Source organism: Scaptodrosophila lebanonensis, unplaced genomic scaffold, assembly GCF_003285725.1.
Source record: "Scaptodrosophila lebanonensis strain 11010-0011.00,11010-0021.00 unplaced genomic scaffold, SlebRS2 tig00000043-arrow-pilon, whole genome shotgun sequence".
NCBI lineage: Eukaryota > Metazoa > Arthropoda > Insecta > Diptera > Drosophilidae > Scaptodrosophila > Scaptodrosophila lebanonensis.
This window is the reverse complement of record NW_022060545.1, coordinates 12,455,825-12,738,892: the sequence shown is the minus strand read 5'-3', so window position 1 is coordinate 12,738,892 and position 283,068 is coordinate 12,455,825. Positions and strand designations below refer to the sequence as shown.

The window sequence follows — 283,068 nt, the reverse complement described above, 5'->3', positions numbered from 1 at the left end:
AACAAGTATTCTCCGTAATACAAAAATATTAATAATGTTTTCAAAAATAGAGTGGCTTATCTTCCAGTCTATTTCTTTTTATTTATAGCACATCTTTATCGCAGTTCTGGCTCTTAACAACTTTTAGTCAACACTTCTTGTCATATTTAATTGGAACCGTTATGGTGAAACAATTTCTATTCAGTTTGAGAATCTCCCAATCGCCTAACACATGCTTATCTTTTCTCTAAGTGGACTTCCCTTGCGATCTTCGATTGCAGTGCAGTTTTATTCACTGCGCAGCAACACCAAAAATATAAAAAACCAAGCCAGCATTTTGAAGCGCGTGCGATTTTCCGTGAAAATTCCTTCAACGTCCTCTGCTGCTCTGCCGCCTCCTCTCGATGCATGGATGTATGCGTGTGAGTGTACTATGTGTATGTGTGTATGTGCTGTTGCATTTTTTATGCCATTTTATTTCATTTTTATTTTTATGCTCTCAACGAAACATTGCAGAGCCCTGCCCGTCATTCCACGCAGTTTGCCGGTCGGTTCTATTGCTTCATTGTGATATTGTCTTCTGGCTTTCAGCTTTCTTTCTTGCCTTCTTTTTGCCATTTTATTTTTTATTTTTGTTAATGCGCCGCTCAGTCTATTTGGTGCTTTTTTCTCTGCTTGTTCTTGTACCTTTTTTGCACATTTGGCATTTTTATGATATCCTGAGTTGGACGAAACTGTCTGTGAGTGTTTGGGTGTGTATAGTAAGTAGTGTGTGTGTTTGTATATTTGGCGATGCTTTTGCGGATTTCGTGTGTTTCAACATTTATTTGGGGTTCTATACTCCTATAGTATGTACAAGTATGTAGGTATGCAGGTATTCTTTCTTCTTTTTACCAAAATTTATTTTTAGTGTGCTGCTAAATGTCTAAATATATGCGCTCCGCTGGGCGCGTCTCATGCTTTGAAGCACCTGAGTTGCCAATTGGAGTGTGTGTACGAGGGCGTGGCTAAGGGGGGCTTGTGGGGATTGGAGGAGGGCTGCAAACAATTTTATTTATGGTCCAAAATAACGTACGCTGTTGTATGAGACTCACTTTTCTTCACGCTTAATCTTCGCATTGTTGAAGGTCATTCAGTTTTTGCTTTGGCTTGGTAGTTTTCTCATTTTTATTTTTTTTTTTTTTTTTGGAGCAGCACGCCAGCTAAATCGATTTTAACGATTTTTACTACCTACTCTTGAACGACGCTGACGCGCCTTCACGCGCTTAGTGCCGACTTTGGCCGCACACCTCGGCTTTCGACTTACGAGTATGAATATAAAATGCATTTGCACAGCCAACAACAGCAACAACGACAACTACTTAACAATTTTTGTATGCTCTTTGATTGACAAAAGTGTGGCAAGGACACTCCACTTGCCACCTGCCCGTCCGCCCGCTCGCCCAGTCGTCCGACATTAACGTTAATTGATGAGCGCATCGAATGGAAAAGCGACGACTTTCGAGCGGCTATCCTTAGGATCTAGTCTAGTCTCATCATCTCGACTGTTGTGTCATCTTTATGCTACACTGACAGCTCATTAATAAGCGGATTTTGCCATACACTACTCGTTTAAGTACATAGACGTACATACAATAAAGGCGCGTCCGCAACCGGAGCGAAATGAAGTGGAGAGTGCGCCGGAACATTGTGTGTCCTTTAGCCCTTTGTTGACGAGCTAATCTGCTCCCATAAATCTTCAGTTTTGTTAACAATGAGCTCTACGAAGATACATACATATGAAAAAGGCCAGCAAGTGGCAAAGTGAGCAACCAACGAGTCAAAAGGACAGCAACAAGAAAAGGCAGCGGGAGGAGAAAGGCAGAATGGGGCTAAAGGCCTTGGCCCACAGTAGTATATGGTCGATGTCAACCAAGTTGTAATTCAGGCAAGTCGCAGATTTGATTAAAATGTTGGGCAGCCGAGCTCCTAAGCTAAATTTTGAACATTCATATTTATGAAGTTTGCGAAAATAGACAAATTTATTGCTAAAATCGATGCATTTTCTTAAGCTTTTATTTCAGGGCCAGTTGAATTTAAGCGTCTGGGTACAAGTTCCGTATGTCAAAACGGTCCACCAATTGTATATTACTTGTGCACCATTTCTGATCTTGTTCTGGCACCATGACTCAGGGATCCATGGTGAGGTGTGTACAAAACTCTTAAACAAATAAATAGACGAGGCTGTTAACATCAACACACGCTAATAAAACTAGGAAGTTTCTAAGCCGGCCTCTGTTGCAAAGGAAATATTCCCGAATATTCTCTTCTATGATGTGTGAAGGCTTATATTTATTTTCAGGCATTCAATTTGTAAAAGCAAACCAGTTGGGGGAGTTTATTAATTCACAATGTCTGCCAAGTAATTAAAATTATACTTTTTTTCTTAATTTTTATATATCTTTGTAATTTGAATTTATTGTTTCAAGACACTAAAATAGTAATCTTAATGTCACTTGATTTTGTTTTAACTTATTTATTTGATATTATAATTAATATTACTACATGTTGTAGTTGGGAATTAGTTAGTTTTTAATGAATTTTAAGTCCTATTTAAGCTCCTAATTGTGAAATATATGTAATTGTAATTATTGTGTTTATAAATGGGGTAAGAACCCAAAAGTTAGCACAGAAATTTATAATGCTTTTAGAAATATAGTAGTATAGTTCTATTAAATATAATTTTTATATTTTGACTGTAGAAAATATTCAAAATGTACGCTATGAAGGTAGCCCTTTTCAATAAGACAATTCATAATTAAGTATTTTGCCATCTTTAATCACTGAATTGGTCTCGACTGGAGATATTTATCTGTTAATTACTTTACCAACATTTGCACTTAAACTATATTTATTTCGATTCTTCTATGTTGATATCCGGTTTTAAAAATTGATTTCGTTTCCCTTTTTTTTTAGAATGCTTCTATTTTTCAAGAACAGCCTTTTGCTATTGTTCTCATTTAATTTTCATAATACATTTCTATTAAAAACACAACTTCAAATCAATGTATTTCTTCTGCATTTACATTTGATATCAATTATTTTATTAAGAACTGTAATATGGATGCATAACTCAGTTTCTGCGATATTTCATATGATGTCATGATTTTATGTCATTTGCAACATTTGACATCACTTCCAATTCTGTTGCTGCTTATTAATTTATACATGTAAGCGTATTTTGCTTTAATTTTTTCATTGTACCACTTACCTTTTGTTTTTGCAATTCCACAAAATTCGAAGAGTCAGCAATTATGTGAATGAAATTCAAAATAAATTTTTGTATAACAACACTTGCACTTTTTCTTTTCCCACAGTCGGTGTTTCTCTCCTCTTATTCTTGCGTGCACCACAAATTGTTGTCAAATTTATTTGCAGACCGGCGAGAATTCGAGATAACACAACTTAAACATACAGAATTTAGAAGCACACGGTAAGGTAAATAAATGCCGAAACCAGATATTTATTTTAGCGCTAGATCAGGCCAATTAGCATAGACTCCCAACTTTACTGCACGCGCTGAGCACACAAATTAGACAAAAATTGGCGCACAACGACGTCAGCCTCAGCGTCAGCGTGAAGAAGCCGCACGCGGAAACTGGACTCGAGCGTAGGTAAGAGTTGAGGAAATTGGATTGAGATATGGTAGGTATAATGCCAGATATTATACCGGCTGTCAAAATGCACTTGTCGAGTTCGTTGGTAAGAATTATTTTCGTTTTTAGCAAGTAAATTCGATTTAGTTTGGTGCTGTTATCTTTTATGTAGTACTATGTATTATAACTGTTGTTGTGGCTCGAAGCCGCGCGCACGTTTGGCTGATACGAGTGTAAGTATGCGACTGGCAGCAGCAAGCAACGGTTTCGCAAGAAGCAATGGCAAAGGCAAAGGCAACAAGCAAAATGCCGCTGTTTGCGATGTGGCGACGGCCCCAACATGATGCTGCATAAATGTTGCTATGCTCGCTCTCATCACAACATTCTCTCGCAACTTTGGCGCTCTTTCGCGCCCACATAGCGGCAGCGCACATGTTGTGTTTGGATCTGTTGTTTCTGTTTTGGCATGCAAATTGCCGGCTATGTTGCCGGCGGCTATTCCACATGCTTGGCAACAAGCTCAGCAGTATTTGTTGCGTTCGCTTGTTGCTAACGTTACTAAATGTTGCAAAGCTTGGCGATGCTGAAGCTTTTTCGCGCGCTTTCAAATAAAGTTGGTAATTTTTAAATGAAATTTTATAGAGATTGCACATTATGCTTTATTTTAGACAACTGCGCTGCATTTAAAGCAATTGACACACTAAGAAAAAGTTTTCAATAAAAATTAATTTCCCACGCTTCACATTATATTTACGGAATCCTTTACTGTATATCATTATTCTTTAAAAAGAAAAATAATAATTATATATATTCCCAAATATTGTTTGTTTTTTTATTTTTTTATTAAAGAGGCGGTGTTTTATGTGTTGCTTCAATTAAATAAGCGACTTATCATTTTAATTAGAGTCGTATTTAGTTGAGGAAAGCAAAAGTGGTAAAAAATTTAATTATATATTTAAATTCATTCAATAATTATTTATTACAGCAAATCTCTTTGCATGAGCAGTAAAATGTAACATTTTAAAATTCAATTTGAATATACATTTTTTTATATGGACATAACTATACGTAGCAGCAAAATTCATAATTACGAACAACATTTTGGGGAGTGTATTTCGGACTGTTTTTAATTACTTGTTAAATGCGCGTCACGTCAATATTGTCTTGATTTATTTATAAAATGGTTTGATTTTATTAATTTTAATTTTTGTAAATATGTATACACATATAATTAGTTGTTTATTTATAAAGACATTAAAATTTATAGTTTTTGACCCATTTGTGGCATCTCCTCTGCTTTTTATCTAAGGCCTAAGCCACGCGGTTTCTTATGTTTGCAAACTTTTGCTACACATCTGCGTTAGATCAGCAACTGGGGTCCACTAATTTATGAGCTCGTTAGTGCAAATGCGCTGTTGGGCGCGAAACTAATTTATGTTTATCTAAACAAATGTTATGTATAGTATGGCCATGCCATGTTGTTTCATTTCATTCTTACTTTTTTATTTTTTGGCAAGAGAAATGTTAAGAAATGCTACCGCTTTCACTCAACATGTTGCGAGCTTTTCCAACTACATACAAACATATATATATGCATACATATACTATATGTATAGTTAGACAACTATATTTGTATATGCAAGTATGTAAACAATTTGCGGTTTTTGTCGCTGCGCCGGCGCTTGTAACCCCGTGCGCCACATTTCTGACACTAAATGCGTGCCAGCCAAGCAGCCAGCTTTTCTTTTCTATTTTTTGTCTTTATTTACATGACCAAGAGGCTTAGTCAGCCAGCTAGCCAGCTAGCCAACCAGCCGGCTGTTGTTTTTCTTGTTTTTGTTGGCAAGTTAATGAAAAACAGCTCACAGAATTACAGAGAGCAAAAATTGCTCACCTGATTCTACAAATAAATGATGCAATCGAATGGCGGTGACGTTGCCGCCTTCGCCTCTGCATCGTTGTATATTTATACGACATTACGTATACGTCGCGGTGTCTCAGCGATTGCTCACATGGCGTTTGCAGTTGTAGTCTAGTCTAGTATTTTCTTTATATCTGTTGTTGTTGTCTTTACAGGCAATTGCGCGATCTAATCTGTGTAAATACTCTCAGGTGTATCTGTTACACTTTATTTATTTAAGGAAGGCAGGTTGCCCCTCTATTTGTTTTTCTGGATGTTTTCTATTAATAAATGAATGCCAGATTTTAGCAAATTACACAAGATGGAAAAAATTGCAGTTTATATTTCTCAGAAATTACTGAGCTTTTTAGTTCGTCGGTGAATTATTTGTAGCTCTAGCAATCACACAAATATAGGGCATATTTAACAATAAATAAATGCATTAAAATTGTTAAACGTTTATTTATATTTATAATATGGTACAAAGATATCATTCGTTATTATAGTGAGACGCAAACGCTTAAACAACTGTGTCGATAAAAATCTTCTACACTGGAATACATAGTAACTCAAGATGCTGAATTTATTCAGAAATAATTAAGACAACAATAATTAAGTAGAATATAACTGAACACTTCCTTATCAATATGTTGTATCTCTGTTAGAAGCATGTGAATATTTTCAAAATGTTTGCTCTTGGATTTATATTTGCAATAAATAGGTCAATCAAAAATGTCTACTCATGTTTCTTTCTGCACTTGGATTTCCTGTTCGAAGTTTTTTATTTGTATTCCATACACACACAAATCATTAAAAGTTATTGCTTAAAAAACAACAAGAGTGTACAGACACTAGTTTTTCTGAATGACACTTGTGCGGCGGCGATATATTTGATTTATAAAGATCATTGTATGCAATATTAAAGCTAATTGTCAACTGCGTTTGTCTGGCCGACAAACATGTCAACATAAAAATATTTATTGACAGAGACATTGAAGTGGACGATATGCGACATTGCAGTTATTTCAGAAAAGTCAACATCTTAATGCCTTTCACAATAATCATACAATATAACACTGTCCAACACGCAATTTAAGTATAAAAGTATAAAATTCAAATGCCAATATGCAATCAATAATCCTTCTAATTTTAAAAGGCAAATATATAATTAGAATTATTTTCCAATATCCTGTTACTATTTTAGTGTAAATTACAAAAACTACTTATATTATTTAAATGGCAGTTCTAATTCAACCATTTATATTAATCAATTGAATTCCGTTGGTATATACATATGCCAACGATGCCACATTAAAGCCAATACTGTTTAACTTGATTACCATGTTTCCCCTTCTTCGGTCTCATTTGATTTTAAAAACGATATAAATTCTAATCTTTTATACATGTTTATAATAATCAAAAGAATTCTTGCCTTCATGATTATATTTAGCAACATTAGGGCATCTATATTCTCTAAAATTGAAATTTTTCTGAATTATTTTTAATCATTTTCCAACCTCAAGAAGTTAACGCTTCCATATGAATACCATAAAACTCTTGTACATTTTTAAATATTGCAAAATATTTGTATATCAGTATCATAAAAATTCCCTATTTTGCGGGTATGTGTCTTTCATCTTTCATCTTTCACACTCCTGTTCATGTTTGTTTAATAAACAAAGAGCCCGTAAACTACTAGAAGAATTTTTACTAAAATACCCAGAAGGCAGTAGAAACGAAATTGCTCCGAACCAACACATTGTTTCGAGCCTCCAACTCTGCCGTACAATTCCAATTTCTTACAGCTTCGAATGTGTAGTATGTACACAATCGAAATTGGCATTATTAATGCCATAGCGATAAATGTTGAATAATTTGACCACACAACATAAAAAGTGGGGGCGCTGGGAAGGGTAGAGGAACCACGTCGAGCATCAAATTAAAAGTAAACAAAATAGTTTTGATACAACTATTTTTTATAGCAAGAATTTAAATGCAAAAAATGAAAGAGCAAAAAAATAGAGGCAAATGAAATAGATTAATTTATGATACACACACTCACATGTATATACATCGGGCGAATTCTATAAATAAAGATGACAACAAAGCGTCAACGTCATCCAAACGATTTGCCTTTGCCGCATCCAAACGGTCAGTTTACAAAATAGAAGGTTATGTTGCCATTTCGTAGTCGTCCATATCCATGTCTATGTTTCTGGCAGTGCCTATGCCTGGTACTGAGTGGGTGGGTGGCGCCTACACCAACAACAACAACAAGAACAGCAACATCAACGATATTAATGAACATTTCGACTGGCGATGGAGGCGGGTCTAATACTTACAATGCGTTTGTGGCACGGTTATGTGGACGCATGGGCGCCAAAAATTTGCATAAACATAAACAGATATAAACAGACGACTGCCGCCCAGCCAAATACAAAATTACTATAAAATCCTACTGCGCGTACACTGTAAGAAACATATGGAAGCAAATATTTTCTGTGTACTCTCTCTGGACTAAAATCAAAAATTCAGGAAATTTGGGATACCATAACTCCAGAAGAATGCCTAAAGCTAGTAAATACCATGGAGAAGAGGGTGTTAAGGGTGTTATTAAAAATAAAGGGGATGTTACTCAGTTTTTATGAATAAATAATGTTGCCGTACCAATTAATAAAATGGTCAAAATATTTTGTGAATTATGACAGTTGTCCTATTTAAATTGAGTTTTTAAATTTGTTTGATATGAAATTAAAGGTAATTCAATGGCCTTTTTAAAAAGTATAAATTTGTTTGTGCAATCATCACTTACAAATAAACATAAGTTATTGAAAGTTGATCTATCGAAAAAAAAACCTTGCTGTACCAATTAATAATGGTTAGGGCTCGTATTTCCTTCTCAATCAAATAATGCTATGCTTCAGATTCAATTCAGGAGCAGAGTTGAGTTCCATGCTTAAGAGCTTATTTTGTGCAAAAAGAAAACAAGAAAATAATGTATCTTTGTATATACCATATATTGTGCCTTCCAACAAAGAATTGATTCCTCTATGGACATGGCAGTCTTTTCTCCTCTTTTCTTTCGCTTAGTGTATTTACTGATCTTTATATATATTGAGCGTCTGCACATACTATTCGCCATATCGCCGAATGCCGTCATTCAGGCGTCGGGGCTCACGACTCATTATGATCGCCTGCCACGGGCACTTCCATGCCCATGCCAGTACGTGCGTGGCCCTCCATCAGCATCATCATAAACATAATCATCATCAACTCCAGAACTTCATCATCGTCTTCGCCCAAATGTTTCGCTTGCCATTAACACCCAAGATCACCAAAACAATGAAATGGTCTAGCAGTGGCGAACAAACTATAAATTACATTACTTGTAGAATATTTGCCATCAAAAGTGGAGCGTTTCGAAGAGCATTGCCGCCATTTACATGTGTCCGTATGTCTGTTAGTCTGGCGAGGTCAGCATTTAGTGTGTGGCAATGATTTATATGGCTGCCCGCCATCAAAAGGGCAGCGTAATTAATTTTTCAACATATATGTAAGTTGAAGAATATGCTTTGCCATGTTTATTCTTATTATTAATATTTTCTTTTGGCACCCAAGTCTTGCCTTTGCGCAACGATATTTAACAATAATACCATGATAATTGTAATTTATGACATTTTAAATACCCCACACTGCACGCGCCACGCTTGGCCAGTGAAATGAAACTAATTTCAATTATGTGATATGATTTAGGACACGGATTTTACAAATCAATTTCTCAACATGACTTCAAACTCATGATTTAATGAGCCGAGTTCTATAAAAGGAACTAGAACCGCGCCTAAAACACTAATAACGATTATGCTTTGTTAACTCCAAATTTTGATCTGTGCTCATTATACTCTGTACATGGTACATGTATATATAGACCTAGAGACGCAAAATTTTATGTGTGTGATTTTATATTATCAAGAAAATTAGTATTTAAAGAAAAGTAACAAATTTGTTCTGGATAAGTATCAAGCTTGCCAACAATATAAGAAACTTTTCAGTCCAACTTTTGAATACCCTGGTTATTGCCATTATTGTTCCTATGGCAGCTATGTAAAATAATGTGAATTAACAATGTTCCCTTCGGGTAGGGAGTATTTAAACTCTCATCGCCAATTAAATTAGAAACAACTCAACCTATCGAAAAACAGACAATTACTTTTTCTATGACTGATTGAGGATCTAATTGGAGATCTTAAATCTCCAAACTGCTGTAAAAAACATAATTAAAAATGTAATCGTTTTGCGCATTTTGTCTAGGAAACGAAAACTCAACCCTTCATTCTGCATAGAAATGTAAAAAATAAAAAAAAAATACAGTGGCAAGAATCGCGGAGCCAACTAACTTGCTTGTTTTGCCAAAGCCATTCCCATAACTGATGTTTATACATATAGTAGGAGTATTCAGGCAAATAAAAATAAGGCCCATTCCATCTAGTTGATTAGATTGTAGAAACCTGAAAACGAAAGTTGTTTTCAAAACCTTATAATAATAAATAATAATAAATAACACAACTGCTCTAATTATAACGATACTATGTTCATATGTCAGTAAAAATATATGTAAATATAAATAAAAATATATAAATATACATAAATATGTAGTTCTAGACGCAAAGACTAAGCGTTAGATATTATGGTCATTTAAAAAAAATTTAGAATTGTATCGAACTCTGCCATATGTGCAATTTGAAAAAAATTAAAAAGTTTTCTTCAAGGACTCTTTAGAATCCATTCATTGTGTTCTATTTTTATTTTATCGTTAGCATACACAAGCATTTCTGCTGATCATACAAATCTACTTATGGCTGCTTCGCCAGACAAATTGTTTTTCCATTCTGAAACATTTTGGCACAGCCGGCCACAATATGCGGGCCTGGTGGTTATGCGCGACTGGAAAACATCGTAAGAATTTATAAAAATGGGTCAAAATGTGTGCGAAACTTGTGGTGAACAACAACAAAGCCAGAATCATAAAAATTAATGTGCTCTCACAAAAATAAACATGAAATAAAAACCCAATTCTAATGGGATACGCAAACTTGCACTTGCCTCCAACTACATACAATATAATCGGACACGAACGCATACAGCATCTAAAAACGTAGCCAGAGCTTGAATTTTAAATTTTAACGCAACTATGTAAAATTAAATTGAATATTTCCAATGCGAAACGTATAGTATGTTTTCATTTGTGTCTTGTCTGGATACGCTGAATTCGCAAAACGCCCGATCCAACATAAATATAAGAATGCGCGTGTTCGAAATGTGAATTTTACTTCAGAAACATTTGCAAAAGTGGATATCGGTCATGCAAAAAACCACCTATATAGTATATGAAGGTCAGTACGATAAATTAATAAATACATACATACTATCTATATATAGTATATATAAGTATACTAAGTAAAGTATTTATTAGGCATTCATTAGTGAGTTTAGCCTTAACTTTTGTTTGGACTTCGTAAGCTGCTCTTTAATATTGGAATATAATCTCTTTTAATTGAACAATTTGAAATAATGAAACTACATATTTAAAGAAAATAAAAAACAGTACGAATTGCAAAAATATGATGTATTAAAAAGTTTTAAATCACTTTTTAAGAAGAATATATTACCAGACTTCACAATATGTATCCACTATATTGCGTTTCAAAACCAAAATATAGACCTATCTTTCCACAGTCCCTAGAAATGTGTTCGTTCGTACTGCTGGAAATAACCTTTCATTGCGAATAAAAAGACGACGCTTCCAAGTTCATATTTGTAAAAACAAATCGGAAGTATTAAAAAAACTTGCTCGAATTAAACCCTATCTTCATCAGATATACGCGACGGATCGCTAAATGGAGATTCCAATTGTTATTAATACATACATAAAATACAAAATACGATACATAAAAATACAAAAGTTAAGACAAACAACGTTAACACACTCTATGAGACAATTATTTCATTTACGAATGGCTGCTTAAGTATTAAACTTTAATCTTTAATTTGAAAATGTTTAAGCAAGCAAAATCTTTACTTATCATAATATTTAATCTTTGATCAAGCTCCGTTGAGCTTTATTAGAAATTGGTCTTTCGCTGAAATATTTCAAAGTCTCTTTAATAAAAGTATTTAAACCTCTAAAAGTATTTAAAATCTGACATCCTCCAAGAAGCATCTATTCTTAATTAACTTTTCCCCTTAATATTGTTGGCTTGTGCGGGATAACCAGACGATATTGTGAGCATGCTTTTCGGTAATACGAGTGCGTTAAATGAAATATAAATTGTAGAAGCCCGCAGAATTATTATTCATTAGGCACAATGTTGAGAAACTGCATTTTTTTTCTGGCCAACTCGATTGGTGATTCAGCTGCACGTAAAATGGAAGAGGCTGTGCTAGTCAAATGACTAATGCTGTTTCGCGGCTATGCAAATGAGCAATTCGAATGATTAATACCGGTAAACATTCCATTATGGAGCCGTTAATGAAATGCAAAACCAACAGTGCGCTAACTGTCACAATTCATTTTGCAGTTTTCACTCAATTTTAATGAAAACTTTGATAAGATAAGAATTTTTATTGCAAATTTTCATTACGAGCAACCAGTCAAAATTTCATTTGCAACTCCGCGAACGCCACGTCGAAGTCGAAGTCAAAGTAGAGATGATGGCGATGATGATGACGAGTCCGGCCACGCTTAAACGTCACTTAATTGCTTTTCGTTGTTGCGCCCCGATTGGCGCTAATTGAAGACAACAACTTCAACTTGTTGAGCCACTGAGCCGCTGCACTCAATGGTTGTGGCAAGTGCAACAGCAACAGCAACAACAACAACTAAAGCTACAGCCTGCAGAGTGTAAACAAAGTTTTGTCATTGATGATGGCGGGCCGTGGCATGCGCGCCTCGTCAATGATCGTTTATATAGCATAGTACGTATCGAAGTGCCCGCAAGGCCTCAAGTCGAGAATTATGCGTTCGACTGCCAACACCAAGGCAGCCGGTTCGAGTTGCATGCCGAGTGGGGCCTTCGAATTTTGTTTTTGGGCCTCTTTGTTGTTAACTTTTCTGTTGCACACACACATTTTACGCTAATTGATTTGGAATATCTTAATGCAATATATTTACATATTCTGCCCCTGGCATTTTGTGTTGAAAGCCTTAAACGATGCGTTACACTTTAAAATGACCGACAAAACACCGAAATATTATGATTAATCGTGTCTGCGTTAAATGTTAAATGAATCGATTTGATACGAGTGGGCCAACAAGTGGTTGTGCAATGTAGTGCTAGAAAAATACAATTTTTATGTCGGCTATTTGTTATTTACTATTGCGCCTCTATACTGAGCTGAAATATTTCTCTGGATATCTCTAAAGGACTGCGAAAAATAAAAAATCTTCGAAAAAGCCATTAACTTGAAGGTATTTAACACATTTATTCATCTCATCTAATAACCTATTTTTTAATTATTTATACAATCCATGTCATAGCATTATATTGTACATAAATGTACCAGAAAAACATTTCCTCAAATATTTGAAATCATATTTAAGTTCGAATTGTTATAAAAACCTTATCTAAGCTTGATTTTTTTTAACTTCTTCGCTTATTTCTTATCAATTGATAACTTTACATATTGTGTTTACTTTTTTTTATTAATACATTTTTATTATTGCATTTTCACAATTCTGGTTACATTCCTTTTTTTAGTAAAGCCACTCCCAAACCAGATTCTCTTTCAAACGCTAAAACGCTGATTATATAGTTTTCGGCTCAAAGGGTTTTTGTTTGAATGTCATTGATAAGAAGTAATTGATACTATTATTTCGTTAAAAAAAAATATATTTAAAATTATATAAACATTTTTATTGCTGAGTATCCTGAGATTTTTAAAATATTCATAAGCTTCAATCTGATAGATCATTTTTAATATAAGTATATGTATAATTTCTTTTGCTAACCGTTTAAGACAAATTGAAATTTCAGTTGCTACTATGATGTCATAAAAATTGAAGACAAGAAGAATTAGAAAAGTACTTAACAATTTTGTAAAGATCTCTACAAACGAGCAAGTTGTAATGTTTCAACAACTCTTATAGACAAGATTTCTTTAATTATCAATAAAAGCACAGCTTTTTCTTAACCAATTTTTAATCGATATTTAGATTCGAAAACAATAGATCCATTGCTGCATTGCTCTTCCCAAAGAATATGCCAGCATTTATTCTTTGAATCCTTGTTTTCAATGTAATACTCGTATATATGAGTATAACAATTTAACGATATATTTTTACAAATTAATAGCAATAGGTCTAAAAAATGTTAAAACTAATTTGATATTCTTTATAAAAAAAACTACTTTGTTGTCATAATGTCCATTCCTCTACAAGTTTTTTACAACTATAAGTGATTAATTCAGCATTACCTCATACACGTTAACCAACTGGTTAATGCCTTGAATTAATTGCTTTGCCATTTAACAATTGCTCTGCTCATTTTGCAGAACACACAAATTTTGAAGAATAACTATACATAATTGACCCAAATTTCTGATGCAATTAAGACATTCAATTGTTGGCACTTAACATCAGGTTCAAGTTCAAGCTTATTTTGTTTTCTTTCTTGGTTTTTGGCAGCGTTTTTTCAAGCACCCCGGAACTTTTTGCGTTGAACAGCAAAGTAATTGGGGGAGCTCGTTAAATGTGAAGTGAGTTTCATAAATACTTATTAAATGATTGACAATGGTTTGCTCAGATCAAGACAATATATAAAATATGCTCTGCGCAGCAATTAATATTTGTTTAAGGACACCATTTTATAAATAAAACTATATAGCCAGCAGAAAATATCAAGTAATATGAATAGAAATGTCATTTAGGTACGAATCTTTTGAAACCGTGCTTAATTACAAATTGTTGTGTGAAAAAATAAAATACTACAAATATACTTAGAATGTCTTAGCAAAACCAACTGAATGATGATCAATGAAGATGTTGAAGATGTTGTTCTAAAGAATTAGCTGTATCATATCAATCATCAATGAAAAAATCAATCATATTCGGCAAATGAGATAAAATATAGAAATTCGTTTGTCGTGCTTGTATATATAGTAAAACGATTTAAGAGAACCTATTTTATATTTTGTATAATTCACGGTATGTGGCGCCCAAAAAGAGGCGTGGCAGATCTCACATTATAAATTCATAAATAATCAGCATGATGAGACGAATCTACATGTATTTATGTTTCTATGTAGAATCATGCCCGCGATTCAAAACCCAACACTAATGATACTAATCTATATCCATTAACATTTGCTTATTGAGCAATAAATTTTATAAAATCCATGCTAAATTCAAAATAATTGGCACACATACGCAAATACTATATACATATACGACTGTATAACGAGTGTGGGCATTGAATGGGTGTATCAGCAATTAGTTGCACAGTTTATGCCATTTACTCTCGCTTGTATGGCTAATTAATCAACTTTTCCTTAATTATCAACGAATAAATTGATAGCGAAATGCGTGAAAAGCCGCAGAGAGATGCAAACACACACACACACACGAATGAGCTCATAGGCAAGCACAGCTACGCGTGGCTATGCGAAAAATGCAAAGTGCCACAAATTGACAATAACACGTATACGCAATGTTGGCCAGAAAGCTGGAGCTGGAAATTAACACATGACTGTGGTAAGTGTGCGTGTGTGTGTGTGTGCGCGCAGCGGTGAGTGAAATTCAATTAGTCACCAAAAATGAAAATTAGTTGCACCCACAAATAAATGCATTTTGTTGTTTGACGCTTTAAAAGGCGCATGTATTATGCAAATGGCTTTAAAGCTGAAACTTAAAGCCGGCAGAGAGTCAAAGTCGTTCCGACCACGAACGATGTCAATGACATATTGTTGAAGCGGGCTGGCGAAATTGCGAAAGCCACAGAGCAAAGCGTACCGCCAACTGAGCCCAACTGAGCTGCGAAACTGAGAGACTGAAAAACTGAGAAACGAGCGAAGAACTGAAGAACTGAAGAGCTACATAGCTTGGCAAAAGCAAAGCAAAGTAAACTAAAAACTGTGCCTAGGCAATGGCATTTGCCATTTGCATTTCCCCCAACGACGTTGACGACGACGCGTCGCTTTCGTTACTGGGACAAGTGCACTTGCCTGGCCAAGCCTCCCCCCTCCCCCTTACTATTAGAGGAGGGGAAACACTCCTCTTACTCACTGCTACTTACCCCATGCCGAAAATGACTTGCCAATTCGTATGCATATTTAATTTTATGCTTATGTTTGCTTTATGGAAATGCGAGATTTGCCATAAATGAAAATTTTATGTAACGCTTCGTTTTCGTCTCAATTTCCTCTGCCTTACATTTTACTCTTTTCCCATTTTATTTTGCTTCGTTTCATGTCGGAACATGTGTATCACATTTTTGGCAGCCATTATGGCACTTTGGACTTTGGAAGCGACATGGTGTATTATTTTATGCAAATGACGATAAAAGACAATTTCGAACGCAGTCGAGCATTATACTCGTATGGCATTTGCCTCAACAGACCTCACTGAGCATTGCCTAATAAAAAACATATAAAATTAATAAAAAAAAAAATCAATTGTATCAATTTTTATATTCGTACAGCCATAGCCAGAGCCAGTCAAGCAGGAGGAGGTTAGGAAAAAGAAAAAAAAAAGAAAAAGAATGGCGTGCCTTCCCAGGCTGTTGCCTATTGTGCATTCTACGATATATGTGTGTTTATATTTATGAATGTTGCGGCGGTCAGTCGAAAGACACAGCACTCATCAATCATAACAATCAATCAGACGCAAAGCCACAAACCAAAACAAAGCGAAAAAAACACCATAGAGAAGAAACTTTGAAGTTTCAGCGCAATATGCAAATGAGGGAGAGCAATTTTTCGGACCATTTCAATTAGACCAGCGAATACAAACGTAGATAAATATGTGCATATATAGTATGTGCTAAAATTAGGAAGTAGGTTGTGCTTTTTGGGTGGCTGAACAATTGAACGATTTGAACAGAATCTTCAATCTACTAAACAATAAATCACCTTGACTGGCCTTTCTCCCTTGTCCTTCAATGCTATGCCTTGTTTCGTTCTTTATTCATTCATTTAATATCTCATCAAACAAACGACGAACTTCTTACTATACTTTAGGGAATAACTTCAAAAAATTAATTATAGATAATCGAAACCATCGAAGTCAGTGCTTTTCGTATTAAAAGGTATGCAGTTAGAGAGCTTTCGTTTCGGAGGATCTCTGACTACACACGGCTCCCCAATTTTCCCCGAAATAGAAGATCAAAACATTAGGCGGCCGAACACATTAAACTAATTCTTACAAACATTTTCCACACATTATTTGAGTTTTGGTATTTTTGTTTGTTTGTTCAGCCGCTCATGAGAAATGCGGCAAGATCTGTGCAAAAAATTATTCACACAACAATTAACTCTAAGCATTTTATTGGTGCATACTTGTATGTATGTACAGTACATACGAGTATGTGTTTGTGAAGAGGTGTATCATGTACTGCTCGCATTTTCCTCGAAGCGATGATCTCATGGCAGAAATGTTTTTTTTTCCTTCGAATTTGTATTTGATTGTTTAATGAAATGCGCTTTCATATTAGTCGTTGATGTCACTTCCACTTTGGGCGCAAGTGTATCGCAATTAATAATCTCAAGAGAAATAATCGTCTATAGTTGACGAACGAAAACAAATGATTTCTAACCGGGGGTCTTATGTTTATGTTTATTTCTAAGGACCAGCGGCCAAGTGCAAAAATAACCGGAAATGAAAATAGCGCCAAATTGTTTGCAATTATTCACTCATTAATATATACAAATAGGGCTGATCAAAGACTATATAAAATCGATGTGAGAATATGATATACAGCATTAAAAAATGCAATTAATTCTCGAATTTTTGTTGTACATAAAAAGAGCTAAGCTAACAGATCATTATTCTCAATTCACCTGAATTAATTAATCAGTTTATTTTTGTAGTATTCGATTTCCTTTTCTTAATAAATGAAATTAACATAGCTTTACCATCTTTAAATTTAAAATCCTTAATATACAAATTGCATCTCAAAGGAAACAGCTATTTCTCAAAATACTCCTTCCTAATGGCGCCATGACAATCGGATGGATTGAATCCGACACTGTGACGATCGCAGTTTGAAGCTCTGTCTTAAGTTCGGTAAAAATGTTCAATAGATGAAGTTTATTATTATTTGTTTTCCCCGCAGCTGAGTCCACGTTAGAGATACGCGATTCAAAAGTTGTCGTTAGGACTTAAATTATGACGAACAGGTTACGAGAATTTATTAAATAAATATCCTCACATGTTAACTGATAGCCTAAAGTTGCTCACAGTTCAAAATGCAAGTACATAATTGCTAAAATTTGATTTTGAATTTTGGTGAAATGTGGTGTTTTCAATATTACGTTAAGAGCAAGTGACAAATAAATAGAAGCACCCGGAATCCAAATTGAAAACAATGATGATTTGCACGTCCAAAAACGAAAGATTGAAAAAATACAAATCTTTCGCTAGATAATAATATTATACTCAGCATTCTTAATATAATATTCTTCAAACATATCATTCTTCAATTTATTTCGAAGTTTTGTAAAAGTTTAAAACAAATCATTTACCGCTTGTATAGTAGAGGCCTGTTGCTAGGCAACTTTGGGAGCAACCCCCTGGTTTCTTGGCCAATTTCAAGTGGCAAGAACCTAAATGCATGGGCATGTGTCATGCGACCCGTCCACCCCCGGACTGGGGGCATGTCAGTCTGCCACATGGGTGCGCGCTGTCGTTTGGCTCATTAATTCAAGTATCTTATGTGTTTCAGCACCCAAGAGATTTTTTTTATTAATTTTGCATGCGATTGCACTCTATTTTATTTATTTCCGGTGAAAGGTCTTTGGCATTGTCACATGCAGGGCGTCAGCGAAAAAAGCTATTTCAAATGATTTAAAAATAGATACATAAATCATAATAAATTGTTTATCGAAATCATAAGGTATATTTAAACTTTTCGAATATCAAAAGCAGTAAAAAAACAGTAATAAAAAAACAACAACCCATTTTGAATGGAATAAATTATTCAATTGAATTATAATGCTTGCTGATTTGAATAATTAACGTTTTTTTTTAATAATGAACAGAAGACGCACATAGTATTTGTTATCACATGTTTTAACCGATCTTAAATATTATTCTTGTGAAAATTACCTACTTGTATAATCTTTATTGCTTACTAGCAGGTCTTGTCCGTCTTTGATGGGTTCAATTATAAGTTTATTTACAGTATGCTATTTCTCTTCTGACTCTCTAAGAGAATGGCAAATTACTTTCGTACATATCGAAAGCTACGGCCTATAGTACAGTACATACTGTGACCATACACGTACTATTTAGATATATACATGCATATGTATATTGTATGCGTGTATGTAAATTTCTAGAAAAAATTAAATAATAATATTGTGGAATTAAATCGTGAAATTTCTGATAAATTAAATAAAAATATTGTGGCACCCTACTCTGCGATTCTTATACCAAGTACCTAAGCACTGGCAAATCGAGAATTAAATCGTGAAATTTCTGACCAATTAAATAATAATATTTTGAAATTAAATTGTTAAATTTCTGATTAATGAAATACAAATATTTTGGGCGCCCTCCTCTGCGAGTCTCATACTAAGAACATACCTAAGTGCTGGAAAATCGAGAATGAAATTGTGAAATTTCTCAAAAATTAAATCAAACATCAATATATGTATGTATATTTATGTAGCTCTAAAATTTGGCAAATATATTTGTTGAACTTATGCAACTGCAAAACATATAAAGCAGCATACATACATACTTGTATGTATAAAAATTCACAAAAAATGCGTATATTATTATGTACCTATATTATTATAATTATTTCGTCCACTCTGTTTATCGTGTTTTATTTCTCAGAGTAAATAAAGTGGTAGGTTAAGTCACCTATACTTTAACAGGAAACTTGTGTCCAAATTTGCTTTACTTTGTTTAAATAACAATATAACTTTATTTTATACAAATGTTACTAATATTGTTATTTGTTAGATATGCGCTTTCCACCCAAATCCCTTGCCTTTGTGCAAAAAACTGGAATAATTATTAGAGTAAAAGTATTACCTCATTTTAAATTATATTTTGGTCGTGTTGTTTTTGTTTTTATTGTATATTCACTTCTATGTCTTTTCGCGCCTTATTCAGTCAACAGGACCAAGCACGAAATCGGAATATGAAACATGGTACTAATGTCTATTTCTATCTTGTGCATTAAAATTATCGATAGTTGAATCCATCGATACTATCGATAGTTCCATCGAAGTTTGAACAGAAGATTTAAATAATAACATTTCAAAATATCAAAATTTGTATTAAGAACATTGGTTTATCCACTGTTTGTGGCTTAAGAAAACATCAGCAATCAGAAATTAACTGAATGCACGAGTCAATTATATAAGGTTGTAGGTAGTATCGATAGCGCAATCGATATTTTGCATGCTCTACTATTTGCTATGTCTGTGAGTGTCTTTATTTAATAACTTTATAATAGTCGACTACACTGTCGTTAATGTCAATCGCAAGAATACATATATCTTAGAAACATTTGAATATTTTAAAGCATTCGGCTCATAAATCATATGCATTTATTGGTTACGTGTCTGAGATCCTTGTCTCTTTCCACAGGAAAGTCAATAATAATTTGATAATTAAATATGAGTATTTTTTCATTTTTCAATGACAATTTCTTATCAATAATGACTCCATTTTGATAGAGACCAAATGGTTTATTGCAAATAATAGTCCTTCCATTGTAATAAATAAACGATCAACTCAACAAATCATTAGGTTATTATAAATTACCATTGGACTGCAAATTTTATTCGGGCCTGTGTAAGCCATTTAAATTCCAAAGCTTCAATCATTTTAATTATTATAGTATCTTACTTACTAGGGTACATGTCGTTCCCATTCATCAAGCTCTTGACAATTTCACACGTATTTGCCAGCATGTCAAGTGTTAAATAAGACACGTCATTTGTATCATTAAGCCATTATTTCCGCTTTGTTAGACGATGCGACGAATAAGAAAGACATGTAGCTTCATTTATCACTTGACAAGAGCTACTTCTTTTCGCCTGCCAGTCATAAAATGATATATACTTGTATATGGTGTGCGATGAAATATCCAATATCGAATATCAAGTGCCATGTGCCATATACCATGTGCCATGTGCGCTATCATTCCAAATGACATCATAAATGGTTGTGCATATTTAGCGCCAGATCGCGTTCAATGACGCTGTCACTATTAATCACAATCGTCGTCTGCTCCGCAACCTCATCATCAATTGCAATTGAGTGCGAAAGCCAGTCAGCACCCACACACTGGCACAACATACGAGTATGCAAGCTATAGTCAATGATATATGCACGCGATTCCGACGCTGCTGACCACCACCACCACCACCATATGCATGCTATAGAAATTGAAAGCTGTTCCGACGATTGCGATTGTCTCAGAAGTCAATCAGTGTGCCAACAATCAATTATCAGTTAAGGGGGGGGGCGGGGTAAATAATTTTCAAACAGCTGCTTTATTCGCCACAACTTCTAATAGTTAACCACCGTCCCTTACTTTGTTTGTCTTCTGCCGCACCCAGAAGGTCATTGGTCTCAGTTAAAATTCTTCCGGCCCCGCCCGTTTCCAATTCTATTCGAAGGGCTTCTCCTTGGCGCCAAAATATAACACAGACCAGGACTTGTCCGGCATATCGAAATCCAGCGAGCGCTGATTGACACTACAATAGAATCGGAAGCAATTCCTATAGGCACGAATATTACTTGCCAAATTAGAGAGCGGTAATCACCTTGTCTCAGAGTTGACCAGACGGCGTTGGTTCATCGGTATGCATGTCTGTTTGGGGGCCGACTTCAGCTCCAGGGCGAAATCGCTCTCGGTTGGCTGTATGGACACCACACCAGCGGCACTCATCGCACCCACCACGACGCTCATCTCGTCCTTGTCGCCCTTATTGCCACTCGCGGCCATTGACTGCATTTGCGAAGACATCGGCAAAATTTGCGGTTGGCCGAAAGACAATTTAAATAAAAAACTAGTAAAATGAAGGGAGAACTATTACAAAAATTTCGTCTGCTCCAACTCTGAAAATGGTTGGGAATTTATTTTTGTTTTTTATGGATAGAAAAATGCCTGAAGTTTGTGATAAAGCAACTGAAATGAAATGAAATAAATTACAAAGCATGTCAGGCATTGTACAATAGGAAGCTGTCTCTTTGCCAGTTGCATTTCCAGTATTTCTTTTCTAAACAAACAAAAGTTCGGCATAAGTTGAAGAGATGAGATTGGAATAGTTTTTGGACCTACAAGAAGACCTTAAATTTGTACATGTAAATCTTTAGCAGTTACAAAATGTCAGCACAATAATTAGTCTATGAAAGAATCTTTTTTGGCTTAGACTTTTTCCCAGATGTCAACTCATTCCGGACTATGAAGAAATGACAACTCAGTCCAAGAGTCAATACAAACCCCGAAACGAACTGTGAAGTGCAAAATCAGCAGATCATCTATTTATGAGAAGTATAAATAATTGCTTGTATGAGTCCAAAAAACTGAATATGAGGCCCGAGAACTCATTTTGCGAAAGAACACAACACCAATGACGGTCCATCGCTAAGCCAGGAAGGACAGATTAATAAGCAGAAGTCGGCTTGAAAATTGAGGTAAACAAAGGTTAGTCTCAGCTTAAGGTACGAAAACCGATCCTGATGCGTTTTGTACTACGGACATTAAACGCCTGAACAATAACCAAGTACAGATCGTGTAATCCAATTCAAGTAAGTGATTGAAGTAAGTAAAGATTTTAATAATTATTATATTATATCAAAGAAATTATAATTGCATTAATAAATATTTAAAAAATAAAACATAAATCAAGCAGATACGAGTATAATGGATCTTATACAGACATATTCGCTTGCCTTTCTATCAAGGAAGTCACAAATTTCTAGAAGCGTTAAATCCAATCTAATATCTAATATCTACACTTTAAAATTTATATAAATTAAAAGAAAGTTTAAAAATGCCGACAATTAAGATATACAAGGAAATAAACATAAAATGCATCTATTTTTGTTTAAGAAATTAAGAATTAAAATAAAAGTGTGCAACTTAAATTTCTCCAACGAGCTCAAGTGCGTATTATTATTTTTGCTTTTGCTCATCAATTTTGTTTTACGATATCAACAGTCGATGCCGATATAATAAAATCATTATAATAAAGACGAAACCAAACAGAATCTAGTAAATTTTGAAAAACATATCTGTGGAATTTAGTCCACAATTTGCAGAAATGTTAGTTTTTATTTTCGACAATTTCCTATATGCCTGAAAGTATACTACAAAAACTACGAATAATATTTTAAAGTGAGAAAAAGAAAAGGCTCCATAAGACACAAAAACACCATTAAAAAGTTGAAATGGCTGCCTTTAAAACAGGTTTTAGATCTGCAAAATGCTTGCCTGTCTTTGATTATTTACAGATATACATATATCTGCAGTTTACTTTGCGATACTACAGTACGAGTATGTATATTTATATAAACAAGATATATGAAAGCCTGGCAGCCTTACAATTTGGTTCAAAAAACAGTTCAACAGTTAATTTGCAGAATGAATATTGGACAACTAATCGCCGCAAGTCTAGTAAATTTGCACCTGTACTCCGATGAAATCCTTGCCATTATTCGTCATTCGCTTCACAATCTCGCCGGGCAAAATCAAGGTGCTATTGCTGCGGCAAATTGCAGGCAATTCTGGGGGGCCTCGTATGTCGTACACCTCGCTGGTATGAACGTAGAGGGACTCAACCATTTCGGGGCGTGTAGTGGGCCAAACGGAGAGTGTGCCAGTGATACGCATATTGCTGGGCACCAGACTGGTCATCCAGATGAGAAAGAGTTCGGTTTCGCAAGCAATATTTTTTCGTTGGCGCTGCAAACTGTCCCCATAACCAAAGGCCTCGACAAGATTGACACGCGCTGTCATCACTAGAACGGGGAGCAGATCGCGCATCTCGTCGCTCTGCTGATCGTAGATCTTGTCCCGCACCAAATACAACATATGGCACTTGGCCTTGTTCAGTAGCGTGACGCGTGTATCGAGGAAGAAGGTCTTGGTTTGACGCAAGCCAATGCGCTCCATGGTAAGGGCACGATGATCGTGCAGCAAATGCTTATTGAAGTCGGAGATGAAGGCTAAGCGCGCACAGTCCCCATCGGGACAGTTGATGGGGGAGCGACCGATGACCAACGGCTTGGGCACATCGTACTGCAGTATATGGGGCTTTAATTGCAACATTGTCTCCAATTCGGAAGCGCTGCATTGAATTGTTTCGAACTGTGGCTCGGGCGGCACATTGCGACCAAAACAGACAACTGCATTCTTCTTGAAATGCTGCACATAGGGCTTGGGATCACATGCAAATCCTCTGTAGACGGCACGCTGTACATTGGAGACAAGGGAACGCAATCTTCCCACGCGCTTTGGCAACGTGGCGGACTTCATGAAAGTCTCGTAGGACGGGAAAGCGCCCGACATACAGACCCTTGAGTTCCTTCGACGTCGCCCTACAGGTACTTTCAGCTTTCCTACCTTTACGGTGGTGGACTTTGACGGATAAATGATCGTCGTTGATTCGGATGTTTCTGATATGGATTCAGATATTGTCAGAGCCATCGCGTCGGAGCTACTGTCGGTATCTAGGCGTTTTTTTTCATTCTCTTCGCCACCCCATGAAATCCAAACTTCACGCAGAGGGGGTGCTGTAGGCTCAAAGCATTCAGATCTTTCGGGCTGTATCCATTTCCCAGCGGTGCCTTTTTTCCTGTTGTCCTCATTGTAGCCGTTGTCCTGTTTTCCCGGCCGGCTAGTCTCCTTCACTGTGTTCATTAGGCAATCTAATTTTTGATCCAAGCTATCATCAAGTTTTTCTTTCCTACCCTCAGCATCTTCTTCCACATCCTCGGGCTTGACTTGATTCGATGGCAAGACCAATTTGTTTATCTTGTAACTGCGTCCACCACGCTCCCGATCGCGCGAGTTCTGCTCCTGCTCTCGTGACCTCCCCGCTCGCTCACGCGACTTTTCGGCACGTTCTCGCGATCTCGCTGTTCGCTCAAGCGCCTTTTCTTTGTGTTTGCGCAACTTTACTTCTTGCTCTCGAATCGCGAATTTCCCTAGAGCTTTTATTCTCGGCATGCGGGTCACCTTTTCATTACGATGCCACCCTCGGTAACGCTCAGCTTCGAACTGTTTCTGGCATTGAAGCTCATAGAGTTCCATCTTCGTGCGTTGAGCCTCCTCCTCGATTCTGTGACGCATGTCATCCAAATCCATGATTCGTTGCTGTTTCTGCGTCAGTTGGGCTTGCAACCTACTTGGCACTGCGTAACCCAACTCATCCATAGAACTGGGCTGAGTGGACAATATTTCTAGGCTGTTGCTACTGTTCAATTCATCGTCTTGATCGGAAATCACAACAGCACCTCCAGCTTTGCGTGAGTGAGGAGGTTGGAGCTCCTTATTGGCTCGGCCCCTAGGCTGGTTCGATGTCCCAGGTCCCGACTGATCGTCCGTGCCATAGCATTGTTGCAATCGCTTGAGTTCCTTGGCTGTTAGGCGTGGTTGGGCATACTGGTATGATTCCTTACGCTTTGCTTGCTTTCCACACTTGGGGGGAGGTGTGGGAGATCGCTTGTGTCGCCCGGTGGGGGGTATATCGTCGACTTTGTAGCGCCCAGACTCCTGATACCGCACATCGTCGTCATTGTCATCATCATCATTCAGCCTATTACGTTCCCAGGAATCGTGGCCCCGCTTCATCTCGGAACTATTTCGATGGACAAAGGACGGACCACCCAAGTGTGCGACACCCTTCTCAATACAGGATCGCACCAAGGGCTGTCGCGGCTGCTGAGGCACGGGTTCAAAGTCGGCAAAGCGGCGTGTAGCCATGGATGCCGCTAAATTCTCCAGACCCCGCCAGTGTTTCAGGCGCGCCATGCGGTCATGCAGTCCCTTCTCCTTATCGAAAACAGCACTGCTGTGTGCCATTGGCTCTTTGGCCAAAGAGGCGGCTCGTCGGTGATGAAACAAAACGCTCGCTCGCTTCTTGCGTTGCTCGCTAATAGCACGTGGTCGTTCGCTATAAATACTGCGAGGCATGCGCACGGGCGATGGCGCCCGATAGGCCGAATAGGTCAGCAGCTGCTCCTCACCATACGCATCCATTGCCGGTGGATTTTTGCGAAGATCGTGATGTAGTGGGCGTCGAGGCGGTGGTGGTATGACTGGGGGTAGTCCTGCAGGCGGATCTACTGCCTCTGTGGCCCAGTTCTGTGCGTTCAATGAGCGCAGACGCTGTAGGAATGCGCATTTGTGACGCACCGTTTCAAGCTCTGAACCAGTCGAGGAAATGTTATCGTCATCAGCCCCATTAGTCTTCTTCCCATCGTCCAGTTCATTGGATTTCTGTTCCGGCACCGCTGGTCGCTCCTCTGGCCTAGCGGTAGGGTCCGGCGAGTTGATCTTAAAGAAAAATGAATCACCGTTGCATGCAGTGCAATGCCCGGATACTCCATCAATACATCGCTCGCAATGGTTGTGGGTCAATCGTCGATGCTCGTATTCGTGGGCCGTGCTTACGGAGTCCGTTTGATGCCCGCAACTCGTGCAAACGTACATTTTGAAAGTTTCCGTGTTTAATTATCCAATTCCTCAATACTGTTCCAAATTTAAACTCCTTTAGAAATTTCCGAAATTTTCCAAATATATGTGTTGTGTTCGTATCTACTAGATATAAATTATACATACAAATGTATCTGAGCTTGCAACAACAAACTACTTGATTAAAGCAAATAGAGTTAAATATATTCCTACAAATGTTTTCAAACCTATGTCTATTAGCAAGCGATCAATAACAAAACTATTCTTATGGGATAGATTTATTTGTTGTTCCTTTCAAACAAACCAGAAGCTGCACTCAATTCCTGATATTGGGGAGTAAGGCAAGCATTGCTTTGGAAAACGGGATAGAAGTTGGGCCTAAAAATGCACAACGAATGTGAAGATTCCGCACTCGTGGGGAAAGACTTAAAAGCCCTTCAAAGTTGCTCGTTAAATCTACAGTTTTTTTTTCGAACAAGTTAGCTTTACACTTGTTTATTTATTTATTTATTAACCTCATCGTAGCGTTATAAGTACCAGATTACTTTTAAGCTATTACGCTAGTCATTACATATTTATTTCTAATTTAATGCAATTTAATTTAGTTATTAAAAAAATTATTTTCGTTTTATTTGGCGCGAAACATTAAAATTATAATTTTTGACTTGTTATGTTTTTTTTTAATTTTCCTTGCTTTAATTATTATTATTATAAATTATTTTTATTTTTTTCTTATATTATATTATTATTTTATTTTACAATTTTTGAAGTATGTGTCCTACTAATACATATAAGTGTCTGGCATGTAGGTTTTTTAGATGTACTATTGCAAGTGTGGTTGAGTTTTAAGAGTTTAGGTAATGCGGTAGCTTGTTTCACAGCTGAACAGCGAACATGTGAGGAAATGACTTGCCGAGGTTGCTAATATATATCTTATGTAGACTAAATTATTTGTGCTTATTGATGTGGAGAGAGTGATTCCGTTGTACAAATAATTTGGTTTTTTACGGTCAGAGACTTCCACAAAGATTCTTAAACAGAGACATTTTTAAGGCGGATGGGGAAATACCAGGTGTGTTCCAAAGTAAACAGGACTTTAAAAAAAAAAACAGAACAAATGGTTTTTTTCGGCAAAATCAATTTATTTTATTCAAAATAGTCTAAAAGTTTTACCAATTTTAAAACAACATTTAATGTTGGCTCTTTGTTCGAAGCTCATTTTCGCACCGATAACACAAACATACTGACACTTAAAACGCAATAACTTCACTTCCAATCGATGAAATGTCATATCTCGCTGGACAATCGATAAAGATAGCAGATTCTAACGCACCAGTCGACATATAGATAGCGCCACCAGGGGGCGCTGGATTCAAAAAGTCCTGCTTACTTTGGAACGCACCTTGTATTTGTTAATGAAAAAACGAGCCGAGACTTTTAGAAGCTGTACTTTTTTGTCAATCAATGATTTGTGAACCTCAAAACGCTTAATGAATGCGAAGATTCCCAACCCGATGGGGGAAGACTTACATGCCTTTCAATGGCAAGTTGTTCGCTAAACTTACAGCATTTGGGTCAGACACTTCCACAAAGATTGTTGAACAGACACATTTTTATTTCAATTGATTATAATCTAATCCCTTTACAAAAATCGACCTGAAACAGGTTTATGTATAAACTGTGCCAAAACGTTCAGTTAACCCTTTACCTATACTTGGACGAGTATGCACTTAATAAATAGAAAGAGCCATTAGGTAGTGTCTGTTGTGTCTTGCTCTCCCCCCAATCACATGACAATTCCGATCCAGCAGCTGTTGACCGTGAATTTTACATGTGGATACATAAAGCAAAGGCAAGCCAAAGCAAACTATGCAAAAACTGACCTTGGCCAGCAGCAGTGACGACGGCATTAGCAACAGCAACAGCAGCAGCAACAGCAAATAGCAGTTCCATTGCTCCCATTTGCACGCTTCAATTGCTCGCTGTGGCTGCTGTTGCTGCTGCCTCTGGAGAGCAATTGAAATTGTCAAACAGCCTGCCAAAACCTAAGCGTTTCGAGTGGTGGCAAACAAAGCGGCTTTGACCGCGTCCCATTGTTGACTTGCTTTGGGCCATGATTCAGCGCTATGTTTGATAAGATGCGCTCCAAAACAAATAACGGCACATACCCGAAAACGTTTAGCATGCGAAGGTCTAGCGATGCTGTACTGCATAGTATATAAATAATGTGAGGCACGCTTGGTAAGTTATCAAACGTTCATACAACAGCACACAAAATGGTAAGATGGTCTCAGTCGAGGTTTATGGAATCCAAAAAAAAGACCTACATATAATGCCTTTACAGAAATCTTTCATCCTGACATTCGCTTTGTGCGCCTGCTTGGCATCTGCTGATGTCTCACACCTTTCCTCCAGCTATTTGCCACCTGCGAACTCTGGCTCGGAACCGGAGCATGCGATCAGCACCAGCATTGAGCAGCAGCAGCTGCGGGAGTTGCCCGAGCAGGTCGACTCCATGAATCAGGGTCTCATGGAGGACTTAACACCACCCGCTCCAATCGACTCCATGCCTGCTGCGCGTTATCTGCCACCTGCAGAGCCTATGCCGGAGCTCAAAGCAGCCGAACCAGCCATGGAGTATATGGCACCCATGCCCGCCGAAGAGCAGCCCGCTATGCGCTATTTGCCACCTGCTGTACAAGCCACGGAGCCTCAGCCCACCTATCAACAGTATCAGGAGGAGCTGGCCAGACAACAAATGCTGGAGCAGGAACAGGAACAGCAGGAGCCACAGGAACCACTGGAAGAGCAACAACCAGCCATGAGCTATTCCATGGATGAGGCACAACAACCAATGGCTCCTTCGGATATGGACATGATGGCTGCCTATGAGGAGGCGCAGCCCTCCCATGAACTACGGGACGATGGCTACCACTATAAGGCTGTGGAGACAGAACAAAGTCTGAGACATTAGTGCGATTTAGTTAATGCCATGCAATTGTATTTGCTTTTCTTGTTAGATTTCTCGTTATTGTTGTGAGCATCCAAATAAATCTCTTTGGCAGCTAAACTATTCAATTTTCTTGCACTTGGCTTTAAACAATTAAACGGTAGACAAACAATGCTTAATAACAAATAATAAAACAACATTTTTTCAGTATAGCCACTTAGCGGCTCTTTTTCGGCGGTGGTCCGTTAGCCGGCGGATCTCCACTACGCTTTGGTACATTGATTTCGGGGACTTCTTCCGGTTTTTCTTCATGTTGATTGGCATTTTCTTGAGGGCATTGCATTGCATTGGATTTATAGGTAACCTTCTCAGTGAACGGCATATCCAGTTCTTGAAGCCTTCTTGCTGGACGCACTTTTGAAGCGTCTTTACCATTATCCCTAATACTTGGAATTGTGACCTTTTCCACGCTCCCGTTGCGGCGCACAATAAGCAAGTCTGTACTGTTTCCCGAAAGAGGATCACCTTCAATGCCTGCGTTCACAGCATCCAAAACCAATTGACGTGCCTCTCCCTCACATAAATTTCTATGCCATCGACTTTCCAACACAGCCATGGCTCCCACCGATCCGGTCCCCAATGAAGCGTAGGGCACCCTCTCCGAGTACCCCTCGAATCGGGTGCAATAGAGATCCATTTCATTTTTCCAGACGCCCGCAATTATCAAATTGCACAACATCTTGCCATTGTACCGAAAAAGTGTTTGCCTGGCAAAGGTATTGGCACACACCACGGGCACCAATCGTTCACGCTCCAAATAGTGCAGTCTTAGTTGCGACTGGAGCAAGTAAACCACCGAATCGACATCGGCACTTATCCCAGAAGCAGCACAACTGCAAAAATATATATATAGTATAAATATACATAGTTGATGTCCTATAGCTACACAGTAATCAAAACTGTGGTTCGATCTCACTTAATGAAGTCGATTTTTCCAATTATAATACTCACTATATGTTGTCGTGTAGACGATATATTTTCCTGGAATGAGTAGAGACCACAACTTTTCCATTTGTTTCGCGCTCATCGGCGCCAATTATAATACCATCCCCGTAGATAATACCAACAAGGGAGGTACCAGTGAGAAAGGGTGTTGGTTCTTCCAAGCCCTCCTTTTTTAGCATATTATTGCTACATGACGAATAGTATTTCGCTCAGCTTTTAGAGAGACTTATCTTTTATTATCACTTACCATCGCACATTATCAAAATTAAAGCCAGTAGGGTTCGACATTTTTAAAATATTTTTGTGTAGATCCGTATAGTATTGGAATATCAACTGCCTTTCGTAGGCATATGTTTATAATAGTGACTATGACGTATAACTGAAATATCACTCAATTTTTAGTTGCATGGCATACGAATATAAATTTATAGTACTCTTAACCAAAAGAGGAGTTAGGGTAAAAAACAAGTGCATTACCAGGCCTAACCCTAAAGAACATATGTGATTTTAAAAAATTGGAGAATGCATATAATTGTTTCAATATTTAATTGACTGCAATATTTTAAGGGTTCATTACGACAAAAATGACCTCAAATAAGCTTAAATAAAAAATGGTTTGATTAAAAAACAAGAGTGTTTTGTTTTTGGGTTTCATTTTGTGCAGCATTTTATTTTATTTTTTAAAGCCTAAAGAAAATAGTTTAAACGTCACTAATTTATCTACCCTAATAAAACAAGTTAATATCCCAAATATATAGACTTTTTTAAAACTATCGAAACTGTGTTTGGTGGCCAACTAATAGTGCTTGTTCTTATAACTGTTGTTCAATTAATAAATAAGCTTCTGATCATTGTGAACATACAGATTTATAAAATCGTTTAGGACGTATAGACCGAATCCTTTAAACACAAAGAGGAATATCATAATTTGCGCTCCCTTTAATCGGTAAGACCATTTTTTGTCAATTGTGATGCCACAGTAGACTAGTCTTTATTACGGCAAATAGCTAGAGCTGGAATTGATAAAAGTTGAAGTTTGGCAGACTATTTAAATCTCTCGTCAAAGAGAATTAAATATGGTTGAAAGTAATTTTATTGTAAAATTGCTTAAAAAATAACATCGAAAGTCTGAGCCCTTCCTATTCTCCGCCCTCCTCTTCAGCCTCGTTCTCAACTGTGGCACCCTCTCGCAGCATCTCCACCTTATGTATGCTGAATTCAATGTTGTAGAAGGGCACATTTAGGGTTACCACTAAGCAATAGAGCAGGACCTGTAAATGGCGGGTGCGCAGCATATATGATGATCCCTGGTGTTTGGGGAACAAGGGATGATCCTTCTCCTGACAATCGTACATGAAATAGCCGCCATCGTGTCCCGGCGAAAAGCCTATGGCCACTGCTCGCTTGCGAACCATCACGATGCCATACTGGTAGTGGCTGAAGAAATATATGAGGGCTTCGGAAAGGTTCATGCGGTTGAAAGTGGGAACACGATACAATTTTCCATAGCAGACGTGCTCGATATGGACCACAAAGTTCACATTTTCCAAGGAGCAATCGATATTGAGGTTCTCCAGCGAGAACTCGTAATCCTCCTGCTTGATGGTCTCAATACTCTCCGTGAAGTACTTGTCGCCGCTAATGACAATGGTATCCAGCAGATGAGCGCTCCAGTCCATAAGCCGATAGATACTAGCCGCACAACAGGCAATAACATAACAGGCCAGATACTGGCGTCCGCGCACCACCTCTTCGAAGACTGGTGCCTCAGGATGGAGATTACCCCACAGTGACCAGAGACGACCCTCGATCTCGATATCGAACTTCTTGAACTTGCTGACAGGCAAATTGCGATATTTGCCAGCTGTGTTACGTCGATTAAGACGACTCCAAATCGGTAGACAGTTCTCCAGCTCCAACCAGCCCAGTGACTCGTTTGTGGCGCATATCTCGTATTCAGGCCGTCCATATGCGCGTGTCGAGCAGGTCATTGGTATGGATAGATCAGTGAGCAGTTGTAGGATGCGCGCATTCGGTGCTGCCTTCTTATAGGAGAGCACATCGACCACATAGAACTTGTACTGGCATTTCTCTTTCCACTCAGACTGAGCACAGCGCTCGTCAATGTACTTAATCATGCTCTCCACGTCCGCGAAGAGGACCCACGAGGCGGTATTGCGCTCTGGGTATCGTTTCGGACCTTTGGGGCACTTCTTCTTCTTCTTTTGGCCGCCGCCGCCGCCACCGCCACCTTCCTCATCGTCTTCATCTTCGACTTCACCCTCACCCTCCTCTCCGCCACCCGGCTTATCCATGGTTGGATAGGGATCGAAGAGATGGAAGAACTCATCGTGATAGATGGCGTATGTGCCGTTGGGCGTGAATATCATAAGATATTTGCGGGTGTGCAATGCTTTGTCCAGTTTCTTCTTCAAGACGGTCATACCCTGGGCCTGTTTCATTGGCGCAGCATCCGCCATTTGCGGTGTCCACATGCCTTGTGGCTCGAAACTGCGTATCCAAATATCGAATTCGTAATCATCTACAGTCACGTGTCGCACCACACGCTCAAAGACCGATTCTAGTTCGCAAACACGAGACGATATGGTCTTGGCGTTTGTAATGACGCGATCAATGCGATAAGAATTCCAGTGACTAAGCGGTCGCAACGAACATCCAATAATAGCCAGAGCACAGGCAAAGTAACAGGGTTTGATTTCCTTGAAGGTGCCCTCATCTCGTCCTTCTAAGGCAAGGCTGCCCTGAATCTTAAAGTTGCAGTCCTTCTCACGCATGCGATAGCCATAGAGAATGGGCCTGGGCTTGTATGGCTTTCGCAACTCTTTGGGCAATTTCTTTCCAGGATGGTGCTTCAATTCCACTTCCTCTTCGCCTTCTTCTTCCTCTTCCGGACCGTACCCTTCATGGTCTTCCTCACCCTCACCCATCTCATCGATACCTGTGTCTCTGTATTCTGGAGCTGTTAGGCGAGGTAGGAGGGGGGTGTAAAATTTGGTTGTGAATTGAAAATCAAGGCTAGCTACTTACTTTTTCCTGCCTTGCGGTCCAAACGCTGCTGCTTGGCCAACAGGAAGGTCTCAATGCGTTTGTTCTCCTTCTTGAGCTCCTCATCGATGAAACGCATCTTTTCCAGACGCTGCTCACGAATACGTTTGCGCCGCGCCATTTCCTGATTATATTCCGCATCCTCGTCTGCCTGCGTCCAGTGCCGGAAGCGACCCGTATTGGTAGTGTCGAGCACCTTCAGTGTAGCTATGATGAAGTTCATGACCGCACAGCCCTGCGGATTGCAGCCGAACTCAATGCGCCGTATGAGTGCGTCCAGTTCCACGAAACGTAACAGACACGCCGGTCCTGAATTGCCCTTGCGGAAACCTACCGTATTACAGGGGAAGCCAATAAACATATACAGAAAGTTATAGCGCTTAAAGATAATGCACGAGAATCGCTGGCATACGAGCAGCAAGCGACTGCTGGTGATAAGCACTTCCAGCAGCACCTGTCGCAGAGGCACCGTAGCCGTTGACTTGATCACTTTGGTCACATCTATGCTGTATGAGGTACTACCAATAGATATATCCGGCACTTTCTTGGCCAGCACACATGCCAGTATATACTCATAGTTTTGGTATTCATCTCCAAAGTTGTTTGCCGATTCCAGTGCGAACTCAATTAGTTCGGCATTCCATGTCGAAATCTTGTACTTGGCCGAGAGTGCAACGGCTACTAACCCAGCCAGCAAGCCACCCAACTTAGCCATTTCCTCATCCAGTTGCGGCAACTGTGTGGTGCCCAGCAAAATCCACGCCCCATCGGGCAGGGTCTGGAAATTACTCTTCAAAGCTAATTCCTCCTCCAGTGTGAGTACACGTTTCAGATCCTCCTCCTCTTCTTCGCCCAATGTTGGATCGCGCTTAATCTTAAGCCTTAAAGCCCGCAAATTCTCCTTGTCACTGCGCAACAGCACCTTCTGTGCCTGCTTATACAGATAGGGACGATCAGCTATAGGCTCAGGCAGGTCCTTGATAACACCATCTATAAGGCTTATAATCAGGTCCATCACCATTTCCTTCTCATCGTGTAAAGGCAGGCGTTCCGTCTCTGGTATACTCTCGATACTCTTCTTTTGTTTCGGCTCCGCAGCGTCCGGCTCATCTGTGAACGACGGCAGGCCCATCTGCAAGGCAGGGAACTTGTTGGCGCGCTGAGTTATCACTTGAAGAGGCCGAATACAACCTGTGCGTACGCCGTGTATGAAAAATTTACCACCACGTCGCATTTTCAACGCATTCAGGTATAGCAGACGACAGAAAGAATCAAAGGTGGTGTGTAACTGCAATACCGCCAGACCCTTAATTCGATAATCGTCGGGATCGACAACCATGCCCGTACGATTGCGTCGAAATGGATCAAATACGTAGAAAAATTCCTTGTCCCGCCAAATGGCAAGCACAGAGTTGTCGATTTGCAGCAATGCCGTTGGCCATTCGGGCATGGAGAAAAGCTGCTGTAAGGCCATAGTCAGCTGCGATTCTAAATAGTCCTTGCAGTCGGCCACGTGACCGGTGATGAGAAACGGACGCTTGCGCACAGTGGCCTTAAAGGCACCCATTAGGAACATTTCTGGCAGATCAACAACATTCAAATGCGGTTTGTTTTTCTTCCATCGCTTGCCATCTAGACGAAACTTTTTGCGCAATGTCTTATAATAGGCCACTCCATATTTTATCAAGTCATCGATAGTCATAGGTTTCCACAGCTTGGCCAGCTCGAATTCCGAGTAAATCAGAGCAATAAGCGACACAACCAGTGATGCATTTTTCTCATTGCCCGATATCGGTTGCTGTAATCCACCACCTCCCGCCGTCTTAACGGCAAAATGCTCATTAACCATAGCCCATAGCTTGTGTGGGTTTAAGTTCTCGTCCTTGCGTGGCGGCGGCTCCTTAAGCTTGCCATAATTTCCAAGCTTAATCTCATATACTGTGAACTCGCTGTCTGGGTCCAGGTCGCTGAATCCGGTTATTATATGCACAAGATGTTCAGTGAACCGCGTGGCCATCAGAGAGCACTTTCCCTCTTCAAAGTCACGTTGGCACAAATCGTTTCGTCCATTCGGATCGAATATGTAGAAGGAGTTGAGGCATCGTTTCCAAATGAGCAAATACAGCTTATTTGACACAAAGATGCAGGCGTTGTATCTGGAGAAGAACAACGACAGCACTTTGAATAGATTGGGTTCATTTTTGAAGAGTCCCGCGAAATGTATCTTGATCTCAACACTAGCCTCGCGTTCCTGAACCTGCGGTATTATGTCAAAATCCGAAGTATCCGATTTGTAGTTTATGGAGGTACTGCGTTTTGTAAGCTTGACTCCCCTCTTTAGGATCCCATCCATAGTGGCCGCTGTCCAAAAGTCAGGATTTAAGTGGAAACTCTCCACATAGGCTATAATCAAGCAGGCGACTTCACTGGGTCGATTGTAAAAACTGCATATGAAGATTTTGATATTTTTAGTACAACTGCAAAAACTTTACAAATATGGGTGGCCCACTTACTTGGAGCGATGCTCCTTTTTTGGTTCAGGATATATATTGCGACCACCAAATACGATCTCAGCAGTGAATGTCTTATCCAAGTCCTTTGGTATATTATACACGGTTAGCTCGCCGTCTCTTTCTAAGCTTGGAAAAGGCTATTTGAATTAATGGCAACTGTCAGAGAATCAACAGTACGAGACAAATGCATACCGTATTTTGGCAACGAAGCGGCAATAAATTCTTGATCCTGTTCCATTTCACGCCTCTGATAACCCACATTCCAGGTCCACAGATCTTGCGGATTACAACCCTCAATAATATCGTAAGTTTTCAGATTTTCACCCTCAAGATTCTCTTGTATAATGCGAGGATTATATGTGGGAAAAGGCAATTCTTCCAAAGGACCAATTTGGGTTTCATTAATATAGATACGACTCTTGGGTCGCTTTAATTCAAGCTAAGTGTGGGTAGTGCAGAAAAGGGTGTTAATATTACAAACATCATTTGCTCGTATATTGTCAATCAAGCGAAAAAAATTATATCAAATTTTGGAAAACTCCTAAACAGTATAAAATGCAATTACAAATATTTTCCTTGAACACGTTTTGCAACTGTTTAAGCTAATTTTTAAGATATATAGTACTATAGAATATATAGTGTGTATAGAATACAATATGCACTCTCAGTGTCCCGGCTGGCGGATCAAGCGACGGACTATCATAGGAGATAGCATATTTGGATGGGAATAGGGACTTACAAACATTTCTAAACTTCTTACGGAGCATTTCAGTGATGCAGAATGGTTTTTAAAACATCTTAAGACAGACCTTTTGTCATTTATTTAATAGTGCGTAAATGCTCATTCCAACCATGCATTTTATACTTTTTGCTAGTATCTTACTTCTTACACTTACACGCTATCAACATACCCGGCTACCTTATCAAAGCAATATGAGTGCGAACGGCCCATAAAATACCCTATTTATGTTGTCCAGACATAAAATAAAGAAAAATTAACCCATAATGAACCTAACGATGGACACAAGTCATAGCAAAGTATTTTATTCCGCATTTAAATAAAATCAAAGATTTCTCCACTAATCCGAATCCTAATTGAAAAAGCAATCAATATTAAAAAGGTTAATACAGCATTATTAATTCTTTTATAGATTTCAGATTGCGAGAAAACTGTATATTTGGACAATGTTCTTGGTGTCTTTAGCAACTAAAACATTTGATTACAGAAAATGAATTACTCGTACAGCTGTCGGCAAGATCCTACAGCATTAAGCAGCTGCAAGGATAACTCTTAAGAGTGAAGATCAAACGTCTAAAACCCATGCACAAATATCGGTTTTACTGAATTTGATCACGTTACGCATACACCATGAGTGTTACACAAAATGAAAATGCATATTTCGACAAACCATTTTTTCCTGCAGTTGCATAAAAAATCCATTGAAGGCAAGAAAATCGAATACAAAAACAAAAGCTAAGAGAAAAAACGAAACCATAAAACCTTTTGAGCAGCTTTATGTGACGGCACGGCCGTAATGACATATGTTACATTGTCCGACACAGACACTTATGCATGTACATACATACACATACCATAAAGATGACGAACGGGGGACTCGCACTGAGCTTTGTGCTTTCACTTATTTCCTGTAATTGTTCTTGTTGTTGTCGTTGCTGTTGTAGTTGCTGTTGTCGTTGGCAGCCCGCTTTCACCATCGCTTATTTCAATTGCGTCACAACAGCAGCAACAACGTTCTCTGAAGGTGTCGCCACCACCTACAGATACATGTATACCGGTACGTAGAAGCGACATCTAATTTCAAAAGCTGAAAATAGCACGCATACGCCACCGACACCAAACCCATTCATAATTGTAAGTGTTGTGGTAAGGGCGTGTCCGGCCGCCTTTGTTAAGTTTGCTCAGGTACCTTTTTTTTAGATATCTCGCTCTTAAGGCAGAAGAAGTTTCCAAGTTGAGTTAGTAAGCGGCATAAAGTAAGCACGAAATGCCAACTAAACTAACTCGCAGACTGAATTGCTATGCTTATACCATATGTGTGCGTGTGCTTGTGTGTGTGTGTGTGTGTGTGTGGGTGTGTGAGTTGGTCTGCCTATACGGCTCGCTGGTTCAGGTTCAGTCAGCCAGCCAGCCACATGGTACGAAATAAAGCACAAACAAACAGCGCGCAGTAAACAACGAACAGCGCTTAGTGCCACATCACGAATCTTATCGCGGGCTGCGACGACAACGACGACGACAACGACCACGACGACTACGGCAACAACAAAAACAACAGCAAAGGCAGCTAAACCGAAACCGCATAGCCGAGTAGAGCCGAGCCCCAAAGCCGACTGTAACAGAATAAGGTTGGGGGCCAAAACGGCGCGGTCGCTGCAGAACAAACAAGTCATCACACACACATAGGCAGGCCGAAACGCACACAGTCAGGCCAGAAGAAGAAAAAAAAGCAACGGCATTGAAAACGCCAACTAAGTGAGCAACAGCGGCGCGCAGTAATCGCGCACATTGTGAGCATTGTGAACGCGCATAGAGTGAAGCGCTTATGGCATACCCGTATGTATGTATGTATGTATGTATGACGACGTCAGTAAATGCCAACCACTAAGAGCAGTACCAACAGCAACTAAACCACGCAACCCTCTAAATGTGAGCAACAACAGCTAAGGTAAGTTGATTTGCTGCCAAAATGTCAAAGCTCAGATGTCTACATACATATGCATGTATGTATGTATGTGTATGTAAGTGTGCATGTGTGCGAGTGCGCGTGTGCCTGTGTAAGCCTTGTTTATTGACCAGCCGTATGGACAGTTTGTTGGGCAGGTGTTTTTGTTATTTTTAATTTTAGAAGAGCACTTGCCATTCTTACATACATGCATACATATACTCACATGTATGTACATGCATACACATACACAAACTAGTTTTTGTTCGGCATTAGAAAGGTAGCAGAAAGGAGCAACAAGGGCCACGTCAGCAGCTGGATGCTATGCAACTCGCCTGAAACCGCAATAATGCAGTCGCCAATAAAGTAACTGCTGTTGCTTTTTCTGCTGTTGTTGCTGCCCACAATGAGATGCTGAATTGCACAAAAGTGCACAAAAGAGAACCGACAAAAAATCAACATACAAAAGCTTATAACTTGCACAGGTGCCATCAAGCTAGCCAGCTACCAACGTCACATTTAAGCAACAAACTCAACTTAATGTGAGAAGCATTTAAATACACACACACAAATAGACGGACGCAGGCCGCAAAGCAAGCCACACAATATAAAATAGCAATGGCAGCTGCAGAGGCGTGTATTAAAAAACGTGACAAAGGGGGTTACAGAAAAAACTTTGGGCATACTTATAAGGATGTCACTGTTAATCGATGGAACTTTCGTTAAACAAACCACTTCTTTTTTAAATATACATAATGAGCGTTTAATCTGATTATGATGTACGATCAGCCACACATAAAATTGCCAATTAAATAATTTTTACATGATGCTTTATAAGGATATGTACATACATATGTATGTCACTTGAAATATTCGATATATGCTCGCTGAATAATAATAAAACTTATGTACATATATGTACATATGTATATCTAAATGTGTATTGGCGACCGGGCTACAGGATAATACCGAACAAATATCGGGCTTCAGGATTATACCGAACAAATATCGTTCATTTTTGAAGTAGTGTCGCATTTTTCATTTTATTATTCCAATTAACTCCCTTTCACAAGTGATAAGGCATTTATAAAACGCCCATAAAACATGAATGCGAATTTATCAATATCAATTTGAAGCTCTAATGAAAGAGTATTCACACTACACACATACATATAAAACATACATTTTACAATGTATGTACATACATATGTGTGTATTTATTTGTCTGCTTTATCTATTGGACAGTAATTGAATTTGTTGAAAAGCTGCCAAAGTCATTCAATGGTCATTCATAAACTTTTTTTTAGATTGTTATCAAAAATGTATACATACATGAATGTTGTATAGTTTTGCATTCGTTTTAAATTTGAATTAATAAGGAAGAAATTTTTCGTCGGGTGTAAAAACTAAAATTCAGATGGAATAATGTAATTTCATTTGTGAAATCAAATCAATTTCATTAAATTCCGAATCGGAATGTTATTCTATGAATAAATTGCGAGTCTGTAACATTATTACGCAACATTAATTGAGAACCAATGGCCGCCTACACAAAAGACGACGCCAGTGACTTTTGCTTAGATACAAAAGAAGAACAACGTAGACAACAAGAACAGCGTAACTAGCAACGCAAATGAAACAAAAATTAAGTAGAGACGGACAGACCAACAGGCACAGCGTCAACAACAGCAGCGACGCCAACAGCAGCAGCAATAGGCACTAGGCTTTTGCATAGAAACTCAAGAGCTCGTAATGCACACCAATAACAACAATCCCTCATTTGTGCATGTATTTGTCTATGTGTGTGTGTGTGTGTGTGTGTGTGTGTATGTGTGCTTTATGTGCATGTGACTGACGCTGACGGCGTCAACAAACAGTGTCTGCTCCTCACGGCCTTTGCTTGTCTACTACAAAAACAACTACATCGTACAACTACAGCAACAACCATAACTCAATGCGCTTGCACACGCGACACGCGGCAGCACAGACCTGGCCTGTGCATAACGTACCGTTTTAATTTCATATGGGGGGGGCACAGCAGCAACAACAAACAATCGTCAAACAGTGCACAAGTGTTACTCAGCAACTAAGCACGCGTGTTAAAATGTCGCAGCAGCTATAACAGCAACAACAATAAACAGAATTGAAAACGTGCCGGTAAAAACACACACACGCATGTGTGAAAATACATGTATGAATTCGTTTGTGTAGCAAAGGCAGTAAGCAAAACAAAATGCAAAATTAAATAATACAGTTTGTAATTCTTAGCAACAGCATAAAATACACAAATACATATGTATATAAAATTATTATTTTCTGCGTAGCATTTCAAAAAAGGAGCAACACAAGCACAGCAACAACAACAGCGAAGCAAGTAAGAGTGCGCTCACGCTCTTTGCTCACTCAGCCACACAAGTGTGCGTGAGAGAAAGAGATTGTGCTTGCTGGGCAACAGCGCAATTGGCTATTTTACACAGCACGCTTTTATTCGCATTTTGAGGACGCTGCGCAGCTTTCGGGGACGAAAGAAGCTAACCAAAAGCGAAAAGTATTTAATAACTGATTTAATTCTTGAGGCAGAGAGAACAATAAAATGGCAAACATGGAAGCTGTAGCAACAAAAATAGCAACCAACAAAAAAGGGGTAAGTAGCAAACAAATAAAACAACAGCCAACTTACTGTCTGCGTATGTACATACATATGTATGTATGTGTGAGCCTGTGCATGTTAGTTAACTTGGCCTTTAAGTTACGCCGGCCTTACGAGGGTTGATTTGTCATGCACGCCAGCAAGGCACGCAACACACATACACGGACAGGCACGCACATACATATGTATGCATGTATGTATGTAAGTGCAATAGAAAGTAAAGGGCATTTCGCAATAATTTTCTTGCACAATCGCATTCGATTAAGCATGTGGCAAACTATAACTGTAATTTTCTCATGTTTTCGCACAGGGCAACAACAAATCGCGTCGCAATGAACGCAATATTTTGACCTTTTATGAGAAAATAGCCGTTATACGCTATTACGATGAGACAAACATCTCAAGGAACAGCCTGGCCAAAATGTTCCATTGCTGCGCCACACAAATACGGCGCATATTGGAAAAGAAGCGCGAGCTATTGCAACAGTTGGCTACCCTGAGTGAGGCTGATGCTTCTATTATTATTGAGGAGATGACCCGCAAGCGTCGCAAATTCGAGATGAGCGCCATCAGTTTTCTGTTGCACGAGTGGGTGGAACGGAGTCGCCAATTGAAACTTAGCGGCAGTATTCAGAATCAGAAGCTGAAGGAGACGGCACTCAAGATGGCAGCGGTGCTAAACTTGCCTTCCTTCAGACCATCTTACCGCTGGCTCAACCGGTTTCGCGGTAAATACAAATACGAGGATGAGGAGTTGGGCTTCATTGGCCCTGGAGCTATGCATGGCACTCTGCCAGTGGAGCACATAATATTGGAGTTTAAGAGCGGACTGCCCAATTTTATGCAAAAGGAAATCGCCAATTTGACTGGGGCGGAGAATGTGGAGGAGAGCATGAAGAAATCCAGCACAGTGGAACTCGTCAATTTGTCTAGCGAGAATAGTGACTTTTCGGATGGAGATCAAATGGCACAGGACAACAATGAAGATGATGCAGATGACGATGATGATGTAGTGGAGATAGTGACCTGCGAGCCGAGTATGCTGGCCACACTCTCGCCAGCCAGCACGCCCAGCAACAATAATAATAATAATGTTGCTACGCCACAAGAAGAACAGCAGGATACAGCTAGTCTTAATGGGCTGCTTATGAATGCGGGCACCTGCACGCTTCTTAATAGCGTTTTCCCACACCTAGCAATTATACATCAATTTGCGCTTATGAACTCCGATATTAAAGCTTTGGAGCTGATCTCTCAGTTGGGCGTGCATCTTCAGCAGCAGGCCACGTCCGGGGCGTACACTTCGTTGTCGCTGGCGACAACAGGTGACACAGGTGGAGAGCAGCAAGCGCTACCGGCTGGCAGTATTTATGCCGATATCGATGATATCGAATTGATTGAGTAGTGGTTCAGTAAAAAATGTAATTTAAGGCTTTGCCATAACTATTTATAATAAATTCACACCTACCATGCGCTTATCCGGTATGAGTATCATTTCCGAGCTACACTCAAGACTTGCTGGCACGGGCTTCACTTCGCCCTCCTCCTCCTCTTCGCCTTCGGCAGTCTCCGGCTGCACTTCCTCCTCCTCATGCATATCCATAGGGCTGTTGAGCACAACAACATCCTTGCTGTGTGCTTTTGCCGCCTGGACAACGCGTGCATCGTGCTCAACGAAGCCCATTTCCCGTTTGGCCGCCAGCAAACGCTCGCGCATTTCGGCATGCACTTTAAGCTCGTCCGGGGAGCGTTGGGGTATAACGCACATGCTGAACTCATCGTACAGTTCGCAGCGCTTTTTGAAGGGCCGGACAAAGCGCGATTCCTCGGCCTTCTGGTGCAATCGCCGCAACTCATCCTCGATGGTCAGGACATGGGAAATCGTTGAATTGGCCGGCTTCTTGCACTGGCGCTGACGTGGTGGACAGTTCTCGGCCTTCCATTCGGGCACGGTGTTGTCACCCATGTAGGTTCGCACCTCGTACGGATTGGCCGAAGGACTGGCCTCCGCATTCACCTCAACGAATTTCTTAAGCATTTTGCAAAACACGAAGAATTTTGCAAAATCAGACAACAAAAAGGGAAACAAAAAATTTAGTCGTACAATTCGGTTTTATCGAATTTTTTTTATATAAACCACTAACGAATAATTTCACACGCCCCAACTCGACACGTAATTTAAATGAAATGATTGACTTAATTCACAAAATCAGAACCCACTCTGTTATATTTTTAACGCAATTGACTTCTTTATTAAAAAGATTTGGCTACACATATTTTAACAATTAAAATTTTAAAAAACTTATTAACTTAAGCCATCAGTAGATGAAGTGTCCCTTATGAATTGTGTAAAAGAACAACTCTAACTTTTGAGTTAAGGCAGCATTTTAGATGAGCGAGAAGATTTAGACCACTGTCAGACTAAGAGTAATGCCTCCAAAAAAGTTTTAAAAAAATGAAGCGCATGCCACAAGTTGTCGTAATAAAGGATTTGTATAACTGCCCAATGTACTTTTAGCCCCAAAAAGGAGAAGACAACGACTTCATGTGGCATGTATTTTGCAAATCCAGCATGTCCTCTGTCCTACAGCAAAGAGCACAATGTCCAATCTGCAATAAGTGTGTGAGCTGAACGCTTTTTGCTCTTGAATTGTTGTTGTAAATATATTCAGCTTTTAAATTAAAATATGTTTACTTTTAGGAGCATTAAACATTTAAATACTTACATTGTTCAATGATGAAACATACTTATGAACACTAAAAAGCTTCGAAAAAGTGCTATCAGTCAAAGTGTTTTTATTTACATTGATTTATTGGCGCCTTTTTAAAGTAAAGTCAAGTAAAGTTTTTAGTTTAATTTAAAGCTTTGCAGTTGAAAATGAAAACTTAATCGACTATCGCGCTTAGAGCATGTTGACTACATTGTTCAAAACATTCGAGCTAATAACAAATTTCCTTATTTTCCCAAATGGAAGTCCGTCAGCGACTCTGTAAAGACTGAATTGTATGGTTAACCGAAAATAGTCGCATAGCATTAATGTAATAAGTAGAAGAAAGCTATAAGCATCTTAACGATACTTATTATTTCTTAGTAAATAATTGTACATACATTTTAAAATAACATAGTTGGGCATAAAGCTAGTTGCTCTTATAAGCAATCTTCACATTCTGACGTCAGATAAAATAATTAGCGTTTTAATGGCACGCGTCAACCAAATAATATTTTCGAATTTAATTTATTTAAATTAAAAAGACCATGCTGAAATACGTTATAATAGTCATTCATTCAAACTAGACCAGCCCGGTCACGGTTACATCGATAATGGAGTCGTCAAGGAACATCGATAACATTGTATCGATATGTCATACTAAGAGTTGTATATGTTGATTGTACTCAGCTTGCGCTAAAGTTCTTGCATTAATAATCTGTAATTACCAGAAGCAAACGCTGTTGCACTTATCTGCTCTGTTTTATTCAATCCCTACCCCCTCAACGTGCAATATTAATAGCTCGTAGCTGGATTAATGTGCACCAAAGGCGAAATATGAACGTGTTGCCACCGAACAAAGGAAAAAACTTTTGCTGCAGAGGAATTTGCTTCAATTAGCTTAAAGAAAAGTTGAAAATAAATACACACAGAGCCAAAATGTGGATAGAACCCAAGGAGTTGCTCCTCCTGCTGCCAGGATTATGGTGAGTAAATGTTCAACATCAAAAAACCACATTGCCATGTGGATGATAGGCTGGATGCTGTATTAAGAATAAAAACTATAAGTATGTTAGTTTGTGTGCCACCTACAATGTATACATATGTAAATGCATGTGTGTACATAAATATGTATGTTGTATTTGCTGATAACTTTAATGAACAGAGTTCAAGACAATCTTTTGTGTTCTTTTAAAACGCAAAAAGCTAAGAAACAGCTGTGTGCGCTGGAATAGAAGCAATACTGAGCCTTTACAGTGCAGTTCTAATTGCGACCAACAACTGTTTTTGCTGCGTAAAAGCCGCACACATTCGCCTACACGCACACCCATACATACATGTACATCAATATATATGTACATTTATATGTGTATGTATTTGTATTGCACTCGGCTGCATTTATATAACTCCCTTTTATCTTGTTTTCCTTCGCATTTCAGGACTGGAGAGATGTTCTCCAAGTACTTTGTGTTACAGAAACGTCGAGGACATGGAGAATCTGGTGGCTTTGGATCCATGCTGGTCGGTACCTTTGATAGTGTTATGAGCACAAAACCGGCGCCATATCGAATTCTGCATCAAACACCGTCCTCAGAAATCTCTTACGGTAGGTTTAAGCGCGCTGCTGCTTATCAATTAAATGTTCTACATATGTGTATGTATCTTTGAACACACATATAGAGACTATGTATGAGCATTCAGTTATTTATGGGTGTATAAACCACTGTAATGGCAGCCAGCACGAGATGTGAGTCATTAGCGTTGCAAAAAATTTATATATATACTTGTACATACATACATATACTATTGGTGTATGTACAATTACATGCACGTACAGATGTATAGCTCTCCTATTTTTTTAGTGGGCACTTTTTTGTTTAAGCACTGTGCCACTTCAATGATTGTGAGTTGTATATTTTTTTTCCCACAGAGATTGCCATTGCCACAACTCAAGATGAAATTGTTAAGGACTGGGAGTGGCTGCAAGTGAATCTCTTCAATGTGCTCAACGAAATGGAGAGTGAGGAGGAGGTTACCAACTTTACTTTATGCAAAATAAAGTCGCTTTTTGCGCAAAACAACCAAGACGATCCAGGGGAATCGGCTGATTTTAAAGTGAAGACATCGACTTTTAAATCTATTTTCAAGATGCCAGAAGAGGAGCGTCTGGTCAACACATATGCAGCCACGTAAGTCAAATTATACTATTATATGGAAAACTTTACTCTTATACCTTTTATGACGTACAGCTACGTAAAGAACAAAATTCCCAGAAAGGGTCATTTATATATCTCGCTGAATCACATCTGCTTCCATTCCTATATGCTGGGGCAGGAAATTAAGCGTATTATACGTTTCGCCGAACTGGAGGACATCAGTAGACATGGCAACATTATCTATATAAAGACCACAAACAATATGCAATATAATTTTACGCTGATTTTTGATGCCAGCGAAGCGCATTCCCTGATCGAACAGCTCAATAAAATGGCCATACAACAGTTGATACAGAACCCCGAAAGTCCAGTCGTAGATCACGATACTTCGAGACTAACGCGTCTAGGGGCGGCCAATACCAAGAATTCCAAGAAGCCCGTCCTATTACGCGATTTGACGGCTCGGCAGAAGTCCGAAGAGTTTCGCGTGTACTTCCGACTGCCACAGTCAGAGATCATCGATGGCAAGATCAAAGCAAATATATATACGCCCTATTCGAAACGCTTTAATTCGGGCCATATACTATTATCGCCAAACTTCCTGTGTTTTCGCAGCGATGTCAAGGATTTGGTTAGCGTTGTCATTCCCATGAAGACTATCAAGGTGGGTATTACTTACGTTTCCAACTTTATAAATATTTATTTCTATTGATCTTTGGTGCTTTAATTTGTAGAGCGTGGAGAAAAAAGATGATGGCCAACAACGTTATGACAATCAAATTGTCATAATAACGTCGGAGAATGTGCCTTTTGTGTTTGCCCAGATCATTGATCGTGAGGTGCTGATCTCGAAAATCACTGATTTACTATCACGTATACATATGTAAGTTGAATACCAAATCAGTGAGTAATCCGTAAAACAGCTGTGTGTGTCTTCTATAGACCCGTGAGTCGTGAACGCGCCAAATATGACATATCATGGAGTAAGCAGACCGCACTGATGAACACATTCAAGACAAATTTTAGTGCTGAGATGCAAAAGAAACAGGAGGAGAAGTTGGCACGCTGGGATTCGCATTTTCGTGATTTCGGTCGCGGCATTGGAATGTTCAGAACCACAGATGTGATTAATTTAATTGTCGAAGGCATACCGGACAAGCTGCGGCAAGAGATCTGGTTAATATTTTCAGGCGCCATACACGATAAAGAAATGAATCCGGGACTATACGAGGATCTGGTGGAAAAAGCTGCGTGCATAAAGGATTGCTTTGCGCACGATGAAATCGATCGTGATTTGCCGCGGTCGTTACCTGAGCATCCGGCCTTCCAGAGCCCCGACGGCATCGCAGCATTGCGACGTGTCCTGCAGGCTTATGCCTTGCGAAATCCACAGGTTGGCTATTGCCAGGCCATGAACATTGTGACATCAGTGTTCCTACTGTTTTGCGATGAAGAGAATGCCTTCTGGATGTTGGCCAGTCTCTGCGAAAATCTCCTGCCTGACTATTACAAAGACAAAGTGGTGGGCGCTCAGATAGACCAGGGCGTGCTCAATGAGCTGGTGGAGACACATTTGTCAGATTTGCACGAGCACTTGGACCAACTGGGTGTCATCAAGATGATCTCTATTTCGTGGTTTCTCACAATATTCATGAGCGTCATCTCATATGAAAGTTCGCTGCACATATTGGATTGTTTCTTCTATGAGGGCGCTAAGATCATCTTCATGGTAAGTAATTTAGTATTGAAGTGAGGAATTTACTAATGTACTTATGATGTTTTAAATGGACAATAGATTGCTTTGCAAGTCATCGAGTGGAACCGGGACAAGCTACGTCGGTGTCAGGACGATGGCGAAGCAATGCTGGTACTGCAAAAATTTCTAGAAGGCATCCACAATCCTGATTATCAAGTGCCACCATCAACAGACAAACGCAAAACAGAGCGCACCCAAACCCAGACAGTGCAAACGCTTATCCATGAAGCGTACACCAAATTTGGTGAGGAACTGACACAGCAACGAATCGAAGAGCTACGTAACAAGCATCGACGCCTGACGATGCGCCAATTCGATATTGACAACGAGAAGACTATTGTGAAGGCCTTCGTAGATAATCCATACTTTGAACGCGACGAGCTTCACATGCTTCTCACCATCATACGGGAGGAGAAAATGGCTCTCAAGTCTGTGCAGCAGCAACAGAAGACGCATGCCAACATGAGCGAAGCGCCCTCATTCCCACAATCTCCGGCACGCGCCGCACCTGGTGATTCTTCCGGCGCTCGTCATGAGGCCTACTGCGTTAACTACGAAGTATTCCACACGCTCTTCAACGAACTTACGCCCTGGCGCAAGTGTACAACGGTGGATATTGGCGAAAAATTATTTCGGGTAAATAATATATGTATATTGTATATTAAAATTCTCTCAAATGGATCTCATTTGGGTCTGAAATCCCTTATAATATTAGAAAATGATTTGGATAATAAATATTTATTGAGTACCCGTTAAATTTTAATCCATTAATCCATCAGTTTCTGTAGAAACCGTCAAAATTTTAATTCGATAAACAGAAAGATATATTTATGATTCGGATAACTAATCTATCTATCTAGCCTACTTTTAAAAACAAAACATTTCCTAACTTTTCGGTTTTATAGAAGTAAGATAACTGAACTGATCAAAAATTAATTGAGTTCATTTAACTTTTTAAAGTTATGTGCTTCCAAGTTCAGTTTAGTTTTGAAACTCGATATTAATTTGATTCTTGAAAACACTCGAAAGCTAGTTCTAAAATGCTTGCTTAATCTTTTTACTTCAACTATATTGAATAACATGTGGATAACATAATTTCTATTCAGTTGACGGACAAGAAAAGCACGGGAGTTCTTGATTTTGGTCAGATCATCCATGCCCTGGGCCTGGTCTGTTCCTCCAAGTATACGGAAAAGTTGAAACTCATGTTTATTTTGCATTTGCCACCACTATTGTCCAAGTCGGAGGTAGAACGTGCGCGTCGTCCGCGTCCCCGCAACAAGGACGATGCCGAGGAGGCCATAGAAGCGGAGGACTTTTTCGAGTAAGTTATTAAATTAATGAATTGATAATCGATATGCTAATTATGATTGCATTCCTTAGCGATGATCCGTCGGAGTCAATTGAGGCGCTACCATCCCCATCGGACCATAATTTCGACGCCGATGATTATGCATTGGTCAGCGCTACACAACATATGTACAACTTGGCTGGAATATCGGGCCACACCTTCAGAGATCCTTTGCGCACCCCGAATTTGTCGTTAAACTCGAATGCATCTTCATTGCCCGCCCAACCAACACGTGCCTCAACATTCTATGTGGATCTGCCGAGTGATTTGGCTGCTGGAGGAGCTTCACATGGTACTACTAATACACGCGCAGACGCTGGGCTGGACGAGGATCGGGACATCGGCCTGAGCCAGCAAGGTCGTCATGAATCGATTGACACATTTTCGGATATTTCAGATTTAGGCGCTGCTAAACTGACGCCTCCGCAGCCAACAGCGGCGGAGCAACTGATGCTGAACGTCGAGACTATATCGAATTTTTCACAGATCAGCGACTTGGTGGCAACGACGCGAATGGAACGAGCCGATTCGAATAACACAGATACGCGAAGCTTAGGCAGCTTAGGATATCTGCTCGATCAGCCTGATGATAGCTCATCAAATCGGCGACTTCTTCCGCATATGCGGAAGGAGAATTTTCAGTTGCTCTGGCGCAGTATTATTGAGATTTTGGGTTGTGTCCAGGATGAGGAGATGCGACGTGCTTGTAAGTCATTTTATAACGGATATTACTGTATTACTATATTGTATACCTAATTTATCTGTATTGTTGCGATAGATGAAAACATGATTGAAATGGGAAACAGCAATATCAGAAAGGAGCCGAGCGTTGAGAGCTTTACTCAACTAAATTTGGGAGGCAGTGGAGATGAGGTAAATAATGTCTCTAATAAGGAATTATTTTACTAACCTTTTCCGTTATACTAGCAACCGGACAGGAATGGCAATCCAACGACATCCGCAGCAGAACCAACGAGCACCACTCGACTATTTATAGCGCTTGAGGAGGAGCTGCGACAAGCGGCACTTCTATCTGGCAGTGAGAGTATTAGCAGTGGCAAGCCAACACCCCCCAGCAGCAGCAACGCATCGAGTGATTCTTATGGTTGGAACATTTCCATCAGCCAATTCATAGCCACTGTGCTGAGCGTCCCCACCATTGTCAAGGGTTTCATAACGCGCACTAATATTCTGGAACAAATCGAATTGCTGCAAAAGAAACGTCGAAAGTGTCTGTCCACAAACTATTGAAATTGTGTGCCGAATTAGTGCGTCCGAATGTCGTATATTGTTATAGTTACAAGCATGTCCCCTCCCTCACGGTAGGAATGCCTACACGTGGCCAGCTCTTGGTGTCTAAGCAAATGACTTCACGCTCGTGTCAGCGGACACATAGCATATGGCGAACTGAGCTAGCACAAGCATTTTAGCGGCAGCGCATTGCCTTTGTTCGAGAAGTGCGTTGAAAGAATTATCTTCTGCAAAAATCGTAACACCCTCCTAACCTATTTTGTTGTGACTTTATTCACTCAGTGAATGATTGTACTTTTAATAAAATAATTGTAAATTTGTAATGAGTTGCTTTAAAAAGGGAAAACATACAAAATTTTGAAAAGTCGTACTTTTCTTTAAACCAATGTTACGATTCTTGTTAGATAACATTCTTTCTATCGCCTTATTTAGGACTGTTTTATGTGCTGTCATAACTAAAGCGTTCCACGTCCCAGGTGCAAAATGCAAACTGTATTAGTCCCACAACTCTTTTAAATTACTCCATGTTTTATATAAAATATACGAAACTGTATTTCCAATTTAGTTAAGCCAATTGTGAATATGTGTAACTCTTAATAGAGTTTTATTATATATATATATATATAACGACAAAGTTATAATGTATGCTGAGACTTTTTCAATTATCTACTCTGCCATAGCTTCCTCCTGTCGTTTGCCCATCTTCTGTTGTCGCTCATGCTCGGCTGTACGCACCAGACATTCCTCATATGTCCACTTAGGAAAGACGCGTTTGTATAGGTACATAAAAACCGTGTCGTAGGAGCGCAACTGTCCATCAAAGTAGCACTTCATATGACCATGCGTGCCTAAGGACTCCTTGATGTGGCCTAGACGCCCGCATTTGGTGCGTAGTTTGACAGGCTTAAAGTATTCCACATCGTCCTTGTAAAAGAACATGTAGCGTATGGTGGCCGACCTGCGATTTATACGCATTGGGTGTCCACTGAGGACTACTCGTTTCAAAACAATGCGGTCCGGATTGCATGAGAGCAAACGTCCGCGCGCCACAAGCGCCAATGTCGAATCCGGATTCACCTTAAAAGCGAGCACTGCAGCAGGAGGGAATTGTATGGGCGCATAAAATGTGGCGCAGACAGTCTCATAAGGCCGGAAATAACGTTCGAACTATCATAAATTAAAGTAAGATTATCCAAAGGAATGGAAACCAGATACAGATACACCTACCTTATGTTTATCACCATTGGTGTGCTGACTGTAGATGGGATTGACGACAAAACGACGATAGCCGCACTGAACAATGAGCTGCTCCTTGGACTTTAGCGGCACTTCCGAATCGGGTGTGCGTTGCAGTATCACGTTCATAACGCACATTTTATGCTCGTGCGGCAGCATTCCATACACAATAACATTATCGGCCAGATGTGCGGACTTAAATGCAGTCCAACTGGACTTGGGCACGTTTATCACATATAATGAGATATAAGAGCCAGGCTGAAAAGGAAGAAAGCCGGATGGATATGGAGTTAGGTTTTCTTTTTCAGTTACTTACCACCACACCGTCAAATTCCTTGGCCTCAGCCAGTATGCGTCGCTTGGTGCGATCGAAATTCGGAAACTGATAGATGCGCGCATAGTCGCTGGGCAAATTCTCTTTGGCATCCCAAGGTGAAGTGCGAAACGACTCTAGGCCGCGATATTTCTGGAAACGTTCATGTGCGGGCACATCCAGTGGTGTGTCTATCTCATCAGGCCAGAGCTGATCCGTGCGTGCCTCTTTAAGTTTCTGCAGAGTCTCACGTTCCTCCTGGAAGTCCATCTGCTGATCATACTTGTCATCATTAATAGCCGCGTCCGATGCAACAGAAACACTGTCCAGATATTCCTCAGTATCTGAATCGCGTTTTTCACATTCATCTTCGAAGGACTTATTGTCACACGACATGAAGTCATCATCATCATTATTAGCTGGATCATCACCCATGTCATCGTCATCGTCGTCATCATCCTCGTCTTCTTCCACTTCCTCAACTTCAGGTATCCAAGCGGCCTGATATTCACTATAGCCTTTGGGCACACGTTTTATCAGTTTCATTTTCTTTGTCTCATTTTGTGAAGCCTCGATTTCTTCCTCAGTTGGCCATGTTTGCTCCGCATCCATGGGATCTGGTATGTGCTCGCTCTGCAATGAAGTTTGTTTCTCAGGATCACTGCGATTCATGACGCGTACTTCCCCACAATTTCTCTTGTCCAACATGTAGGGATCGGGCACCGCGTCTATCTGTCCTAATTGAAAATCTCCAAGACCCGGTATGTGAACTAGACCGTTGATATCAAGCGGCTGTCCACGGACGAACCCGGTCACTTTCAGTGTTCCCAGTTCGTTGTTGGGATCGGCATTTGGAACATAATCCACAATATCGCTTAAGAGATGCGGACGATTATCCTTATTGTGGATAATTCGTTTCTTTTGACCACCAATGCGACGCAAGACATTTAAGCCCTCGCTTGCTGTGTCCAACTGCATGACTTTCTCCTCAGGCAACACCTTGGAAAGAATCTTTTGGGCTGCCTGCTTGGCTGCTGCTCGTTTCTTTGGATTTATGGATTCCAGATCCATCAGTGCGACAAGTGGTGTTGGTATGCCTTGTGCAGATATCATATTAAAAATTCGCTGACCCCATCGATCAAATATCTCATCTTCTCCAAAGGCTGCAGAAGTTAAGAGCATAGTCGTATCACACACTTTGAGGTAGTCCAACACAACCAGTTCATTGCCGCGACCCACAGGTGGTATGACAAAGGCAAAACGTTGCTTAAACCGTGGCAGGTTTATATACACAGTGCCATTGGGAGAGTTTTCCACCAGCAGTTCGCTGTCACAACTCTCTAGAATGGCCAAGGCGGATCTTGGATCAATTTGCTCATGCAGGGGCAGCAAGCAAACTAGAAATGGCGCCGTATTTTGTCCACCAAGTTTTCGTTTTTCTAGCCAAACCTCTTCACGCTTATTCTTGCGCAGCTGTAGAAGGCACATGTGCAATGTTTAAGGCAAGCAGGTGGAAGTTTCAAGCCACAAACGCACTCACCTGATTCATTTGATTGCGTCGTTGATCCTTGCGCTGCTGCTGCTTGTGCTTGCGCGAGACGACTTTAAGGCTAACCTTGCCTGTGGCATAGCAACATGAAATTCGATATGAATATGAAATCAATTTAGTTTACATTTTCTCATAACTTGTTACAACCTCACCTTTAAGCGCATTTTCAATGGCCCCTTTTGAGCGATGTTTTCCCGTTTTGTGCGCCTTGTTTGTTTGCTTAAGCGGCCCAGGACGATGAAACGTATGATCCGCCATACTTCCTTCTCGTTTTCAGCAATTAATGCACGACAATTCTGTATTTAACTAAGTTTTTAAGAAATTGTTTTGTTTTTCGAGCGCTGCGAGCACATGTTCCCAAACAGTGTGGTCATAAAAGAAAAGTAAAATATTCATGGGCCAAGTGTGTACACACTACATGATTTCAGTGTTGTACAATGTACAATAACAATGAGTCACATATGCGCTAAATATTCAAAGTTGAAGTAAAGGCCCTCGACTAGAGTTGGGCACGGGCCGTGTTTTTTGTCGTGGCACTTCGTGCCACGCGTGGGCCCGCGTGTTCGTGTTGTAAATTCCGATTTCGTGCGTGGCCGTGCGTGTTCGTGTTGAGCCAAAAAGGCACGACAAAACACGCACGAGGAAACACGAAAGAACACGAACATAGCACGAAATAAAATGAACAACTAAAGTAATAAAAAAAACGAATGTTGGGTAAATAATCAAAATATATCGATAATTCGATTACTTTTAGCGTTTGCCCATATTTAGAACACAAGCTATACACATTTTTAGACAATTCATGTTACGATGTCCCAAAAACACAAAGTAAAATTGCAAGATGCAATCCGTAATAATGATCCGCGTTGCAAGTTAATTACGCCCGAAAACGCAAAAAGCGTGGTGTGGAAAACGTTTGCACAAATTGAGTACAACAATAATCATGAGGAATTTGTTTGCTGCAGCAAATGTTAAGCTATTTTTGCTTACACGTCAAAAACTGGAACAGGCACACTTCTGCGACACAAATGCGCAAAGCCCCTTTCACCTACACAATCAACACTCAACGCATTTTCTAAAAAGTTTGTTTTAAATTTTTATATTTAATATATAAAAAGTTCGTGTTGGGCCGTGTTGGGCCGTGTTAAAAAAAATTTTCGTCGTGCGTGCGCGTGCGTGTTTCTAAAAGTTAATTTCGTGGCCGTGTCGTGTCGGGCCGAAAATAGCCGGCCCGTGCCCATCTCTACCCTCGACCCATTAATAAAACACATCTTGATTTTTTTTAAACCACATTCAATGTAAATATGTATTTGTTTTTATGGTATATTTGTAGTATATTGCATATGCATGGTCTACACAACCAAACATGCTGCTTGCTTTAATATAACGCTGTTTATATAATACTCGTAGTTTATTTTATATGATATATATTTTTTTCTTCTGGTAGTAGTCGAATGTATGTTTATAACTGCGTTTGGCTATGCTGCTTTAACATTGTTACTTTGACCGCCACAAAATGGTGTTCCAATATGCTAAATACATAGCATGTATAGTATTATGCCGGAGCTTATGTGGAGTGTCAACTAACTTAGTATAACTTTAGAGTAGTTTTTATGTTGTTTTGTGTAAATAATTGTAAATTGTGTGCATAGTATTAAACATTTGCATGTTGTGTGTGGGATTAAAACTTAACGGTAGGTATCCATAACACTTAGCAATACGTAATAAAAACATAAATTATTAAATAAATATAATATAAGAAAGAGTTTTAGGTAAATTGATTGATTGTTTTCATTTAATTGTTTGGATTTTGGTTCAATATATGTATGTGTGTTTCATGTTGCTTTCTTTACTACATGCTGCAATCAATTTATTTAACACACATAGGAGAGGTCGCCTATGTTTTAGTACAGTTTTTACATTCCAATATTTTCATAATACTTGCATTTCTTTTAAACTACTTGCATAAATTCTATGGGCGACGCCACGACATTATTACAAAATGGCGGCGATCGCTTGAGCCCGCAATTGGCGTGCTGGACAAATCTCAATAATGCATGATTTTGCCACGCGTTTTATTATAATTGGTTTTATTGTTATCATTATTATTACCTTTAATTTATGTATATCTGTAACCAATATGGGTGCACGCCCTCAACATTTAAAGGAGTCTCCCTACCAAAAATAAAGTATGTATGCAGTTGTATATTTACTTGTTTGTATATATGTGTATGTATACATTTATATATGCACTCTATTTTTTATGCAGTTGCTATCAAAATCGCCCACAGTCGCCCCCCATACAATATAAAAAATTACCTAACCAATTCCAGCAAACACTCCTCCACTTCCTCATCCACACTATTTTTTAACGCACTGCAAATTTACATACATACATGTACATACATACAAAAATGTGCTTGCCATGTGATGAAATGTTTCACTAAAAACTTCATTCATTAAAAATTGGTGCCAACGTTTTTAAATGCAGTTAACATGCTCGCCACTAACTCTCTTGCTTCGCCACTTTCATTACCCCCTGCCCCAGCCATCGCTTTAGTTGCATTTATTTTATGTTTCATCTACTATATTTGTGTTTGCTTTGTTTTACAATTTGCTCTTTATTTTGTGCGACTCGCATTGTGTGCGCACGCAGAATTTTACATATTTTTGCACTGAGCGCACACGGAACGCGCCTTTGTATTGTCACGCACAAAATCATGCACATTGAATTTTCCATCATCGCCGTGATCGTAGCCGCGACTCTTCAGTTGTCTGGAAAGTGAGAAACAAAACGTTAATTCATTATAACAAATTGCAGTTTACTCAAATGAGATAATTAATTGCCCGGTAGACGTGCTGGTACGACTTCGTTGTACCCTACACCCACAATAAATAATTAAGGGTTCAAACAGGGTATAGGAACAAGAGGATGTTATCAATCAAATCTGTCACCTCTCAATCGGGTGAAGTTTTTAAAGTTGTAAAGGCTCTAGTTCTTATTTATTTATATTAGCTATTTATTTATTTATATTAACTTATATTTAATTTATATGTGTAAAAGACTTTCATAACGATCAAGAAGCGTTCTATGGACAGATGAAGGTTTTTTGAAGCATTGGGATTCGAATTATAATTACATAACAGAAATAAATACACCCAAAAATAATAAAAAATTTTAATACTGCACTCAATATTAGAGCTCCATTTAACTTTGTTTAGAAGCAGCTTACAGCTTACTTGCGATAGATTAACTCAAATTTCCTCAACAAATTATATTATAGTGTGCAATGGAATAGACGGATTTGCGACACTGCGCTCCACTGGGATGCAGGGCTAATGGTTAATTATGGTTATAGTTATATCTTTAATAAAATAACCAAATACAGATCCCAAAAAATAATTTTAATTAAATTTTATCGAAAGTCTTTCATTAAACAGACATGCCTCCTTCTTATAGGGACTACCACCCATTATCCAGGTTTGAGGAACAAAAACTCACTTTACTTAATAAATAAAATTATAATAAAATATTTATTTGTTTTGAGTATAGGTCGAATAGAGTAATCTTTACACAGAGAAGCGAAACTAATTGCCTTGCCGTCTAGTTCTTATTTGTACAATTACACTTCTTTTTTTGCTCACCTGGCAACAGCTGTAAAAGCCAGCTCCACGTTGAGTCCGGTCTTGGCCGACGTCTCCATGAATGGCACATTATGCTCACGCCCCAAGCGCTCTCCGTCCTCGCGTTTCACCTGCCGCTCACTGCTGCCACAATCGGCCTTGTTGCCTGTAAAATGCAAGACAAGTTTCTAAAGTTCGACAGGGCTTGTATATATATTATATATTTTTTGTTTTTCTTTTCTCTGTAGCTGCACTAATTTAATTTGCTGGTGGTGCTAGTACTACTGGCTTTAATCAAATGTTATTTAGTTTGGAAAACTTTTGCATTAACTGAATACTCACCAATTAAAACGATAACCACGTCCTCCTGTGCATATTCCCGTATTTCGCCCAGCCAGGCGCGAATGTTGTCGTATGTCGTCTTGTTGGTCACATCGTAGAGTAGCAGCAGGGCTAAGGCACATATGTGTGCCAAATGTAATTAAACGAAACCAAATTCAATTACCGTAGCCATTGCTTGAGACAATTTATGGGGCATTATCTTACGAATATGTTAGGATTAATATGAAAACTTAAAATAATTACATTTCATGTTTATAAGTCATGTATATGTACAGTGAAAACTTTCTTGGCCAATTTTTGTCCGCCCAAGGGGAGTGTCCGCTTAAGGGGATACTTAAATACTTTAAACACCGATGGCATGTTTTTAAAAAAAGTGTCCGCCGAAGAGAGTGTCTGGATAAAAGAGTTAAGGGAGTTTTCACTGTATATGTAGATTTTGTTGATTATTTTTCATCAACATTTTGTAAAGGAAAATATTTTACAAAAGTGTTTTTTTTTTTCAAAAATGTACAAAATCAAGAACTACTCGTATGTAAAAGTAGGCGCTTTCAGCAGTTTCATAAAGATAGGACACTTTTTTTAAAAATGTTGTCGAATTATAATTTTAATATTAAGTTGGCTACGAAAATATTTGCGTAAGATTACGAAGGCTGTTCAGTTTAAGTTTTTTCTCATTAGAAAATATAACCTAAAATATTTAAAAAGCCTCATATAATGTCTCTCAAGATATGGCTATATTATCCAATTTCCAGATAGGGTTGAAAATATATCGAAAGCGCAGTGTGATTTTAGATAAGTACTTTATTATCCACTGAAGCTCCTGTATTTTTGCATGCGGTTATTGAATTTAAGGTAAATCTAATATATTTTGAATGCTTAATTCAAAAAAATAAATATGATTAAGTTTTGAGCCATCTGTGTTAATTCTAAGTCGCTATCCGTTGTTTATTTTCTATAATTATCTGAGCATCTCAACAACTTCAATCATAAATGTAATACTCGATTTTTAGCCATATTCCATATACATAAAACCACTTAAAAATCTCCACCAGTTCGATGTTAATCATTAGCTACTATTGCAACCGTAAAATGTTTTTAACATAAACGTTTACATAGTAAGTGTACAGAATATACCCGTATATGTACTTACCGTGCGCATCCCGGTAATAGGCATGCGTTACGCTGCGAAAACGCTCCTGCCCAGCCGTATCCCAAATTTGCAGCTTTACACGTGTCCCGTCGACAACGACAACTTTATTCTGCATGATTATTGGATTAAAAGTGCAGAAAAAGTTGTAAATAAAAATGTTATTGTTAAATAAAATGAAATTAATTTGTTGAAATGTGCATGCATAAAGGAATTTTGGTTAAACGGAATGCGGGCGCGGTGCCGTTGCGGCTGCTGCTGCTGCTAATCCAATTACTCGAGGTAATGGGGCGTATGAGCAACATGCATGTGCATCAAGTATACGCCACGTGGGCCATGCAAAAGTTAACATATACAATTTCACACGGACAACCAATTTAAATGATGCAAATCAAGCGGAGCCTTGAGGTAAACAGCATCTCTGGTTACAAACTAGAAGCCCAATAAGGAAAGACATGCCTCGTTATCCTTCATGCTTATCATTAGGTTCGTCTGACCCGCTTTGTAATGAGAGTAAGCAAGTGCGTAGGTATGTGTATGCATGCGCCACTCAGACAGTCAGTCAATATATACTTACAATATAACAAAAATTACATCAAATAACATAGAAAAATAAGTAACAGCCGTCAGCGATGGCAATGAGAAAGGCGAGGTTAGGGTATTTGAAGAGTCTACTCATGCATGCGTTCGTCCGTGTAGACTACCCAGCCATATTGACTTTGTTTTATTTGATTTCATAAGGCTGGCAAACTTCAGGCAACACAAACACAACAAATAAACAAAGTCAAGTCAATGCACGAATGATTTCTTTATATATTACACGGCATGTTGAGTTCTTGAGTAAGTAATCGTGTTGTATACGTAAAATATGAATTAATGTTGAATCGAGTGTAAAAATGTTTATAGTGTACCACTTAATAAATGCCAGGGGGCATTACTGCACTTAAATCTGTTGAGCATTACAACGCAATAAAGAGTATACCTGTTGTATTTAAAGCAAACGGTAGAATATCACTGCTATGAAAAAGATAAGTTAGCAAATACTATAATGATGAATAGATGCCAAAGTTTTATAATACATATATGAATGTTTTGGAAGTTTTTCAAATGTCTGTATTAACAACTGCCTCCCAAACATAAACAACTATGTTGGCTTTTACTGTATCTTGCAACAATACTTTTTATTATCGATTGCTTTTTCACCACGTATATCTTTATATTCATGACTATTGAAATAATTTTAAAGCAAATATTTCAAAAGGCATATTTCCTTTATTTCAAAATATTCTTTAATTGGAGAAGACTAAATTACTGACATTTATTCATATTTCAGCGGATATAATTAGAGATCATCCAAAGAACAGTAAAGACAACTGTTCCTTTTTATTCGTATTTAAGTCGACAAATACACAAGTAGCAGATAATAAGTATAACGATGTTTGTCAAAAAATGCTAATTCTTGTTGTTTTATGTGCCTGCTTTTAAATCAAAAATCATGCTACCCAAAAAAAAAGACCGAAATGCTATCAACTTTCTAAAACTTATGCATACTAATAATGTCATGTTTTGGCCGGAGGCGAAAAGATGGCTACACATTTTGTCGGCGTTAACAAAACTGCGTCGGAGGGAGAGAATCAATAACGGACAGTGTGGGCGGGCGAGTGGTGGTAGCTCCAAGCTTGTTTAAAATGGTATTTGGCTCCTAATAGCAACAATCTCTTGCCACATTTGCTTTTGAATAGACAACAAATTTGACTTGCCTTGCGTTAAGGCAAAGCAAGAATTGAAGCTTTAAACTTTGCTTTAAAATACTTCGTTCAGCATAGTTTTTAATAAAAAAACTTTTGGGCCATCGCAATTTTACGCTATTTTATTTCATAGCTACGAGTCGGTTTTTATTTGAAAAGTTATATGTAATACTTGTGTCACAAACGAAATGAATAAATGAAAAGATACAGAGTGGTGTTTCAAAAAATCAAAAAAAAATGCATTACATTTTGCTAGGTATTATGAATCACCTGAAAAATTATATATAAAAAAATGTAAATTAGATTTTATATAAATTGTTGTTATGTACTATTTTATGCAAAAAACTTGATAAATTTATGATTTTATGATATTTTGAAATTTTGTTGGAAATTAATTTTTGATAAGGATTATCGTTTTATAATATTAGTTTCCACTATGGAGTGGTAGAAATATTAATAAGTAAGTAATAGCAAGAGCGCCACATCGATCCTTAAGAGAGAAAAGATACTTTTACATTTACTTAATGGTTATGCTGCGAAAAGTTTACGGAATCCTACTAAAAAATAAGTATATTGCTTAAGTCAACCATTCATACAAAATTAATACGATTTAGCTGTAGGTATATAGTATGTATACGTATGTAGGTATATTGCTGGTAAACATTTATCTGATCGAAACGTGCCTGAAATAGGGAACATGCTTTAAGAAGTTGCTTCATTTTTGTACAGATATGTATGCATGTTTATGTAATTACACGTAACTACACAAGAATAAAGGTATACATATATATATATGTATTTAGCTTTACAAATATCATCAAACTTTTTAACAAATATTCAGTGTAGCTTTTCAAATGTCTGCACTGCTAATTCAATATTTACTTTATTGATTTAGCTACAAGCCATCTTAAACTTTTGTTTTCATTATTTTCATCATAATTGCTTACCATAGAAACACTTAATTGACAAAAAAAAAGCAAATAAATAAATGCTGCGACAGCTACTTGAAGCAGCGAAAACTCGAGGGAAATAATTGGTGCGAGTTTCAAAATAAGAGAAAACATGTTTAAAATGAAATAATGTTTTTCCACAAAAAATGTATGAATAATGAAAAGAAGTATATAATATACTAAGATCAGCGGAGCAAACAGAAATGAAAAGCAAGAGGGAACGCTACAGTCGAGCAAACCCGACAGTGAAATACCCTGTACCCGGCACTGAGGTATATGCGCCTCTAGCAGAAGCAAAAGGAAGAAGAAGGGCCAACTTGATGCTGCAGCTTGTGGGCGTAGAAACGAAGTAAAATTGTTTCGCTAATAACTTTTCTTAGAACCGATTTAGATTTAATTTGAAACAAAATTAGATAATTATATAGAACTTATGTGTGCAAAGTTTGGTTAGGGTAGCTTTTTAAATGTGGACGGTATTGACGAAATTCTGTAGAAGGGGAAAAATAAAATAAACTCGTCCTTTCTCGGACCTAGGAGCATCTGGATACCAACATTGGTTATTCTAGCTTTTATAGTTTCTGAGATCCTTGCGTTCATCCAGATGGACAGACAGACGGACAGATGGACGGACGGACATGTCTAGATCGATTTCTCTCGTCATGCTGATCAAGAATATATATACTTTATGGGGTCGGAGATCCTTCCTTCTGTATGTTACATACTTTGCACAAACCTTTACCCCCTTTTTCCCCTACGCGTACAGGGTATAAAAATGAGGATGCAAACGCAAATATTGAAAGGCACGTAAAATATGGTTTTGTATTTTGTTAAATGTTTGCTGTTAATAGACAATTTAGCAGCATCACCACCCACTTCATTATGATTGTGGCCTCTTCATTCATAGTGGTTTTAGTTGCTGTTTTATAAAATTACAAAGGAGCAAAGTTTCCAAAAAAAAAAAAAACAACTAAAATGTAAAAATTTTATCAAAAACCCACAACGATATCCTTAATAAATTAGCAACAACAACTACTACAACAATTACTTGTACAAAGAACACGCGCACACAACATCAACAAGTCCTTTTCAAGTTCACATGCTTTTTAATAAATAGCCCCCAAGGAGCTTCTCAGTTTCTGCTTTTTGTTTTTATTCTTCCTTTATTAGTGAGAGATGTCCGGGAAGAGTGTGGTCCCGTGTTAGAGGTGGAAGTCGATGCAAAGTGTAGTGTGGTGTTGTGTGGTGTGGTGTGGTTGTGTGGTCAGATGAGCACGTGAAAAGGGCAGCTACACATTTCATTTCAATAAAGAGCATAGCCGCACCTCGTGGTATGGATGGGGAAATCATGAAACCGCAAAACAGGCACAACCACAACATACGCTCTCTAGCACAGACACAAACAACTATATGTACATACAGAGTGGGAGAGGGGCTGTACACACAGAGCAACTAGAGCCTTAGAGTGGCCCGGGAAGGTGGAAGAGAGAAAGTTGAAGAACATAAACATAAGTAGGTAGAAAATCGCATTCATAACCTTGACAACTGTTGACGTACGCAGACACACAAACAAACAAATGTACATACATACATACAGAGACAGAAATGCAGATTGACAGATTGACAGTAGATAGAAAAGAAGAGCAACAGTTAGGCACAACAACAACATCAACAACATTGAAATTATAGCAACTATGTATGTATGTACTTATGTTGAATTGAATACACAACAACGAGTAGTTAATAAGCTTACCCTAAAATCAATGCCGACAGTGCTCAAAAAATAGCTCGGCACATACCGTCCATCACGAAATCGAATCAAAAGCGATGTCTTGCCCACTCCCGAATCGCCAAGCATTATAACCTGAGCATCGTTATCATCATCGTCATTATCGATAAACAAATTGTCACCCACACCCACGCACCAAACGCAAACGCACACCCAACCAAGTTGTTGAGAGGCGAGCGAACGAATCATTTGGCAACAAATTGTGCGGCATTTGTGTGTAATGAAGAAAAATCGTTGAATGTTATACGAAAGCGACCACAGAGACCACAGAATAAAAGAAACAACAACAACGACACACAGTGCGACAAGCGCATGTGAAAGAGAGTGTAAGAGCAGGTAACAAGAGAGCGAGACAGGATGACAGGAACAGCAGAGGAACGCAAGCGAGCGGAATAATTTATGCGTGTATTGTAAAACGAAATATTAAATATTTAATGAAAAGCTTATGAATTTTACATTTGCTTACATTTGTAAAGTGGTTGGCTTTTAAGAGAGCAGTGTGAGGAAAAATGCGAGAGGGGCTAGGGAATGTAAGGGGAAAATAAAGTGCTTCTATAAAATGTTTACGCATGTATGGGGGCTAATTATGGTAAACATAAACTAAACTTAAACACACACACACACACACATACACTTTAATTGCTGGAACTGTGACACCTTAGTTCGCAAACTAATGGGTTTTGTTAGTTTGATTTATTTTTAGTTGATGCAATTTCTACCTACGAACAAATCAAAAAACTTATGTACTAGTACTAATTACTATGTACGCCTGTTGAGCGAACAAATAAGGAAGTAACTTTTATAACCCTATTCATGAAGCGGTGATGGACTTTTTTGATTAGGTTTTCGTTCGTTTTATATTTGAAAATTAAAAAAACTAACTTTACAAAATTATGCCAAAGTCCGAATAGTAGAGTGAAACATTATTCAAGATTAATTAATTATATTATTTATTAATGAGTTGGCGGGGCAATTATTTAAAATCGTATACTTAAAGAAAACGCTAAAAGTGTTAATTTCTAGAACTTATTAATCAAATTCCATTATAATTTTTGAATCCAAATCTTTAACAGAGCATTTGCCCACATCAATGGATACTTGATTTAAAAGTATTTTCCCTGAAATATTACTGAAATATTACTGAAATATTACTCGACTAAACAGGCCTGAGTTGATAATTTGCCCCGATTGTATCTTTATCACCTAATTATAAGCTCTCCATAATACTAGTTCCATTAAATAAATGGAATCGAACACAGCTCTGCTAAAGGACACAGCACTTAACGCTTCTGTACATTTAAAAGGGGACTCCTATTTAAATATTTTATTGTGCTAATTGGAATAGCCATAGTTTAAACTGGCACAGTTGGCTGTTTAAATGTGAAATAAGTTAAACAGCAAGAGGAAGGATGCATTCAAACACACAATCATGCCATTTTATTCGAGTTGTGCGAATGTTTTGCGTTACGCAATACAAGAGAAGAAAAGCCACAGAGTTCCACGAATTGTTTATCCTTCAATGAACTTCGTTCAAAATCCCAGAATGTATGTATAAGTAGAATTGACTTGTGAAAATTTATTGGGGAATTGTCAGAATATGATGAAATCCAATGTACAAATTTGCACATTCTATCTAAATTTGTGTTTAAGTTTGATGTTTGCATTTAAAGGTAAAGTTTATGCCAACACTCCAGAGGCCCTCCTGCACATGCAAAATGTGTGTGCGAATATACATCCTTGTATACTTATACTTGCGAAACTTCAAGATTTCAAAATGTTGTTTGTGTGGGTTTTAAAGATCATTCATCATATAGCAATTTGTGGTAATTATGGCTATGAGTCTTGAAATTCTTACCCTTCATTTGTAAGGCGTGAGGGTACCATCAGTTAGCATTCATACAAGTATAGAATTTTATGCCTTTACTCAAGCTTTCTCAAACATCATATTTTTAGTGGCAATATATACTGTTATTTCCCATATTATAAAATTTACAAATAAGTTTAACATAAGCTAACAATTGTTACGAAAATGTCAATAATTTAAATTTGAGCTTAGTTATAAATTTGTCAATATCCCTTGATAAAATCGTGATATATCTTAATCCCTTTTGCAACTTTGTAATAAGTACAACTTAACTTTATTCCACATTTCCCACTCAGCACAAAATTCTTCAGCTAAATAAGCTCTAACCTATCTAATTGAGTTTGTAATTTGTATGTATGTACTTGTATGTATGTATTCGGCTGCCATCACATTATCAATTTAATTAAAGTCTGATTCCTTGCCATCACAGCCTCTACAAATAAGCATTAATAAATGGCTTGGCACATTTACACGCTTTAAATTATTAAACAGCCTCAAGACTCAAGGGATTAGCCTACACATCAGTCTGATGTGATGACTGTTGGCTGTTGGCAAATGTAAATATTTGCATATATTTGAGCGCCGAACTTGCAAGTCCTTGTTTGCTAAGCGCAAACTTAGCAGAAGCACAACTCACAGACACAAACCGAACATAAACAGACATTTGTAAAAAGGAAGCCGAGGGAGGTTTAAAAAAAAAAAAAAACTTATATTCATATTTATGCTGACTTGACTTTTCCCTCCTGTTCACTTTTTTTCTTCTTTATTATGAAATGGTCGTTGTCAGCCGGAAGTTGCCGCAGCATTTGTCATAATTTCTCTGAATTATTCTAATCAACAGTAGTCGGCAAACGTTGTCAGCTGCAGTTATGAAAGTTGCCATGCAGACCGCTCTACTATATATCGTTTAAGCCAAATGACAGCAGCTGTGTCCAGGGGAGCGGCCTCCTAAGGTGAGGATGAACACGTGTCATGCCTCATGCTGCAGTCGTTGTTATGACAACCTTAGGTAGGTTGGCAATTACGCTAACAATTCCCAGAAATCAGAAATTATGCAGCTAGATGGCTGACCTTGCGGCATTTGTGTACATTGTGCATTCTTTAAATACACATTTTATCCGAAGGTTGAACTTACTCTGTCGACTCAACTGGGATAGTAGGGGTTAAGAAGTTGAAAAAGTTTTGCGCGGCCAAATGGTTGCTAAGAAAAAGCAACTTTAAATTTACATTTATCGAAAAGTATTGGTCTTTTCTCCTTCTTCCAAAGGTCAAACTAAGATTGTTCAGCCTTTTATGCGTACTATCTCATTTTCTATATTAAATTTGTCGTTCATTTTTGGGCTGATCATTCAATTCCAAATCAGTCTTTATTTGTAACAAAATGGATTTGTTTGATTAGTGAGTTTTTCTAGAATAAGTGAGCTCGAAGGTCAAACGAGAAATTGAATAATCATATAGAAATATGTTCAAACTGCATATTTGAGGGTTTATTAAAGAAGCAGAGTTTTAAAAAATGATGCTGTATAATCATAAGCTTTTTTATGATTCCAAATATGCGAAATTATGTTGGCGAAATATTTGCAAAATAAGCGAAACGAAATTGTTCAATTTAAAAGAGGTGCACAAATGTTTATTTTGCATAGGTAGCGATCGCCGAGATTTACAAAGTTTATGCTGGTAGACGGAAAGCTAAGCTTCTCCGTACCAGATGCGATAACGAAAAACGAACTTGACTTGCAGAGTTAGCGACAATAACTAGTACATATGTGGCGGCTGCGCAGCAGCCTATGCAAATTTATGGCAACAAAAGGAAACGTTAAGTGCTCGGCTTGCTATGCAAAGCAAGCGACAAGAAAACGAGCACTTTGCATTGAGTTATTTACGTTACTTATTAACTATGATGTGCTGCTGGTTTTGGCTGTTTTTGGCCGGATGACCAAACATACTCCCCCTGTTGAAGAACCAGGGTCTTCAACAACATCTTGTTTCGGCAGCGGGCATAATTTGCGAACGGCTCGCCGAATGGTTCCAGTGGAAGTCCTCAATTCTGCAACTCTCGACACGCCATCTGCGCCGCTGATGAGGATGACCACCCTTGCTAATGGCCATTTGAGGGGCGGCAAATTCTCGTCCTTGACCAGAACGACATCATCAATGGAGAGTCCAGGCTGCGACACTCGCCATTTTGAGCGCTGTTGAAGAAGCGTCAAGTATTCTTCACGCCAGCGAGCCCAAAATATCTGCTGGTAGTACGTCACGCGCTGCCATCGATCCAGCCGATTGAAATTGAGCTTCGTCAGATCAGGCTCAACGTACGTTGACAGCGGAGCAGCACCAAGAAAATGAGCTGGAGTCAAGACATCGAGATCTGCTGGATGTTCTGAAAGGGATAACGATGGGCGAGAATTAATAATTGCCCCGATATGGCATACAAGCGTGCGCAGTTCATCAAATTCGAGCAGCGATAGTCCAACGGATCTGTAGAAATGATGCTTGGCAGTCTTTACAGCCGCTTCCCATAGACCACCAAAGTGAGGCGAGCGCGGCGGAATGAAACGCCAATCAATACAGTCAGCAAGGCAAAATTCTTGCACAGCCTGCAGGTGCTCGCTGGATTCAAAAAGACGCTTTAGCTCAGCCATCTCGTTCCGTGCGCCAACGAAATTTGTAGCGTTGTTAGACCAGATCCTCGTAGGTCGACAGCGCGTCAAAATAAAGCGTTTAAGTGCATTTAAGAATGCTCCGGTGGTTAAATCCTTCACCAACTCCAAATGCACAGCTTTGGTGGCGAAGCAAATGAAAATGCAAATATAGCATTTTATTGGTGCCTTATTGCGGACCTCGCTTTTGTAGAAAAACGGCCCACAAAAATCCACACCAGTGACCATAAAGGTATGTGAAGCATCAACTCGATCCTTTGGCAGGTCAGCCATAACATGCTCCACAAGACGAGGCTTGGCTCGAAAACAAATGGTGCATTTGCTGACTACGCTGCACACTGTTTTCCGACCGCCAATTGGCCAATACTGCAACCGAATTGAGGCCAGCAATGCACGAGGTCCAGAATGCAGATTACGGACATGGTAGTGCATAATGACTGAACGCGTGACTGGATGACGCCTTGGAAGTATAATTGGATGCTGGGCTTCAAAGTCGAGCGCAGAGTTACTTAGACGGCCACCAACGCGCATCAATCCAGAGCTGTCGAGAAACGGAGATAAAGAAAGACAGGAGCTAGACGATTTCAAAATGTGTCCGGCCTGCAAGGTCTTGTATTCGTCCCGAAGCGTAGACATTTGAATTGAGCGCATCAACAGCAGTGTACCATGACGGATGCAGTCCACCGATAGCCCAGGAATTCGTACACGGTGCAGGAACTTGTATACATATGCAAACACGCGCTGCAGCTTTCCAAATGTGTTAACATATTTGCATTGCTGTGCAATGTCTTCGCACAGTGTGGTGCTTACAAACACTTTAGAGCGCTGCTCAGGAAGCGACGAGGCGGAAATGCAAGACTCTGGCCAAGAAGATTTGTCCTTCGTCAGAAATGCGGGACCATGTAGCCACAAGTTGGACTGGACTAATTCGCTGGGCAAAGCTCCACGTGAAAGTATGTCCGCAGGATTCAAATCGGTTGGAATATATCGCCATTCCATGCCAGAGGTCAACTCTTGAATAGTTGCGATGCGATTGGAAACGAAAATTTGAAACCTGGATGGCTCGCTGCGAATCCAAGATAGCGCTACTGCAGAATCAGACCAACAATAAAACTTGCAGTCGAATAACTCCATACGAGATATTTCGTTTATGAGTTGTGCCAGCAAAACGGCTCCGCACAACTCTAGTCGGGGCACGGTCAACGATTTGAGCGGCGCCACACGAGATCTGGAACACAGCAGCTCCGCACGAGATTGGCCTTGCGTGGTCGAAATGATGTAGACGCAAGCTCCATAGGCATCTATGCTGGCATCACTAAAACCATGCACTTCAATGGAAACACCAGCAGAAAGTGCAAGCCTTGGAAATTTCAGCTGCTTTGTGCGCTCAAAATCTGCAATAAGATTATGCCAAGATGTTGTCAATGATGCTGAAAGGCTTTCATCCCAATCAAGCCTTTCTCTCCAAAGCGCCTGCAGGAATATCTTAGCCTTTGCGATTACTGGTCCAATAAGGCCAAGCGGATCATAAAATCTGGCAATAGTTGACAAAACAGTGCGCTTGCAAATTCGACCAGATGTCAATGCTGGCAGAAACGTGAAAATGAATAAATCCGTCGCAGGATCCCACGACAGTCCTAGAGTTTTTGTTATGTCGCTGCCATCATCAAACTTAACTAGAGTTTCTTTGTCTTCTTCCGGAACTTGTTTGAGCACATCAGGATTGCTGGAGCACCACTTCCTTAGCTTGAAATTAGCCTTGGCAAGTAGCCCTGTGGTTTGTCTCATAATTTCTATGACTTCGTTTGTAGAAGCACCACCAGTGATTAAATCATCAACATAAAAATCGCGGCGCAAGATATCGGAGCCAATAGGAAATAGCTCATGCTCATCTTCAGCCAGCTGATGCATAGTGCGAACGGAGAGAAACGAGGCAGGCTTTGTACCGTAAGTGACGGTATCAAGACGGAAAACTTGAATAGGCTTTTGAGGCGAGTCACGCCATAGAATGCATTGAAAATAGCTATCCGGATTTGATACTCGCACGCAGCGGTACATCTTGCAGATGTCTCCTGTTAAAGCGATAGGAAACGTGCGAAATCGAACAAGCGTGTTTGCGAGCTTTGACTGAATGGAAGGACCAGCCATTAGGATGTCATTTAAAGAATGACCAGAGGATGTGGATGCGGAACCGTCAAACACGACTCTCAACTTTGTCGTTGTGCTGTCCTCCTTCAGAACGCAATGGTGCGGCAGGAAATACTTGCACAAATTTAGCGAAACTGGCGATACAAGCGACATATGACCCAACTCTAAATACTCCTTAATGAATGCAGAGTACTGTGCTTTGAGAAGTGGATTGCGTTCTAACTTTCGCTCCAAGTTTATGAACCGACGATAGGCTTGCGTATAGGAATCGCCAAGCAGATCTGTACTGAGCTTTACAGGCAATCGGACGGAATACTCGCCAGTACGCAGGCGCCTGTAATTAGCCTTGAAATGCTCCTCGCAGTCGAACTCTTCTTTGGTGAGTTTTACAGCCGGATCGACACCACTTTCGAGTTCCCAAAAAGAGCGAACCATCTGCTCGATTCGTGTATTGCAATCCTGTGTAGACGGAGAATTGGATGCAACCAAAGCAGATTTCTGACGCTGCGACCCACCTCCAGTAACTATCCAGCCCAAACGAGTCTGTTGCAGAAGTGGCAGGCCATCAGCCAGTTTAATCTGACCTACGCACAACAACTCGTAGAATAAATTGGCACCGATAAGCATATCAATTTGCTGTGGCTTGAAGAACGCCGGATCAGCTAAGCGGACATTGCTTGGTATATCCCAATGAGATATGTCAACCGTGAAAGTTGGTTGGTTCTCAGTAATGGAAGGAGCGACCAAAGCAGTAATATTTGCGGAATAGTCAGTGACCAATGATTGCAAGCATAAGTGCACAGTGCAACCATCAGACTTGAAACTGACGTCACCAAGACCAGACACAGAGGCCGACGACTTGGTCTTTCGAAGTTGGAGCCGGTGAGCGAATCGCGAAGTTATAATGTGCAACTGTGATCCGGAATCGAGCAGTGCACGGCAAGGTACCCAAGTCCCGGCGCGATTTTGAATGCTGATGACAGCGGTGGCCAAGAGCACAACATCTGAGCCGAGATTTTGGGCAGGCAATGAAGCAAGCGATGATGGCGAAACAGCTGCGAGAGCGCTACGTGGCAGTAACAATGAAGACGGCCGCGAGTGTAAGTCAGAAGCGGACGATTGCTCAGGCATCAAATTTACGGCAGCTGAATTATTAAAATGCAATAAACTGTGATGTTTGGCACCACAGGTTCTGCACGATCCAGAATTGCAAGTTCTCATTCTGTGTCCCTTTCTAAGACAATTTATACACAGAGAGAGGCGTTTCGCTTCCTTTAAACGAAGTACAGGCGACAAATTACCAAAAAGTGGGCAACTGTATATTTCGTGTGCATTATTGTCACAAAACAGACAACCATTTGCGGATGGGTTAGTGGCGACAAACGAGCGTTTGGTGTTAGTGTTTTTATTCTTTCCCACCTGATAATTCGACGAATATGATGCCATTGCATGCTCGATGTTTTCCAATTTTTGACACCTGCTATCCAAGAACGTCGCAAATTGCTCCCACGACGGTATAACGTTCAATGGGGCGGCTTCCTCCCACTTTGCCTGCGTCGCAGCATCCACCTTGCCCAAAATTGTCTGAACGACGATGCTGCCAGCTACATCTTGCATATTGCCCAAACTCAACAGTGCACGCATATTTGCGTTGACTTTGTCGGACAACTCTCGCAGCTTGCTTGTAGTTTCAGCCCTTTTAATGCCCAAAATCTCGGAGATGTGTGCCTGGAAAATAAGACGCTTATTGTTAAACCGCTTGTCGAGTAGGTCTAACGCCACTGAATAATTTGCACCACTTATCTCAAGCGCACGAATCGTGTCCAACGCAGATCCTCTTAAGCTTGACCTCAAATGCTGCAACTTTTCCACATCGGAGAGATCTGGATCCTTGGCGATCACTGATGTGAACATCGAAGAGAAATCTGCATATTCAGTATATCCACCACTGAATGTAGGCAACTTAAGCTCAGGCAAACGAGACCGATTTATCACAATGGTAGACTGATCATCTTGCCGAAGCGTCGAACACGGCGGCGCGCCAGATTGCATCCTTTGTATTGTATTTAGCAGGCGGCCCTCCAAGCAGACCACCAGCTCAGCAAAGTTGCAGCGCAAACTGCTGCCAATCTCGTCAAAGTCCAGCTCCTCTAATTTGTCATGCACCAAATTAAAAGAGGCCTGAATACTTTGCAGCATTTCCACACGTTTTCGCAGCTCACTTTCTGAAATATTGTCAATTTCACAATCATTTATTTTATTTTGAATAGAAAGCGCCCACGCATATAATGATTGCGCCTTGCGCTTATAAAACTCAACACTATTGCTCGTAGCCTGCACTGCATTGCCCACAGCTGTTGACGTCGAAGCTGTTGGCGCAAGCGTCGCTGCATCAGCTACGTCAGCAGCAGCTGATGCGACAGCTTGGAAGGCGCGCATTTGACCGTCGCTCTCAGACATTATGAACGCGAGAGAGAACCGAAAACCGAAAATAGCAGAGATAAATGACGCGCGCGAATAACTGTTTTATCTGCTGATGTTCGTTGCCCTCAAAAACGTCGCTTCACACGGCTGCTTATTGGCGGTACAGTAGGCACTATGAACTTATACTTTTGCACTTATGTACTTGAATATTTTTTGTGTACAATGAACTCAATTATGTACGCTTTTGTTTTTTAACGCGATTAAGCAAGGTTTTGTGGAATTATTAATCACGTCGGGGTCACCAAAATGTATAATCATAAGCTTTTTTATGATTCCAAATATGCGAAATTATGTTGGCGAAATATTTGCAAAATAAGCGAAACGAAATTGTTCAATTTAAAAGAGGTGCACAAATGTTTATTTTGCATAGGTAGCGATCGCCGAGATTTACAAAGTTTATGCTGGTAGACGGAAAGCTAAGCTTCTCCGTACCAGATGCGATAACGAAAAACGAACTTGACTTGCAGAGTTAGCGACAATAACTAGTACATATGTGGCGGCTGCGCAGCAGCCTATGCAAATTTATGGCAACAAAAGGAAACGTTAAGTGCTCGGCTTGCTATGCAAAGCAAGCGACAAGAAAACGAGCACTTTGCATTGAGTTATTTACGTTACTTATTAACTATGATGTGCTGCTGGTTTTGGCTGTTTTTGGCCGGATGACCAAACAGATGCCGTTGCCATTGCTTCGAACGATGGTTCAGTAAACATATTCGTAGCAGTTAGCCTTAAAATAGGTATGGAGAACGGATGTCAGAAAGAACAGCATACTTTTAGGGTCTCCCTTTAGATATATATGCCTTTTTCATTTAAAAACAAAAGTTTTAAGAAAAAATGTTTAAAACGAAATTGAAAAACACATTGCTTTGAAAAATCAATAAAAAAAAATAGAAAATAATATATATAGAAGCTTTTCATTATCGAATTAATTAAAAAACTATTTTTACTTGGGTTTATATTTAATAGAAAATGCCTATTCAGCAAAAGTTTCGGTTTATGAGGTTCATGAAATACGCGTTCTGCTGTACACCTTAATATCCTTAATACTTAGAAGCATTTAATTTCCTTTAGCATACTTTGCACTTTATTGAATTTTATGTCTTTATATAAATATACTTGTAGATTATATTATTTGTTGGCTGCGTAGGCCGGTAGGCCGTGACTTTGTTAAGAGGCTGTTGCATTTTTGGCTGCTTATGTAAATCACATTGTAAATCAAATGCTGTAAAAGGCGACTTAAGCTGCGACGGTAGTAATGTAAATAACAACCTAAAAGTCGAAAAAGGCAGACAGACAGACACGCAAACTCATACACACACAGAGATACTTACATATATAAATACAAAATAAAAAGTATATATACAAATTGAATTGGCTGAATGGTTTGGTTGGTTGAGTGGATGGGATGGGAAGGGAAGTTATGGGATTGTGGTTTGCTTTAATTTGGTGTTGGGTTGGCATTAGTCAGGTAAAATGTTATCTTGGTTTTTGGGCTGTTAAACTGCTTAAAAACTCGGTATACCGAAATAAATTTTCTCGCTTTTGTTGTCCTCGCATTTGAAAGATATCGGCATAAAAAGAGGATTTGCCTTTTTCGTAAAGAATATTATTTTGATTATATATAAGTGTGATTTGAAAAGGTGGCAATTTATAGAGGATTATAAAACAACAACAACAACAAGAACAATAAGAACAAAACTATTCACCTTGCCCATAACATCATAATCCTCTTCGTCATCATTGGTATGCGTAGCGGATATCATTCGAATGAGGGCGCGTCCAGCCGATCTGCAAAGAGTAGCACCGGCGCCATCTGCGCCAGGTCCCAGACCAATTGAGGACACCGTACCTCCACAATTACCGCCACCGCCAACACCACCACCACTATCCCTACCACCGCCTGTATCCAAAAGGGGTTGCTGCTCTGCGCCTGTTGTCAGAATCACGCTACTCAGACGAGCCATGAAGCCATTGCCACTCTGTGGTTGTTGCTGTGGCTGTCCTGCATGCTGTTGTCCTTGTTGTCCTTGCTGTGCTTGCTGTTGCTGGTACATTTGAGCAGCCGCTGCCGATGTCGAGGAAGCCGAGGAACTCATATAATCGGGCAGCAGGGGCTGCTGTGACAGCGACTGCTGTCTCTGGTGCACAATCACGCTGGGGCGACGCTTGGGATAGCCGTCATCATCGGAATCGTCGGAAGCGATGCCATTGATCTTGTCCAGCGTTTTGGGCGGCAGCTGGCCCGGTGTAATGTGCTGCCAGGTCGGCTTCACCAGCGATTCCCGACGCGTGGGCGATGCGCTGGCCACCACAACGCTGGGAGTTATGGACGGTTTGCGTCCGCCGGGTCCGCTGGAGGAGGCAGATATGGAGTCGGAGCGATATCGAGTTTGTTGACGACGCATTTTTGAAACCACGTAGTAGTAACTGTTGTTGTTTTTATTGTAGGAGTTCACTTGAAGTGTTATTGCTGAAACTGTGCGTCAATATATAACTTCTTTGAATTAAATTCTTAAAGAGAAACACGATTTGCGGCGGCTGCTAATGTAATTTTGAAAAAATATACTTGTTTTAAAAGTGAACAATTCATTACTATATTTATAGCCTGTATTATCATTCGCATTGCCTTTTGAAATGCTTATTGATAGTTTGTGAAAACACAGTTTAAAGAAACATTGGTAATATTAGTATTTGTTAATATTTGATAAGCTTTTGGCCATTTTAATAATGACAGCATACAACAACTTTTGGTGGTGAAATCCATATATAAGGATAAGAGGACGAACTCTGCCACAACAAAGTAAAGAAAACGTATTGTGGCACAAAATTCTGGACGAAATGGAGAAGACTGGTGTCCATGAATATATTTACACTAGGCCCAGCACTCTGGGCCTAACCTAAGATAAGTAAAATCCTTCCTAAAGGCCGAAACGCAACATTAAAATAAGTTTAAGGATCGTTAAATATTTTTGTTGAAGCAGACAACTGCTGAATATGCAATTTTTTGTGTCTCAATGCTAAATGGCGTTATTTTATTTTTAACACGGCAACAATATTGATGGAGCTCCTTGCTGTACACACACATACATACATATATCCACACACAAATACAATTACACAAAATCAATAATCGAGCTTACACAGAGAAAGCGAAACAGACAGGCATCAAAACATTTCAAAGGCAGCGCACAGCAGATTCATCATCAATACGAGTATAAAACATTTGCAATATTATTTTCAGACATGTCTGTTTTCCCTCCCATACACTCAGATATTTTCGCTCCCCTGCAGCGCACACACCAGGGGTAACTAAGAGATGAGAAAAATTTCGATTCAGCAGAACATAAATCATAAGCTAAAAACTTTTGGCCAAACAAGTTGAGCTCGAAAAACTCATTAGGCATTCATAAACGAGATAGTGGTAGAGCAAAGAGCGGGCAACATTATTACTTTTCCCACTTCCAATTTAACTTGGGCAGTTAAAAACAAATTGAAATTCAAATTTGTGTCGAACATAAAAGACACCGGCTGGCAGCAGCCGACAAATTGTAACGCACACTTTTTTCAGGTGCAAATTGAATTTAATTGCTTTGCCAACACAAACAGAAACAGCTAGGCCTCGCACCTAAGCCCAATGCCAACCTCAGCCTCACCAGCGGTTTTAACTTTGAGCCAGAAACTGCTCGAGGCCGCAGCGTCATTGTTGCTGTCCTAACAAAATGTTGGAACAGCAGGGCGAGTATGCTGGGAGCTGGGGGCTGGGGGCTGGGGGCTGGGGTATGGAGGGTGGTGTGTGGTGTGTGGCGTCTGGTGTCTGATGTGAGTAGCGAGGTGCGTTGCTAAATCAACAGTTGTCGCGGCAATCCACACACAAAATGCCCGCACACGGCCGACATCAACACCAACTAAAAACAACAGCCAGAGCAACATGGCTAATAGCACAGTGTGGCCATTTTTAGGCACTCTTAGACATGTTTAGTCTCCAAATTTTCCAGCTACTTTTTACTTTTTAATCTCAATGGAGCTCTCTCTCCCCTCACTAAAATCTTCTATTTTCAGCAACCTCCGACAGAATCACTGATCACCACTGCTGTGAGTAGGGACATAGCTTGCCGGACTGGCTAATAAATTTTCCCCCAACGGGTCAGTGATTCTTCACCTTTTATTTTTTATTATATTTTATCTTTTATTATTTAAGTATTTTAATTTTAATTTGTTTTCTTCTAGCTTTTATTGCTATATATTTTCATCTTCACTTCTTTTTAGATAGGTCTAATAACGTATCTGACTACTCTCTGCTGTGAATCGGGGCATAGCTGGCCGTTTGGCCCCACCGTGTCGGATTCGTTATTAGATATTTTTGTATAGGCTTTTTAATTTCTTTAGTTTTACTTGGTTTAAGTTCTCTATTGTATTCATTGTTTTTTATGTACATCGACAACATTGTTTGTCGATGAAAATAAATAAATAAATGTCCCGTAAAATACTTCATCTATTTTACTACAAAACGGCTTCATTGTTTGTTTTTTGTTTTTTTCATTTCATTCTGTGATAAATATTTTCCTGTCTAGCCCTCAAAAAACTCCAACTCCAGCTGCTCTTAATTGTGCAAAAACCAATTTTCTACAATTATCTCATAAATCTGCTTGCAGCGTTTTCAAAGAAAATCGACCCCTATACCAATCAATATAATGACTGGCTTGGACTGAAAAGGAAAGTACTTTGAAAATACTCAAATACAATACACTTTAAAGAGAAAAAAAGTTGCACGTTTGCGGAATTCAAAGCACTAATTAATTGAATTCTTTGAAAGTTAAAACGAAAAATGAATCTTTGTTGTTTTTTTAAAAACTATTTAATGATTTCAAGTGAATGTGCGGATGGAATTAAAGCACAACACAAAGTGCTTAAGATTTTAAATTAAAATTTGTACTCAATTTTTGCAGAAGAAGTCTGTCTTTTTCTGACCACCCTCTCTACTAGTAGTATTTATATGATTATGTACTTAGAGCAAACTGTTTGTCTTTTATGTTCGTCGTGTTTACACTTTTGTTGAACTTGTTAAAGTTAAATTGCTTGAAAGCGTTTATACACTTATCCTCTTCTGGTTGCCAAAGTTTAGCTCAGTGTGCGATGCATGGAATGCTGGCTTTAGTCTGGCAGCTGCAAAGTAAATTTTGCGTCTGTTAATTATGTGCGTAGCTAAGGACAACAAAGCCCAAAATACACACGTACCACAATCGGGGGAGGGGTCCCCCCCCACCGTCCTGGGCCAGGAAACAACAAAGTGACTAGCTCGTAACTCAGGTACAGGCCATGATTAAGCGATGTGCGCGAGTTAAATACTCTCATTAACACCCATAGCAGTTTACAAGTAGGTTTATTTTTTGCTTTCCCCCCGTTTTGGTTTCTAATTTTATATGTGGGCCGAAATTGCTTTGCCAAACGGCTGTTAATTTAATTTCACCAACATTGGAAATCAACAATACAGATACAATTTCAAGCAACCCTTTTGGCTTTTGTGCTCGACTCAGCTTGGGCCCACGCAGCTGTCTGCAAACACCTACACACTCACACGCACACGCACACAGACAAGCATACTGGCACTATGTACTCGTATATAGACGGACGCACGTTCATCCGCAATTGCATGCCTAAGTTATATAGACTGGGCTTAGCCAACTTGTCTGACCGACCCAACGATTTACCTTTGCCCGACACATGTCAGAGTTGCAGACGCCAATATTAAAAACATATGTCTGCAAGCTGAGTGTGTGCAGGTGTGTGTGCAGGTGTGTGTGCAGGTGAGTGTGAAAGCATACACAAGCAACGAACTGAAAGGCAGCTCAAGTTTTTGTCATGCTGCCAGCACACAGACTTGAGGTGTGCTCTACGCTTAAATTGCCTTTAAATGGAGGTCAGCTCGTCTATGTGTGTGTGGCTACATCTGCGTGTATATAAATATATATATGTGTGTGTGTGTGTTCAGGCATTTGCACTTCTGAGCTGTTGGCGAAACGTGCCAATAAACTTGGCCCACGCTTTTTTGAAGTCATAAACGCAGCATTGGCTGTGTGGTAGCGCCAATTTAAAAACTTTATAAACCCTAAAACAAGGATATTTGCAGCCACTTGATGGTGGAGAGTGAGGGAGAGAAACCTACTTAATTTTTCTTCTTTAATGTAAAGCGGTTTGAGAAAATTCAATTCGCAAGTGGCATTAGCCCGCCGGAGATATTTCAATTATAACTTTACATTTTATATATCTAGAAGACACCCGATTGTTTTTTAAATTTAACGACATTTCAGATATTACTTTTTTTGGGGGTTTAGCTGGATTGTATCGCATAATATCGTAGTGTACTTTAGCATTGTTTCTTTAAGAAAGAAAACCTTTTTATATTCGAGAGAAAAATCCGACTCTTGTTTAATTTAATGGCGTTGAGTGATTTAAGCTTAGGTTAAAACTTGAGATACAAAAATGTGGAAAAGTATTTCAATAGCACCTATATAACAATTATCAAATGACTGCGTATAATATTAAAATCTTCTAAAAATTTGAAAAAAGACTATATAAAGGAATAGACTACAATATATTATATTTGACAGACAAATTTCGAGTTCTTAAATTAAAGCTCACAAGAGAATAAGAGCCTGCAGTAATAAGTATACTGAATAATTTAAAAAAAAAATTACAATTTTCCATATTCACCAAATTTCGAAACCTTTTTTGCGAATATAACAAACGAATCATAACTTTCTGTTCTCTTGCTGAAAACCTTATTTTTCTTTTGAGGACTCATATTTTGCGTATTTAAGTTGTAAGAAGGTTGCAAATTTATACAGAAAGAATTTCGGAATGTTAAAAAGAATTGTATTAGTTTTTTAAAATAAAACACTACTTTCATGACAGAGCTGTTTGTCAAATTTTATGATTATTTAAATTTATGGGTGTTTAATTTGAGTTAACGAAGACAGCCAACGATAAAGACCAAAGAGATAAAACTCCTAATCTTAAGAAAATATACTTGGTTTTATTTTTTATTACATAATTTTTTATTGATAAGAAAGCGACCGCAAAATTAAAATGGCTTTTGCCGATCTATAAAAAATGAAATTTTCTAACTAAAACGGCATGTAGTATCAAAATTAAGGTTAATCCTAAAATGGCCAGTAATTTGACATGATGGCGAAACCCTGAACACAAATCTGGAGGCAACATTTTCGGGTGTCTCACTGGATGAACGGCTGACCTTTAGGTCGCACATCCAGGGCACAGTCTCTCACTGCAGGCAACAAATGTCCAGATTACACTGGATGCTGCAAAAGATCTGCTTATGCTGTGATAATAATTCCAACAGAAACAGAATCAAGATTTGGCGGCGGTTCTCTCTTCTGTGATAGCAACTGGTATGTTCGCGTATCGAAGCTTAAACACGACATACATCTGGAAACCGTCAAAGTCCAAATCAACCTCCCCACCAGCAGGTACTTCGAGTGAAAACAGACTGAGGAGGACTTTCACTGAGGTCGGTCCTTGCTCTAGACGAAAAGAGCGAGAACTGGTAAATTTTAATTCGGCTATCAGACAACTCCGCTAACTGGTGTTCGACTGAGAGATTGAATTTAAGTCTCAATTGCTCTGCTATTATTAAGTGTGGTCTGATGTAAATAAACAAATTGTGACAAGCTGCCCGTTTCTCATCTATCAGGAAAGTACCATAATGATTCTAAAATGCCACTCAAAAGGTTTGAAAAATAAAGAGAATCGACTTGTATTATAAACTTCACATTTCAAACGCACATAAGCTATTTTAAAATGAAAAAATGACTTTAAAGAATTCAAAGCCATAATGCATAAGTCGCTTTTTGTGAAATGTTTGACTTTGTAAGCGAAAAAACACTCCTTTAAGTTGAACTTATTAAATACTTGGCGCACTGGCTACAAACTTATAGACGAAGTAATGTCCTTTTGGCGAAGCTTTTAGGGTCACTTGTTTTTTCGAACTTTAAGTGTTTCGGCATGTACGCGTATATATACTTTTTTCTTATTACATTTGAAGAGAATTATACGCTAGCCATGCAGCCGTTGGACCATAACAAAATACCCCTTCATTACAACTTTTAACCAATTTACTTGCGAGCCCAACATGGCACCCAATAATAAGAAAAAAAGTTGTCATTGGGTTGTCATTGACGGCGTTCAAGTTGTCGCGAAAGCGAAACAAAATTTCAAACTTGAAAGTTGCGCATTCTTTTCATAAATATATATATATATATATATATATATATATATACATATATATGTATATGCGTATGTATGTAAAGGTATGTATGCATATACATATTTGCTATCCCAAAAAATGTGATGAACGCCTCAAAGGGCGCTTGGGTAAAAATTCCAAATTAATTATTGAAAGTCGAAGGAAACCCAGACACAAAGAGCAACACTTTTGTCATTTACCTTTGGGCCAACAAAGTCCAACAAACCTTCCCACACGCACACACACACACACCAACACGCATGTGTGTGGCCAGCTACATTCAATCATGCGCTCAATCACACAGCTAAAATGACAATGTGCAGACAATGACAATAGTTTCCTGATTGTATGGACAGCTTTAAGGAAATGAGGAACGGCCAAGCGCACAATCCACCAACACACACACACACACATATGCAACAATGGCCGCAGGCGTGCGTATGTGTGTGTGTGTGTGTGTGAGTGCGGGTATTTGCACTCGTATTGGTTTTAGCAGGAAACTGCTATTTGATGGCAAGCCAAGTGGTTGCTGTTCCTGCTACTAAAACCTTCGTTCATGTGCATTAACGTACAGCATCATGTGTTTTTTTATGTACTTGAAAGCCTTCACTCAATATCGATGTGTGTGTGCGCAAATGTCTCATGAACAGTACTGCACAGTATGTGTACACTTAAAAAAATCGATTTATAGCTTTTGAAGACATCGCCCAAAACATTCTCTTTGAATAACAAACAAGGGACTTTAAAGAAGAATTCCTGGTCTTTAAAGCGAAATCATTAGAAACGGAATTTCTTCAAATCGCCCATAAACTTCTTTTATACAATTGCTTATAATTCTCTAGTGGGTTTTCTAGCTTTGTCTGTACTTCATTTGGACTACAAGTAGTTGTTGTATACCCCGTAAAAAGTGTAAAAAACATAATGTTTGTGCAAAAGTACGCCCTTCACATAAACTATATACAAAGGTATATTCTTAGTCACATTATGAGACAAACTGGTATATTGACTCTCCTACTTAGTCCCTAGGCAACACGAGTTTTTGTCATTTGTTAGTTATTATGTGTGTATTTTGTGTTTTCATTTGTCAAAAAAAGGACACTTGCCTTCTTTTTTTTTTTTAAAAAAAACCTTCTCAAAAGTAGTGCCACTTGCCTTTAGTTGTGCTTCAAGGATCATTTTTTCAACCTTAAGGCAATTTCGGGCGCTTTTTTCTGAGTGCATGTACTTGGAAGCAGAGCAAATAAAACATCGGGATGGATTTGTGTTAGTAATCGGCTTAAATAGCGTTCAAGCGTATTGCGTGCCGAAGGCCTCCGCAACTCGAGCTAAATTCCGGCCCACAGGGTAAGGCAGCAACAAATTACGAAATGAGACACCTGTGGCAAATCACGAGCAGCATAAACAACAATGTGAGCGTTCAGCTTGCCTACCATCCGCCCTCAAATTGCACCTAAACACAATGGTTGTCAAGAGGGAGGTCTCTTTTATTACCACTTTTAATTGCAGAAATCATTGATGAGTTTCCTGCAAGCACCAATGTAATGTTCCTCGTACGAACTGCAAACTTTTTCGAAAGCACTTTTTGCGGACATAAAATCAAAAACCTGAGAGTGCTAATAAAATTCAAACAACTTATAAAATTAGCGACCATAATTACGGGGATGTGTCATGCTCAGTTTGTTATTCCTTAGCAACTCATATTCATCTCTCGCATTACAAAGAAAATTCAGCATTGGATTGGTGACAACAAATTACAAGTCGGCAGAGTCCGTATTAGAGTTCTTGATCAAATTGCAAAAAGTAATTAAAATAATAATTGTAGAATGGAATGGTTCCGTCGAGCGAATCCTTTCTCAGACCTTGGAGAATATTAATATAATATTTGGATATTTTAGCTACAAACGGAGTACCGGACTTGACTTATATTGTCTTTCTGATCAAGAATATAATTACTTTGTGGGGTCTGTCATGCTACCTTCTGATACTGTGTACTAAACTAGTATTCTCTCTTCTCTACTCTTTAGGTACTTTTATACTTTTTGGGAATATTTTCATTAATTGAAGGTACAATTTCAAAGCCGCCTTAAAAATGGGGATTTCCTTTTACCAATTTAAAGCATTAACTTGCAATTGCAATTTAGTTTTGATAAGATATATATAAGATGATGGTGATCTGACTAGAGTTCATGTGTGAGCAATTCATGGAGTGATAAACGTTCAGAGGGAGAGAATAGGTCTAGTAGTATAGTTTAAAAGTTATTACTTCAAAAATATTGCAATCGCTCCCCTTATTCAGAAAATAAATTAAGTATATTAATAAAGCAACTCAGATATAAACGGATAAATAAATTGAATTTCCAATAAGCTATGAACAATTTAAAAGCCTTTTTCTATTAGAGTTGTTTTTTAATGGCCAAATGAAGTTTCTATATCTTACGTTTTAGCGCATCGATTTGGTTGAATCATACAATTAATAACAATGTCTGCAGTGGAATTGTCGACAAGACATACATTTTTTAAACAAATATTGTATTATATTAAATTATAAGTATTATGTAGGCTTTTTGTTGAATTACTTAGAATTACAAATATGTTCAAATATTCTTAAATTATTCGTAAATTGATTTAGGCTCGAAAACACAACACAATTCCAGAAGGAAGATGAATACAATTCAATTTGAATGTAATAGCTATAATAGTAAAGAGAATAGAGGCACATTTTTCATCTTAAAAGTCTCAGCCACAAATGAATTTTTTCTTCAGAATTAGAAGCATTTGTTTGCGAAAATCAAATTACAATCAATTTGTGCTTGAAAATAGCTTTAATTTCAAGCCATCCAGCAGATTACGATTATGTTTACGCATTAAAAACGCGTTAACATAAACGCACACACACACACAAAAAGAAGCATTCACATACACCCATAACTCACGCTTCAGTTGACCTTCAATGTCTAGAGCATGCTCTTAATTAATGCGCATATTAACACTGCAATTTGTTTGAGACGCATTTATGTTGTGAACACAACAAAAATAAAAACAAAGGCCAAAGCACACAAGCGCATTAAATTGCGAGATTGTTTTTAATAATGCGCTGCCGCTGAAGCGAAGAGTGGAAGAAAAAACTTCATAATTAGCTTAACTTAAGTTGACTTACTCTACATAATTGGCATTAAAGTGGCCCCTTTACGAACTATTAGCCAAGCTTTGCAGCTGCCCCACAATTTTGTCAAACTTTCGTGATATACTCAAAAACAATGGAAGGAAACAAATGTGAAGAGATGGCCGCAATAACTCACTTAAAATTGTGCCAGACAAAAATCAATGTTGTCATAAATATAATTATTTTATTTTTAAACGCTCACGCACACAGGCACACAAATGTACGCACACATACCACCCGCACGTTTGCCACAAAAATAACAAAAACTCCTGTCACTTGTTGCGGGCAAGCTCGCGCGCTCAAAAGTAGGCTACGAAAAACGCTAATCCAATCTACTCCAAGCGCATACCACAAATTGAAAACTGCACGCAAAAAGAGTGCAACCAGCAATATCCAATGAGTTCGTTAAAAAAAAAAATATCGAGAATATATCGTGAAAAAATAATAATAATATCAATAAGAATAAACTTCAAAGGCAACGCTTTACAGCTTTCACTTGCGCGTTCGCAGCGACGTCAGCGTAGAAGTCGACAGTTGCCGCAAAATGGAAAACGAAAGTATTTCAAACTGTGCACAAACGACACTTTTCTCTATGTTATGGGTGTCTTTAAATTTGTTGTTGTTTGGATTTTTGAAAATGCGATTTGCCGTACACACGAAACGCCAGCAACAACGCACAAAACTAAACTGAAAGCGAAAGCCAGCAGCAGCATCAAGCCAGTGAGCCATCCAGCCAGCTATCTGATAGACCCTAAATGGTGAGCAGCAGCATCAACAACAACAACAAAGAGCCTTCAGCAGTGAGCCGAGCATATTCGACCAGCTTCGGTTTTGGGTTTTCAATACACACTCTGGAGTCTGACTATAGTAAATGAAAAATTTCGGCAAGTTTTGTTGCTTTAATTTGCTTCAAAACTTCATTCATTTTTAAAAGTCCTTTTTTTGTCATAAATTAAGAAAGTTGAGCCACGCATAATTATGTTTCTGGTTATATTCAAAAAAGGTATTTTTTCTGTTACCAGTAACTAAACCGCTAGCAATTCCTTAGGACTTTACTTTTTTTAACTCCTCATTCAACAGGTTTTAAATTGAATGCGTCATAACCTCTACAATTGAAATAATTATTTGTTAACTAGAACAGAAGGATTGAAGGCATTTAAAATATTATATTCAAATATATATTTAAATGAATGTTGCTTTTTGTTTTTTCAGCTGGCACAAAACCAGAACTCAACTGAAAACAAGGGAAGAAAGATACACAAACGAGAACCATAATACAATATTCTTTTCTCTATTACTATTTAATGCGTTAACAGGCGCTTGTGCAATTATAATAAAGTGAATCAAAAGCGAATGATAAAGATTTCATGACCAGCTACAATTACTTGATAAGCATATTAAATAAATGAAATGAAAACAATATATATTCTATATGGTGGCTTCGTCACCAGAACACCATCTCTTATTAGTTAAACAACTTTTAGGGAATGTGTAATCCCCCGTAAAAGAAAAATATTGAATATATAGTATTATATTCAGCCGTGTTTCACATTTCGTTTAAAAGACATCCTACATCCTTTATCCAAGGTGTTTTTCAGAGTGTGTTACATGCAAAAAGAATAAACGTAGATCTCAAGAATTATATTAAAAACTTAACCTAAAAATTAAAAACTCTCTTTTATTAGTCCTACATTGTATTCTAATATATGATTTCCAATATTTACTTGGATATATTGGATATATATATATACGAAACTAGTGTAGTGAATTAAAGGACATTTTTACTTAAGCTTGGGTGTTGTTTTAATGTGGTTTTAAATGACAAGTGTACCCTTGCTTAGTAAACAATTTGGGACAGAGATTCTACAATTTGTAGCTAATTTTATGGCTGTAAGAGAAAGCGCCGTGAAAACCAAAGGAAAGCCTTATGTCACCATTATGAAGGACATGCTGGCCGAAGCACTCGTGCCATTTAAGCAAGGCTTACTGTTGAGAGCAGCAGCCATGGCCTAGAGAAGCATGATTGGTTGCGAGCAGAGCGGGCGCTGTACTGATGTGGGGAGGATTGCTGAGCACGAGCTGCTGAGAGTGGATGCTTGTGTGCGTGCGTGTGCGCGTGTGTGTGTGTGTGTGAGTGAGCGAAATGTATTGGTGTGCTGTTTTGCAATGCCGCAGGGCAAATAAAACTGTTGCACTTGAACTTCATTGCCTTGGTAATGTGTGTATTTATGCCAGCCTCGTTGTTGTTGCTGTTCTTGTGGCTGTTGCTGCTGCTGCTGCTGGCGGCCGTTGTTTCGTGTGCCTTTTGTACTAAATATGGCCCTGAGGGGGCGGTTAGCTATTTAACTTGCCCCATTGCGTGTGCTTTGCTCGCGGTATGTGTCTGTGTGTGTGTTGGCAGTGAAAGTGAAAAGCAGCAACAGGTTGCGCCAAGTACGAGTAGTCGAAAAAGTTGGCGCGTGTGCTTTGCATGACATTTACGAGCGCAACGCGACATTGTGTCATAAAAATGTCAACAGCAACCAACGTCCCCTCGTCACCGTGCTGGGCTCTCACGCGGTAATCAAAGCCGCAGCACGGCTTGACAGCCTGCTAGCGTTTATTTTTATGGCGTCTCGTGGTAAAACAACAATAAAACCAGCAACCAAAACAAAATAAAACATAACCACGCACCAAATCAATGCCCGTAGAGATTTGTGAGCTAAAAATAAATGCGAGGCGCGCCTAATTGCTAACTGTACATGAAATTTTGGCAGCGCATTTAAGCACCACACACATACACACACATTGATAGGTGAGTGGCTAGGTAGATACATATTTATATATACTATAAATGTATCTGTGGCGACAACACACAGCTGCTGTTAGGCTGTTGGTAATAACGATAAAGCAACATTGCTTTGCAAATATACATATAGACAGAATGCAATAAAAACAAATAGTGCTAAGCACAGACTATGGCATATCCTTGGCGAGCAAATGTGTATCACTTTTAAATTCTAATAAATTAAATTCTTTTTAAGTACATTGTCCATTCCATTTCATTGTCGCCTTGTTGTTTGTTTTGTTGAATGAAAATTAGATGTGAAGATGGTTGACAAAACCAGTAAAAATATTTACTAGAAATAAGAAGATGGAGTCTGAGGTTCATCGTTTTTTAGGGGAACACGACGTATCAGTAGTAGAATTATAAACACTTAAAGCATCATTTTGCTTTCTAATGAGTTCGAACGCTCTTGTAGATTTTAATTAAAATGAAAAGCACCAAACTTACAAAATTAAAGTAATAATGTGTATTCCACTAGAACTGAAAGTATAAAACCGGATCTTTCGGGTTTTCATTTAAAAGACTTTTATACTGCATATATATTAAAAAAAATTAAGATGTTGTTCACTTTAAATTACAATTGTTCTTTTATGTTGGTAAATGTGTAAGTGAGGGTCATTTGCACGTGTTTAAAGCTATAGACTCAGGGACATGCGTAAACAACATGGGCCATGGAGGCGGAGGATTCACAACATGCCAAAACGTGCACAATGCTTCAATGCCCGGCAGCCATTTAAATTCTACACCCACGGACGACCGTCGCCGCACTCGAGGGAATTCGGGAGAAGTTAAGGGAGCCAATAGCATTTTGACTCACCGTCAGTGCAATGCCCACAGTGGCCGAAAAGGATCCAAGTCGAAACTCGCCCGTATTGTATTTGACCAGGAACGATGTTTTGCCGACGCCTGAATCTCCGAGCAATATCGTCTTATGGTTGACCGTATCGTCGAAGGGTTGCAAATGGGCGGGTTGCAAGTGAGACTGATGCATGTCCACCTCATCGTACCGGTACGAACGCCAGCCGTCATCGTAGTCATCGTCCGCCAGGCCATAGTCTGTATTGCCGTAGGCGTACATTTGCAACGCTTCACGCGACGGCCTATAGCCAGGATAGCCACTGGGCGAGGCGGTCCTTTGAACGGGCGCCATAATCGAGTCATCGTGGTAATGATGACTGGCGGTCAAACTTTGCTGGCTTTGATGATGATGATGGTGATGATGTGTGGTGCTCAAGGGAGCCGGAGCGGCAGGTGGATTGTAACAGCCATCGCCGAATGGTCGTCTCCGCAATTCATCGATACGTGCTTGTGTGGTCTCCACATCCTCGAAAACATCGTCACTCATGCTGCTTGCATCGTCCGGATGACTCGCTGCCGTGGTTGCCTGCATCTCTGCTGCAATAATAGATAAATGCCAGCAAAAAAGGTTAAACTTGATTTTATTAAATGCTAGATCTAATATCTAAAGCTTAACAAACCAACCAAAAATCGAATCTTATTTTAAATTCTTATTTTAAGTCCTAAAAATGCCATACAACGAAAATGTTAATTATTTATCTGTTCTACGCTTTTCAAATATCCAATTATTCCGACCTTTCTTCAGAAATAAACCTAATGAAGATCTTAGACGTAATAACAATCCAAAAACCTGATATGACTTTGAAAAACAATATTATTGCAACGAAAACTATTATTCTATAAAGAAAAATATTTTAAATAAAGCCTTGTTAAATTATGAAAATATTTAAATGCATATAAGTAATTGACTATAAACAAATATGTTTAAGATATAAACTAACGTTCGCTCCCACTGTCTAAAATGTTGTCGTAATTCGAAGCACCTCTGATTAGCTTTATTTGCATCTCGATTTAAATATGTTGGTGAGTGTTTAAGTTTATTATGGGGTGAATACACAGGATATATGCTGAAATTGGTTCAAGTCTGAACTGAGCTTTTAAGCCTGAGCTTTTCTTCGTCAGCTGTCCCTCGCATCCCTCCGCCTCACTCACTCACTCTCTCTCTCACACACACACACACTCTCTCTCTCTCTCTCTCTTTCACAATAGCCTGAGACTTGCTTTTACACTTACAATTTAATTTTTGACGTTGTCTGTCAACGGCGTGTGCGCTCTGCCCGGTTTTAATGGCACGTTTTCTGAATGAATTCTGGTTACGGTTGCGGGTTCCTTGGGGCTTATTATTTATGTTTCTACTAAGCTTTAATAATTTACTAATATTCTTTAGCTTGTTATTTAAAAAATTCCCTAAACATATATTCGTTAGTTTGCGATTTAGCTTTGGAATTGAACTATTTGCTTTGTTGTTTTGTTTTTATTTTTGGTGTTGTTGCTTGGTGTTTTGTTTTAAAGCCACTATGTAATTTGTTTTTTATATATAATTAACTAGCTAAAGCTTACATATTTATGTTTATACTTATTTATTTTATGCGCTAATTGGTGCCGTGGTTTTTTGCTTGTTAAGTAAATTAATTAATTATTTATGTAATTTTTAACATGTAGTCTTTAATAAGGGAATTTATATTTTAATCCTTGCTTGGTGTTTTTCTTTTGTTTTTTTTTACTTAAAGCTTCTTGTTTTGGTATTTTTCAAGTCCTTATGCGGCGACTGTTTTTGTCACAATTTTGCTCCTTGGCATTTGCGTCAGCGAAAATATTGCGTTTGTGTTAATTTTTGGTCGTAGTTGTTGTTCTTGTTCTTGGTGTTGTTTTTGGTATCACAGCATATATACATACATACATATATAACGAACGTCGCGCTACAACTACGACACGTACTAATTAGCGGCATGCTCAGAGCGCCCCCCGCCAATAGCAGCAACATTGACGGCATGAGAAGAAGAAACGCCGCTTGACTGCATCCGTTGTTGTTGTTGTTGTTTTTGGTATTGTTGTTGGTGATGTTAGAGCTGTTGTTGTTGTTGTTTTTGGCGGAGGTGATTGTGGTGTAGTCGACGCTGACGTCTTCATTTCTGCTTGTTATCTGTCACACGCGCCCAACTGTGGCAGTGGCAGTGGCATCAGCATCACCAGCAAGAGCAGCAATAGCAGGAATGACACACTCGCATCCTGTGTGTTGTTGTGCCAACAGCCAGCATACATTCATCGACCCGCAATCTATACCAACAAAAGCCCATTTGACAACGGCAACGGCCAGAAGTGACGGCGACGACAACAAACCGGAGTTTTACGATAGGCTCCCACAGCTCGATATCCTTTGTGGGTCATTGTGTATGTGTGTGTGTGATTGTGTGTGTCAGCGGTGGCGTTGCTGTCTGTAGGTTTCACAATATTTGATTTCACATTTTCGTTTCTTTTTTCTTTTGACTATTATTAGTTTTGGACACTATTATTTTCCACACCCTTTGAACGCCTCTTTTGGGCTTTGTTATATGTGCGGCGCCTTTGAACGTGGCTTTATCACATTATTTTCAATTTCATCACACACATACACATATGTATGCAATTTTGATTACTTTCTAGTGATTTTTTGTGTATGGAATGGCGTGGTCTATTTAGCTATTGCTGCTTTAGTACTGAAGTACGGAAATTCATTGACAGTTTAAGTGGCTGCGTGCAAAAAAAAAAGTGAAAGAGAATTGCACAAGAGCGCCGAAATTCGGAGAGCCGGGCGTAAACTGCGCATGTCCAGCACATCGTGTTCAAAATTCGGCTAAATTTGTATTTGCGGAGTCCAAATTCAGTCAATATATTAAGAAGCAGTAGTAGTTGTTTAAACTATTGTATATAGTACTCATATAAAATTCTCTAGTAGCTCACGTTTATTAGTCCTCTGGTAAGCGCCAACGTACATCGAAATTCAAATCAGCATCTTACTATATGGCAGCACGTGACTTCTTTCAAAAAATATGGCAGCACTGCAACGAAGTGTATCGGCATTATCTTATCGATATCGCAGAATTCACCGACACTTATTATACAGCTCTGCATTTGCACTCCTATTATTTTTGTGAATTTTAATAAATAGTGAATTAATATTACATTTTATTGTGTGGTTTTGAACAAAAATCAAAAAAAGAAGAACTGTTTTCAGTGCTCATTGGATAAAAGAAACGCAATCCACTAGCGACGCGTGGAAACTTCCCGAAAGCCGCACGAGCTGCTCTCTGTCCGCTGCTGCTTCTCTCTCTTTTTCAACGAAGCATTTTGCGTTCTATTTCCTGTGCGTCAGGAGCAGGCAGCGTATATTTATTTACCAACATACAAAAACACACGCGTTAGGTGAGAAGTGTGTGTAAAAACGGCACGCAGAGAATACTTAAAGCGTGCAGCAAGTGTTTATACTAAGTAGCTCAAAAACAGCCCAAAAATTGGTAAAGTGGACGGCACAATGGGCAGCTCGGACGATCGGGTCTATGCTGCCGAAAAAATCATACAGAAGCGCGTTAGAAAGGTATGTAAAAGTTAAACCAAATCCTGGCCATACTAACTAAAACATACAAAACGACACGCGTAAATGCGCAGCACAAAAATTACAAGGTCACATGTCCTTCGAAATTTGAGCAGAGACCATCTGCTGGCAGCTGCTTCTGCTACGGCCGTTGCAACAACCACCATTTGCACGTTGCGTTCGCATGTGTTGTTTTTGTTATTGTGTGCGCCTCGATGAAAAATCAATTAGTTTTGTGTGTGGCTGTAGTACGCGCCAATTTTTGAATGAAGTGCTCTGCAGCTGGCGCCTCAAAGAAAACAATGATAAAAACAAAGAACATTCCTGTTCAATGATCTTACAGGGCGTTGTGGAGTACCGTGTCAAGTGGAAGGGCTGGAACCAACGGTACAACACATGGGAGCCAGAAGTAAACATTCTGGATCGACGCCTTATCGACATCTATGAGCAAAGCAACAAATCTTCAGGCACGCCCTCTAAACGTGGCAACAAGAAGAAGGAAAAAGAGCCTGATCCAGAGCCCGAATCCGAAGAGGATGAATACACATTTACTGGAGATGATGTGGACACCAATCAGGCAACAACCTCAAACGTGGCAGCCAACTCCGCTCAAGAAAGCGAGAAGAAAGATAAGGATAAAAAGCATCATCATCACCACCATCATCACCACCACCACCACAACAACCAAAGCATAAAGTCCGAACGTACCAGCAGCCGTCGCTCCGAGTCGCCCCACCCACATCATCACGAGTCGAAGCGACAGCGTACGGAGCACAGCTCATCCTCAAACAGCAGCTTCACGCACACTTCATTTGTGCCGGAAGCAGACACAAACTCTTCGAGCTCGGAGGATCAGCCACTAATTGGCACTAAACGAAAGGCGGAAGTGCTAAAAGAGGGCAAAATTGGTGTGACCATCAAGACCTCACCCGATGGACCAGTGCCTGCAACCAAACAACAAGCACAACATCCAGCCGAACAACAACAAAAGCAGACGGAGTCATCCACACCACTTAAGGCAGAGCTCTTGGTAGCGACGTTGAAGGAGAACGATGGTGCTGAATCAACACCTTGCACCGAAGAGGAGGATGATGAGCCCGTGCCACAATCAGCTTCATCACCATCGGAGAATAACAACATACCAAAATTGGGCGGCAGTGTCGCTTCTCTGGCACAAAAACAACAGCTTACGCCGCTCTCGCCGCGAGCTTTGCCACCACGTTTCTGGTTGCCCGCTAAGTGCAACATATCCAATCGAGTGGTCATCACCGATGTGACCGTCAATCTCGAGACAGTGACTATACGGGAGTGCAAGACGGAACGTGGCTTTTTTCGTGAGCGTGACATGAAAGGCGACTCTTCCCCGGTGGCTTAAAAGTGGCACGGGTTGCCTCCTAAAAAGTAAACAAGAAACTCAGATGTATATACATTTTTAATTCCCCTCAACCCAAACAAATTCATATAAAATGTTTCAAAGCATTTTTTTAAAAACTAACTTATTTATTATGTACCTATCTACCTATACATGTATGTATTTATTTTTAGCGTAGTTTCTAGTTGTTGTTTTATTACAATGTTTAGAGATCAGTGAGGCGTGCGTTAAGCAGCAGCAAAATTTATTACTTAAGCATTATTTTCTACCTAACGCGCGCAATCCACAGACCGTAGTATAACATATATAAATATACAGATATTTATTTAACATATATAAATTATATATTTTTTTATAACAGTTTGAATCTGATGAATAACACACACAACTCCATTTACTGCAATATTTAAGCAATTGTTGACTACGCTTGATGTACACGTACATACATACAAACAGAAGCATACTTATTTACAATGCATATTTAAAGCTAGAAAAGTATCCAAGAAGAAAATGGAAAAAAAACAACACTGCTACAAATCCTGTTGTAGATATTTGCGTTACAAATTGTTAACAACAACGCATTGTTTTAAGTTTGAAGACCTCTTAGGGTTAGCTGTGCTTTCCAGTGCTGGAATTGTTGACTGATTTCTGCAAGAAAAGGCGTGTGGGCTACCGACAAGTAAATTATGTAAAACTGAAACCATCATCTTAGATTTTAGACTTCATTTGTTCAATCTGTGCAAACCAAATAAATATTTCTTAACTAACTAAAGTAAGTGCTGTCTTTATGCTTTTAACCCATAAAATTGTGCTGTGCACTCATGAATCAGGTATGCGGATATTAATTACTTAGCCTTTATTTTAATATAAATTATGGGATAGATGGCATAAATATGGCATTTATTTTAACGACTCTAAGCTTGTAAAACTATATTTCAAAAATAAATCCATAGGTCTGCCGAAATTTAAATATAGTTTACTATTAACTTCACAGTCCTTAAGTTTATTTCCAAATGTACTAGAACAAATTTATGTATCGACAGACTTAATTTCCCTAATATATGTAAAAAGAATCAAAACGAATCAAATGAGTAAAAATTCTAAAATCCTTCAACTAAATCTTGTTTGTAGATAACGCGCAAAAAACGACTATTTTTCCAAATCAGAGAATGTAGAATTGTTTCGTAAAAGTCTATATATCTTCACATAAAATTATTTTAACAATCGGCATCCAAAGCTTTTCAAATAATTAATTCGAACCCTTAACATCAATAAATTTAGAATTTTCGGCTGCGTTTCGTAACATTGTAACATTTTATTGAATTGTTTTGTTGGATTTTATTTTGTAAGCAACGCACAATTTTATCTAGAAACTTATGTTCATAATCTCGATAATAGTCCCAAATGTGGTTTTCCAATTGTTCTTATAAAATCATCAACAGCGAAACAAACAAATCTTATTTATAAATATATACACATTTATGTATACATATGTATGTGCTTAGTAGTTATTGGCTAGTTTTAGTTGCAACGGTAATTCCATAAAAACAAATCAAATCAAACACTTTAATGTTTGTCATTTAATTGCTCTAACTAATATGTTATGAACAATATCAAATGTACATAAATTAAATAGAAACAGACAAAAGCTTACACCTTTGTTTATTGCTGGTAAAATGGTAACATGATTAATATCTGTGGCGAAACTATCTTTAATATCTCTTAAGTTAATAGACCTCTTATAGTTTCGTTCATGACAAAGAATTTTAAATAGAATCTATTGGCCAACAGAGATACAAGATCAGGTCAGGATTCCTTTTTCGATAAGGAATACTGAATAACATCTTTTGATTAAAAGGGACAAAATTTTACGTCTTCGTATTTTGAGAGAAGATAGTAATTTGCGTTATATTTTGAGTATCTCCTCAGTGAAATTATCTCAAAATTTCGTTTAAACATATCTATCTTTATATCTTGGGTTTTTGATGATAATTTAAAAATTAGCTAAAAACCAAACCAGTGAATATACCTCTTAAAGTTTCGTTTGCGAAAACAGTATCTATTGGTTGAATTGGGCTTGCATATGTTTCAAGATGATTGATTAGTCAGAATTCAAATCTTGTATCTGTAAACTACAGTGCATACGAGTATGTGTTTAAAGTGATATTGAATATCAGACGTAGATTTTTAACATTCAATGGCATTGAATGACGCGGCAATATCATTTATAGAAGCACCACCAACGGACCCCGCATTAACTAGCTAGCAGAATCAAAATCTCGCTACTTTGTACAAGTCTTACAAATCTAAATCTAAGGGGGCCTGTTCTCATAAGGGCCGACACTTGTTGATAAAGGAGTTAATAATTGACGCGACCTTTTCGGGCTCATTTAGGTGGACGTGATGCGTGCCATCGACTTCGTGATATTCAAACTGCGAGTTCTTTCGTAGGGCTGCCAAGGTCGCGTCGTAGTACTCTTTGCGTTCATAGTAGGGTGCTTGCTTTGCCTTAATGAATAAGTGGGGACATGTAATCCTCGAGGCCATCTCTAACGGCACATCGATGGATAATGTGTAAAACAGTGAGTTTTTTAGTCGACTATCGCGTGAGAAGTAATACTTATGAGGCTCATGGGTGGATGGTTTTGCATTGCGTTGCAGCAGAAATTTACATGCCTCCATAGAGACGGATTTATCCGTACCCAAGTGTAAACGTTCCACTAGTTGGTCCCATTCATAGGCTGGTGGTTCTGTGCCGATACGATTCCGTCTTTCAACTTTAAGCGCATTCTCCAGACGTTCTGACAAGCCAGTGACTATGTGGCGGGGACTACGTATGGGCGGCTTTAGCACATCCAAGCCAATGAACATGTCCACTTTATCTGGGAATAGCGCGCTGAACACGAAACCGTTGATGGAACTCATCGAGTGACCCATTATAGAGACCTTATCCCAATTGTATTCCTCCATGATGCGACGTATGAGCAGCACATAGTCAATGGAGTGGTAGATAATGCCCGGAGGCAGCCAGGACGACAGTCCATGACCTGGACAATCGATGCTGAGGAATGAAAGATGCGGGGGCAGTAGTGGAGCGAGAGTATCAAAGGTGCCTGCATTATCCTGCCACCCATGCATTCCCAGTATAGGGCGGACATGCTTGGGACCATACCATTTGCCCGCAATATGGCCCCAGGGTACGGGTATCGTAATCTCATCGTACTAGAAAGACAATCGTGATTGTGAGTCAACGTCAAGATTTGCAATACCAATTACTCACATGTTTTGTGATCATTTTTAGTGACCTGGCTGAGCCATTGCTACTGTTATGTCTAAGGATATTTTGTGTCCCTGAACCGCCTGTCATTTGCGTCAGCAGACGCAGTCCCTTTTGGAAACTCATTTTTCTCAGCTGTGGTGGTGAAAGCGTCTATTGAATAACAAAATTGACCCACAAACGTGTGCACAGCTTTCCGGCTTCAGTCGCAATGACGTTTTGCTCTCAGTTTCACTTGCCAACGGTGATGCGGCGTTTCACGTGGTGAACTTTGATCCCCAACGCAATCTCACTTGGATTACACACAGATTTTTTGGAGAATTACGCGATTCTGAACAATTTTAAATCAGTCATGGGGGAACGGAGATGTGTGAATGGTGAGTAAACATTGCAAATGGGCAAAAGTCACGCATATGTGACTTTGTCACGGCTAATTTCTTGATTAATATTTATTAGTTTATAGATAATGATTAATGAAATGGATGAATGAAATGAAACTTAATTAAATGTTAGCGATATGTATAATTAAAAAGTAATCTTTGCAAATTCAAAGGTGATAGAATGCAACATAATGTTCAGTCATGGTTATTATAAAGTTGTTTTCTTTTTATCAGTTTTACCATATTCACAATTATTAGTGATGATAACTCCTATTCATTTTTCAGAACACGCTCTTAACTAATAAAGTTGTCACGCAATTAATTTAAAACTCTGATATATATAAAGTAACAGATTAATTTACAAGAATAAAATTAATAAAAAATAAGAATACGTGTAATTTGAATATTATTTTTCCTGGTATCTATTAATTACAATTTTTTAATTTTATAGATAAATTTAAAGGTTACGATCAAGATGGTGATAATTCAGCCTCATTTTCCTTCCACCTCTATCTCACGATTTCCAATTCATGCAAAGTTCCATCTCTGAGAGCACAGGTTTTCTGTCTCTCAACAACTTTATCAGCTGACTGCTTGCCATGTTTATTGTCGTTCGCTTTTCATTGTTTTAGGTGGTAGTTAATAATTTTGTTCATTCATTTATCATAGCTGCGGCATAAAAAATAGTGCAAAGCAAAATTTGCATAAATGCCTGCCCGCACATTGGACACGTCATTGACAAAGCCAAATCGTAAGTAATGGCTTTTGCAAGCCGGTGAAAAATAAGAAGACAGAAGAACTATGAAATGTACCGCCGCTCGACCTTGACCTTTGAACGCCGCGAATGCAAAATGTTTCACTGACTACCACCCTGCAATGCATGCAAATTATGATTATTGCCGCGTTTTGCTGTTTATTTTTGTCTTGTTTCGTCGTGTGCTACTTCACGGTTGCTTTTGTGCACGCTTCGTCTCAGTTTCGTGAACTAATCAAAAAAATGTGACGCGATTAGCGCGCTAATCTCTCTAGTACGATAGCGATAAGAAAGAATAGAACAAGCATTTCTAGCTAAACTTTGAAATTAACTCGATTTTTATTCATTCTTAACAATTTGACCAGCGATCACAGGTGAAATCAACGGCATGGATTCCAGCAAAATCACAAATATAGATCTCAATCAGCGCTATCGTCATGCAGGTGACTTGACCGGCGAACCACCTACCCGTACCGTAAGTGGACTTTGAATTCACGACACTCAGGCAGACAACCCGTCTAACCCGTTTCTATGTGCTATTTACAGTTTGCTGAAATTACAATACCCGTACCCTGGGGACACATAGCTGGGAAATGGTTTGGTCCGCAGAATGTGCAGCCGATCCTTGGGCTGCATGGTTGGCAAGATAATGCAGGTACCTTTGATTTGTTGGTGCCCTTGCTGCCGCCTGATGTGGCCTTTCTATCTGTCGATTTACCTGGGCATGGATTATCGTCTCGTCTGCCAGACGGATGTTACTATAATTCTGTAGATAATCTCTATGTGATACGCCTGATTATGAAGCAGTACAAGTGGGAGAAAGTATCGCTAATTGGCCACTCCATGTCGTCCATCATTTGCTTTGTCTTTGCTGCTGTTTTCCCCGACAAAGTTGATATGGTCATTGGCCTTGATGCTCTGAAGCCGCATCAACGCCCATATCCGGCTGTTATACGTACGATGGAAACACGCTTGGATGAGTTTCTGCGCGAGGACGAGCGCAATCGGAGCAAGAATGAGCCGCCTAGCTATGCGTACGACGAGCTCATTGAGCGTGTCTACATCGGCACCTTTCATTCGGTCAATAAGGAGCACTGTAAGCACATTATGGCACGGAATATACAAAAGTCAGGAAAATACCCGGACAAGTACTTCTTCTGTCGCGATCGCCGACTGAAATTCTATAATTACGCGATTGGATCACAGGAGCTGTGCGTGGAAATGGCGCAGCGCATCAAGTGCCCCTACTTGTTCATTAAGGGCAAACAATCATCCTATTTCGAGGATAAAAAGTATTATGATGAGGTCCTAGACCTGCTTCTAAAGAAGTCCAACTTCGAGTATATTGAGGCTGATGGCACACATCACTTGCACATGAACAATCCCGAAACAATTATAGAGCCTATCAATAATTTCATTCAACGCTTTGGGCCAGCCGCTGCAGCAGCATCGCGCAAAAAGGCCAAGGAGGCTAAGGAGAGCAAGCTTTGAGCTGAGCTCAAAGCCCATAATCACACAATGGTTACATGGGGCTTTATTTATTAGCGCTTAAGCGATTCTGCGTATCGTTTTATACAGCATTTTATTTACTTAATCGTTGCCTTAACTTAAATATATGTGAACAATTTGTATATATGTTTTTCGAATATAAATGCGTGTAACGAACTCAAAGGCAAGGATGCCGTGTAACAAGTAATGCGTGTGACGTGCCCGCTGTTGCAAGAGCTCGACCGTCGAGTTGGACTTTAATGGCAATGGCAATGTACTCGCTAAGCTCACCTTGCATCATTGATCGCCACATGCAATAGTCCCGGAATATATGGGCCGCACTTGTACAAGCTGCCAGTTACAATGAAACAGGTAGACTTCTGCTTTTCCCTCACTTCGAAGACTGCACACACTTTTTTAAAGCTACGGTCAGACAGACTAAATGTTTGTACACAAACTCGGCGCATTACTTGTATTCATGTATGCCACGAAATGTAAAACTGAAACAGATTGATAGTAAAGCGTTGTTTCATTATAAACTGCAAAAACTTAATCGTCATGACATACTTGTCAAATTTCGCACATTTGTGTACAAATTGTGTGTTTATCTGTGTCGTTGCCTTTGATCGCATTTTGAATACTCGTAACATAAAAATTTGTATAACAAAAACAGGAATATTGTTTTGTAGATGAAAGTTTGTTTTGCTTGAGAGAAACCTTGCAAGCGCTTTTTTGTGGCATAGTTAGCCGATAACTAATTCGCTTTTATGTAAGAGCAAGAATTTCTTTAATATGGGACCCATATGAAGTAAGAGTAACAAATACATATGTCTCGAAAAATAGCATTGGCCGGTACCAGAAGAAATATTTTTTTTTTTACCGTAAGACAACAGACCCACCTCCCATTTAGAAAAGTCCTTGATAATTTATTAATTGCTTTATTGTTTGTTTTATAGTTTAGACGTACCTCGACCCAATTATGGCTTTATACGATAGCTCAAGCAAGACCTAAGTCTGATGTGGCTCTAATTGACCAAAGCATGTTGTTTTTTAAAACAATTGAACACTATTTATTTGAATAACTTTCTAAAGTGTTCTATTACGATTAAGACAGTTTTCCCATGTATCATTTACTATCAGATAAACAAGATCAGATGACAAAGAAGGTAAGGTTCAGTACTACTTGTATAGAATTAACTTAAGAAATAACAGTATATACAAGCGTTATTTTCATTTCATTTCTGTATAATAGGCATAAGACTATGCTATAAATCTGTTCTGGGGACTTTTTAAACAACAACTTAAAATGATGGTCTTTCCTGGTAATGATCAATATTACTCGCAGCTGATGTTAAGTTTGTTTCAAACGGAAACCGCAAGCCTAAATGCTCTCCTTGGTTAGTAGGAGTAGGGCATAAAAGCGATCAGTTCACGTTGACCTAAATTTTCGGTCAGCAGCTGTGGCCGCAGGCGCTGGACCCCAACAGATGTGGAAGAACGTGAGCAGCGAAAGTGTTAATAACCGCGTCAGTGAACCATAAAGAGCCAAACAGGTTTTCGTACGATCGGCATCCATTTACCTATAAACGATACATACCATATATACGCACCGCAGCGTTCCAAACTGTTGCATCACTTTCAGACTCTTTCTTGCGCTACGGGTCTCGTTTTTGGCGGTCAGTGTGCGAATTTACATTGAAATGGCTTGTGGAATATATTTAAGAGGAGAAGAAAAAAAAGCGATCGTATCACCATTAACAACAGCATTGGAGCTGTTGGCCCTGCAGCTTCCACATATGTGTTGTCTGCATAAATTAAGTGCAGGTATCGATTTTTTCTCGCTTTTTGCTGTCATAGGTGCTATTAATGGCCTGTCAAGAGGGTCAATTCCTGGCTACTTCGCCTACAACAACAAATATGAACAGCATCTGCAAAGTATTCTGAAATGTACGAGTGTGTGAAGGCGTTCGCTTTGGCTTGACTTTAAGTTGCAGTTTTGGATTTATTTTTGTGCGACTTTTTATTTATTGAGCGTGTATTTTATGTACAAGTTTAAACTACTTTAGGAGCATCTTGCAGCTTAGCGACGCTGCGGTGGTGGAGGATGGGCCGCAATGTATTCCAATGCTCGAATAATATATTCTGGAATAGGTGGTGGTGTGGGCAGAGCAGCACCCTGGGGCTGGAAGCCATTCTCATCGGCAATGTAGCTAATTTGAATGTTTTCGCCCTCGGGTGTGACGAAACTATAGGCTCCACTGACTCCGTTTGGATTGCCCGCCTCCTGACTCTGTATTCCATTGCTAGTCTCGAAAGCATAGGCATAGTTGCCTTCCGCATCTGCAGGATCGTTTTTTAGGTTTAGAATTTCGGCATTCTTATTGATGTGATCGGCGCAGACACTAGCCAGCAGAGCAGCAAACAAACATAGCGTCTGCAATGTAAAAAGAATTCACACAATTATCCTTCCACTCTCACACAAAAACTCTTGTAAATATCCATCAATGCCTTCGCTACTCACAATTTTGAACATCTTCGTTAAATTGTCTAATTTATACTGTTGATTTGCTCTTGAAAACCAAACGCTTTTATACCTGCGCCAAACCAGCCAAAAAGTATTAACACCAACACGTTCTGCGACTGTTTCTGCTACTGCTTCTGCGCAAACGCCAACGCCGGCGTCAACATCAGCTTCGTCGTCTGCAGAAGCAGCAGAAGCGGCAGAAGAAGCTGAACCAGCAGCTTGAAGAGCGTCTCCGGTCGTCGTTTCTAATCTGCTTAGCTTCAACTGATTGGCGCTGAACTGCGGCGTTGCGTTAAACCAAATATCAAACTTAATATGTGTTTGACCAAAAAGCAAATAACGTAAAATTAAATTAAACTCAGCGCCAACAAAAATTATTAAAACCAAATTCATTTGAACTTAATATAAGTGGCGGCGGGCTTGCTGATGAACGTGTCTGTGACCGCTTTTTAGTACGCTCGTCTTTGAAAAGAGTATGCCACTATTTCCGAGTTGTTTGTAATGTATAGAAAAAGCATATTTTCAATAATAATGTGTGCTATGCAGTGCTATAATATCTTATGATCTTAATAAAAAGGTCTAATTTTGCTTACCTTTTTCTCATGCATTACTTTAAAACTTGAATGGCTCTTAATTGCTGCTGATATATCCTTCAACAATACCATTTTTTTTTTTTTTTTTTAAATTGTAGAAATAAAAAGTTTTATTAATGTTGCTAAGCTAAGCCTGGTCTGAAGCCGACAAAAAGAAACTTACAAAATATTAAAATAGTGTCTAACAAAGGTCATTTTAAAAAAGTTCTTAAATTGTTCATTTAAAATTAGAGCGTAAAACTGATTCTCTTATGAACGTATGTATGTAGTAGTAACCGATTTGGATGAAAATTGAAACGAACCAAACAAGAATAATCTGAACGTCTTTTCTGAGCTCCCAATTCCTATGAATATTTGTTGATTTTTTAGCATATTTGGAGTCAATACCTTATACGTGTATATACATACATATATACCTTTTTATTTGTCTTTATAAGCACAAGTTAAACTAAAATACATGCGGCAGCTTCAGAGCTTTTAAGCTGGCTTTCGGTACCTTTGGCATGTTTCTGCCAAAGTTGTTAAGCTATGATCATCATTTCTCATCCGATCATCATCTCATTTAAATTATCAGATTTTAAACGAATTGAAACTATTGTCTAGCACTTACTTTTGTCTGAGTTCCTTTTTGTAGTTCCGATAGGATTAAATTGTAGTTTTTTGTGCATAGCTTGAAGATAATGGAGCGATGAGAAGAAGGCGACCTTAACATTATTTTCGTATTTTATAAAAAACACTCTTCCCTAAATCAAGCTAATTTTTTTTTTATTAATTAAATTTATATTAATTACAATGATTTCAGGTTCCTCTAAAAATGCTCAGCTTTAAAGATATCCATTAAAGTGCTAGCTTTTTATTAAAATTAATAGAGATAGAAAGTTGACCAGAAATCATTTTAGTCTGACAAACAAGATTTTTTATTTTCTAAGTTAAATTTTCAAAAAAAAAAAAATTATTTGATGCCATCTATACCTATATACTCTACTTGCCCCGAGAGTATGGTGTTTAAAAAGCGTATTCTAGGTTCGTCATGTTGTTTAAAACTATGTTGCGATAATCCCAGCCCATGGGGCTGCATTTGGCCGTTGGCCACGCACCCGACTCACTTAAGACCTGAGTGGCTCACTCTGTGACGAGCAATGGTGACATTAGTGGATGCTGGCAATTAAACCACCATTTAATGTGGCTTTCAATGTTTACGATGCGGCTTTGGATCTCGGACAACAAGCGACAGCCGAGCCCACATAGATAATCGTAGAGCACGGCGATTGCGCAAACATGGCTCACATAAATCTGGCCAAAATTAAAACGAAATTAATTTTTCATCGGCTTCAGTTTCGATTTCGTTGGCCATATAATTTCGCTCATGCTCGTAAACCTGTTGCCACTCACTCGCACACGCGGCTAAATCAATTATTTAATGAACTAAACAACAACAAATAATTCAAAAAATGTCGTCTTCTAAATTATAATTTTTTGTTTGTTTTGAATTAGCATACAAATTTGTAGCGCATATCTATAAATGAATGTCTAAGTGTAATGTTAAGGCATAGTTTTAAGGACGGCACAGTTTTAACTGTTGTCAGCCATTTACACCAGCTAATAAAGTGGTCAATAAATCTTGATGTGGCCGAAATGTGCCTCTGCCCGTGCCTATGGACATGGGCGGGCCATCCAAACTTGTTGAACAGCTATGGGCAACATTCACCAAAATTTGCATCGCAAAGTTCTCGAATTAGTTATGTGCAATGAAGATACATACTTGTAGTTTGTTGTTGCCATGGATTTTCGTTGCTTGTTCAGGCAGGCAAACAACATGTTAAAATTCTTCATGTATTTATGTACATAATATATATATTATTTTTTTATTATTTATTATTATTATTTTTTTAAATTATGCTTCTGTCATGATTATATAGGCTACGATTGTTCTACACATTTATCAAAACTTTTGATTCATAAGGTATTTTATAGGGGAATTTGTATACTTTGTAAAGTTGTTAAAGAAAATTAAATAATATTAAGAGAAGAAATGTAATTTCTTTTGATAAAGAAGTCAGTATTCGTTAGAAACCAATTTCCAGAAGAAATTACATATATAACTGCATTCAATTTTCCATTTAACAGCGTTACATACCCATAATATAATATCTATTTCTTATAAAACAAAACTTTTTAAAATAAACTGCGAAAACAAAATTATTATAGTTACATAATAATATAGAAGGCCTAATGTGACTGCTAGATTGATAGGTCGAAAATAAAGAACGTAGGATCACTATATGGATTAGTTTTATTGATTTGATTAAAGAGAGTTGCATTTTTCTTTATTGGTTACATACTTCAGCGCCATTTTATAAGGAAAGAGGGGATTATTCTCAGTATAAGATGCAGCATGTTGGCAGAGAATTATTTTAAAATATAGTTTGAAATTTTGAAATTGAAATTTGCAAAAATTTCTTAAATTTTCAGTCGATAGCTTATTAAGACTCGATAGTATTAGTAGTCATTTGAAATTGGAGGGGCTACTGCTTGCTATACGAGTATGTCCTAAGTTCCTATATTTCCATCTTATCGTAATCTGAAAATTTGCAAATTTGTACTTCTATATTTCAGTTGGCTATGAAGAAGGAACTTCTAAAAAAAGCTCTTAATCTCTTACTCTGTCGGATGGACGAACGAAGCAATTTTGTTTTAGGGTAGAAAGGATTAGTTAATTAATGTGACTGATTCTGAAATTAGTTTTGGGAAAAACAATTTTTTTTTTAAATATAAATGCATTCTGTTAGGTAAAAAAATAGGTGTATAAGAATAACAACTTCTAATTTTCAGACAATATTTTTAAATCAATTTAAGATTTTGGTATAAGAAAGTAAGTAGAATAAAAACACTATTCAAATAATAATTTCGAAGTCCATCAGTCAATCTCTAAACGACCTCACATAGCTTTTACTTTCTACACAAAAACTATAAATGAACAATCACTAGGATGACAACGAATTTCATGCTAATTGAAAATTAATGAATTTTAGAAGTAGCTAATAAAAAATCGATAAAAATTCCAAAAGAGCATGTGTAATAATTTTATAACTCGTCTAAATATTTCCTTATTTATGTATGTATTTGGATTTTAGGCCTGCGCGTCTCAGTCTACATACGATAGTAGATATGCTAATAGAATTCAGAGCTATAAAATGTAGCATCCAATCAGTGGGCGGCCACTCGCATTCCGAGAGACTCGTTCAACTTCAAACGCAGCTCGGTCCAATTAATTCATTTCACAGCTTGTCAAGGCATCTTCACCATTGGCATATCACATGGGCATGATTGGATATCAACCTAACCAATAGATCTTCTCGGCGCAAATTGATTGATTCCTCGGGTGACAAATTTTGTGGCTTTGCTGACCTTGGGGGTCTGCTGCGCTGCGTCAGCATAAGTGATCGGTTAACTGTTCCATTAGCTGGATGGGTGTTTTTTTCCCTCGCATATGTATTGGCTTCGACTGGTTTACAACAGGGTCCAGTAATGGGGCACCCGAACTCTTATATCAACCCGAAAAACGAGCTAAAAATGGCCGAGGGCTACTCTTTTAAATGTCGATCAATTGAAAGCTAGAAACAATGCGTAAGGCATTGCTTTTTGATTTTGTTTTATTTTTACTCAACGCCTGTAGCGTATGCTATAGATAATACGATTTAATATTGTATTTTGTTTAAAATTTGCAGTGGGCAAAAGGTTAATGCAAAATATCAGCAACCACTCGTACTACAACTACAAAGCATAAAATAAAAATAAATGGTTGGCACATGACTCATGCTTTTTAATTTGCTCTTTTCGATTATATAGTTTTATTTTTCTTGATTTCAATATGATAATGCCATTATTGTTTTTTGGCAATTATTTCTGTCCCTTGGTGAGTAGCTCTGGCACCACAAACTCGTTTCCAAGAGCCGCAATAACCGGGAAGGGCTTCATATAAAAGCCGCACTTGTGGTGGCCTCAGCAAACAGTTGCAATCCAATCAGCATCCTTTCAACAGCAGCAGCTCGCAATTTCAAGTACTTACAGCGACAAAATGTTCAAATATGTAAGTAGACCCACGAATTGCTCGATATAGTCGTGTCTGTATGTCTGACCTCTATACCGGTTCCTCTTCATTTCACACCCAGCTGCTTTACATCGCCCTTGTCAGCTTCGTCTGTGCCGACAACATCAACAAGGACGCACAGATACGCAGCTTCCAGAACGAGGCCTCCGATGCGGAAGGTAACTATCAGTTCGCCTACGAGACCAGCAATGGCATTCAGTACCAGGAGGCCGGCAATCCTGCGGGTGTGCGTGGCGCCCTCAGCTATGTCTCGCCCGAAGGTGAACAAATCTCTCTGAGCTACACTGCCGACGAGGAGGGCTACCATCCAGTGGGCGATCACCTGCCCAAACCTCCACCAGTGCCGGCCTATGTACTCCGCGCCCTCGAATACATTCGCACACATCCGCCCGCACAGAAGGACCAGCAATAAGTTGACCCCACACCACCACCCACCACACACTTGGGATGTGATCGTGTCGTTGTTATATAGAGACATATACTCGTCAGTCTTAGTTTAAGTTTACACATTACCTTACGTTAATAAAAGTCGTTAATTGTGCGGCAAACGCAGCAAGTATTCTGTCTATCAATTGAGGAGTAGAGTCTTTGAATTCCATGAGCCAAACGAAATGGCTTCACCCACTAAATATTGCGAATAAATTAACCTTAGAATTCTAAATCTCAAGTGCGAGTCGGAAAGTGAATATAATGAATGAATATAAGTTTGCAGTTTATTGGAATGTAATGGCACTTCATAGTACTTGTATGGTAGCATGTGGCAAAATTCTCTGAAACTCCGATGGACTTTAAATTAAAAGTACCTTCACTTATGTCATCTTCTAAGCAAATATAAATCTGAAAATAATGTATTTAAAGCAATGAATACCAAAATCCTTCTTAAAATACTCCATGTGGTCCTGCCTTGCTCAACGGGGGATCCCACAATTGAGTTTGTTCCAAAGTACTGGTAGGTCTTCTGGGTTCAAACAAAACGGAGAAGCAGGATATCGTCGAAGTCAAAAGTTCTCATGAACAATTTGCAGCCCAGGACATATCGTAAATAAAAGAATAGCACGAAAGAAAATATTCCTTACGATTATTAATCCATTGCTGTAGGATGAAATCAATTATAAATCAATTTAAATATAGGCAATGCCATGTGGATACTTTTTTATAATGCTTCTAAAAATTTTCATTATTTTGGAGATCAATACGTATACTAATTCTTTGATTTATTAATTGCCGCATTCTAAAAACAACATTTTATTTGGAATTTGCAAAATTAAACATACGAGTATATAAATATTATAGTGTGGTTGCACATTTTTGGGTCTATTTTCTTTAAATTGTAGAGATTTTTAGCCGACGCACAACTTTTATAAAAATCTCTCTAGAAGTGGCTAGTATACGAGTAGTGTCGATATTTGTTAAAGAGTTTCTAAACGCTTTAATATGCTTTCTACCAAATAATTACATATAAACTTTATTCAAATTTCATGCGAAAACGGTTCTTTGGTTCACTATCCAGTTTAATTATTCGATTTATTATTGCAGCTATTTATTTATGGATTATTTCTTGATGAGAAACCTGTTGAATAGATTATTTGCAATAATGCTTTTAGAATATATTGGGCTAAATTTAGTCTAGACTGTCTAAAAGTATATTTATAGCTCATACAAATATTGTTCAACATGTTCAAACCATTTTAGTGAAGACTTGCTAATGGAAATTGATATCTTTATGATATCTAAAATTGTTGAAAATTAAATTAAAAACCGGCAAATCCTTAACTACCGATACAATTTTTTATTTTTGGAAGGAAGGAAATAATAATTTTGAATACGGATTTGTGAATGAAATAACAATTTCTTTATCGCTATCCTGATTATTGATGATTATTGCTTAAACAAAATTAACTCACGGCATCCCCAAAAAATGTTGCCACGACCTTGCCTGCATATGGAAGTGTCTTTTAATTTTTGTCGAAGGTGTGAAGTAATGGATCCATGTTTTAGAAAACTCGCCTTCATTGTTCATCGCCAAACAATTGATAGAAATATTCAATATATTCCATCTTTACAAATCTTCAATCCTAAAGACGCCACTCTTGACAAAGTTTCGTACTCTACAGCCTAATTTCGGGTACTTCTGGGACTACTGCTGGGTACACTTGATTTATATTTCAAGTGAAATAATTCTCGTTGCTTTAGAGATCAATATAGGGCTTAGGTATTCCTTTTATTAAATGCAGTTTTGAATTTCGTGTATTTATAATTTGTGTAATCAAAGTGATGTTATTGTTAATACCTGTTGATTACAAAATATCTCTAGAAAGGCTTTGGAAAGTTGAAAATAAATATTAATTTGGCATGTTGAAAATTGTCTAGTTGTGTAAATACTTTAAGAAGAGTTGATTATCTTGAAACTCTCCGCAAATCGTGTGCCATCAGACAATACTTGAGTTCCGAAATCTAAGGGGAGAAATATATAAAGATTAGTTGGCAGCAGATTGCATTAGCTTACAGATAACCTTACCAATATTAAATACATTTATGCATATTTATTTTCTCGTGAAGATTTATACAAATATGTAATGAGCAAAAGATAGAGCCAAAACTAATGATTAGGTCATCATTAGTTGACCTCAACAAGCAACTAAATTGGCGGCTGACAAGCGAGCAATAAATCTGGTTTAATTTTTTTTTTTTAGTCTGGTCAGGCGTTTTTGTCCCAAACAATCGTTTTAACATATTGCCACCAAATATGTGCAGTAGTTTGTTAATGTTTGACAACTTAAAGAATTATGCTATGTACATAAAAGGCAGAAGTTGATATAGGTTTATGAAATTCAATGATTTATGTTCCTTTACGAGTGTATACATAGGCCATATGGCAAGGCAAGGTTGACAACGCCCTAGGTTTTTTGTATACTAAAGACATTTGTGTAGTGAACTTGAACTTACGAGAACTAACAACAACTAACATACGTTATAGGTTATAGGTAGAGTGCTACATGCTATAGTTTTATCAGCCTTCTTCATAGACATATTGTACTGCTTGAAGTTTTTATCTTTCGGAATTTTTATAGCACATTCGGCCTTAGTTTGCCGTCCTCTGTATGGGTGCGTATGTATTCCTGAGCACGCAGAATATAATCCGGAATAGGGGGAGGCTGGGGCAAGTGTCTGCCCACAACATGGAAGCCCAACTCATCGGCTATATAGCGCGTTTCAATGGGTATGCCTTCAGGCGAGGTATACTTGAAAATGCCAATGGTTTCCAATGCTGTGCCTGCGGCCTGCACATCAATGCCGTTGCTGGTCTTGAAGGCATATTTAAAGACACCTTCCTCGTCCAGAGGTGACACTCGGTAATCCGTGATTTGGGCATCCCGTTCACTGCCACCGACCAGGCGACGAATGCGACGAATTCGCACCAACCTGGCACTGCACAAAAAGCCTCCAAACAGGGCCAGGCACAACAGCCATGTAAACTGTCCACAAAATAAAAATAAACGGAACGAAAGGTTAGGTTCATCTTCAGGCGATTTCAGAGCAAAATTATCACAAGGCCACTAGTTTGTGTCCCACTTACAATTTTATGCATATTTTTCGAGTTCGAATATCGTTTTTGCACACCACAACAAATTCACAAAGTTAATCGTATCTTCGGGCTATCTCTGTTAGTTGCATAGATTATAATTCAAGTGTCCGATCACTGCGCGTTGTTTAGGGTTCAAAGTTAGCCACCGTACTGCGGGCGAAGCCACAGCACGTTTTCTAATTTATATGAGGAAAACGGCCAAACAAATCAACGCAAAACAAAATACAAAACGAAAAACCAATATCTACGACTACCTATAACCAAAATGCTACGGTATTGTGCCTCTGCCAAGCCTCAGCTTGCTCTCAGCTCCAAACTTATTATTGGCAGTTGTGTGTTTGGCTTTCAAGTTTAATATTCAAGCTGAACGCCTGGCCAAATATTGTGTATATACAAACACAATATATGTATGTACATATTCGTATTTGATAACAGTTCGCTTGGCTTACGCTCAGTCGGCCATTCATTCATTTCCGTTTATCTGCGCTAATAGACCGAAGATTGTTCATAAATAAGCACATAGAATGGCATTTATCAGTACGTTTGGGCGGATCGGCTGCACATTTGATGACACGCCAATAAAAAATGTGCTCATCATGGCTGCTGCTGCACAAATACGAGTAGTGTATCTTTCGATATCTGCTCAGCAGTAGAGGCCATTGTTGATAAACATTTGACAAATGACATTCTCACCATTATAGCGCCGCCTAACTAACATATGCGTGGGACATTTGGCCAACAAACTCATCAAACAGTTTAGCTGTTGCTGACTGACTTTGAATTATTATGACAAGCAACTCACATAAATGCCATCCAGTTTAAAGTAGATCAGCGGCACATTCAAAATGAGTTGAATCAGATATATTGTAAATATTTTGCTATTTAATATTGAAATAGCTTTAGATGTGTGACAAATCATTAAATATTTTCTACACTCAAATAGTCATTAATTGTCCAAGTTAAGGCGAAGCTTCATTAAATGTTCGTTAATCAAAATTAATTACCTAAAAAATTACTAATTTCACGCATTTCTTCTTGCTTGGAATGCAATATCTTTTTACTTTTTTATTATGTGTTCGCTGTTGATTAGAATGAATAATAATGAAACACCCCTTCATTATAAGTCTTTGAAATCCTATTTCCTATTTTGCTGAATTGGCTTCCTGCTAAGTTTTCCCAGCTCCAGTTCGTAATGCAGTTCTTACTGCCTATATAAAACTGGATGTCTTTTAAAGAAACCTTTATGTTTTGTGTAAATAATTTACATGTGTGCTCCCTTACGAGTAATTATAGTAGTATGTCTTCATTATTGATCTGGATAATCCAATAGTGAAAAATAGTGCTTTTTTAAACATTTAATTAATGTTGTAAAATAATTTATACAATATATAAATCAATATAAATAACACTCCCTAAGTGCCTAATTTAATTCTGATTTGATTCTTGTTTTATCATATACTTGTTTTATTATATACTAACAATAATACTTTATTTTTGTTACTCCTGCTGTGCTCATGTGCAGACTTCCTTTATCCTACATACATATGTTAAGTTGTTACTAAAAATAATATTTTGTATTTTCAATCTACTAAGAATGTATAATAGTTTAGTCACAAATTAAACTGTAATGTGAACAGACAACCTAACAAGTTCTAATTACATACTATACATATATAACATACTATATATAACATACTATATATAACATTCCTTATTAGCAGTCATATATGAAGATGTATATAGTCTTGGACCCTTTCTCAATTGCTTGCAGATATATCGGCTATTACGTTTTGGAATATAGTTGTACTTGTATTTCTTGTGCTTAGTAAATATATGTACTCCCTGTATCTGCCTCTAAATATATTGACTTCGCACTGGCTTTTAAGAAATAAGTATTTATTTATTTATTTTTAGGGTGTGGGTTTTTTTGCAATCAAATTTAATTCATTTTTTCTTGATTAAAATGCAATATAATTTTTACTAATTCATATTTATTGCTTAACAATAAATCATTGTAAACAATTTCGAATGCTGCTCGGCGATGATGAAAATATATTTGTGATTAATCTTAGTGCAACTAATTATGACCGCTAATTAGTCGTACCTTATTAGAAAAATGTTAATTCATATTTCATTCGCTTGTCAGCATGATTATCACAGATAATTGTTTATTAGACAGCTACAAAAATTCTAAAGTAAGTCTACATTGAAACAACTATGAGTAAATGGAAATATGAATAAGTTTCGCTGCTAAGCGCATGCATTGCCTTTAATGGGTTAAGTGAACAACTTTGAAAGCTTCCGAGAGCCAGCATTCTTTTGCGTCAAATTTCAAGCTCTCTAGACTGAAACGGAAAGCTAAAAGAAAGTTTAATCACGCTTTTAGTTTGTGTCAGAAATTAATTCAGTCTCTGTCTCAAGACCAAGCCAAGCACAGTTCAACTTTTTCATCCAAGAATGTAGACATTTTCGAATATGTGGATTGGTGCTGCGTTGGTATATTTATTGTTTATATTGGCAACATACATAAACATACTTGTACAAATTAAAACAAGAATCGGATCAAAATCAAATCATATTCAATACTTAATAATATCCAGTTAGTTTTATGACTGCTATGGCCATAAAAAATTGTTGGCGGAAACATTTCCGCGTCAAGACTAACGGCTACACCGTTGCGTCACACAAGAGCAGCAACAATAACAAATACTAATACTACTGTTGCTTTTAATAGAAAAACATACAGATATCGATGACCGTTCTACGAAATGAACTCTTCACGCTGGTCAACAAGCTTGGAGATGCGACAAAATAAGAAGTTTGTTGCCTAAGTCTTTTGTTTGTTTAAGAACAAAGAGGCCAACAGCAGGGGCGGGCATGCTGTCAACGAAAAACAGGCGTGCAAATTATGCAAATACATATTAATTCGAGTGCTTAAGCTATAAATACATATTGTTTATTGACAATTTACATATGTTTTAATTATGTATAAGAACATGCTCAGCTGTTAATCTGGCAACCAACTCAGCTGATTGTGTACAAGACACAAGTCGAGACAATGGCTAGCCAGATAAAATTTATAATATGCATAGTATGTATCTGTTGAAAGCAGAGAATATTCATAATTATTGTCGATAGTGTTCAGTTGGCGGCGAAGGCAACTTGAAAATGCGGTTTCAACTATTTTGTTTTTGTTCGAGTTATTCTTGTTTTATATTCGCATTGGATTTCACAAATTTAGATTCCGATTCAGTTTGAAATTGAGATTCTAAGGCAAAACTATTTTGCGATCAGTCGCTGATGATCATAATCGTCATGTGGATAGCATTGCTCAATGTTTTCTAAAAGCCAGTGTTTTTGCTTCTACTGCTTCTTTTCCAGCCAATTCACACATGTCAGTGTCGCTGAAGATTTATGTTTGGCTTTTTAATCAAAAATTAGTAACTGCCCAACTGGCAGACCTTTGATAAATTTGCTCATGCCAACTTCTATTAGTTGGTTGCCTCCACTCCCTCTCTGGTGCCATTGTCAGCAGCCTCGCCACCTTATTAATTAATATTTAATTGCGAAGAGCAATAAAATTATGCTTTTTTTCACGGTACTCATCAGAGTCTAACGTTTGATTAACAGATTGATTGCCACGCATTGACACCTTGAGAGAGCGCGGGATCGGCAAAATATAAAGCCATGCAAATGAAGCATCTAAGATGCTAATGCTAATGCTGATGCCCATGCCGGAGCCGATGCTGATGCTGATGCATGGGTGTGTGGCGAGAAATCGTGCAAGGTCTAGGCCTGTGCTTACAAGCTGATGATATGTATGTAGACGTAGATGGTGGATGGTACAGTGAGTTCGGCAAGGTGTGAAATCAACTTTAATGCTGGTTTTAAAGAATCGCGTATGTAGTACTATATGTATTTGCAGGATAGTTCAAACCTGTTTTATTGAACACAGAAGTAAATGTTTGAATGGTTTATGGCCAATACTAGTACATTAAATTTATTTCTTTGCTTGATCAATTGACGCTTAAAAGCATTCTCTGGAAGCGGAATCTGAAACACAATGCATTGGTATAATACACTTCTCAACACGAAACCCATGATATACGAAAATAAAACTTTAGAAACGCACAACTTTTTGCAAAAAAAATTATATCATTGGCAATATAAAATGTATATTAAGAATGATGGACTGACTTTTGTAGACAACATGACACGACAAGGTTATATGTATTTAAAAAATTAAATTACTTAATTGAATAAAATAAAAAATATGTAAAAACTTTTTATTAGCGAATCTTTGTGCAGTCTGAGTTTCAGCTTCGGATGTCTTATATTTAAAGCCGAGTCCTTAAAGTATGTGTAATTCAAGCCATCTTAAAATATCTCTTTAGTTTTCTTTATTTTTTTTCTAGTTAGTTAAACTTTATAAAATTTCCCTTCATTAAAACAGAACCTTGTACATATGTTGACAAAAAGTTCAAGCATTTCTTGTAAACTGCATATATCTAGATAAAATCTATATTTAGCAGCTACGTGTTGTTTTAAAGGTTAATGCAATCCAATGTTATTTTTCGTGTAAAATTGTGTGTGAACAATTTACTTACAAATGCCTGAAAATATATTCTTACGCAGATGTCAGCAGATCTTCGAGGTTATCTTTGATCTGATAATCAATCGGATTGACTGCAAATAGCTTCATTATTGTCACATGCCGTGCAGTTATATGCATGCTTAGTTTTTCAAATAAACATAACTTATAGCTTAATTGAACTGCAGCATTCATTTATGCATAGCTCGGCACCCCAATGAATGGGAATTGATTTTTAAAAAATTTTCCAACGTCAATTTGATTAATTTATGTGCTTGCTAGCCACATTAGCGCAGCGACTTTGAACCACTGTGCGCATACGCTCAGTGTCGTCAAGATCAAGGGAGTCGAAAAAATGCAAGCAACATCTGCCTGGCACTCCTACATAGTTCAGAAAAACCAAAACAACTTCATTGTGTTGCTCTAAACGGCTTGGTGGCCGCACTGGCGACGACTTATTTACACAAATATACCATAAATCAGATGCCCGAAACTTGATGCTGCAGCTCAAAAATTTGGATGCTTATGGCTGTTGAATTTATGCGCCTGTATGTTAAGCGATTATGCTAAATAAATAGAGCTCGAATGTGCTTAGAATTTTTGCGCTTGATAACAAAGAGCAAAGGCAACTGCAAAGAACTGCCTCGAAACATCTCAGGCAGGTCAGTTTTCGTTTAATTGCCTTCAAGCCATAACTCGATCTCAACCTGAAAATAATCAAATAAAAGCTTCCTCTTGCATTTGCAAATTTTTTTTCGCCCAGTCAAAAATAAACGCCCAAACGCAGCGGTACGCAGAATACGGACGGCTGCTGGTTTTAAATTGATTGCCACTCAGTCAGTTATTGTCGCTCGTAAAATCAAAATACAACAATCCAGCGATTTAAAAAGTATATCTACACATACGAGTATATACATAGGTAGTGAGAGAAGGAGGCCTCGTTACGATGTGCTCGACGCGTTTCTTTGTCAAGGTTTGTGCGCTCTGATTTGTTGTCTGTTGCCGTTGCTGACCCACACATCCACCTCCACCTCCACACCTCCCTCAATCGCAGCTACATCTACAATTCCTGCTAGTCCCACTGCTGTTCCTGCTGCCACCATCCGCTGCTGCTCCAGTGTCACGAGATGGCACTGCCTACACAATCTATTTTCATAATCAGCCTCCAAATGCAGCGGGGCACTATAATTTCGAGTTCCAAACATCGAATGGCATAACGACAAAGGGAGCGGGCAATGAATTTGGTGCTGTTGGTGTCGTCCAGTATGTCTCACTGGAAGGTCTGCCCATAACGCTGACCTATACAGCGGATGAGAATGGATATCAGCCTCAGGGCGAGCACTTGCCCGCAGTGCCCGATTATGTGCAGCGGTCCTTGGAATATATACGCACCCATGAGCCCGTCAATGAGCTCAAATCGCGACGACTGTAAATGTGAAACTATTGTTTAGAGCTTAGTTAAATAATTATGCGTGTGAACGAATCAAAAAGCAAAGGTTATACTACGTTTATATACATTTAAAGCGCGAGGATCGTGAGTTCGGAATCGAAACATTATAGATTCTATACCAAAAGCTTCACATTCTCAATGGACTAATTATAATCCAAGAGGTAACAAATTCCTATCTTCAATCAAGTTTATTTATTATCAAATAAGGATTTGTGTTTACTTTTTTTAGAAGTGTTCCATTTAAGTCATGAATTTACTTCTTAAATGAAATAGGAAACCTACCTGAACATGTCTACAGTTAAAATATACTCCAGAAAGGGGTTATATTAGCGCGCCAATTCATTGCCTGTTTACGGTACAAAATGAACAATAATTCAAAAGTAGCATACAGTTTTAAAAATATTATCTTCTTGTTACCAATCATAGACGAAGGAAGACAAATCTTGCAGGCAAACTAGCATTTCTATTCAACAATCGTTTATAATTGCCTGTATAACAATTTAACTTTTCAAAAGCACACCAATTTATTTTCATGGAAACTCACGAATTTCGTGCTTCGATTAAACGTAGTAATAGATCAATGTTAATCGTATTTATATGCAAATATGGAAGCGGAAACAACAAAGAGACGGCCAAACAATTGTTGTTTAGTTTTAAAACCCTACACCAAAATAAACCAATCAATAAATGTGTACCAAAAATCAATGGCATTATCAATTGCATTCAAGTGGCTGTCCAATTAAAAAGAAAGTTATAGCATTGAAATTGAGAAAGGCGAGGCTATAAACAAGCATAAAGAACCGTTAATGTTTGCAATAAAATACCCATACACATGTTCTAATATAAACTATATAGTATATCTGTGTGCGAGTGTCCATAAAAGACAAACCTGCCATCGAACAAGTAACTCGAAAACGTGTGGCCAGTGCGAGGCACAGTAAGTACTGGCTGATAGAAGTTTTGAAATGAATGCAACAAACTGGTTCCGTTCGAATTTAAAGTGTAATAATAATGAAATTTTAGTTTCTATTTAAAAACCGTTGACTCATTTCGTGCACCACAGCACATCGCACCACACGCAACCACCAAAACAAACTCAGCTCCCCTCCACTCTTTCATTTTAATTAATTCAAAGGTCACTTTTGGCTTCACGGTCGCTAAGAACAACGTTGCTTTCGCTTTCAATCAATAAACGTTGCATTCAACTCATTTGCATGGGGCAGGTGGGCGAATATTGTGGCATAACTAGGTCTTAAGACCTAAATACACTTCAAGAAATTGACTAATTCTATGTGTAGAAAGCAGGAATAACTTATATGGAGTGTATTTGTAAATCTGCCTTTATATACAAATTTTATAAAATTAATTTCTGAAATTTTTTTTATGTTAGTGATATTTGATCATATTTTTGAATTTTTGGAATTTGGAAACAGAGAACTGATAGCTGGCTATGGTATCTGAACAGGCTTTTGCTCTCAAATCAAAATCCATCCATAGATGGAGATGTTCTTAGAATCGTCTGCCCAGTTTTCTTCCTTGTAGACCAACCAGGAAATATTTTTTATTGATCTTTTCGGCTGTGTGTTCAAATTATAATAATCTTTCGTAATTACTCTCTCTCTCTCTCTCTCTCGCTCTTGACTCTATAAATGCGGTTCTTTACAACAGCCTTTGGGAAAATCTGTAACCACATTTGGGTGTGAATCAGGGCCTAGCTGAGCGGCTGGCCAATAAAATTCCCCTTTCGGAAGCGTTAATTGACCTTATTGCAATTTTGTTAGATTATTTTTAAGGCTTTCTTAGCTTTCAAGTTTATTTTAAGGTAGTATAGAAATGTGAGTTATTTTTTGTCAGTGGAGATTATAAAATATATATTCTTCTAACACTATGTTTGATTTAGGCAGCAACCTTGTGGTGAACATTTACAAACTGAGCTTAATGTAATTAATTAAAAGCCTTTCGCTTGTCAACACCCAAAAGCTTTCAATTTTTTATAATGTACTTCCTATTTACGAATATGTTATGGGCATACTTTACTGTAGCTGGCCTCACGCCATTGGAACACACCTCCTCATTATCTCCATTAATGGTGATTCTTCCGGCATGCACCTGGCAACAGATTTCTTTGACTTTGTTTTGGTTTAAATTATTACGCATATAACAAAAAAAAAATGGCAACAAAACGCTTAATAAACACATAAATAAAGGCTTTGAATGAAAGCTAATCGTAATTTAATAAATAATAATATTTTCATTTTTTTCACCCTGTTGCCAGCAATTGTTTATTCAGTGAAATATTTTGCATTGATATAAATAGGGGACTATCGAACCGATTCGGAGAAGATACATAATTCATGGTTATGCATAACGTGTTCTACAGATATAGATTTGACTTTGTGGCAGCATTAGCTAATTTTCGCTAAGCATGCCAGCATTCAAATGACACAGTTGTCTGTCAGAGCTCCAGTTGGACGCTCTACTGTGCGCGTCCACAGCGGCTTTTGCCACTGGTTTATCCGATTTTAAATGCCAAGGTGTGATTTATTTGCCCCAGGCATTCGTAAAATGCCTTTTATGTTGTCCAAGTGGTCCATATATATAATGTCTTAATAGGTCGGCCGACACATTATTTTGTCAGAGCGAAGCTTTAATTTTGTTAATAAAGTACAATTATTTAAATTGCTTATTAATAAACATTTTTATATACCCACAAACGATTTGGCAATTTCGTTTACGGTTATGACTAAAAAAAGAACTGAATCGAACCGAACCGAACTTTGTTTGTCATCGCCACTTAAGTATTTGTAGATTATCAGAGGTACGTGTTAAATATTTGGTTATCTGAGCGCAAGATTTCAGAAACCAATAGTTATTTCCGCCTTTCAGCTTTCAATGGAACTATGTGGAATAATCTATATCTTGATGTATGTTCTACATCCAGAAACTTGCTTCAAATTCGGGAATCTTTTTTATTTACCTAAGCGATAGTTCCTCCTCTACATTGTGTCGAACAGAATCAAAGATCACTTTTAAAATACTTGTAAGTTTTACTTTCACAAAAATAAATTTAAGAGGAATTTCATTTTGAATTGCCAGTAATGTAAAAAAGGTGAAATCGTTTTGGCAGAAGTATGTAACATATTTATATTTAAGATCTTTAAAACTAAATCAAAACTATATTGAAACAGAATTTCCAAAGAGAGCTCAGATAATGATATGATCAATATTTCCGATATAGCTGTCGTTTCTAAATGCAATCAAGCCAAGTTTTGTTTTCACAGAAATCTACCACAGCAATTAGGAGTACCCTTAATACTTATGTTGGGTGTTAAAATTAATCTCTTTATGGGACGACACAGCAGTATTTCCACAAATCTAGGTACTTACCTGTTTCCAAGCAACAAAAACGGTGTGAGATTTTCGTGGAACCGCGGAAGAACAGCTAAACCCTCAGGCATTGCAGGAACACCCACATGGATAACTTTGCCTTCCATTTGGCTTTATATTCAATTTTATATTGCAATATGTACTTCCAGGCGCCTAAAGGATTTATAGTTCAATATATTACATGTATTACATAAAGCATTATAGGCTATTGCGGATATGCTGTAAAAATCTGAAAGTTGTTACTAGATATTTCTAAGATTTCAGCAGTCGGAGGTACATACAACCCTAACAAGGTGATTGAATGATGAACCATAAAATCTATTGTTTCAGTGAAATATGGATCCCATATCATATCACAGCACCAAGATGTCCGATTTCGATTTGTTGCGCTAGCGTTCGGGTTGTTAACACACTTCTGGGCACTTATTGTACACAGATTTAGGTTCGGAGACTTGTTGATAAAAATAAAACAGTGGCGACAGCTTGTCGATATCTATCTCAAATAATTTACATGCCGAGTGTATTCAACAACACATAAATCATACACACACCACCACACATACAGAAAATACGAAACCAGCACATTGTCTGGTACATTGGGCATACATAGAAACACATATGTACATATATAGTATGTAATATGTACGTACTTGTATTTCAAGTAGCTTGTCATGTACTATATATGTATACTTATCTGTAAAGCTAGATCTGTAGCATGCCCCTGGCTTGTTGTTTAGTAAGTGTTCGAGTTTTGTTGGCCTTTGCTCAAATACATTCAGATTAGTTACATTTATCAGATTTATCAATTATTCTGAACATCAAAAATACATGAAGTTTTCTTCTTAAACAGTAATTATGCTTGTGTGTGGTATGTGTGCAAATGTTTGTGGTGGGGGAAGGGATTGGGGAGCACGATGCTTGGGAAGATGCTCCTACGCTGCTGATCCCAACCAATGAAAAATAATTTCCGACTGATCGTGCTTCTCTTAAGGTTTTGTATTTGTTTTGTCATTACATTTTATTTAGTGTAAATTTATTTTATGTACGATTAATGCTTTTAATTCAATCATTGTCGCATGACCAATCGCGACATTTCTCATTTTTACAGTTTGATGTGTGTTTTGTTTTTTCTTTAACTATGCTAAAAACTAAACCTAACACCTTCAACCAACCGACGCATTGTCACCATCGATTCAATTAGACACTGTCGGATGGTGTCTGCCTCGCATCCAACCACATTGACACCATCGCGCGATCGTCAATTGGAGAGCAGCAATATGCAATTAGAAGAATGATTGAAAATTTGCCGCAAAGGGCAAAGAAGAAATTTTGAGTTTACTGGAGTGTAAATATACATATACTAATGGTGTATAAAATATGTATGTACGAGTATGTTTGCATGTAGTGTTAAGGTATCCATGGGTACGTGGGTGTGTGTGATCGTGTAGAACATAAGGTTGCTGGTGTTGGTTACAAAAATGCGTGTTTGTCGTATATGTATATTTTTCTTTCACATCAAGCGATTGCGATGAAAGTTCCTCCGAATAATTCGCAGCAGCGAATGTTGAGATGTAAGCAAAAATCGCTCATAGCGAGTAGATCTGTTAAAACCTGAAAGTAACAAAAATAGCATAAATTAGATTTGTATATCAAATGTGCAGTACAAATTAATTAATTTTCAGGATGGCTCGCAATTTTAATTTTTATAAAAAAAATTAATTGTATTTCTTTATTAATACCATGCTAATTAATAATAAGCATTTATTTTATACTCAAATTTAAAAGCCTACGCATTTTATGTGGCTAAGTTTACAGATTGTTTGAGACATTTTCTGGAATTGATTTGATTTGTCTCGCCTGAAATCGATTTGAAGAAATTCACCTATTTTCTAAAAGTTTGAGATTTTCGCAAATCGAATTGAAGAAATGTTGATGGAATTTCAGAACAGATCTATATGTATTAATATATTTTAACTTATTTTTATATCTTTTATTTTCAAGTAAAAAAGCAAGGAAAATTAATTATAAGTTCAAGAAATCATAGATAACCCGATTTTTAGGCCAATCGTTCAGAAGTAAACTTTTGCTTAGGAATAAACCTTTTACTAATATCCCTAATAAGCCAACCTCCGAGTTTTTACAATCGGCACAGAAAACCGTACAGAATGAGTTGACTTACCAGTCATCATCGTATGCTAGTATCGTGTAATGTTCACGGCCCTGCCCCTAGAGCCACTCCTAATCGGTTTTCGCCTCCGTGAACTCCTCCAGCGCAAAGAAATTGCTGGCTGCCGTACCACTACTGCTAGCCGTGCTGGTGGCCACCGTGACACCGTCCTCTGTCGCTTGCGCTTCCTCACCAGCAGCGGCAGCAACATCTGCTGCTTCATCCTTCTCTTCGGCTGAGCCGGCAGCAGCTGTGGCTGCTTCTAAGACCTGCTGCTGAACTTGAACAATAGGCTGGCCATCTTCGGTGTAGGAGACTGAGACGGGTATGCGTGTACCATCCTCGCTAATAACATGAGGTCCCTCTTCACCATCCTGTCCCTGTTGAATGATCAACTGACCGTCTGCGTTGATTAATGAGGCATCGATTAGCTGTTGCTCATTGTTGTCGCCATGGACGAGCACCATCTGGCCACTAGCATCGGTCATCATTTGCAATGTCTCGCCCTCGAGACCCTCGCCGGATTGAAGAACACCTACGCTTTGGAGCAGCTGCTGAATTTGCTCGGGATCTTGCACAATGATCTGATTGCCCTCGGAATCGGTCAATATGTGGTTATCCAGCTGCAGCAAATGTCCATTCTCGTTCATGATGAACTTGATTTGCCCGCCCTCCACTTGCGCCTGCATGGCCTCGTCTAGTTCCATGGCAACTTGTTGATCGCCGGCAGCAGCTTCGCCGCCTTCACCTTCGGCAGCAACGGCGTTGGCCTCGCCATCGGCGGATTCACTAGCCTCGGCGGAGGCTGCGGCGTCCGGTTCAGTTGTGGGTGTGTCGGTAACATCGCGCTTCTCGCCATCATCGCCCTCCTCTGCAACAGTACCTGCAGTTTCTGTAGCTGTTGTGGCCTCTTGCTCGCCTTGCTGATCGGCCTTGTCATCGGATTTTTCACCGGATTTGCTGTTCGCTGTCTTGCTATCCGTTTCTGTGCTGGCTGTGGCTTCGTTATCATCATCTAGACTGGGCATAGATACTGGTGCTGCCGTGGATTTGGTGTCCGCAGCAGAATCAGCGGCCTCGCCAGTCTTGCCTTCAGTGCTTGCCTGAGACTGCGACTCGTCATCGGCCTGATCCAAGACAGGCATGTCAATGCTTACCGAAACTGGAGCTGAGACGCCCTCTGCGCCCTTCTCTGCCTGCTCCCCAGATGCGTCCGGTTGGGGTATGGTTATATTAAATGTAATGCCACCACTGCCCTGCTGCGAAGTGATAACCATTTCACCGCTTTTGCTGTTCGTAGTTTTCGTGGTATCGCCATTGTCAGTTTTTTCGGAGTGCAACTTTTCAAAGAGACTCTCAATGTCGGCCTCGGCACTTTGTTCGCCACCATCATCGCCAGCCTTACCGCCCGCATCGCCGGCATCATCACTGAGTAGTGCAGTGGCGGCCGAGTTCAGGACAGTTGGGGCGACAGCTGCTCCGCCCTTCTTGTCCCGACGATGGGTCTCCATATGGTGATTGTAGTATGTTTCCTGAATGAATGTCAATGAGCAGATGCTGCACGAGAAGAAACGTATATTATTCTCTGCAGCTTCGGCAGTGGCAGCAACCACAGCAGCAGCTGCCGCTCCGGTCTGTGGCACTGTATCGCTTAATGCCTCATCAATTGTTTCTTGCAGCAGTTTCTGCGTGTTGAAATTCTGCGTACTGGACGCTGTTTGCAACTTGCTCTGGCCTCCTCCTGGAGATACAGCGCCGGAACCACTGCCAGTTTGGTGCACCTCGAAGTGCTTGACGAGCAGCTCACGCTTAGGGAAGGTCATGGCGCAAGTACCGCACTTGAAATAATTGGTCTGATGCTGTTTAGCATGCACAGTGGCCGCTTCACGCGTCTCGAATCTCTGTGAGCACAGACGGCACTTGAAAGGCTTTGGTTTGCCAGAAACATGCTTGCGCATATGGTCATCAAAGACACCCTTGTCCGTTGATTTGAATTGACAGTGGTTGCATGTATAAAGGGCAGAGCCAGCCGCCAATCCCGAAGTATCCACAACAGCGGGTGCGGCCGCATTAGCTGGTATTGTGGTGGTGCTAGTTACCAACACATTGGTAGCATGATTCGCCTCCATGTGTTTGCGCAACGACAACTCATTGACGAAGTTAATGTGGCACATGGCGCATGTGTTATCCATCGCGGTGTTATGATCCCGCACCATGTGCTGCTTCATGGCGCCAAAGTGGGGGAAGATCTTGCGACAAGTTTTACATTGGAACGTCTGCTGTTTGCAGGTTTCGTAGTGGGTGTTGAAGAGACGCATGTCAGAGGTCTTGTAATCGCATGAGGTGCACTTGTAAATCTTTGTGGCTTTTCGTTGCACTGTCTGTGTGCCAGCGGCGGCGCTTTGTGGCGAGGTGGAGATTTTCAGCTGCTGTACAGAGCCTGTTTCAAACACACAAAGAAGATCGTAATAAATATTAGCAATTGTTCAATTTTAATGTTATACAAAGATCGTAAATCTTGAGTCTATATTTAGTGATTACGAAGCCTATTAATAATGGGTGTATTCCCTAAAAAAATCTTAAAACTGTACCGGAAACGAAGGATAAATGGCATCTTGAAGTCTGTGTTCAATTTTCGCTTTGAAACTACTCAATTTTTCTCAATATGGACCTATAATTTACGTTCTTCGTATAATTGATTGCATTTTCTCACCTGGTGAGGGTTGCTGAACTACCTTGCGCGTGCGTAGCAAATCAGCGCCTGTAGACTCCTCCATCGAGCGATTGGCTCCACTGACCAGTTTCTGCATCTTCAATGGCGGACTGGATTCGCCGCCACCACTATCCTCGTTGATGCCATACTTTTTATTTAGCAAATTCAATAGATTCGCCTTGACGCGCTCTACATCGTTCTCGAGACGATCAAAATAGTTGACCAGGTTGGTGCAACGCGAACAAACAAAATCCTCGGTGCTCACAATCACAACAAATCCCTCGCCCACCAGCTGCGCCAGCTTGTTGGGAAACTTAGTTGTGGTGTGCGTGGTGGTCATTTCCGTGAGCTGATTCTGTACCTGGCTGGAGGCCACTAGCTCGTCGCAAATGTAGCAACGTGTGCCACCGGCTGAAGCGCCAAGTTCCGAATCCGAGCCAAGTTGTTGTGTCAGCGCTCCAGCCACATTAGAGCCGCCGCCTTGGGCGTTGGGCATAACCAGTCGAGTGGTTTTTAGAATGCGGGGCTGACCGGGACCTGTGACGGTCACGGCGCCGCTGTTGAGCAAATTATTAAATTTGCGATAGGTTGTCGTACTCAGCTGGGCGTTCATCGTAATGTGTATGTGTGATATCTATGGCTATGTCGGGTCTATAGTTTCGTTCCTTTTCGTTATAGTTTAATTCAATGCGATGCTGCTGCAGCATGCGCAACGACCGCGGCGACGATTACGAAGTGAAGGGCGAGATGCGGGAGCGAGCACGGGTGCGAGCACTGACTTCTTTGCGTTTTTTTTTATTCCGTCCAACTTTTTTTGTGTATGCATGCAATGGCCACCAATTCCAGTGTTGTTCTTGTCTAGTTGCAAATAAGTTGACAGTACTCTTTGTGGTATTTAAGCGCAGATTGTTTAGTTTAATTTACCGCAAGCAGCATAAAATATGAAATTATAGCCGCAGCGTCACTTCGACTGTACTAAAGTCTCGGCACGGCTGTATTTTTTAGGGTTAAACACGCATTCTATAGATTTGTGCTGCTCTATGCCTATATGTTTGTCTCGTTCTAATAAATACACAAAATGGCGGCTTTATGTAGTACTACAACGTTCAGTCTGCTGCATCTGTTGGCGTCAGCGTTGCGTCAAGCATTAAGCGGGCTCAAATAATTTAAATTAACCATCCGTTACTCATTCAAATAGGCTTAATACATTTGATGTGCTTATTAACTTCAACAATGCTTTGTTAAATGCGTGTTAATTAATTGTTGAGTACTTTATTAATTATTCTTATCATGTATCTGGCTTGTCATGCATTGACAAAATGTGCCGCTAGGTGGTGCATGGCGCGAATTTTGAATCTCTTTTCATTTCACATTACCAATTACCAACACCGCGTCCGTTGCAGGCCTGAGCGATGGAGTAAGCATCATACCGATATTGGGATCGAGATAATAACTAAAATACATCACTAATGTGTATAAAATGTCCATTGATTAGATATTAGAGTGTTTTTGTGTGTGACTCTTTTTTTTGTTTTCGTGGCTTTAATTGTGTTAGTCCGTCGCTTACTTCGCAGCGGCCACTAAAAAGAATAGATTGAGGCTCGCAGTGCCACAAAAACTTTGGCAATACACATTGGTAACTCTGCTTATCAGTTCACCCGATAATATAATACGAACAACTGACGGGACGAGTGCCAGTAAAGTTTTGGTATTTGTTAACGACGCGCTCGGCCATCAAGACGTATTTTTCCGACGGGCCGCTCAGTTTAGACCAAGAACTGAAAAAGCAAAACGAAAACGAACCTCGAAGCCCATATCAGTGAAAAAGTATTCGAACTTATTGTTATTGTAAAATAAAAAAAAGAGAGCACTGGTAATTTTTCACTGGGTATTTCTTGAACCCCGCATTGTTGTTACTTTGTTCTACTTATTATCGCATAATTATCGGGAAATAAACGAGTTGCAAAGGCAAATCAGAAAAGCGCAAAATTAATTGCGCACATGTTACGACGAGCGTTCGAATAGCAAAAACAAATTAGTGTCCGTTTCGTTTAGTTTTTTAACGGACTTCGCGTGTACTCAACGCGTTCGAGTGGAACGCGCGTCGAACGAAAAAAAAAAAAACGTTTGCAAAATGTACGGGATAACGACAACTATTAAACATTTTGAAGCTCTAAAATTGGCAGCATTATGGGCCGGTTGGCTGAGTGTGGTATGTAAAAGGCAACCTGCTCGTACTATGTTTGCATATTGTAAATATATCGTTTCATAAAATTCGAGTATGAGTACACCTTGCAACATAATAAACGACCCAATTGATAAAGACGACACCCATTGATGTTCTGTTGTTGGCCTTGTTCGGGCAATTAGGTCTATTGAAATGGACTCGAAACCCAAACTGACAACCTATACTTATCAGCCATCACACCCAGGCAATTTGATCAGCTGCGCAACTTAATCAATCAGAGTTTGCGCAGGTCGGTCGATATATGTACTTGTATATACTATACTATACATATACCCATTGCCAGTGTCAACGTCTGCTAAAGAACAAAAGCTGAATCATTAAATCAACCGCAAAAGAAACAAGATAAAGTGCACTGACATGCATCTAATATAAATTTTATTATCGACTTTATACGCCGCTTTACAAGTCGGCCAAGAAAAATATGTTTGTTGGTAGATGCAGAAAATGTGATGTCATCGCAGGTATTCTCGGCTTTTTTCCTCAGATTAGTTTAGTTTCTTAAAGCATAAATCAAGCAAACAATAAGCTATTTATACAATACTATTTATACTGTACTTAAAACACATAACTACGTGATAGCAGTTAGCAGCTGAATCAAGCTAAATACATGGTATGAAGAATCTAAAAAAATTATCGATATTTTCATTGAGGAATATTTTAATTCTATGGTTTTTATTTTCATAAAAAACTCCCTTTATGAAGCAAACTTAATTACATTTCGTGCAATTTAAATTACATGTCAGCTCACACAGTGAACTTTCTTCTAGAACATTCTTCCTTCTCGCCTTATCAATAAGACGAAAGCGGTTCGAAAATTTATCGATATCAATTTTTTGTTTTTCCAAAAGTAATTTTCATCGCAAGCAATACACAACGCGTTATCCAGTCTTTTGAACTCTATTCTTATGTCGATTTTTATAGTGCCTGAGGGACGACTGAATGCGCAATTCTGGATAATTTTTAATCAGAAGCTATTTTGCTGATTTTTAGATAAATTTTTAACATTACTGCAAAATTGAGAGGAAAGTTTGACATAGACAGTTGATTCCAAAATATGGTGTATCTATCCAGGATGGTTGACTGATTTTTAAATCCATATAGCTTTCTCAATGGAATAAAACATAACCAGATACATATAATTACGATTAGGGATTGAACTTTTAATCGGAATAGGAAAAAAATAATAAAATACAAATACAATAATTTCTACTATCTGTTTTCCGGTCTATTTTTCGGACTAACCAATAGCCAATTTCTTTTCATCGAAGTAGGAAGCGTTCGTAATAGCTTTTAATAAAATTATATGACTTACTTCCCTCGAAATCGAAATCGAATCGAAACAATGTGCTAAAAGGATCAGAGAGTTTTTTAAATTAGTTAATAAATTTTTGTTTTCATCTTTTTCTTTGTCTCGCGCGCATTTAATTTTCATTGCAGTTTCAATCACTTATCTGGATAGGTCTGACTCTTGTGGGTATTCTTGCCTACAACTGCATCGTACCTGTGACAGATTTTCTGAGCTATGGAACCCTCATCAAGACCGTGTGGTTCGACATGTACTTCCACGGCCACTGCCAAATGTCGGTTGGAGATTACCAACAGTATGATCGCAGCTTTCTTAACTCCGTGGAGACGGTGCTGGATCCCGACCAAGTGCTGATATGGGTCTGTGTTTATCTGGGCTTTGCCGTTTGTTGGCTTCTGTCGTCTGTGGTGCTCCTGACATGTGAGTAAAGCAATTGTATTTTTTATTATTTAAAAAAATGACGACAGTAGTATTTGCACACTGCTTACTAAGCATTTAGAAATGTGTATCAACGCTAAAAAATTATTTATGAATCATATAAAAATGTGAAATAATTATATCAGCGATGAACGTATCTACCGAAAACTTCAACAGCATTATCATTCCACATTGATAAAAAATATAACCATTTATAGAGCTTTTGGACTTCAAATATGTGTCCTTTGTCAGCGGAAATTGTCATAAAAGTTTTGAAAACAGTTGTAACAGAAAAGTGTTATATCAATAGTAAAGCTAGATAAGTTTGTTTATACTTTTATATGAGCAGATTGTGCAATAACAAAGCGACATGTGAGCTTAAGTACATTCCATTGATTAAAAAAGTCCCTAATAATCTCGCCAAACTAAAAATATTTTAAGCAGCAGCGATTTTTCTTTCCTTATTGTTAAATTTTGACATTTTCAATGCTACTTTGATGAAGTACACCCTACTTGTATTGCCTAAAACTTGTGAGTATTAACTTAAGATATCAACATGATCGATAGGTATTTATTTGTTTATCTCTAGATATAATTTCATTAACTACACCAGTGCTTTGTGGTTCGAGTGTGAGTTTAAAGTCCTAAGACTAGTATTCTCTGCTTCCAATTAAAAATGTTAGGAAGAGTTCTAGAGTACTGTTATGTTCGGGGGGACTCTACTAGTGCTTGTAGAATTATTGTGTTGGATTTCAGAAAATATACAGGAGTGGGGAATCACATTGAAAACTACTAACCTGTTATTTGACAAGTAATTTCGATGGCTTTGTTACTAACTACGGAAATAAAATATATGTAAAGTCGCACGTTAAAGTTTAACATGAATTTATAAATGAGAGGCAAAACAGCAATCGAAATCAAGGTCAACGCATAATTTTTCCAATTGGCAAACTACTGCGTATATGGAACTTTATTTATAATTCACTTTACCACTAATGTTTGTATTTCAAATTTTGATTGAAACCGGACCACCAGATCTTGTACCTATTGTAACTAAACTATTTCTCGGTTTGTATAGTATTGATGCTTCATAAATAGTCTGAAGTTAAATAGAAATGGGTGCATCATATAACTTATATAGGCACGATGGGAATAGTAAAATTTATTTTATAACTTAAGATTCCACTTGTTAATATGACTATTTTTAATATGATTCGGATCATTTCAGACCTCAACAAGGAGAATGTTAAACAAACCCTGGGAGTCATTTACACTTGGATTTTCTTTATGGCCTCGATTTGTGCCATGGATGTGGCTTTGGGTGTGATTTTCGGCGTCGACTACTCAGAATACGCTAAAAAAGCCCTCGATTACAACTTTAATTCAATCAATGCAGGAGAAATATATCCGAATGCAGCCCAATTGGTTGCTGCTACTGTGGCATCTATTTCCATGATGATCATCTCCTTCAAAGGGTTCGTCCTGTGGATCATTAACCTTAAATTGTTAGTCTGGATGGCGGTTCAGGCATATCGCATTGTCAGCGATAAGGACAGATCGGTGAGTTCATCATCATCATCATCAACTTAATTATAAAACATAAGTAGAGGGCAGGCAGTTGTCAGGCACCTAAGCCCTTGCTAAAAGCGATGAGTACGACTAAGGTGCGAGTAGTTGCCGAAAATATTTCAACAACAAATATAAATGAAATTTGCTTGCGAATAAACGACGACATGTCTAAAAAAAAAACACATGTATTGACTAGTACATAGAGCTGATAAGCCTAGGGGCGTTCGAACCGAATTGCCAGTCAGTGCCGTGAATGAAAATTCATAAATTGTTTAGTGGCAGAGATAAAAGTTAGCTCTATTTGTTGTTGTTATTGTGGCTGATTTGTTCAGGTGCTGAAACATTTATGGCAATGCTCGTTCAATTATGCTGACGCTATTGCCTCCATTATTCATATTTACAGGACACGCTGTTCATGCCACGCAAGGATTCAGATGACATTCTGGCCACCAGACCGCCAATTCGCGCCTACGAGGAAGAAAAGTGAGTATATGTGTAATACAAGTATGTCTATATATCTAACGAATCTATGAACTAGATCTCTGAAAATAGCTTTCACTTAAAGAAGTAAAATGTATAACATTAAATCAAAGTACATGCTACATATATATTGACCAAAAAATAAATAGGCAGTAAAATTTATATTCCTTTCTGCTGGGTTTCAAGTTAGCCGAACAATGTTAATGGATTATTAAGTGAAATTATTATTTCAAATTAAAATTAAATATAGTACAATTAAATCAGTAACTAATTAATTCAAGTTAGTAAAAACAAGTAGAGCGACATGGTCGTGTCAGACCGACTCTTGAATACCCCAAACGGCCAGTTTGATACAATTTTAGATTATATAGTGAATGAATAAATAAATACTCATAAATTTCCGATTTGGTTATTAGCTTGTTTTTGAACCAATCGTTCCTGTGGCAGCTATATGATATAGTTAACCAATTTTAATTGAATCTGAACATCACAAGGCATTAAAAAGCTGCTAAATGGCAACTTTTAAATTTAAATTTAATTTATTTTAAAATTTAAATTAATTGTTCATGGTAGCAATCAGAATATCACAAGGCACTATTAAAAACAGCTAACTACCAAATTTTGTTGGGATATAGTTTAAATAGCGTTTGGACAAGACAGGTCTGCCTACCAAGTTTGAAGTAACCAGCAGTTCTTGGGCGAAGAGAAGGACATGTCTATATTGCTTTGTACATATGGTACACAAATTTGTATGTAACTTAAATAAGGGGTCTGTCATGGGGTTCGATTTTTTCTTATAAAAGTAAAATATTGAAAAAGCTTTTAATATTTATGAATTTATTGATTTATTGAAACACTATTGCCATTCTAATTATATTATCGCTTCCACTTTATTCAGAGTGGTAGTGCAGGCGTTTAGCAATCCTGGCTTTGCCCCGGACTCCCCATCGATGGCCGAGACCATTGAAGTAAATGAGGAGGCCATTCTTCGCGCCGCTCGCATGTCCAATGATGCCAATCTCTTGGATCGTCGTTTCCGCAGCCTTGACGCCTTCCAGCAGTATCCACCAGCCAATCCGCAATCCAATCCAACATCCCGGCCACAAAACCAGGATACCGTAGTTGTGGCCACGGCGGGCTTCCCCGTCCCCGACTATTCGCCACAGCCCCATTCGAATGGTATTATGCGCAATAATCAGTATTAGGCAAACTGAACTTACTGGCGCCATCGTTAAGTCACTTGTATATATAATAATTCTCAATAGTTACGCAACCAGTAATACCAAAAATATCCATTTTAAAGTTCAGCAGCAACAAATTAGTTGAAATTGTGTTTCCCTCGTGGACCTTATCATCGCAAATAGTGTTTCTAACTTATTTCCAAGCTTAAAACAAAATAAATGTGTAATTATAAGATACAATTACAATTCATTGCATAGCCAGTGGAATCAAAATTGTTTATTTTCAAATGCTTGAGTTATATATTTTTCTCTGATAGTGCGGCAGTCTCGTTGTTGTTGTTGCTTTTCTTGTCGACAATAAGGGAATCAGCAAATTACGATAAAAGCATTATTCCTAGGCGTTTAAAGATATTCGTTTCAAGTCGTTTTTGAATTAAAGATGTGCGCTAGACAATGAATCAGAATCGCACATATTGCTTACGAATTCTAATTCAAGAGCCTTCCTATGTTCTCATCTGCTTTTAGGGAGAAACCTTTACAAATATTGTCTCAGTTCCGATCAGTGTGCATGGAATGAGAACATAAACATTGGTGTTTATTATTGCTGCAACGAAAATGGTTCCTCCAGCCGACTGTAATACAAAGTTGTTTAAACTGACCTGATTTTTATTTAACATAACAATTTTCACTGCAGAAGCAGCTATGTAGAAATGATCGACAAAAACAAAATTAAGTCTTAAATAGCAATCTGGCATACCCATATTATCCAACGACAATATACTAATTCAATTGTGACATATTCAATTCGCTGAAATATGCACTTATATTATTAGAATAATAGCTGAATGTCGTTTAATTGTTTTATAATGAACGCAAATGCTGATAAAGACAACGTATATACATTTTGATGATAACACAAAACGATGCTGTTATTGTTTACAAACGGACCCCCAGCAAAATATTTATTAGGTTCATTGGGAATCAGGAAATTACGACAGATTTATTGAGTGCACTCTGATACATGATATAGTTAAATATATGTAAAAATATATGCATGTATCTGAATTCAAATTCAAATCAGCGCTCTTAGGCGCTAATAGCTCATTGCTATGAAATTGAAACACAGAAACAACCATCTGATGTATGGCACAGGGTGCTCATGGTTATTTTTTTGTCTTTGTTGCGAGGGGTCACACTTTGCAGTTAGCTCTAGCCAACTTTATCAAAATGATAAGCCGCCTCCGCTGGGGATCGACCTGAGCCAGAGCTGATACGATCTGGAATATTTTGAGTCGGGCGTTAAACATAGTACGCGTTGAAAAATTTGTCTCATTCGTATTTGAGACGTGCACGGAAACACAAGGCGGCGCTGCCGGTCAATTTTGAAAACTCTCCGATTTGAAGGTTAAAATAAATACAGGCAATAAAATGGTATTTCTAACTAAATTTGCACGATTCGGCATACAAGCAGCCCGCCAATTGCGTGCTGCGCCCCTCGCTACGCCTCAGTGGCGTAGCATTCATGTGAGCAGCTTTCTCGATGCCGGTAAGTGGAGCAATTTATGCAATCGGCCGCAGTTTGGGTACAACTGCATTGGCAGTGCAACCTAAACTGTTGCGCCTAATACGTTGTTCTTTTCATAGACAAAAATAAATATTTGCAGAGCGCCGCTACACCGATAAGCATGAATGGGTCGAGCTAGTGACCAATAACACAGCCATCGTAGGCATTTCCAGCTATGCCCAAGAGGCTTTGGGAGATGTTGTGTTCGCCCAATTGCCGGACGTTGGCACAGAGCTGAAGCAGGACGATGAGTGCGGTGCTCTGGAGAGTGTGAAGGCAGCCAGCGAGGTATATTCACCAGTTAGTGGCAAGGTCACTGAGAAGAACAATCTGGTAGAGGATACCCCGGCCTTGGTTAATACCAGCTGCTATGAAAAGGGTAAACCCGACTCCCATATGATTGCAAACTTGAAACTAATCTTTGTGTGCGTTACAGGTTGGCTCTTTAAAGTCTCACTAAAAAATCCCGATGAAGTCGAGAAACTCATGACTGAGGAGCAATACAAAACGTACCTGACCACCAGCACTGACCACTAAACAGGAATGGAGCTAACCAGCTAGTTCCTGCTTCAAGCACACACTTAAAAACACTCAACACTACCCATTCTACTCATCATCCTATACGCATTGTTGTTGTCGCATTTGAATTTCGTTCGCTACGCTTTAAGAATAAACTACGTACATACATATAGAGAGGACCAGCATTATTTTTAAACGTACCAAACCGACATTGACACTATTGATGACCCCAGTCTGCTGCTCCCCCACGAAATGTACGTTGCGATAAGGCGGGAAATTTAAGAGCGCTCGATGCTCTTAATAATACACCACACACAAACATACACACCTAGTATATAGTATTGGTATGTTGCTTATCAAGGCAGTTGGTTGTCTCTGAGCCTCAGCCCGAGCCTTATTCCAAAGATCAGCACCAGCAGTTGGCAGCGTGGTTCGAAATTGTCGACGTCGAAAAAAATTGTTGCCTAGACGGCACACGACGCTTCATCAGGTGATTAGCTTACGAGTAGCTCGTGTTGAGATAAGCTGGAATTTTACAGAGAGATAAGTCCGAGTTTGGGTTCAAACAGCCCATTGGATGCGATCAGTGTTGCTAATTTAGCTATTTTACCGCCAGTTCTACAGTTTTTCAAATGCCGATTGCGGAAAACTATTATAATTTGGCTTCTTCACAAAGCGACTAACAACAAAACTCTAGCGATCTAAGCATATTTACATGGATTAGCATTAACTTAGATCTGATAGAATTGTGTTTTATGTCGGTAGTATTTGTTTGTGATCGTGTCGTTTAGGTTTTTTTTTTGTATTTGATAGAAGAAAGATCGAGTCTTATCTGAACATAATTTTTGCTTATTATATTAATTTCGACTTTCATAACGTAACACATAAATATAATACAATGTTTGGGGTTCTTGGTATATAAATATATTTATATAAACTAGGAGTCCCTTAAATCAACCTAAAATCTATTGGAGCTATATTCTTGTACACCAATGAAATTGAAGAGTTTGCAGAGATGGAGAGCATAGTTTTTTAATTTGTTTAGCTATTTCTAGCTTGTTTATATTGTTGCTCTTGCTATTTGGGACAAGCATTGACGACACTGGTGCTGATTTGCAGTATAACTGTCACCCTGGCTGAAATGTAGAGTGCAGAAACAGTTGTTCGCGAGCTTTACATCAAAAGCTCTGCTACGCGAATGCGAAAAGTTTAGAAGCGAACGAACGGAATATTTAGTGCTCGAGTTGAACTCATTTCGTGCGGTACAAAAAGCGGCGGAGCTCGCTGCCCAAAACTAGTGAATAATACAGACACTAACACACAAACAAACATACATATATAGTATAAAGCAAATTTCCATGACCAAGGATAACACTAGGAGAAGAGGGATTTACACTAACTAAATTTTAAGGATAATTGTAAAAAATAATACAAATAGTTTAAAAAGAAAGCACACAAAATGCCAGCGGAAAAATCAATATACGAACCCAATCCGGAAATCAGTCGGAATGCTTACATATCCAGTTTCGAGGAATATCAGAAATTTTATCGCGAGTCCATAGACAATCCTGCGGAATTCTGGTCGCGAGTAGCCAAGCAGTTTCATTGGGAAACGCCTGCCGATCAGGAGAAATTTTTGCAATATAACTTCAACATTTCCAAAGGACCCATCTCAATCAAATGGATGGAGGGCGCCTCGACCAACATCTGCTATAATCTCTTAGATCGCAACGTGCGCAATGGCCTGGGCGATTCCATAGCCTATTACTGGTAAGTAAATTATCTTTGTACATACATATGCATGTACATACATGCATATCTACACGAATATAGTACACAACAGCTTTTCACATTGCGTAGGTCGCATGAAAACAAAAGTTGACACACACACAGACACAGACAGTTAATCGTTCACGCGCGTATACTTGTATTAAAGGACAACTTATCGATTTTATTTCCCCATGTTGGTTACGAAACGTATGACCCTCCATTACCCCAGTCCCACTGTACCCTTCTAAACGCCCACTTTGGCGCCTTACTGCGCACGCGATTTGCGAAACAGATGTTCAACATTTTGGGAGCATCAGGAATGGGGATTGGGGAATGGCTTTAATGTTGGCGTTCGGGCTAGGCTCAAGGGCAAGTTGTCTATGCTTTGAATGAACTTCAGCTTCTGCTGCACTTCGAATTAGCAAAAGGCCGCAATTTGCATGCTTTGAAGCATTTTCAAGAGCAAGCTAAACAAAACCAAAAGAGATAATAAATTACAGTTTGAGCAGCACTGCTCTCTAGGTCTTATGCTGCTGGCCTGGTCTGCTTTGGTTTGGTCGGGTTGGGTCAATGTCAAGGCACTTCAAAATGCATATAAACAGTACCAACCAGCACAGACAATCGGCCCTGACTTACTGATACAGTGAAGCTTCGACTATACAGCACCGGCCCATCATTTCCATAATATTCGCATGACAACAAATTTCTGAATAAATATTGGCTAGAGGCCCTACCCAACTAACTATACCTGCTAATGTACGAGTATATATAGATTTATCTACATACATATATAGACACTTACTATATGAGCCCCGTGTAGGCCAGAAAGCAAACAAAAATTGTGGGTCTGGGTGTGAGAGTGTGTTTGTGTAAAAGTTCTCACAGCCCGCCTTTTCACAGAGTGCTTCGGGCGATTGACGTGCGTATATAATTAATTAGCAATCGAAATATTTTCCAAGCTACATTCGTACTTGTATATTGTACATACATATATATATATATGGCAGAACTATATGCATATATATCTACATATATATATGTAAACAATCGTGCTTGATTGAAATCAAACATTAAAAGTGCGGTAGGGCTCTCGAAATCAGTTGTAATGTCGATATTTGCGATATTTTATTTATCAACAGCTTGCACAGTGGTAGAAATTCAAAGAATTAGTCGAAATGTATTAAATCTCAAATCGAATCAAATGATTACCTAGCTTTCACATCTATAAATTACTATATTAGTCTGACCTTCCCAAATTCAAAGAATATTTGAACTACTATAAATCGTTAAAAAATCGTTTATTTCTCCAGATGTAAATAACATCACACTTTTTTTTGCTTGCGAAATATCCCAAAATATGCGATATCGAAAAAGGTTGTTTTTCAAAATCTTGAAGAATAAAAGTGAAACACTTTTGAAACCGAATCACCCAATCTTATCTCGGATTCCGATTCATAATAGGTGGATCGTACTCGGAAATGGAAGCAAGCTTAAAAATTTCAATATGTCACATATCAAAGAAATGGTAGGGAATCTTTGAATTCCAGTTTAAAAATCGAACCTAACTGAAAAGTACGAAGCAAACATATTTAGCCTGCTGGAGGTACTTATTTTTGAAATTTACGGAATTTTACATCGTAGGGCAGCTGGGTAGTTGTCGTTGCTTCAGAACTTGTTATTTTTTACATGAATCACAAATAATGAAATGCACTTTAATGACCTTTTTTTCATGTGGCAGCTTTTAATATAATTACGTATTTACTGAAAAACAAAAAGCAGTTCTTATTGTTGTTGTTATTATTTAAGTACCTATAATATTTAAAAAGCGTGCATACCTCTAAAAAAGATTTAAATTTTTGCTTCGAGGCACAAAGTTCACACTATCTACGTCTGGTTTCGTTCATATTTTGCATTGAATTCATGGATTGTGAAAAATAATATAAATACAATATAAGAAATGTTCAAATGTTATCTGAGGTTATCAACTTGCCCCCAAACTATGGCGCACGTCTCAAGATTTCAAATTCGAAGAGCAACCACTAAAAACAAAAGCAAGCATATACAAGGTCATAAAGACACTGCAATCAGAGATCGAACATAATGATTATTGCCATAATTTGCTATACAAATCTATATGGCTATTATCTAACCATTCCATTCAGTTTTTTAAAGGTTTAATTTATTTGAAAACAACAATTAGGTGGAAAATATAAAGATAATATACAATTTTTAACATTCTAATAATTTATATTAAAAGATGTATATTAAATATTATTTCCTTTATAGAAAGGGGATCTTAATCTTTTTTGATTGGTTTCTAATGATGTGAAGTTCTCTAAAATTCTGCGATTTTCCTAAATACGTATACGCTTTGAGGTTTTTACATAATCTTTTACAACACCCTATCAATATCATCTGCTATCTGTTTTGATTTCCTTGCAACCATATTCTATGTCTACCTAAGATTTATTAAGGAATAATGGAAAATTCGAAGAATAAGCCCTGCCTGCTTATCATCTTCTATCTTCTACAACCTTACAATCATCTTCAGTCTAGTATTAATGACTCGGTTTCAAAACACAATCTGCGTCGTTGCTCGGCCAACAGATTAGATAAGTTGGCTCAACTACTATTGCGAATTGCAAGTAATGGGCAACAATTAACACTACCTGAAGGTAATTTTAAAGGAAATCGAATCTTTATTTGTTGTCGTTGCCTCTTTTTATATGCGTTACAAATGCCAAGCGCTTATAAATCAGCACCTATGAATGATTTTTTTTTTTCGTTCGTATTGACGCGTACAAATTTCCGAAATCAACAAATTATACAGCTCGTAAGTCTGCATTATGTAAGCGACTGTCAAAGCGTGCTGAAATTGTTTATTCAAATCGTTTAAATTGTTGTGCGCGAACCAATTTCGTTAAACATTTTGCGTTTACATACATATGTACATACATAAATACGTCTGGCAATGGGGGCCACACACATGCCTACAATAAAGAAACCTTAGTAGTCGGTACTCCTTTACTTATGCGCCAGAATTAACTTTTCAATTTATTTATAAATAATAATTATAACATTAATGTTGAAAATTAGAAGTGGAACTGGGACTAAATATAAACATTGAATTTGTTTTTTTTTTTGCTTACGCGGTTTTAGAAACAATGAGCATTTTTCTGTAAATCTAAAGAGCGCAACTCCCTCGGCACTGTGCTATCAGAAAATTTTGAAGAATAACAGGAAAAAAATCACGCGATCATATCGTCTGATTACTCACAACCAATTAGAGAGCGCCAAACTTCTACTATTCTAGAGAAATGTTTGTATGTATGTGTGTGTGAAAGACGTAAAAATAAAGACCGAGCCAACAAGGCACAATCAATGTTAATGCTGACACACCTGCAAGTTCAAAAGCAAGAGAGCTTATGGCACATATTTTGTTGTTGTGCTGTACTCATACATATAAAAATATAGATATACATACGTAAATAAACAACATAAATACATACATACAAAAAGACGTGTGGGCGTGATTTTGTGTCTTTGTGTACATGTGTATATTTGTATGTTGTTTGGTTGGAATTTGCGTTTTCTTATCATTTTCGCAATTTATGAAATCTGCAATATCTCAAGATGTGGTAATGCGTTAAAGGGGGTCAGACATTCATGCATACATACATATGTATGTATATACTAAAAATCCATTCATAACTATTAAGTTAAAAAAGGCCTAACAATGTGTGCAAAATGTAAATAAGTCGCATTAAAATATCAGTGTGTTTATTGTTGCATAAATTAGTGATCGTTAAACGGCAGCCGCCAAAGATCGTACGACTGTTGCTCTCAAACTGTAGCGCACGCATCGACAACAAAAGTTGGCGAAGGTTTAGACCCGCATTCTACAAAACGTCTGGGCACGTTTTAGTAACAAAAACACTCACGCAATCATCATACATAAATACATTCATACATACATATACAAACAACAAATTTGCCGGCGCGCGCCAAAAAAACATTCGATGCTATTTATTTGTTGTTGGTTTGATTACTGTCACTGCTATTAGACACGCGAAGCAACAACAACAGCTGTTATAATCAATGTAGCAGCTGCTGTTATTGCTGCTGCTAAGTGCCGTTAAAGGAAGAACAAAATTCTCACATGATGTTGTACGCATTACGTACTACCAGTAAAATCTTGCTGATTTTTTATTTATTTTTGATAAGCGCGCTGAAATAACAGCCGACATACATATGTATGCTTTTGCCACGCGTTTGTGTGCTGTCTCGGTCAAAAGGTGAACGTGACGTCTGCTGTTTCTAAGGAACAAAGAAATCTTGTCTAGCCAAATCAATGGAATCGTCTGAATGATTATAGATAAGTAGCATGTGCTAAATTGTAAATAGTACTACAAATCCAGTTTGTTATTGTACGAAAAATGGTCAGATAAATGCAGACTAATTTCGCTTTTTCATGCCATGCCTGCCATTAGTCATGTAGACTTAACAGCGGCACGCACACAACAGCACAGTTTGATTATACAGAGACCGGCAAATGCTTCGTTGTTGAGTAAAAATGTTCCTGATAAAACGCGAGAGAGTGTGGGAAAGAGGGAGAGAGCGTACACCCTAACTTTGGGTATTTAGACTTCAGCTCGACCTTGAATTAAACCACGTCTCTCTGATTAAAAATTGAGATTGACTGCTTACAGTTTTAGGAGCACTGCTTACTGCTGTTTTGTTACCATGTTAACAGTTTTGTTTACCATTCTAAATTTTGATGTCAGTTTTTTATTTAGCCTTAATATTTCATTCCCACCGTGAAAGTTGATTAGTGTTATTTTTTATTTTTATCATCTTACTAATTGAACACGATTTCGTAAATGTTGAACTACATTTCATTAGGACGCCTTTATACACACATATGTACATACATTCATATAAACTTAGTCATGAGTAAAGAGCAAATAGCACTTTGAACGCATTTGTACGTAAATAGCCAATGAGTACGTCATGATTTGTTATTGTGGTTCACATTTTAGCCAAATTTATATTCGTTATTATTATTATTGTATTGTGTGGTAATTATCATAAACTAACAAAATTCAATTCTTATCATTTAGACTCCTGCTGCGTTTCCCTCGCAGCTGGGGTGCACAAGTGATATTTTCTTAATTGTCTATTTTTACAGGCAAGTCCTATGTTTTGAAAATATGAAATGACATAGACGTACATTTAATTCTCAGTGAGGGGTCATAATGTACTTGACAGTAGGGTTTAGATACAATTGAACTTGTTTATATTTAAACATAAAAATTTCTGTCATACTTGTATACACATTTATTCATGGCCTGCCAAATTTCTCGCACTTTGGACGGTTATGTACAAAAATAGGCTATGTGTACGTCATGGGCTGCTTTTGTTATTGTTTTGAAGACTTTCTTTTGGTTCCTGAGTAACGTTTATTAGGCCAAAATCTTATCGGTCGTTCTAAAAATAGGGTAATTGTTACGTTTTCGCTTACCCATTAAGGAACTTTTGTTTCTGAGTCAAGCTCTTTGTTGCAGGCCTAGACATTGTGGCGGTGTACTCTGAACTTTGTTATTGTTTGGCTCTAATGAAATAAGTACGTCGATTAATGGTGCTTGTAAAGCAGTAAAACCGTTTGTCACAAAACTTGACCTTCAATAAAACGCAACACCATTCATATCCGTTCATTTGGCCACGAATGTGCCAAGTCACGATTTTCCGTTGCATATTAAATTCCCAAGTAAATTGTTTTTGCTTAAAGCTTTGCCGACATGTATAGTAGATTTCAAATTAATTCAAATGGAAAAATTGCACAAAACTGTGCGAAATAAATCTAAAAGTTGCTTCGAAGTATACAAAACAAAGAAATAAAAATATTTTAAATAATAAATTTTCAATATTTAGTAGCTATAGATAGGCTATTTTAATTCAATAATTATTTTAATATTTTATTTCACTTACAAAGTGTAATAAAATTTCTTTGGATTATTTATTTGCTACATTGTAAAAGATTCGCTGCCGTTTGCAAACTGTTGTAAATTGTGATCAGTGTTGAGAAACATTAAATACACTGTGCCCAAGTGGAAAAGCTGAATACAGTTATTTTCTATTTATGGCAATACAATTTTAATTGAAATAATAATTCGTACATTTAGTCATCAATGGGGAGATATTTATGTCGCATACTACATTGCATTACGAATACAATGCATTTGCATATTGTGCTGGTTCGATTGTTGCCAAGTTGAAAACAAAAGCATTCTGAAATTAAAAAGTTCACAACAAAAGAGAAAGGCATCAAACATTGTATAAGTATGTATGAATGTATGGCCATTCGCGGAGATTGAGTTGTGCAGGTGGATCTAAAAGTAAACAGACTATTGAACAATAAAATGGACTCAGACCGACAGTACCTTTTCAATATCATATCTTGAAGCTGAAGAAGGCAGATAAGAATCAAATTATGCATAAATATAAATTAGTAAGTAGCTGAACACTCGTGTCGGGCACGAGCGGAAGCTGCAATTATGAATTTCGAGTGAGTTATTCAATTGGAACAATAAGACGAGTAGGCGTGTAATTAGCTCATTTGCGATTCCAATTGATAACACAGTAAATGCATCAGAAATCTCTCTTGCTTTTGGCGCCTATTCATGACACACGTTTTGTTCACCTCTTTACAGGGAGGGCAACCACCCCGACGACTATTCGCGCGGCCTCACCTACCGAAAGCTGTTGGAGGAGGTTTGCCGTTTCGCGAACGTGTTGAAGGACCATGGCGTGCAGAAGGGCGATCGTGTGTCCATCTATATGCCCATGATTTTGGAGCTGCCCATTGCCATGTTGGCGTGCGCACGCATCGGAGCCGTGCATTCGATTGTGTTTGCGGGCTTCTCTTCGGACTCGCTGGCCGAGCGCATGTTTGATTGCAAGGCCAAGCTGTTGGTTACGGCCGATGGCGCTTGGCGTGGCAATAAGCCTCTCTATCTGAAGGCTCTGTGCGATGTGGCCATGGAGAAGGTCGAGGAGATGGGCCATTCGGTGGAGAAGTGTATTGTAGTGTCGCATTTGAAGCGCGTGACGCCCTGCCAGGAGGATCATGTGCAGGATGAAATTCCATGGACCGACGATCGCGATTACTGGTGGCACGAGGAGATGGAGGACAAGGAGCCGGCTTGCTATCCCGAGTGGATGTCTGCCGAGGATCCCCTCTTCATGCTCTACACCAGCGGCTCCACCGGCAAGCCCAAAGGTGTGTTGCACACCACAGCAGGATATTTGTTGTACGCGGCCACAACATTCAAAATCGTCTTCGACTATAAGCCCGGCGACATCTACTGGTGCACTGCTGACGTTGGCTGGATTACTGGACACACATATGTGGTTTATGGACCACTCGCCAATGGCGCCACCTCTGTCATTGTAAGTAATAATGATAGCTTTGTAAATATACCCCATATCGCATTGAAAAAGAGTTGAGTTGAGTAGATAATGCATAATTCTCTTTTTAAAAATTATGCCCTTTCTAAAAAATTGTTGTGAAATTTCGTCATGCTGATTAAGAATATATGTATGTACTTAATGGGTTCGGAGATGCTTTCTTTTGGCTTTAAGATACTTTGCATAAACCCTTTTATAAGATTCAGGTACAGGGTGTTCAACGTAGTTGAACATTTTTAGAACGTAGATATACTGGAGATAAGTGTTTAAGTGGCAACTACTTATTGTTTAATTAATTGATTGTCTTTTTGCAGTTCGAGGGAACCCCATTCTATCCGGACAACGATCGCTACTGGGCCGTCATCGACAAGTACAAGGTGACACAATTCTACACCGCACCCACAGCCATACGAGCGCTGATGAAATTCGGAGAGGGGCCTGTTCTCAAGCACAACTTGACCGGTCTGAAGTAGGTGTAATTATAGGTACTTTGTATATGCGGACTGCTCATGTCTAAATTTCTCTTTTGCCTCTGAAAAGGGTGCTTGGCAGCGTGGGTGAGCCCATCAATCCGGAGGCTTGGCTCTGGTACTATAAATACATTGGCAAGGAGCAGTGCTCCATTGTGGACACATTCTGGCAAACGGAAACTGGTGGACATGTTATAACGCCCCTGCCTGGTGCCACACCCATGAAACCTGGTTCAGCTGTAAGTAAATTAAATGCTCATTTGAAATTCCAAATGCAATAGAAGGTGACTCATGCTTTTCTTTTATGCTGCCCCCTATAGTCCTTCCCGTTCTTTGGTGTGAAGCCGACGCTGCTAGACGAGTGTGGCACTGAAATCAAAGGTGAAGGTGAAGGCTATTTGGTCTTTTCACAGCCTTGGCCTGGCATGATGCGCAGCCTGTACAACAATCATGAGCGTTTCGAGGACACATATTTCTCAAAGTTCCCGGGCTACTACTGCACGGGCGATGGTAAGGATGACCTTTATAGGAATTTTTCAAGGTGGATACTAATTGGATTGCATTTATAGGCGCACGTCGCGACGGGGATGGGTATCTGTGGATTACTGGTCGTGTTGACGACATGTTGAACGTGTCGGGCCATCTGATGTCTACAGCCGAGGTAGAGTCTGTGCTGACAGAGCATCCCCGAGTGGCCGAGTCGGCCGTCGTTTCACGTCCGCATCCTGTTAAGGGCGAATGCCTTTACTGCTTCATTACGCCCAATGAGAACGAGGAGTTCGATCAGAAGCTTGTGGCGGATCTGAAGAAGTTGGTACGGGAACGCATTGGACCATTTGCCATGCCCGATGTGGTACAGAATGCGCCTGGCTTGCCCAAGACACGTTCCGGCAAGATAATGCGTCGTGTGTTGCGTAAAATTGCGGTCAATGATCGCAATGTGGGTGACATTTCGACCCTGGCCGACGAGCAGATAGTCGAGCAGCTGTTTGCCAATCGTCCCGTAGAGAGGAAGTAGAGTGCGGGATTCTTGCAAATGCTTATACACTATATGCTGTATGTGCTAGCTATCCGTACTATATAGTGGACTATAATTTCGCCCCCTCCCTTTGCAATTTAATCTCAACAGTATGCAGTAAGCGTACTGGTTTGCTTATAGCTTAAAGAAAAAGAGTTCTACTCGACTTTGCCATAGTTCCATGCAATCGCTCAAAGGTGTTCCGGCATTTTTAGTCTAATGGCGCTCGAATCGGCGTCGTGTTTTCGTACGTGTTTTGTAAATCTCCTTTCCGAAAATTTTACGATTTCTAATCTATCTGCGTAGTTTGTAAGCTGTGTGTAAGTAAACCAACCCAAAAGCATTTGCACCCAATATTTTGTGTGAAATATTTTATGCGTGTCTGTGCCTGCGTTTTCAATTGGTTTTTCCACATTTCCACGTAGTGAACAAGAATAGAACACTACACTAAGAGCGCACATTTTTCCACTTAATTTGTTTGTTTGTTGTAGTTTAGCTTAAGTTCTTGCTAATTCGTTGTGATAAAATTTAATTATACAATAATTATGATTGTAGTATGTTTAGTAGAATTTATATAAATATATATACACGATTCCAGTAATAGCCACGAAGTACACTTGGATTCTGTTTGCATTTATCTGTTCCAGTGTTTATTCTTTTCAGTTATCAGTTTTTTTTAACCATACCATATATAAATATATATTTGTTGTACTTATTTAAATAACACTCACCAGACACGTAAGTTCCATTTAAATTTATACACATTGCGGTTTCACTTTTACGCCCTTTTGCCGTGATACGTCCTTTTGCTGTATTCATGACTTCCTTTTCATGAACTGGCACTCCGCGTATGAACGTCAGAATTTGTTAGTTTATAAGCTTGAGAACGATACATATCAGATATCAGTGTTCCATATATGCATATTGCTTATCAAACAATCCTATTATACATATTAATATAACAATCTTTATATATACATACATACATATATAGATCTATGCTGTACATGCATACATATATACACGTATCCCTACGTTTAATGGGTCAGAAGACTTCCGGCAACGAAAACATATCATTGATGTTACTGCTGCAGCTGCAGAAAATATACACTTATAAAAATACTTATATTATGATAATTAGTTGTGTATTGTTAGTATTGTTGTTGTTTTTGAAGAAGTTGACGAGTTCTTGAAATGAAATGGTAGGGTCTGAATGTAAATTCTGCGTTAGCTGTAGTGTGGCAAAAAGGGAAAACTATTATAGCCTATATACAAACATATATATACATATATTTTAAACTATACATGTACATTATACTATATGTGGAAAAAGGGATATATATATGTATATATATTTATCGAGAAATACGTGTAAAATAAAGTTTATTGTTTCAACAAATCAAGGCCAGTATTCTCAGTACCATAACATGAGATTAGAAACCTTCATAGCTATCTATAATTTAAGATCTGTGTCCCTTAATAAAGGTAAGTATTTAGAAATATCTCCGGTACCATCTAAATTTCTTTTCAATTTATTAGAAGTGGGAAAACAATTTTTAAAAACAAACTTTTAAATAATGCTGAAAATGATAACGGTTTTGAAGATAAAGATACAGATCTGACAAAGGATATAATAATAAAAACCTACAAGTATGTGTACTATCGACAGGAGTAAAGGACGAAGAACTTACAAAGGCTATGGAAAAAAGCCTGCTTATAAAGAATATCTTTGAATACTTTTTGATTTATATTGCCCTTTAGGGCATAATTAACCATTTCATCGAAGGTCTGAAATAACTTTGAAAACCAAAAATAAATAATTGGCATATGACAGATTTTATTTTAATAAATAATGTTTTTATGTTGCATTGGTAATGGGTACAAAATTATAAGTTCTGGCATAAATGTAATTTAAAACAAACCAAAACTTAGATTTGAATGAATAAACATATTCGTTTACGCAATATAAAAAAGATATAACGCTATTATTCATGGCTTGATAGGTGACTTTTATTATATCGTTATACTTACCGTTTATATATTCATTTACTGGTACAAAATCAACTTGCAATATAATAAAGTTATATTCTTTCAGAAAACTTATGCAATGCTCTGGGATCGATTTGAAATAACAATTTTTTTGGTGAGCAAAACTTTTAACAAACACGTCGTCTTCATGTAACCATAGAGAGCAACTCTAGGTTTATGATTATAAAAATATTTATGTATATAAATGAAGTTATTCAATCAGCTGCGGCTCGCTTTCCTCATCCGAAGACCATTGTTCTATATTATAGTATTTTCTCAAACGCAGCTCAGTGTCGAGCGTGGCTTCGCCAATAACCAACGGTCCGAGTTGCATATCGACCATAACTTTAAACCAGAATTCCCGCAGGTTTTTGTCCCTCGCTTTGCTCTTTATTTCTGCTGCAAATTGATCATAATCGGCAAAAGCATTGAACTCGAAGCAGCTGTTGCGATATAGCCGCAAGAGTTCTTGCAGCGTCTCCAAATTTGGTTGCGAGCGTTCCAGCAACGTTAGGATAACCACACGCATTTGCGCCGCATAGCCTTGAAATTTGGCATCGCGTTGTGTGTTGTGCTGGAGGGTTCGAACTTTGTGCTGCAATAGTTGTTGGAAATCCTCAGCGGGTGAGTTCAGACCCACAGCGTCAATGGCGATTAGTGCAGCCTCATCCTCGGGCACGTTATTTTTTCGTTCCTGTTTGATGCGGGGCTGATTTTCGGCCAATTGTTGCGCTCTGAGCTTTTCTAGCCATGCATTGCTATGCTCCAATGGAAATTGTTTCTTTAGTGCCTTAGCCGCGTTTTTGGCCTGCTGTTCAATTGCCTCCGGCACTTTCCAGAATATCTCAACAAAACGTTTATCCCGCAACATGTCCTTGAACTGTTTTTCGTCATCACCCGCTTTCCGGAGCACTTTGCACTCCAGTATGTCCATAACATTGTGTTCGTAAATGCTTGGCAGCTGGTCGAAAGGTAGCAAATCATTGGCGCGCAATTCTCGCGGCTGTTGGGTATCGCGCAGTGTGCACTCAAGATCCATGCTATCGATTAGTTTGTCAATGGCCTGGAATTGTTGCTCCGTGCAGGATGTTTTCTCAGTGCGCAGAGCAGGAAAATTCCAGAAATGATGCTGCCAATGATAAGAGAGCTCTAGCATCGACAATGTGGCCGGAGAGTTGTCGTCCAGTTCGTTGGGCGAAAGCACCACTAGACGTGGAGTGTTCAGCTTGACACTGTAAATTTTCCAACACAACATTATACGTCGTTGTTCGTGCAGCGCCCGCACCAGAGCGTCCAGCTTACGTGCCGCTGTCTGATTACCCTTTTGATGGACCAACGTGTATAATGATTCGCCACAGTAATATTCATCGGGTATGGCATTTTTCTTCAAAAAAGCCACGCAGTGCAGGCCCGGTGCATGCTTTGTCTCTGAGTCCATTAATTTATCATCGTATGGCACCGCGGTGCCACCCAGCATGTACCCAGAGATGAGATCATCCTCTTCAGGAGTCACTTCGGTGCCTTTAATAAAGTGTTTCTGTTCACGCTTCATCTCCTCGCCGGCCTCCTCCCAGCATTTCTTTAGTTTAATGTTGCTCTCATTTTTAATGGATATAATGCCTTGAACACTAATGTTGATTTTACTGCCAATATGAAGTTTTGCATTCCATGCCCATGGTCTTTGATTTGGCATCTTAAAGACAGTGCTAAGTGCCTCCTTGAAGTTGCACAGTGTAGCATTGCAGAAGGAGACAAGCTGAATTGCGCGTTTCTGATTTTCCAGTTCGTGGATATTTGCCTTCCGAGATGTTTTAAAAATTGCCTGAGCCTGGGAGGATTCAGCGTTATCTATGTAAGCAATGTTGTGGGTCCTAAAAAGAATCAAATATGTAATGTAATGTATATATCTTTATAGATAAATTTAAGATATTAAATAAATAAGGCTTTCTATAAGCTATCTATTCATTGTAGTTTATGGAGATGGTTTTATATTTTCATATAAAAGAAAAATATTAAGATGCACTTTATAACATGAACAGCCAGATGAGTGGATGAATGTATTGTAAACATGGAGTGGGCAAATATTTTGTGAGCACGGCAGACGAGAAACATGCAAGTCGATGCTTACCCCACAATTAGCTCGATGTCGGCATTGACAATTTGATTGGTGATATCTTTGTAATTATCATAGTTCTGACTCATCAAGTTGAAGTCATACAAAAGCAGGATCCGCTTATGGGCTACTCTCAACGCATGCGCGTTTTTAAATACATCTATGGCCACGGCGAGTCCATCCAACCATGCACCATCGTCGCAGGGTGATGACGTTACATTGACAAATTGATAAAAGTCGAGCAATAATTGCCAGCTGCATAGCCGGGGATTTTCATTTTGAACAATGTTTTTGCACCCAATTCCGTTTTCAGCACGTTCGGTCCCCACCAGCACAAAGGATACATAGTCCTTTCTGTCGCTCACAAGCTGAAGATGATTTGCAGAATTAATAATATATTAAGGTGTGAAATATAAAGGTACCTTTGCTTTGAGAATTTCAGAAACACATTTAACCGATTTCAACTTGAATTCCTCGGTGGCGCAGTTCCGCACATCTAGCACCACTACCAAACATTCCTATGGCGCAATAAAAATATTTATTTTTTAATTATTTTTGTAATATTCTGCGGGGCGTTTTTAATGTTTACATCCAATGTTTTATTTGCTTCGAAATAGACAACACAAATGTGTGACTTGAACAATAACTTTACCTTGTTGGTAGCCATTTACCAGAGACTTCATACAAATTAAATACAAATAAAGCCGGTTTCGACTATTGTTGTGAAATTAAAATAAAATTGTGAAGTGCACGCGCGCGATAAGCACAAACATATCGATTACTTGAGGGTCGGTTGGTGCTGCCAGCTTGTTGCAGATTCAGGGCTGACCAAATGAAACGGTGAAACACTAAAGAGCACGGTTGAAAACAAAATAAGTTTGAGAACTCTTTATTTTTTCATTTTAATAAATCATCATAATAAATAAATATCTTTAATCCTTAGTCAAATGATAGCCGTTGTATCTCTTCATATAAATAATATTTCCAACTAGTTATCCTTCTGCGGAACCCGAAAGCTGCTTCGCTTTTTTGGCTATAAGTAGCCCAATAATTAAAAGTTGAATTTAAGAACTTCAATTTGAAAATGTAAATTTGTTTTTTGTTTCGGCACATAGACACATGCACACAATAGTTTTTGGATTGTGAAGCTTGTTATTGAGCATGCAACTTCTTGGTGGTATTTCTCATTGTTATCACGGGACTTATTGAACACCATGGAGGACGATAAGAAAAAAAAAGATGAGGAAAGAAAAGATCTATATAGCGAAACCCCATCAATGGAAAACCCGGCAAGGAGTTATGGCTTGGAAGATGAAAAAGCAAATCAGCAAGATCCCCGCGTAGCTGAAATACGTAGAAGTGAGAAATCAATATCTCATGCATCACCAAAGCTATCAAAAATGAAAGTACATGAAAGTAAGTCTCAAGAAAAGCTAACGAAACCAAAACCAAGCCGTCCCCCTGATATTGATAAAACAAAGTCAGAGGAGAGTAAAGCTTCTGATAGCTTTCCAGAATCAAGGAATTCTCTGTTGAGTAACCCAGCAAGAGATTATGGGTTAGAAGAGGGAAGGGCAACTAGACAAGATCCGCGTGTAGCGGCTATACGCCACTCAGACCCAAAGATTTTGAAAAGAGCTACAGAATCTAGTGTAAATGTAGCAAGAAATTTTGGATTAGAAGACAAGGAAGCAAATCAAGAAGATCCACGTGTAAATGCTATGCGACCTTCTTTAATGAAGGAACCGACACCGAAAGCTCATCAGAAAATTGTGAAATCGGACATACAGCGCCGAGATTCAAAGAAGTCTGATCATGGAGCGACACAAAATCGGCTTCAAGTTACTTCAGCTAACTCGGTAGGACCTTCATCGAGTAAAAACACAAACACCGATGCCTCATACGATGCAACGAAAATGTATAATGACAAGACAACGAATACATCCCGCGACTCTAATGGTATGCTTTGCGTCTATGAATGTCCCATTCAAGAGAAGAAAGTAGAAGATGAAAAGAAGATGGCCTTGGACCTGGATGAGTGCTTCGAAGTTGCGATCAATGTTATTAAAAGAGCGGGCGAGGTGAATCTAAATTACAAATAAATGCGGCCGACCTGTCGTCCTCAAGCTACATTTATTTACAGGTTGCCTTGACCGCCAACAAGGGTCGTTTGGAGTATACTACCAAGCAGCATGAGCACGATTTGGTCACCCGTACTGACACCGAAGTGGAGGCAATGATAATTGAAGCAATTCATAAGAAATATCCTGATCATAAGTAATTGATTCATTCAGTTAAAGAATAACATTGTCATTTAAAGAGAATCCCTCCCAGATTTATAGGTGAAGAGCACATTACAAGTACAGATAATGCCATAGTTGTGCTCAGCGACGAGCCAACCTGGGTAATAGATCCAATTGATGGCACCATGAACTATGTACACCATTTTCCCTACTATTGCATCTCCGTGGCACTGCTAGTCGAAAAAAAGACTGAGATCGGCATTATACTCAGCCCCGCCATGGGCCAGTGTTATACGGCAAGACGGGGTATGGGCGCCCATCTGAATGGGGAGCCCATAACGACAAGTGGACAGACGAATCTGAAGCAAGCCATGATATTGCAGGAATATTGTCCCGGCATGAACGAAGCACGCACGCTGGCGGTGATAGAGAACGCAAGACGGCTGATTACTAAGGCCCATGCGTAAGTCGAGCTGTATAGCTTTGTTCATAACATTGATGTTCTAGGGTGAATTTCAAACATTTCCTTCTAATTAATTTCTGAATAATATGTCTCTATTTATAGTCTACGCAGTGTTGGCTCATCGGCTATGGATCTGGCGATGGTGGCCTCAGGTGTAGCTGATGCTTTCTATTTTTTCGGCTTACACATTTGGGATATAGCCGCTGGAATTCTTTTAGTCACCGAGGCGGGTGGCGTTGTTATGGATCCGGCGGGCGGTCCAATAGATCTGATGTCACGTCGGGTTTTGGCAGCGTCAACGAAAAAGTTAGCACTGGAATTGATATCACAAATACAACAGGACTATCCGTCCCCGCGAGACGACCAAGACAGGTCGGCAAATGCAGATGAGTGCTGTCAGCAGAGTCGAAAACAAACAAATAAGAAAGACTTTCATTCCCAAACGGAGTTTTCAGATTCAAGTGGTGTGTCAGACAATGATCAAAAAACGAAGACGAATCAGCCAACGCCATCGCATCATTGAGACTGCTTACCAAGAAGTGAAATGCAAACAAGTCAAAATTAAACTCTTACCTATAATTAGTTACGAACATACATAGCTTTGTATTTACGAGCTCTTTGTGTAATAAATTTCAGCAACGAAATCAACTGTTTTTCAAATGGATTCAATGCGCGCGCTATTGCTTTTACCAGCGTGCACTCGTTTGTGTTGTCGATACTTGTTGCACAATCGATTAATTTATTATGCCGCTAATCGAAAGTCTTTTTACATCACTAAGCGTTGGCCAAATCCAATTAGTTTTGTAAAATTCCAGGGTGGTGGTGCCGCTTTTTATTCTGCGAAAATGGGAGACAGTTTGGATCTGGGTAAATGTTTCGAAGTCATTAATAATTTGGTAACTGAAGCGGGCCAGGTAAGAATTGAAAGTTCAACAATAGGTATATCTTATACACAAATATGAACATGCAGCTGATTGCATGCAACAATGAGACGCGCCAAGAATTTGAGCTGAAATCGGGCGATATTGACTTGGTCACCCAAACGGACAAAGATGTTGAAAAATTGCTTATGAATGGCATAACCAAACATTTTCCCGATCACAAGTAAGTGGTGGATATGGTGCTTATAGATGCACCGTCCCCCTGCCCCCCTGCCCCCCCTGCGTACGCCCTTGTTTGTATATACTTGTATGTATGTATGTATCTTTTGCAGATTCATTGGCGAAGAAGAGAGCAGCGGCGAAGCTGGCGCCAACAAGTTGACTGATTGCCCCACCTGGATAATCGATCCCGTTGATGGCACCATGAACTTCGTACACGCATTTCCACATTCCTGCATTTCGGTGGGCCTGAAGGTGAATAAGGTGACCGAAATTGGCATTGTGTATAATCCCATATTGGAGCAGCGCTTCACGGCCCGTCGTGGCCAGGGTGCCTTCTACAATGGCAAGCGCATACAGGTCAGCGGTCAGAAGGATATAAAAAAGGCATTGGTTACCAGCGAATTTGGCACCACACGCGACGTGGAAAAAATGAAGGTGGTCAATGAGAATTTCGCAAAAATGGCTAAGGAAGTGCATGCGTGAGTATTGCTAGAAGTTTCTTTTTCTATTGAATAGTATTTTTATACATATTTTGCAGTCTGCGTGTTCTGGGCTCAGCTGCATTAAACATGGCTATGGTGGCTCTTGGGGCTGCCGATGCTAACTATGAGTTTGGGATACATGCCTGGGATGTGTGTGCGGCTGATTTGATAGTGCGTGAGGCAGGCGGTGTGGTTATAGATCCTGCTGGTGGCGAATTCGATATCATGTCAAGGCGTGTATTGGCCGCTGCCACGCCTGAACTGGCGATGGCTATCTCAAAGGTACTCACGCAATACAATCCGATGCCTAGAGATGATTAGGCACACCCAACATGGTGAAGCGGCATTTGAAAAATGATGTATTTAAAATAAATATGTATGTACCTTAATTGCAAAATGTTTGTACATTTTCTGTGTATCTAAGTCATTGATATTCGAAATAAAAGTCGTGTCATGCACACACATATAATCAACTACTTGGGCATATATGTACATACATATATGCACATCGTATATATGCATAGTAGTTTATCAGTTTATTTATTCAAAGACATGTTTCTGTTCTCAACTTACTCAAGTGTTTTGTTTTGTTTACTTTTCTTTTCTCTCTCATCTGTAATTTAATTACAAATTGTTGCGCCTGTTATTGTGGTTGTTGCTGCAGCTGCTTTTTTTAATGTTAGTTTGCGCAGTTCTTATCTTTGCGGCATAGTATTTAATGCATATGGATCATGCTCTATTTCTTCATTATATTTTTTTGCAATCTTTTTTTTTGTTTTTCTTTTTAGTAAATAGTAAAGCGACTTTATTTTTTGTAGAACATACACATATGTAGTTATATAATATATATATATTTTTTTTCATATATATTTTTTTTGTTTAAGTTTCAGTTATTTTTTGCACTGTAATTGCTTTTGAGTAGAGTAAGTAGTGACACTTAATTAGCAACAAGCGAGAGAGCATTTTGTTAGGAAGTCGGCATTTGCTTTTTTTCAACATTTTCTTGTTGGTTTGTTTGCTGTTTCTTGATCGTTTTTTGTTTTTTCTATAGAGAGTATTTCTATTTTAAATACCATATTTAAAATTTGACACATCATTGAAAAATGTAATCAAAGCTACAGTAGGTAAAAAATTGTATCTAGGCATATATAGTTAAATATATATGTTAAAGTATATGTATGTATGTATGTATATAATTTAATTAATTAAAAATCTGTTGCTCTGTTTTAGTAAGTTCATTTATGTATTTATGTATATATTCTATATACGTATTGTAATTTCTTTATCGCTATATTCATAAGGTTTAATTATGCGCACTCGTTTACGAACCAAACATATTTTTAGCGGAGACTTCTGTTTGTGCTGCTAGACACTGTGATAATACAACCGCCCTAAGAAAGTGGTACAACAGATTTGATAAATTCTAAATTATTTGGAATTCTTCAGGTGCTAATTAAGATGAGTGAGAAATTGGAGGAGAAGATAAGCTGTCTGTATCGGACGGTGGTGTGAAATTACTAATCCAATACAGCATTTCATATCTTTGATATAATATTAGTAAGTTTCAATGCCTCTCTCGAATTATGTCTGCATTCAGTTTTAACTCTCAATATGTTCGCTAACTACAAATTATATATGCACAGATATTTTAGGGCGTATTCACAATCTTTTTGACAACAACATTAATTAATAGTCCAATCATTTAATTGAAATAATATTCTAATGAAGACATTCTTTTCAAATTTGATAAATTTGTGTGAAAATTATTTGGTTGTCTGACCATACCGTCATATTACTTAAAAGACATTTGAAATTGGTTAAATTGGATTAATTTATTTAAATTTAATTTAGTTATTTTTTTCTAGATTTTGAGATTATTGCAAACAGCATTAAATCATTAATAAAAAGGTGAGGCCTAAAGGTAAATCATTGTCACTCGAGGAATTGTAAATATTTTGGGACTTTGTTGTACCACTTACTTATCTTGCCGGCCTTTGTTTCGAAGAGTATATTTATAAAACTGCAAGCCGCAAAAACGAATTGGAGAGAAAAGTCAAATCTCTCAAAAATATTGGGAAACCTATGAGAACTTTGGGAAAATGATAGACAAGCATAAATGTATGTAGCTATGTGTATTTATGTATGTATAGGGCATATCTAATTTGGACCTTTAATATAAAGTTGCGTATGTAAGATATTGCAAATAGTACTCTATACTCTATATATGTATGTATATGTATCTATTTATGTATTTAATTTTAGCTCTAATTTAATAAGCGAAAGGTACACATGGAGCATAAAATGTGACTACGCCAAGCTTTTTTGGGTGCCTGAATCGCAGCTCTGCTTCTCTAATTTTGTTTCACACTAATAAATTTTCACAAAATGTTCTATGTATATATAATATAAATTCAACAATTAATGAAAAGTTTTAGAGTTTAATAGATTTGTTTTCTCGTTACATATGTTTGTATGTACTATGTCTGTATGTATGTATGCGTGATAATATACATAAGTTGATGTTCACTTGTGTTTTTTGCTTGTTCGTCCTTCAATGTAAACTTAACACATAAATTTAGCACCAATCTATTCAAAAATTTATCAAACAATTTGATTGTTCCAAGTTATACAAAGTAAGCTGTAATTAAAGCACTTAAATTTAGAAAATATGCATTTTTCAAATGAAGCGCTTAACTTTTTATCCATTACATTATAAATCTGCTTGTTTTATAAGTATATGTATTATATAATTATATATGTATGTAAATGTGAAAACTGAACACGTTGCTTATATTTCAGCTGCGGCATGCCGTTGCTTTCCTGCACTTTCCAAAATAGTTGTAGAAATAATTATAAGCGGTACTTACTCCATATTTTTAACTTGTTGTTAATTTGGAAACTTGTGCTCGGACAAACGGACATGGAAAGTTGTTGTGGTTGGCTGTGGAAAGCGCATTCTATACATAGCCTATGCTTATGAGAGAAATGATAATAATAATAATTATAATGGTGAAGTAGCAATTAAATGGTAAATATTAATTATAATTTATTTACACGCAGATACAATAAACGCATCGTTCTCATTTCATCATTATCGTCATTAGATTTCAATTATAAACAAAAAGTAATGTAGTCTAAGTTTAAGAAAACATTTTTTGTTTTTTCTTTAGGCTACTCAAAGTTTTCAAGCTAAAACAATATTGGGTCTTTTGTTTCTTCTTCTCATTCATCTCTTTTTTTAACTACTTTAAATGTAAATATTTCTAGATTTACATATAAATATGTATATATACGAGTACATACGCATATATATATGTGTGTAATCTTTATTAATATGTATTATAAAAAACCAGTATTTATCGAACTTTAACGCTCGCACTTCAGTCGAGTTAGAAAATATGCCTTCCATAGAGTTAGCCGGCCAATAACTTTTGTTGTTGTTGTTGCTCTTTATTTCCTGCAGGGCATGGCTCAGGGGCTGATGGGCTAATGGGATAATGGGTTGATGGACAGGGGGCAATGGGCAATGAGTTGAGAATGAAATAAATAAATTTATGTTGTGCATGTGTTGGATATGTTCAGCTGTTGGTGCTGCATTTTTAGTTTAGTTTCTCGTTTCGAATTTTCATTGGGGCGTTGTTTTTGTTTATTTTTTCTTTTCTTTTTTTTTTTTTGATCTAACGCACAACAAAATGTGAACGAAAAAATCCCTCTTTAAAATGTTGAATCGTAACGTTTAGACAATTACTTTTTATGCAAGTGTATGGTTTCGCTTGTTTCGTCTTTAATGTTGAGTAGATGTATGTATTTGATGCAGTTTTCTTTAAACGCTAATTCCTTAAACGTACAAGTTTTATAATATTTGTTGCTGTTGCTGTTGTTGTTTTTGTTGTTTCTGTTGTTTCTGTTGTTGTTGCGCTAGATCTCTTCTCACCCAGACACGGCGCCGTCGTCCTACATTTCGTCGTCGGCCTTGGGTATGTCAAAGATTTCGGCAAAGAGGGGCGGCAGACGCAGCTTGGTCCAGTTCATTCGCAGCCAGTCCAGGTGTGAGAAGTGCTTGGCACCGAGCGAGCGCAGCTCGGGTATCTTAGCCTCCAGCGCTGGCATTAGCTGCAGAGCCTGCGTCGAACCGGCTCGGGAGCGCAGGATCTGCACACGCAGCGCCTCGGCAATGAGCTCTCGCGCCCGTCCGATTACCTTCGGCTCACTGAGACCGGCACGATCCGAGGCGAGCAGCACCATGGCGGAGAAGAGACCGATTTCTGTATCACTTAGCCCATAGGCGTTTAGTGTGTTGGCAAAATTAAGCAGCGCATTGACAAAGTCCATCTGCAACATAGATAATATAATTAATTTATATATTATGTTCAATTTCCTAAATCTTTGGAAATATATATATATTCTCTGAATTTCCCTCCATCGGGCACTCACATCATAGAGTATCTCCAATTGCTGGCGCGTTAGATAGGCGCCATCGTCCAGCGTCAGCGTCGTATCATTGATGAGGCGTGCCACATGTGTCAGCCACACCTCGAAAAAGCCCAGCTTGATGAGTATCAGTTGGTCATCTTGCGTGAAATCACAGAAGCCAGGTACGCGTTTCGCAAACTCCACAATGCGCTGCACGCCGGGCGTCACGCGAGCGGAGAATTGCTGCCAGAGCCAGATTTTCTGAAATTCCAGATTCTCCGCTACTGTGGTGGCGATCTATGAACGAAAAATTTTCAATGCTTTTTTGTACACAATATTTAAATAAAGATATGAAAAAAACGAATAATTAAATGAATACAAAAATGCATTTTAATGCATGATTTTAAATGAGTTTTTTTTATGACAATGAATAAAAAAAAGCAATGAGTCATGTGAATTATATGAATGAAATGAATCAATTTAATAAAGGAAATAAATAAACAGAATATATGAATGAATGAATGAATGCATGAAAGCAAGATAACTGAATTAAAATATCGAATAAAACTTATATGAACTAAGTGGAATTTTTAAATATAATAATTAATATATAGGTAAAATAAATAAGTAATTGAATCGAATTCGTGTATGGAACTATGGGAATGAGTAAAATGCAGAATAAAACTCTAAATTTCAGTTTGGATATTTTGGTGGAAGATTTCATTCTACTTAGACAAATTGTATTTAATTTTTTTAAATATATAATTTTTTCTTATAAGTGAAGTGAAGTAAAAGATTTAAGTGAATGTATGATTTATTGAATGAGTTGAATGAATACATGATTTGAACAGGATTTGAAGGTAAGGTTTTTAATGGGTGCAAGTGAAGTAAAAGATTTGAGTGAACGAATTGAAATACCTAAAAGAATGATTTGAACGAACGAATTCAACGAATGCTTGGTTTGAATGAATGAATTAGGGAATTAATAAGGTGGTGTAATTTATGGGTACAAGATTGAGTCCAACAAAAATGTAATAAATTCAATTAATATGAGCTTACGCCATTTTGTGGCACCGACACTGGACGTCGCATCAGTTCGCGTGTCAGCTCCTCGGTGTAGGAGCAATTCAGGCGATGCGCCTGCGAGACGCACATAATCACATCATAGACAGTCAATTCATTTGCAGTGCCGGCCATGCCGTCACATCCAACTTGGCCAACAACATCGGCACCCATATTGCCGGCAACCATTTGTTGTCCGCCCACAACCACAACGCCGACGCCAACGCCTACGCCGCTGGCACCTGTGGCATTGTTGTTGTTGTTGGCACTATTGCAACCGCCCAGCTCCGATGGCGATGAGGCTATCGAACACATTTGTGGCGTCTGTGGTGTACTCGGAGTATTCACACGCACGCTACTCGCGTGCGTTGTGGTATGTGCCTGTGACTGTGATTGCTGTTGTTGGTGTTGCTGCTGCTGCTGCTGTTGCTGGTGATGCGGTTGCTGCTGCTGCTGCTGCTGTTGGTGAAGCTGATGCTGATTGGGGTTTGTAGTATGCAAATTATTTGCGGCTGTTTCATCCACATTTAATGTCGTGAGTGCTGCTGAAGCTGAAGTATTGCAATTATTATGGCCTGTCGTTGTCGTCGAGGAGGCCGCTCCGGTGCCACCGTTCAGCTCACGTGAACGTTTGGGTACGCGACCATAACGAACAGCTGCAAATGAAGGTTGCAATCAATTACAAATTTTGTATATACATGGAATAAATGTTGTACCAAGCAAGTTATTGAAAAGGATATTTTACCAAAGAGTTAAAAGATAAGCTTTGTAGTTTAATCCTACGCACAATTACGGCACTATTTTCAATATCTTTTAACATCGTATTTATTTTCAATTTACTATTTTTGTGTTTAGTCTGATTGTACTGATCCTGCAGCTTCAGAAAAGCCCTTCCCTTGCTTGAAAGACAACGGCAAAGTGTGCAAAGCTCGATGAGAGTCCAAAAATGAATCAATATCGATCCCGATATTTCTTTTGGAGCAAAGCAACATCGAATTTTGACGACATAGAAATAGGGAACGTTTCAGCAGGTATGGTAAAATATATTTGATACTATAAATGATAAACTAAATTTGTGTCGGCAGCGAAATAAAACATTTTTCTCAAAAGTCCCGCAGCTCGCAGACCATATGTTGTCCTGAATTGAAATTGTAATCAGTAGTAGCTTAAGCACCAATATATTGATAAGAAATCGGAAAATAGTATATAGATTTTGACAAGGCATTAATCAATTCAATTTACAGAGCTTAGTTCGACAACTGTTCTGTTTTAGAATGTCAAGAAAAAGCCAACCAACCTAAATCTGCAACCTTATAAAATTTTATGGGTTGTACTTTTTGAAAAACTCACGTAACAATATAAAGTTATTAAACTTTCTGCCTATAAGTATGCTACAAAAAATATATTTTCACAGAAAATTTCCCATTTTTGTTGTTTTTTTTTTTTTTTTAATTTGTAACCCCAACACGCACGGACCCCACAATTTATGTTTTCTTTGTTTCTTTCGACTTTATTTATGCATCATTTAAGAGCATAATAAAATTAATATTTGCTCAGCCAGAGCGCTTTATTAATGTATAAAAGCAATTTCAAGCTACAGACTAAATATGAAACTGGCACACGCATAAATCTTTTCTATACGCAAACATATCTACGTTTTCTGCCGACTGCATGTCATCTGTACATATACATATGTATGTTTGTATGCGTAAGTCAAACAAATTGCCAACATTTTTGTGCTATCAACTAGAAAATTTCAACATACACTCACACACACTTGTTGCTTGTCAAATAGATGGTAGATGAAAAAGAAAATGAGCCGCCGCCGTAAGCAGAAAAATGAAAAGTGGAAATCGCAGATTTTCTTCTGGCACATATTTCATATTTTACATAGACGAAAACTTTATTTATTTTTCTTTTGACAATGCTCTGATATGTTCATTAGCCAGCAGAATTGCTTTTACAAAGATGCAATTGTCATATTTGTCTAAACGAAGTCCGGGGGGAGACTGTTGTGTTGGTCAAAAGCCAAAAGAGAACAAAAATTCAAAAATTCGGAAAAATGATGAACATTTCACGTTGAATTTCTTTTGTGCAACCAAATACCACGCATACCTTGTGCATAGATGTTTTATTAATTAAAAACACATTTGCCTTTTGGCAGACAATGATGGCGATGGCGATGGAGCTGGCGACGATGCCATTCAATGCTCCAGTTGTCGGCTTTCAACTTGCCCGGCGACGCTCACTTTATCAGTGGGACATTGACCCACTGTCCTCAATACGAAAATGGAGGCAAGTGATTTTGTTGTCGTTGCGGCTGTTATGGTGTTTTCTTTGGTTTATGTCTTGTTTGTGTGGTTTTGCTATAGCTGCCGGCCACAACAACAACAACAGCAACGATACTCGTAGTACTAATGACGAAAGCGTGCCGCTGGCGTCGCCATCGCCATCGCCTTCACCATCACCACAGCCACTGCCTGTCAGTGAGCCAATCAGTCAGCGGCAGCATGCGTCAGCTTTAATGCTTGTCGGGTTGCCAGCAGCAAATGAAATGAAAAAGAAAAAATAAACGCACAACTTGCTGTTAAAAGTGAAAGAAACTTCGCATGTGCATCGCGCATACGCCGCGTATGACGCGCTCCGGAAAACTTTTGTTGCACGCAAGCCGTTCAATGGGAAAGGGGCAACAACTACCAGCACATGCAAAGCGAAAGAACCCCATGCTGCACTGTGGTACCAAACTCAAGCCAAGCTGAGCGGCTAAGTTCTGCGCAAATGTGGGACAAGTATGTATACTTGTATAATTAAAGGCGGGTTGGATAACCAATAATAAATGAAATTAGTAATCAAATCGGTTTAAGAAATATTTTGTTGTAAAATCAAATGAAATCGCTCTACATAGCTATGTGGAATTGACATAAAAATAGTTATAATAAGAAAATATATTTTTGTTCTCTAAACTTCAGTAATGAATTCAAAAACACGGAATAAATCTTATAAAATATTAAAAATATGTGGAAGGCGAACGCAACGTCAAATACAAAACAAAGCACAATTACAAAAGACGTCTTATTTATTCATTGACTCGTCAGAGACTGAGCTCGAGCGAATTGCCAAACCATTACCAAAACAGAGAAGACGAAGAAATTCGTATACCTTTTCGAACATTGAGGATATTTAAAACTGATTAAGGAAATGCAAAACGAAAGTCATGTAAAGATTTCTGCAGCGCGATCCGAATTTGGGACCACTGTGTGCCGCCAGTCTGTCCAGCATCTTTTGTTGTCGCGGGCTAACACATTGACCCAAATGCTAGCCATTATTGTTGTTGCTGTTATGCATGTTGCGGCAATAATGACCACACATAGATCAACAGACGGAGAGACCCAGAGAGCCCTTGCCTGTCACAGTCACAGTCACACGCTCGTTAATATTTTCACATTTTTGTTGTTGTCTGTTTGTTTGTTGTAGTTTTTTTTATGTGTGCCACCCACCCAGACGTTTCTGTGTCAGTGTGAAAGTGTGTGTGTGTGTGAGTAACGTTAATTGTCACAGCTCGTAAATTAATTATGACATAATAACTGCTAGTAAATGGGGAGGCACATCTACAAGTAAACAAGTACAGTGACACTTAGCTATAACCGTTTTAAAATATGATTCCTCTTGTGCTTAATTTCATCCTTCATTCTACTGAAAAATACTGAAATACAACTAATTCGTCTATGAATCCTATTCTGGCATTACAATTATGTATGTTAGAAATATTAAAAAAGTGTTGGAAACATTTTGAATTGGATCTAGCCGTTTGAGTAATTTTTTTAACATTCGGATATTCATAATAGAACAGAACTGTACATCATAGGCTACGAGATAGCTAAGAGATCTTGCTACGTGCAGCATCTGGACCATCTGGATCAGGGCAGGCACCTGAGCAATTACCTTTACTTTTATTCTATTCTACTTTCGAAAATAGCCATAGAAGCACTGTTCTCTTCTACGCGAACATAATAAAGTAATTGACGCGAAGAAGTCTAAGAATTATCTGCATCCGTACCAGAGGAAGTATATCATTATAATTAAATTTGTTTTCATTTAGTAAGCCGTTACGGCTTCCTTACGGCTTTCTTATACATATAGAATTAAATAAACAAGAATATATTTGACACATCCTTTTGATGTATCTTAAAATATTCTTAAGAATTATGCAAAACTTGATCACAAGATGTATTTGTGTCCTTCTAGGAGTCATTCTGCAGAAGCTTGCCTGTAATGTTAAATGTATTTTATTTATTTATCCCGCTCTATGTTGTATGCAGTTTTAAATGCCAGCCAGCTAGCTGTGGCGTCAGTGCCACCTTCGGCTCCGCTAATTGTTCGCGTCGCTCTGCTCTGTTAATTTTAAGGTGGTTTCAATTAGCAGCTTATTGCGAGTGGCGAACAAGTGCGGCACGATTTCGTTATTTATTTATCCATCTTCGTTGGCTTTGTGCCTCATATTGTGTATACTCGTACTTATTGCCGTTTCTTCGTCTCCAGTTGGTATTGGTATTTGGCTTGGCTTGGCTTTGGCTCAAGGGTGTAGCAGAGCTGTAAAGCCATTCAAATGTTGCCTAATGGTGCTATTGAACAATTTTTGAAGTTGCCAACAAGTGGTGCAAGGAACTTTATTACAACTTTGGGGAGATATGTACATAAGAGACATGAAAACAAGTTGTGTTTCGCTCTTCACAAGTTCTTGAAATGCCATGCGAGACATACTTATTGGAATGTGTATGTAGAATAGGAAAACTAATGGCCTTTTTATACCGGAAAAGATTCCGAAAAAATAGCAATATTTATATGGGCTTATTTGTTCCAAAACATTCGAAAGTTGAAGAGTTGCTAGAAAATTATGCGAAACTATTGACAATTGCTTTTACGGTCGGCAACAAATACATGGGCTGTCAAGTTTAAATACCATGTTTGCTACTTTCCTTTTGTTTATCAGTCGCCTATTTCTACAATTCTTTTTTTCGACAGCGCAAGAGAAAACTGTTTCTGCCAAAGTTTTTTCCCAGAACTGTCGAGCATTTGATGGGCATTAAGAGCACATGAATGAAATCCACCTCAGCTACTAATCCGAAAGAGAAACGTAAGCATAATCTATTTGGCCAGTTGCATGGCATAAGCTAATCATTTGCTCCATTTTCCACCGACATGTAGTATACATACGTGTATACTAATGTGTGTATAGCCAAGTATGGCACAGGCAGCCCACCCACCAGCGGATCTGTCCAGGTCAACATCATCCATTACACGCAGTCAAGCACAAGCAGCATAAATAAAATGGCCGCTCACTTGCCTACGACAAGGCTTAAAGCTGCCATTGCCATTTCTGCTTCCATTGCCGGCTGCTAAAAGCATCTTAAGTGATTTAGTGCAGCCAAACGTTCAGACGGCCAAATGGTGTGCTCCTCATGCTCCCCAGCCTCAGATGCTCCGTCATGCCCCGTCAGCGAAACTCGTTTAAGGCTGCACTCTAAGCGGCCCACTAAGTCAAGCGCCTGCCTGCCTGCCTGCCTGCCTGCCTGCCTTTGGACGTCGACAATCTGCTTGTTGTTGTTGGTAGTGCTGCTGCTGCTGCTGCTGCTGCCGGTGTTGAGTTCCAAAAAGGATTTGGGTCACTGAAATCTGAAGCAGCCGCACAACAACGCCAGCAGTAACGATGTTGGCTACACGATGACATAAAGTGGCCAAATGTTGCCCACTTCGGTTCTGCCTGTGTGTGTGTGTGTGTGTGGAATACACTTCGATAAAAGAGTGTGCCGATTTTGAAGCCGATTTGAAGTCTATTTAATATGCCACCATTAGCCACAACTTTAGAGTCCCAGATATGCAGATATTTGTTCATAGTTTGAATAGATACTATATAGTATCAAGAAAATATTGTTTATATAAATACGTTTTTCATTGCAGCTTTCTTTATTACACGAAAGCACTAACCAGATTTACAATATTTGCCAAATTTGACAAAAAAAACATTCCATGAATATTAAGAGTTGGTGGAAAAATCAAAACACTAACTTGTCCTTTGCCGAATGTAGATGAATCTGAATAGCAAGTTTATTAATTCTAGCCCTAATACTTTCCGAGCATCTTGCATTCCTACAGGCAGTCGTACCAACAGCAGGACAGATGGACCAAAAATATTTATAGCTAGTATACCCCTCCACTTTTTCGGTACAGGGTATAATGATGTGTGTAAACTAAACCAAATAGCGATATTCAAACTGTATATTTTAAAACAAAAACTATATAAAGTTGGCTTAACTTTTGTTGACCTCGTTTCTCTTTTGTCTTTTTTTTTTTGATTTTTTCTTAATGCCAGGGCGAAATTTAACCAAATGTAGGTATATACTTATGGGTGTGTGTACGTATGTTTGTTTTTTTTAAGTGCATTTGTGTGTGTGTGTGTGACCGGGTGGCCATTAGCATGCCAGCCAAATGCCGTGGGTAGCAGGCACACACAACACACATACATACATATATAGTCATACCATATGCACAATACAAAATATACATATGTACATAGTTTATATTTTTTGGCTTTATCGTGCGCATGAATGGCTCACTGGCTGGCTCACTAACTGACTGACTGACTGACTGACTGTTGCCTTACTGCGATAGTTGTTGTTGTGGTTGTTGTCGCTGCCATCGCTGACCTCGTTTGAGGTCGTTCATTCACCTGTCGCTGCTGTCGCTGCTATTGCTGCTGCTGCTGCTGCATTTTATGCACTCCACTTCTATATAAACACAGATACGTATTTACATGTGCGTGTGTGTGTTTGGGTGTGTGTGTGTGTGAGCTGCGCTTACCCAGTTACGAAATTGTCCAAAATGCTGCGGCTTACTTGGGTGAAAGTTTGTTATTTGTTGTGCTGGGCGCTTTGGCAATTCACCCAAAAACGAGCCCAAAGAAGTGACAAAAAAAAAAAGAGAGGAGCAAAAATTGCCAACCAGCCAACTTTATGTTTGTTTTGATATGCACATTAGTGTGACTGTATGTGTGCACATATATGTACATATATACTTGTACTACTTGTATGTTTGTGTGTGTGCATATCTGGAACAGCTAAAATTGTTAGTTGCGTGCTACATTTTTGCTTTTTTATTCGCGCGTGCCCGCCACGCCAACAACAACAACAATAACAATAACACTAACAACAATAGCAACTACAATAACAACTGCAAGGCGACGAAGCCGATTAAATCACACGCAGCACCGCCCACCAACAGCCACACGGTCCCCATCAGTTCTCTGAACTTGGTGCTATCGTTACTCACAATGGGGTCAGTAAGTAAGTTCCCATGCGGTCTGGTAGTTTCTTAAGTTTTCAGTGCGTAGAGTGTGGAGCTGAATCTTTGGAACCATTTGCTGTTGTCTTCAAATCTACATATATATACTTAGAATGAATCTAATATACAAGTATATCTAAATAAACGAATCTTGTCGACCACATCTCAAAAAACTGAATGTTTTACATAACGTAGCAACACATTTTATGACTGAATAATGGAGCAAGGTGTTAAAGCAGTTCTCTCTACAAAGGACTTGAGAAAGTAAAATCACTTTGTGTGGATATTTGATGTAGAGAAAAGTCTTCTCCCACTCAGAGATTAGCGTCGTTGATGAGTAAGGTTTTTAAAACCAACCAGCGATCACTACTGCCTGATGTGAGCGGACGAGTTAAAATCTGACTTGTGGCAATTCAACAAAATCTCTAAAACAACGTTACTGATTATCATGAATGTACGTTTTATAACAGCCATTGGATATAGCTGATAGGATAAATTGTATATTAAAATTGGGGAACATATATGCGAAGACATGCCTTTTCAATATACTTACAATAAGAAATGAGTTAGTTTTTTGTTTTTATATCAAGTTGTCATTTGCAGAGCAGAAAAGTCTCAGGCAAAAGCTAGATCGTTGCTTCTACTTGTTGTTGTTTTGTAAAAAGATATAGTCGTCTGCTGTGTATATTTCAGCGGAACATAGATCAGTGTGTGCTACCTATACTAAGTAGCATACCTTAAATGGGGAAGCATCATCTAATCTATTTAAAATGTTCTGGAAAGAAGCGACTCTTAGAGCAGAAAAGTGGCATCCAGCACATACGAGTACAGCGTGGCTTCTATCCTAGGAGTTGAAGAAGGTAACTAGTTCCCTACAGTGTAGTTGATGTAACTATGGTGGAATAGTTAGTGCTCTAGCTGCTGGGAAATTACTTAGTATAGGTGTGCGCGAATATAGCAACAACAAGCTGCTGTTGCAAAAAAATAAAATTGTGTCAAGCAATTTGCGTAAATTATCGAGTTGCGCCTGTTTGTTGTTGCTGTTGTTGTTATTGCTGCTGCTTTTAAAATGCCAATTGCAGTTTAATGACCGTTAAAAGCACATTTTTGCTATGCTCTCTGCCATTCATCATACTCATAAAATGAATGGCATACGAGTACACAAATTTTTATTTATTTGCTTACGCTCGTATAAAATGAATTTATGGCAGATTCAATCTTGCTGTGCGGTGCAGTTCTCCACATTGCATTGAATGTCGCAGGCATAGAGATCTGGATTGAACCATTTGCCTTCCTCACAATACTGCAATACTGGACACATATTTGTGCATCTCCAGAATAGAGTACAATGGCTTTCATGTGGCAATATCTGGCCTTCGAATTCACATTTAGCCTCCTCGTTCTCACAGGATGGGGGTGTAGGCTTGGGCGGAGGTTTTGTGACCAAATCGCAGTCTAAACGCGGGCAGTGGCCTGGTACACAGGCATTTTTTTGCTCATCAAATATTTGTCCAGCGGGACAATTTTCATGCGTCAGGGTATCATTAGCACCGCACACATAGTATCCGGTGCAGTCTTCACAATCCTTAATCACATCGCCAGGCTTAGCACCTTCACAAAAGCAAACGGCATCGACCTTACAGGACACTACTGCATGGCCGAGTGTAATCAAAACTGGCAATAAAAAAATTGCTAAAATGGTTTGGTTTTAAAATTTTACAATTCTCGGGTCTGATTTCTAGAACTTTACCAATCTTCATGCTGGAGAAAGAAGCGTTGTCGGCAATTGTAAAAAGTACACTGTTTGGTTCTTGCACAAAGTGGAGTGTTTTATATGATCTAGAACCAAGCTTAGGACCCTAGATAGCTTATCTTTTTAGCACTATTAAGATAATAATAATAGACTATTGAGTAAACAATATTTGTTGACAGAGCCATTGAGCTGTATTGGAATTTCAGAATTGGGAGCATTGCATTCTTCTAGTGGATGATAGCTTCAATACATTATTGTAAAATAGAGGATGGAAACTGATGTGTATATTAGATTAATGGGGATTTTACTGAAGGTGTGCTTTCCCAATGTATTTAAAATGCGTGGCGTTACTAATGATTATTAGACAATGGGCAAGATCGAGTTCCAGGTGCGAAGAGCATTGATTAGTTTAGTGTTTTATGTCTAATGCTGGCAATATTGTATTTGGTTATTACTGTTTTATTTTCATTTTATATGGATTCAATATTTTTTTACATTTGTAAGAGTTTATAAAATATTTGTTTATTAAAGGGCTGACACAGAAAAGAAGCCCAATTCAGTTTTTTATGATACCTAATAGTGATCTGTTCAGTTTGATTTGCATATTTTTCTTCGATTTTTATTGTTTGTTAAATAGAGTAAGCTTTTTTTCTGTTTTTTCTGTTTTTCTCATCGCAGGTTCATTTCATTGGCAAATGCAATTTTACAAAATGGTAATAGTGACATGGCGAATACTTATAAGAAGTGGTTTTTGGTTAAAAGTTGATCTTTTGTCAAAAAAAAACAATCGCAAGAGTTGACTAATGAGACTAATTTTTGGTTATCGGTCCATGTTTTGGGAACAAATCCAGGGAATACCTTTCGAAAACCCAATTGGTATGTTAAAATGCGGTGAATCGTTGATTTTGAAATAATAAATTCCAATACCATCTTAAATCGAGTAAAGCACTCGTGGGCTATGCTACAAGATATCAAATAATCACGAAGTTTATGTTTCCATCAATCAATACCGATAGCATAAATAGAGTGTTATTTGTGTGCTTCTTCTATGCATCAGATTTAAAGAAATATTAGCCAAGGGATATTAAAAAAAAAAACATGTTACATTTTATATTTTAGATATGAAACTTTAGTAATATATGTATGTAATTAATTTTAATCAAAATATTGTAAAGAAAATGCATTTGCCAGCCTTTTAATTTTTAATTGAAAATGAATATTGTTTTCTAAATTGTTAGTTTTGTTGTGATTTATAGAATAATTTCAGAAACCGCTGTGTAGCTGTGGCAAGTTTCAACAAATAACTCAACTCAATTACATGGCGCTTTCTTGATTTTGTTTGGTTTTCTTTTTAACATTTTATTATTAATACTTGTATTATTTTACACTTTTGCACAATCGAAATAAAAATAAAAATCGCACATGCACGACACAAATGCGACAGTAGCCCCATTGAATATATAATATGAGCGGCAACCCAAATACAAAAATTTGGCATTAATATGCCTATGAGGCCAAGAGGGCCGCGAGCACAGCTGCTACGGCGATGATGATGATGATAATCATGATGATGATGATAATGATAATGACGATTTAGACGATGAGATGAGGAGGTGACGCTGAGCCAGACGCGCGACTTTACAAGCCACATACTATACTACTCTTATACTCGTATATGTACATACATATAGCATAGCATAGCATATATGTACATATATATACGATATGTGTATTGTAGATGAATGCAGCAAAGCCTAACAAATTGCTCAGCTCAAATCGCCTTATGCCCAGGCACACGGCACATGGCAGCTGACCCAATTGTGGGGCGGGGCGGACCGGGTCGGCGCCGACGGGGCAGGGCAAAGTAGCAGACAATGTGTAATAGCTGATGGACATACAAACATACTATATGGTATATATGTATGTATGTGTATATATAGACGAACTGGACAGTGGGAAAGACATGCACAGTGAATATGAATACAAATTCAAGTGAGAAATCAAAAGCAACAACAACAGCAACTATAAAAAAAAGCAAACAAACGCATATGCAAATTTTGAACTGACCTACTACCATAAAAAAATATCAAACGAAACGAGACTCACTGACTAACTGACTGACTGACTGACTGCGCGGCGGGCTGATTGACTGACTGACTGACTGACAAACTGGTGGACTAACGAAGGAACAACTGACAGTCGAGTTATGGACATGCAAATAATGTGAACAGAAAATAAAGTGTAGAAATATTTATGTAAAACAGCTTAGATATCGAACCGGGGGCGTTGAACGTTGAGCGGTCAGTGGGGAGAATCTCGAGTCAAGTTGCCGCTGTCGTCTCGTCTCGTCTCACAGCTACATAAATGACAGATTGTTGGCTATTAACATGTTCATTATGCTTATGCCCCGTCAAGCCGACGTATCTATCTACTTAGCCAAAATGCCTGGGGGACATCTAACTGAAAGGCTAAAAGACTCAACGACTGACTGACTGACTGACTGACTGACATGTAAATCAATTTAAGCTGCTTAAGTGACTCTGTGTGTGTGTTTCTTTTTCTATTCCAGCATGTGTGTGTGTGTGTGTGTGTGTGTGTGTGTGTGTGTGAGTGTGCGTGTGTGAAAGCAGCATTTATTTGAGTCAGAAAGAAAGGCTTTCCCAAGCACTTTGCAGATTCATAAAAAGGCAGCGCTTAGCATCTACAGAGGTGTAAATGGATGCCAGCCTACCTGCACTGTTGTACTTATAGTTGACATAGCACCATTTCTAGACACTTTAAAAAAAGATCACTAGCTGGTGGAGTTTACCTTTAGAAATTTGACTTTTTCTTTTAGAAAGGTGTGATCTTAGAACAATGACAAATGCAATTATAATATCTGTAAACATACTGTATTGTTAATGTGCCTTAGCTATATTGTTTCAATAGTTCCGCTCTCTTAGCGATGTTCTTTGTATATATGTTTTTAGAGAAACTGGGATTGCAATATGTCAGTTGGAAAATTAAATATCCATCCCTTCCAGCGTCTGACTGACAAGCTTAGTTTTGGAAAAAAGTTCTATTAATAAAGAACTAAAGCAAACACCCATTTTGTTTTTTTTTTTTTTAAATTCATAAACAATATTTTGCATTGAATAGTTCAAAACAATATATGAGAATACGAAACTTGAATATTAACTTTTCAAAACAATTAAGGCATCAACATCGAATCATAATTGGCTTAGTTTTTTTTTTCGAGTGTATTAAAGCCAAAGTTCGGGTGCATGTTTATTGGCGGCTAACGGCAGCATTTGTAAATGGCTTGGAAGCTGTGGGGCCTCGGCCAAGTGACAAAAATAGTTTTTTGTTTTCTTGCCCATTCATACACGTTTCTCGTTCATAACTAACTACGTTAAGAGCCAGGGCCGACCAGGTTATAGACACACATAAACACTCATACATACTATATATACACATATTCACAAACCCACGTATACGTAGATATACTTACATACATATATACACACATAATTCACTTAAGCGCGCTCAACGAAGCGGGATGAATGACCTCAATTTGAATAGTTGGTGTATGCTGCCTGTTCATACAAACAAACAGACATACATATGTATATGCATAGATAGATAGATACTCGTATATACATATCTGTGTGTGCTGGCAGCTGGACAACAGTAACAGCCACAACAACAACAGCAACAACAAACGCCGTGAACTGACTGACTGACTTTTGGGTGCCATTTTATTTAAATCACACAACGACGCAACGACTGCCTTTACTGTCCGCATCGCTTCTGCTGCTACTTCTCCTTCTTCTTCTTCCTCTTTTGTATATCTCTTCTGCCTTCATGTTCTTTTATTGCATTCTCGAAAATTATTCAAATGCTCCACAATTTTCGGCTGCTGTTGCCGTCGTCGTCGCCGCCGTCGCCGCCATCCTCGCCCTCACCATTCCACTACAAAAACGTCGAATTGGGGTTATAATTATAACTGCTCTCTGCTCGCGCTCTTGTGACCCAAGGAGTGGCAACAACAGCAACAACAGCATCAACAGCAACAATAACAGTAATAGCAACAGCACCAACAACGTTGGCATCGTTTTTATCTCTTTGACACAATTTCCCAGGCACGGCATAAAAGTTGTGCAGTTACCGACCAACCGACCGACCATCCGACCGTCTGTTCGTCCCTAACCTCACCATCAACCGTTTTTCAGATTTTGTTTGGTGACACCATTTATATATTACGGGGGCTGCGACTGCGACTGCGACGCAGTGTGTTCTCGTTTCGCGCACTTTACATACATATATTTTGGGACTGCCTAATTAGATAAAAAATAAACACACTTTGGCTCCGGGCCGCTCTAAATGGGGGGGTGTGGAAAGTGGTTGTGTTTGTCGGTGCTGGGAAAAGTTGTTAATGTGATCAGTAAAGCGGTGTGTGGGACTGGCTTCGACAGTTGTTTGGTGAAGTGATTCAAGGGAACCAGACTCAGTAGCATTTGCAGCACCGATTATGATATCGAAAAGTCTCAACTGTGGATAGCTAATAGCTCTACTCCATGTTCAATACTATCTAATCCAATACCAGGGCTAGGAAAAGTTGTGTTGAAATCAATCTCAGTATTTTCTTAATGGATGGGATTGTATACCTTTTTTTAAGCGCAGACTTTTACCAAATTCCTCATGATAATATTTTTAATTTCAGAATAATTCTGTTGGTTTTTGCTTTCATTTCTTTTCTACCTATATATAGCTAAGGGCTCCCCAAGACTACAGTTTAAGATGATATCGGAAATGCCACACTTAAACTAGCATCGAATTTCTAAGTGTTAGCTCGACGGATTTAGGTTCTAAAACAAATTTGTTTTGTCACTTCTTTAAGTGAATTGGCAAATATTTAGAAATAGCGCAAGATTGCTAATTTCACCGGCAAACGGTTCAAAAGCAAACTTATTCGGAGCTGCTTTAATTAAAAATAAAACTGTGCTCCTAAACCTGACTTTAGTCTATTTCTGTATTCATTAAAAGCCTTATATAATGTTTGACTTGTTTATTGGTTATTTTTAGCGCATTTAATTTATTTTATGCCTCTCTTTTCTTCATGGGTATAAACTTTGTGCGCCAACTTTAAATCAAATTGGAATTTAACAAATTAATGCATATTAAAAAAGAAGAAGAAGCAGCAGCAAAATGCGAGCGCATTATGCGGCCATTAAACGTTTATTGAACTTTTCCAAAAATCGTTTTGTAGGCGCATTAACACAAAATCGTTTTAATGTAATGCCTTTTTTTTTGTTTTTGTTTGGAAACCGACAAACCAAAAGCATTAAACGGTTTAATTTGAATTAAACATTAAAAAGGCCGTTAATTTGCGACATGAATCAATGCGGGTAAAATATACAAATTCGTATATATAGAAACATTTAATTATAAAACTTTTATAACGACAGCAATGAACTTTCCGAAACAAACAAGCAAGCAAACAAAAGAAAAGAAGAAAAAATCTGACAGCAAACGAAATGAAAAAAAAAAAATGCAAATATGTGTATTTGGCTGCCCGTGATTATAACAACCGGAAACAATTCTAACCGTAAACAAGTTGAGCGTGCCAAAGGCAAGGCCAGGTGAAAGACAAGGGGCAGACCAACCCGTACAACCAGACGTATGAGTAATGGCAAAAGTTACGCAAACGCTTGGCGTCGTCGCTTATCAAATATTTGGACTAAAATGTGTTGCTAAATACAAATTGAAAAGAAAAAAATAATAATAAAGCGGCAGGCAGCCGCCAAAAATGTTGTGCGATGCTCCAATTTGATAAGCTGCAAGACACATTCAATTAGTGAATTAAATGCCCACTGACCGGCCAACTGACCAATCGGCCGACCGACCGACCGACCGAACGACCGACCGACCGGTCGTCGACTATAAATGTTTCAATGAACTAAAAAAAACCTTAAGACCCAGACAAAGCCAACGAGCTCTAATGAAAAAGCAAACAATTAAATTAGCCAAGAGGCAAAATGGCAAAATGCGAATCGACTCTGGCAGTAGGACAGTAGCAGGCAGGGTAGAATGTAGAAGGTAGAGGGAGGGGCGGCAAGGGGCAGACAATGAATACGAAACTAGAACGCCTCGCATACATGAAATGCCAACTGAGAGATCAATGCACGCAGCAACGTCTACAGTAGCAGCTACGTCGGCGTCGACGCTAACGTTAGCGTCAACGTCGCTCTCAATGGCCGTTTGATCGATCGATCGATCGTTTAGGGCAGCTGCCACGCTTTGATTGATTGAATTAATAATACAAATTAACAGCGCCCTCTTTGGCGTTAGCCAAACACTGAGCAGCCACAAGATCAATGATCGCTGATCCCTGATCATCGTTGATCGCTAAAGCTTTATTATTAGTACGTTACTTTGATCATCAGTAAACGTGATCGCTACTGATAGCCACTGAGGGTGCTCATCAATGTTGAGATCGGCGAGATAAGTGATCGCTAACGAGCAATGCAATGTGACTAAGTCGAGAGAGATTGCAATTATAAATAATTTATTACACAAACAGTGATATAACTAAATATTGATCAACATTCAGCTACAAACACATACGTATGGGCTACTTATACATACAAGTATATGTGTAAATCAGATTATCACAATGAGCTGCGCAATACACATTCTCCTAAAATTGCTTAGCCTTAACTTTAATTTGAGCATACATGTAATATATGCAGGTATACATACTTCCTAGCTAACAATTTATTTTAAATCTCTCCAATTTGTTATTGATTCGACAATTAATGCCTATAAGCTTCAGTTGAACCAATAAGTTAGAGTATCAAATCTAACCAACCTAATTTGAATAAAGAAAATGAAACAAATAAGAATGTGGTACGTCTGTTTAAGGACAATATAGCATTGACAATTATTTTTTCTTGATAACACTTGATTTACTTTGTTGACTCGCTACATTCCCAGTGTAGTACAAAGAAATGAACAACCTGTTTTGACCCCCAGATTAAACCATGTACAAATGGATCATAATGCTTTGCTATGAGTTTTGAAGAACAAGGGCATTGGGGAAAAATCAATGTATTAAAGAATATGGATAAATAAAGATGTTTGATTATTTAATATGTTATGGCGTTTTGTGAAAAATGTGTAGGTTCACAAATATGGAGTTATACACTGTGTGAGTGTTATACATCGTATAAGTCTGTATCAGTTAAAATTCACATTGTGTTCCCCGCCAAAAATAAGAGAACAATCTATATATCAAGGCGAGGCCCATATAATGAATAAACATGGTACTCATAAAATGTACACTAATAGGCTACGAAATGTAAATAATATTCATTATAAAACAATATTAATAAACAGCTTTAATTTGCCTAATTCGGTCCCTCTCTTACAAATGTTTTATATCTAGGTATACACGAATATATTTGATCTTTAACAAGTTCTATGAAACACGATGTCAGGTGCATATGTATATTAATATGACATGCAGAGAAAGAGAAAATAAAACTCTCCCTGTACTTAGTCAAGAAAGTCATATAAAATAATATGAACATTAATCACATACTATATGTATGTATGTTCAGCAAAAATTGATCAGCGATCGCTCTCTAATTAGTGGCCTCTGATCAACCAACCTTATCTGATCGGAGAAACTTGTCGCGCAATACTGCCTGCCTCTAACTTATTAAATAACTAACTAACCAACTTAGTAATGAGAAGTGCAGTTTGCATAGCGATCGAGCGTAACGATCAAGCGAGCAATCAATGAAATCAGCAACAAGGAATAAAAAAAAGAAAAGAAGGCAACATAACGCGCGCATGTCTTCATTATGGGCGCACGCATCAATATCATTGACGATCGGCGGTTGCAACAGTTGCGAGCTGGAAGATGAGAGTCGCGGCAGACGAGTGCGGCAGGGCAAGTGATTTTCGAGCTTCTGGAGCTGCAGACAGGCTTGCGGAGGGGCGGCAACACGCAGGAGGGATGGAGAAGTTGGCGGCGATCAGCAGCAGCGGACAGCTCCGTGTCAGTGCGTTGAACTATAAACGTCGTCGGCTGATCGCCTCGTCGTCGCATTTCATTCTTGACTTTTCTGGCTCTCAGTCTGTCTGACTATCCCGCTGTCTGTCTTTATGACTGTGTGCTGTGCGTTTGGCAACGTCATCGTGTTCATCATCATCGTTCATATTATTATTATTACGATGATCGTTGTCGTCATTATGAGTGAGTCTGATTGCGAGTCGTGAGTTCGCTTTACAATATCATAATCAGCGCATATACTATATGTATGTATGTATATGTATATGTACATACAAGCATACAGACCATATACATATGTATGTACATATGTATGTATGTATGTGCTTGCTCTTTTTTGGCGTCTGGACAGCAATTGCACATCGTTGCGAAAACTCGTCGGGCAGTGCAATGAACGCACTTCACAGTGCTTTTATTTTTTTTCAACTTTATTCTCTGTTTTTGGGCAAGACGCTTAAGTTGGTGGCAAGCTTTGTCGCTCTCTTTCTCCCTTTCCCGTTCGCTCTTTTAAGCCCTGCTCTGCCCTGGCTTCGGCTCACGATCAGCTGTGGCCAACAACAACAGCAACAACAGCTATCGCAAGAACAAGAACAAAGCAAAAGTAAAGTCTGGCCGAGGTCGATCCCTTTGGCATTTTTTGTTGTTTTTTGTGTGCTTTTTTTTCGCATGCATATTTACGGCCGCATTGCTATCAATGCAGCAACGAATTGTTGTTGCTGCTGCTGCTGGTGCTGGTGCTGGTGCTTCACCCTTTGTCGTCGTCAATGCCGTCGACGTCGCCGCCGTCGCTGCCGTCGCGTAAAGTGTCAATGCACTTGTTCTTGTTTTATGTGCCTGAGTGCGTACGTTGTGTGTGTTTGTGTGTGTGTGTATGTGTGTGTCTGCGTTTATATTTGTGTGCGTCTTCACGTGCGTCGCCTTTAGTTTTGCACCTCCTGCTGTTGTTGCCCACAACGCAGCCATTTACTGCTGTTGTTGTAGTTGTTGCCCCCGCTACTGCTGTTCTCGTCCAATCCTTTTTCTTTCCGTTTTTCAAGCACTGCGCTCACATGCGTCGCCGTCGCTTGCTTGCCACAGTGGTTCAAGCAGCTAACATTATTGTTCGAAATGAAATCTTTGATGATTTTCGTATCACACATAAGACGTTGGAAATAAAAATAATAAATATTGGAATTACAAATACCTATACATACGTATCTATTTGACGGCACTAACTAATTAGAGGAAGGTTTCTGTCAGTCCGATAGACTTTATAATAAGCACTCAGCTTTTAATCTATAATGTTTGTAATTTGCCAATAATACTTAAATTTTCTTCATAAAGTATTTATGTAAGTGGCTCGAATTTACAAGAATGTGGCTATTTTTGACTGTCTGTAGCTTGTATTACATTTTTCATCCGCTTCCATTGTTTACTTGAAATTTGCAACCAATATAACACACTGAAGTTTGAAATTAATCAATCGACATTTAAATGATCTGTAAATAATGTACAACTAAAGTGAATATGGCTATTGTCGATTTTAAACGAGGCTATAGGCATGCTATATTATAATACAAGTATGTACTTGTATAGGGACCCTTTGGTACACGTGTTCTATAGACTCATTAATTTTGGGTAATTCACATTAGGCTTATGTAACACATATAGTATATTTACTCGTACATAAATGTTTTGATACAAATTTCAAAGCTTTGCACAAATTCTACCCATATTGAAGTTCGATATAGAACATATGATTTTCATATGCCCTGTAGGCCAGGTCGTTAATTGTTTTGCATATTATAGAGTACACCTAATTTTGTTTTTACACGGTCTTTTTTTATACGATTTGAAAATTAAAAATTGCATTTATATTTCTTTAGAGATAAGGAACCAGTTTTTACATATGATCAATGTCTTGTTTTACTCGGTTGTTTCTGGAACCAATCTACCGTGTATAAACAGAATTAGGCGTATATGTTTTTAATATTATTATTCCAAATTGCTGCATATTCCTTTTCATTTAGTATACTAGTTCATGCAAAAAGCCTCCAAAAATATTGATCATTATTTTGGAAGCGTGTTTTATTATTTAAGCAAATGTATTTAAAAATTTCCCAATTAACATTAAAAACGGTTTCGACCCACAGTGCATCGTCTGCTGTGCGTTTGAGTGCTTTGTGAGCCTTCCCTTTCCGCTCCCCTTCCGACGGTCGTTGGCTGCCTCTGCACTTTGGTGCATCCTTGTCTGGCGTTTGAACTTTTTTGTGTCGTTGTTGTCGTTGTTGTTGCTAGTCTTGTTTCAACTGCAGCTCTCTGCATGCGTCTGTGTGACCGCTGTACGCGCGTGTGTGTGCGTGTGTGTGTGTGTGTGCAGCACAAGCAGCAAACATTTTTGTTCTGTCGCACTCTGCGGGCGTCTGGCTACGAGTCCCTCTTGCTCTCTGTGTGTGTGTGTCTGCTTGTATTGGCATTTGACTCCATTTAAAGTTTGTTTCGCTCTTTATTTTGCAAATAAAATTAACTCGTCTGTAGTTTGTTGCTTCGCCAAGTGCAAGTGAAAATTGCAGGCACTGGCGACGACCGACGACAAAGTTATCCGAGTGCTGTTTGTTTGCTTTTTGTTGCATGCAAGAAGTTGCAACAAACTTGCAATGTATGTCCCTGTGTGTGTGTGTGTGTGTATACACAATAACAGGCTGACCCGCTGCTTAAGCGCCTTTTGCGCTTCTACAAATGCCATTAACTAATGAGTTGATTGCATTTTGAGTGCACAAATAGCTGCAAGTAAAAAGGTTCATCAGGGTGGACTCAATTGCTGCTGGACAGGCGCAACATTGTACGGAATTAACTGAATTCCTATTATCATAAAACACTAAAAAGTATTTTAAGAATTTGTGATGGTAACTTGTTCATGCATATACAGTTGTGTTTTACACTAAGTTATTTTTTATAGTTTGGAAACCCTGTTACTATTTCTTGTGACGCTGAAGTATGTTTATATTGAAAACTAACAATCTTTGATGAACATTAAAATTTATTCTGTCCATGAGTGTATCTGCAAACAATGATCGACTAATATTCCGGCCAACAATGAGCTTAGAACATTTCCCAATACCCTCATGAGGGCAGAGTGGAAAGAAAAAAACGTAACAACCTAGTTTTAATACGAAATATTAAAACAAAAGCTGTAATATTTCGTATCCTTACATTGGATGATTGATTTAAAATCCCTTCCAAAAAGACTGCTCTATTTGCATCGTTGACTAAAACGTAAACACTTCTTCCCACACACGAAAATTTGTTCTTTTTTTCAACTATTACATATAATGCGAAAAATGTAAGAAATTTGTTTGGAATGACTTGTTTTAATTGCGTTTGGAATTTTAAAACAATTTATATAGTAATGACGAATACTGTAAGAAAGAAATGTAAGCAAATACGACAGCAGGATTGAGAGTTTTGGAGCAAATATATCGAATATACCACCTTTTTACTCATTTTGCAAGTAATCTCAATTGTATAGATACTTGCAAATGTAATTCACGCCTGACTGAGCAACATTGCTAAAAAAAAAACAACCAAATAGAAAAACTGAAAATATTTGATTGGCACAAACACCCAAAACAAATGAAAACACGCCTATGCCTTTGGCTGAGCACAACGTTTAACCTACTTTAAACTCATCTCAGGGTTTGTCAGTCATTAGCCGCTGCCAGTGATGGCAACTACAACAACAACAACAATATTTACAACAACAATGTAGAGAACGACTCTATCGCATGTCTCATCTAGAGGCGCAGTTGCCGCAAACGCTAAAAGCCATCAACAGCATTTAATAGGCTCATCAACAGCACCGAACGTTGTGGCAGCTACCTGGCTGCCTCACCTGCTCTCTTCCCACCTGCCGCTCTCTTCTCCCAGCAGCCTCATCTGCCTGCCGCCTGACTGTCTTTACAATCGCCTAACCACCAGACAGCCTTTTGTGGGCAACATTTTAATACATTTTTAATAAAAGCGTCATTAAAAATTAAGCGCGCAGGCACGCACACACACAGCCACACACACACACACACACACATACCCGTACAGAGAGGCATACTAAAGCAAAGGGGGTCAGCTGAGTGGGCAGCCAGACCCCTCTTTTCAATTCATTTTGCTTTTAACAGTTAGCTGGCGACGCCCCTGGACAACATCGTTGCTTTACATTTCTCTGCTGTGTTTCAATGTGAAAAGCGTGATTAGCTACAGTAGATATCGCTTAAAGCCTCTATGCTTTAATGAAACGCAATTTATCGTACCAAATGCAGGCTTATTATCATTTTAATCAAGTCTACAATTTGCATCTACATTCGCCATCAGCCTTTTTCAAGAAAACACTTTTTAAAAATCTGTATAACGCTGGAATTGCTGTAGTTTTGATTTTCGGGGAAGGATAAATAAATGAACTATTCAAGCGTGAATAAAAAATGGCATAAAATCTGCAGACAAATACAATTTATATACTCTGTATAAATATATAGTTAAATGTTACTTTTCATCTGTATGCATAATCAGACATCCCTCTGCTGCAAACATTTGAGGAACTGCGTCAAAGACGAAACTATTTTTATTAAATTGTCATATAGGTATTTCAGATTAATTTGTATTAGTCTGGCACTGTATTCGATATTACAAATTCATTTTATTTATTGGATAATTAAATATATTTATTGTTGTTTTTATATGATTTTATATTAACAGTGTCCTGGAAATAGACCTTTTTGAAAATGTGTACGTTTTTCTATCGACAATTCGTTTTGTCATTTCAGTTGTTTCAACTTAGTTTAATTTTTATGTCATTGTCTGGATAATGTGTTTTCTTTAACATTATATATCTCTTGTCGCTTGATTTGTTTTAATTTAAAGCCAAGTTGACTTTTTAATACTCAGTCGATTTTATGAATAATATACAATCTGTAAGGAATGAAGGAAGCTCAACTCAATACAAATGTTGATCCGCAAAGTGTATTTATATACCCTAAGATTATTTATACAAATATGTACATATATAAGAAGAAAATTCAATTTGAGCCATAAAATCTAATATCTACTGTAAATTACAGACAAATAAACAAACAAAGACCAACATCGTCGTCCACATTACAAAGCTTTCATTACACATTTTTATATGCACTTATTAAATGCGAAAATTGTAGCTTTGATGTGCTTCTTCTACTGCCCCTACATACATACACGCACACACACATATACCTATATATATATATATATATATATGATATACGAATATATCCATAACATTCTAGACATCGTCTGTGGCGTCTGTGGTTATGGTCGGTGCACCTTGCCTCGTTGCTGTTGCTTACGAGTTTGTGTGTCTGACTGTGGCACGTTGGCTCGTTGGCTTTGTGGATCAACGACGGCCTGCTGGCGGCTCATTGGCAACTACTGGCATTCTTATTTCTTTCAATTTAGAGGTCATTCTTTTGCTAACTGCATTTTAAATGTACCTAGATACATGCATGTATCTGTATCTGTACGAGTATCTGTATCTGTGTGTGCGTCGTGCAGCCAAGCGTGGCATACTCGTATTATGCTTTGAAAATAAGAAAAATCAAATCAAAAATGAAAACAGAAAACAGAGAACTGGAAAACAGAAACAGTTTGCGGTATTCTTGGCACAAAAATGTCAATTATGATGAACTGGCACCGACTGCCTGACTGCCGGACTAGCTGGCCTGACGTTGTTGTTACGAGTCTTATGAGTTGTTGCTCAAATTTTGTGAGTGGTTTGTTATTGCTTGGTTGATTTTTTTTATTTTGTATGCAAGCTCCGTTGCTCCTATTGTTGTTGTTACTCGTACTGCCTTTAATTGCAACTAATTGTAGTGCAACTACAACTGTCAAGTTGTCACTTAAAAATGCATAACTCTTGTGGTTAGCAGCTGGTGCAGATTTCGAATAGATTGTGCAAGTGCTGCTTAAGACTATTGAATTAATGTCTAACCTTAACCGGCTTTAAAATATTATGATGTATTTAGCATTCTGCGAAAATATTTGCCGCATTCCCACAATACATCTTTCTTAGTTGGATATGTTCTATTCGTTTTGATTTATTTATTCTTCACATATAAGGTAATATCTAGTAAAAATGCTTTCTTTCTTCTTATACTCGTATAATTTGTATATACATGTATAATATGCAGTCGATAATTATTAGTTAAGATTGCATTTGAATGAGCTGTGCACAATTTAAGAAAAAGGCTTCAAAGAGTTGAAGAGGCTGTGCATATACTATATATTTGATCTATATATTTTTGATCTGCGTGACCAGACGAGTCGTCCCATCTGTCCGTATATACGTAAGAATTCTCGAAAGTTTAAATCGCCAAACTTGGTATGCGTGTTCTCCGAAGTCCGGGAAACGGCAACATCTATTTTCATATAAATCCCACGAAGGGCAGTATAAGTCTATTTTCAGTGCAATCCTCCTTAATCCCCCGCTAAGAGTTCAGAAATTGTTTTCAATAAAGCTTTGAAAAGTTATCCCCAAAAAGCTTATTTTAATATAAAATGCAGATTGGTTTTAAGTAAACATTATTATTTGCACTACAGCCTCCGAAAATGTGACAAAAATCTATGCAAATGATTTGCCGGTTCGGCCATAGCTTCAGTCGTGCAGCGTATTCCCTTTGTTTTACAGAAAACACATTTATTTTGTGTGTGAAAGTGCGATTATCTTTTGACTTTAACTAAATTGTATAGTATTCAATGGTTTCACCTTTGGAGAATGGTTTTTGGGGAAAGTGAGTAGATTGTTGATCTGCCTTTGGTGGAACTGTTTATTTACTGCCATTCTTTTCAAATTTTCTGTTCATTCAAGTATATGTGCTGGCATTTTAATGTCTTTAACTCAACTTAAAACCTGATCATGATGACCATATATAGTATATGAGGCTTTTGATGATTTTTGTTCTGGGCCCAAACAAACATATGATTATAAAATCCGCGTCAGAAAAAGTATTACCCCAAAAGGCATACCAAAATGTAGGACCTTTGTTATTGTTAAAACAAATGCAACAAATTGTTCAAACAGTTATTATTTCAATTGCTAGCCAAGGGATCAAAGATCACTCAAAACTATGCCAACTCAACGCGTTTGGTTTAATGTCGTACATTTTGTTACTTCCCATCAGATCTTTCCCATATTTGTATTTTAAGACAGAAGTTATGAAACTAAGAGCAGAATTTTAAATTTACATACGAATTGCCGTCTCATAGCTTCAATTAAGAGCGAACAACTTTATGGCCACATCATGACTTGAGCAAGAACTATTAACGAAATATTTGACTGTTGCCAACACACACTTGTTTATTATTATTGTTGTTGTTGCTGTTGTTTACATATCAAAACCAATGCGCACACCCATATGTGGTCATTAATGCCATGATAGGCACATACGAGTATGTACATAAGTATATACATACATCTATACATACGCTTTACGTTATTATGGTTTTTTGTTTTCTGTATCGTTGAACTAAAAAAGCAATGAGGGAGAGACAAGCGAAACTAAAATAAAATAATAATAACAAATAAATAACGAGAGATACCTATACTTACCATACAAATACATGCATGTATGTATATATGTATAAGTATTTATGTATGTGGCTGAAGATACCAAAGCCACTCAACGGTCCAAACGAAAACAGCGCAAAAATGTGGGTCAATTTTGTAATAAACTAGAGATATATACCTACATATGTATGTGTGCGTGTGTGTGTGTGTGTGCATAATCATAGAAAAACATCCAAAAGCCAACAAGAGTAAAAAAACAATGAAGGCAACAATAATAACAACAACAACAACTGCCATAAATAGATACTATATACACATATACATACATAAGTATGCGAAAGAACTTGAACTGTGTGGCCATTGCTGGCCGTTCTCTCGCCTCTCTGACTCACCGCAGGCCGCTCTTCTAATTGAGTGACACACACACACAAACACACACACACACACACACACACACCCATCAACTTCATCTTCTTTTACACGCCCGCACCCACTTCTTCATACCCTTAGACAGGGCATCATGAAATTAATTGAGTTTTTGTCAGCGTCAAGAGCTTCCTACGAGATACGTAACGAGTCCACATAGCCCGACCCTAATAGAGCTGATCTATTTAATTATAAGCTTTTAATATTGGTATTAACTTAACAAAATTGTGTTTCTAAAAACTCAATATATTCATTTGATGATTGTCAATTAGGCGTCAAGATATTCTATGCTCCTATATAGCTCGCCTCTAACAATTATTAAAAATAAGTATGCACATTATTTTTTAGTTAAGGGGAGAATTGTTCAAAGAAGCATCTACACTATAAAATGTTCATTGGATTTTTTAAAGCAATGTTAAACAGCTTAAATATTAAAAAGCAATTTAAGAAACCTTGCCCAATTTAACGAAAATTTATTAGAAAAAGAATAATACTTATTCGATATTTTAAAAAGAATACCTTTTTTCCGAAAATATTTTTTTATTTTAAATGTTGTTTTCTTAATTTTACAACGCACTCCTTCTATTGGAAATTTCCCAAATCGCTTTAAAAAGCAAAAAGATATACAAATAAATAAAAAATGTCTGTTACTTTGTGTTCAATTTAAATAATTTTTCCAAATTATTTGGCGATTCCGGACTGTAGAGTAACATATATGATAAGCTATAAGTTATATTAAAGAATTTCTAATTCTGCCCTTCTATATTTAGACTTATAAATATTAGAATCATGAAGCTTTGTTTCGAATTTAGTTTGAAAACTATGTTTGTTTAAGTTTGTTTTAAATTCGTGCTGCGTCTAATTTATAAAGGCGTAATAGTCGATTATTAAGTTACTGGTAATATCCTAATTGGTCAGACATACCGGCGCTATCGAATAGTTTTGAAACCAAGTATTTAGTTAAGCGCATGACATAAAGGGTATATCATTGTCGTGTGTGTGCGTCACGCTTCAGCATTACATCTTATTTTATTGTTCTTTCTGCATAGGAGCATGTACGTGTGCGTGTGTTTGTGTATCTGTATCTGTATCTGCTGGATAGCAACATTTAATCTCTAACGAGCGTGTGCCAGCACAAATGAGCTGATTTGAGGCGGCACTTAAATTATTGCTGCTTTTATCAGCGCAATGATCGGACGGACTGACGGATTGGCGGACTGACGGATGGACGAAGGCACACACGATACTTCTTCTGCTCCGGTTGATGACGGCTTGGCCTGGCCTGGCCTGGCCTGTCAGCATCATCTGCTCATGCTATTCTTCTTGCTATTCCTTTTCACCCCCCGAGTGTGCCAATTAAACACACATACATACACACATATGTATGTATATGTGTGGTAATTGCTGTTCGGGACTTAACTGTTAATGGGCGCTTGACTTTGGCTTAACGGTAATGCGACCGTGCTGAGCTCTGTTTTTGGTCAATGGTCTCGTATAGTCGTAAGACTATATGTATACCATATATACTACATGTTTGACTGACAGTAGTATATCCCATAGATACTTTTACTGCGGCTTTGTGCTAGATTTTAGTTTGCTTTCTGTTCATTTCTTCTGCTTCTTCTTCTTTCTAGCTATGGCAGATGATTTCATGCTAGCAGTTGGCAGCGCTAGAGATTTAATTGTTATTCATTCGGCTGGGTTTGTTTGTCAGACAGTCAGTCGACCAGTCAGTCAGTCATTCAGTCAGTCATTTCAATCGCTGTTATTGTTGTTGTTGGCGTTCGCTACGCGTTTCTGTCGTTGTTTTAGTTTCATTGCTGTTTGGCCAAACCTTGAACCGCACGCGCTCAGTTTATTGGCCGCTTTTCTACTACAAATACCGTTGAGCGCGACGGTGGCATTTGTTGCTGCTGCTGTTGTTGCTATTGTAGTTGTTGTGGCTTTTTTGCATTGCTTTTTACTATGATTATTTATATTTATTTGAGCTGGGCCGCCGCGCATCTATGCAAATGAACTTGGGGCGCAAAAGGACGTCACGCAGTCACAGACCTGCGGTTCTAAAAGTCAAATTAAGTTTCCATTGAACTAGCTCCTAATTGTATTTGTTCTAAATTCACTCACATTGTCAAATTTTGAAATGCATTTGAAGCAAGCGCTATTTAATTGGAAAATTCGAAGCTTGCTGTTGATAAAAGACGATATTAAAAGCGGATGATTCACAAATATTTGTTCAAAACATTTTTTAAATGTTTGGAGTAGGGAAAGCTCTGAATTCGAAAAGAAAATTAGACCTAATCTCTTTATTTGATCTGTTAAAAGTAGTTACTGATCCTTTCTGAAAAAAAAATTTTTTTATGTGTTCTTAAATATACATTCCATTTGTATAATTAAAAAGAAAATACTAAATCGCCAGAACTCTTAACAATAGATATCTTTAGCTCACTTCTAATAATATGAGTATAAGTGAATAAATTGAAATATTATATTGAATTATGATCTGACAACCTTATTTTAAAGATCAGTCCTCTTAAATTTAAAAGCTTTTGATCCACTTTTTTTATTTTGTGCACAAGAGATGAACACAGTCTATAGTTTTTAGCCAATTTAGCCTGACGGAAAAGATGGGGTTTCCTTTGTTATATTACAATTTTATTTATTTTTCAAATGCAATTCTTTTTTTATTGTCAAATGATGAAATCTAATTATTTCATGTATTGCTTGATGTATTCGTTACTAAGTTCTGTACTAGTTCAGCAAACTTCTGGGCAAGGTAACAAATATTATGTATACGCCATGTGTGCGTGCTTAAATATCCTAGGTGCGTGCAAAGACAGATAGACACACACACAGCCAGCCAGGTAGGCACGAGTGATTGTTATACCGGCGACCTTGGGGCTGTTGGTGGATTTCAAGCATTATAAAAAATAAGAGAGAAGAAAAGCCGAGCTGCCTGAGGTCCTTTATGCTGCCTATGCGGTACACCTGTACTCCTGTTTGTGTTGTTGCTCTTGTTGAACATAATTTATTTATTTATGTTTTCAATTTGCTGTTAGCTTGGCATTTTTATTCGCACACACACGCACACATACATAAATACATATGTATAGTGTGTATGTGTATAGATGTGTGCTTAATGTGTGTGCAGAACGCACAAGGACACATTTGGTGTTAATGAACTCAACAAACAGTCGAGCCGAGTCGAGTTGAGTCGAGGCAGCAACAAAAGCAGCACGCACAGGCAAACACACACTAATACACACACACACACACACACATTGGCAAGTGTATATGTGTGTATTTGTCTGTTTTAGAATTTAGTTGCGAATTTGTCAACTATTTTATGAGACGCCCCACATACGTATGTAAAGCTTTAATGTACATACAAGTATATATGCATGTTCATAAGTGTATATACATTTGTATATACATATGTATATATTGGTAGATATGTGTGTACATATACATATATAGTTATAGGTATTGTATATGTGTGTGCATGTCATTTATTTATTCATAGCCGTTGGCTGTTTAAAGCGACGGCTGCCGCCGCTCGTTCGCAAATGTTGTGCCGTGATTTGTGCGCAGTCATGAGAAATTTTAATTAGAGAAAAGATTTTCAAAGTTTGTATTTTGTTTTGTTGCTAATCTAATAGTTTGTTAACATCATGGCCTTGCATAGTTCAATATGTTGTTTTGTGTTTGCAGCCATTTAGTGAATTCGTTCTACTTTGCGCCATTTAGTGAGATCACTTGATGTCATTATACATATATATTTATTAGATCATTTAAAATACAAATTGAAAACATTGGCATTTTGCTGTTAATACTTTTCGTGATTATAAACACTTTCGGCAATCAGTCGACTGACGAGTGAAAACCATCCCATTTGTTCTAAATGGTTTGTGATTAACATGACAACCCCATGGTGGCCATTTATTTAATATTTATCTTATTTTTCAAACTTTGAGAGTTGGCACTTTTAGAAAGTGACGAATGTCTAATCATTAATCAAAAAACTATCCATTACTTGGAATGTGAAACGTTAAAATAATGGATGTGTTGATTGCATACAACAGAAGACATTCTAATGAATTTTATATTATAAGCGCCCCTAACTTTTTCATATTATTTTTTAACTTCAGGATGATTATAGTTCCTCAATACATCTAGAACTTATCGGGCTTGCATGTACCTTGCTTTTAACTACACTTTTATTAGACACTGTTCTACCCTTCTCGCATCAATCTCACAACTGCCTGTTGACAACAACGAGACATAGAACAGAACGTATTGAAAAGTTTCTAAAGTCTCGAAAAGAAATCATAAAACATAACCTATACCTATATAAGAGCGAACAATAATTAACAATTATATAATCCGATCAGACTTTACGATAATCGTATTTGAAAACCAAATCTCAATTTTCTGGAAACATCCAACACAAATACTATATTAATGCCCTGCCGGAAGACACGATTCAACGATTATAAAATTATTGATATTTTGGTTTAGTTGTGTCATTAGTAAATAAATATTTTAGTCTGAAGATTGATTTTTTTTTTCTAAAGTCTAGCGTTAACAAATTTATCGTCTATATTTTAATTTGTTTCACATAGTAAATGGGGTTAAATACTTTTTTAAACAATTTTCCAAAACAAATTCAACACAGAAAGGAATAAATAATGTTTGTTGCAAACATCTCACGCTTTTCTGTTTGTAAGGTGCTTTTGAACTTTTTAGTTTCCCAGATAATTGTGTCGAGTGTTATTAGCTTTGAGCGATGGGTCGTGGATTGGTAACATTATTACGAATTATTGTGCTTGAATTTATCATAATGCGTATGAATATATTGTTTGATGTGAAATAAAATGTACAAGCCCGCATGACTTGTTCGCGTTTGATGGAGAACTCTTTAAATATGTTGAATTTATTGGTTACAGCAAAAAGTTATTGAATATTTAGTAATGGATATATTGATTTTGGACTTCCACTTGAAGCCTAGTTAAGCATAACATACTGTGCTTGTTATTTTTGCAAATGAAAAGCAAAATAATCTGGACCGAGGTGGCTGGCAAGAGTTACACCTGTTCTTGGCAATTGCAGCTGCCTTGGCATTTGAAAAAAAGAGAGGTAAAAACTAAGAAAACGCAGGGAGACGGTATTTTTATGTTTCCGGTTCTGATTAGAAGCCTGTAGCAGCAACACTTACAACAACAGCAACAGCCTAAGTAAAAGGCAAGTCAAGGGAGAATGCCTAACAAGAATGCAAATGCATTGCAAGGTCTGTGTTCCTCTCTTCCAGGTCCCTCTCCATCGGCTAGCCAAAGCAAATCAATTGCCCTCGGGGCGGGCAGCCAACAAAGAGTGCAGACCTCACGTTACCGAAGAAGCAGACCCAGAGTGCAGTGCCAGGCAAGAATGAAGAAAAAAGAAAAAAAATCAAAACATACAACCAGTTTAGTTTTTTTTCTTTTTCGTCCAATTTTGCAACATTTGCGGTGCAGGCGGCGTAGGGCAAGTGAAAATAAACCAGTTTTTGGGCTGCATGGTGAAAAAAATGTTTCAGTTTATAAAATGCAATAACAACAACAGCAACAATCAAAGCAGCAGTGCAAAAACAAACAAGCAACAAAAATTTGCAAACGAAACAAAAAAAAAAACGAAAATAGGAAGTAAAGTGCAGAGCAGGGGCAATGCAACAACAATCATAAAGAAGGCAGGAAGTGCTAGTTGTTGTTGTTGTTTTTGTTATTGGTGTGAAGTTATTTTAAAGTCGTGCATTGAACCTGTGCATAATATAAGAACGTCTGCGTGTGTGTGTGAGAGAGTGAGTGTGCATTGATTTTTACAAAATTTTCCAGTTGATGAAAATTGAATCAAATATTAAGCATACGTTCTGGGTAACGGAGACTTCAAAATGAACAACATTGAAAAGGGCATGCGTTCATTTATTTTTTATTTATGCGTGGGTGTTTGCGTGTTTTCTCCCGAATTCAATAGGGAACCTCAAGTTCAAGCACACCGACAGTGCCAAACGTGCTTCGCAAAACCTGAAAACAAAGATCCAACACAAATACCCACAAACGGTACAGTATATGCTCGAAAGAATGCGGGCGCTTCAAATTTATACTGATTTTGAAAGAAATACTGTGAAATAATTTCGTTGACATTTCTAAAGGGTATGCGTGGTTATTTTAGTTTTGAATGCTATTCAAATTCCCAATAAATTAGAACTTTTTTGAATTTGAAAATCCTGATTTTCAACGTCTATTTAGAAGCCCACTAAAGACAATTTTGAATTGCTTGTAAAGTGTCTTTCTAAAATATTAATTAAATTTTATATTTATCTTCACCCATAATTTTTATAACGTAATATCATACGGTTAATCACAGTTTTAATTTAGATATAAATCAATAAATAAATTGTAATATTTATTTCATGTATTTTGTGAATATTTGTTAGCCAATTTTGTAGACTGTGTTTTTTTTTTTTAGAATTTTCATATAGTATAAGTATTTAAAGCTTTTAAGAAGACTGTTCAATTAATGTGATTTTAATGATATTCTAAATGGTCAGACATATTTTTAGGACATTTGTTTTTATTCAATGTATTTTTAAAATACAGAAAACAGAATGTATTGAAACAAATTTTATAGAATATCATTAGAGTGTAATGCATTTTAAGAAGAATTCAAAAGTGGCAAAACGATGCTGCAAGTTCAGTATCTGTAATTGCTAGTTTAATTACAAATTTAATGTAATAATAAAATTTCACAAATGTGCGGATCTACCTACAAATGTTTGTATATTAAAAATTTGCAAAGCCACTCTTGGTCTATTATGCAATATGTATTTGATGTGGAAACAGCCTTGAGATACGGATTATTTCATCGTATCGAGCATGGACTGTAATACAAAAGACGTGCAAAAGGCGAAAAGGAAACGCAAGAAAGAAATTCAATTTACCATTCAATGGCACTCAACGGTTATTGGTGCGGTCGCTTCTCGGCCTTTGGGTCGCACTGCTCCTGCTGCTGCCTCCGTTGTCGCTGCCGCTGCCAATGCCGCTGTCACTACCGCTGTCCTCTGCCTGCCCGCCGCCCGTATCCAAAAATAGGCGTTCGAGTGCGTTCGTTGCCTTCTGTGCGATCTGAGTTGCTTATTAATTTAAATGCCCGTGCTCGTGTTGATTTCAGAAACTTCACTTAAAACTTTTTTTCCAGCTTTCTTACTTTTTTCTTTTTGGTTGGTGCTGCTGCGGCTGCGGCTGCTTTAATTTCACTGCTCTGCTTTTATTTTTGTTATTTCGGGTTGACTTTTTCACTGTCACTTACAGAAGAAGCACAACAACAACGATTTTGAGTAGAACTTTACTTTATACATACTACTATACACTTTTTTCTTTTTCTTTTCCTTTTTCTTTATTCGGGCAGCTGCTGCAGCCCTTCACTTCACTGACTTTTCGACTTGGTTTTGAAATTCAAATCACAAACATTTTATGCACAAGAGGGTTGGATTGGATGATTTTGGGGTTTATGGCCTATGGGGTTGCACACGCGCTACGCCTACAATAATGTCAGTTAATGGTTGCCCCTCTTGCCTAACATGAATATCTTTCCCTGGAATACTTATGTATGTACGAGTATGTAATGGGATGGCAAACGCATTTCCAAGAAGCTTACTAACGCCTACAATTTATGCTGTTAGTGTGCTTAGGTAGGTATATATTGAATGTATGTATGTACATATGTATGTGTCCCGCTTTTCATTTGGTACACAAAACGCTGCCACTGAAGCTGCTGCTGCGTTTCGGCCTGGTTTATTCGCTTGGCCCGTCGTTGTCGTCTTCGTGTTCTTCTTGTTCGTTCAGTTTTTTGATGTGCTGGCTGTGTGTGAATGAAACGCGCCTTTTGTGTTTCAGCGGACCGCGAGCGCGCGCTTTGAGCTACGAGAGACAACTGAAAACGACAGCGAAACGACGGCAACGAAAACTGGCAGCAACAGCAACAGCAGCTGCCTCTGTCGCAGTCGCAGCCGCAGTCGCCGACGCGGTCGATACGCAGCGTAAAGAGCAAACAAAATGGTGACGAAAACGAAGCTTTTACAGCTACAGCATACACGACGACGACGTCGACTGAGTTTGAAGAATACAAGAAGCAAAACAAAGAAGCGCAAAGACGAGCGCCAAATGCAACGAACGAGAAAGACAGATAGAAAGAGAGCGAGAGGCATGGTCGGGAAGGCAGAGAGCGCGAGACTGAATCCGAGACTGTGAGAAAGAGAGAGAGCTTTTGCATTGAAAGTTCAAAATGCAGCAGGAAGCAAGCGCAGCAGCAGCAGCGGCAGCCGCTGTCGCAGTCGCAGCAATTGCAGCTAGAGTAGGCGACGGCTGCAGGTCGCACGTAGGCCGTCGTTTTGGCATTTGTGGGTGTGTGTGAGTGTGTATGTGCAACCAGGTTGCACACTCAAAAACGAGCAGCAAAAAAGCTGTTGAACCGGTGTTAGATACATTTGCATTCGGAGCAGTCACCACCGCACTGCCGCGCCGCCACCGATGTTGTTGCTGCTGCTGCCTGCCTGCTTCTGCGGCTGCTGCACATTTGGCAACGTCGCTGGCGGCACGTTTTACAATTTGCAACTTAAATGCGACTTACATAGGCAGCAACAACAACATAAAAGAAGAAGTAGTCGCGCTTAGATGCAGCAAAGATGGCGGCGGCGGCGGCTTGTGTGTTACATAAGCTTCGATTTACTCAGGTGTGTGTGTGTGTGTATGAATGTGTGTGGGCTTTGAAATAAGGAAGTAACTTTTCGTGTCAGTTTTTTCTGCGCTTTTGCTTTGGCAGCTAAATGCTTTTTTGATTAAGTTGCGCCTGGGCTGTAGCGACCCGAAAAAGGAAACAGGATATGCACTGCTTAACAATTTCCTGCTTCACTTTTACACATAAATTGTTTCCGCGCTTAAAAGCCATAATGTTTGAGTAATTTTAGGCCAAGAAAATGAATGTAAATGCATCATGGGCTGTAGGATGAATCCCACGAACCAGAAAGTGAAACTTATTCCTTTAAACTTACTAAAGGGGAGGAATTGTATGCAATTAGACTTCAAACATTTCAAGTATTATTTAAATACATTGCAATGAAAACAACCTATACGCTAAAAGTTTCCATATAAAACTTTCCGTTTACAAAGTTTCCATTCACATCACTTTACCTCTCAAATTTCCCAAAAATCGAGTGAGCAGCAAGCAAAGGAGAAACGCTTGCAGTTGAGTATGCAAATTAATTCCAGTGGAAATACATTAGTGGGCCGTATTAGTAATTACTTCAGAAATGGGTAAAGACCTTCAATTGTTGAAAGGGGTGGCAAAACTGGGCGGTAGAAGAGCATACTATGTACAAGTATATGTTTCGATTAAAGAATGGCATATGGCATATTTATATTTAATTATTTTGATTTATTCTTGTTATTATTATTGTTGTTAGTGGGTGCGTGCTTAGAAGGAAGGTTTTTGTATTTGAAAACAACTTCATTCTCCACTGTCGTCTTATAACCATGGAAAAGTATGCTATAGAATTATTTCATGCTTTAGAATCACTTCTGCTCGAACGATCAATTTAATAATATGACTTAGAAATAAATAATTGTTAATCCAATAAATGCTCACGCTAGTCCCACTGTTATTTCAACAGCACCAATTCCAAAAACCAATTTTAACAAATTTAATAAACAAGATGTTAGAGTGCGAGTAAATGCTTACAACTTTAGAGTGAACGGAATTCTTTCTCGTGGCCAGCATCGCCACCTTCCGACCACAAAACTTTACTTTCTTAATGTAGTGGACAAATGGAAAAAAAAAAAAACATCATGGTTCTTTCAATTTCTATGCGACTATTAGATTTTGACAACTCGGAAGCATTTTCTTTATTAAATCAAAGATATCTTTGCTTACCTTACGTTATTATAACAATAATAATTATTATTATTATTATATCTGCAGTTTATAGAAGATTATATTCTAGTTGCCAAATTTACAAAATTTCGTTGCTCTTATTGCTTAAGATTTAAAAATGAAACAAATAATATCTCCATGAATAAATATTATTTTGAAAAGTGAAAAGACTGCAGACTTTTTTAACGTTTTCATATCTTAATTAATGCTGAAAACTGACTCATTTGAATGCTTTTGATAAATGTGAAATTTTGCGAGATGCATTAAATTTTAATAAGAACTTCGTGTCATGTCGCCGTATACTAAAAAAAAATAAATAAATACATGCTCTAATATAGCCATAAAACTGTGCCGAGACATGTACTAAGTACATAAATCGCACACTCACACATACACTGGTCGGCACAATTATTTTGACGAGAAGAAAATCATACATTTTTGTCAATAACTGGTTATTGGTTTAAGATATCAAAGGAAACTTTTTTTCTCAATTCCATATTGGTATTACAAACTTAAAAATAATTCAAAGGATATATTTTTATAAGAACTTTTAAAATTATAAATCAAGGTAATTTTCATGGGTTGGCATAAGTATTTTGACAATGGATATTAACAAAAAAAACAAAGCTTAATACTAAACAAAACATAAGAAATTGATGGTAGATTAATAAAATGTATACCCGCCTTTGGCTTCGATAACTTTTTGAAGACGTCTTGGAACTGAGTCCACTAAATTTTGAAGGACCTCTAATGGTATCTCTTTCCAAAGAGAAGTGACCTCGGAAATAGTTTCTTCTTCGGTTTTATGCAAAGACGCATTTCTTTTACGTTTTACAAGAGACCACACATTCTCAATAACGTTTAAGTCCGGACTTTGTGGTGGCCAATCCAGAGTAGTAACACCAACATCGCTTAAAAATGCTCTTATCATTTTGCTTTTGTGGCATGGGGCGTTATCCTGTTGCAGGATAAATGATTCTCCAATCAGCCTGTCACCGGAAGGGAATGCGTTTTCGTTAAGGGTACTCAAATATTGTTGCTGGTTCATTGAGCCGGTGATGGGAACGAAATCACCTAACCCATTGTACGCAATGCATCCCCAGAACATGACTGAGCCTCCGCCATGGCTCACTTTTTGACATACGGGGATATTTTTTTGTCTTTGAAACTGTTTTGATGAATTATATTCAAAGGAGCTTTCATCTGTCCATAGAACGCTTCTCCAAAACTCTTTTGGCTTATGCAGATGCTCCTTTGCAAAAGCCAATCTTTTGAGCTTGTTCACCTTTGATATGTAAGGTATGTCCTTCGCTTTGTATGTCTTAAAATCTTCTTCTTTTAGGCGTCGCCGAACAGTACGCTCACTGATTGGAGTCTTGGTCGACTTATTCCATTGATCTGCAGCAGCTTGCGGCTTTAAATGAATATTTTTTTTAAATTCCCGCAATAGGACTCGATCTTCAATGGGTGTTGTTTTGCGGTTAGCACCTGATCTAGGCAAGTTTTTGACGTCATTGTGGGTCTTATATTTGTTAATTTGATAGTGGACTGTTTGCCGCGACAAATTATATTCATTTGCAATGTCTTTTGGTGCTACGCCGGCATTAAACTTCGCCACTATTGAGGCTCTAACAACATAACTTAATTCTGTCTTTTTTACCATTGTATCGATTACTTTTGAATCAAATTTTAATGAAAATAATGTAAAAAGGTCAACAAAAATTGTTACACCAAAGTTATTTTAGTATCACTTGATAAAACGTACGCGAAAACGGCGACAAAGATTTGGTCAAAATACTTATGCCGTGCCTGAATCCGCAGTCAACTCACATTGTCATTTGTAGAAAAAAGGTGTGAAGAGTAATAGACAAAATATTTTGCCTACATATTGTTGTTGCTATGAACTCAATATCCCGTATGAAAATTGTACCGTTATTCCTTGAAACTAAAAGCAACCAGCACCGATAGTCGTGAGTACAGTTCGTCAAAATAATTGTGCCGACCAGTGTATACTGTGGTGTGTTCTCAACTCCCTCCCTATGTTGAGTGCTTAGACCTTTTGCTAATTGCTGCTGGCAAACTGCTTGTAACATGCTCGCAAATGCATAAAACATCAATCCAATCCGCAATTAAGGCGCTAATCAAGGCACCGTTATGGCCAGAACAAAATAACCGCAACCCCCAGACAGGCCATCCAACTATCCATCAACATAGCTACCTAGCTAGCCACCTACCCAGCTACCCACCTACCTGTATGTCCAAAAGCCAGCTCAACTAATTTACAACACGCAAATGCAACGACAACTACTCGAAAGCCGCATTAAGTAACTCGACGGCCGCAGTCCCACTCCCAGTCCCAATCCCAGTCGCAGTCGCAGTCCACGGCAGGCGGTCAGTTCCGTCAGTTCAGTCCCGACAATTCCGACAGTCTCGAACTTCCATGCTGTTCTTGGGCCTGCCCAAGTGTCTGCACGCGTCTCAAGTGCTGATTTCCTACGCCCCAATCTAAAATGCGAGCACTAAGCAGTATGGACTATGGAGCAAACAGCAGTAAGGAGTGGGGAGTGGGGCGGTGGGGAGTTGGATGAGCGGGCACAACCCTTTTGGCTTTTGCTACAGCATTTTTTGAATGGCAGGCACGTTTTAACACGCTGCCAGTTTTGATTTAATTTTGTAGCAGCAAGTACATGTAACATGCAGCTCATATAACATGGCAGCAGTTGTGGCAAGTACAGCACGTATTTGCAACACACATTCAGTTCAGCTTCTGCTGCTGGGCACTCATTGATCATGCCAGAGAGTAGCGAAAGGGTCGTCAAGAATTGATAATTCAGTTTCATGCTTATGAAGGCATCATCATGAGGCCGACAGTGAGAAACGCAGGGTACACCGAAAGAAAATATACTGCACAATATAAATTGGTATTGGGATTAAACATTTTTACGCTGCACCATACACATAGAACTCCTCAAATGTGTGTTTGCCACTCATCATTATTTGCCGTGGCATTAGGGTTAGCAGTTTTTTGTCAGTGTCTGCTGCAGATCAAGCAATTGAACATGCAACTTAACTGCAACTTCAACTTGATTAAGCAGTTAAATCAAATGCGCATTCAGTAGTCAGCAGTCGGCAGTAAAGTTGCTGGTGCTGTTCCCGCCATCATCTTCATCATCGTCGCCATCAACATGAATGGGGACTGAGGAGAGGTGTTTAACAAGCATCAAAGTTGCGGCGGTAACACTTGAGAGAGCACTCAAAAGGTCAACGCATTCTGTGGCAAAAGGGAAATGCCACACAACAACAACAACAACAACGGCGGCAGCAGCAGCAACGCCAGCAACACCAGCAACAACAACTAAAACAAACTGCAGCAGCGTCAACAGTTAACGAAGCGGCGTGTTAATTGAAGACAAGCAGGCGAGAGCCGACATCGCATCGAGCAGTTGAAAGCCAAAGCCAAGCTTTGGGCCCGACATCAACAACATTGCCGCATCGCTTGCTGCATTCATTTCTGGTAAAAATCAAACGCTTCACTGATTCGTGCGTTCGCTTATTGTGTGTGTAGTTGCTAGTGTTGTTGTTGCTGCTGGTACGGTCGTTAGTTGCATTTGGTGTTGCTTCCTGATTTTGTTGCATGTTAGCCGCCTGCTGTTGCACAGCGTACACTGATTCCAAATTGAGGTGTTAGCTTTAACGGGGAAAACACTATATCCTTATCTCTACAGAAAAGTCAACATCACTTTTTGCTCCTCAAATTGATTTGCATAAGTATGTGTATTGTTTATCGGAATATGACTGCAGAGGAGTGGTTAATTAGTCGCTCCCTGTTATTTATCAGATTCTGCAATATTTTGGCTCTTTAATAATTTTTCTCCATATTTGAAATAATACACAAGTTGACTTCTGGCAAACGAAAGAGGAGAATATATTTTTATACATATTCTATATTCTATATATTCTTCATATGTAAAGGTATTGAACTGAATTTGAATTGTTTAGTTGAGAAATGTTCCTTATTTTGAAAAGTGGAGCAACGTATTTAAAATTTAAGCCGCTCAGAAAAATTAATTTCCTTAATTTTAGAGAATTGCCTTAAAATTAAGAAAGCATTTCAATTCTAAACGGTTTTCTCTTTTTAAGAAATATTTTTCTAAAATGTAGAAATTCCTGCCGAAATTCGATATTGAAAAAAAGTTAATGTTGCATATTTATAAAATCAACAAAAAAAATCAGTTCAAAATTTTTTTAGAAATCTGTTTTTTTTTAATCTGAAACCCATAAAAAATATTTCTTGAGTTTAAAAAGCCTGAAGCTGAAATGTATTTTCTTGGATGCAGTGCATTTGTATCGTTTTTTATTTAAAATATGAAGGGCACATCTATGGATATATAATTGATTTTCTGGCCTTCTATATTATAAATGCTTGTTTTTTCGACAGAAATTATGATCTTAAAGCGTTAATCAAACTCATGTCCCATAAATATTTGAAGCTTTATAAAACTCTAAACAATGCGTTTCTACTTTACAGACAATATTTCTGATTTTTAAAATTTTTGCCCATATTTCCAGGGCAGAGTTCGATTGATTTCAGTAGTGTGATGTGTCTAAAAAGCACATTTTTAAGTTGTAGGGCGACTTCAGACAGTTATTTTCTGAGTGTATTATTATAAATACTTCGAATAACTGAAATTATTATAACTTTGACTTCATTATTATGACAAATAATTTAAAATGTTTGTGCAATTATACATCATCTGCTGGCTGCCCGCATGTCTGCATCCCTTATGTTATGCGTAATGTGCGTCACTGTGCAGGATAGTTGTTGTTGCTACTGATTGTGGTTAGCTTTTGTTGCAAGTTGCCGCCGACGTTTGAAAATGTTGTGCTCGCGTCCAGAGTGTTGCGAGTGTAATTAAAACCGTAGAGTGCAGCTCAAGTGGCATGCAATGGCCACACAGAAACCCACTACACAACACAACACAGCACTAGCAGTTCAATTAGTGTACACACACACACACACTAACACACACACACATGCAGACACAAACTAGTACACATCCAATCAGCATTGGGCCAAGTGGCAGCTTTGACTGCCAATTTATGTGGCGCATAATTTCGCATTTGATGCGAAAGCGCGCGCTCGCATCCAAAATGTGCAATAAAAGGCGAAATGTCTTCCGGGTCGCAAGATGTTGCTGCAATAGCAGCGACGCATGACAACAGCAGCAGCAGCAGCAACAAAAACAGCAATAACAACAACAACAGCAACTGCTACTGATGCTTTGGGCAGCGTTAATCAAGGCAACTGAGTTGATAATGGCGCAGAACCGCGGAAGCAAAAGAAAAATGCGTCGACGTCGACGTCGATTGGCTCACCACTCGCTTACTCGCTTACACGCTTACTCGCTCTTTCGTTCGTTGAACCCCCGCGGGTGCAATTGCCGCTGCACTCAGTTGTTGATGCTCTTGTTGTTGTTGCTGGAGCTGCCCCGTGCGTAGTTGTCGCCACCGTCGCCATCGTCGTCTGCACAGCAATGAGCAACTATTATGTATATGGCATGCATATCGTATCATAATAAACTTCTTTTTTTTTGCACCAGCGGCAACAAAGCAACAGCAGCAACAACAACACCAACTGCAACTACACTCACAAAAATAGTTATGCCACAACAAAGTTGAATTTCTTATTTGCTTAAACCAAGAAGTTGGCTGCGGAATCTGAGAATCAAGAACATTTTTATGCCCTGTACCCAAAAGGGTAAAAGGCTATACTAGTTTTGTGCGAATGTATGTAACACAGAGAAGGAGGCGTGGCAGACCCCACAAAGTATATATATTCTTGCTCAGGATGACAAGGCGAGTCGATATAGCCATGTCCGTCCGTCCGTCTGTATGAACGCAAGAGTCTCAGGAAGTACAAGAGCAAGAATAACCAATCTCGGCATCCAGATTCTCCTAAGTCCGAGAAAGGACGAGTTTGTGTTTTTTTCTGATGCAATTCGTGTTTTTCCCATAATTCCCGTAACTCCCGTATTTCAAATTTCAAATACATCCGTATAGTGATTATGTGTCTGTGTGCCGAGTTTTATCTTGATATGTTAATTATGAAGAAAGTTATAGCCATGAACATAATCTCTGCCCAAGCTCTGCCGGCAGGGGTTTCTTCTTTAACTTATTTTTTTACTGCATACAAGCACGCATAGACACGATTCTGATGTAAATCTATGCTGTTGAAATTGTACTTAAACACTTATGCCTGTATGCATGTGTTGAATATTTTATATTTAATTAAATTAATAAATCACTTTTTTTTCGAAGGTTTTTATAGGGTATTTAAGAGTTGAGCCCGCTCGACTTTAGCATTCCTTTCTTGTTTTTTAATGACAAAGAAGTCAAATTAAATTTTACATTTTACTAAAACTTGATTTAAAAATGTTATCAAAGATTGAATCATACTTATGATTTAAATCGACTAAGTACAAGCTAAACTATAGTATTATGTAATAATAGACTAGTGTAACTCAATACGATAGGAAAAGTGTTGTTGCTTTGCTTGGTTGACTTTCGAAAATTAAAGATAATCGCTTCGACTTGTAGAACTTTTAAGGTGATTGCAAAATCGCCATAAACTTGAGAGAAATACAGGAAAATTTAAACATTTGTGAATGGGCGATAGTTTGTTATATATATATTTAACATTTTTAAGAAGCCCAGAACTGGATTGTTGTTTGTTATTAGTTGTTTTTATTTAGCTTTTTTCGAAACTATTTTGCAGTTTCATGCTCTATTTAAAGAAATCCGCAAACTTCGATTTCGTAAGATGGTGATTGAGTTACAATGTTCTTTTTTGTATCCCATTGGGATTTTCCATTAATCAAAGATAATTGTGTTTGGGACAAATGAAGACTTTCGAAGATTGATTTTATTTCTATTATATATTTTGTCTGATCACAAATTGTAGCTCAAATTGTATTAAATCCTGTGATGCCCGACAATACACCATCTTATACTATGATTTTGTTGTGTATGTAAGTTCGTGTGCTTCTGGGTATCATTATTTTAAAATTGTTTTTTTTTTTTTTAAATCAAATTTCTATTTGTAAAGTTATGGAAACATACTATAATTGCGTATTGAGACTTTATCAGCCATGGGAATGATGATCATGGATGGCCAAATGCAAAATGGGTAATAAATGGTCTATCCAAATAGAGATTAGTTAGTACGGAATATAATATGATTTCTGTAGTTCTGATCATTCTCAATTATTTTCTAGGGGTGTGATTGGCATTCCTTAAAATGAAAGTACGATTAATTTGGGGCACAGAATAGACAACCTTCAAAACTAAATAGTAATGATTGACTCTTTTCTCTGAGTGTACACTAGCAAATGCAGTGGCTAATTTTATAAACTTCTTTTTTGCAGCTTATTGTGTGCGTATGTTTTTTTTCGTGATTCGCTGTTGGTGTTTCAATTTTTACATATAAATTTTATTATATTTACTAAGACATTTTATGCAACGCACGTTGACAAGAAGAACAACAACAGCGACAACAACAGCAACAATAATGAAGGCGACGACGGGCGCATTCTGTGATTGACATTTAGAAGTCAACGTTCGCCTGTGGCTGTCGCCATTGTCTTGGACTCCGTCATCGTCATCATCGTCATCATCCACATCATCAGCAGTGCACGACAGCGCCAGCCAAAGCTGTTGCTCTTCTTCTTGTGTTGTACCTATTGTTGTGTGTCGTGTGTCGTGTACGTGTGTGACATCTCTTTGTACACGATTTGTTGACAAAATTTGTCATCAAATTGGCAAATTAACAAAATGCATTCACACTACGTGTACATGGTGTCTATAGAACAATGTGCAGAAGTCTAATTACGCGGTAGGATGTGGAAAGGAGGCCATATTTTAATGAAGAACCTTCAAGGTGGAACAATAGGATTTTCGGCGATCAATATAACAGAGTCCTGAGACATTATGGTATAAATAAATAAATAAAGGAAGCACCAATATGAATATGAATCATTATAACAAATAAAATACCAAATTCTAGACTGATTGTTTGCATTTTACACATTGTGAAAATTATTACTATATTTACGAATATAGGAAACAAAATAACAAAATTCCAGACTGGTTGCTTACATTTTAAACATTTTATGCTTAATTTTAATTTAATTTTAATTAATTAAAGTTTTGTACTTAAAATGTCATGGATTGAAAATAATATTTTATTGATTAACCGACCAACAATTAAAATAGGACCCAATTTTCGAAATAAAACATAAATGTAGAATTTAATAAATATAAGTTGCAAAAGCTGATTTACAACCGTTGAACATATATATAAATGTGAAAAAAATTTGGTGAATAGAAGAGCCACAAAAAAAAGAAAAAATGGGCAATTTTAAGTATAAAGCGGAAACGAAACTCCGAATAATTCACTATAGGATGTTCTCAATAACATATTTAGAAACTTTATGAATTTGGAAACATAAACCACGTGTTGTTGTCTAGACCCATTTTTAAATATCTAGACTTTGTCAGCTTCGTACATTGCACGTTCCTTTAGGAAATTTTACGAAAATACCCCCAAAAATGAATTGTAAATTCTGCCGCTGATCCGACTGGGCCAGTTCGTTGAGTGTCAAGGTTATGTTTGTCAAATGAACAATCGTCAGACAATGTCAGGCAATGACAGTATTTTTGTTGACACTCGCCCATTTTTGTCACCTATGTGCAAGGGGGCGTATGTGTAACAAATATTTACTTGAGAGCAAATAACGTATACGCCAAGAGGAAAGTTACCGAGCGGGCAAACGACCGCGACAATTGCAATTTACTCACCCAATGCACTGTGATATTTGAGCTAAGCCAAACAAACTTGCAACTGATGCAGAAACGTGTAAATTGCACAACTACAACAACAACAACAGCAATAGCAACAGCACCACGGCACAACGCCTGGCAAGTCAGCGGCCATAAAAATCAGCAACAAACGCAAAAAATACAAATTGGCAAAAGATAAACCAAACAGCTATAAGATTATTCACGCATTTACACAAGACCAATAACAACAACAGCAACAACATCGACGTTGAGAACACGTCACTGGGGTAAATAAAATTTACTTTTGGTCCGTTCAGCACTTGCAACATTTTGGCGTTTTTTATACACTGGAAATCGGATATATTGCTATTCGGTACGAGGGTACTTATATGATCGTCAGACCTGCCTGTTTATCTTTCTGTTTAATGCAAACATAATCTGAAAAGATATCGCACTGATATTTCAGAATTCCAACATTGCTTTTTAATAGCTGCCCTGGTTTCCTCATCTCTAAAACCTGTTAAAATAAGTGAAAAAACAAGGATTTATGTTTATTTTATTAAATCACATATACTCGTATAATGTGCATAACGACCCATATAAGAATGATTTTTAGCTGTTTGTCAGCTGTGTGTGTTTTTATTTATTAATTTTGTGTTATTTTGAATCGTACTAAATGAAATAAAGTCCTGTAACCATATATAAAATTTATCATTTTCAAACCGTATAAGACCGTATAAAACAGAACTAGGTGTATTTCATAGCTGCCTTAGTAACAATCAATCAATTTTGTTTTGCTCCTTTTTTTTTTGTACATATTCTTTATTTTGATTAACATTAGACTTATTTCTAGGCTTCCTTTCTCTATAATTCTTTTCTCTGCCCGCATTTGGCTGTGAGTCGACGCATGGTTAGCTATCTGCAAATAATGTTCCTACACCGAGTCGAAGGCGTTTATGAGATATTATTGTAATTATTATTGTAATTTTATTAGGTTTCTCTTACATATGTTTAGCTTATAAGGCTTTTTTATAACTGTTATATAACATCCTTATGTTATTGTTTGTTGACATAAAAATACAATAAATAAAAAGGGAATAAAGAAAGAAAATAATGTTGTTAGGGTATATAAGCTGCGGCTCACTGTTTACTTGCATGCTTTAAAATTTATTTATTTTTTTTGCCTTGCGATGAACTCCGTGTAGAGTTCAAATTGTTAATTTTGTTGTTGTAGTGACTTGACTCCTTTTGTGCACTTTTGTGCCAAAATGTGTGAAGTTTGACAGTAATGTGGTTGTTGTTGTTGTTATTGCTATTCTTGTTATTATAACTGCTGTGTGCTCTCTGCGCTGTTGTTCTTATTTATGCGTTGAGTTTTCTTGCAAATTTCGCAAGCAACAAAGTGCTAATTAAACAGCAAATAGACAAAAGCTAAGCCAACAGAAACGACACAGCATTTGCTTTAGTTGTTGTTGCAATGTCACGTAATGGTGTGCAACGTGCTGTAAGCGAGTGTGCCTGTGGCACGTTGTACGTTGCACTCATTGCCCTTGCGCATGCGTAACACGGCAGCAGGGGCAGCAGCAAACGAAGCAACAGCAATAGTCGCAAGATTAGAAGCAACACCATTGGAGGCAACATTGAGAACAATGACAAAGCGCCGCATCGTTGATTGCATAAATTATCATATGCAATTAACTGACAATGTTGCAACTTTATGCGATGGTTGCCGGCTGGCTGGCAAAAAGGCAACCTGCCAGTCAGCAGAGAGACAGACAGAGAGACGGACAGGCAGGAAGGTGAGGAAGTGGGTGTTGAGGCAGGTATTTAAATTATACGAGTACACACCAGCTAGTGTGATTACTTACGAATGAAGACAGCGTAACTGGCAGATCCGACTATGCTGATAAGGCAGGCAACACTAAACGTCGCTTTGTTACGAGCGGCCCTTGGACTTAACTCATTTCAACTGACTAGTTGGCATTGCACTGGCTCCTTATGCCAGAATCATAAAATGTGCGAATAGTTGAGAATATCTTACCGACCTCCAAACTATCCGCATTTGCTTGGTAATCATGTTAACTAGATATTTGTTATTCTATTTTTATAGCTGCGCATTAAATGTAGCAACACCCACTATCTAGCTTTACTTGTATAATAATAATAGTTCCGGTCATCTGAAGATCAAACTTTATTTCTTCATAACTTTATTCCTGTTTCTTGCCATATCTTTAGAATAAACTTGTTATAAGTAAAATTTCTATGAAACTGAAAAGCTCAGACCTAACATATAAATTGCGTTCGTCAAAAAGAAGCGCAAATTAAAAGTTTCAACTTAGAAGAAGCGTGCAGTAGTGATTGGAACAAACAGACGGATAGACGGATGGCTGGCTCGACAGATATCACAAATTGCAATTGTCTCGTCATGCTGACTATATGTGGTTAAACTTCCCGAATTTAGAAGGCGAAGAAGGCAAATTTAACTCATCAGACAATGTATGACATTTTAATAATACAAGTAAAGAAATCTAGTCTCTTATTTTGATGCTGATCAGCTCAGGAAAGACCCACAGCTTTCGTGAGCAAGTTGATCAAGCTAAAGAAGGATTTAGTCGTATCTACATTATAGACTACGAGCTTAATACAAAAAATATGCAATTTGTATTTAAAATTTATTCATACAAGTATAGTAATGTTTAGAAAAGCTTAACAAACAAAAATAAAAATTTTCAATTAGAAAAGTATATTACTTTTGACAATTTCTCTAGCATAGCTTGACTCCTCCTTTGTTTTTGCAGGAAAAGCAAGTGAACTAAATTATTTTAAAATATACAATTATATAAATTATATATTTTTCTTATGCCAACAAAGAACATTCCAATTATTTTTATTCTATCTGCATAATGAGCACATTTTACAGATATATCTTATCTGGTTACAAACAATTGGTTTTACATATCAACATTTTCATAGAATCGGTATCTTGGTGAATGAACTTAAGCCTCCAGTGAACCATTAATGAGTTTTTGTTTGACAAAGAACAATAATTTTGGTGGAAATCGTAAAAGATAATGTAAATATCATCTATTTTCGTTTTCTAAATGGTTATTGCGCGGTTCCTTAACTTAAAATATTCAGATTATAGAGTTCAACAATTGTCTGTTCTGAGACTATTGACTCATCAGGCATTAATCTGACTGCACACTAGGGATGTAAGTGCAAAATGAACATCTATCTTATACATCGGCAACAAAGAGTATCCAACGAATTCTCAAACAATTTTGAATTTTTTTAAAACTTGTTTATCAAGATGAAGTTCTATGTTTATTCTACTTACTTTTCTTATATTTAAAATTTTGAAACAATAATTCTGAAATTCATTTGAATCAAACAAGAGCATTATCTTAAATTTGTAACTCATTTTTAAATAAAGTGATTATTTGGATTTGAAACATTTTTCGAACATAAATTCAATGTTCTAAAAATTCGTAAAATTTTTTATTGAAATTCAAATTCAACTTAACTCAGAGAATATTTAAAAAAAAATTTATCGAATGTTTATGCCGAGTATCACATCACTATTCCACACTCGTCGATATATATTCACTTGGTGCTCTCTCTCTCTCTCTCTCGCTCGCTCGCTCTTGCTCTTGCACTCACTCTCATTTGGTTTCTCTGGATCGGTTTTTTCCGAAAACAGGCACAACGACTTGTGCCTTTATTTTCGTAAACAAATTTGTTTTGGTTTGCTCACATTTTTATTGTTAATTATTATTGTTTCTGTTTATTTATTTATTTTTTCCATATTGACTTATCTTTTCAAACTGTCAATTGTCGCAAATTTTTGTGAAAATAATTAAAAAACAACCTACGCGGGCAGGTGTGTAAAAATCGTGATTTTTCTGAAATCTTGTTGCAACGTATTTAGTCGCAATTTTAAAGCATAATTAAAATTAAATGATGTTTGAACACGAAACAAAATTGAAAGTATTTCATACAATTCACGTGCGTACATTGGACTTTGCCCTTCGTCAGTTTTAAGGCCCGGAATTCCGAGCCAACAAGCAAGTGAGAGTGAAAGGTATTATAACTGAAGGAGAGCTGTTTATTCTTATGTGTTATGATTAAAACAAACTGATATTTTCATATAATACATACCATATGTATGTATTTTCTTAAGACGACAGAACTTTAAATTTTAGAAATATGCCTCGATCTAAGGGTTCGGATGCCGATGTATTGATGATGATATATCCAGCGCGTAACTACGCAGCATGGAAAAAAGATGCTTCTTGGAACGGTTACCATTCCCTAGACCCTAGACATGCATAGAACATGAAAAAATCCCTCTTAATTGTATATTAAGGGCTGAGCAACTTAAATTTAATTCATATTTCATACAATTTTAATATCTCATATAATAATAATTAAAAAAAAAAACAATTTAATGAATTGTGGAAATTCTATGGCAGTTTTCACTTGCTTTGAAAGCACCGCTATAGCTGTTGTTTAAGTGCTTTTTGGGGTAATATGATTTAACATTAACATAATTCACAATGCCACACTGAGCAATTACAGCTTCCTGTGCCACATTTCTGCGTACCACACCGGCTGACAGGCCAAAACTCTATTTAAATAAACCAAGAAAAACTTCAGCAATTTAACAGACCAACTGCCGCCAAAATCAAAGGGCACAGACAATGAAAACCGTCAGCCAAATGCTATTCATACAATTCTAACGGCCATAAAATGTGGGCCCAGTAATACTCCCCCCTGCTCTCACCCTCTTTCTCTCCCACACTAATTCTACTTATTCATAGGTATAGTATACGAATAAGTACTATGTATTGCAAAATAATAAATTTACAAAACAATGGCCAACAATGGGGCGACGCGCATTGAGCTTTGCTTTTTGACGCGCTTTAATGTAACTCAGCAAAAACAAAAACAACAACAACCAATACAACAATAGCACACAACAAAAAAATGGTTACAATAACAAACAAATAAACAAATAAGAACAATTGTCAAAAAAGAAGAGAGAACTTAGCAACAGCAACAACAATAAAAAAAAATGCCAGGGCAAAAGCAATTTCAGTTGGCAGAACGATGGCAAATAGTAAATACAACAACAATAGCAACAATGTTAGTAACAGAAATAGCAACAACAATTGTAGTAACAGCAACCGCAACAAAATAATTCGCACTCCACATAAAACACGCGGCAGCTTGCCGATTCTTTTTGTGTTTTTGTTTTTTGTATTTCATTTTGAATTTTTCGTTACTGACCCAGTTTACGCCACAATTACAAGCCGTCTATTCTGTCCAAGCGTCTGTCCATTTGTCCGTCCATCTGACAGTCTGACTGTCTGTCTGTTTCGTCCAATGGCTGCTCTTTGTTTTTGTTTGTGTCATTCGTTTGTGCGCAGGCGCAACCTCAGACAAGGCACAGTGGCACGTTCTAGCAATGAGTGTTGCAACAATCAACGTTTTCTTTAATGAATTGGCTCATAACACTGGGTTACATGTTCTAAGTTATCTAAACAATGGTTTTGGGTGTCACAGAATACGAACTACGTACTTCCCTTAACGGGTATCCAAAAGGATCGTGGTTTTGTTCATGGCCCATTGGGTTTCATATTCGAAATAAGAGCGAATATTAAATTATATGCTTAGATCGGGAACAATTTTTCTCGTATTTATTTAAAATATAAATTATAAATTTAGTTATCTTCGGGGAAATCTCTGTTGTCGGATCCTTTGTCTCTTTTTTCCCAATTTTTTAAACTCACTCTTAATAATAATTAAGTTTTCTTCTCTAGTCAATTTTTTTTTTTTTGGGTTTACATATATCGTTTCTGATAACATTTGGCTGTGAGTATTACATCTTGTTTCTTTTAAAAAACATTGTAATATGTATCGACAGTCCATTTTGTGTTGATTAAAAATAATAAATATTAATATTGAAATAAAATATAAAATATAAATGAAACAAAGAGCTGGTAACAAAAGATTCATTCACATAGTTGGAATATCCAAAACACCGGAAAAGTTTGACTCATGCACAAATACCAGTATTTTCATGGTGAATCATATAATAATTAATAAATAATTAATAAATCCACAGATCTAATACTATAATATGTAAGCAAAAGAAGTTCGGAAACCCACCACTAAAGTGCATAACAAAGTGTATAACATGTGCAGAATGTACTTATAAATAAGGCCAAAATAGTAGGCATTCTTAATAAACAAGAGAGAAAGCTACAGTCGAGCAAGCCCGACAGTGAAATACCCTGTACTCAGGTAAACTTCCGACACTGAGGTACATATATGCGCCTCTAGCACAAGCAAAAGGAAGAAGAAGAGCAAACTGGATGCTGCAGCTTGTGGGCGTAGTACCGAAGTAAAATTGTTTCGCTAATAACTTTTCTTAGAATTAACCGATTTAGATGAAATTTGAATTCCAAAAAATAAAATAAACTCGTCCTTTCTCGGACCTAGGAGAATCTGGATACCAACGTTGGTTATTCCAGCTTTTATAGATTCTGAGATCCTTGCGTTTATCCAGACAGACGGACAGACGGGCGCACAGATGGACGGACATGTCTAGATCGATTTCTCTTGTCAGAGAGAGATGCTTCCATCTGCATGTTACATACTTTGCACAAACCTAATATACCTTTTCTACCCTATGGGTACAGGGTATAAAAACGTAACTGAAGCGCGTTAAGAATTTGTGCAACATGTGCAGCATGTACTCATAAATAAGGCCAAAATAGTAGGCATTCTTAATAAAAAATACATAGTTGTACCACATTTGGTCGATAGTGTACTATCACTCTATATCGTATAGTTGGTTCAATATATGAACTGAAAGCAAGTGACCTAAACTATCTACATAATTTACCAGAACTATAGTACAATGGCCCACTGTGCGCTAGTGGCACTTGGCAGCGCCCCGGCAACAACGACAGCAGCAGATGAAAATTTGCACTCGATTTTGGGCTGCCTTAAAGAAGTGCGAGCAGATAGAACGAACTGCGAGACACGAGCTGCGACGCAGACTTGGACTGAGACGGCGACTGCGACTGAGATGCCAACATGACATTTGATAGCTGAGGCTCGCTTTCGAATTGACTACAATCGAGTGTTGGAGCTTGGCGATTGGCGCTTGGCGCTTGGAGCCCGGCAATGGTTTCGGCTCGCATCGAATGCGATTCTGTGTTAGTGTGTCGCCTTGGCGGTTTGGCGGCTGTGTGTTCCCATTCCCAAGCAGTGTCGGTTCGCATTGGTGATTGTGCCGAGAACATTACTGGCTAGTTGAATGAATGACTACTGCCTGCTTGCCTGACTGCCTGAGTGACTGCCTGACTGAGTGACTGCTTTGGCTTTTTAATTACGCTTTGATTTGCGGCCAATTTGTGATTGACAAGCAGCGCTCATTCTGTAGCCTTGAGAGATCGAACCAATCAACTGGTAAAGGATTAGGCAAGCTATTGTTCAAGCCGCTGACCATTCATTTGCCTCAAAAGATAACGGAACGTAAGCTCGTGAATATGACGAAAAAACATTAAGAGTCTGAAGAAACCAATTAGGCCCTTTGTAACATGTCGGTCGACATCGGAGACTATGACAAGTAAATTAATATTCTATCTGATCAACGCCTAAGCAATTAGTAGCAACATTAAATGGTTTCTAGCTCTATTCTGAAAATACTTATTAGTTATCGCATCCAGATGATATATAGATGCAAACCTACGAAGCTTACAAAACAAATTAACAATAAAGATAAGCTTTGGTCAAACAGGCAAATAATTTACGCTTCCTTGAATCTCAATTTCTCAATTTCTTAGCAGCTGACTTGTAAAATAATACAAATACGAAAATTGTTTGCATATGGGATTTACGTAATTTTACAACAATTTAGTTAATAATCGAGACAACATTGACAGTTGATTTTTCATTTATATTCAATGCTAAGCTTAATGGAATTACACAAATTTATTTAATGTGTCTTAATAATCGATTTGTTTGTTGCAATTATTTATTAATTGAAACTTGACATGTGAAGGAGTGGGGAGTTGCAGCGAAGAAGTTTTAGCGCCACAAATGGAAGAAACAACTACAGCAGCTTTTTATTCAAAACTGTAATACTGTAATTAACAAATAACAAAAAGTTTATGTTCTTCAGTAGCCAGCACACTCGAACAGAGTAACCATTTACATAGTTACAAAGGAAGAAATAAATATTCTATTCCCAGTCGAATCCAGAAAGTCGTTATTACTTAAAAATATTTCAAAAATATAAACAACATACTAAATTAACCAATTTTTGTTTGTTGCTAAAACACTTTTATTAAATCCTTACATAAAATGTTTTAGTAGCCGTAATAAAAAATAATCAAAGTGCGTAAAAGAATTGAAGTTATTCTTCGAAGATCGTGAAATAAAGGAAAATTCTTAGTTGTGGGTATTCATGAAACATTAATTTATTGGAGTAGCCAGCGGCTGTAATTGCTATATTCTTCCAAGTCTCTATCTGACGATGAGAAAATAATAATAAATTTTCAACACGTTAATACCGAATGGGGCTGTTGTCCAAAACTGAACTGCTAACGCTTTTCAATTAGCCACGTTTGTTAGCTGGCCACAGAAATTTGATTAACGCCGGCAGAGGCAGGGCGAGCTAAATGAAATGTAGTTCAAGCTATTTGGAACGCTAACAAACCAAAGCAAGGGAAAACAGCAACAACAACAACAACAATAATTGCACTTATGTGGCGCTGTTGTTGCTGATGCTGGTGGCTGCCTCAAATGCCGCATGCCGGCATGAAGCTTGTTGTTTACATGGGCAAAACTTCACGAGTGTGTGTTGGTGTGTGCTTTATGTTTGACCCAAATTCTCGCACACACACACACACACATACACACACACTTATAGTGACACGCAAAGTGTTGCTGCAACATCCGAAATGCAATCTGCTGTTTGCAACAGTCGGTGGAGTTGAGGGACGCACATGACAGCCACACAACGTGGCTGTGGCTGTTGTTGTAAGTATGCATGATATATTTTTTCACATTGCTGGCAACAAAAGCTTGCAAATTAAATAAAAGGCAAACTGCCATGCTGCCACGCCCACAACGTGGCACACACACACACATGCTAGTCGCGCAGCATAATTGCATTTATTTGCTTGTTGCACAAACAGGGCGAGAGGCAGTCAGTTAGTCAGGCAGGGAGGCAGTTAGACATACAAATCATTGCTTTTTAGCCGTTTTGACCCAAATAACCGCATATGCAAAAGTAATGCTACCAATTTTCAAATTTCAGACAAGCTAAAAGAGTGAAAAGCGTCCATTAGAATAGTTGAGAGGAAAGAAATGTTTGCCAAAGACAAGTGTCAGATCGGACTAGAAAATAATCATACCCGTTATTTAAAAAGAAGACTTGCCAAGCATGCTAAGCTGATGTTTGAAAAATAAACACTAAATCGAAAGTACGCATCTAGACTAGCTCTTTGTTAAGACCAATAGCTTCCTCAAATAGTGAGGAAGACAGTTAAAAACCATGTACTATATAATAAATATGTATTAAAAATATATAAAAAATTTGTATTTGGGTTTGCAAAAGATGTAGCCAAATAATAATAAGAGTATTGACTGAAAACCTTGAAGGTATCCAGAAGAGAAGTAACTTCAACAAAAAAAATGCTGTGAAAACTCCCTTAACGGACACCTCTTTTATCCGGACACTCTCTTCGGCGGACACTTTTTCAAAAACATTCGATCGGTGTACAAGGTATTTAAGTATCCTTTTAACCGGCCACTCCCCTTGGGCGGACACAAATTGGCTGACCGTGAGTGTCCGGTCAAGAGAGTTTTAACTGTAGTTTAGTTTAAAGTAGTCTCGTTTGGAATTGAGTCAACAATTATATGACGATGGCATCAGGCGATCTTTTTTAAATGGCTATCAAAACGCATTCCTAAGATTCTTAACTTAATTTAATATTTTTTGTAATTCTACCGGAACAAATTGCGCATCTTGTGCGAGTAGTAGTGCAAATACTTGTATTAAGTCAAAATATGGAGAACACTGCATAGCAGGCAAGCTGCCAAGGGAGGAAGCTACAGACCTCTTGACACAAGAAGGATACTCATAGCTGTAGAGATGAGGAATCGGAGGAAAGCATTAGGCACCTTCCCGCTTATTGCTAGGATAACCCTTCCAAACTGATCAGATGTGACAGAAAAACCAAAAATAAAGAAACTAGCTGAATTCATAAGTGCCACTAGAGGGTGGGAAGCTGTTCAATAACAACCAATGGGATTATTTGGCCACCGAATTGGCATTTTGTGGCCTCAGTGTGTGGGAGAACACTTTTGCTTCAGGCGTCTAAGCCAAGCATATTCTAAGGTGGTTTTTAATATCGGTTGACCAATGTATATAGTATGTATACTACTCATAATCTCTGGTTTAAATGTTTGTTATGTGCCCTTCTAAGGTGCTAACCAATGCACCAAAGGTCACAAAATGTAGTCTTACTGTTGAGATAAAGGTATCTAAGACTATTATAAAATGTATACAATGCCGTCTGCCCTAATTACTATTGATTCCTTATTAAACATTCATGAACATAAACATTTTAAGTCTGTAACAGTGTTTTTTTTTTTTTTAATTTGTATGCAATTAATTCAATCAAAAATTGCTCGAAATGCAAGCCAAACTTAATTGGATAATATCCCACGAATACATAGCTGGTTTCCCGAAAACTATGAATCAACCAAATCCAAGTCGAGCACCAATTAAACAACAATCCGCAAGCCAATCAAAAAGTTGCCTGCCCAAGCGACTTAAAAACTGAGCGGAAGAAATGCACAACTAACGAATCAATCGAGGCAGCAGCACGCCCACAAACAACCACAACTGCAACAAAACTTGCCACAAAAGCAATTTAAGAAATTGTTAAACACTGCAAAGGCAAAAAAAAAACAAAAATACAAAATAAATAAAAAGCGGCCGAGAAAGGAACTGTGGTAACTTTTACCAACACTCCACGGAAAATTTGTGAAAAATCATTGAAAATGGCGCGCTGCTAGCCATATAGAAATATGAATGTGTGTGTGTGTGTGTGTGTGTGTGTGTGTGTGTGTGTGTGTGTGTGGGCTCTGATAGACAAACAGACAGACTGCGACGAGAAGTCATTTAATTTTAAAGCTATCCGAAGAATTGTGCTTGTCTGCCAACTGTACCCATCAGCGAATTAATCGTCAGAATATTGAATGCGAATCAAATAAAAGGACTTTATCCGATGATACCGAAATATTCTAATATTTTGGCAGCCTAACAAAACGTGCTTAGTTTAGTTTTTCTAAGAAACATCGTTTGCTTAATTGTTATTTAAATCTATTCATAAATTAAGGAACACCTACTACATTACATGTTACATGTTGAGGATGACAGATGTTATTGATATTAAAAAATTATACAAGTAGGTCTTCTCCCATCAATCACCCGATTGAGCCTAAAAGATCAAGGAACCAACGATGTTTCTCAAATATGTATAAAAAAGAAAATAGGAAATTAGGAGCTGTTTTAGTCTTTGTAAGAATAAATCTGAATTGAATAACTGCTTTAAGCCCCATTTACAAAAACCATAGTGCCATAAGCAACTGATAATAATAAATTAAATAAACGATAAAAAAAAACTGTATGCAGTTTGGGAAATTCAACCTTATCATTAAATCCTATCATATTTTGAACAGAAGTAAAACTTTTAATCAAAGAACGAAGTATGAGTATTTATGCAACATTTTTAAGCTTACAACTAATTTATATTAGCATAGATTTGTTTACTTTTTAAATATATTGCACATTTGAAAGTATTTTTTTCTCAGAGTGCATGAAGTGAGTGCCTTGGCTGTCTAAAGTTTTGACTGCCACTTTGCGTGGGCGTTTTTGCAATCTGGTGTTGCACTGCGGTTGTTGTTGTTGTTGCGGAAAATTAAGGAAGTGTTTGCTCAACATTAGGCACAGGCATTGCACACACACACACACACACACACACAGAGAGAGAGAGAGAGAGAGACACACCACAACCACACGAACATTAAAACCACGACAACACGAAGTTGCCATAAAAAAAATAAACTGGCGGGCTAATAAATGTCTCTGTCCAGCAACAACAACAACAACACTAACAACGATCACACAGCCAGACACCACCACCACATAGTGACAACAACAAATGTCTTTTGCTTGTCATACAGACACACACCCACAACATGCAACATTGCTGTGCCTCCATTCCTCCATTCCTCCCCCTCTCCCAACACCCTGCTCTGGCACTTGAGTTTATTTTATGCGCGGCATTTCGCTTTGCGCTCTTTTGGGCAATTAATTGTGCAACATAAAATAAATTGCATTTGGTGGCAGCAGCAGCAGCAGCAGCAGCATATTGCAGCAGTTGTTGTTGCAACATTTTATTTGCTGCCGCGCTGCTGCAGCCGCTGACAACAATCATAAAACTAATTTCGTTTTAAAGGCATTTCTGTTGTTTTGATTGTGGGTGGACTTGTAGGAAGTATTGGAAGACTTGGGATCTGAGCTACAAGGCAAAATTACAGCTTGTGTAGAGTAGTTAGTTGGCCTCAATGTCTACTTTATAATTGGGGTTTGTTTAGAAAGCCCCCACTTAGTCGTAAGCTATGACTGGGAGGCTGGTCTTCGAAATGAGCCTAATTATGGGTTATTAGCCTAAACAAGGCATGGAAAAAAGCTTGTGTTGAGGCAAGAGGGAAGTTGTTTAAACGCTCCATTTAAAACGTACTATAAATAAATATGCAATAAATATGGAAAATCAAGCCCAACATTTTACAGAATTTCTGCTTAATTTGTAGGAATGTTGTTGTTTACTTTCTTTAGATATGAACAGACAGATATACATAAATGTATTTCTTTTGAGCTAATTTATTCTATTTCATATTCTATCGAAAGAGTGTAAGCTAAACCCTATATCGCTTTATTGTTCAAATTTTCTTTTCTATGCTATATCTACAACTTTAAAACAAGCATTAGAATAACACACATTCGAAAAATGAACATTATTCTTTAAAGGCTCTATTTTGAATTTAGTTCCATATGCCAGTCTTTGCAATTATTTAAAAACAATATGGTGTTAATCTTAAGTTAACACCAAGCCTTGACAACCTGACGAAAACGGGAAAGGGTTATTCTAATTTTAATAAAGTGTAGTTGAATATTTCTGGAAATGATTTGATTTGTAAACAAAATAGTTAGGATTCGTTTTCTCACTTTTTCTATAAAACTGTTTGCTGTTTTTAATATCGAACTGCTCGGGATGTATTCATGTGTTCATCTGTTTTGAATTTTAAAGCCATTTGCTATATTGATGAACATTTTACAAAACAGATATCTGAATCAATCAAATAATGCCTAAAACTAAACTAAATGATCGATTAGATATTGCAAAGGCCATTTAGATAAGAAAAAGGAACTAAAGTTAATTTCAAAAGATGATTTCGAATAAGACAACAATAACTTTTTAATTATCTTTTGGAGGCCAAATGAAAGTTATTAGTTATTAGATAAAGTAAGTAGAAATGAACTATTATTCTAAGGACTGTTTTCTTGTAAAACAAAAAAGATTAGGCAGGCTTCCAAAATAATTTGAAGGACTTGCCAACGACTTGTCTTAATATCGAGTAATTTCAACATAACCTTTAACAATGTGGATTGATACTTTTTCGTACATTTGAAACATTAATACTCTTAAAAAATGCTTTCAACATCAATATATTCGTCCCTTATTCCAGCAGGTCTCTTGATTACTAGCACTTGGACATATGTATATATCTACCTAAGTATGAATTTTAAAAGTCTAAAAACGTTCTTGCCATCAATCTCCTCGATAATTGCGAGCATCACATACGTCTCAAAAGACTCCACCCGTTTGACCTTCCACTCCGGGTCAACTAGAGGGTCCAAATAACTCTTCATTTTAATCTTCGAAGCCCTTTTTAATCTTGTATTTTTTAAGATGCCACATTAAATAATTTAATAAATCTTAATTAAGGCAACAATTAAAACAAAGTCTAAACATGAAATTTAAGTCTCAATTCAGCAATTCAGTGCAATACTTTTTTTTGGATAATTGCTAGGGAAAGCAACATTTTTCTATATAAGAGTATTCGAATTGACATACGAAAATACTTGTACCAGAAATGATTTTAATTTCCGCTCATTGTGGAGAATTTTCGTAGCGATTTCAATCATTTTGCGCATAATATTTCTTCTTCGATTTCCGCGTTTTCTTTTCTGTTCACCCCCAGATGTTGACAACGAGCAGCAACTGTGGCTGTTGTGGCCATTGTGGCTGCTGTCTTCAACTCGTGCCCTGCCACTGGAGAACCCGACAGCAAACAGACACAATCTTTAAATGGCAAACTTAAATCTTGAAGCGTTGGCAGTTAACTAATAAAGTTATCAACGGGTTGCAAGTTGGCACAAAGTTGGTTGAGTAGGTGCCGCAACGGCCGTTCACTTTTGCCTTTTATGCAACATTTTGCAGCAGGCACTTAAAAAGCTAACACAAATTGTTAAGTTGCTTGGTGGTTTGGTATATTGGTGTATTGGTGTATTGGTTTATTTGCTTGGTTCGTACTCACAGTCGCGGCTCATGCCAGCCGAAAGGCATTTCTTGAAGCGACAATACTGGCAGCGATTTCGATTCAGACGTATGACCAAACACTTGCCGTCTCTCAGACAACGATACTCGATTTGCTTTTGTATGCTGCGACGAAAGAAGCCCTGGCAAGTAATAGAGATCGATATAGGCATGATACATATAATAGTGTATAAATGGAACACTCTGTGGGATGTGGCATGCAACTTACCTTACAACCTTCGCAAGAGGTTACACCGTAATGATAGCCCGATGCCTTATCGCCGCAAACCTTGCACGGCACAAATGATTTTGAGGAGACGCCGTTGCTGCCGTTGTTGTTGCCGTTACTGTTGCTGCTGCCGTTAGTGTTGCTGCCGTTGCTGCTGTTGTTATTGTTGCTGCTGCTGCTGCTGGAATCGGCGAGACAGAATGGTTGCTGTTGCGTATGTGGCTGCAACTGTTGCTGCTGCTGCTGCTGCTGCTGCGCCTGTTGCGATTGCTGCTGTTGCTGCTGCTGTTGCTCTGAAATGGCAAAATGTTGTTGCTATTATTCGTCAATATATACAATATATACTCGTACAAGTTCCTGCATTGGAAAGTTGTTTCGACACGCTTATGTAATCTTTTCCTGCACCTTATGCTGCCATTTTCCCATTACTCATACGCCGTGTGTGCGCCACTTGAAAATTCATTTAAGTGCAAGTCCAATTTAGTAAATGAGTTTGTCATCATTGTTGCTGCTGCTGTTGTTGTTGTTGGTTGGCGTTATCGCATGCACTAAATCTGCTCAGATCTGGCGCAACTTGCGCTGGACATGTCGCCTCATTTGCCAAGCCACCAACAGACAGCAACTGTCGATGGCCAAAAGTGCTGAGCTGGCAAATAATGTTGTGGTTTCCATTTGGCTATGGATTGACAAGGCGATTGGATTGTTGAAAAAGTGGAGCGTGGTTTTTGGATTAATTTAATTTGAAACACAAATCGAGTTACACTCGTATGTCGATACGAGTATGATAGTGCGACGTATTTCTTTTTATTGATTGTCAGTGAGAATATATAGGACACTTTTTTCCTGACTTTATTTTACTTTATTACAATGTTTTTGTAAGTGAATTACAATTCAAAAACCATAAATGCACACAAAATATGAGACAATACTGCGAATCAACAAACTTTATATTGTAGATTCTTAATGCTTGATATACAGATATGTATACATATATGTATAGGAGAATGATAGAAAAATGCATTTTAGGTAAACTGCTGAGGCAAGTGACAACAGAGTTAATTGAAGACGAACAAACGATGAGTCGTGAAATCAAGAAGCGAAGACGAACAAGTCAAAACGAAGACGACAGGGCGAAGAAATAGAGATGGACACGTCAAGACGAAAGAACAAGATGGTCGAGGGGATGTAAAAGACGATAAGAACATACTCTCGAAAACTTATTATCTATATTGATTAGAACCATATTCAAATTTTAAAAATACTGTTATGTTGAAGAGTTCTTAATAATCTACAATTATCCAGATATTTCAGAGACAAACTACAAACACATTTACTTGAATCGCAATCAAAAGCTAAAGAGAAAAGAGAGTCGACCTTAAACAATTGATTTAAATAGATGTATGTCAAGGAATAGAATAAGATATCCATGTATTTTGTGTAAATACGTGTAGTGGCAGATTCTCATGATCTTGTTGAATATAAAGAGAAATACCCTCATTTTTTAATGTTTATACAAGTACGTGACGAACAATTCATTACCGAGAGCTCTTAGTTACAAATACAAATTACTCGTCCATTCTTATTACCTCATTCACTGTAGGAGACCAAAGAAATTTATTTAATACATGTTTTGGAATACTCTCCTTTTATTCGAATACCCTTTAGTTCTGTCGCATCCTTTCGCAACACACTTGAAAACTAACCTCATTAAAAGCTTAGCAATCAACGTAAAAGAAACGTATGTTAAAAAGTGCCAACAAAATGCACATTTTGCAATAACAACAACAAATGCAACATCAATGACTTAAGCAATAAAAAAAGTGCAACAACTTAAAAGTGCATTGCACTTTGGTCGGCTTGCGATGCCAAGAGAGGCGCTCGCTTGATGGGCGATAAGGAAAATGCCGAAAAAATCACGTATACGCCAGCGCGGCCCACGCTGAAACCACCTACAACAACAGCAACAGCTATGGTGGCAATCGCAGTCGTTCGTCACGACGACGCGCCATAAAACAAACAAGAAAAGCAGCGCAGGAGTCGGCTGCGGAAAGTGGCAGCAACATGAAGAAACCGCACAATTTTCACTACAAAAGCCGAAAAAAATTTGCAATGCAAATGACAGACGAGGAAGGAGAAGAAACAGAAGATGAGAAGGAGGGGCCGGGGGTAGGCATTTCGCCTCTTCTTGCCATTTCATTTCAATTTGCCTTTTTCTAATGCAAAAAGGCAAATGAACTAAGCGCGGAGTTTGGACTGTTGTTGCCGCAATTGCTGTTGCTGTTGTTGTTGTTGCTGCTGCTGTTGCAATTGCAATTGGCGTTTGCCACACCTACCCAAGTGAAATGGAATTAATGTGCAAGTTGCACGCACCACAGCGCACAACAAAACGCACACACCCGTACATCCATCCATACTCGTGCACCCTAACACAAAAGCATACAAAACTGTAGTCACCATTTGGAAATGGAAAATGCCTCTCCGAGTTTCGCGTTACGCGCTTGTGAAATTGAAAATTGAATTTTCCCCAATGTACTATGGGAGAAAAGGAACTCACAATTGAGTCCCTCATATCTCCTAAGCATAGTTTACTTAAAACTATACGATACTATCAGTATTATTCATATATTTATCTATTTGTGAAACCTCGTCAGAATTATCTATATGTATGCTTAAGAGGAAACATAAGCTTTTCGAAGCGCATCACGTACTTCAAATATGTTCTCATTAAAAGATCACAGTACTACTAAGGTTGTATGTTTCATTAAATAACAAATTTAAGCAAATTTTCGATTTAACAAAAAAAAGCACCAAGGGGAAAAGACAAAAACAATTGGTTGAGAAAGTATTATTATTTTATCAATAAAGCAAAAGCCTATTACCGCGTGGAGAAACCTTGGGTCGGAAATAAATCTTAAATGGGAAAGTATGATAAAAAACCACGTATTTTTTTAAAATATAATCAGGTATATGGCTTGAAGCGCTTCAAAATATGCAGACATTAAGCGTAAGAAATATTCGGCATTACAATCCAGCATTTATGGTTAAGACTAACCAAAAAATGAAAAAAGTATTTTTTAAACACACACACAGAAGTATCATTCCAATTATCGATGGTGAAATAAATCCCTTCAAGTCAAAACTAAATATACATAAATATAAATTCAATTAAACTTTTAATCAGAAATGAAAAATATCATAAATATTTCGAGCAAAAATTTAAATAAAACTTAAACAATTAATAAAAAAATATTTTGTTAAAAAGAACACAGCACTGGCCAAGTAGCAGTCTACACGACGATGAACCAATTCAATTACATTTTTTATCAGAAATAAAATATATAAATAAATAAAGCTTAAACAATTAATTACAAAGTATTTTTTGAAAAAGAACACAGCACTGGACAAGTAGCAGTCTATAAGATTTTTAATCAAAAATGAGTAACTAAGTATAAGAGATATTTCGAACAAAACAGGGGAACAGAAGGAGGAAAATATTAACCACATAAGTAGTGCATGTAGTAAAGAAACGAATGAAAGTAATATACTTGTAGATAAAGTAAATAAAAGAAATAAAATATATTTCCTAGGTATTATCGCCTGGAGGTCCAAAACTAAAATTGTCCTAACTTAAAGCCTGCTGCGCCGATTTGGTTGGCTCCTATATTGCTGAGCAGAGCTGCCAGATTACATCTGACGTTTGTGTTGTAAGGTTTGGTATTATTTAGTGTAGAAATAAACATCTGCTAGGACTCCAAAATTACATCTAACATTTCTTGTGAACTTTGGTATTTTTTATTGTCAAACCACTCAAAACATGTTTGCATTGTTCTTGTGCGATTAAGCATTTTCACGAATCCTGGAAATCCAAAATCCAAGAAAATAAAACTCAATTTCAAGGTCTTACAAAAAAAAAAACCAAGTAAAATGTTAGCAAAAAAAATACAACCTTTTCAGTGTAGTTAGGTCATTTTTTGTCATTTAAAGTAATTTAATGTTTCGAGGATGATGTTGAAGAACAGCAATAGAATATTCAACTTTTTGGACTAAATGAGGTATGTTTAAAGTAGTTTTCTCGTGGGTGCCATTGTAAGACCTGGACCAATTGAAATGGAACCATTCGGAAAGTACCAGATTTCAAATGGAAAAAGAATCATTAAAATTGATTCACCCAGTCAAATGTGCTGAGGTAACAAACCTAAACGTCGGTCTTTTCTGAGATTGAAAAAAAATTATCGTACGCAATTTTTCAATCTGATGCTAAAACATATCTTTTGATTTACCTCTTCTCCGAAGCAATCTACAACTAATGTCACATATATATGTACATATAGTAATTATCTAGCCAGTTGCAGGGATGGGGATATATTTGTTATGTTGTATTAAATTGGAAGAAAAAGCAAGACACAATTTTGTGAATAAGGTTAGTAGTTGATTTAAATGATAATTAACGAACTTGTGTCATATTTAATTTGTTTTGGCAATTCGTAAGCAGCAAGTTGTAAAAGTATTTTCGATCCTTCCATATAGTACTCGAACTGAGTAAACAGGATAAGGTACCTTATGGCCAAGCTGGTAAATAAATAAATGAATCATCTAAGCTAAAAAGTTTATAAATTTGTAACAGGCAGAAACGGACTTGACAGAGACTCCATGTGGAAGATATAGTTCTAAGGTTTCATCGAGATCGAAGCTCGTATATGTTTTATAGCAATAATAAATTTCAAGATTGATTTTTATTTCGATTTCTGGATTGATCGGTAAGTTGCGGCTTTTGGCCAACAAGTTGACTTTCTATACCACCGTGCAGAAACATCTAACACACACACACACACACACACGGATTCATACACGTACGCACACACATGCAACTATATTAAGGATGAAGCATAGCAAAAGCGTCTGGAAAATGTCGTCGGAAACTCAAGTGTCGCTGTTGTTGTTGTTGTTGCTGTTGCTTCAAATGCAAATCAGTGTTGGCAGCAACAGAAAGTTGACAATTTCGATGGCATTGTTGTTGTTGTGCCTGGCGATTGCTGCCTTGGCATTTCCGCGTTGTCAGACAACAACAATAACAGCAGCCTCATATACACAATTTTGTTTTTGTTCTTTTTTTTGCATTTCTGCATTTGCATTGATAAACGACATATAGTAATGGGCGTGGCATGGTGATTGACTGACTGGGGCGCAGTGACTGATAATGATGTCTCTCAGATACGAGTAAGTGCATTGTTGTTGTTGTTGTTGTTGGTGTGCATTTGCCGTTAGAAAAAAACAACAATAGCTAGAAAAATGCAAACTTGAGGGGAAAAGTGAGGGCGTCTCTTGCATTGGCTCTAGCATTTCACAAACACACTCGCACTCGTAAGTAGCTAAGAAAAGCATCGACGATGTGGCGACGACATTTACATTTCTGTTGTTGTTGTTGTTGTTGCTGCACTTTAAAACTTCAGCCAAAGTGCAAACTCAAGGCGTCCGCTTGGCTTTGAATGCCCGACTGAAATGTAATTTGTTGGCAATTAGCATTTAGCCGACTGCTGCACTAATTGCGGCAATTAAATGTCGTTGTTGCTGTTGCAGTTGTTCCTGTTGTAGACGGCAACAACACCGTGAAATCCTTACAACATGTGCGCAATTAGAAAGCAAAAGCAGGCTTTGACTGCAATGACTGTTTAAAACACTCCTGTAGTGCAGATATTAAAGCGAAAGTTCTTACATTTCTAATTCGGGTTAGGCCTTTGCTAGTATCTTATCAAAAACAAGTTAATAGCCTAGAGAAGTATTTCATTTTTGTAAGCAAGCAACAATGGTTAGGGGGGCAGACCACCGACATTCTGATTCTGGGTTCCAATCCTACAAAGGCCTTTTAAAGACCTGAATAGTCTCTGCCACAACAGTAATAAAAAAATAACTCCAAATATACTTTGTGAAGCATTTTTTAATACAAATTGAATTTCTTCTCTCCATTGCATTACTACACGCTTCACGAAAGAAATAAAAATAATAAAATTGACACATTTTCAGCATTTATCTGCAACGCATAAAAAAGTAAATTATTCTTGTTCAAACTAAAACGGAGCGTGGAAATACATACATATGCATTTCTATTTCTTCAACGATAAGTAAATATTTATTTGCTTCGTCAAAATCGCAGGTTCTAGAACGCCAAATAATTATGATTAATTGAAATTAAGACGGAATGGGACTTAGAGTTTGGAAAGCTCACAAATATTCTTTGTAATATCTAATCTAATGTTTGTATGGAAATTAAAAACGTAATTAAAAATAAGCAAAATTTTTGGGTAATAATTTTTTGTTCAAATAGTTTATTTTGCTTAAATGATGTTCTACTTTCGTTTAATGATTATATTTGAAAAACTGAAGTCTATATCCGTTTATCTTTACATTTTGCATTACACAAACTTCTGAGAGCTGTTCCCATGCGCGCATGCGTGCTTTAAAAATTCAACATGTCTATATTATGGCAGGTCTAAAAAGCCCGAAACAATTAAATTAAATAAATTCGATAAAATTCATTTGAATATGAAGCCACAAGCTTAAAGCTTGGGATGAAAGTGAATTTTATGTGCATCAAAGCTTGAACGAGCTTGAAGCTATATTTATAGGTGAGCCTTTTGAATATTATTGTTAAATGTAGGTTTTGTTTTTTTCCAAAAAATAAAAAAAAATATATGGACAAAGCGTTAAAATATTTTGAGCGAAACCTTTTCTCCTCGCTATTTCGTTTCACATTCTCAAATACAAATGAATGATTGATATCTTCCGTAGTTTGAGGAAAGAGGTAAATGTTTATAGGTCTATATCTTTAGGAGTACATAATATAGACAATTATACATATCTACATATATGTATTTATATTAGTGTCTAACGGGTTAGAAAGGTTTTTTTTAAATGGACAAAGCATTGCAATATATATACTATATGTATATAATAAGTTTCTATTTGATGCAGTTCTACAAATTGTATTTGATTTGGTTACACTGAAATAAACTAGTGAATTGAAATTATGATTACTTTTGGCGCCAATTTTGTGATTCGTGGGATGCAAGCAAATTAAAGTACAACTAAAAATGCGATAAATGCGGGGTCGCATTAAGCTGCAATAAAATGAATAATACAATAAATATAGTACAAAATCCAAAAATTTCAAAAAAACCAAAAAACGAGTACATTTTTATTTTGCCTTTTCTATCTAATGGAAAAAACCGCATTGAAATCAGAAAAAAAGTCTTACGAAGGGTTAAAATAAATAATTAATTTAATTAATCTCTTTCCTGTCATCTCAAAGTAAATGCAAATGGAGCATCAAATTATTTTCTGTATGAAAATTTGTTTAATTTGTTTTTCCATTTTGTATATTTTTAACGGACTTTAAGTCTATATAAATATTCACAACAATCAAAAATCATATTCATGACATTGTTAGATTTTTTAAAAAGTCCACAAATTGCGAAAGTGAAGTTGCACTAGAGGAAGAGAAAGCAAAATAGCGAGGAACAGGAAAATCAAAGCCGACATCTACATCTAGGCGTTCGCCTAGTTTTCCTGCTCCGGGGAATTTTCCTCCACCTGCTACACCTCCAAACCCTGCTCCTCTCCTGAATGCTTCTCGAGGTATGCCGTATGATGGACCACCATCAAACCGATTTGGTATAACCTCGGAGTCCTAAGGGCCTAGGGCGACCTCTCCTAACATCGGGGGCCCTTTGAGGAATAGCCAGAGCCAATGCTAGGGCAACAAAGAGTACGATGAAGTACTTCATACCGCAGTTGCGATCTGACTGATTGCCACTCAGACACAGACTGAATATGAACAACACATTAAATACAATATCAATAGAGACAGAGAGAACAGATGAACACATACATCACAAAAAGGATTCAAAATGAGGAATACTCACAAATAAATTCTTAATTCTTTCTATGTGCTTTTTCCACACATTTCGCATTAGGCCATGATCTTGCACTCGTGCAAGCGTGATTCCAAAAATTGATTTCAGGGCATGATTTTAGGGCATCTCCAGCTAAAACAGTTGAATAAATAGCAACACTTTATTGAATAGCATCGCGTTATTTTGAGTTCTAAGCCATATGGTTGATGTGCATTCTTGCAGGTCATTGTCAGGCAAAGTATTTTTTTTCAAATTTGAGTAAAAATTTCAGAATTTCTAAAACTGGTAACAAAAACGGTTCAAGATATGACTTCAACATTCAGCAAAAACCTTTGGAAATAAGTATGTTTTTGAAGTCATATCGTTTCTATGACTTCACACGATAACTTTCAAAACACTGGTGAAAATTATTGAAACCGATTGACGGTCTGATGGGATTAACGATTCGCACTCGTCTCCTCATGTTAACCATATACGGGTATGTACCCAATAAAATATGACACTTCAAAAACCAAACTCAGACTTTTCAGAAAAAGGTATATAAATCCGGACACCATTTATATACATAGTACTAGTAATAAAGGACGAACGCAGCTTCTTCCAAAAAGAGGAACCAACAAATAACAATTTTGATTAAATAATGCACCATGCTTTAAAATAATAATTTATGCATATAATCAACAGAAAAACTTGAACAAATCGAACTCAGTTCCATTTAAAGGCAAAATAGTACGCCAATATAAGGAATGTGTGGTCGACTTCAGAGTGCGAAGTAATTGTTTTGTTTTTTGTTTTTCTAATTATTCTTTTCTTTTTTTGTATTTTTTATGAAAGCTCTCTTACTGTCTGCAATTGCTCTAAGGCTACTCTTTTATTTGGAACTTTTGTGTTTTTATATTAACGGATAAACGCTTGGAATGTTCTTATTATTTTTTAAATGCTAACCATCCCTTATTATCTTTACTCAAAAATTGTAATTTGTTATTTTTATGCAAAGTAACTGATGGCCAAGGCGGCGGCATACAACATGAACATGAAACGTAATCAAAATCTGCATATCTTTTAAATGCCCAAAACCAACAACAGACAGCGGATTATATTCATTTTCACATTTTTCATGCTACGCCTAATAGTTTCCGCCAAGGAAAAACCACAAAGCCAAGTCAAGTGGGCGAAATGGACGACGAAAAGGCGCGGCAAAGCGACGTCTGCAAAAGTTGAAAGCAACTTTCAATTGGTTGCACGTTGTTGTTGTTGTTGGTGTAGCTTTTGTTGCATTTGTTGCGACTGCGTGTTATGCAATGAATGCAAATTTATTGAACATAATTCGCAACTGCGTCTGGCAGCAGCAACAACAACAATAGCCAAGATAAGCAAACACGGAAGAGTTAACAATGAAGAAGACGTACAGTGGTCTGAAATCATATACACGTAAGTCTAATAAAAATGATATTCAGAATTATAATAATTTCTCAATTTCTGAATGAAATGTTGGTCACTTAAATATCTAAAGCTTATAAGCATTATTAAAAGAACGTTAGATAATAAGTGCGATTTTGAACTGAACTCCAAAATATAAATTCTAACTAAAAAAGTGTTGAACCACTTTGACGTAAAATTACTTTTGGACTAGTGGTAAGAGTTTTACATCCGCTAGTAATAAATTTACAAAAAAAAAACGATAATTAATAAATTGCCATCAAACCGTTAAAGAATAGAAGAGCATCTGTTGAGTTGGAAAGTTTAAAAAAATTTCATATTTATCATCAACTTTTCGTAAATACATTAATGGTTTGGTCTATTAATGCATTTCATGACATACTTATAGTACAACTAGCAAGTTTCATTTTGAAAGCATCTAATGGTTTTCTAAGTTATAAGAATTAGACGATTTTGTTGCGCAAATTAAACAAGCAAGTTTCATTTTGAAAGCATCTAATGGTTTTCTAAGTTATAACAATTAGACGATTTTGTTGCGCAAATTAAACAAGCAAGTTTCATTTTGAAAGCATCTAATGGTTTTCTAAGTCATATGAATTGCACCCACTGTGCGATGTCGACAACGCTGACGATACTTATGACGATGACGCGACCCATGAAGACATACCTGACTTGCCTTTATTCACATGCGCCTGATGCGATGAAGATGTTGCTGCAACTGCTGCGACCGCTGCTGCTGCTGCTGCTGCTGGTGATGTTGCAGATGCTGCTGCTGCGATGCTGCTCGAAGTGACTGCTGACGAGGATGTATGACCGTTGTGCTGACCGTTGTTGACGTTGACGATGTGCCGCCCCCCAATACCCGAAACTGTGTTCGAGCTGCGTCCGCCGCTGTTGCTGTTGCTGCTGCTGCTGCCGCCGCCGCTGCCGCTGCTGCACGGTGATGTGGTTGCAGAACAAGCCGATGAGGCTGAGGAGCTGCACGCTGATGCTGATGCTGGTGTTGACGTTGGACCGAACTGATGCACACTGCTGATGGCGTACAGAGCACCTCCACCATTGCTCAGAGCAGCGCAGCTTAAAGATGTCTGCTGATGTTGTTGTTGCTGTTGCTGTTGCTGTGGTTGTTGTTGTTGTTGCTGCTGCTGCTGCTGTTGACTGGCCACGTAGTAGGCGTCACAATTTAGCAACTGCAAGGGATCCGCTTCAATGGCACTCAAACAATCGTCCAGTTGCTGATTGGCAGATAGACTTGATTGCTGTGTTGTTGTTATTGTTGCTGCTGTTGCTGTTGCTGCCTCCAGAAAGTCCTCTGGCTGTTGCCGTTGTTGTTGCTCCTCTTCGGAATCTAGTGAGCCAACCTCACTGTAGGCGCCTTGTGTCGATGAATCCTCAGGCGTGTCAAAGAAATGCAAATTAAAATCAGAATTTGCATCAAAGCTGACCTCAGGCAGAAGCACTTCTTCCTCCTCGTCCTCGTGCTCGTCCTCGTCCCCGTCCTCCCTCTCCTGCTCCACCACCTCCTCTGTCTCGTTTGCGTCAGTGCCTGCAATAATGTTGTTGTTGTCCTTATGCGTGCTCTTTTTGTGGCTGCTGTTGTTGTAGCTATGGCTATGGCTATGGCTGTGACTATTCCTATTGCTGTTGCTGCTGTTATGTTGCTTCTGCTGCTGCTGCTGTTGTAATTGGTGTGGGTGTTGCTCCCCGGCCAGGCCGGTCTTTACACATATGCTGTTAGCGCTCTCCACGTGATTGGTAGTACGTATTTGTGCCTGTGTCGTTTCCAAATCTATTTTGAATACATCCATGTTGCTGGCGTCTCGGCATTGGCATCCATTATTATCATCGGCAACATTCGCATGGGCAGCAACAACAACAACAACATGGGCAATAGCACGAGGAGCGTTGTCTGCATTTTTGTGACTTTTCTGTTAGCGTTGTTCTTCGTTGCATTCAATAATTTGGCACTCTTGAATTGTAATTAAAATCGTTGTTTGTGACTACTACTATAACTGATAACGTCGTTTTGATGTTGCTGTTGTGGTGGTTGTTGCTGTTGTTGTATTGGTTAGGTGGATTGGCCTGCTGTGCGGCAGTTTTAATTTCAGCCTCGCAATATAATTATAAAGTGAAACCTTTTCAGTTATGCCAAAGACAATGAGATCATAACTATTGCACCCTACATTTTATTAAAAAGGTTGTCATTGTAGGTTATTCAAACAGAATCAGTGGGTTCAATGCTCGTATTGAACAAAAGCCTGAGAGCCTCAATTTATTTATGTCTGTATTGATGGGGGACCTTGAAGGACATTAAATTGTTACTAAATTCGATTTTACAATTTGAATTAAATTTTTTAAAAATTTATTTATATTCTGCTTCTATCGGTTTGTCTGCCCGAGTAAAAAGACAAGGCAAGTAAAGAAGCGGTCCATATAGAAGGTGCCTGAATAGTAACACTAATCCTTAAAAATTTTTGATGGCAATTGGTAAATATGCAAAAATATTGAAGAGAAATCTGATTAAATAGTTGTAGCACTTTTCAGCGCTAACGAACTGTTCTGAGAAAAAGTTTTGCTTAACAGTGCCGACCTAATTCGATTAGCATTCATTGGAAACAATCTTCGAAAACATTTATATTTAAGCAAACACTCGTAGAATAGGCATACTAATTAGCACTATAACCCAATTCTAAACTAAGTCCATGGTTTATTGACTTCTGCCTTTTTTCATCTTTCTAATGACTTTAATGACAAAATAAAACTTTAAGCTGAGCATTCTAATTAGCTATAGGCACAGACTCTGCTGTTAGGCAGTTAGGCCGCTTAACAATAAACTTTAAAACAAAATGCATAATTTTCAATTCACTTCCGTGTTGGTTTCCATCTGCGTCGCCGCACATCCAAAATCATCGCAACGAATCGTAATGAGTATAATGTTCACAGCAAACGACAAACAGTTGTGCTCGTAGATTTAAAAACTTTACGAGCTGCGACGCGACAGGACACTAATTAGGAGAAAATTAAACGCGCGCGCGCACAAACGAAAATCAAGCGGCGGGATGACCCTTAAGACGAAGACGGCCAAGATGATGACGATGACGAAGAAGAAGACGCCGACGACGATGGCGGTGGCGATGGCGATAACACGACAAGCGGCAGGAAAAATGTGCGATCGCGCGTACAAAACGAGACGAGATCCAAGCGCCAACTTTGCAGCGCTCCAAATGCGCAACAGAAATTCAAACCAAACTGCAGAACCTAAGCGGCGACGACGACCCGACCACGACGATGGCGATGGCGATGGCAATGGTGATGTGGACGGAGTGCAAGAAAAGAACAAGAATAAGAATTGCGCATGTATCATAGTCTCTCGGTGTGTGTATATGTATATATATATATGTATGTGTGTGTCTGTCTATCTATGTAAGAGTGTGTGTATGTGTGTGTGTGCGGAAAGAGTAGGAAAATAGAATGTGCATGGAGTAGGAAAAACTACGTAGCGCCGAACACGAGGCTGACTCACTGGACGATGCCAACACAACAGCAAGAACTTACACTCTAAAAATAATAGTATAATCTCAAGTGCCTATGTCAATTCCAAGTTCAACAATATAGACTAATATTACATATGCATATTCAAAGCTTATTTTTCTCAAATAAAGATAAATTCTTCAAAACATTTTTTCCTGTTCTAGTTGGCAAATTATATCTGATTAGCTTTTAATTAGTTAGGCAGTTAGGCAGAGCAAGAATATTAATATTAATATTATTATAAAATGCCAAAATTAGAATTAAAGCTATATCTAAAGTAATTGAGTAAATAAATATATGTTCTACTAAAAATCTGTATAACTTATCATAAATAAAACGTTCCTATAACAGCTCTACACATGATCTTAGGATGCTATTCTTAGGAAACTTTTCCTGTTCTCGGTTCTTACGACAGCGTTTGAAAAACCTCTTTTGTCTGAGTGTAAAATACTTGGATGAGGGGTAAAGGAGAGAGACCCTCCCAACGAGAGTCAATGCGCTCGATCCCCAGTTGTTGTTGTTTTTGTTGTTGCTGGTTTTCTATCTTTCTAATCTGCAACAGCCGCAGCAACAACAACAACGACGTCAACACGCACCATTCGCCACTCTCGCTGGCGCTGCATTTTCCTGTTTGTTGTTGTTTGTTTTGCGCGTTTTTGTTGCACTTTTCCATTTTCTATTTATTCCTGCTTGCTATTTTCAATTTCTATTGCCGTAGGCAGTCGAAGCCACGGTCGCAGCGACAACAACAGCGACAGCAGTAACAGCGGCAGCGGCAGCGGCAGCGACGCCAAGCAGATGATATTGGCAGCGCAACTGCTTCAAGTGCACACTCACTCAAGATCAATTTCACGCACACAGCCAACTGCAGAGAGCTTGGGCCTCTGCTATCTGTAAGCGAGTGTGTGTGTGTGTGCAGCAGAGAGCAAACCGTTACATGTTGCCTGACCATTTCTATTATGAGCGAGAGAGCTTGCGTACGTAGAATGCGCGGGCGCTGCAGTTGCTATGAAGTCAAAGAACCTTTCGCTTTGCCATGTGCCAGTGGCTTCTAAGGTGTATGTGTGTGTGTATGTACGAGTATGTGTGCTTATGTGAGTACTAAAATGCGGAAGTCAAAGTGTTGAAGTTGCACTCCCTATAGTTGTTCTTGTAAAGCAGTCGTTGCTAAGCAGTAGAAAGTGCCAAACGAGTTTCCCAAAAGAACTTGAAGCAGAGAGGCTTTAAAATTGCGGCGATTCGTTAATTTTTCCCAAAGATCCACAAAGAATTAAGCTGCGATTCACTTTTACTAAATTGAATAAAATATTATAGATTCTTAAAGTTTAGCTTCCCGGATTTTAGATTGCACATTATGTTCGAATGAGAATTTTAGCTGCAGAGCATTATATTTGCTTATATTTGAATGTGTGTCGTTAAATTTGTCTCACCATGTCTAACAATATTCGGATAGAAAAAATTTAAGTAAAATTGTATGACATTTCATAGTAAACTATTTAATTAATTAACTCACCAACTTATTAACTCATTTCCCCATAGTAAACAGTTCTTATCCAAAGACATCCACACATCCTTTTCTAACTCTTCACTCCCAAGTCCTTCCACCAACCGTTACAAAGTGTGAAATGGAAAACATGCAAAGTAAATGTTGTTGCACATTTTCCATGACGAATAATGGCGCAAAAGAGAAGCAACGAAAGTCAATGATCAGCGCGCAGCTAGTTTGCCATTTTCCCCAACAACAACAACAGCGGCAGCGGCAACAACTAGCGGCAACAGCGACGTCAGCAGCAACATCAGTCAGCGAAAGCAAAAGAAACTGTAAATAAAAGAAACGGCAACTACACGACGGCGACGACGACGACGACGATATTGTTGCCGATCCTCCAAGAAAGCGAAAAGTCAGCAGCAACGACAACAGCAGCCGCCCCCGCCGCCCCCACAAGAGCAGCACGGCACGTAACATGTTCGATTGCGTTGCCAGATAAAACCTGATCTCCACACACACACACACATACACCTACATATAGGAACGCACACTGTCAGTCACCATAAGACACGCGACGAAGCCGACAACGACGAACCAGGAAGAGAAAAATGAAAATGCCGCTGAGATGTTGCTTTTGCTGCTGCTGCTGCTCTTTGCCGATTGTGTAATCGCTGTGCTGGTATTGAAGTGCGTGTGTGTGTGTGTTTGTTGCGATAGGTGATGTACGAGAATGTATGTGTTGTTTTTCTATTAACCCTTATTAACACTTTCAGCACTCTACTGCAGAAAGGATGCAAATTTAAAGATTAATAAAGAAAACATCGACTTTAACAAATAAATTATAATTTAGTTGACATTTGGAATTGAAGCAAATATATAACTTTTGAAACTAGGATATACAGCGAAAACTCCCTTAATGTACACCGATTTTATCCGGACACTCTTTTCGGCGGACACTTTTTCTAAAAATATTCGATCGGTGTATAAAGTATTTAAGTATCCCCTTAAGCGGACGCTCCCCTTGGGCGGACAAAAATTGGCCAACCGTGAGTGTCCGGCCAAGAGAGTTTTCACTGTATACCTCAATATTATCTTTTAAAAACAACCAGTTCTCTTTAAAAAAATCCAATGATTGTACCAAATCCGAAATCAATCAGTCCTTAAGCGGACGCTCCCCTTGGGCGGACAAAAATTGGCCGACCGTGAGTGTCCGGCCAAGAGAGTTTTCACTGTATACCTCAATATTATCTTTTAAAAACAACCAGTTCTCTTTAAAAAAAATCCAATGATTATACCAAATCCGAAATCAATTTATAAATGAAAAAATGTGGCTTATAGCTAATAATAAAGTAATATTTAGTGTTGTAAAGTTGAAGCACTTTTGAAATTTTGTAAACATTAATAACGGCTGAAATTCCATCTTCAAGAAGAAACCAAACCAATGTCAACTAATTGGCACAAACGTTCTTTGAGGGTTAAGCGAGTGAGAGTTGTTTGCCAGCGCAGTTGCGTTGTTTCTGAGTATTCTATGCAGCAACTGCAATAAAATGTTGCACACACACACACACTCATATATATATATATATATATATATATATATATATATATATATATATATATATATATATATATATATATATATATATATATATTTGCATTATGCCAGCAGGCCATGCCCGCTTTTTGCGCCCACATTAGTGCGCCATTTCACTTATCAATAAGCGGCAAAGTTCTTGCCTAGCCGCGCCTGCTCTTTTATACTCGCGTGTATGTACCACACACATACATATGTATGTATATGTATTTTTTTCTTGCCTCTATTATTTTTTGCTATTGTTGGCATCTAGGTTCAATGACTTGGTCGCGTCATAGGCAACCACAACAACAAGAGCAACAAAAGCAACAAACGTAGCACAAAGTCGCGCAAATGCGTTTAGCTTATTTATTTGTTTATTATTATGCCCGATGCTAGATTCTTGTTTACTTTGCACATTTTTTGCTTTGCGGCTTTTCATAGCTGGTTGTTGTTGTTGTTGATGTTCTTGTTGTGGTTGCTACTTTGATAGTGAAAAAGTTGTAAACAAACTATAAAGTAGGCATTACAAATTAACACTTTGAGCCAAGAGCTCTTGTGCGTGTGCTTAGAAAGATTAAAGCAAATACTACGAGTACTCGCATCTCAGATAAAACAGCGCATCATTAGCATTAGCAGCGATGCCTGAGACATTGGCAATGCAATAGCAGCTGTTTCTGCTGCTGTTGTTCTTGTTTTTGTTGCTGCTGCATTGAAAGGAATTCATGTTGGAACACACACAGCACACACAACACCCAACACCCAACATACACATAAACATCACACACGAAGCCCCCTCCCGGAAAGAGTGAAGTGGAAGTCAGTCGAACAGACGCAGACATTTGTGCCAACACTTTAGTTGGCGTTGGCAACAAATATGCAACTGACTGTATTTACAGTGAAGACTACATCGAGCACTTGGTATTGAACCACTTTTGTGAATTGCTAATTATCATGATTAAAAGAGGCTTGTTTTATTAGATTGCCCTTCGCTCGAAGCCGCATTGCAATTACTTTCTTGGAATTGAAAGACCAATAAAGAATTATATATATCTTCCTTGTCCGACAAACTTTATTCATATCTCGACTAAACTGCAACCTATTATTTGTATGCCGCATCTTCGCTGGATCTAGCTGCCAGAGCAAGCCCGCCCTGAAAATAGTCGTTATTTTGAGTAATTTGACTGAAAAAGTTGTCGTCAATAAAAAATCCGAAAACAGTAAGTCTTTAACAAAACAACAGTTGCTAGATTTAACAGTTCAAGGCCCCGTTTCATATACATAGTAGTAGGTATTTATCGCTAACGCTTTATTTAATCAAAAGACTTCAGCTTCACAACTGCAATACCTCCATGAAGTAAAGTCGATCATATTTTTCTTCAATTTAAATAAAAAAATACTAATAATAAATATTTAAAGAACTTTTCAAAAGTAAACGCTAAGTTCTTTTTGATTTTAATAACATTTTAGCCTTCTGAAATTATAACAGTTTAATCATTTCATTTGCTGTATTTAGTCTAGCATTTCTTCCTCACCACGTTCTCTTCAAATCGTCGGATATAATTACCACTTAAGATATAAAGTACATATATATATATACTGCAGTATTAGACGAAAATTTTAATGTATACTATATAGTCCCTACTATCAACACTGTTGAGCAGTGTTCAGGCCAGAAAGGACAGTCGAGTTTTAAATAAATAATATGTTTAAGTTTAGAGAGCTGCATTCCGGAAATTAAAGTCAGCATTGTCTAGTGGTTCGGTGCTCAAATCGCATGAAACCAGTCTGGAAATTTACATTTACACATATGCGATGCATTCATTGAAGAAAAGTATTGCTCATACGAGGTAAATTCTTGTAGTAATGGATGCATAAATAAGTAAAGTGGTAAGTGTATATTTAAAGAATATAGCAATGTGTCTCCATGATTTTTAGATCAAAAAAAAAAAAAAAAAAAAAAAAAATCGTGGACGCATGGTATAAATGCTTTAATCCAAGGTTTCCTTGAGTACTCTTTCCCATTTGAAATATGAAATCCAAATTAGGAAAACATTGGTATAATAGAAATAAATTCTTTTGTCCAACTTGGATCTGAACTCTATTTTAAACATTATTTTGTCAATGCGAATTAAACGTGTACTTTCCTTCATAGATATAAAAATCTAAAGTTTAACTACAATAGTCGTTTTTTTTTTTTTTTTGTCCATCTCACATACATTTTTTATCTGATATACGAGTAAGACAAGCTACAAGAAGTTTTCAACAAAGAAAACATCTACTAAATTGTGTTTGGGTTCAAAAATTGTACAATTTTTGTAGAATATTATTAATAGTATCTTTGATATTCGTACAAGTATCTGCTTCGACAATTTTTAGGCTGAATTCTAGAAAATATGTTATAATGTTTGTTTATAAAAAATATCATTTAACATGCCTTCACATATATGATCTTCACTGTACCATCATTATGCCAGGCAGCTGCAAATACACACTTACACACACACAAACACATACACACACACACAATCGCATGTAAACTACATTTATAGAGAAAAAGGCAAGACATTTTGGGTCGAAAAGCAACGAATTGCAATGCGCGGCATGCGATGTTTGCTTTTGGGCTTTTTTGTGAATGTCAGCAACCTCAATAAAATTTCACGATTTTTTTTCCTGGGTCATGATCTGTTTCTCGGCGACTCAAATGCCTGGTGGTGTTGGTGGTGGCCAGCTATATACTCGTATGCATGTGTATTTGTGTATGTACATATGATGCTTGAGGCTATAAATAATGGCCAGGAAATGCAGTTGGCGAATTGTGGCGAGCACGCTACTTACCCAACAGGAGGTCGCTGGAGCCTGAATTGGAGCTTAGCGATGAGGTGTGCCCGTCGGGACTTTGTGGCGGCTCTCGCAATGGGCTGCTCGGCGTATTTGGGGGCGTAGACAGGCAACGTTGGCTGCACAAAATTGTTGTGGTCGAAACGGTTCCCGCAACTATTGCTGCTACTGCTCCTGCTGTTGTTGTAGCTGTTGTTGGGGGCAATGCTGCTGATGTGGGCGTTAGAGGCGTGTCGTTATGCTTAAGCGCAAAATTAAAATACGTGGCGGCGGGCAGTCTGCAAAGAAAGCAATAATCAAGACAAAATCAATATCAGAAAATGTTTATTTATTAAAACCACAAGGCGTATACGCAATATTATCCGCAAATACAGAGCCTTTCCATTGGAAGCCACTAATTGCCTCGTTGACAATGTTAATGTCAAAGGCAAAGCCTCACGCACAATTTAATTATGCATTTACTCTCGTCAGAAGCACAGCAAACCCCAGCTGCCCTCTCAACTGCCGCTCGTTTATCATTTCGGCACACACACACACAGACACACACACACACCCACCCACCCACAGAAAGCTACTAAAAAATTAAAATTATTATCGTTCGCACGTCTTAGCACTTTATAACGACGCTCGGTTTTTCTCCCTTTCTCTGTGTGTGTGTGTCCCGTAACTTCTCAACCCATTTCTTTGGCGCTGTCTTTGCCGACAAGTTGCAGGGAAGTTGCGGGCTGGCTCACAAGTAATTGATTGGAAAAATGGCCATTCATGTTAAGTGCAGCACGCTGGTCATTCATTCATGTAACCCCCCAACCCCCAGTCCCTCACATCTTAACCCCACTTCTCACCAACCGCCAACTACAAGGCAGCAACTCACTGCCCACCCAGCGAGGGCGCATTTCTTAACTCGTTTTGGCTCGTTATTGGCCATTTTCATTTTCAAAGTACGGCATGGAATTTATTGAATACCTATAGCTAGCCATTGGACATTGCATGTGTGGCTTAAAAGTTATACTTGTATATGTATATATATATTATGCGGAAGAGTTTTGTCCTTTGCAAAAGGATGAGTAATCGGTTATTCAGAATTGTTTGTAAAGTTAATGTTCAACAATAAGTCCCCTGCTTAAACTTTGGGGAAGGAATAGGTGAAATGAGTTAACAAGGTGAAGTTAGTCCTTTCTATGCCACGCCACGGTTGAAATCAACCAAAAATTATTTGCTCCGCGGCACAGGATAATAACACAATCATTTAGGCTATTTAAGACTGAGCCAGCTGACATGGAATTGATTAAGAGCTTATGGTATATAAATAAATAACTACTTCTCCACTTGGTACAAGGAAGTTTAATATGGAAATTTGGATTGTTTACAATAAACGGCAAAGGCTGGTTCCATTCCTTATTATTCATGCTATTCATAGGCATATAAATAAAGGCACTTTCAAGAAATGAACATAAAAGCCTGTTGGTTTAGATGGATGGCTAAATTCAAAATAGTCCCGTGAGTAATCCTATGAAGTTTCGTGGCGATCAACCATCGTTTTCTGACTTATTTCTGGTCGTTTTCATTTGTTTGGCAGTCACTTTTTCATCTGATTGTCAGTGTTTCATTCGTAAATAAATAACATTTTAAAATCGAATTCAAACAAGAAAGGAATGCCACTCAACTCATATACTTTCTGCGATCCTTGCGTTCATACAGACAGACAGACGGACTCGTCTTGTCAACCTGGTCAAGAATATATATACTTTGTGGAGTCTGTCACGCCTCCTTCTCCGTGTACCCTTTGCCACCAAAAAAGCATCAATTGGTAAAAAAAAAAACACAAATTCAAAAAAGAAGAGCGAAAAAAGAACAGCTGAAAATGCCAATGAATGCGAATCATCTCTAGATCTAGAGCCATAGAAACGGAAGAAGAACGGGAGTCGCGAGTTCGGCAAATGCGCGAAAGGGCATCCACATCTAGGGCCATAGAAATATGTAAAAGTAATCTTCTACAAAACACAAAAAGCATACTTAATATATACTTACAAGTATATACACCTTTAACCGAGAAATTTTAAATTAAAAGAAAATCGCGCATTTGCACCTTTCCTGCAAAGGACATAATCGAAGCCATTAAAAGCGAAGAAGGTGCTTGGAAAGATGTGACGCCCGAAAGCTATCAAGCACTACGATTCAGTGGCATAATGCGATTGTTTAGCCCTTTTCTTAATAGATTACGCTATGACTTAAGGTTTCTTATTAATTTGTTGATTCAATTTCGCTTGCCGATGTCAATCAGTTCTTGCATGTCCCATTCAGCAAATGCTTACGTAAATTATTAAGGATTTTGAATACTTGTTCGATATTTTATTCAACTTCATTTTATTTCGTACCCTCCGCCTGACTATTTTGGTAAATTGTAGAATGTTTTTCTTTTTCTTTAAGCCCCATGCAGTTGACAACAAATATACAAGTAGTAAATACTTATTACTTTACTTTTCCTTTAGAATATTAAAACACACTTGCCATTTCTCCAGCAACCACTGAAGTCAAATGTCGGACATAAAGTTAAAGTGCATGTAAGGCAGAGGCAGAATGGAATAGTTTATTCTTAAAGGCATGTGCCTCGGCATAGATCTTTTGCACTTTCAATGTGGCGGCAATGCTATATGCATATCGAAGGACTGTATATTCACATCACACATACGCAGTGTGGTTCCCTCGATATGCAAGACTTTGTTTCTATCATCATCTCGCAGGCTGGAAGGCTGGCAAGCTGGCAGGCTGGCAGGCGCTCTAACGTATAACGCCATAAAATAAAATCAATACACTTTGCATGTGCCGCGTGCCCCCTCCCTCCTTTCACTTGCAACGGAGTGCAGAGCCTGCCGCTCCTTGCGATGCCTGCACAAATATATGTACTTACAACGTTTGCCTTTGCTGGGCTTTATTGCATTTGCTTTGTAGGTTATACGAGTCTGCCTCTGCCACTGCTGCTGTTCTTGCCACTGTCATTTGCCCCCAAAACCCAAGCCGAAAGCCAGACCCATCCCCGACCTTTCATATCAGCATATGTATGTAGTATACTTGTATGTGAGAAACTGTGTGTCGGTCTGTCCGTCGGTCTATCTGTCTGTTTGTCTCTCTTGTAGTTTGCTTTTACAATATTTCAACGTTGTTATGCACTTCAACACAAGTACGGGCGCAGCATCCACTCGAACAGTCGTTTGTGCTCATCTTGTTATTGTTGTTGTTGTTGTTGTTTTTGTTATTTTTGTTATTGCAGTTGTGTTGTCACAATATTTTCGCTTTTCAATGTGCTCGGCTCGAAAGCACAAGTGAAATATTTGCCCATGTGCCGGGAGAAGAGCATTTTCAGGCATGTTATTTTGGCCGGAAAATGCCAAGCATGGCAGTTGCAAGTTCCTGTTGTTGTTGTTGTTGTTGCTCTTGCTTTTATTGTTGTGAAGTGTGCTGAAATCTGGGAAATTGAACTTTTGATTTATGCAACAGCAGCACTAACAAGTACAAAAAAAATGCTGTGCGGCAAGCGCTTAGTGTTTAACACAAAATAAATCTCATTATTTTTTATCCACTCAGGGAAAGTTAGTCACACGATGAAGTAAGTATGTCAGCGGTTTTTTTTATTCCCCACAAAAACGAAAGTCTGTTTCTAGAACAAGGAGTTTTAGTTTACACTGCTAGTCCCTCTAAAAACTTGTGAGCTTGCATTAAGAGTGTGGATATTTTTTTAGTTGTTTAAAATAAAAATATATAAAAAATATAATAAAATAATTTTAAACGGCAATTTAGGTTAAATATTAAAACACATTTCCCTTTTTGTTTGAAAATTAAAATTCATAAATATTTAACCTTAAATATTTTAAACATTTTTCAACTCCTCTTCAGTTTTAAAAAGGAACTTATCAAAAACTGATATTGAAATCAACTGAAACTATTTTATGCCTCTTTTGGAAAATAGCTTTTAAACTTTTTTCTGAAAACCTTGAGACAGAATTGTTTTACGAAACTTTTACAAGAGCATGTACATTTAAAAAATTCTTTTTATGAAATTGCCGTTCTTGCCATTTTTATTTTAGTGAATTTTTCTTATATATCCGGCAGAGTATATTTGTCAGCTGCTTCTGCATCCGCTGTTGGTGTTGGTGTTGTTGTTGTTGCTGCTGTTGCCGTCGTTTATTTGATGCCTCGATTCATTTTCACGTTTTCCCTCATCAACGCCAGCAGCCTGCCATGCAGCCTGTCGGTGCCATTGTGCATTATATGCTCTATATAGTATGTATATTTGTATGTGGGTGGGCGTAGCCTGCCGGCAACGACAACAACAACAACAACAGCAACAGCAACAACCAGAACAACAGCAAGAACTAACAGAAGCTGGTGCTGGCGGCTCAACTGCCACTTTTGTTAGCCAACGAAGTAGGTTAGTGGCTCACTCTCTGCTGGTGCAGCAAATGTTGGAGTAAATGCAGCATTTGCCAGTGTTCCTGTCGTCGCTGATGAAAGTTTTTGAAATTATGAGCACACCACACATAAGCACGCACACATATACACGCACACACAAATACACATACACCTTGAGCCCTGGCATTTGTATGGTTAATTAAAAAAAAAGCGAAAGCATAAAAACTGACGCTCAGGTGTGTTTATGATGAGCTAAATGGAACGCATATATATTTGAATGCACACAATAGCACTCACATGAATAGGTACGCCACCCTATTTTGCATTTATACAAAAAAAATTAAAATTGTATTGCTTAAGTCCGCATTCGTGTTATTGTATAAGATACAATATTGTTATGGAGCTCCGTCCTAGGTTCCGAAAACTTCTCAAGTGCAAGTCGAAAATCGACTGTTTATAACACTATTTCAAAAAGCTGTCATGAAGAAATCGAGAAACTCAGAAATAATTTTCTTCTGTTCAGAATTTTCGGGACACTGAAAACTCAGAGTCCTTGGAAATTTTTCCACTTGCAAACTAAGCTTTGTGTTAAGGTTCTGTCTAAGCTGTCGATTGTAATCGGCTGCGAATTCAATCCTAAATCTTACAAGAATGAAATGAAAAGGAGATGACAAAAGGAAGGCTTCATGCTCAATATATCCACGTGTCTATTAAGCACTCACATTCACTCCAATTCCAATTCCGACACACTATATAATAAGAAAAGTAAAAGGGTTGCAACTATTTTTGAAAATGAAAATTTAAATGCCAAAATATGCTACCTATGTAGGAGTTCACCAATATATGATCGAAAAGTGTGGATAGTGTTTCTATTCGAATGATTTCCACTGTACCAGTTTGTAGGTGAAAAGAGGTAAATGTGAATAGATGTATGCTATTTATAAACTAACCTGCTTTTGGCGTTGTTTAGACTAAGTTGCTGTGGTTGTAACTGTGACTGTTGTTGCTGCGGCTGCTGTTGTTGCTGCTGCTCGTTGTTGCAATTGTTGTTTGGCTTGTTGTGGACGTTGTTGTTGTTGTTACTCAAACGCGCTGTGTTTGAATACTCCATGGATTGCCGGCCCTCAATGGGGCTGGCCGTTGCTTAATGCCAGCACTAAAATACATTTAAACAGCTGCTTTATGGCCAAACACGTAAGCACAAAATAAATTGCTCAAAACGCTCGTTTTCTTCTCAAATGTCACACACGACGAAGCTGCGCCTAAAAGATGCCACGCAATTTTTCACTTTCACTGTTCGACTATTTCCGGCAACGCGTTTGTAGGTGTGTGTATGTGTGTGCCGGCGCTTAGTCTTTAAGTTTAAAGTGCAAAATTGCAATGACAAGCTTTTTTTATATTATATTTGCATGACGGCCAAGATCTCGTAGGCCCAGAAGCTCGGCCGAAATTTTGCGGCCGCAATGATGGTAGCTTTATTGCTTTTTCTTGTGCGTGCGAATGTGTAGATATTTCTTTTTTGATTCTTTTTCTCAGCAGCACCTTTTTGGTATTTAATGGGTTCACTTAACTTTGGCACACAATTATATTTAATTAATTTGCATGCATTTCGAGCACATTATTTTCGGTGAATGTTATTATTTGTTCGTTGTTGGTTGTTAGTTGTTGTTTATTGCTCACGCCATTGCGGAAATGTGCTCGCTGTTTCAGTCATAACTGGCACATAACTGTAAATCGGCTTTTGACACAACGCCTGCCATTGCAGCAATGTGCACTGTTTTGGGTGAGCGAGTGAGTGAGCGAGCTAGCGATGTGACCAGTCCGGCCAGCCTCTGGGCCGAAAAGCAGTCGACAACGACGACAGCGACGACAGCGACGACAACGAAGACGACAGGAACAAAAACAACAATAACGCACACAACAACAAAAAAGACGACAAAGGCAGAATGCAGCAGAAAACTTTATAAAGCTGCACTCAGTCACACACACGCACACATGCATGCGAAGATAGTCATGCAATACCCTAGGCTTTGCCGACAAACAGACGTAGGATACACGAAAGCGACTGAATAGAGCAAGAGCGAGCAGGAGAAGGATTCCGAGAGAGTGACAATCACATGGTGCAATTTTGCCACAACAACGAGAGTCCAACATAGCGGTGCCGCAAAAACATAAACAGAGACAGTCAAAATGCAGGCGGCATGGGGGCCCTTAGAAACTGAGAAAGAAGGAGAGCGAATGTGTGAGAAAAATAGAGAGTACTGTGGATGAGAGTTAGTGCAGCTATGTCACAAATGCTTTACCGCTATGCGTTGCCTTGTCTGATTTCTTGAATTTTTCAAAATGCAATGCCCATTAAAAATTAGTCAGCACTACAGCTTGCTCTCTGCTTTTTCGCTCTTTTTAAATAATAAAAAAAAAAGATTAGCGCGTTCTCATTGCGCCGCTACCCACGCTGCATATCGCGTGCACCAAATTAAACCAGGTCAGGGCCGTTTTGCTCGCGCTCACTGCCTTTTTTGTCGTCGTCTTCTTCTTAGTCCAAGAAAGCTTTTTTGTTTTGCTTTTTAGTCAACGAAGCTTTTTTAAAAGTGCCTTCCCAACACACAGGCCAACGAAGTTTTCTTCATACTGAACAATTTTGAATTATAACAGATGAACAACCTCAATATAAAAGTAATTCTTAGAAATTATAAACATTAAATAAAATTATGTAAAACTAAAATATATTTTTAAAACACGTATAGACTCGTAAATTAAAAGCATCAGTTTTCCGACAGATTAGACTCGAATGACAAAACCTAACAGCATTATTTCATATAGTATGATATATGTTTCGTTTATAAATATATCTTCAAGCAAATTTGGCATTTATGAGTTTTGTAGTGCCTCATGATATTTTAAAGTTATAAGATATTCACGAGAGGCCGACTCATTTTAAAAATTCTAAAATGTGTGTCAAAAACTCTTGATGGTGTAGAGTTTTGTTACAATTTTGAACTCCCTTTTGTTTCAATGAATTTTTTTAATATTGCAGATGGAAAGGGTTAACATTAAATATGTCCCAAAGTTTTGTTTCTTTAATTTGAAATTGCCACAAAACTCATACCATTAGCTTCTATTTAAAAATTGACAATTAAAGATGCTTTTGCAAACAGCATTTTATATATTAATTTTCGTTTTTATAATTTGTTTAATAATTAGTAACAAATGTTTGTATAAATACGTATTTTTAGAGCTTAACGGTTATTATGAACTTAAAACATACAAAAAAGTCGAGCACCGTCGATCGAAAAATGACGAAACAAAGACGAAAGACAAATTACGAGCATAAATTCAAAACAACTGAGACATTAAACGAATAGCAAACGACCATTTTGGGACACATTAGAGAGTACAAATAAAAAAGGTAATAAAATGGCTGCAATTCAATTGCAGATCAGGCGCTTGTGGCTCGGTTAAGTTCAGTTAAGATAAGGCTGCTGATAAGTTACCACAAAGTAGTAATCGTTTATAAATTAATTGGCAAACGAAGACGACGATTTCCCTAACTTCATTCAAAACCTACAAAATTTGTAGACAGGCACATTTTGGCATGGGATTTGTTGCGTTGCTGACAAAATTCCAACTGGAAGCTGACGATGATATATTAGCGTTTCATCTTTTCGAGTATGGGCACAACCATGTCGAACTTTGGCCGCTTGCCGGGATCCTCATTCATGCATATCGAAATGAGCTTCGCCATGTGAGACGAAGTGCCCGGTGGGATTTTAACACGCAAGCCCTCGAGCGCAATCTTCATGCCGCACTCCATGGGCGACCATTCGGCGAAAGGTACCTCGCGAGTAGTCAGCTCCCAGATGAGTATAGCAAAGCTCCACATATCGCATGCCTCCCAGTTGCGATCGCTCTGTTTGCGCTGCAACGCCTCTGGAGACATCCATGCCGGCTGATAGATGCGACCCTTCTCTTGGAACGAGAACTTGGCATCTCCCATGTTGATACGCGCTGTCAAGTCATCGTCAATCATGACATGATGACTGTTCAAATGATAGGTCGGTATTATGCGCTCCAGCGAGTGCAAAAAGGCCATGCCCCGTGCCACATCCAAAGCAAAGCGAACCGCCTGGCTGGTGTCCACAACTACGCCGGTAGCGCCGTGCAGCAAATTGAAGAGCGATCCACGTGGCATAAACTGTAAGCATCCAAAGAGAACATTGAAACTTCTGCTTACGCCGCTTTTATTCGTAAAACTCTAACCTGACTGATGACCACTAGATTAGGCGGCGAATTGCAGGCGCCTATGATGGGCAAAATATTGGGATGAGAGAAGATTCGAAGCTTGGGAAACTCCTCGTTGAAGTCACGAGAGATGCGTGACGTGCATTGGCGTATGGCAAGAATCTTCAAAAATACATTATAATCTTAAAAAACATATTTTTGCTATATAAACAATATTTATACCTTTGCTATAACATCATTTCTTTGCCAACGTCCACGCCAAGTTTCACCCGACGAAGTGACAGCCACCTTTGTGTGTAAGTCCAAATCGCCCATGCTGATGCCCTTGAAACGGGACAAGGTGGCATCGCGCGAACGGGTTTTTAGTCCCAGCCAGCTCTGCTCCTTGAAACTAATGACCTTCATCTCCTGACCACTCTTCTCGGCCAGATCCTGTATGCGCTTCCCCAGACTGGGCTTGGCCTTGTCAATGGGCGTGTGTCCATCCTTATTGGCAATGGTGACCAAAGCGCCGGCATGAAGCAAATCCTCACAAATCATATCATAGCCCCAGAAGCAAGCATAATGCAATGGCGTATTTCCATGCTCATTAACCGCGTTCACATCGGAGCGCTCACGCAACAGCTGTGTGGATGGATGAATAAATGAATGGAATTAGAAAGTCAGTCACATAATTATTTCTCTCACTACTGACCAATTGGACCACATCCCGATGGCCATGCGCAGCGGCCAAATGCAGTGGTATGTCATCACCCATATTAGTGGCATTGACGCGTGCCCCACGCTGCAGGAGCGTCTCAACGAGTTTTGTGTGACCCTCCTTCGCCACCCAGTGCAGTGGGCTGAAGCCATGATCGTCCCTATATAGAAAAGACAAGATACGAAATATTAATGAGAAACCTACACTATGTTGTCCATGTGTGGGCCAGTTTTATGCTATAACGCCCCTCATTTTGTTGTTGTATGTATGTATATATATTTTTAAATGTTTACACAACTTAAGAATAAATTATGACGTCACTTCTGCCTACCCCAGATTCATGTCATTTTCAGTTTCTTCGAGCCAGAGGCGCACTTGGATCGAGTTGCCCTCACGGCACCAATGGAATATGTCTTCCATAGCTGCACTTTTTACACGCGTTTATTATAAACTCTGCCACTAATTCAGCAATTAAATATGCATAAATTGTAACTAAGAACGCTTAAATCCCATATATTTGCAACAGTTGTTGTCAGGAACTGGCGACGAACACAAACGCGTTATTGCAAATTTAGTATGTTCTAGTATGTACTATCGATATTTCAATTTGATAACATGCAGTAATTTTATGTTTTTTTCAGCTTTTGGTATTGGATTGCGTGACTGCGTGGCATTGTGACTGGTCACCAGCAAGAAGCAGCAACAAAACGTGCGCCGTATACAGAAAGAAAACAATATAGCATAAATACCAAAAATATTGCCCAGCAATGAAGCTAAGCACATACAATTTTCTCACTTCGATGGCCATAAAAGGCGTCAAGGTCGGCTATCCCTTAAAACTGACGGTAAGTTCTTAAACTCTAAATGCACCTGATGCGGCTATTGATTGTTCCATTTTGTTTACCTTTCCAATGCTAGATCAACAAAAAGGAAGTGGTAGAAACAGAATTCAATGCCACATTTGTGGAACGACTTCTGCCCAAGCTGGACTGGTCAGCTATTTACAGCGCCGCACAAGTGGTAGGTCGTGTAATGTTTTGACTCCGGATGTAAATCTTATTTAAAAGGTCTCCGTCGCTTTCAGGTGGAACTCACAGACGATATACCAGCAGTGCAGCCGGAAAATATAGCGGAGAATGAACAATTAATGCAAAAACTACATCATCTGCTCTTTGAGATTGACGTGCTCGATGGGCAACTGGAATGTCCAGAGACGGGTCGGGTGTTTCCAATCACAGATGGCATACCAAATATGCTCTTGAATGAAGACGAAGTTTAGTTAATACACGCCTCTATAAACTAAAATGCATTTTGTACTATACACCCACACAGACACACACAACCTATGTATATATAAGTTAAAGTGTTAGCGCTTATAACAATTTCAATTTAGTTAAAACATTTTTAGAAAGCAACGTCTATTAAAAATGTTATGCAAAGCGTAATAAGGAAACTTCAGCAAGTGCTTTCATTTCTGTCGAAAAGGTTGCATTGACTTCTATAGTAAGCACAGGGCAGCAAGTAAGAAAAAATTTAAAATTTAGTGATTAGCTTGAGGTGCGAGAGGGACAGCCACAAATACACTAAGGAAAGTGGTGATCTAAATAAACAAAATTAACAGCTGGCTAACGGTTCAGGAAGTGGTGTAATCAGCGGTTTGTTTACATCTTGGCTTCGTAAGAAAATTGTTTACACATTGTTATTTTGCTTCCTGTAGGTTGATTACTTGCTGTGGATATATGTACGCCTGGTGTAAATCGGTTATGCATTTGATCAGTCAGCAGTTTTCCAATATTTTTAATTTTAATTAGTATTTTCGCCATCACACAATATGCATGAGCACAATATGCATCCATGCGATCCATACCCTTTTCTGGTGGGCCTAATGAGGGATCGCATTAAGCTTCATTTGATTGTTAGCTTGTTGGTATATTGTATTTATAAACTTACGTTTCTTCTTCAAAAATTATACGTTTAATTATTCCTGGATCAATATCTGCAATGAAAAGCAGCTGCAGAAAAACATTTCTTCGAAAATAATCAACGTTTTCGGTGCCAATGCTACGATTCTGGATACTTTCTAAGCCCATAAAAAAGTATTACCTCTTTTTGTTTAAAATATCAATATATTTGGAGTTGCACAATTGCTAAAAAAAGCCGCGCTCGTTAAAAAAGAATTAATTCGAAAATATTCGATATTTGCGCCCGGGGAAAAAACAACACTAGGAGCTTGGATGGAATGTGTACACGTTATACATATATATACTTGGTATGTGAAAGGACATCTAGAGCTAAAATGTTTTACGACATATAAAAAATAACTCTTGGTGCATTTCATACATATAGTATGCATGTATGTATGTATGTTTGTATGTATGTATGTATGGCTGACCACTTTGGTTTCTGCTACTTTCGTTTTGGCACTGAGATGCGCAATTAAAGAGTTCATCTGCTTGTTTGGAAGCCTCATCTAGTTACATTTAATGTTGTTGTTCTTATTGTTGCCATGCGCATAGATACTGCCCTTGGCTAGACCCGCCTTGGCCCCCTTGCATAGCTCCGCATTCCGCCCCGTGGGCTTATAGGTGCGCTCCCCAAGAAGACCGGCATCCGGACCTCGAGCGGGCTGTTTTTGCGTGAGTGCTGTATTGGGTCCGTTCCAAGTGACATAGTCAGCGCTGTAAAATAAAAGAGAATAGGGAATATTTATTTATTAAATGATTGTTGTTTAACTTTTTATAATTCTCCATTTTGTATAATTAAGTAGAAAAGGCTAAGCTGCCAGAACTCTTAACATTAAGATATCTTTACCTCACTTTTAAATTCATAATGTTTTAAGTGTGAATAAATTGAAATTGAAAACTTTTCTAATGATCTGACTGCTTCAAAATATTAAGTTTTGATGAAATATTTATATGAAAAAGTCCAAATTAGATTCAATAAATTTTTGGGAAAATATTTATATAGCCAAAACACAGCAATACTTACAGTAACAGATTTTCATCAGCTCCCTTGGCCAGCTGCGTATTCGGTCCCATTGTGGCCATGCGTTCGATAAGAGATTGAAATTCGACTGAATCGGAATTTTGCGTATTATCCGAACCCAAGGTGCGTTGTGCATGTCTGGATTAAATGAAACAAAGTTAATAACAGGGCTTCAAATGGTAGAGCAATACTACAACCTAGATTCTAGACACATACTATATACGTATAAGTAGAGTTCAACATGGGAATAAATGAATATATTTGAAAGAAGTGCATGCCAAATTGAATTTGCAAAAATATATACATATACTCGTATATGATAAATAGAGCCGACATCTGAATACCCTCAAGAATGGACTCTCTCATTCTACTTCATGCGCTGCAATCACAATTTACGATCTTCAAAGAACAAAACAAAAAAGCAAAAAGTGAAAACCAAGGGAGGATAAACATGCGCTAACGGTTAAAAATCGGTTAGAAACGGGCATACTTCAGTGAATCGGTTTTGGCACGCGCGCGACTACCAACGGCTCTCAGTTTGCTCAATATGGATGAGGAGTTCGAGTTCGAGTTGGCCGACGAGAGCGATGATGACGTCATTGATGTTGTTGTATAGGAGGAATAGGAGCTAGCATTGTTATTGTTAGCGTTGCTATTAGAGCCATGCAGGTAGCCATTGATGTTGTAGTTGTTGTTGTTGTTCATATTGTTGTTGTTGTTGTAGTTATTATTGGAGTTGCAGCTACCGCCCGATGAACGTGAACGTGCCAAAATGCTCTTAGTGGTCAGTGGTTCGTACCGTCGGGTCGGTGACTGTGTGGGTGAGGCGTACGAGTGGGTGACCGTCGATGAGTGGCACGATGGAGTCGAAATGGGTGACATGATGGTGTTATTTATATTGGCATGGTTGGGGACCTTGCCGCCTCCTATCGCCTCCTCTGACCCTGCCCCTGCCCCAGCCCCAGCCCCATCCTCGACCATCGGGGAGGGGTGGCTAAGTATGATCTGTGTGGTGGCCGTGGTCGGAGTGGTGACATTTATGGATGGCAGAATGTGGCGCTGATGTTGCTTATGTGGTGGCTTCGATTTCGTTGTTGTTGTTGTTGTCGATGTCGTTGGGGTCTCGAGTACAACAGTCAGTATGCTGTGTGTATTTATATATTTGGTGTTGTTGGTGGTGGTAGGCGTGGTGGGCGTGGCAGGCATAGCGCAAAGTAAACGTACGAAAGTATTTTTTGTTTTATTTTTTGGCAGCAACAAAAGTTTACAGAGAAAATAGCAATCGATTAAAAACGATAATTTGAAAAAATAGCAGAGCTCTGATGAATTAATATCTGGGAACAGCTTCGGAAGGAGGTTTTTGGAGGTTGCATTGCACTTTTCATATTCTTAAGTGTGGTAGTAAAGGTAAGGCTTCTTATATACACAGTGTAAACTAGGAAAGGATTGGGACAAAGTTTAATTCAGGACCACGCACCTGTCTCCTATGGCATGACCATCAACCTGTTCCTCTTGTGTTGCCAGCTTTGTCTTCAGCGATAGATCGTTGGCAATAATAGCATCATGCTTCTGAGCACGCTGCTCGTCCTCATCCTGCACAATTTGTAGAATCTGTGTGGCGCGATCTTCAGCATAGTTGACCGATTCCAAAGCCATCAGTATAATACGTTCGGCAATTTGCGGATATTTTTGCAACAGCAGTGCTTGCACTAAAAAGAGTTGGAAATCGATTATAACTCTATGTATTTGAATAAAAAGATTGTTAATATTAGAAAATCCAACACGGTTAAAAAGAGTATTTGAAGTTACTACCGATCCATCGCATGGGAAGAGTTCTATGTCTACGAGTAACCATATAATTTTGATATTTTTTATTTCGATGTATTTTTGTCGCAAAAAGATTTCAGCAGAAAGGTAAGCCTTCCATCGAATACAAACCACTTCTAGAAATTAGAGGAATCTACATATGTACTATGTTTTAGGATCCTACGAATAGCTCCTATACTTTCCGCAGACGAACAGAGTGCAAAATATGTATCTAGATTGACTTGATTATTCAGATCAAGATTTATATACAATTTTTGAACGCACTACAGACCTATTTCCGTACATACTTCATCCGCCCGCCTACAGACCATAAACAGCCTATTATTGATTATGGTTGCAGGCATCGTAAATTTAGAAAAATGTTGCCATTATTATCTTCAGTAGATCTACTTACTAGCTGTCTTCTCTTCCGGTGTGTACTCCTTGGGTCGTAGTGGAATGTGCTGCACTCCTTCTGTATTGCCCGCCTCTTGACCCCCATCCAGTTGTGGTGGTCGATTATTGGGCTTATGCGGCTGCACATCACGCTTAGCATAGCCTAGGGATATCAACTTTTCCGAGGCGAATTGCACATTATTATCCGCATTGGCCAAAATGTCCAAAAGCAACATTTCATCAGCTTTGGGAAATATATTTTTCATGTATCTAAGGCATAAGAGAGATCATCGTAGCTCAGTATATTTGTACATGGCTTTATAATAATTATTACTGGGTGTAATAGCATACATATTTATAATAAAATTGCTAACGCTGGAAATGGGTAATTCGGAAAACTTTGTAAACAAAATAAGGCATGAAGAAAATGTACTTGGCCCAAAACATACATTAATCAAGGAACAGAAAAAACTTCACAGAGCTACATATAATTTGTTTTAAGCTTTAAGCTATATAGGCGGTACTTGCTAAGTCGAATAGTATTATAATATGAATTTCCCTGATAACATACAGATAATTATTTGAACTTCTATTCGTTCACATTAAAAAAAAACCATTTACAGAATAGTAGTATAGTTTCGTATTTCCCCCCTTAATTAATTTAAAATGTTGTTCTCCAAGAAATGTTTGAAATATTTCAGCAAAGGATAACGTCTCTGGAACTTTATGATAGAGCAATTAATTAGTATAATTATTGAATCTATAGAATTTTGAATTTGTAGAATGTAGGCATAAGAATATTTTTAAAATATGGGAGGTTAGCAGTTCCTGCTCTGTATGGTATCCCACAAACTTAAAAGTAAAATAAAATGGGTTTTACGGGCTTGACTTTTCTCAACAACAAATTGTCGAACCTTAATTTCATTTTCGGCGACGAGTGGGGCTTGGGTGAGCTCCGCCACTGCAGTTGCGGGGAGCCCTGTAAGAGCGGCACACCGGCACCCGTACCGGGACCAACCCCCCCAATGCAAATGACACCAGGGCCACCGCTTTGCATGCTCATGAGACTACCGAAACGGCCGCCTGGCAAGGGACTGGCCGTCCTTGAGGTGCTGCTCAGGGCACCCCGGCTAGCGCCGATGTCCAGACGACGCGCCGGTGGGGTCATGTAGAAAGCAGAATTGCTGTGAAACAGATGCCGTTGGGCGGGGGGCGTCACATATGGGCCGGGCATGGTAACGGGATGTTTTTCGACCTGTAAAGCGCTGATGACGACGGCCTCGCGGTTGTAGTAGCTGAGAGGGCGCGAGTTGGGCGTTGCGGGTCAAAGTGTTAATTAGTTTGCGATTATATTAATATGTTAGTGTGTTCGTAGGTGTGTGTGTGTGTGTGTGTGTGTTTGTGAGGAGTTCGGGTTGCAAGTGTGTGCATTAAGCGGCAGCGTGTGAGAAAATAGAAATATATTACAAGTATTAGCGATAGTGGCAATTAACTTTGACTTTGCTTGTGTAGATGGATAGTGATGTCGAAATAATGCTATAAACCTACCGCTTCAGCAGCAATCGTATGTGATTCTCTCCGGCAGTGGGGAACATATTTTGGATTTTGGTAACCACGGCATCTGTGTCGATCTGGTTTGTGAACGAAGTCTCCTGTATGGTGGAGCGACGCGACATGTTGCCCATTCGCGCCCGCTGAAAGGGCAGAGGCGAGGACATCTCCTGAAACAACAAGTAAAAAAGCTAAAGTCGGGTGTCCCGACTTTGAAATACTCTGTACATATGTTTACAATAATTATAGAAAATAAAAAAAATTAAGAAAATAAAAAAAAAAATTTGATCGATTTTACCTCTCTCGGTATTCGAACTCACGTAAAGGGTGTATAATTGCACATTTACATAGCAATTGCGTCTGTGTGAGTGTATGTATGCCTATGCGCATCTATTCGTGTCTGTGTAAGCATTTTCGCAGTCAACCAAACAGCAACATCAACAACAGCCGCGGGCAGCGCTTGAGCAGCGCTGCAGCAGCGCTGCATCAGCAAATATATTTATGGCTATAACTTCTTGTTAAATCGGTCTATCATAATGAAATTTGGCATACGGACACATAATAACTAACTGGGGGTATTTCCAAAATTTTAGTTCGAAATTCCAAGAATTACGGGAGTTACGATTTGCGGGGTAGTGGGGGGAGGGAGGGGAATTCCAAAATATACATTTTCTGCGTATTCACATAAGGCATCTGGGACTAAAATTTGGTGTTCCTAGGTCTTATAGTCTCCGAGATATAGGCGATTATACGAATGGAAAATCGGGAAAACCCCCATAGGGGGGAAGTGGGGGGGAAAATCAAAAAAATAAAACAAACTCGTATAGAATACACACATAACGCATCTTCGTGCAAAATTTGGTGTCTCTATCTCTTATAGTCTCTGAGATCTAGGTGTTCATACGGACGGACAGACGGACAGACGGACAGACAGACAGACAGGGCTAGATCGACTCGTCTCGTCATGCTGATCAAGAATATATATACTTTGTGGGGTCTGCCACGCCTCCTTCTGCCTGTTACATTTTTCAGCTCCCGCAAACTTAATATACTCTTGTACATTTCATGTACAGAGTATAAAAATGTAAAATTTCAATGAATTTATTCTTTTGTAAAGAATACCTTAATTCCAGATAATGCATTCTGCTACGATAAACGGAAACTGTCCACATCTATTTGTTCTTATTTATTTTTCTACTTTTCTTATTGTCTTTGTCTTTACATAAAGGATTTATAAAACTCACTCAGAGACATTATAGAGCTAACAAACTAAAAAAATAGTAAGTATAGGAAAACTAAATTCTACTTAAGAGGCAGAAGGGGAAAAAGAAAAAGTTCCAACCCAGTGGGGGGAAATTTGATTGCCAGTCCAGAGCAGGGAACAGATGATCTTCTGTAGTCTGAGAGATACTAAATCCGGACTCAGAATATGGAAACCGTACGTTGCGTGACCAGAATGTAGGTTATTATTCTTCTATACTTTTTGTCTGATTTCGAAGAAACAGGTACAATTTTTAAAACGACCTTTAACTAAGAGATAGGGTTCTAATTAGTTCAGGGTTCTTCCACATAAAAGTTGAGTTTTTCTTTATGGTGTAAAAATGCTATTGCCCTCTTTGTCTTTATGGTTGCTTACATAAAGCAACAAAGATTTTTGCAACGGTTTAAAAGATAGGGAAGGCGAATTCTCTTTTCTGCACAAGAGTTTAATATTTCTTTATTAAGGCCATCAACTATGATGACTATTCTCTGCAAAAGTGATATTGAATCGCTTTTAACTTTTCACTTTAAATAAAGAGCTTAGGTATTGCATATTTGTTTTCCCTAAAGAAATTCTGTATACAATTTTTGTTTGCAATGTTTTCATTTCAATTTCAGCGAAATGGAATCGCTTCTAATAAAAAGGATGACAGTATTTTTAAAAACGTGTAACATTGAATTAAATTGCAACGTATTCTCCCTTACTTACCAAATGTCCACGCGACGAGGTTGACAAGAGTGGACTCGATGATATGTTGTGCAAGCTGGGGGGCAGTTGATTCCGCTCCTGAAAGGCGCGCACGGCTGTCAAGTTGTTGCTAGGATAGACGTGATAGGGGGAGTTGCCGTATGACGAGGGCTGCGGCTGCGGCTGTGGATGCGATTGTTGTTGTTGCTGGTGGTGCTGCTGTGTGACCATGTGCTATAAATAGGCGGCAGGGCCAATGTCATTAGAGTCAGCTTTTAAGAAAATCAATAATGCACAGTTGCATTCTGTGTTGGGAGCAACTCACCTGGAGGGCAATCGACTCTGTAGAGCAGCGTTCGTTTTGCAACTGTTTGTAGCGCCCTCGCGGATCCTCCAGCTGCATGGCCTTTGTCAGATAGTTTATGTAATAGCTGCAACAACATGAGGGTAAGTCAGTCACGTGCACGCTGGACGGACATAAAGCTATAAATGTTCAAATCAAAGGCCATAAAATGCCCATAGTTGAAAGCTCAATCGAAAAGTGGGGTTCTCTGACTGTCTCTCACACACTCTCATGTATGTGAGCCGGCTACTTGGCCGGCCTTCGAGTGCCGAGTGCCTTTGCCGGCTTTGCATCCGTTGGTGGTTGATTTTTATGCCCAATATATGTACGTACGTATCGCACTTTTGGGAAATTTGCAGTCTTTCAAATGTAGAGCGCGCTCCAAGCTGCAGGCTTTGACAGGTGTCTGTCCCAAGGAAAGGCAAAAAGGGTAAACCATAGGCCCTAAATAGCGACACGTGCTAAGTAGCTGCCAAAGGCACAAACAGCTGCCGTCAACATAACATTTGTCTGTCAATTGCCCAAGCAACTCACAGCTGACGATGTGGATGATGACTATGATGACGACTAGGACGACGACGACAACGATGAGGACGACGTCGACGATGAGTAGGTCTTGGCACTGATTGTGCTCCTAGCTGGCCTGAGTGGCCACTTGAATTAACGTATGACAGTCGTCGTTGGCGGCTTCGTTTGCTTAATTGCAGGCACAAGCGCGCCAAATGTGCCGCACATATCGCGCCATCTGCTCACCCACACAGGCACACACCCACTTCTACACACATCCTCACACACTCACTCACTCACCCACTCTCTGTGAAGTAGAAAAGCGCTTGAGTGTGGGCCTGGTAGTGGGTCGGGTTAGGAGACAACAGGCAACAGGGCATGTCGTTGACTTGTTGTGACACGGAAGTGACACAATTTATGACCACAAATGGGCCAATGGACGGACAGATGAGTGCCAGTGAGTTAGTGCTAAATAATTTCAGATTATATGCCAAATTATATCTAAAAGCAGTTAAGTAAGTCAAGAATGTGATACCACAATAATTTGCAAAGCTAAAGAGACAAATTGTAGGTTTGTGTGCACATTTGTTAACAAAAGATTCTACATTAGGACCAATAGGTCTTCCACATATCATAATGAAAAGCCATAACTTCTTTCACTAAACTCCTAGTTTAAGCTGTATTTGTATTTTTAATTAGTTTAATTTAATAACAGTATAAAAAAAGTTGTACATTAAAAAAATATATATATAAAAAAAATAACTTCTTTCCGAAATTGGATTTTTGTGAGTTTGAATTAATGTCGACTAAATATTCCAGTAACTATGTATGTACATATGTATATGAGTAGCTAAACAAAAAACCTTTCATTTCCACAATAATAGGAGCAGCTCTTAAAAGAAGTCTTAGGTAAGGAATGAAATATATACATATGTATGCATTTTATTGAGAATTTGAACAAAATTTTCATTTCGAAAATTGTATCTATTTCCTTGAAAAGTGAAATGGCAGTCAAAACGTTTCCGCAAAACGTAAGAATATTACTAATTCCATGGTGGAACTCAACACCACATATTTTGAACTTGCATAATTCTAGTGTTTAACAACAACGAGAGAAAGGTGAAGTGTATGTTGAGTAAGTTCTAGATGTAGAAAGTTATAGCTACATATGTATATGTAGAAAGTTATAGTCACGAGTAACTTGTAAGATTGCCAGCTTAGATTTCGAAAGTAGACAGACTTATTTTGTCTCGTCCAGGTATGTACAGCCAATAATTTATGGAACGGTTCATCTAAAATAAATTGAGAAATATGTATGACGATGTATTTGTACTTGCAAATCAGAGAAAAATGTGAATTCTAATAATTGTGTCCTCACAAGCTTATAAAGTTTATTATTGAAATAATAATGCATATATAAGTTTATACGCGTCGAAACGGATTATTGTACATTATTATTATTGTTATAATTTTCGCATTCACCCTTGCTTGGTCCTTTAACTAGTTCGAAAACCCCAAACATTTCAAAGCATTGAGTGAAGCATAAAAGATTAAAATGGAATATGTTCACACATACATACATATGTACAAATAGGAAGCAGACGTTAAACATCCCTCCTTACTATGCCACAAATTAAAAACTCTGCCTAAGGGGGCCTGAAAGCCGCCGCCACAATCAATTTTCAGCTCCCTCGTACAGTTGAGCGCCACTTCAAAGTTCTCTAAATGAAAAAATGTATAGCCCTCGAATACGAGTACAATAGCATTCTAATTTAACGTAATGCCACTTTTATTTTATTATTGCACACATACATATTTATTTATTGCGCTTTTTTCAGGTGGTCTTACCAGTTCCCAGTTGCTTGATCATATTTGCAATCCCAGCCGGGCGGTAACTTTTGATAGCCACCATGGCCGCTGCCACTTGCGTCGCTCATTTTGATTTTTTGTTTTCACTTTTATTTTATTATTTGTGTTTTCACTTTTAGTTTTATACAATTTTGATAGACATTTGTACGAGTATGAAAATTTCGCAGCTTGTTTTTATTTGCCGTCTGTCTGCACCCCCGAAACTTTACAAATACAAACACAAATGCACATACGAGTATACACTTCGGTTGTTGGGTTGCCCTTGCTGTGCCTGGTTGGGGGTCGCAGTCAGCAACTTTGTATGTAGTTGTTGTTGTAATGTGTGCGTGTGTGTGTTCGTGTTTTGGGGGGTTGTTAGCCACCACCGCAAGGCAAAAACGACAAGCAAAGTTATTTTTGTTTACAAAGCGTCGCTGCCGACAAAATGAATTGGCGTGCCTTCACTCTTCCACTCTCATGGAGTTTTCGCAGTTCGTTGTCCGCGCGCACAACTTGGCTTGGCAGGCTTTTCACGTCTACTGAGCAGTGGCGGCCGCCAAATCACAGCTTTGTTGTGTTTAGAGATGCTGCGCCGTGAGCGGAACGTTACTGAAAGCTTCCAGCAGCTCGACTCAAAGCGCCAAGCTCCAACTGAGTTAGTGTTGGTAAATGCCTGCAGAGACAAGCAGCCCTTCAGACGCCATGTAGCGGTATTTTCAAAAGCTGCCGCAAGCTTTAAAGTTGAAACTTTAAACTATATAGCGTATTAATTATGTTTGAATTAATACAACAATTAAGAGATGTATTAATAAAATGCATAAATACAAAAGCTATTTCCAGTGGATACAAGGCGAATGATTTCGAAAGAGCTCTCTTTAAAATTTTGCAATGTAGAGTTTAAACTATTTCCGAAACGAAGACTTTGGCATTCCAACCCTTGTTCGAAAAATGTAAAGTAAAGAAACTTGTAAACAACAAAGTCAAACTTTTGGGCAGATGCCACTTTTCAATAAATCAAAAACTGAAAACTATTTGAAAATCGGGCCTGTTAATAAACAGCGCTACCTTCAGCACATACGTATATTTCTGCAAATTCTATTGTTCATCCTATTTTAAAATGTCGATCGCTCAAATGCCCGGGCGGGGCTCTGACAATGTCGGATTAAAGTCGGCGGAGGCATCTTTGGCCAACATCAATCGCATTAGCGGTAATTATCTGGAGGAAATGGAGGCTGAGCTCAACAAGCCGCCCGAAGCGCCTAAGAAAAAGAGCAAAGCGCAGAAAAGGGCCGAACGGAAGGAGCTCAAACGACTGGAGGCCATTGAGGACAAAAAGCTAATAATGCGCGTGAGTATGAACATTTCCACACAAAGAAAGTGTAACCACCAAGTGGCTTGCAGGATGAGCTGCGCCGCGAACTGGAGCTGGGCAAGCGCATGGAGAGGCGGGGCAACGAGGAATGGCACGAAATGTGCAAGGAGATCAAGTTAGTGGAGCTGCGGGAGGAGATAGTCGAGTGGGGAGAGCGCGCTCAGCGCAATATTGAGCACAAGAATGGTCACATCACCATGTTGCTGGATGATATGGCTCAGACCCAGGAGCAGCACATGCGCAGCTATGGTAAAACAGTCGAGATGATCGACCACATATGCCACTGCTTCAATGCCATGGTCAGTAGTATTAAGCAATTGTACGAACAGGATGCCGAGGAGTTGCTAATCGAGTACTATGATGAGATCAAGCGTCGCACTGAAGAGGTTGACTTCATGCACGAGAACAGCGAGAATATAATACACGCCTCCAATGTGATGGCCCGTGATCAGCTCAAAAACGATTATCAGATCTATTTGGAGCAACGCGATGATCGCGTCAACACGGAGATTGAGAAACGCTTCAGTCTGCGCGATCAGGTGGCAAGCAAAATGATGAAGATGCAGCATCAGTTGAACGATTTCGTGGACATACTGAGCAACACGGAACTAGATGCCCACAAATATGAACGCATACGATGGCTGACCGATCGACAGGCCGCATTCATGGAGGAGTCTCGCAGGCTCAATGTCGAGGAGATGAAGTATATGAATATGCAGAGCGAAATGCAGCACGAAATGATGAAGATCGAGACGGAAAACAATGCGACCATCAACGATCTGCGCCTCGAGCTGCAGTATTTCACCAATGTACGCAAGAAGATCGAAGTAGCGCTCAGAGCAGATCGCCAAATTACGCATGAGAAGCTTCGCATTCTCTCCAGCGAGTGCTACGATGTCATTAAGGTGAGCAGTCCCCGATTAACCAAACATTGATGATAAACTTGACATTTTTAAATAGTGACTAATTTCCTTAGTCATATGTGTATTTGAACCAAAATAGTTAACCGTCCGAATGAACATCGATATTTTTTGAAGCAGATCCTATAGGAAGATCAATGCATTTTTAATTGATCACAAGTCAAATCATTATTGAAGTAGAATCACACAACAAAACCGAACAAAACTATCCTCAGTATAAAGAAAGTTTTGCTAATTATGGTATTATCTAAATCCTACGATAGGTCCTTACAAGGGCGTAGGCAGGGGGGGCCAGTTGCCCCACCCTAGAAAATATTTTGCCATATAAAGTCGATCACACGTTCATTATTACGACGCATTATTTCGCCTTAAAATGGATCTGAGTTGGATTTGTTGAAGTTTTTTCATTGATCATATGCATAAGTTATTATACCCTGTACCCGTAGGGTAAAAAGGGTATATTAGGCTTGTACAAAGTATGTAACATGCAGAAGGAAGCATCTCCGACCCCATAAAGTATATATATTCTGAATCAGCATGACGAGAGAAATCGATCTAGACATGTCCGTCCGTCTGTCCGTTTGTCTGCCTGTCCGTCTGTCTGGATGAACGCAAGGATCTCAGAAACTATAAAAGCTAGAATAACCAAAGTTGGTATACAGATTCTCCTAGGTCCGGGATAGGACGAGTTTATTTTATTTTTTGGAATTTTCCCTTCCTTCCCCCGCTACAGAATTTCGTCAAATTGTTTTAATAATTCAATAAGTTGACAAATATGGACTGTCAATATAGGTTGAAAGATACTTCTGTTCTAATTATGATTAATGTAATCTAATCTAAAATAGTCTAACAAATTTAGTTAGTTGGTAAATAATGTTTAAACCACTTAGCCACAATTAGTAATTCCAATAGTCTTTTGATAGCACTATCAAAATGTTTCAATGATCTTATCTAGTTATCGTGAATAAATTTAATTTTCAAACCTCTTTAAAAGAAATCCTTGAATAAAATTCTCCATTCCACGTACAGGAGTTCGATAAGTATGTCAAGAGTGGGGAACTTTTGCTATCACTAGCTCTCAATTGTCGAAAACTTCAAACACAGTCCGAGAAAGTGGTTTTGGGTGGCGAAATAGTTGACAAATATCCTGTGGAAAAGGTGAGCGAGGACTTCGTGATCAAGACGCTCAACTTAAAGGAGCATTTAGACATCACCGAAGAGCAGTTTCTGGAACAGTATAAGGTGCTGAAGAACTTCTGGTATCGGCATGCTATGGCAGCAGCACAAAACTTGATTCTGCTGCATGAGAAGAGCCGATTAGCCGAGGAAAATGAGCGTTATATTGAGCTGATCAGGAAGGCGACAAAAACAAACGATGTGGACGAGTTGAAGGTGGCCATTACTGTAACGATGTGCGAGTATCCGAAGCCGCTGCATCCCTTCGGCACTGATTGTCGAGACTATAAACTAGAAGCGCCCAAGAAACCGAAAATTGATGATATGGACGATGACGACACTGACGAAAACTATGAGGACAATCTGAATTCCATACTCAATCCCCGTGAAACAGGTTCGCGTGTTTCGAAGGTCACTGTCAAAACTTTGAGCATAAATTTAAAAAATTAATTGATTTATTAGTTCTAAGAATAGTTTAATGTTTTTTGGTCGCATCGTGAAAAACTTCTAACTTATATTTAGGAATGCAAACACATTTTGCAAAAGAACAACACGCTAAAACATAAACGATACCACGTATCATGAGTCCAATACTTAGGCACTAAACGTTGTTATCAAAATATTGCTTGAAAATGCAAATGCCTGGACAGCAAATTAAAATATGATATGCCTAGTGTTCGCAGCGCTGTCTACAAAAAGCCGAGTGGTTTGATTTTTAGTTTCTCAGCCAGTGCGGCGCAAGTCTTCAATTGATTCTCCAGATACTGAATGCCACCCACGGCATTGACGGCCTGCATGTTCTGGGACTCCTTATCACCAGCGAGTAGTACAGGTTTGCTGGAATCAGTCTGTGGGTATAGGTTTAAGCATTTAATAGGGATTGATCAAAATCTTATCTACAATGTTCATAAGAAGGCTGTAAAATACGAGTTTTAAACTAGAGCTGTGTGTGATCGTGAACGCCTGCCAAGTTCTTTAAGTTTCAAATGATCGTAAAGTTCGTAAAGAGGCGACTTGAGAAAACCAGACAAACTAAACAATATAGTCGGAGGAATTTGTGCAAAAATTAGACTACCACGGAGAAGAAAACACACCTATTGATTACAAAATGGTACTACTATCGCTAGAATTTTGAAAACTACTTTTACCGTTTGAATTAAATGAGAACATTTCAGAATACTCAACATTGGTACAAGAGATTCATAAAAAGTTTGATTACTGGATTACAATTTGGAATTTGGAATCAATAATGGCGTGCGTGACAGCATTTTCTGTCACGCGCACAGTTCTACTGCTAACTCTCATTTTTTAAGCAGCCATTAAAAGTAGTAATGGATCGGGTTTCACGAGTATCTCAAGATGCCATAAGCTATAACACAAAAATAATTCCAACCTTTGACAATCAAGCTCAATGCCATTAACTCGGGCAACCCAATTAGGAACTAAATAGTTTCTATCAACTTACCGGCGCTGAGCTGCGCAGACGTGAATTAAAATCGCTCATACGTTCCTCAAAATTGGGCGCAAAGCAGTTGGGATCCACGGCAATGAAGACCTGACCCAAATCAGCTGCCGAATTAGCCCCCGCATGGGTCCATTTGCGCACCTGCGTCGAGTAATGTGCCCCGGACATGACGCCCGTTAGAATGTCCACCATGGCGCCCAAGCCGTAGCCTTTGTAGCCCGAAGTTAGTTCGGAGCCACCGAGCGGCATCAGACAGCCGGTGGAGAAGCCGAGCTCTGCATCATTTGTGACATTGCCACTGGGATCTTGGGCCCAGCCATCGGGCAAGGGGGCGCCCTTGCGTCTCTGTATCTCAATCTTGCCCACAGCTACGGCCGTCGTAGCCATGTCCAGCAAAAACTTGTCACCGTTTGTTGCGGGTGCACCCACCGCCAAAGGATTGGTTCCCAAGGCTGCCTCCTTGGAGCGTGTGGGCGCCATCAGAGGCGAGGTGTTGGTCATGGAAATGCCCACCAGTCCTTGGTCCATGGCACGGATCGAGTACCAGCCAGCCATGCCATAATGGTTCGAGCCCTTAGCACATACCCAGCCGACGCCCACCTGTTTCGCCTTCTTGATGGCCAAGTCCATGCAATAATTGCCAACGACAGCGCCCAATCCATTGCGACCATCGACCCAGGCTGTTGAGGGAGTTTCCTTCAACACCACTGGTTCGGCACCGCCATCGGTCGAGTTGATGGCCAGATCATTGATATACATTTCCAGTCTGTTCATGCCGTGACTGAAGTGGCCGCGATGATCGGCTGCCACGAGCAGGTCGGCCTGGGCCTCGGCATGGGCCTGAGGCACCTTCACTGCCAGAAAGCAGTCGATCATAAATCGCCGCGATTCGGCAACGGCCACGAGTTTCGGTGCGGAGGACGAGGACGACGACGACATAGCTCTGCGTTGCTCTGTAAAACAAATGGATCGACTATCAAAATTGGCAGTCCGTTTAGACCGTTCCGTTCAGCTAAACGACAAAAACGCGACTGAGGGACTCGAACTGGAAGCAGCCATAACATAAGTAAGTAGTAGGTTCGACAGCGAGTTTCTCGCCAAATAATTGCTTAGGCAAAAAAAAATAAAATACAACAAAAACCGTTGATCGCGATGGCTCACAATCTCTCACACACACACACACACACACACACATTTGCAAACATAAGCATTTAGAGGGCGCGACTGGCGGTCGTTGAAAACAAAAGCAAATATCAGCAGATATACGGAGGAGGAGGAGGAGGGCTAGGGCTAGGGCCGAAGTAAACATAAAACTTATAGTTCCACGATTTTAAAAACAGAGCCAAGCAAAAACAATTTTCGCTGCTAGGGAGCCGCCCAAATAAAACCACTTTTGTTTCAGATAAATTCTTATCAACCCAAAATGTTCGCATGGCGACACGACTACTCCCTATCGCTCGCCTGTTCGGCTCTTTATGGGTTGGCAGACTATATTTATGAGATATACCTAATGATCGTAGTGCCGTCCGTCTAACAGGTATCAAGCAATATATGTGTATGTACAGTATTTAAGCAGGTACAGTAAAATTAAGAAAGGAAGGACGAATATAAAATATCCACTCTATTTCAAACTTGGAACTTTTAATTATAAATCTGATTGAGTTAATGCTACTAGAATCAAAATTATCTCCTTTATCTCCTTTATCTCGATTTTCTTATTAAAATCTTTTTTCACAGAATATTTATAACTTTGGATTCTATACTAAAAACGAGTCAGATATTTATACCCCAATTTTGTGATCATCGTTCGAACTATTTGTATGTTATTATTCAATGGATAGACAAGCGGTCGTCTTCATATATAGTATTTACTGAATCCTAATTGAGGTTTTGTTCTCCACACCTCTACATTATTTTTATATGTTGGTTCACATAGCTCTGTCCGCTAAACTTGAGCACACTTCTTTCTTTAGTACATTTCCTTCAAGCGAATTGCAGTGGGCTCTGAACTGTCCTCAGTAGACCTCTGTTAGAAAACGTTTCTCGATCATATGCAAAATTCTGGTATCCTTTCTCCAATTTTTCCTTCTTTTTCTCTTTAAAAACTACTTCAGGATTCTTTCCTCAACCATGCAGATTCCAAGTCTTTCACGTTTTTAAATGTGTTTCTCGTAATACTTTAAATTACAGTTTTATATAACAAATATGGTTTGAAAACAAAGCCTCAAGTATATTTAAATAAACAATTTAGTCTTAATTAAAGTGAAATTATATTTTCATGATATATTTATGTATGTGTAAAAAGCAAAAATTCTTTTTTCAAATTATTTGCCAAACTGTGTATACCTTTAAGTTGACAAAAATAATACACTTTATACATTAACTTAACAACAATATACCTTTGATATTTATAGATAAGTATATGATTTTTTCCGGTTCTTGTTTTTAGTTAAACGCAGAATATTTTAGCATTTTTAACCTAAGCTAACGACGTGGAATTCGGTATATAATATTAGATCTTTATAGTGAAGCTATTTGAATTCCAATTAAGAATATCTACTGTACGAGTATTTACTACGTAGTACGTCATAAATACAGCTCTATGTTCAGAGGGCTACTATATATTGAAATCGAAAGCAAACCGCCCAGGCCATAATCTTTCGAACGCGGCAACGAAGCGCGTGGAACAAGTTAATTTTGTTTTTATTATATACTAGTGCATATATTTATGTGAATGTACATATATTCCATGTGTATGCTCTGTTGGTTCATTTGAGGTCCGCTTTTTTCTGCTTTCTCAGTGTGAAATACATATTGAATTATTTTTATTTTTTTCCCAAACGTGCGTGTGCGTGTCTACGAGTATCTGCCTGCGTGGGTTGTCCACAACTCACAACGTCATGTGGTGAGGGCCAATTGTTTGTTGTTAATGACCTTGAACTTCAGCTGTATTTATACATATAGCTGTGTATGTATATATTATGGATAAACACACATATTTATCTGCTTTCTGGATCTTCTAGCTCGATGTTGCTTTACTTAACACTTTAGTACTCATTCATAGATAAATTAATTGTGACAAATGAACACTCTGGGGAATGAAGAAACTCATTTATGCTAGCTTCATCAGTGCTGCTTGATTAATTGATTAATTACGGAAATTTGACCGAACACTTTTGTGGAACATATTCTCGACTTCGACCAGCTATCGTAAAAGTTCATTGTGCTGCCTTGTTTACATGCTTTATCGCTCTGTGGCTGTTGATTGAAAGACAGGGCCGAAACACACCCACTTACTTGAATACTTCTACCGAGAACTGAGTAATGCAAGACCTATAGAAATGTCAAACTGTGGCGATTGATGCTCATGGTCTTACAATTAAGTACAATAACAATCACACAATGTGCCCGCTTCTTTGTTAATAAACTTAAGTACTTACGAGAAGGTATGATGTCAGAACTCAGCGTATTGTAAATGAATTCATGGCTAATGAAATGCAGAAATGAAGCAGCGATGTTTTAAGGCGAATTTGTAATCCGACTGAATTAATATTGAAAGCCCTGTATTATAATCTTTGCGAATAAAAATAAATTGGATATATTATTGGAAAAAGAAGGTGTAAAAGTGGGTTATGTATGATTGAATTATATTTTCATTTTAATAGCTATTCTACAATGAACCATTAATATAGAAATTGTTATATTAAATGGAATTCATTTGGGGCAGATTTAGAATAAGGAAAGCAGCGAAATGCTAAAATCTTAATTTGTTTTCGTGGATTTAGCAATAATTTACAAAAAACTCTCTATTTAATCAATCTTAACGTAATTTTCATATTTAAGGTAAATTTCTTACACCTAGTAGGAATGTTATATATGTCTAATTGCAACAATATTTAAACTAAATAGGCATTCAATTTTAATGTCACTTATTCAGCTAATAAAAAAATGTTAATAACAAAAACTGTATTAAAGAAAAGTAAATATATCACTTATAAATTTATGTTTTCTTATATAAAAATTAAGTTTATCCAAATGGTTGAAGAATCCCTGTTTCTAAAGATCATAAAATTCTGAGATAGGAGCAAGTATTTAAACAAACCATATGAAATGGCGTTTCTCTGTGTAAGGCATTTACCCAAATGTAATATTCTGCAGTCTAATATTGTGCCAGAATTTTTAGTTAGAAGGCAATTGGATTATACAAAATTTCAAATCTCAGCACATACATATACTATATGTATGTATGTGTTACCTAGAAACTAAGCTCGTTGTTAGCTTGGTTATTGCTTCTAACTGCATTACTAATAACTACGACATAAGAAAAGTCACGATTTTGTCCATTTCTGAACAATATCTAATGGCTGATTCATTATTTGCCAAACTTGATAATTTGTAAATGCTTACGCAAGCTTAAATGTACAGATTCGTAAGCTAAAAATAGAAAATTCAATTATGTTCGAGAATTATTCCATCAGCTACGATCGAGATACGAACATGGGGACAAACAATGTCAACAGCACTGCTAATCTTATCAATTTAACCTAGTCGAGAAGGCATACTTGTATAAAGAAAATGCTATGTGCGCGTCAAAATTTAACAATAATCTTAAACACACATACAAACTCGCTCACAAGCTCGAATAATGCACAAGTCAAGTAAACAAGTTTTTATGAGCTTTGAAGGCATAATGTGTGTTACTGATTAACGCCTCTTCAGATGTGTTGCCAGGTACGCTGCAAATCCCCCCATCCAATACCTATATCCGTACAAATCTCTCATTCACTCCCTCTATTCGTGCACAATTTGTCGGCGAATTGTATTTGAATGAATGATAATTTGTATTGAAATATGTACAGGTTGAAATAATGCTGAAAACCTGTTTGTGAATTGGAATCTTGGTATGTTTAATGCGCTTTCAATTAGGCAATCAAAATGCCATTAGTAATGCTCCAGTCCAAAAAACAAAGCATGTGTTCATCTTTAATGCGAACCGTTTAAGGTGAATTAAAAAACAAAGAAGGCACACCCCCATTCATATAATTGTATAAAAATTTACCAAAATTTACTTCAAAATGAAAACAAATACGAGTAGCTTCTAAATATACACATGTTTGACCGCGTGACAAAAAAACATTTGTTTTAATTATACAATTTTTTAAAAGTATAGGTAGGTTTGTTTTTTATTTTTGACGTGTGGGCGTTAAATAAATCGAAAAGGTGTTTATATATATTGGCACAGCTGAGTGACAAACTCGTATATTTCGAATTCAAATTGCTAAACAGGGTTGTCAACTCAACTGGCACAGAGGGCGTTACAAATATAGGAAGCAGCGATAACCACCGAAAAACAAAACAAAATACAAACAAGCGAACGAACGAACTTTAATCGTTAATCAACAATTGCACGCGTAATTAACATAATAAAGCAAAACTTACCGCTGCCATTTGCATTAAATTTTGTCTCGTTGCAGCTGTCACGAGTTGTTGTTGCAGTTGCTGCTGTTGTTGCTGCGTGCATACGCCTACATTGTTGGTGTAATTGTTGGCGCCTTTGAAGTGTGTGAATGAACCGCCACTGTAGAGTGGCGTTGGTGTTGGCAGCACGACGCAGGCAAGAGAGCAATGTCATAGAAGTCATTGCAAATATGGCAAAAAACAAAACTAACAAGAATACGAGAATGAAAACGAAAACAAAGACAAAAACAGAAACTAGCTAAAAACTACGTAACACACAAAACGAGACCTAACAGCGAGACGTAACGGGCGCGAATGTGAAGCGCTGCCACTACCGCAAAATCTTTACAACAACTACAAACTGTAAGAGAGGAGGAGGGATAGAGAGAACAGAGCTGCCAAACGAACAGCTGATGACGTCGTAGAGCTTGTTGTCGTCGCAGTCGACCTGCTTGCACTTTTTTCTCAGTTTATTCTTATGTCGCGTGTGCTGCGGACCGCTTAAACTTTGTTTTTATACAGCTTTAATCTTTTCTTGGGAGATTTAACGCTGAATAATTGCCCAAGCAGAAGTTGCGTGTTAAATGTTTTTGGCGCGGAAAACCAATCTACTAAACACACAATTGATACGTAAAGTATTGCCAACGTCTAAATATAGATAAGTTAACCACAGACAGCCAAACAATTTATGTAATTTGCAAAATGCGCACAGCACAACAGCAGCAACTACATTAACAACCACAATAGCGACAAAGTGCCAATTTTTAATAGCAGCAAATAATAATGTGTAGTGTTGAAACGACAATTATTCCTAGACGTCGTCGTCGTCCCTCTTTGGAGCACCGATTTGAACTGCCATGAACTGCTCACTATTCGCTATCGCCGCCTACTTGGCTGCCTCGCGTGCAGTGCTCGATGAAAAGTGAAATTTAAATTCATACGATTTGCTCGCGCCATAAGTACGCACATGCGTAGAACTCGAGCACCTACTTTACAATAAGCATAATAATGTCTGGATAGGGAGAGCGAGCGAGCGCCACCAATTTGCGCAAAATGGCGATAATGATTGTGCGGTACGCTGCAAAAGCTAAAATGCAATATCAAATCATATATCACTAATAATATTCCAAAACAAAAAAATTTTACAAACATAATTATTTTAAAGAAAGTGGTAAATACTATTTAAGAGAATATAAAAAAGTGATAAAAAAGTTGATTATCATTCAAAATTCATATATTTTTCACAAAACAAATGAAAATTAATAATTGTTAGAAATGAAATGAGACTTAATGACAATGATAAGCATTTCAAAAAATACATTCTATATTTATTTTTAAAGCATACACATATTTATCAGTCGATCTATGGATCAACAATAATTGATTCTCTTTGGAGATTAGCGACAAACAAATTTTTGTATACTTGATTTTCGCAATTATTAAACTAAAATGAAGGAAACTGATGCACAAATATCTTTTCAAAATGCCACAATTTATTGGCGTTCCAAAGCACCCCAACGAAGCCATACAACCGCTTTGTTTACCTTTGGTCAGGGTTCGGTACAATCCATTCATAGTGTTGCAAAGTGCGTGCTGACCGATGGCCGTTTAGCGAAGACACGCACCACCCACGCAAATAATTTGTTGGGCGCCAATGGGCAAAAGTTTAAAAAGCTTCTTGGCCTATTAGTCATTATTGTTGTTGTTTGTGCTGTGCTGCGCGTATTGTTTGCTAAAAAACTTAACTAGTCACTTAATATGGTGGTTTGTATGCGGTTTTTATGTGTACGGTATATGTGTGTGCTGTGTATCTTTTCTGCTATCTCTTTTCACCTGCTATACAATTATATTTTAAGTCATATTTAAATTTAAATGTCAACGGTTGACTTGGCTCATATTACGCGTTGGAATTTTCGTTGATTACGGCTGGCACTCGATGTGCCGCAATGATGAAGATGGTGGTGTATTAACCTGATCACAACCTACGCGGCATACACACGTACCTACATATGTACATAGGTATGTATGTTCGAGTATGTATGTATGTACATATGTTGTATATGCAATATAACATACTATGTGTATGTATGTATGTACATACATACGCGAGCATAAACGAAAAACAACAGCGATATGGCGTTATCATCGTCAAGTTGTTTTCCGAACCCAACATGCTGCTAATTAGTACATAGATTCTTAACTCACTAACTAACCAGCCGAGGGCCGAGAGCATAACAGTTCCATTTTCGGTATATTTTGGGCTCACACGACACCTGCGGCTTGAGCTGCTGGCAATAAAAAGTTAACAACAAATTAACTTTGGCATAGGAATTCTAACAACAAATGGTCACAAAATAAACAAATAAATGATAGCATACTCATACGCACAATGATTTTGCAGATACAGTGGGAAACCCCTAAATTGGATTCCTCTGTGAAACAAGAGGAGGTGAACTTGAAAAATTGTCTATTGGTCGGGAAAAAATATTAATCTTCTCCATTTTATCTGGAATAAAGTAATTGGGGTAATTCAAAATATGTACTGCATCTATTTTTAATATACCTATGTATTTGTGTAAAATTTCAAAGGCCTTTTTTCATTACCAAATCATCCTAATTTTTTACTCCGAAGACTCAGAATCTTTAGAAAAAATAATTATGAATAGAAAGATCCGGTAGTAAAACGAAAAAAGTTAAAAAATGTTAAAATCAAATCCAAGTATTCAAAAAACATTTTCAACGAATATGCATGTAAGAAAATTCGCTCGGGTTAACACGTTATATAATCAATAATCAATACTCTAATACCCGAATTTAATAAAAGTGCTCATACTGATAAAAGTAATTCCCTTCTCTGTTCCATTTGATAAGCGAAATTGCCAATTAAAGCAGAAAAGGTAATTTTAAATGTGGTTGGTTGAGGGCTAGCTAAAGCTGTAGAAGAAGGATGAATTAAAAATAATATAAGCTACTAGATTACCGCTTTCTATCAGACAAGTCATTCGGATAGACAGAGAACCGATTCTTCTGATAATAAGTTTGGACAAATTATAGTCAGGGCAGCGTGTGCACAATAATAGACGTTGAAAAAGGCCTTAACTGATCTCTAAAGTAGTTAACAAATGTTCACATAAATCGCTTCGCCATTTCTTTTTTGTAATATTGTTGTTTCAAATGAAATGAAATTCCATTTCATATACATAGTGGTACTAAATTGGAAACCTAATCAAATCAAATTGAATCGAAATGGGATTAAGACCAATTCGTGAAATGGTATGCATCCGGTTGGGGATTTTCGGAATCATTTCTTTGAGATGGACTGCATTTATGAATGTACAAAATATTGAACGAAATAGACTACAAATAATAATAAAAGAATTCCATATTAGAAGCGAGTTTCTTTACAATGCTAGTTTTTAGTGGCACCCGAGAAATTTACCCAAAAAGACCCAAAGTGTTTTATTTGAAACTTTCCCAATTGAATTATGGCAGCCTTCAAATATAGGCTAATGTGATAAAGCTATTGGGCTTAAGCTTTGCTTTGAATTCATACGATGTATCGTACAAATGATTTATCGCTTAATGTCACAGCTGTTTGTAGTTAATAATGAAGTACATTTTATTATACCAACAAGAGTTCTTCATTATAAAGTTCAACTGTATGTTGTAGGTATAGTTAAGCACATGTCATCATCGTCGTCATCATCGTCATCATCATCAGTGACAGCTTCAACTGTTGCTGTTGGTGGTGAATGAAACATGACGGTATATTTCAGAGCTAACTGGCTGCCTTATGGGCCACGCGATCGAATCAATCGTACTGAGCCCGCTGCGAACCTTGGCAGACAGTGCTGAAATATATACTTGTATGTATGTATGTATAGTACATATATTTTGCGTATTTATCGGGTCGCCTTTCGTTCGTTGTTAACGCTCAGCGCATTCCGGTGCAGAACGCCGGCACGTCTGGTTGTTGTTGGTTGCGTTTCATTTGTATGAAGCGTAAAGTTGAGTAATATCGCGTAACCCGTAACTCGGTCTCTGGTTCACACGCTACCCACGCACATCAACTCATTGGAGTTGAAAAGCACAGAAATAACGCACAACTAGCTGCTAACTATTGGTATCAATAACACAAACAAACTCACAAACGAAGCCGCTAACCACAAAAACAAGAACAAAGCACCTACATACTTGTGAAGGTAGACGCTGGCAGAGACGTAGCGGCGACTTTTTTTTTGCTAGCTGGCTCTGAGTCTTGCCACCCAGGAATGAAAAGTTCGCTAATTGCTTTGTTTTCTCCTCCGTCTCTCTGCCTCTGTTGACTGATTGGGAAGTGCAGGCAGCCAAATGTAAACAACAACAACTACAACAAGAACAATAATCAAAAAATCAAATCAAAAAGCAGTCGCAACCGAAAAAAGTTTTCATTGTGAATTTTAGCTGTGCCGTGAAAGTTTCTAAACAAACGCAAGCCCCATCCAAACTGAACGAACGCGTGCACGTAAGTACAAAAAAAAAAAAAAATTGTGCAGAATTTGACATTGAGTGGCGACCCTCCTACTATAACAATACTAGTGTGATCATCATAATTATAATAATTGCAGCAAAATAATAATAAAGAAAAAGAAAAAAAAAAAAAAACAGCGACAAAATGTCCAACGTTAAAATCGTCGAATCGAAACTAGATCTATTCCAAGCCCCGCAGAGCTATGCGCTTGCCCATGCCGTTGAGTCATCGTTCAGCGCGGCGAGGGGAACACTGGCCTGGCAGTTCTCGCTCATCTTTGGCGATGTGGAGGAGCTGCGGCAGCGGCGGGTGACGCGCGGTAACTGCGCCGTGCTCGAGCACAATTCCCGCTTCGTCTACTATCTGGTGACAAAAGAGAATCTCTATGCGACGAGCACTTATGACGATGTTCAGGCCGCCTTGATTTGTATGCGCGAGCATATGGTGAGTTGGCGACGCACATTTATTCTTAATTAACTGTTAAATTACCGTTAATTTATTTGTTTTGTTTTCCTGTTTATTTGTGTGTGTGCGTGTGCAGCGCAATCATGAAATCAACAAAGTGGCCATGCCACGCATCTGTTGCGGCACAGACGGCCTGGAATGGAAGCAAGTAAAGCGCATCATACAACAAATTTTCGCACACATCGACTATAATGTGGAGATTCTTGTGTGTGAGCACACCGATGTGGAGGTGGGTATATTTTTAACTACATCTTTATGTTTAAACGTCATTGGATTCATTAATAATGCCATTTAAATAATCATTAACTTTATTGGGTCATAAAATGTTAAGTAAAGTTGTAACTTTTCAACAATTTAACATTTATATTGCTGCAAAATGTTATAGTCCGGCCACAAATATAATATCCCTTGCCTCATGTTTGTCGAAAAACTCATAAAAGCAGTACTATAGGAATATTTACAACAATCTGACCGGCAGCTTAATATCAATTTATTTTAATATTCTTTTATTCTCAAATTAAAAAGCATAAAATGATTCTAGTTGTATAAAGTTATTCTAGTCGTTGAATAACTTCAAAAATGGGCTGTTTTTACACAAGAACTAATTTTATTTGTATGCTGAAGAATTTTTCTTTAATGAATGCAAGCAAAAGACAAAATTTTAGCAAAAGTAAGACGAGTAATTCTGGGAAGAATTAGAATTAGATTGTTTTTTAATTTAAGAATAAAAGAATATTAATCGCGAAATATAAGGTTACAAGTGTTCCTAAACGAAGTTCTAAAACTAAAATACAGCGATCCAACAATAAAAAGAGATATCTTATATTTTTTGAGGTGAACCGATATAGTAGCAAAATTAATAATAAAAACAATTACTATATTATCAAAGAAATTCCCTTATTTCTATGATATGGAAAGGGATTCCTTGTTATTGTTTTTGTACTACCATATCAACGGACTATCATCCAGTAGGACTTAATGTTTAAACGTTTTCTCAAACCCATTCTAATCTATGTTGTGAATGATCCAGTAACAGCCCTTTTTTTAAACCAATATTTGATTAATTTGTGAAGAGTATTTCATAGATACATTTATACTTTTCTTGCAGCTCCACTCGGCCAAATGTCAAATAACCGAAGCGAAAGGCAATCTATTCAGCGCCCCGGACAACTTTGCGTTGGTGCATTCCGTTAGCGCCGACTTCGCGATGTGCAGTGGCATTAATTTGCAATTCAAATGCAAGTTCGGACAGGTTGACGAGCTTAAGAAGCAGAACAGGCACATCGGCAACGTGGCTGTGTTGGAGCAGGACGGACGATACATTTACAATCTGGTAACTAAGGAGCGATCGCACGAGAAATGCACATATACGGCACTGTATTATGCGCTCTTGGCGATGCGCGAGCATATGGTATGTAGTGGCCTTGACTCATATTACCAGATATTTGTGCGATGTGACTGGCCTTCGTTTATTGCAGCACGAACATAATGTCAATAAATTGGCCATTCCGCGCTTGGGTTGTGGCATTGACCGCTTGGATTGGCTGCGCGTGCGCAGCTTGCTGGAACTGGTCTTTGCCGAGGACAGTGTGGATATTATTGCTTTCTTTTACGAGCCACCAAGTCTGGTGCAGGACACCATCAAGATCACCTGTCCGACCTGTCATAACATGAAGGTCATGCGAATTCCACGCAGTACGCACTCATCGCGACTGTCTCTGTACAAGGAGAAGAGTCCCTTCTAAATGTGATGGAAAAAGTGGAGGGACTGGGAAGAACTCTTCGTATTTTATATTATTTAATTTATCTATTTAACGTATTTAACACTCGAAATTCTATGCGACACCGTTGCACCACGGCTTACAAGTGACAGCGATGTGTGTGGCAGGACTGGCGTGAAATTTTGTGGCTGGATAATGCACGAAATGCACCTTTACTTATATAGCTTATAAAGCATTATACATATATTAGTTCTTTTTCTTTTTTGCAAAGAAAATATATTTTCTATGGGGGACAGTTTTTATATGTGTAACAATAAAAGACATGCCACAAGTGGCAATAACCAAACAACTTGAAGTTTTTATAAGGGAAGATCCCGTCTGATCCAATTCTTGCTTATAGTTATAGGAGCCATGCAATCAACAAACAAATTTCAAATTCGAAGCTGTCTGAATATTGAAGACTGAAATTAGTTACAAAACTAAATACCTACACCTAAACGAAACAATTATGTACTCTCCTAAACTTCTAGAGCTCCGTCAAGCATTTCGTCGCGCATTTGTGATTGGCATGGCAGGCAGCTACAACCTACAGGAGGTCGAGGGCGATCTCTTCTCGGCGCCCAAGACACACTCTCTGGCTCATTGCGTGGGTGCCGATTTGGCCATGGGCGCTGGCATAGCAGTCAAGTTCAAGGAGGTCTATGGCAAGGTGGACGAGTTGCGCGCCCAAAATGTGAGCAGTGGAGGCGTGGCAGTACTGCAGGATGACAAACGTTACATCTACTATTTAGTCACAAAGCCACAAAGTTGGGGCAAACCTACATACGAATCTCTACAAGCATCGTTGGAACAGATGCGCGAGCATATGGTAAGTTGATTTCATTTAGTAACACAAATAAAGTTATCGTTTCCAATCGCAGCGCGAGAATGGCATTAATCAATTGGCTATACCCCGCATAGGCTGCGGCATCGATGGCTTGGAATGGGACAAAGTCAATGCGGTACTGGAGGAAGTATTTGGCAAAGAACAGTTGGAGATTGTGGTTTATAACTTTGTGCCACCAACGCAGGCCAAGTAGTACGACTGATAAAAACTCAAAATTACTTACATTTTGATTGCCAATTTTATTTTTGTGCCACTGGTACATAATTATAGACAACTAGTTCAACAGCATCTGCTTCAAAAATGTCAACAAGCATGTCTTTTACTTTGGGCCAGGCCAGACCATCGAGGCCGCATCCAATACGTGGCAGTGCCAATTTAGTAACACGATGTGCGAGCTGAAATAGTTAAATTAAATCATATGTGCATATATGTATATATTCGTTAGAAACTATAAATACAAGCTCACCATATGCTGGCGCATGGCACTTAAGGAGCTGTGCAAGAGCTGATAGGTGGGCTTTCCCCAGCTGCTCTGTTTGGTAACCAGATTATAGATGTAGCGTTGCTGATGCTGCAAAATAGCCACACCACCTGGTTGAACATTTTGTTTCTGCAGCTGCGCCAGTTGGCCAAACTTGTTGCTGCAATAAGAATTGTGAGAAACTTAAAACACGCCTATTTGAAAAAAAAATCAATACACACACATACCGGAATTTTACAGCTATTCCTTTGCCCATACGCATATCAGCGGCCACGCAATGGCACATGGAAAATGCATCACTGGCGCTAAATAAATCACCTTCAATCTCCTTTAAGCTGAAAGTTGTCATTTTACAAGCTGACAACAACTATAAAATGTTTTAAATTTGAATGTTTAGTCAGCATAAACAACAGAAAATTCGTTTTGAACACAGAACAATTAACGCGCGGTGCACGTAAACAGGAGAATGGCAAAAGAAGGGACTGGCGTTCTCGGTCAGCTGTCAGCCCTGCTACAGTGCTGGACAATTGGTAAGACATTTAGTGTTGCATATTGCACGAACGTCAAACACAACATAGAACATATGATTAGGATTTACAAGATTTGCAGTTATGCTTGTTTATAGCTGTATTTGTATTCCTCTGTTTCCTAATGAGTTTTATTTTCAAATTTCTCGGTGCACTTGTCCGTAAAATGCTGGAGTTACTGCAGTTCGGAGGCAAAACCCTAACACACACGATAAGTATTTATGTGAAAACAAATACAGGGCGCACGTTGTCGGTCAATTTAGAGCCTCAATGGGACATAAAAAATGTCAAAGAACTCGTAGCTCCACAGCTGGGACTGCAACCAGATGAGGTGAAGATTATATTTGCTGGCAAAGAGCTGAGCGATGCCACAACAATTGAGGTAATAGGCCGTTTTAGTTATATTGGAATCATTATATAATTGCTTTGCTCTCCAGTAGGAATGCGACTTGGGCCAGCAGAGTGTAATTCATGCGATACGCACACGTCCCAATGCGCAACGACAGCGAGTACAGTCGACGCTGGAGGAGGAGGAAGCGCCTCCACAGAACATGGTCATGGCTGCAGAGGAGCCTTCAAAGCCGCTAAATGAGACATTGCTTGACTTGCAGCTGGAAAGCGAGGAGCGTATAAACATTAGCGATGAAGGTGCGATAATTGTTAGGTTTAGAGTTTCCTTGTTTTATTTGGATGCTGATTTATTTTAGAACGTGTACGTGCCAAGGCTCATTTCTTTGTCTACTGCACCCAATGCGATAAATTGTGTAAAGGAAAGTTGCGGGTGCGTTGTGCGCTCTGTAAAGGTGGCGCCTTCACTGTGCACCGCGATCCCGAGTGCTGGGATGATGTTTTAAAGTCACGCCGTATACGCGGTCATTGTGAGAGCTTGGAAATTGCCTGTGTGGATAATGCGGCAGGTGATCCGCCCTTCGCCGAGTTCTATTTTAAGTGTGCAGAGCATGTTTCGGGCGGTGAAAAGGATTTTGCTGTGCCACTAAACCTAATCAAGAACAATATCAAGGATGTGCCATGTTTGGCGTGCACAGATGTTAGGTTGGTGGCGACAGTAAAGGTCATTAGAAACATATAATCAAGTTTTCGTTGGCAGTGATACGGTGCTGGTCTTCCCTTGCGCCTCGCAGCACGTCACCTGCATTGATTGTTTTCAACATTATTGTCGCTCTCGCCTGAACGAGCGCCAGTTTATGCCCCATCCGGACTATGGCTATACACTGCCTTGCCCTGCGGGCTGTGAACATTCTTTCATCGAAGAGATACATCACTTCAAGCTGCTGACGCGTGAGGAATACGACCGCTATCAACGATTTGCTACCGAGGAGTTTGTGTTGCAGGCAGGCGGTGTGCTCTGCCCCCAGCCAGGCTGTGGCATGGGCCTGCTGGTTGAGCCCGAGTGCAATAAAGTGACTTGCCAGAATGGCTGTGGCTATGTGTTCTGTCGCAACTGCTTACAAGGCTATCACATTGGTGAGTGCCTGCCCAATGGAGCGAGTGACAGCACACAGAATTCATGTGAATACACTGTCGATCCCAATGTGAGTGATGGGTTTTATACAGTATAAGCTTTTACATTAATTGCATATATTGAATATTGTAGCGAGCTGCTGAGGCCCGTTGGGAGGAGGCGAGTAATGTCACCATCAAGGTATCCACAAAACCCTGCCCCAAATGCCGCACGCCCACGGAACGCGATGGTCTGTTGTTGGCATTTAAACCCTCAAAACATATTAAAGATTTTTTTATCCACAGGTGGCTGCATGCATATGGTCTGTACACGTGCCGGGTGCGGGTTCGAATGGTGTTGGGTTTGCCAGACTGAGTGGACGCGCGACTGCATGGGTGCTCATTGGTTTGGTTAGCGTTAATACAAAATGTCTTCTTTCGACTATTATTATTGTTGACTTATTGTAAAAAAAATGGTATGTTTTTAAGGCTGTCTAACTGAAAACATACATAAATATATATTTGGTTAATATTACCTATTAAATCAGAAATTCCAGTACTTTTCTATTATTGATACAATTTACAACGCACAGTAATTTGCACTTTTTATGTTTCCTTGAAATACAATACATATACAGATTTTAACAAACGATTAAGTTAATCGGCTTACAATATTTTTTCTTTTCTTAATGTATGGTTTTTCTACAAATTTGTAGATTTTTCGAAGTCTTCGACAGGGCGTTTTTTGTTTGTTATAACTCATTTTTCCAGGAAAATCGAATTAAAAATTTTAAAATATATTTTAAGAAACTATAAAAATACATATTATATTTTCCATCAGGTGAAACAAAATATTTTTTATTAAAACATTCATATTTGTACCAGAAATAACAAAACTATCAACAAAATTTAAAAAATTATATTTGTTGATCAAAGGATACCCATAAAAATATAAGATAATTTATTTATTCAACTGAAATATGATGGGAAAAGGTCTGCCCGAGCACCCTGTATCTTGTCTACACAATCAATAACAACCAACACCCTTGACGCTTATCATCCTGCCCATCCTACCCCACTACAGTTGCGCCAACGCCACGGCACGCCATTGCGTGCGCACGCTTTGTTTACGTTTTTTTTGCTTCTGCTTCTTCTTCATGTTCTTCCAAATACCAAGTCCCGTGTGTGTGTGTGTTCAATATTCCGAGGGTATTCCGCTTACTGCCAGAAATATGCAAAACCACACAGCACGTGCAAGCAACAAAATGGCGCCTGCGCGTTCTACATTCAACGCTCTCCCAGATTTTCAATCAATATTAATGGAGCGTCTGCTGGCCGTCTCTGTGTCTGCTTACATGTGCGGATGTAGATGTGTGCGTGTGTTTTGCTGTTTACGTTTCCGGTTTGAGCGTGCAACTTTGTTAGCTTGCTTGTGCTAGCTTATCGGTCATCACATACTTGTATGTATGTATGCGAATATAATGATGACAAGTTCACTGACCAATTATGAAGGTAAATATTTAAAGCCGGCTTTCTACTTGGAGTATATTTTGATTATGGGGTTTTCTTCTTCTTCGCTGAAAAGTATGCTATAATTTTGTTTAATGCAAATATTTGGCCAAACATCAATAAAGGGAGCCAACGCATACTCACAAAAACGGCACGCTTAGGAAAATGATTTGACGCGCCATGAATGCCACCATCGCAATTATGCCTGCCTCGCTGCGCACTCTCTCCGACTCATTAGCTTAGGCGGTTCTTGGCGGTTGTAACGCTCCAGTTTTTTCTTGCCTAACTTCGCTCTGTTTTTGTTTGGTTTCTGTTTTGTGCTCTAATTCGTAAGCAAAGTAAGTGAATGTTTCAAAATGACGTGCGAATGCAATTTGTAGAAACGTGCGCTGCTCTCTAGCTCTCTCTCTCTCTCTATGGCTACTCTCAGGGAAAGCTTGCGCTCCCTTCATTGTCGTTGTCGTTCTTGGTAGCGCGTGTGGGCAGCTTGCCCATCAAATCGGGTCACATAGCTTGCTTGTTGGGTTCCCAGTGCAGCGAAGCAGCAGCAGCACCGTTTTTTTTTTTACTTTTGTGTTCCTTTCGATGGGCAACCCAACGACAAGCGTCGTCGACGCTTTTTCTGTTTTGTTGCTGTCGCTACTGCTGCTGCTGCTGCTGCCACTGTTGCTGTCGGTTGTATAAATGGATGCGCACTAGCGTATCGCATTTCAGTCTACGTTGGACTTTTGCGCGCTTCACATGGCGTATACGCAACGCATAGCGAATCGTGCGTTTATCACTACTTGCCAACGAGTGTGTTAGTGTGCTCGCACGTATGTGAGAGTTGCCGCTTTCGGCAAAGTTCCGCAGCAGCAGCACCGCAAGTGTTGGATTTTAAACAGCATTTTTACAGTTTGATCATTTTTGGCCGCGCGAGCTCGCTCTTCGATTTTTACACATTCGCGCGCGAGTGTTTGTGTGTCGGTGTGCTTCTCTCTGTGTGTGTGTGTGTGCAAGGACTAGCGTCTGTACCTTGCCATTGTGAATAGAATTGATAACTTCGATAACGGAACTTGAATTGCCAAATTTTAAGAAAACAAAAAAGTACTCAAACGATTTAAGATTCACACAAAAACAATTTTTGTTGCGATACATAATAAAGAAAAACCACACCTTACAACAAATCAAAAATTTAATAATTTAGTGGACTAGAAAAGACCAGGATATTAAAAAATTTAAAAGGTAAGACAATATTTAAGCGTATAAAAATGTGCGAGTAATAATAAAAATTAATTCATTAAAAACACTACAAAAAAAAGACAAACTCAATTCTCGCCTGATCTTAGGAAATTTTAAAATGTTGATTGATTTTTTATCATAAGTATTAGAATTAATATTTCTTCAATGTATTGAACAGAAGCATTTCTCTATATATTTAAGATATAAAATATGATTTTTAAATAATAATTTTGAGACTGAATTGAATACATATTAAAAAAAAAGAAGAATCAATGTTTGTATACCGGAACAGTTTCTGATGGTTTAAGCAGACAAATTAACCATCCAAACAAGATACAGAAGCTAAAATTAATAACCTATTTTGGAAAAACATTTTCAATAAATTTAATCATAATTTCAAACGGACACAATATTTCTTTGCGTTTCCATTATTAATTCAAAAATATTAGTCACGCGTATTTTCCACTTATTAAAAAGTTCCCAAAAGCCCGGCCATGCATTAAAAATTAATATTAAAAAGAACTGCAGCATACATTGAAGTACTCTGTACACATACTAATATTTGGGTATGGATATGTGTGCGTGTGTGCGTGCTTGTAATCTCAAGCATTGTGCATACGCACCGTATGACGACGGCCTGTGATGATTATGTATAAACACACAGCAAGCGCCGAGAGTAGTGAAGTAGCAGCAGCAAAAAATATAATAATAATAATAATAATAACTGAAACTTGAATCCAGAGCGGCAAAAAAAGCTGAAAACTGCTTAATGAAAAAAAGTGCGAGCAACATACGACGCCGAGCACTTGGAAAGCTGGCAGGTCTGGCTGCCTGCCTGCCTGCATGCCTCTAGCTGCGTTCGCTGGCTTTTGGACTCGGCTCGGCTGCTGTTTTTATTGATTTATATACGTTACACTAGCTGCCTGCCTGGTTCACAGTTGCTGTTGTCGCACTGTCCCAAAACCGTACACACTTACACATGGGGAACGAGGCGCGCGCATTGGTAGTCAGGCAGTCAGGCAGGCGTGTACACGCAGCATCGCCATTTTCCTCCTCCACAGTCATAGTCATCCATCCACTTTCCCACTTCCGTTTCCTGCTGCTACTGCACGCCGTTTGCTGTTGTTCACTTGCACTCTTGCCATCGCAGGGGGCGGGTGGGGGGCTGTGCGGATGAGGCGGTGTCAGAAAAAAAGAGCGGGCTGTGATGCTGAGATGCCTCCTCCAATTGCAGTGGCGGCGCGTCTTATTTGAGGCTCATCAGCGTACGCCCGCTTTCATTTACGGTTTATTTCTTTGCCAGTTTCTGATTGCGGCACACACACAATAACAACAACACCATGAGTAAAAAAACAACAACAACAACCCTTTCCCATGCCAGCATGCACAGTTAGTTGGGCGAAAAAGCTCGCTCGCAAATTTTTCATCTCTCTGCCGGTCAACATGACTTGTTTACTCTCTATGTCTCACTCTCTTTCACTCTCTCGCTCTCACGCTCACTGGCGCAGCTCCTTGTGCGCTCATTCCAACGCTTGTTTACATTGATTATGTTATCCACAGTGCCGTGTTTGTCTTTGCTAATAGAGTTGTGAGTATGGGTGTGGGTGTGGGTGCGGGTGTGAGTGTCTGTCGCTAGTCGGCTGTCTCCGCCTTCCTTCACTCTCTACTTGGACTTGCTAATTTTGTGCGGCAAACAGCAGGACGTCGTCATCGCCATAATCATCGTCATCGTCAACGTCAGGAGCAGTGACAGAAGCAGCAGCAGCAGCAGCAGCAGCAGCCACACAACAGTTACAGTTACAGTTACAAGCCAGCTTTTGACCGGTTAGCTTCAATCAATAAACTTTCACATATTCATCAACTTTTACTGTGCATGAGTATACTCGTACGGGTATAGGAGAGGCCCCACTTCAGTGGCGTTCAATTATTGTCATTATTTTGTTTTCCACAGTTTTGTTTTCAGTCATTCGCAAAATTTATTAATCAATAAACGCACACGTCAACCACAAACTTACACACCCATACACACAAACTTGTACACCCACGCAGACACCTTGGGTACCCCTGCATCTCTATGCAAGAGGGGAACAGGGATGGATGTGGGTTTGGAACCAAGCTTTATTTTTTGATAAAGTATTAGAGAAGTCACGAATTATGGATATATATTTTGAATCAGCTAAGAAGTCAGGCAGGGGGATTGATATGCACTTTAACAGCAATTTTTGAATGCCCTAAAAATACAGTTCAATCAAAAAGAAAAACAAATTTTTAAAATCAAATCCGTTCAATATAAAATAAGAGTTTTATTTAAAGGTTTTCTGAGCTACACTTCAATCTCAAACCAGAAAATGAAACAATCTACAGAAAATTGATTAACTGATGGTCTACTATTCTCTTTTCTGGGTGTGTTACAAACCAACACACCAAAAAAAAACCACGTTAAATAAACATAAATCGTGTATCTTAATTAAAGAATATTGTAAATTTTCTAAAGTATTTCTGTATAAATATTGTAGTTCTAATTATGAATATATTATATACTTTTCCAAAAAAAAAAAAAAAAAAAACCCCTCTATATAAACATCACACATGATGATATTGTTGTACTGTCATTAAAATCCCTAGCCATTAACATGCAAGTTTAAAGATAATAAGGTTTTCTAATTAAGCACTTAGAATGGGTTATAGATTTAGACTGAGTATATTGTTTTTGTAGTAGTACTAGGCATTATTTTTAGAACATCCACAAATTGGCGCTTCATAATTTTTCTTCCTATAATCAATAATAAGTATTGCTCTCATTCAATTTGAATTTCTTTATACAATATAGTATTGAACGGTCTCTCAACCCGCTACTTGCTGATAGTTAACATTATTCCTCTAGAGTTGATATTGAAATGTAATTGTTATTTCATAAAGTTCGCACCACATTTAATAGAATGCCAATAACATTCATAATTATTCCAAAGTGTTTAAAGTTTGAAAGTTTCTTCTACTCTCGCTACTGTTTGTGGCATCTACTAATGCCTGCTTTCTTGTGTGAGGGTGTGTTCGATCTGTGTGTGCTCGTGCAAATTTGTGGCTCATTAACGGTTTCCGTTTGAAAACCTCAAAATGCTTGTGGCTTCTGTTGCATGCGGCGTCTGTTGCAAGGGGCTCGATAAGGTCCTCTTGGCTCACACACAGTTCGCCTGTTTTTGAGTGCAAAACAAACAACATTTTGCGCATGGCAGTGCAGCCCACATAGACCCATGCCCCCTCCTCCCCGCCACACACACAATCAGAAACACACACACACACACATACACTTCGCTATCTATCATTGATGGTGTGACGTTGCTGGGCATCTTTGTTAGCCACACATTCAAGTGCAGCCACATTTCTGCATGATAATGCTGTGGCTGCATATTTGGCCAGTTTGGCATGTTGTGATTATTTATGTGTGTGTGTGTGTGTGTGTGTGTATGTGTTGTACGAGTGGTATGTGTGGCATGTGTGTGCGTGTCATTAACATGCGAAAATGGTTTGATTTCACATTGCGGTCACCTCTCCCGTGACCTGAGGCTGACTGGGCTCCTTTATGGTTTGTTAGAAGTGCATTTCACGTGTATCCTTAAATAGATTGACTTTAATGAGAGTTAGTGGAGAGGAAGTAATAATAAAACATTTCCACCTGCATTACAGTGAAAATTGCCTAAGCAAGACACATATTGTTAATGCCCTCAAAATGCTGCCTTCCGTTTCAAATGCAATGGAAGTAACAGTCTGTGTTTAGTCTCAGAATTATTTATTTTCATCATCTTATTTGAAAATGCTTTTATTTTTGAAATATAATAAATTACTATTTATTAGCAAATGAGCTCTAATTGTTGGTTTAATCTATTTTAAAATGTATTGTTTTATCTTGTTTTGAGCAGCAACTCGATAAAGTGATCTCACGGTGATTGATTGTGATTGAATTGAATCTTTTATAATTAATATAAAAGATCAAGATTGAACTAGAAATAAAACAGCAACAGAAATAGGTTTATTCAGATGGTCTGTTTTCTTTCTTACATTTATATTCGGATGTACCCAGGACAAGAAACCACAGAGAATTGCTGCAAATAAACTCAATTTTCAAGATCGTTTTTTTGTGGAAGACAAAAATATTCCTTTCTTTCATTCCTTCCTTCAATTTTCAATTACCCTAATACGTCTTTTTTTAGAA

General features: G+C 38.3%; 35 protein-coding genes across 47 annotated transcripts in view; 17 read left to right on the top strand and 18 right to left on the bottom strand.

Moving 5' to 3' along the window:
* LOC115622952 (trichohyalin) overlaps window positions 1–3,854 on the bottom strand; it is an 85,063-nt gene extending 81,209 nt beyond the window's left edge. For all 4 annotated transcript variants that reach the window (XM_030517088.1, XM_030517087.1, XM_030517092.1 and 1 more), the window contains exon 1: window positions 3,230–3,854. The gene's annotated coding sequence lies outside the window, so the exon portion shown is untranslated. The remainder of the gene's footprint in view (window positions 1–3,229) is intronic.
* A 17,367-nt stretch (window positions 3,855–21,221) lies between these two features.
* On the bottom strand, window positions 21,222–21,812 carry LOC115622425. Its single transcript, XM_030516361.1, has 2 exons — window positions 21,514–21,812; window positions 21,222–21,444 (listed from the first exon to the last, which is right to left on the bottom strand). Exons 1-2 carry the CDS (start codon window positions 21,714–21,716, stop codon window positions 21,357–21,359), a joined length of 291 nt encoding a protein of 96 aa, XP_030372221.1. The 5' UTR covers window positions 21,717–21,812; the 3' UTR covers window positions 21,222–21,356.
* A 1,412-nt stretch (window positions 21,813–23,224) lies between these two features.
* Window positions 23,225–26,502, bottom strand: LOC115622424. Its single transcript, XM_030516359.1, has one exon. The coding sequence runs from the start codon at window positions 26,406–26,408 to the stop codon at window positions 23,367–23,369; it is 3,042 nt and encodes a 1,013-aa protein (XP_030372219.1). The 5' UTR covers window positions 26,409–26,502; the 3' UTR covers window positions 23,225–23,366.
* A 2,220-nt stretch (window positions 26,503–28,722) lies between these two features.
* LOC115622511 (putative uncharacterized protein DDB_G0294196) lies at window positions 28,723–29,364 on the top strand. The gene has a single exon (XM_030516464.1). The coding sequence runs from the start codon at window positions 28,723–28,725 to the stop codon at window positions 29,362–29,364; it is 642 nt and encodes a 213-aa protein (XP_030372324.1).
* Window positions 29,365–30,686, bottom strand: LOC115622969 (proteasome subunit beta type-7-like). The gene is made up of 3 exons (XM_030517118.1): window positions 30,593–30,686; window positions 30,352–30,531; window positions 29,365–30,233 (listed from the first exon to the last, which is right to left on the bottom strand). Exons 1-3 carry the CDS (start codon window positions 30,631–30,633, stop codon window positions 29,558–29,560), a joined length of 897 nt encoding a protein of 298 aa, XP_030372978.1. The 5' UTR covers window positions 30,634–30,686; the 3' UTR covers window positions 29,365–29,557.
* A 734-nt stretch (window positions 30,687–31,420) lies between these two features.
* On the bottom strand, window positions 31,421–43,381 carry LOC115622739. Of its 2 annotated transcripts, XM_030516782.1 has the most exons (5): window positions 42,727–43,381; window positions 36,117–36,363; window positions 35,925–36,045; window positions 33,394–35,855; window positions 31,421–33,325 (listed from the first exon to the last, which is right to left on the bottom strand). In XM_030516782.1, the coding sequence occupies exons 1-5, from the start codon at window positions 43,294–43,296 to the stop codon at window positions 31,485–31,487; spliced, it is 5,241 nt and encodes a 1,746-aa protein (XP_030372642.1). In that variant the 5' UTR covers window positions 43,297–43,381; the 3' UTR covers window positions 31,421–31,484. The 2 variants fall into 2 exon arrangements, with proteins under 2 accessions (XP_030372642.1, XP_030372643.1); XM_030516783.1 differs by lacking the exon at window positions 42,727–43,381 and having other exon boundaries at window positions 35,925–36,061; window positions 36,117–36,312.
* Window positions 38,283–42,715, top strand: LOC115622740. 3 transcript variants are annotated; one of them, XM_030516785.1, is made up of 3 exons: window positions 38,283–38,611; window positions 40,933–41,252; window positions 41,569–42,715. In XM_030516785.1, exons 2-3 carry the CDS (start codon window positions 41,202–41,204, stop codon window positions 42,661–42,663), a joined length of 1,146 nt encoding a protein of 381 aa, XP_030372645.1. In that variant the 5' UTR covers window positions 38,283–38,611; window positions 40,933–41,201; the 3' UTR covers window positions 42,664–42,715. The 3 variants fall into 3 exon arrangements, with proteins under 3 accessions (XP_030372645.1, XP_030372646.1, XP_030372644.1); XM_030516786.1 differs by lacking the exon at window positions 38,283–38,611 and adding an exon at window positions 40,690–40,765; XM_030516784.1 differs by lacking the exon at window positions 38,283–38,611 and adding an exon at window positions 40,696–40,827.
* Window positions 43,382–44,658: 1,277 nt separating the features above from the next.
* LOC115623256 (TBC1 domain family member 9) lies at window positions 44,659–51,114 on the top strand. The gene is made up of 11 exons (XM_030517526.1): window positions 44,659–44,952; window positions 45,406–45,572; window positions 45,897–46,155; window positions 46,216–46,786; window positions 46,857–47,005; window positions 47,065–47,851; window positions 47,918–48,514; window positions 48,985–49,202; window positions 49,262–49,935; window positions 50,008–50,102; window positions 50,157–51,114. The coding sequence occupies exons 1-11, from the start codon at window positions 44,906–44,908 to the stop codon at window positions 50,478–50,480; spliced, it is 3,888 nt and encodes a 1,295-aa protein (XP_030373386.1). The 5' UTR covers window positions 44,659–44,905; the 3' UTR covers window positions 50,481–51,114.
* Window positions 51,034–53,930, bottom strand: LOC115623257 (pre-rRNA-processing protein TSR1 homolog). Its single transcript, XM_030517527.1, has 5 exons — window positions 53,731–53,930; window positions 53,570–53,649; window positions 52,033–53,502; window positions 51,708–51,974; window positions 51,034–51,647 (listed from the first exon to the last, which is right to left on the bottom strand). Exons 1-5 carry the CDS (start codon window positions 53,834–53,836, stop codon window positions 51,147–51,149), a joined length of 2,424 nt encoding a protein of 807 aa, XP_030373387.1. The 5' UTR covers window positions 53,837–53,930; the 3' UTR covers window positions 51,034–51,146.
* A 2,249-nt stretch (window positions 53,931–56,179) lies between these two features.
* LOC115622403 (ras-related protein Rab-26) lies at window positions 56,180–90,103 on the bottom strand. 2 transcript variants are annotated; one of them, XM_030516333.1, is made up of 7 exons: window positions 84,245–84,262; window positions 74,038–74,807; window positions 63,140–63,250; window positions 58,695–58,803; window positions 57,545–57,655; window positions 57,224–57,368; window positions 56,180–56,353 (listed from the first exon to the last, which is right to left on the bottom strand). In XM_030516333.1, the coding sequence occupies exons 2-7, from the start codon at window positions 74,734–74,736 to the stop codon at window positions 56,239–56,241; spliced, it is 1,290 nt and encodes a 429-aa protein (XP_030372193.1). In that variant the 5' UTR covers window positions 74,737–74,807; window positions 84,245–84,262; the 3' UTR covers window positions 56,180–56,238. The 2 variants fall into 2 exon arrangements, with proteins under 2 accessions (XP_030372193.1, XP_030372194.1); XM_030516334.1 differs by lacking the exons at window positions 63,140–63,250; window positions 74,038–74,807; window positions 84,245–84,262 and adding exons at window positions 87,402–87,979; window positions 88,676–90,103.
* A 475-nt stretch (window positions 90,104–90,578) lies between these two features.
* LOC115622653 (polycomb group protein Pc) lies at window positions 90,579–92,632 on the top strand. Its single transcript, XM_030516662.1, has 2 exons — window positions 90,579–91,016; window positions 91,357–92,632. The coding sequence occupies exons 1-2, from the start codon at window positions 90,954–90,956 to the stop codon at window positions 92,386–92,388; spliced, it is 1,095 nt and encodes a 364-aa protein (XP_030372522.1). The 5' UTR covers window positions 90,579–90,953; the 3' UTR covers window positions 92,389–92,632.
* A 1,398-nt stretch (window positions 92,633–94,030) lies between these two features.
* On the bottom strand, window positions 94,031–96,021 carry LOC115622723 (probable serine hydrolase). The gene is made up of 2 exons (XM_030516764.1): window positions 95,666–96,021; window positions 94,031–95,607 (listed from the first exon to the last, which is right to left on the bottom strand). The coding sequence occupies exons 1-2, from the start codon at window positions 95,786–95,788 to the stop codon at window positions 94,714–94,716; spliced, it is 1,017 nt and encodes a 338-aa protein (XP_030372624.1). The 5' UTR covers window positions 95,789–96,021; the 3' UTR covers window positions 94,031–94,713.
* Window positions 96,022–96,643: 622 nt separating this feature from the next.
* On the top strand, window positions 96,644–98,429 carry LOC115622720 (probable serine hydrolase). Its single transcript, XM_030516761.1, has 3 exons — window positions 96,644–96,793; window positions 97,162–97,271; window positions 97,343–98,429. The coding sequence occupies exons 1-3, from the start codon at window positions 96,751–96,753 to the stop codon at window positions 98,285–98,287; spliced, it is 1,098 nt and encodes a 365-aa protein (XP_030372621.1). The 5' UTR covers window positions 96,644–96,750; the 3' UTR covers window positions 98,288–98,429.
* Window positions 98,430–100,364: 1,935 nt separating this feature from the next.
* LOC115622510 (pupal cuticle protein Edg-78E) lies at window positions 100,365–100,817 on the bottom strand. The gene is made up of 2 exons (XM_030516463.1): window positions 100,806–100,817; window positions 100,365–100,718 (listed from the first exon to the last, which is right to left on the bottom strand). Exons 1-2 carry the CDS (start codon window positions 100,815–100,817, stop codon window positions 100,365–100,367), a joined length of 366 nt encoding a protein of 121 aa, XP_030372323.1.
* Window positions 100,818–105,479: 4,662 nt separating this feature from the next.
* LOC115623105 (pupal cuticle protein Edg-78E) lies at window positions 105,480–105,924 on the top strand. Its single transcript, XM_030517311.1, has 2 exons — window positions 105,480–105,491; window positions 105,574–105,924. Exons 1-2 carry the CDS (start codon window positions 105,480–105,482, stop codon window positions 105,922–105,924), a joined length of 363 nt encoding a protein of 120 aa, XP_030373171.1.
* Window positions 105,925–108,577: 2,653 nt separating this feature from the next.
* Window positions 108,578–109,101, bottom strand: LOC115622508 (pupal cuticle protein Edg-78E). The gene is made up of 2 exons (XM_030516460.1): window positions 109,090–109,101; window positions 108,578–108,988 (listed from the first exon to the last, which is right to left on the bottom strand). The coding sequence occupies exons 1-2, from the start codon at window positions 109,099–109,101 to the stop codon at window positions 108,578–108,580; spliced, it is 423 nt and encodes a 140-aa protein (XP_030372320.1).
* A 5,534-nt stretch (window positions 109,102–114,635) lies between these two features.
* Window positions 114,636–115,121, top strand: LOC115622506 (pupal cuticle protein Edg-78E). The gene is made up of 2 exons (XM_030516455.1): window positions 114,636–114,662; window positions 114,744–115,121. The coding sequence occupies exons 1-2, from the start codon at window positions 114,636–114,638 to the stop codon at window positions 115,119–115,121; spliced, it is 405 nt and encodes a 134-aa protein (XP_030372315.1).
* A 4,380-nt stretch (window positions 115,122–119,501) lies between these two features.
* On the bottom strand, window positions 119,502–124,387 carry LOC115622690. The gene is made up of 3 exons (XM_030516715.1): window positions 123,407–124,387; window positions 120,706–123,133; window positions 119,502–120,137 (listed from the first exon to the last, which is right to left on the bottom strand). Exons 1-2 carry the CDS (start codon window positions 124,017–124,019, stop codon window positions 120,765–120,767), a joined length of 2,982 nt encoding a protein of 993 aa, XP_030372575.1. The 5' UTR covers window positions 124,020–124,387; the 3' UTR covers window positions 119,502–120,137; window positions 120,706–120,764.
* A 777-nt stretch (window positions 124,388–125,164) lies between these two features.
* Window positions 125,165–130,895, top strand: LOC115622832. Its single transcript, XM_030516911.1, has 5 exons — window positions 125,165–125,618; window positions 127,092–127,380; window positions 128,606–128,937; window positions 129,350–129,429; window positions 130,325–130,895. The coding sequence occupies exons 1-5, from the start codon at window positions 125,541–125,543 to the stop codon at window positions 130,629–130,631; spliced, it is 1,086 nt and encodes a 361-aa protein (XP_030372771.1). The 5' UTR covers window positions 125,165–125,540; the 3' UTR covers window positions 130,632–130,895.
* Window positions 130,896–131,824: 929 nt separating this feature from the next.
* On the top strand, window positions 131,825–132,866 carry LOC115622795 (glycine cleavage system H protein, mitochondrial). The gene is made up of 3 exons (XM_030516860.1): window positions 131,825–132,153; window positions 132,272–132,550; window positions 132,608–132,866. The coding sequence occupies exons 1-3, from the start codon at window positions 132,036–132,038 to the stop codon at window positions 132,706–132,708; spliced, it is 498 nt and encodes a 165-aa protein (XP_030372720.1). The 5' UTR covers window positions 131,825–132,035; the 3' UTR covers window positions 132,709–132,866.
* Window positions 132,867–134,149: 1,283 nt separating this feature from the next.
* On the top strand, window positions 134,150–144,029 carry LOC115622834 (acetyl-coenzyme A synthetase). Its single transcript, XM_030516913.1, has 6 exons — window positions 134,150–134,460; window positions 141,171–141,909; window positions 142,242–142,396; window positions 142,468–142,636; window positions 142,718–142,907; window positions 142,967–144,029. Exons 1-6 carry the CDS (start codon window positions 134,150–134,152, stop codon window positions 143,413–143,415), a joined length of 2,013 nt encoding a protein of 670 aa, XP_030372773.1. The 3' UTR covers window positions 143,416–144,029.
* A 1,451-nt stretch (window positions 144,030–145,480) lies between these two features.
* LOC115622575 (ATP-dependent DNA helicase 2 subunit KU80) lies at window positions 145,481–148,312 on the bottom strand. The gene is made up of 4 exons (XM_030516553.1): window positions 148,209–148,312; window positions 147,979–148,074; window positions 147,572–147,924; window positions 145,481–147,314 (listed from the first exon to the last, which is right to left on the bottom strand). The coding sequence occupies exons 1-4, from the start codon at window positions 148,221–148,223 to the stop codon at window positions 145,655–145,657; spliced, it is 2,124 nt and encodes a 707-aa protein (XP_030372413.1). The 5' UTR covers window positions 148,224–148,312; the 3' UTR covers window positions 145,481–145,654.
* Window positions 148,313–148,658: 346 nt separating this feature from the next.
* LOC115622433 lies at window positions 148,659–150,906 on the top strand. Its single transcript, XM_030516374.1, has 4 exons — window positions 148,659–149,637; window positions 149,700–149,833; window positions 149,891–150,262; window positions 150,365–150,906. The coding sequence occupies exons 1-4, from the start codon at window positions 148,771–148,773 to the stop codon at window positions 150,783–150,785; spliced, it is 1,794 nt and encodes a 597-aa protein (XP_030372234.1). The 5' UTR covers window positions 148,659–148,770; the 3' UTR covers window positions 150,786–150,906.
* Window positions 150,907–151,014: 108 nt separating this feature from the next.
* LOC115622434 (inositol monophosphatase 1) lies at window positions 151,015–152,320 on the top strand. The gene is made up of 4 exons (XM_030516375.1): window positions 151,015–151,176; window positions 151,233–151,366; window positions 151,476–151,844; window positions 151,904–152,320. The coding sequence occupies exons 1-4, from the start codon at window positions 151,108–151,110 to the stop codon at window positions 152,166–152,168; spliced, it is 837 nt and encodes a 278-aa protein (XP_030372235.1). The 5' UTR covers window positions 151,015–151,107; the 3' UTR covers window positions 152,169–152,320.
* Window positions 152,321–155,566: 3,246 nt separating this feature from the next.
* Window positions 155,567–227,328, bottom strand: LOC115622502 (ecdysone-induced protein 78C). The gene is made up of 8 exons (XM_030516450.1): window positions 227,283–227,328; window positions 226,410–227,066; window positions 226,197–226,313; window positions 216,171–216,463; window positions 215,943–216,084; window positions 157,320–157,978; window positions 156,282–156,557; window positions 155,567–156,179 (listed from the first exon to the last, which is right to left on the bottom strand). The coding sequence occupies exons 1-8, from the start codon at window positions 227,326–227,328 to the stop codon at window positions 155,802–155,804; spliced, it is 2,568 nt and encodes an 855-aa protein (XP_030372310.1). The 3' UTR covers window positions 155,567–155,801.
* A 7,615-nt stretch (window positions 227,329–234,943) lies between these two features.
* LOC115622501 (dual specificity protein kinase shkD) lies at window positions 234,944–240,746 on the bottom strand. The gene is made up of 2 exons (XM_030516448.1): window positions 240,312–240,746; window positions 234,944–235,232 (listed from the first exon to the last, which is right to left on the bottom strand). Exons 1-2 carry the CDS (start codon window positions 240,470–240,472, stop codon window positions 234,944–234,946), a joined length of 450 nt encoding a protein of 149 aa, XP_030372308.1. The 5' UTR covers window positions 240,473–240,746.
* Window positions 240,747–242,530: 1,784 nt separating this feature from the next.
* LOC115622546 (integrin-linked protein kinase) lies at window positions 242,531–244,838 on the bottom strand. Its single transcript, XM_030516512.1, has 5 exons — window positions 244,635–244,838; window positions 244,298–244,463; window positions 243,826–244,227; window positions 243,622–243,765; window positions 242,531–243,556 (listed from the first exon to the last, which is right to left on the bottom strand). The coding sequence occupies exons 1-5, from the start codon at window positions 244,721–244,723 to the stop codon at window positions 243,011–243,013; spliced, it is 1,347 nt and encodes a 448-aa protein (XP_030372372.1). The 5' UTR covers window positions 244,724–244,838; the 3' UTR covers window positions 242,531–243,010.
* A 136-nt stretch (window positions 244,839–244,974) lies between these two features.
* LOC115623035 (multifunctional methyltransferase subunit TRM112-like protein) lies at window positions 244,975–245,761 on the top strand. The gene is made up of 3 exons (XM_030517213.1): window positions 244,975–245,148; window positions 245,222–245,323; window positions 245,388–245,761. Exons 1-3 carry the CDS (start codon window positions 245,071–245,073, stop codon window positions 245,580–245,582), a joined length of 375 nt encoding a protein of 124 aa, XP_030373073.1. The 5' UTR covers window positions 244,975–245,070; the 3' UTR covers window positions 245,583–245,761.
* A 648-nt stretch (window positions 245,762–246,409) lies between these two features.
* Window positions 246,410–256,187, bottom strand: LOC115622429 (putative mediator of RNA polymerase II transcription subunit 26). Of its 4 annotated transcripts, XM_030516366.1 has the most exons (10): window positions 255,688–256,187; window positions 253,315–253,420; window positions 253,011–253,223; window positions 251,039–251,211; window positions 250,405–250,785; window positions 249,510–249,760; window positions 248,766–248,997; window positions 247,779–248,432; window positions 247,292–247,426; window positions 246,410–246,981 (listed from the first exon to the last, which is right to left on the bottom strand). In XM_030516366.1, the coding sequence occupies exons 1-10, from the start codon at window positions 255,774–255,776 to the stop codon at window positions 246,774–246,776; spliced, it is 2,442 nt and encodes an 813-aa protein (XP_030372226.1). In that variant the 5' UTR covers window positions 255,777–256,187; the 3' UTR covers window positions 246,410–246,773. The 4 variants fall into 4 exon arrangements, with proteins under 4 accessions (XP_030372226.1, XP_030372227.1, XP_030372228.1 ...); XM_030516367.1 differs by lacking the exon at window positions 250,405–250,785; XM_030516368.1 differs by lacking the exon at window positions 247,779–248,432 and having other exon boundaries at window positions 246,774–246,981.
* Window positions 256,188–256,769: 582 nt separating this feature from the next.
* Window positions 256,770–259,620, top strand: LOC115623240 (dynein regulatory complex subunit 2). Its single transcript, XM_030517498.1, has 3 exons — window positions 256,770–257,035; window positions 257,089–257,964; window positions 259,009–259,620. Exons 1-3 carry the CDS (start codon window positions 256,805–256,807, stop codon window positions 259,603–259,605), a joined length of 1,704 nt encoding a protein of 567 aa, XP_030373358.1. The 5' UTR covers window positions 256,770–256,804; the 3' UTR covers window positions 259,606–259,620.
* LOC115623242 (uncharacterized oxidoreductase YjmC) lies at window positions 259,593–267,020 on the bottom strand. The gene is made up of 3 exons (XM_030517500.1): window positions 266,060–267,020; window positions 260,621–261,573; window positions 259,593–260,003 (listed from the first exon to the last, which is right to left on the bottom strand). The coding sequence occupies exons 1-3, from the start codon at window positions 266,259–266,261 to the stop codon at window positions 259,845–259,847; spliced, it is 1,314 nt and encodes a 437-aa protein (XP_030373360.1). The 5' UTR covers window positions 266,262–267,020; the 3' UTR covers window positions 259,593–259,844.
* On the top strand, window positions 266,572–273,122 carry LOC115623243. 2 transcript variants are annotated; one of them, XM_030517502.1, is made up of 5 exons: window positions 266,572–266,707; window positions 270,420–271,031; window positions 271,129–271,281; window positions 272,161–272,463; window positions 272,531–273,122. In XM_030517502.1, the coding sequence occupies exons 2-5, from the start codon at window positions 270,732–270,734 to the stop codon at window positions 272,795–272,797; spliced, it is 1,023 nt and encodes a 340-aa protein (XP_030373362.1). In that variant the 5' UTR covers window positions 266,572–266,707; window positions 270,420–270,731; the 3' UTR covers window positions 272,798–273,122. The 2 variants fall into 2 exon arrangements, with proteins under 2 accessions (XP_030373362.1, XP_030373361.1); XM_030517501.1 differs by lacking the exon at window positions 266,572–266,707 and having other exon boundaries at window positions 269,848–271,031.
* Window positions 266,574–274,055, top strand: LOC115623244 (ADP-ribose glycohydrolase OARD1). Of its 2 annotated transcripts, XM_030517504.1 has the most exons (4): window positions 266,574–266,707; window positions 273,304–273,641; window positions 273,694–273,851; window positions 273,930–274,055. In XM_030517504.1, coding segments are annotated over exons 1-4 (543 nt in total). In that variant the 5' UTR covers window positions 266,574–266,661; the 3' UTR covers window positions 273,931–274,055. The 2 variants fall into 2 exon arrangements, with proteins under 2 accessions (XP_030373364.1, XP_030373363.1); XM_030517503.1 differs by having other exon boundaries at window positions 273,694–273,966.
* LOC115623245 (ADP-ribose glycohydrolase OARD1) lies at window positions 273,879–274,593 on the bottom strand. Its single transcript, XM_030517506.1, has 3 exons — window positions 274,368–274,593; window positions 274,126–274,300; window positions 273,879–274,054 (listed from the first exon to the last, which is right to left on the bottom strand). The coding sequence occupies exons 1-3, from the start codon at window positions 274,487–274,489 to the stop codon at window positions 273,899–273,901; spliced, it is 453 nt and encodes a 150-aa protein (XP_030373366.1). The 5' UTR covers window positions 274,490–274,593; the 3' UTR covers window positions 273,879–273,898.
* On the top strand, window positions 274,500–276,679 carry LOC115623241 (E3 ubiquitin-protein ligase parkin). Its single transcript, XM_030517499.1, has 7 exons — window positions 274,500–274,670; window positions 274,766–275,049; window positions 275,108–275,315; window positions 275,375–275,720; window positions 275,776–276,220; window positions 276,283–276,379; window positions 276,435–276,679. The coding sequence occupies exons 1-7, from the start codon at window positions 274,607–274,609 to the stop codon at window positions 276,542–276,544; spliced, it is 1,554 nt and encodes a 517-aa protein (XP_030373359.1). The 5' UTR covers window positions 274,500–274,606; the 3' UTR covers window positions 276,545–276,679.
* Window positions 276,680–283,068: the final 6,389 nt, after the last annotated feature.

Coding starts and splice junctions, on each gene's coding strand:
- LOC115622425 (XM_030516361.1), bottom strand. CDS start 21,716: ATGTCTTCGCAAATGCAGTCAATGGCCGCGAGTGGCAATAAGGGCGAC. Junction 21,445..21,513: donor CTGGTCAACTCTGAGACAAG/GTGATTACCGCT, acceptor ATTCTATTGTAG/TGTCAATCAGCGCTCGCTGG.
- LOC115622424 (XM_030516359.1), bottom strand. CDS start 26,408: ATGTACGTTTGCACGAGTTGCGGGCATCAAACGGACTCCGTAAGCACG.
- LOC115622511 (XM_030516464.1), top strand. CDS start 28,723: ATGCCTTTACAGAAATCTTTCATCCTGACATTCGCTTTGTGCGCCTGC.
- LOC115622969 (XM_030517118.1), bottom strand. CDS start 30,633: ATGTCGAACCCTACTGGCTTTAATTTTGATAATGTGCGATG. Junction 30,532..30,592: donor AATTTTGATAATGTGCGATG/GTAAGTGATAAT, acceptor TTCGTCATGTAG/CAATAATATGCTAAAAAAGG. Junction 30,234..30,351: donor CGTCTACACGACAACATATA/GTGAGTATTATA, acceptor ATATTTTTGCAG/TTGTGCTGCTTCTGGGATAA.
- LOC115622740 (XM_030516785.1), top strand. CDS start 41,202: ATGGCAAACATGGAAGCTGTAGCAACAAAAATAGCAACCAACAAAAAA. Junction 41,253..41,568: donor TAGCAACCAACAAAAAAGGG/GTAAGTAGCAAA, acceptor GTTTTCGCACAG/GGCAACAACAAATCGCGTCG.
- LOC115622739 (XM_030516782.1), bottom strand. CDS start 43,296: ATGCTTAAGAAATTCGTTGAGGTGAATGCGGAGGCCAGTCCTTCGGCC. Junction 36,364..42,726: donor TCATACCGGATAAGCGCATG/GTAGGTGTGAAT, acceptor ACCCACACTTAG/CTTGAATTAAAGCGACCCAA. Junction 33,326..33,393: donor GGACCGCAAGGCAGGAAAAA/GTAAGTAGCTAG, acceptor CTCGCCTAACAG/CTCCAGAATACAGAGACACA.
- LOC115623256 (XM_030517526.1), top strand. CDS start 44,906: ATGTGGATAGAACCCAAGGAGTTGCTCCTCCTGCTGCCAGGATTATG. Junction 48,515..48,984: donor TTGGCGAAAAATTATTTCGG/GTAAATAATATA, acceptor ATTTCTATTCAG/TTGACGGACAAGAAAAGCAC. Junction 49,936..50,007: donor TGAGGAGATGCGACGTGCTT/GTAAGTCATTTT, acceptor TTGTTGCGATAG/ATGAAAACATGATTGAAATG.
- LOC115623257 (XM_030517527.1), bottom strand. CDS start 53,836: ATGGCGGATCATACGTTTCATCGTCCTGGGCCGCTTAAGCAAACAAAC. Junction 53,503..53,569: donor GACGCAATCAAATGAATCAG/GTGAGTGCGTTT, acceptor TGCCTTCTACAG/CTGCGCAAGAATAAGCGTGA. Junction 51,648..51,707: donor CCAATGGTGATAAACATAAG/GTAGGTGTATCT, acceptor AATTTATGATAG/TTCGAACGTTATTTCCGGCC.
- LOC115622403 (XM_030516333.1), bottom strand. CDS start 74,736: ATGCGTCGTCAACAAACTCGATATCGCTCCGACTCCATATCTGCCTCC. Junction 58,804..63,139: donor CTGTCGGCATTGATTTTAGG/GTAAGCTTATTA, acceptor ATAATCATGCAG/AATAAAGTTGTCGTTGTCGA. Junction 56,354..57,223: donor GCTTTTACAGCTGTTGCCAG/GTGAGCAAAAAA, acceptor CTCACTTTCCAG/ACAACTGAAGAGTCGCGGCT.
- LOC115622653 (XM_030516662.1), top strand. CDS start 90,954: ATGGGCAGCTCGGACGATCGGGTCTATGCTGCCGAAAAAATCATACAG. Junction 91,017..91,356: donor TACAGAAGCGCGTTAGAAAG/GTATGTAAAAGT, acceptor ATGATCTTACAG/GGCGTTGTGGAGTACCGTGT.
- LOC115622723 (XM_030516764.1), bottom strand. CDS start 95,788: ATGAGTTTCCAAAAGGGACTGCGTCTGCTGACGCAAATGACAGGCGGT. Junction 95,608..95,665: donor TAAAAATGATCACAAAACAT/GTGAGTAATTGG, acceptor TTGTCTTTCTAG/TACGATGAGATTACGATACC.
- LOC115622720 (XM_030516761.1), top strand. CDS start 96,751: ATGCCTGCCCGCACATTGGACACGTCATTGACAAAGCCAAATC. Junction 96,794..97,161: donor GTCATTGACAAAGCCAAATC/GTAAGTAATGGC, acceptor CAATTTGACCAG/CGATCACAGGTGAAATCAAC. Junction 97,272..97,342: donor GCGAACCACCTACCCGTACC/GTAAGTGGACTT, acceptor TGCTATTTACAG/TTTGCTGAAATTACAATACC.
- LOC115622506 (XM_030516455.1), top strand. CDS start 114,636: ATGTGCTCGACGCGTTTCTTTGTCAAG. Junction 114,663..114,743: donor CGACGCGTTTCTTTGTCAAG/GTTTGTGCGCTC, acceptor CCTCAATCGCAG/CTACATCTACAATTCCTGCT.
- LOC115622690 (XM_030516715.1), bottom strand. CDS start 124,019: ATGAACGCCCAGCTGAGTACGACAACCTATCGCAAATTTAATAATTTG. Junction 123,134..123,406: donor AGTTCAGCAACCCTCACCAG/GTGAGAAAATGC, acceptor TGTTTGAAACAG/GCTCTGTACAGCAGCTGAAA.
- LOC115622832 (XM_030516911.1), top strand. CDS start 125,541: ATGTACGGGATAACGACAACTATTAAACATTTTGAAGCTCTAAAATTG. Junction 127,381..128,605: donor GTCTGTGGTGCTCCTGACAT/GTGAGTAAAGCA, acceptor GGATCATTTCAG/ACCTCAACAAGGAGAATGTT. Junction 128,938..129,349: donor TCAGCGATAAGGACAGATCG/GTGAGTTCATCA, acceptor TCATATTTACAG/GACACGCTGTTCATGCCACG.
- LOC115622795 (XM_030516860.1), top strand. CDS start 132,036: ATGGTATTTCTAACTAAATTTGCACGATTCGGCATACAAGCAGCCCGC. Junction 132,154..132,271: donor GAGCAGCTTTCTCGATGCCG/GTAAGTGGAGCA, acceptor AAATATTTGCAG/AGCGCCGCTACACCGATAAG. Junction 132,551..132,607: donor TACCAGCTGCTATGAAAAGG/GTAAACCCGACT, acceptor TGTGCGTTACAG/GTTGGCTCTTTAAAGTCTCA.
- LOC115622834 (XM_030516913.1), top strand. CDS start 134,150: ATGCCAGCGGAAAAATCAATATACGAACCCAATCCGGAAATCAGTCGG. Junction 141,910..142,241: donor ATGGCGCCACCTCTGTCATT/GTAAGTAATAAT, acceptor GTCTTTTTGCAG/TTCGAGGGAACCCCATTCTA. Junction 142,908..142,966: donor CTACTACTGCACGGGCGATG/GTAAGGATGACC, acceptor TTGCATTTATAG/GCGCACGTCGCGACGGGGAT.
- LOC115622575 (XM_030516553.1), bottom strand. Junction 147,925..147,978: donor CTGAAATTCTCAAAGCAAAG/GTACCTTTATAT, acceptor AATCATCTTCAG/CTTGTGAGCGACAGAAAGGA. Junction 147,315..147,571: donor GACATCGAGCTAATTGTGGG/GTAAGCATCGAC, acceptor GATTCTTTTTAG/GACCCACAACATTGCTTACA.
- LOC115622433 (XM_030516374.1), top strand. CDS start 148,771: ATGGAGGACGATAAGAAAAAAAAAGATGAGGAAAGAAAAGATCTATAT. Junction 149,834..149,890: donor AAGAAATATCCTGATCATAA/GTAATTGATTCA, acceptor AATCCCTCCCAG/ATTTATAGGTGAAGAGCACA. Junction 150,263..150,364: donor CTGATTACTAAGGCCCATGC/GTAAGTCGAGCT, acceptor CTCTATTTATAG/TCTACGCAGTGTTGGCTCAT.
- LOC115622434 (XM_030516375.1), top strand. CDS start 151,108: ATGGGAGACAGTTTGGATCTGGGTAAATGTTTCGAAGTCATTAATAAT. Junction 151,177..151,232: donor TGGTAACTGAAGCGGGCCAG/GTAAGAATTGAA, acceptor ATGAACATGCAG/CTGATTGCATGCAACAATGA. Junction 151,367..151,475: donor AAACATTTTCCCGATCACAA/GTAAGTGGTGGA, acceptor TATCTTTTGCAG/ATTCATTGGCGAAGAAGAGA.
- LOC115622502 (XM_030516450.1), bottom strand. CDS start 227,328: ATGGATGTATTCAAAATAGATTTGGAAACGACACAGGCACAAATAC. Junction 157,979..215,942: donor GGCTGGCATGAGCCGCGACT/GTGAGTACGAAC, acceptor CTTCATTTGCAG/CTGTTCGTTATGGTCGCGTA. Junction 156,180..156,281: donor AATTGGAGATACTCTATGAT/GTGAGTGCCCGA, acceptor TCTATGTTGCAG/ATGGACTTTGTCAATGCGCT.
- LOC115622501 (XM_030516448.1), bottom strand. CDS start 240,472: ATGGAGTATTCAAACACAGCGCGTTTGAGTAACAACAACAACAACGTC. Junction 235,233..240,311: donor CTAAACAACGCCAAAAGCAG/GTTAGTTTATAA, acceptor CTTTCTTTGCAG/ACTGCCCGCCGCCACGTATT.
- LOC115622546 (XM_030516512.1), bottom strand. CDS start 244,723: ATGGAAGACATATTCCATTGGTGCCGTGAGGGCAACTCGATCCAAGTG. Junction 244,228..244,297: donor ATCGGGATGTGGTCCAATTG/GTCAGTAGTGAG, acceptor CCATCCACACAG/CTGTTGCGTGAGCGCTCCGA. Junction 243,557..243,621: donor ATCTAGTGGTCATCAGTCAG/GTTAGAGTTTTA, acceptor GGATGCTTACAG/TTTATGCCACGTGGATCGCT.
- LOC115623035 (XM_030517213.1), top strand. CDS start 245,071: ATGAAGCTAAGCACATACAATTTTCTCACTTCGATGGCCATAAAAGGC. Junction 245,149..245,221: donor GCTATCCCTTAAAACTGACG/GTAAGTTCTTAA, acceptor TTCCAATGCTAG/ATCAACAAAAAGGAAGTGGT. Junction 245,324..245,387: donor TTTACAGCGCCGCACAAGTG/GTAGGTCGTGTA, acceptor CGTCGCTTTCAG/GTGGAACTCACAGACGATAT.
- LOC115622429 (XM_030516366.1), bottom strand. CDS start 255,776: ATGAGCGACGCAAGTGGCAGCGGCCATGGTGGCTATCAAAAGTTACCG. Junction 248,998..249,509: donor ACCGGAAGAGAAGACAGCTA/GTAAGTAGATCT, acceptor AACTCTTTTTAG/TGCAAGCACTGCTGTTGCAA. Junction 247,427..247,778: donor GCCAAAACCGATTCACTGAA/GTATGCCCGTTT, acceptor CATTTAATCCAG/ACATGCACAACGCACCTTGG.
- LOC115623240 (XM_030517498.1), top strand. CDS start 256,805: ATGTCGATCGCTCAAATGCCCGGGCGGGGCTCTGACAATGTCGGATTA. Junction 257,036..257,088: donor ACAAAAAGCTAATAATGCGC/GTGAGTATGAAC, acceptor AGTGGCTTGCAG/GATGAGCTGCGCCGCGAACT. Junction 257,965..259,008: donor AGTGCTACGATGTCATTAAG/GTGAGCAGTCCC, acceptor TTCCACGTACAG/GAGTTCGATAAGTATGTCAA.
- LOC115623242 (XM_030517500.1), bottom strand. CDS start 266,261: ATGACTTCTATGACATTGCTCTCTTGCCTGCGTCGTGCTGCCAACACC. Junction 261,574..266,059: donor ATTTAATGCAAATGGCAGCG/GTAAGTTTTGCT, acceptor TTTGTTTTACAG/AGCAACGCAGAGCTATGTCG. Junction 260,004..260,620: donor GTCTGCGCAGCTCAGCGCCG/GTAAGTTGATAG, acceptor CTATACCCACAG/ACTGATTCCAGCAAACCTGT.
- LOC115623244 (XM_030517504.1), top strand. CDS start 266,662: ATGTTTTTGGCGCGGAAAACCAATCTACTAAACACACAATTGATAC. Junction 266,708..273,303: donor ACTAAACACACAATTGATAC/GTAAAGTATTGC, acceptor CTAAACTTCTAG/AGCTCCGTCAAGCATTTCGT. Junction 273,642..273,693: donor AACAGATGCGCGAGCATATG/GTAAGTTGATTT, acceptor TTCCAATCGCAG/CGCGAGAATGGCATTAATCA.
- LOC115623243 (XM_030517502.1), top strand. CDS start 270,732: ATGTCCAACGTTAAAATCGTCGAATCGAAACTAGATCTATTCCAAGCC. Junction 271,032..271,128: donor TTTGTATGCGCGAGCATATG/GTGAGTTGGCGA, acceptor GTGCGTGTGCAG/CGCAATCATGAAATCAACAA. Junction 272,464..272,530: donor TGGCGATGCGCGAGCATATG/GTATGTAGTGGC, acceptor CGTTTATTGCAG/CACGAACATAATGTCAATAA.
- LOC115623245 (XM_030517506.1), bottom strand. CDS start 274,489: ATGACAACTTTCAGCTTAAAGGAGATTGAAGGTGATTTATTTAGCGCC. Junction 274,301..274,367: donor GGAATAGCTGTAAAATTCCG/GTATGTGTGTGT, acceptor TTCTTATTGCAG/CAACAAGTTTGGCCAACTGG. Junction 274,055..274,125: donor GTGCCATGCGCCAGCATATG/GTGAGCTTGTAT, acceptor TAACTATTTCAG/CTCGCACATCGTGTTACTAA.
- LOC115623241 (XM_030517499.1), top strand. CDS start 274,607: ATGGCAAAAGAAGGGACTGGCGTTCTCGGTCAGCTGTCAGCCCTGCTA. Junction 275,050..275,107: donor GCGATGCCACAACAATTGAG/GTAATAGGCCGT, acceptor GCTCTCCAGTAG/GAATGCGACTTGGGCCAGCA. Junction 275,316..275,374: donor TATAAACATTAGCGATGAAG/GTGCGATAATTG, acceptor GATTTATTTTAG/AACGTGTACGTGCCAAGGCT.